Source organism: Python bivittatus, unplaced genomic scaffold (assembly GCF_059951505.1).
Source record: "Python bivittatus isolate LINGU-HERP-01145 unplaced genomic scaffold, Pbiv_v1 ctg000520_np1212, whole genome shotgun sequence".
NCBI classification, from domain to species: domain Eukaryota; kingdom Metazoa; phylum Chordata; class Lepidosauria; order Squamata; family Pythonidae; genus Python; species Python bivittatus.
The window spans coordinates 2,557,085-2,793,303 of record NW_028277080.1 but is presented as its reverse complement, the minus strand read 5'-3'; the positions used below and the strand labels follow the sequence as shown (position 1 = coordinate 2,793,303).

The following is a 236,219-nucleotide window of genomic DNA, read 5'->3' as shown; positions in this document are numbered from 1 at the left end:
TAATCTTCTTCCTGCCAGTAAAGAATAGAGTGCCAGGTACAATACTGGACAATAATTCAAATGTCCGCACTGAAAAGCAGTAATAACCTCTTTGGGACAAGAATGGCTACACTGGAACACGATGAAGTTAGCTTGTAACTTTTTTGCTTGTGTACAGAACTCTCACAATTCTCTTGCTTTAGGTTTACTTTTTAAGGTACTACAAGATGCTTTAATTATTATTTTTTTCTATTTCTTCAATCTTCTAAACCAAAACTGACAAGGGAGAACTTTTAGCCTGCCTTCATTTCCTGAACTATGGCCTTAGGATAAAAATTCTGTCCTTGGAGATTCTTAACTGAGCGTGAAGACTGTTCTCATGTAAGATATTGATGTTAAGACTTTAAGGCTACAATATCTGTTCATGATATGGTTTCTTTTCACTTTTCACTTACTGCTTATGGATTATCACCATGGTCAATTTCTGATGGCCTGCAGAAAAAGGTACAGGTGGAATTCTCACCACAAAAAGATTGGTTAAGTTCAAATTCCAATCTCCCATGTTTTGAAGGCATTCAAGGGAATCTGTCATTCTTAATATAAGAGTTTTATATGATTTTATATAACATGATAGGATTCCTTTGCTATTCACCATTCTTCAAATGTTAATATTCTTAATTGATGAAATCCAGACATTTTATAATGGAATTATAGAACCATTTGGAATCAAGCTACTGTAATACTAATGACCATTTGTTTTGCAAAATCTATTGAAGAAATAACAGGGTTTCCATCTATAACTGGAGCTCTAATTCAATGAAATCCTGTATTTTTCTATTCCTGATCTTAAACAAATGTATCTTTATGCTTAAAATCCTGGCCTGGGCTAGGATGCTGTAGAGGTCCTGACCCATTGTTTGGAGGCTGCAAGAGACTAAATAGATGAAAACAAAATCAGATTAAATCCCTGCAGATGGAGTTATTGTTTGCATGTGGTTCATCTGGTTCAGTCCCAATTCTATCTTGGCTGTAGACAAGGATGTCTGAAAAAGCAGGTTCCCAACTTGGGGATCCTCACAAAATTATGACTATTGCTTGAATAGCAGGTGGAGGCCATGATCAAGAAGTCCTTTGCCCAGCTTCAGTTGTTGCACCAGTTAGAGACATTTTGGGATTGGGAAGCCCTTACAATAAAGACATCATCTTCCAGCTAGAACTACTGCAACATGCTTGATGTCAGGCTCCCCTTGAGAGTAACTCAGAAGCTACAGCTAGTCCAAAATGCAGTTGTCCAACTGCTGATAGGAGATTGTATTGATTACCAATAGGCATCTGAGATGAATTGAAAGGGCTGGCTTTAACCTTTGAAGCCCTACGTGGCTTGATCCCTGTATACTAGCAGGATCATCTTTCCTGACCAGAGTGATCCAATCCTATGCATGCTTCCCAAGAGGGGCTGCTTTGAGTCCCTGCACCATGTGAAGTTAAGGGGTGGAGGCCTGGAACCACACCATTAAGATATCAGTCCTATGTTATGGAACACCTTGCCCCCTAAGGTGATGGGAGCTCCTACCTAGCTTGCATTTCACAAGGTTATCTTGGCATGTATTACCAAAACCTAACTGAACCAGGACATAGATTCCACCCTTTCAGAAATTTGCATGAGCCTCAATCCCAGGGCCGAGGATATGGGGTGGTGTTGATCCACTGTGATAGCTTATCTGAGAGCAGTTTTACATACCATTACTCTCACTGTTTTTGAAGTGCCCAGGTGTGACTATCTTTGTGTTAGGTTGTGCCATAGGGACAAGCTAAGGGTCTTCTTGGTGTACCAGCCACCGTGCTCCCCATCTGGATCTTTCCCTGGTTCCTGGACCTGGTTGCCTGCCAGTTGGTATTGGGGGATTTCAACCTCCGTATTGTGGGGGCTGGGGCTGGTATTGCCCAGGAGTTCATGGCTTCCATGGCAACCACGGGCTTGTCCTGGTAATCTTGGACCTGGCACATATAGGTGGCCATGTATTAGACCTCAGTTTTACTTCAGAGCAGTTGTCATGTGATTTGGAATGGAGCATATTGTTATCACTGCTTTATCTGACATACAAGAAGGAGAAGCAGGTGGCAGCCATTACTAGAGAGGCCTTTGCACAGGTTTGCCATGTGCACCAATTGTACCCTTTCCTGGACCAGAAGGTCTTGTTCACTGCCACTCACGCCTTAATCATCTCTCATTTAGATTACTGCAATGTGCTCTAGATGGGGCTGCTCTTGAGGACCATTATTTAGGAGCCCTAAATAACTCCTAAGTGCCTCTCTCAGTGTTGGATGATCCCAGATGGCCCCTTGATTTTCAAAGGTCTTTTGGGAGATGAAGCAGCAAAAGCCACACCTAGAGTATAGGTGGAGGACAAAGAGTGGAGCTGACTGAGCGTGGGTAAGTGCCAATAATTTGGGCCTACTTCATGGTGATAAGAAAGGTGAGGCGTTCTTACTTCTCTCTTACTGCACTGGTGGGCTGTCATCCAGTGGCTTTACTCAGGGTGGGACCCAGCTGCAAGAGCTTCTCCCTGGCCCCTCTGACTAGTTAGGACAACATTTTGCAAGTAAGGTGACTCAGATTTGCTTAAGTCTTGACTCCATATGGCAATTTCTTGCCAGGTTATCTGGGATTCTTTTTGACCTGTTGCCTTCAAGGAAGTGAGTAGGGTGCTCTCTAAGATGTCCTCTGCCACCTGCAGATTATATACTTGCCCTCATGGCTTCTTCATGTAGCTGAAGAGGAGGAGTATTTCCTGGATCTGGGAGATGGGGTATTGCTGGCAGCCTTGATATTTTCTTATTTGTAAACCATTGGGAGTTGTGATATATGAGGACAGTATACTGCAGTCACTAAATAAAAATGTGGACCCACAGAACATTATCTGACTTCTTAATTATATGCATTATCAATCCTAGCTGAAAGACTTCACAATTTTAAGGTGATAAACAGGGAGTGATGATAAATAGATTTGGAAAAAGGGTACCTTCAAAACTGCTAAGAAAATAAAGAAAAATAAATATGTTTACAACAGAATTCCATGTTTGAAAATACACTATCTGTCTTTAGTACAGATTTATTGAATAGCTGACACAAGTAGTCATGGCTGAGAAGAGAACAGAAATGCTGAAAAACAATGTTGTTGGTTATTTTATTACCATATTTGAATGGTTCATTTCCAAACCCCATGAATTGAGCAGCTAGTTCCCTGGTTAGAGAAGGGTGGAGAAATAATTCTCCTAGGAACTAAGACTATGATATCATCTTATTATAATGCAACTCACTCCCCTTTTTTGTAAATCTTTTTCACTAGGGGATGGGTAGTACTGTTAATTTCATATTCTGATTTGAGCCAATTATGTCATTAATTCTTGACCGCTCCTTCATGTCTCCTCCTAAGCTTGTCTTTTTAGCTCAGGTTAAAATGCCTAACTACTGTAATTAATATTCAGTTTGAGATAGAATGTACTCTGCTTATAATTTGCATTAGTGCTTTGAAAAGCAAGTAAATTGCAAAATGCATCTCATACTTTGCACCAAAGCTGTAAAAATCTTGTTCAATATTATGCTGGCTTTTCAAGTCAGGGTCTTGTTTGGACTTAGTCTTTCAGGTCAACAGTGGGTTTGGAAGGAATACATCTAGGTTAACATCAACAGGAGCAGCTTCTCCAAACACTTCAGAGATGCTCCTGGTGAAATTATGCAGATACATCTCTATATGTTATAGATCTTCTCCAAATACCATATATAATAATTATGCAGTTAGAAATCCAAGAATTTTGAGAAATAGTTTTTTTATTATTGAATAGTTTTTGTTACAAATTAAGCTGGAATCTTGGCAAATATTAATGAAAACAGTAAAAGCACAGAGCTGCAAAGAACCATTTAGAAACTGAGTTTTTCTCAGTGTATAAATTCAAATTAAAAAGTCTATTATCATGATCATTAGATAGAATATTAGCTATCACACCCCATTTTGTATCATCTGCAAATCTGATAGATTTCTTTCACTTTCCTTTCTTCAAGACATTAATAAAAAAGTTGATGAGTACCAGAACCTTTCTTGATATCTCACTTCAATTTGATGACAACTATGGATATGCATTCTCAGTTTTCAGTCTTGCTACCTGCCCACCTCATTATCATCCATCCAGAGTGAACTTAAGTAGCTTGCCAGTCAGAACATCATGTAGTGCTTTACCAAAAGATTTGCTGAAGTCAAGATATACTATATCTGCAGCACTCCCACAATCTAGGAAGGAAGGAAGGAAGGAAGGAAGGAAGGAAGGAAGGAAGGAAGGAAGGAAGGAAGGAAGGAAGGAAGGAAGGAAGGAAGGAAATTAGAGAAAACTTGATAAATTCATAGTGACTTCCACTAATTACTGCACTGTTTTCATGCTTCCAGACTAATTGCGTTATTGTTTTAGAACCTGGGTCCCCATCCTTGTACCAATGTTCATTAGTTCCTTTGCTGCCAGATTCTATGGCCCAATTGTTTTTATTTTATAAAATGGAAAACTAGAAAGCAGAAGTGGACAACCATTTGATGGTGAAGACTATACTTGATACTTTTAGGGAGGTTGAGGGCCTTAAAATTGGTAGAATAATACAAGCATACCTTGTATTATTACACTTCGCTTTATTGTATTTTGCAGTTATTGCATTTTTTACAAATTGAAGGTTTGTGGCAACCCAGCATTGAGCAAGCCTACTGACTCAATTTTTCCAACAGATTAGCATTTTTTAGCAATAAAGTATTTTTAATTGAAGTATGTATATTGTTTTTTTAAACATAATGCTATTGCACACTTAATAGACTACAGTATAGTGTAAACATAACTTTTATATGCACTGGGAAACCAAAAAAAATTGTGTTACTTTATTGCAGTGATCTGGAACTGAACCTGCATTATCTCCAAGATATGCCTGTATTATATATGTTGGCAGGGCTGGCCTGGGGGTGGTGGGAATTCCCTAAAAATAATTCCTCTCAAGAGATTCTCTCAAAACTCTATCCTTTCAAATGAGATTACTCTTTGCTGTTGGTGTCTACTATAATCAGTAACAAAGATAAATTAAAGCTGAGTAAGAACCACCCAAGAACCAATGGGTGGAAGTTTTACAGTGAGAGATCCCAACTTAAACCAAGGAGGAATTTCCTGACTGAGAGAGCTAGTAAGCAATGGAACAGCTGTGGGTGCTCCGTCACTGAAGGTTTTCAAGAAAACAGTAGACAACCATTTGTCCAGAATAGAGGATTGCTGCACTGGGCAGGGGGTTGAACTAGAAGACCTCATAGAACCCTTCCAGCCCTATTATTCTATGATCTAATGGTAGAAAGGAATTCACCTGCAAATAATTGAGTAATTATGAGTATAATATTGTCTGCAAATAATTTTGAGTTATGTTCTTGCCTTGTTAAGTTTAATTCCTAGGATTTTTTTTTCATGTATTTTGATTCCCAATTATTCTAATGCCACTAAAATGAAAAGGAGAAAGGAGATTACTTTGTCTTGTCCTCTTCAGTATAGTACACTGTTGTGATGCAGAACCATTTACTATTACTTTGGTTTATTTGTTCTTTGTATTTACTCTGTATCCATGTAAGCAAATTTAACTCAGAACCCATCTTTTTCAAAACTAAAAGCATGAAATACCATTCCAAATTGTCAAAGGCTTTTTCTGCATCAAGAAAAATCATAGCCACTATTTAATTTTTTTAATTTGTGAATAACATTCAAAATGTGTCTGATATATACTCCTTTGGGACAAATCTAGTCTGACTGGATGTCTCACTTCAGTCAGAAAACCATGTATTCTCTTAGCAAGAATTGCCTCTTTAGTTTTATCTTCTGTTATGGGTTAAGAACTTCTTTTTGTTGATCTGTATATTTTCTGAGTAATACTTCTTTCAGATATTCTTCAATCTTTTTTAGATCAGATTCCTGTTTACCATAAATTTGGAGTAATTGACAAATAGCTGCATCATCTCTAATTGTAGAAAATCTCTTTCATCCCAAATAGAAGTAAGTATACTTTTATCCAGCTCCTTATGAAATTGATAAGCCAGCAATTTGTCTGACTTGTGGCCTTTTTCAAAGTATTTTTGCTTGGTAAAATTCAACCTCCTGTAGGTTTCATTTACTTCCAGTAAATTTAGTTGATTCCATAAAAATAGTTTGCTTTTATCTTTTGTTCTAAATCTGAAACTGGATTGAGTTTATGCTCTATTTCAGATCATTCAGCATTGAGTCCTTCTGTTTCTTCATGGCTTGCTTTCCACTTGATGCCAGAGGGATAAACAAAGCTCTCATAAATGCTTCAGTAGCATCCCATACTATAGAAAAAGTCTTCCACATTGTGAAAAGCACACTAAGATATTCCTTTTCCAGATTTTTTAATTGGCCATAAATGCAGATACCTCTAAGAGGAGAGTTGTAGTAGCTGATTACTCCCTACCAGGATAGAAATGTGAGTTCTGATAGAGTTCTCATTTAATTTTCAGAACCATGGAAAAGAAAAAGAAGAGCATTACAGGCACATGATTAGCTATGGAAATGATGTTTTTAAGTGGGATTTAGTTTCTGGGACCATGATCAGTGTTGCCTAGCTAATGGATTGCTAACACAAGATGGAACTATGAAAAATGTGTCTAGCCAAAGTATATTGAACTTGATCAGGAAGGCTTTAAACTGAAATGTGGGTTTGGAGACAGAAACACAATGGTAAGAAGAAGATAAGGATGTGTACACTGCAGGAATACGCAAGGTGCACCTAAGCGTTTAGTGAAATATTAGGAAGAACTGTGGCTGTTCATGACTGCTCATGGTCTTCACTGTCTGTATTAGTGATGTACAAAATGTTCCATGCATAAACAATTTTATGCATAGAAGAGGTGGTTTCTGCTGGTCTGTGCCCAAATACTGTAAAATAGACATTTCAGATGTTTTGGTCTGTACCCAGAACAAAATGCAGCTGTTTGGTTCTGAGCATTGATTGTTGAAAAATTAGTATGAGCAATTTCCAATTTAGCTTGCATCCAGCACACTCCCAGTCAACCCCTATATTTAATTCAGAGCAAACACACACAACATCAGATTAACAAGCAAAAATATAGCTTGATGCTTACTTATTAAACATCAGCAAACATCAAAACAGTTAACTGATAAAATGAGATAAAAAGCAGACAAAACAGGGCAGGGGGAAGCGAGAGGGAGAGTGAACAACAGGCAAGAATTTATCTGTTATCTATGGCTATCCCTATTAAAAGGCACAGAGCTTTCAAGAGCCACTGAAAACAAAGCTGTGGGTAATAAGCATGGACAGTCCCAAAGGCTGAGTGTAAGAAATGATGTATTCAACATGGATCAATGCATGGCTGATCTAGGCATAAGTGGTTTGGAGGGATGGGTGACAAAAAGACCAAGGACATCAATGGGGACCGTAAATGAGTGGAGGCAAGGGAGGGGGAGGATGCTGGGAACATTGGGAGCAGGCGGACAGGAAGGTAGGAGATCACATACTGGGACACCAGCAGTGGCAGCAGCTGAGGACAGGAAGAGAAAAAAAAGACTGGGAAGATCAGGGCCAAGTAGAGTAGTGGAATATGCTATGCAGGGAGATAATGGCAGGGAAGTGAAGATACTAGGAAGATTGAAGGGCAGACAGGGAGCTGCTAAGCCAGGAATTGCCGAGGTGAGGAGGGGATGACCCCTCCTTGCCCTGTCTACATTTTGTTTTGTCTGAAATTCAGAACAGACGAAGCATTCTGAGTTTTGGTTCTCCTGAACCATAGCTGACCTGAACTAGTTATGCAGAACTAGTTTGTTTGCTCCAGGTTTGAAACCATTCTGTGTGCACTGTTAGTCTATATACTAATATTCAGAGTATGGGAAATAAGCATGATGAGTTGAACTGTTACTACCAGAAGTCAGATCTGATTTATTAGGTGAAATGGAAACCTGATGGGGTGACTGAAACCTAGGAACAGGAAACAACTTGTTCAAAAGGAACAGAAGCAACAGAAAGGGAGAAAAAATGCATTGTATGTTAAAAGATATCCCCCAAACCCACAAGAAAAGAACTGTGCAGGGATGTCAAGAGCATATGGGCTAAAATACGTGAAAAAAATCAAATAAAATACTTTTGTGCAAAGCTTATATTTGGGGGATAGTACATTCTCAGGAACACTGAACTTTTTGTCCACACTCATCTAGCCATACTAGGGGTGGCCCAGTAGTATTCCATAAATAAATGTTCCACAGCAGGATGAGTTTTGTGGCATTTGGGGGATGGTCCAGCCCCAATTTAGTTTTGGAAAATCAGATCAATCCAGAATGTTGAAATCAGTGTAATTGGTGTAATCTGGAAGAAAAACAACTTTCTTTTCCCAGAGCATTCTGCCCCAGAATTGTAAGATTTGTGCATCCCTAGAAAAAAGCAGCTCCACTCTGTTTTCTACTGACCACCCAAGTAAGAAGGTATCAAATTGCAGACTTTTCAAAGAGACATGAAGTACTAGTAATGGGAAACTTTAATTACCCCAACATTTGTTGGGAAATAAATTCTGCCATTAATTTCCTGACCTGTCTTTCTTCTTTAGAGAGTGTAGGAAGGCACAAGAGGATTTGTTATCATCAACATGATCCTAATCCGAGAGAAGTTCAATAAACAAAATGGAAGTGGTAGAATCCTTATGCAAAAAATGAGGAGAGCTATGTTAGTCTATGGGGGAAAACTCAGAAAGAGTCTGGAAGCACCTTTTTTGACTAACAAATTTTATTCAAAGGTGCAACCAGATGCCTTCTAATAATTTCTTAGACCTTAAGAAATCAGTTTAGAACAACGATAACTAGGATTCCATGGCAGGAGAAGTTAATGGGAAAAGGACCCTAAGGTGGTGGGGACTTCCTGGAACAGCTAATCCTGAAAACAAAGGATCACAAAAAATTCCAGTATGATATGTGGATATGTTTATGTGAATAAGCTGGCATGGGTAGCAGTTAGTCAAAACAATGGGTTATGGTAGTATTTCCCCCACCAGTTTCTCTAGTTCTGTTGCTCACAATAGTGGATTTCCCATTACCCTCTTTTTCTCCTGCTTAATGGAGAGTTTTGGTTTTGTTGGTCCTTGTGTGGTTGGGAGTTTTTTTCCATTGTTTTGGAGAATATGGGATAATAGAATTATCTTGATTGGCAATTGCTTTCCATGTCCAGAGCCTCAAATTGGTCAGTTCTGATACTATGAACTTTCTCCTAATTCATCCACTGTTTATTGCCACATGCTTCTCCAATTTGGATGCCTTTTCCTCCCTCCAGCCCTCCTGTCTCACCAGCTGTCTTGCAAAATTCTCCTATTAGTTTGCTCTGGTTCATTCACTCTCCTGTAGTTGTGAACTCAGCTGTCTTTTTTTCTAATGCCCATATCCTTTGCAGAATGACAATTCTTCTGCTGCATAAAAGAAGGTTTTTATTTTCTTTTATTCTTTTTTTCAAGCTTCCCATGTTAACAGATGATATATTTTACGCTTACAGGAAAAAATTGTTGGAGACATCTGCCATGATCTCCTTTGCTGAACTCCTGTTAGTTCACCCCTTCTCATTCTTCTTAGAAACTGGCTGCCTTGTGTCCAAAGTGGAGGAAGAGGTAATGGTCAAGAGGTCGGAAGCAGATGCCACAGAATACCCCAGAGACTTGATCCTGGTGTGGGGCTTGAATAAGCCCCATTTCTCTCATCACTATGAAATCTGAGAAAGTTCTGTTGGCCATGACCAGTAGAAGAGTAACACCACCATGTGATGGCACAGCAACAGAGAGCATTGGTGGAATGCGAGATTGCAAAGCCAGGTTCCTTGGAAATAACAAGCACTAGCATCATTATCTGCCAACCTGGTGTATAAGATTACAGTGACTTGCCTGTTGGGTGGTGGAAACAATGTTTGACACCCATCTTGTTGCCCCATCCAAGAATCCTAACATTGCTTCAAATACCCAGGCCTTTTGACTCTAGCCTGCCCCATCACTACTCCTTTTGGCTCCTCCCTTCTGACCTGCTACTGCAATTCCAAACTCAATGCCTGGATTACTTAAGCATCTATAACATCTATACATACGTACATACATACATACACACATACATACATACACATACACACACACACACACACAAATAGCATCTATGATATCTGTACAGCCTCGAACTATCTGCCTCCTCTTGCCCTGAATATTTAGAATGAATAACCACATGTAGTTCCCTGGAATTTGGAGCCCTTCTAGTCCTATATGACAAGAGACTTTGCAGCAACTGGCCAGGAAGACAGCACTCTTGATAGTGTGTCTTGTTCTTGCTTGGCTTTTTTACTGAAATGAAAAGTTATAGATCTGAAATAAGTCTCTAATGCAGTGCTTGGTCAACCTTGACAGTTTTAAGATGTGTGGACTTCAACTCTCAGAGTTCCCCAACCAGCATTCTTGGAGTTGAAGTCCACACATGCTAAAGTTGCCAGTTTGAGGAACACTCCTCTCTCGCGGTTATTACTGTAGGTATAGCGGGATTCGAGGTTTCATAGTCGTTTCTCTGAACAGGCACGTATCTCTCTATCCTTTCTTGCCTCTGTGGCGCAGGCGGACGCAAGGCGCCGTGGGTGCGCATGCGTGGATGAGCAGGCTGAGCCTGTGTTTTGCCCTCGGCCATGGTCGTGTCCTCTGTCTCCCGCTCCGCGTCCCAATACCGCCCGGCGCCTCTGGCGAGGTTGCCGCCCCAGCTGGACCCCAATGAATACCGCTGGAGCCTCGAGAAACGCCGCGCGGAAGCCGAGCGGCTCGCCCTCCGCGCCCGCCTCAAGCGCGAGTACATGCTGCGGCTTAATGACCCTCGACGGACGGAGCTCATCGTGAGTCGGGGCCGGGGCCGGGGCCGGGTGGGGGAGCGGGCCGCGGCTTTCTCCCAGAAGCGGGGGAGTTCATTCCGCTTGCCGGGCAGTCGGTCAGGCCAGGCGGAGGCTGACGGGGCCGAGTCTTCGCCCTCCGAAGAAGAGCCGCGTGAGGCCTGCTTTGAACCCCCGCTCCCCCCCCCATGAGGAGCTTGTTGCACTCTGCTGGGGGGAGCGCGGTGGCAGCCCTCAGCCTCGCAACCAGCTCCATCCGGAGGTCGAGGAGAGCCGAGTTTTGAGCCTTTTCATGTAGTACGTGGTGCAGAAAAAGCCACGAAATGAGCGAAAGCGTTGAGGTGAGTTCCGTTTGCTTGCTTGTTCCCATAGTTGCTTTCTTGCATTACCTAAGTGGCCGATTCTTCATTCTCTTTGATTTAGGAAGACCCCGCTGTAATTCGTTGGGATTATGCCAGGAGGCACAATGTCTATCCTAGTTTCCGCTTTACCCCTAAAAGTTCCCTACTGAGTCTCCTCTGGGGAGCAGGACCCTTTGTTTTCTGGTGGTATGTCTTGACGACCAGTAGGGTAAGTTTAAAACTTTATATCATTACTTTCTATGTATCTACTGTATCTACTGTAGTTGGTTTTGCAGGTAGAAGTGGCTTCCTGCCTGTACAGTAAATGCTTCAAGTGTCCCTAAAGCCTAGGGAATAACGTGAAGCATATGCAGTTTATCTGTTTTACTGTGACATTTGTTATTATCTTTCTTCCAAGAGACAGACAAATAGCTACCCTTCTATGAAATTCCTGTGCTTGGAAATATCTGTATGGGAGGATGCTTATCTCATTGGGCTGAACTGTGGAGGCACTTTGAAATCTAGGTGCCTCTGATAATTGGTACAGTTCATTTCTGAATTTAGAATTAAAGAAACTCTTCACTGACATTGGAACTTGCTGTGTTTGAGAAAAGTCCTGGGTCAGCACTACCACTGATTCATAAAATCCTAATTCACCTTACACTGAGCTAAACATGGAAAAGACCAATATTTTTCTATTGATTTGGACATAAATCTGACTAAATTTAAATGAAAAAGTCATTAGGCGTGTGTTGTGAAACCCAGAGACCTGAAAGCTTGTGTTTTCAGTTGTAGGCAACCAAGCAATGAAAGGTCCTTTGTTATTTCTCCTGTAAAAACCAAATGTCATAGAATATAGTGTAAATATTGCTGTTAACTATTTTTATGCCCGTTTGGAGTTTTAACAATTGGCAGCTATTTTTATTTCTTTAGTTCTTAAATTTACAATTTTCTAGATTTTTGATTCATTTTCTGGTGGAAGTTGTCAGTGTTACTATTAAATCAGGACTAATTAAATAACACAGAAGCAGCAGTACACTATATAGCATGTTGATTTAATTTGTTTAAGTAAAACCTTATTGATAAAATGAATTTCTGAGTGAGTTAAAATAGAGTTCAATTCTATTTCAATTCAGTTCTGAGAATCAAGTGTTCAGTACTCCTAGTCTTGACCAGTGACATGATATCCAATGTTTGCTAATTTTATTTACTCATATAAGATTTTTATCAAATCTTACATTTTATATCAAAAATTTTATATCAGATTTTTAAAGATATTATTTGTCATCATGCTTATTTATTCTGCAGGCAGTTGGACAATGTAAAAGTAAATATTAAAAACTAAGAAAAATGTCAAAAATCATCATAGCTTAAAGTATCTGCATTTAGTTTATTCCTGCACATGTTTAGCTGCCTTGTAACGTTAAACAGAATAGTGGTATAAAATGAATAAAATAAAACGCTTACTCAAAAATTAACCTTATTAGTTGGATTTTCTCCCAAGTACAGATTGCAGTCTTAGTTTGCTCAGTTTTTGGAAGAGTGTTTCTGTTTCAAAATTTCTTTAATCCTTGGGAGTTTTTTTTTTCCTGTTTCTATGCAGGGTTATAAAGAAAAGCTCAAAAATGAAGGCAGATATGAGGAAACATTCCGTACCGCCTATTAAGTCTTTGACAACTATGTGTGACAATCTTGCTGAAGAGACTTTATTACCTCTCTGTAAGTCTACTTTCAAAATAAACCTCATTAATTAAATTATGGTTTATTTTCATGTCAAGAGTATTACTTTATAATAAATCCTGTTTGGATTAATGGCTAACAATTTTTAATTTTTTAAAGAAAAGGCAAACTATCTCTATTTCCCCTCCCCAGTTCCAATAATGGCCTGTAATTATGCCATTTAAATTCAGCCATCATGTGATTGATCTTCCATATCCATATGAATAATTTGTAGAAAATTAATTTTAACTATTTAAACATTCTGAGCATAATGTCTTCTCATCTCTTATTTCAATAAGATGTGGGTATTTTCACCCTGAACTGTTCCCAGAATAATTTCTTGGTTTGTTTCAAGCATCTGATAAAGAAATTCCTTTCTCACAAAAGTTCCTACCTATATTACTCTTCATAGTAACAATGGAAAAAACATTATTTTTCCATTGTTACTGTAACTTTACATTTCTATCTGATAGAGCTGTTTCTTTTTTAACTTATTCTGAACTTTCTCTAACTTGGTTCAGATAATGTGAAGGAATTCTCACAAATAACTGCACTGCGCTGAATATTTTGAGTAAAAATAATGCAATTGTGCAGTGCTTCAGATTCAGAGGCATAAAGGTGCTTTTAAGTCCATGGAGACATGAATGTGGCATATACCTCCAACTCATTAATGCATTTGTTTTAAGGAACTCTGACAAGGGCTATATTCGCATTCCCATGTGCTATGAAGAGCGCATGTGTATGTTTTTTCTCTTTCAGTCCGAAGCAATGTACCGTCCTTATAAATACCACTTTAATATGTATGACAAGCATGCTACTAGTTAAGAGAGTTTGGTCTGTGTATATACAATCTTTTTTAAAAACATGAATTGACACAATTTCTTTTTTTGTTTGTTTGTTTGTTTGCATCTGCTTCCCTGTATTCTGGATTCATATACCCCCAAAAGGATAAGCCATCATGTGGAAATACTTCTGAGGGCTTAGCAGTGTGTGAACAAACATATCAACTTTCAACTGACTCCTGCTATTCACTAAACAACAAACTATTCTAGTTTACTTAGCTCTTCTCTATTGGCAATCAGAAAGGCAACCCCTCAACTCTACTTGAGTTGCACTTGCAATCCCTTATAGAAGTAGATCACTTCATTCTCGCATTCTGGGTAACACTTCATTAGTCTTGGAGCACATTCTAATGATCTCCAGTCCACCCATTTAGGTCTCCATCAGCTCAGATGATGTTCCTGCCCAACCTCAAAGTTGCTTCTCACACCATCAGTTCTAGTTAACTGTCCAGTGCTGGAATGCACTGTGAAAACATTTTTGGGAATGTTTTTCTCTGCAGTCCCTGTCTTGATCTAGCCCATTTTCAGACTTGATCTTTACCTACTTCTCCTCCCATCCCCCACCCTACACTTGACCCTATTCTGTTTTGGAGTTATCTTGTTGACAGGGAAAGTTGTAATCCCCTCTACCTAATATTTTTCCCAAATTTTAGTGGTCTGGAAAGAATAAAAAAGACATGTATAGGGGGTATAAAAAGGAGCAAGTAATTAAGAGTACATAAAGGTGGCCTAGATTTGTAGATGCTGTTGGGAAAGCTAACAGTCAGAACCAGTTGAAGATTAGCAAAGGATGCTAAGGACAACAAAAAAAGCTCCTTCAGATACGTTTAAAATAAAAATAAAATAGAAAAATGGCATTCCAGTAAACAAATTACAAAATAATTTTGGGTAATAAAGAAGAGCTATTCAGTGCCTATTTTGCCTTGGTCTTTCTAACAAGAGGTTATGTGTTCCACCAGATAATTGTGAAAAGCAGGATTCCAGCTCAAGCTTAATAGAAACCTAGGGAACATATCCTGACCTTGAATTAATATAGAATTCCAGGTTAGATTGGCTGCATCATATGTTACTCATGTCTCTCCAGCAACATTCCCCCACTGCATTTTTCTCTGCCATGTCTGCGTCTGCCTTTCAGACTCTGCCTTTCTCCCTTTTTCTTGCCTGATCCTTTCCAATCCATCTTTCCTGCAACTTTTTTTAGATATTTAATCGCGCCTTTATTATTTTTATAAAGAACTCAAGGTGGCGAACATACCTAATACTTCTTCCTCCTATTTTCCTGACAACAACAACCCTGTGAGGTGAGTTGGGCTGAGAGAGAGTGACTGGCCCAAAGTCACCAGCCAGCTTTCATGCCTAAGGTGGGACTAGAACTCATAGTCTCCTGGTTTCTAGTCTGATGCCTTAATCGCTAGACCAAACTTTGGGTCATGGCACCCTTTTCTCAAATTTCCATTGCTGCTGTTTGTGTTCCTAGAAGAACCAAAAAGATGCTGTTTCTCTTTTTTACTCCCCCTCTATCCTTCCTTCCTATACTGTTTGCTTCTTCCTACAAACAAAGTGAATTAGTAGCCCTGAGAATCAACCTTGAGCATTATGGCATTCTTTACTGAAGAAACGTAAATTATACCTATTTTCCTGATTTTTTTTTTTTTTGCAAAGGAGATAGGCAGAAGAAATGTCTGCTATATATTGTAGAAAATTAAACTGAAGATATATATAAATTTCCCTCAAACCCACAGAGATTATGCAACCCTGCCTAAATGGCAATTTCCCATTCTTGAGCTCAATGACATATTCTGTATTTGAGAAGTCACCTTATAAAAGAACTTCTTCAACTATGTGAATCTATATTGTTAAATCAAACTTAAGTTTTTTTGTGTTGGGTTTGGGAATTTTTTGTTCCTTTTTTTTTTTTTTTTGCATTGGGTACGACATGATGGGAGGCTTACAGATATTCCCAGTTTCATAACAGTTTTACATGAACAGTTCACATTAGCTTTAATTTTTTTCAGTTGCAAGACATTCATCTTTTCAGATGCTTGTATGAAGTGGACTAAGATATTGTTCCCATAATTTTCTTGAACTACTTGGGAAAGAAGAACCTGGGTGTGGATACTTCTGGCATCTTCATTTATGTTTGGCATTAAAATTAATCTTCAGGGCTTCCCAACACTTGTAGTAATTCTTATCTAAGCTGGTGTTCAGCCCCCATTTGGTCACAGCCAAGCTAAAGGAAGATTCAAACATGAAGGCCTATTGGAAAAACACATAAGACATATTGCAAGAGTGAATAGATCAGTATCCGGTTTGTATGAAATCAACAAAAATACTGCTTTGACTATTACTTGTACACTGTTTTAACTGATTTGAGCAATGTTATTGCTGTTTTGCTTTTGTCATATGTTGGTGTTCATTTTATCTTCTCATTTGGCTTGTTATATTTTATGTAATTTTGGAGAGAGCCTGGATCCTAATATGAAATAAAACATTAGAAAAACTAGGAATTATTGAACTGAATTGCCAAATATTTAGTATATGAACAAATCTAACCAAAACGAGTTTAGCAGGAAATGTTATTGCACAGTGAAACAGGCTATTCCATGAGTTTGGTGGACAATAAGCATTCATATGAGAATTACAAAGACTTGTAGTTTTGTAGCAAAGCTTGAAATTATATTGGAAAATATTTTCTTAAATAAAGTCAATTACTAGGGTATCTTAGTGTTTTACAGTAAAAGCAGTGGTTTACATAAAATCAGATTTAAAGCCAGAAATACTAAAATCAACAATTAAAACCCTATTTACAATTATGTATTTAGGGTCTTTTGAAAGACAGCAAACCTTTGGTCTCCTCAACTCAGCATGATTTAAAAAAAAATAAGGAAATTACAGGGGAGGATTACCCTCTACTCACCACAAAATGAGGAGTATAGGCAAATCTCCTTGTGCTTGAACTCAGTGAGTAGCAGTGGAGAGGCATTACTAGCTGTGTCTCCATTCACACTCACAGTTCTTCTCTTCAGGGTTATATATACACTGCCACTATCTATATTCCCACCCCCCCCACCCCCGTCTTACTATTCCAGTTAGTCACACGACTATAGCTCTTGTTTTAAAAACCCTTTTCTGAGAAAAGGAAAGGCTGTCACTTCCAGTGTGGCCAGCTTCCACATTAATGTGAAAATTCTTAGATTTCCAAACACTTACCATAGTTCCCTCTGCAATTCTCTCAGGCTGCTGCTTGCTTGTGCTGGCCTTCTCAAAACATTCAGCATCTGGTCCATGGGGTATCATCATGCTGTGCAGAGTGGCTCCTCCTGGTAGAAATCCTAGTTCCTTTGCCTCATAAGTCCCTTTGATCAAGCCCATAAATTCACTCATACAGTTCCCTGTGGAATTTTTTAAAAAAGTAATGATCAGCTTAATTTAAATTTATTGAGATTTGATCAGTTAAATTGCAGTATCCCAAGACTGGAATGAGTTTGAAACATCTAAACTACTGTACAAATTTGATATTTAGCATTTAGTGATACAGAATTAGAACTGTCCAAAGTCCCATTCAGTGTTGTTTTGCAGAATAAATAAACAGGCTATTCCTTCTCTCCATTCTCTTTAGTATAGATTTCCAAGAATTGCAGGAGATACTTCTCATCCACTTAATTTGCAGCCCTTTTCAAGGGGCTGTCAGACATTTGGCCTGGTGACAAAATTCTGTTAAATGTGTCTTCTGATTCTTGCAGATATGTGAAATCACAAAGCAAAAATGACACACGTACTGTGATAATAAGGTGGGCGGAAAGTGTTGGTGGCCACTGCCCAGCGCGGTGGAAATATAACAAAATCAGCAACTGCCACTCCAGGATGTGTTGATTTGGCAGTTAAGACAGTAAAGATGGAAGGATCCTAAAAAAAAAAAAAGGTGGGTGGGTGGGAGATTGACAATTATTAAAACAGAGCAGTGCTAATCTGAAAAATCAACTATTTTAAGGCAATTTCAGAGTTGTAACTGTAAATCTCTTTAATTTCAGTGTAAACTACAAAGCAGAAGCTTGTAATTTCTTTGAGGCTTCCCAAAGTCTAGAGTCTGTTTTATTTAATTCAGAAAAACTAACCAAGATACTCAGAGTTGAGACTTAACAAAAACTTACCGCATGATCAAAAGCCACAGAATTTATGACCATGAAATTGCTGAGATTGTACTTGTATGGTGTGTAATTCCCATGCCAAGCGACAACATTGAAGGGAGAGCAGTTCTGTAAGATTAAACAACACAGCTATCTTAAGATGTGGAAAGTATCTGATAACAAAAACCACCGTTTTAAAAAAATTCTACATTTCCTTAAGGGAGCCCAACAGCTAACAACATAGATAAAGCATAAATGAATAATGTAAATTACTATTACAATATAACGATAATGAAATATAGCAGCAACACCGTATTTTCCCCATGTCTCTTTTTCCAGGATAGCAGAGAAACTGTCACCTTGGGAGTGGAACATTTCTATTTTCCTTAAAAGCACTGTTTGCCAATTGTTCTCCTCATCCATTGGTAACTGACCAGCAGAAGCAAACTGGAAAACCAGGAACTTATTGCACTGACTCCCATGCTTCCACAACTTCTGCCTAAATAATCATAGATAGGATCTTAAGCAGTATGTGGAAAGCTCTTGCACGATAATCCTGCCTTGTTAGGAGATGCAGAATTACCATTTAGTTCCATTTGTATTTTCTGATCTTTAAAGACATTAATTTTAATAATTGTAATATAATTTATTAAATTGTATGCCACCCAACTATCAACTATCATGTTTGTCCTCTATTTCTTATATGATATATAGGTACATCAAGCACTTTCTATATTTCCATGCAGCATGCACACATCCTCGTTTTATAGTATTTTTGATACAAGAAAGTTGAATAGGAAACAGTGAAAAATAATTTGAATGTACATTCACTTGTTTTAAAAGAAGAAAAGCCTAGTTGTGGGCTAGGTTAATATCACAACCCTTCAAAGCTAATTTTTAATGCAATTCTTAATTTTCTAAATTTTAACTTCCAACCTGTTTTGCCTCAAAGAGCTTCCCTTGGTATTTGCTGATCACTGTGTAACCCTCAGCTATTTGGCCATCTTCATACCAGGCAACTGGCACAAGGAAGTCTCGTGGATTAGCTAAGCCATTGGCTCCTAAAAAAGACATAAAGGCTTTGTAACCAATTGTATATTTGAAATTTGAGATTAGTCTAATCATTGACAGCTTCACATTTCTATTTATTTAATTTTTCAAACTGCCCAGTAGCCAAAGCTCTCTGGGCAGTTTACCATAAAGCACACTAAAAAAATACAACTTGAATAAAAGCATAAACAATAAAATACAAAATTAAAAAATCATATACACTAATCAGCTGCAAGGTGGTCATTTAAAGTCTAAAACAATATGAATTAGAATACACTTAATGGCCAGTTAAAAAGCCTGGGAAAACAGATTTTCACCTGGTGCTGAAATGATTTTAGTGTGGGGACCAATTAAGCCTCCCAGGAGAGGGCATTCCATAAATAGGGTGCCCCTGCAGAAAAACCTCTCCCCTTGTTAGAGAGCTTCATTAGATTATCTTAAGGTCTAGGTAAGGGCTCACAGGAAAAGGCACTCCTTCAGGTACCCTGGTTCTAAGCCATGTAGGGCTTTAAAGGACAAAACCAGCATTTTGAATTGATCCAAAAATAGAACAGCAGCCAGCATAGATGGTGAAAAACTGGCATAGTACGTTCAAATTAGCCAATCCCAATGAACAGCCTAGCTGCTCTATTTTGAACTACAGTGGGGCAAAAAAGTATTTAGTCAGCCACCAATTGTGCAAGTTCTCCCACTTAAAAAGATGAGAGAGGCCTGTAATTTTCATCATAGGTATACCTCAACTATGAGAGACAAAATGGGGGAAAAAATCCAGAAAATCACATTGTCTGATTTTTAAAGAATTTATTTGCATATCATGGTGGAAAATAAGTATTTGGTCAATATCAAAAGTTCATCTCAGTACTTTGTTATATATCCTTTATTGGCAATGACAGAGGTCAAACGTTTTCTGTAAGTCTTCACAAGGTTTTCACACACTGTTGCTGGTATTTTGGCCCATTCCTCCATGCAGATCTCCTCTAGAGCAGTGATGTTTTGGGGCTGTCACTGGGCAACACGGACTTTCAACTCCCTCCAAAGGTTTTCCATGGGGTTGTGATCTGGAGACTGGCTAGGCCACTCCAGGACCTTGAAATGCTTCTTACGAAGCCACTCCTTCGTTGCCCGGGCGGTGTGTTTGGGATCATTGTCATGCTGAAAGACCCAGGCACATTTCATCTTCAATGCCCTTGCTGATGGAAGGAGGTGTTCACTCAAAATCTCACGATACATGGCCCCATTCATTCTTTCCTTTACACGGATCAGTCGTCCTGGTCCCTTTGCAGAAAAACAGCCCCAAAGCATGATGTTTCCACCCCCATGCTTCACAGTAGGTATGGTGTTCTTTGGATGCAACTCAGCATTCTCTCTCCTCCAAACACGAGTTGAGTTTAGACCAAAACGTTCTACTTTGGTTTCATCTGACCATATGACATTCTCCCAATCCTCTTCTGGATCATCCAAATCCTCTCTAGCAAACTTCAGACAGGCCCAGACATGTACTGGCTTAAGCAGGGGGACACGTCTGGCACTGCAGGATTTGAGTCCCTGGCAGCATAGTGTGTTACTGATGGTAGCCTTTGTTACTTTGGTCCCAGCTCTCTGCAGGTCATTCACTAGGTCCCCCCGTGTGGTTCTGGGATTTTTGCTCACCGTTCTTGTGATCATTTTGTCCCCACGGGGTGAGATCTTGCGTGGAGCCCCAGATCGAGGGAGATTATCAGTGGTCTTGTATGTCTTCCATTTTCTAATTATTGCTCCCACAGTTGATTTCTTCACACCAAGCTGCTTGCCTATTGCAGATTCAGTCTTCCCAGCCTGGTGCAGGTCTACAATTTTGTTTCTGGTGTCCTTCGACAGCTCTTTGGTCTTGGCCATAGTGGAGTTTGGAGTGTGACTGTTTGAGGTTGTGGACAGGTATCTTTTATACTGATAACAAGGTCAAACAGGTGCCATTACTACAGGTAACGAGTGGAGGACAGAGGAGCCTCTTAAAGAAGTAGTTACAGATCTGTGAGAGCCAGACATCTTGCTTGTTTGTAGGTGACCAAATACTTATTTTCCACCATGATTTGCAAATAAATTCTTTAAAAATCAGACAATGTGATTTTCTGGATTTTTTCCCCCATTTTGTCTCTCATAGTTGAGGTATACCTATGATGAAAATTACAGGCCTCTCTCATCTTTTTAAGTGGGAGAACTTGCACAATTGGTGGCTGACTAAATACTTTTTTGCCCCACTGTAACTGAAGTTTCCAGACCATTTTCAAAGATAAACCCACATACAGTGCACTGCAATAATCCAATGAAGATATTACCAGAGTATGAAAAAGAAGTGCTGTATACTTTTTAACCCAGAATCAGAATCTGACTTTATCTAAGTTAAATGCATTATTCCATGCCTTCCACTCTGGAACAAGAAAAAAGTCTTTTTCTTCTGCATAACGCCCTTCTATAAGACATGTTTTCACATATTTCAAAAGGACTATCATATCCACACTCGGTTATTTTTTTGAAGGCTGAACACACCCAGCTCCTTTCACAATCCCTGATCATCCCTTTTGCCCTTATCTGAATTGTCCTAATTTCTTGAATTCTTGTTAAAACATGCTAGAACTGGACAGAGTACTCAAAGTGGGGTCTGACCAGTACAGAATAAGCTGGAAGCATTATCTCCCATGAATTGGAAATTACACTTCTGTTGATACAGCCTAAAATTGCATTTATATTTTTTGCAGCTATATCACATTGACTCATATTCACTATGCAATCAACACATTTCATTCTGTTATTCTCACCCCAACCTTTATGAAGGTTGTTAGGAACTTTATTCCTGTTTTCAAAAATATTAGCTATAAATCCATTTTTGTCATTTTAAAATTTGATAGCATTCCCTTTACTACTTTAGTGAAGTAATGAATGAAAATACTAAAATAATGGACTCAGGATTCATCTTTGTGACACCCCATTCAATTTCTCCAATTTGATGAGGAACTGTTGAGAAGCCATCTTGAATATGGTGTCAAGCCAACTATTTATCCACTTAATTGTAATGACATCCAGCTCACACCTAAGTAACTTGCTAACCACCATGTGCTGGGTTTTTTTATCAGCTCTTTGCTAACGTAAAGATATACTATGTCTACAGTGTTCCCACAATCTACCAAGGATATTAACCAATCAGAAAATAATGAAAGATAAATCCAGCAAAATTTGTTCTTGACAGATCCATGCTGTATTGTTTTCAGTGTCCTTACAGATCTAAACTAATACCTAATCTTCCTAGGTATTGATGCCAGACTGAGTGGTCTGCTAGATCTTGCTTCTCTACTTTTGAAGATAGGGACATTTTCTCTCCTCTAGTCACTTGGCATTTCACTACTTCTCTAGGATTTGTCTAGGATAATATATTAAGGGTTCAGCCAGCCCATTAACTAGTTCATTAGTTCTCTAGAATGCAATTCATCTGGTCATAGAGGCTTTATTCAAAGTAAGCTGGTATTTCCTATCTTTCTCTCTCTCAGTGTGATGGAATGGAATTATGAAGGCCAGGCTCAGGGAGACAAGCATTTTCTTAGCTCGCCGATGGAGCGTGGGAACTACAAGAGGATGAGACTGGCACCTCCCTGAGGAATTCACTGTTGTAGCTGGCTGACTTGGGAGCTGGGGTTTCAGTCTGGGAAGATTCTTGCTAGAGGTTGTAGCTAATAAACATAGCTGAACTGATTTTGCATTGTCTCTTGGAGTTCCTTGGGCTAGGCCTGACATCAGTCTTCCCAGACTGAAACCCCAGCTCCCAAGTCAGCCAGCCACAACAGGTGAATTCCTCAGGGGGGTGCCAGTCTCATCCTCTTGTAGTTCCCACGCTCCATCGGCGAGCTAAGAAAATGCTTATCTCCCTGAGCCTGGCCTTCATAATTCCATTCCATCACACTCAAGCCTTTGATTTCATTCCCAAGGGAGAGGCTGTGGGGAAAACGAAGGGGATACTCGATAGACAAAATGTTGCCTTTTTGCTTTCAATGTTTCTACTCCGATACCTCTTTGAGAGTTACTATTCAGAGAGGGGTAAGGCAGGGATGCGTTTTAGCTTCCCAGTTTATAATTTGTATATTAATTCAGCAATCCAGGTTCTTCTGGTTTCCACTCATCACCCCCCGTATTGATCAAATGATTCCAGCAGTTGTATATGCAGACAATGATGTAATCATGTCTGTCTCTCAGGTGGGAATAAGAAGGGCCCTGAGAGCATTGGATTCTTTTTGCCCAGAAGAAAACCTACAACAAACCACTAGAAAACTCAAGTTTTAATATTTCCACGAAACTACCATAAACCCCATAATAGGGAAATTAATGGGATTTCTATCAAGCAGGTTCACACTTATAAATACCTTGGAGTGCTGTTCCACACCTCACTGTCCTGGGGAGAACACCTTTCTCGCTAGTGTGTTTAGTGTAGCTCTTCAGTTATCCTGAGGTTCTGTCACTTGAAGGGAGCACTCTTTATCCCCACAGTTTGCAAGGTCTTTGTAGTCAAGGTCATTTTTCAGCTTCTCTATGGTGCCCAAGACTAGTTTATAAAGCTTGACATCCTCAAAGTTGTTCAGTCCCAAGTTTTATTACTGTACAGTTATTGCAATTCCAAGATGTATTAAGAATGCTGCTTTATGTTTAGAGACAGGCTTGATCTCCATGCTAGAGCTCTCTTTAACCTCTGGCTAAAGTTAATTTTCTTCCTAGTGAGTTGGCCCTACTGGTTCTCAGAGACCACTTTAACTCAAGCTGGCAAAAAAAGAAAAAATGCTATTGGCAAGCTCCATTCCCTAAGATCTCTTTGGAGACCCTTTGCCCACTAAGCTCTGAAAATGTCATAAGCGTTCTTAAGCAGCATCTGGAATGCTGATCTTCAAATTAAGTCTAATTTCCAGTTTTACAACTCATGGGATTTTTCCAAAAGTGTATATGCCAGCTTCTCTTCATCACAGTTCTGAACGTTTGTTGGTGTTTATTTTGGCCAAATGGGAAGCTTTGCCTTCTGCCTTTTTTTTAAATCAAAAATACCCCCCCACACACACACACCAAGGATATGTCTCCTGTGGCAATAATTCAGCCATATGCTCCTTTTTTGCTCACTCTACATGGGATCCTGGATGACTTTTATCTATCATATCCTGAAGAAGTTCCCTGGTAGAGAACCCAACTTCTATTTCCTGTTTCTTTTATCTGACTGGGATCCAGATAGATCCTCTCCAGTTGGTCAGTTTTATGCTTCCATTATCCATCTTTCCTTCTGATTGAAGAATTGTATAAATTGAAAATATATTTATAATTTCACCTTTTTATACTTAAAGATATATATGTGTGTGTGTGTGTGTGTATGGAACAGAAGTACAGATAGTCATCAATTAACAAACATAATTGGGACTGGGAACTCCGTCACTAAGCAATGCAGTTGTAAAGCAAAAAATCTGTGACTGCTGATTTATGACAGCAGTTCCGGCAGTTCTAGTTGTGATTGTTAAGTGAATCACGTGTGGACATTAAGCATGATGTCACGTGACCTCAACTTGTGACTTCCTGCCAACTTCCCCATTGACTTTGCTTGTTGGAAGCCAGCAGTGAAGGTTGCAAATGGTGATCACGTGACCATGGGACACTGCGACAGCTGCAACTTTGAGGATCAACTGTAAGTCTCCTTGTTCAGCGCTGTTGTAACTTCAAACGGTCACTGAATGAGCGGTTGCTATGAGGACTACCTGTATCTCTTAACTGTACAGTAATTGACTTCTGGTCATATGATCATAATAAAGATTGATTGTTTCAATCTTTTATCTCCCTCTCTCTTCAGATATGTGGAAAAATAATATTGAGGGAGGGTTTGGTTGGTTGCAGTCAAGAGAACTCAACTGGAAAAAACTGGAAAATAAATTCTGAGAAACTGCAGCAATGTTGGCACACTCAGGAGAAGCTGAAAGAACTGCAAAAGTTCATGTTCTGATTCAGTGCATAATATGATCATTTATAGCTGTCTTCCCCAACTTCGAAGGCTATTTAAATGGCTACTCCCAGAATTCCCAGCAAACATTCAAAGTATTACAGCTATTGTCATGACTAGTGGATGATTTCTCACTGGCTTTATTAGCAATATAAAGGACAGAGAAGCTCATCCATTTGTTTGTATTAGGTTTAATACCCTCCATACCTTGGGATAGAACATTACACTTTTTTGTTGTTGCTGTCATGAATCATTTGTCACCCAGTTCCATGTATCTCATACATAAAAACATAAATGCATGCCAGGAGTGTTAAACAAATGTATATTATTAGACAGTCCTAATAAGAAAAGTTATATAATTATTTTTGGAAGCAGAAATAGTATTAAGTATATTTACCAATAGGTCCTAGGTCAGGCAATTCAAAATGTACACCATATATTTCCAGAATATAGCCTCGAGTTTCTCCAAATACTTCCACACTAAAACGCATCCCTTTCTAAGGAAGAGACAAAGTACAAATGTAAACATTAGTATGGATTATTATTGTACCAAACAAGAGTACACTGTCAGAGAATGTATCAAATTCCCACTTAAGGTCTTCCTGAAAATAATGCAGTTTGCCTAATCATGACTGAGTAGCTAAATCATGTTGAGCAATCATATTATGGTTTTCTTTCTTAAAGTAGCAGAAAAGTTTTATTAAAGGTAGCCTTGAGATAAAGCTATCTCTGTCTAAAGTTGAATTACTGTATCAAGTGATGGAGGTATCTTTATTAGTAAAGTAAAGTGATGGAGGTATCTTACAAATTAGCATCTGAATTTCTGTTGATATTACAAAAATGTAGCTATTTATTTATTTTGCTTCTATGCTATCCATTCCTGGAGGCTAACAATGTCAACATAAAATAATAACTCCCAAACCCCAAGAACATATAACAATGACAAAATAAAAAAAGAATAAAAACTACATGATACAAGCATCACTTATATTGTCCTCGAGGGCAAGTTGGAACAGGCAAATCTTCCCCATTTTCCTAAAACCCCAGAGGAATGAAGGCACCAGCTCTGCCAGGAGAGAGTTCCAAAATCTGATGGTAGCTACTGAAAATGCACTTTCCTTTTCAGAAGCCTTCCAATTTCATTATTCACATTTATTTTTCTCCTAATAAAATCCCTTTGAGATGTTAATTTCTGAAGATTTAGCTCAGTGCCCCCCTGAAAATGTTGTAGTTCTATTGTATATACCCAAATTATTCATCTTAATTTGAGAAATGTGCTAGTTTGTGAGCCAACTGCATATAGCTGGAAGCAGCCTGAAGTAGGAACAATGTGAAGGCTGCAGTAGAAAGAGGTTCTCCTAGAACCGGGCGGGCATATTGCCCAAACATAGACCTAGATTCAGCTGTATATAATGTATATAATGTATATAAGCATTAGGAGCAAGCAAGGAAGTATTTGAGTCTATGTTCTGCTTAGTTGGAGTGGCGATAAAAGAAACAGTCTTGACTGATACATGGAATATTTTTCTAAAATGATGCAGTATTAATCTCACACATAAACAATCTGAAGGAGATCTATTCACATTATTGAAAATGTTGAAAAGTTACCCATGGGTACACAATCACATCTTTTTAAAGAAAGCATGAAAAGTAGGCATTTTTTTAAAAAAGTAGCCATGGAATTAATTCAAGCATGTTCATCTGCCCATTTCACTCAGGAGTCAAATGCGGTAAAGAGTGGAAAACAGGAAAATATTGCTCCAGTGCCTACCTGAATGACACAGATCTCATTGGGCTCCACTAGCAGCTTGCCAAACTCTGTAGCGATGAGCAGTTTGCCTTGCTGTGGTGCTGGACAAAGAAAATGCAAGCGCAGATTTATATATGTTGTTTACCCCAGATAATGTTGTGATACTTTAAAAAAAAAAAAAAAAAGATATCTTGCTTTTTAAATTAATCTTGTCAAATTTAAAAAACAAATCTAGAAGATATTGAAATCTACAAGCTTCTATGTTTTAATATTGTCACTGATACTGTGTTTCGTCCCAAACTCCTTTAGCTATGCCTGAGTGTTGCGTCTGTTAAGCAACCAACAGGTTCAGATCATATGGAAGGCAAAGGCTGTGGCATTAAAGATGTGGAAGCAGAATGACCAGGAATTACGATTGTTTAGAAGCATGGGATAAACTTCCAGGACAATGGATATTATAAACAAATTCAAAATAAAATGTGGGCATTCACAACTAGGATGCAACCTGATTATGGATTTTGGATTTTGTTTAAAATGAACCAGTTGAAATATTTTGGATTAGCTCAGTGAATTAAAATCTTTTGTAAAAGTAAACATGCTGAGATGAAAAATGGATTAACATTTTCACAGGTTCAGATGAACCAAGATCTAATTTTAGTCAGAAATAATTTGGGAGGCATTAATTATTATGGTGAGAGCCAGTTTGGAGTAGCAATTAAGACCCCAGGCTAGAAACTGGGAGACCATGAGTTCCAGTCCCACCTCAGGCGCAAAGCCATCTAGGTGCCTTGGGCCAATCAGTCTCTTTCAGCCCTAGGAAGTAGGCAAGGGCAAACCACTTCTGAAATCTTGCGAAGAAAACTGCAGAGACTTCTCCAGGCAATTGCCGGGAATCAAGACTGACTTGGAGAGACAAAAAAGACACTATGGTAAGTGGCAATATGATGGGAGAGAAGCTGGACTTGGAGTATCAAGAAACTATTTTCTGATGCCTCATAAATTTTGTTTTTTTGTCCCATAACCCTACTATTTAAAATACTATTTGATATTTGGATTTTTTTTCTTCAAGTCAGACTGACTTTTCCCTTTTGTCATCTCTGGTTGCATAGCTGCTAATAAACTTTTTCAAACATTGCTGTGGAATAGGACAGTTTTCTAATTCCTCTTATTTTCTTGCCAATCTAGATGTCGTGGATTGTGCCCTCTCCTGAATTATAATAAGGCAAAAATATTGGAAGGATTAGTATGTAATCTGATTTTGTAATAAGCATTCTTCACATTCTTTCATTAGCCCAATTAACATTCCAGATCGTAAAAGAAATAACAGTTTACAAACTATCAGTATAATAGTTGGCAACTCACCAATCAGAAAGTCTCCATCTGAATTGCAAAAACATCTATTTTGAAAAAAGAACAAGTGATTGCTGAGCTCACACAATTTTGGGGAATATATCATGAACTTTGGGTTCTAAATTTGTAATTTGAAGGAAGTTCCAACTGATTTCAATGAAACTTAAATTTCAAGTAAATTTCTTACAGAAATTCCACAATATTAAAAGTGGAAGTCAATTTCTTGCACTTAGAATAAGAAGGGCAAACTATGCATACCTGCAAAAAAGCATGTGAAGTTCTAGTTCTGTATAGTCAGCATAATTAAGAGAGAAGGCTGCTTTAAATAAGTCATTTCCAAAGCACCTCTTTCAAATCATTCTCAAAGCATGCACAGTACTATTGCTATGCTATGCATTTTCCATGAATTATTTTATTTAAATTTACATTTCAACAGTTGCCAGGTTGTAGTGCTTCTGATAGCTGTATATCATGTCCTTCATCATTCTTGTACAATTTCACCAAGCAGTAATGATCCCCCAGGCAAAAAAGACTACATTTATAGAAAAGGAGCATATTATGGAGCTCAGGTTAATAATGGCCTTGCTAGTTTTATGTGTACAGAGATTATTTTTTGTGTGAGGAACATTCAAGCAACCCAATACAGCTTTATTTTCTTTTAGTTATGTTTATGATTTATATTCCACTCTTCTGCCCATAGGGCATTCAGGATGGTTAACAGTTATTTAAATTGTTTAGTATATCTAATGCTCAAGTGCTACTAGTACTGTAATGAAATCAGCAGGGGTTTGCTTTATGTTTGGATAGAAACATGAGAATCAAAAAGCTTGGCTGTGCCCTATTTTATTCTAAATACCTCCCAGTGACTGATTTTTTCACCTTTACCATGTCTTTTGCTATGGAAGTAGAGGTGCTTTTACTCCTTCCCCTGTTATGCTAGATCTGAAACTCTGCTGTGTAAATCAGGTAGGCAGTAAAAATATTGAATTCCCTTTCCCATTACCTATTCCTCTAACCACCTCATAAGAACTTTGTGGTGAACTGCTAGACATTACAATCATAGTATATTATGGTGCTAGAACTTAAATCTATTATTTTCAGAGGTTTCTATTATTAAGTCTTGTTCATCTACCATGGAACAAGTCAAGCTAAAATCTGAGCTTCCTTCTTGACTAGGAACTGCACTGGGTGAACCCACACCTGGGAGGGTGTGTATGTGTGCAGATTTCACCTGGAGGAGGAAATTGTCTCCCCCATCCCAGTCTTTCCTGCCACATGGTCTTGGGAAGAAAACCCCTGTGGGAGACTAGAATGTTTGGCTTAATTTAAATAAAGTGGAGAAATATGGTTACCTTTCTGAGTGAGTTCTGATGAGTCAAGCAAGCAAGAGTCAAGCAAGACCCTTGAGAGTCACCATTTTTTAAATTGTTAAACATATTTCAGCCTTTGACAAGACTTGTTTTCCTCCCAAGTCAGCTGGGTGTCATAAAAATCAATGGAAGAGTATTTTGCTACCACCTGGGGAGCTGTGTGCCAAATTACTTGTCCATTTATGGTTTTATTGAAAATAGCCTTTTGCTTTTCTGCTACATGTTGTTTGGGGGTTCACATATAACTGCCAACCCTGGATTTCTGAATTAGTTTTTACAGCATATCAATTACTTCCCACCAGAAAAGGTTAAAAGGAAGAACTGTATCCATCAATCAGTCAACAAGCAGGCCTTGTAAAGAGGTTTGGTAGATTGAGAATCCCCCATCCCAGGTAAAATATTGATCCTCAGTAGACCAGTCATCAATTTCCTGGTTCTTATTGCTAGAGAATATGCTTTATTGTTAAAAAGTGGAACTCCAATATCCAAGGTCAATTATCTGTTCTAGTGATGCATACATTTCTAAAAATTCTCTTGCCAAATGGGTTGCTATGTCTTGTGTCTGACCCACTGAGAGAATAATACTTCTGTACATTTTTCCTCTGCCCATTGGCACTATACTTTTCTAAGATAACTTACTATATTTATTTGAAAAGAAGAGTAGTTGATTTCCCCAAATAATTTAACCAGCTCAGAACTGAGATCTGCTAACCTTTTCTTTTGGGAGATGGGGTCAACTTAAATTCAGGGCCCTCTTCTAATCAGATAAGAAGGCCTGAATCAAGGTTCACCAAAGTTTTAATGAAATTTGCAACATTTGATAAAGAATTAAGCTAGGACTCACCTGCCCCATCTTGTGACATAAACCTTTTAATTATGTATAATATATAGATGAGGGGATGAAGAAGAAGGAAAGGAAGGAAAAGTTCCTTGATAGCAGTCAAAACTCAATGAATAGTCAAAGCATCTGTCCCATCTCCATATATCCACACTTCTGGAGTTAGAAGTTTAGGTAGAACCCATGAGATACCTTGACTGCATACACAAGTCACATACCTATTAATCATGGAGGTGTTACAGATGAAGATGTGGATTGCAAGCCCATTCCGTGACTTTGGCTCACCAGCACCACACAAAGTGTATAGTCCCTATGAATGAAATTAGTTATAAGAAAATGCAGGCATAATAATTAGAATCCCTCTGATTTCCTTTGGTTACCATCATAATACGTGGCACAAACAGAAATTCAGAACTTTGTATTAAGTTCTGTTTGTTTAATGAACTGTCTGCTAAGGAGAGGTTTAATTATGGGGCACTGGTACTGCCTTCCTAAAACTACAGGATATGGACACTTCTGGAATGTTGTTTCCCATGGATTTAAGGGCCAAGGTTTTAGCTTGCTGTTTCAGAGGATTGAGAAATTCTTTAACACAAAGTCCAACTGCCATCCTGAGTTCTAGTTTACATAGACATCTATTGGAAGACTGTGACCTGACCTTGGAAAAAACAGCAGAAGTGAGTCAGCAAAACAGTCATATTATTGAAAAGACAAAGGTTGAAATTGATGTGAGGGATATTAACAAAGTTAATGATCAAGGAGAGCTTTAAATATTAAAATAACAGTTTATTTATTACTTTCAATGGAGGTATATTCATAGGAATTACCTGCCATTATGGTAAGGGAAAACATTGGAAGTCTGTAAAAGTTGTCATTTTACAGTGGTACAAAATCATCTGTATCCCAGTTGAGGCAAAATGCTTGCTTTCAGAGATGCAACCACCCCATCCCACCTTGGGCCACCCAATCTGGGCTGCAGAAATCAAAATAGCAACAAAGAGGACCAGTTTTCTGTATTTTGAACAGCCCTATAGGGTAGACCAGACTAAGAAATGAATGCCATATAGGTCTAAAACTACTTTTATTAGAACAGCTATAGCAATAGAATCTTGCAAGTCTGAATGTACTTCCCTCCTCCCTCACTTTATCTTTGTGTGAATTAGGGAGGGGCCTGTCTGAGATGTGTTCTCAAATTAATTTCTTAGAATGGACTTGAACTGCACTTGTCTCACTGATCTCTTAGTAGTGACTCTTCTTCTTCTCCTTCAAGGCCATTCCCAATTCCCTCTAAAATCTCTTTTCTGCCTTTCGCCTCCATTATTGCAGCCCATATCTGGTAGTCCTAGCTGCCCAAGATGAGTTAAATCTTGGTTACTCAGCTAAGGAGAAATAGCAGAGTCACAGAGGAGTGCAATTTTAAAAATGCACTTTTTAAGCCACACATTTCCAAAAGCCCCCAGCTTATTTTGCACTTGTTAGTGTGCCTTTAACCAGTCACCACTGATTGATGGCTAGAAGATCTGCATCTGAAAGCAAGAGATCTGGCTCTGTGAAATTTCAAGCTCAGGTCCAACCCATTCTGCTCCATCTGTGTGGGGGGCTGCTGGGAATTACCAGTACTGTACAGTGACATCAGCTGCTCTATCCACCTCTTACCATCAAGTAGGGCTAAAAAAAACGCTCAGCAAATGAGAGTGCCCTGGACTTAAAAGGAGGGGGCATGCTTGTGCCAGTCTGACCAATAAGGGCCAGGTTGTTTCAAACCCCCACAGGTCATCTTACTGCACTGCCATCAAATAGTGAGCAAAGCACTTCATATTTTATACACTTTGAAACTGTCAAGAGTGCTACTGCCTTAAATGGAAGAATACAACTTTAAAACTGGAATAGCTAAGGACAACTAAAGTTTCTCACTGATGGGATAGAGATTAGATGATGGCAATGGTAGATGTGGGCATGGTAGAAAAAAGAGGCTACTAGGATGTTTGTCCCATGGTTATTGGGGTATGGCAAAAGTTTATTGGACTATAGCAAAAGGCCCAAAATGATTTCATATTATTGCAACTTTAAGAAATTTGGAGCCTAATTTTATTTAAGTCTATCAGTTGACAGGAATTTATGTTCCTCTACAAGATTTAGTCTGGATTTCTTTAACACATTATATTTGTTCATAAGTAATCATGGTGATTACTGATAAAAAATAACTGATTATGTTTGAACACAGAGGCAATGTCAACATGTAGAGTGAATCTAAAAGTCTACATAATTAAAAAATAAAACTACATGTTATCAGAAGTGGTGGAACACTAGGAAGGTAGAGTTTTTTTCCCTGAGAAACAAAAACACAAGTCTGTTGCAAAATTTCCAGAAGCAAAAAACAAGGGAAGCAGGGAGTGAAATAAAATAGGGGGAATGATAAATTAACATTTCTTCACAAAAACCTGGTGTTTCAAATAATAATTTTTCCAGTTGGTTATATGTGTGTGGACTTCCATTGTATAGAATTGATTCAGTACCTTTTCCTTAGAAAAAACTTGAATTATTGAATCTCTCCGTGCACCCCCACCATTTTATCACTGCTTCTCCAGTTCTTTCAAAGAGAATATTGATATATCAGATCTATACAGGTAGTCCTCGTTTAAGCAACCACAATTGGGACCCACAACTCAGTCATTAAGTGAAGCAGTCACTAAGTGAAACTGCAACTGTGCTTATGATCTTACTTTAGCTTTCCTTTGCTTTACAGACCTGCAAAGATCGTAAATGCAAGGATTGGTCATAAAGTTACTTTTTCATCACTGTCGTAACTGTGAATGGTCACTAAACAAAGCTGTTGCTAAATGAGGACTACCTGTAGGTTAATTTGTATGCATACAAGAATTAAGATTGGAGGTAAGTCCACCATGACCTTCCCTTCCAGTTGAAAACACAATTCTTTCTCATATCAGAAAGATTAAGTGAAAAATGCCTTTAATGCTTCTATGTGGTTACTTACAGTTACAAAGTCCAGCTTTCTTTGAGAGATTGTAGGGATCTCAAATGGCTTCCATCTCAACTAAAAGAAAGAGACAAATATCATTTCTAAAATAACTGATGCCATCTCAGGAATTTATACCTTAATTAATATACTTCTGTTGATGCAACCTAAATTGCATTTCCTTCCTCCCACCCTCCCTCCCTCCCACCCTCCCAATATCACACTGCTGGCTTTTACAGTCAACAAATTCCATTCTGTTATTTTTAGCCCATTTCTCTAACCTATCAAGATTGATTTGAAATTTGTCTTCTGGGGTATTAGCTATTTCACCCAATTTGGTATCATTTGCAAATCAGATTAGCATTCCCTCCACCTCTTTGTCCAAATCATTAGTAAGAATGTCGAAGAGTACAAGATCCAATATTCAACCTTCTAGAATGAATGCGATCTTGGGCTGCATCAACAGCCATATACGGTTGAGATCAAGGGAGGTGATTGATGCATACTATGCTGTACAGGTCAGACCATACCTGGATTACAATGTCCAAGTTTGGTCATCACAGTACAAAAAAGATGCTGAGAAATTGGAAAGAGTGCAAAGAAGAGCAACAAAGATGGTGAGGGGTTTGGAGGCTAAATCCTATAAAGAACATTGTGTTTAGCATAGAGAAGACTAAGGGGAGACATGATAGCAGTTTTCTGATAATTGCTATTACAGGGAAGAGGGTGTGGATTTATTCTCCATAGAGTCTGAGGGTAGGGCAAGAATCAACAGGTGGATGCTTTGTAGAGAGAGATCCAAACTCAAAATACAGGGATTTTCTGATTGTGAAAGTGATTAAGCAGTGGTACAGCTACCTCCTGGAGTTGTGGGTGCTCCATCACTGGAGGTTTTAAAAAAAAAGTTAGATGGTGACTTGTCTGGGATGGTCTAAACATTCCTGTCCTGGGCCCTTCCAACCCTGGGATGGTCTAAACATTCCTGTCCAGGTCCCTTCCAACCCTAACATTCTATATTGCTCCACTTAATACCCCAGTTCCAGTTTGAGGAACCACTAATGAGCACTCTTTGAGTATGAGTTTTGAAACACCTGTGTTAAGTATTTGAGCCAGCAGACTTAATTTTCATACCAATCAGCCACCACTTTAATTTTATGATGAAGAAGAAGAAGATGATGATAAGAAATACCAATAGTTATAGGCACCTCAGGTGCAATCTCAAAACATCTGGAGCACCACTTGAACACCATCGGCATTGACAAAATCACTATCAGTCAATTGCAAAAGGCAGCTTTACTTGGAACAGCTTATATCCTGCGACGATACCTTTAACACCATCAGACAACAACATCTGCCTATCCCAGGTTCTTGGGAAGGACTCGATAAGTGGATAAAAATCCCAATTCCAGTCTAAACATCTGGCTGTGTGATCAACCATCATCATCATCATAAAATAAATTTATTGGCCACCCACCTCCAATGGACTCTGGGTGACAAATGTAATGAGGGTATCTTAACAAACACTTTCTTGAAATCAAAATAAAATGCATCTGCTAAGAAAGCTATCAGATCAAACCATGAGATAAATTTAAACTCTCAGGACTTGCTCTAACCAATTCCATGCTGATTTATTTGCAAGATGTTTACTGATTGATTTCTGTTATCTTCTCAAGAACTTTCCCAGATATCTATGTCCAACAGTTTGGTAAGTAATTCCTCAGTCCATTTATTCTCCACCTTTTGAATATAGGGATAACTTTTGATGAGATCCATTCAAAGTAGGTCACAGAGGTGAAAGGGTTTGTTCTGGGAGATTTTAGCTTATGCAGCACCTAAACGAAGAGTTCTAAAAAAACTCCACACACCAGAGGGGATTCCAAACTGAACTAGATGAGGAAAATGGCACTCAAGTGGAAAAGCACCAAGAAGTATGAGAACAGCGGCCAAGCTGGCTCTGGCTAAGCCTGTTGGGAAGCTATAAAAGTAAATGGCAACAGTAGTACTCTAGAGCCATTCTACTGAAACAGGATATTTCTTTGCTATGAAAAGAGCCAAAGGTTTTTATTTCAACAGTAACATTCTTTGCTTGGGTCCCTGCATTAAACATGATTACCTGATTGGGTTCAGGTTCAGTTTCATTCCAGTTATGTGTCAGATGACCCTGATCAATAGGCTGAAAGGGCTTATGGCAAACAGAAGGCAGAATTCTATACAGCCAGCTAGGGAGAAAACAAATGCAGAGAAAAAAGGAAAATGTGACTATCCAAATACTGGTAACATTCAGTGCTTTGCTGATCTTTGAAATCAGCTACAACTTTCTCCATAAAATCTAGAAAATGCACTACACCTTCCAGGTAATTACTGGTCTCCCATTAGAGCAACAGTGGAAGGAAAACCCCCTTAAGCATATAAATCTACCTTCCACTGGAATCACCCTTAGTCCCCTTAGCTCCATATTGTCTCCTTGCTTTACAATGAACTCTGGGAACTCAGCAGCACTTGCATAGTACCCCCAAGGGTACCAATATCCAGAGGGCAGTGGGGGGGGGGAGCAGTTAATGTATAATGATGGCCATAATGAGCAGATCTTTATGGTCCTGACGTGAAGGGTAAATGGAAAGTCCTAGAAAATTGGACTTAAGGAAAGAGAGTTTCCCTTTTGTTCAGGAGCTCAAGGTCGCTTACATAGCACTTCCGTCTCCTATTTTTCCCCACCATCACATGCCTGCTTCTTGGTAGGAATTGTTCTGGATTGGTGCAAATACTCAGACTGTGAACAGTTGAGAGTTACAGACACTTCTGGTTTCTAAAAATTATGTAACTCTCTGGTTTAAGCTCTATGCCATCAATCCAAATCTTACTTGGAAATTTAACAGAAATGAAATCAAAAGAACTCTTTCCTGTCTCTTCAGGCTTATGCCTGAAGGATCTAATGCATGAATATAATCCATGTACATTTAATATTCATTCTGCTGTCTAGAGATAGCAACCACAGCACCTTGAATGACACTCAGAAATACACTGGTAACCAATGAAGCTCAGCAACAGTGCTGCAATATGGTAATATTGAGACTGACAATAAGCATGTGGACTGCTGCATTTTGGACCAGCTGAACTTTCTGGGTGGTTTTGAAAGGCTGCCTCACGTGATGCAAATTGGAGTAATCTAAACCAGATGTTCAAGTCTTTTATTATTTTCTCTGTAACACTCCTAAATCACAAATACTGTTAACATTGATGTAATCAGTTCTTTCACAGTTGTTCGGTCTCCCTCTCCAGTACTGGACTGCACGCATCTCCTGTTAGTTGAACATTTGTATGTAGGGAGGAAATTGATGTACTGGAGCACATTCATTCTTTCTACAGAAAAACAGCTTTGCAATTTTGCCAGAAAGTGATACTAAGACAGTTTTGAGCTTGCAATTTTTTAAGAAGCCTTTCCACTGCCCCTTGCTGATTAGAATCTATATTGAAGAGGGTGGCAACAATTCAGTGGCCAGAGTGGCTGATGGAGTGATATTACAAAGTAGGTGAAGCTACATAGTATATTTACCTTGGTCAAGACTTCATTTGTTTGTTTGGAAGACAGTTTTTTGAACGGTGTTAAGCCTATTTTAGATCAAGCTAGAGCTTTTCTAGTTTCCTTGTGTCAAAATAGTGAGAAAAAATTATTAGAATCATAAAAACATTGGAGGGTCCAAAAAGGGGGTTCTGGGCCATAAGCTGGCACCCATATGGTGCATATTACCATATACACACTTGATGCTACTCCCTACCAGAAGAAGGATATATTGCAATACTTAAGTGTTGTTCCAAAAGGCTTATTTACTAGGGATAGTCAAAAAACAATTTAAATTTGAAACGTTTTGAGAGTCAAGTGCTCCCTTTTGCCATTCTGGAAATCTTCTGAGCTTGAAACACCTCCACTGCCAGTTCAAAATAAAACATCCGTTACAGAAAAGTTGGAACAATTTATTTCAAACTTAAAATGGAGTGTTTTGAGCTCAAAATATTTCAAATTTGAAATGTTTGGGATCCTGTGATTTTGTTTTGAGTAATGCACCATAATTTATTAATTGTAATAAATAATCTGTCTCATGTCTACGTAGGTGATTAAAGAACACTATCAGACACCCATCTTGGAGAATCAGAATTTCCTGGGTGAATATAAAAGGACAAAATAGACTCTAAATCCAGCCATCTAAAGGTATTGTGACAAGGGTTTTTTTCATCCAGCTTGTTGCAGAGGCTGATGTTGATTTGGCACGAGAGGGAGTGACTGGCCCAAGGTCACCCCATTAGCTTCCATGCCTAACGTAAAACCAGAACCTGGGTCTCCCTGCTCCTAGTCCAGTACCTTAATGGTTCAACATTTTGTTCTGATGGCTAAGCTACCACTAATATAGCTATACAGAGGCCTTGCGCCTTTCTCTTTTAAAGAATATTGTAGTGGATTCCGAGGCCAATATAATGACACTATTTCTCCTAAATTCACACATACCTTCTCCTATTGGAAGATCGTGAACAGGTGAATGCTGACCCTGAGAGCTGTTCAGCATACAGACCATATGGGCAGACCTGAGGATTATTCTAAATGAATAGAAATAATGAATTACAATGGAGTTTTCTCTTTAATATGCAGATTACATAAAAGAATGATAATCCTCTTGGATTCAGCTGACCGTGATGACCTTATATTTTGACAGACTCCTTGAGAACACTTTGCATCTCCTTCTATAGGATACTCCGGAACATCCAGGTCCTGGGTACCTATTCAAGGACACAACTGGAAAAATACAGTTTCTGTCCCGAGCTTTACAAACAAGGACAATGAGCCAATCTGGCTCTAGTTGAGCATAACCCAATTTTGCTTTGCTTCTAAATAACATAAAGATTAGTTAAGATAGCTATTAGACAACCATGCTTTCAGAGAGTAATAAATATCTTTGTACTTAGAGATGAAAAATGACTTGCAGAAACTAACTATATGTTATGAAAAGGGTAGCCTCCTCAACAGTTTCTGTTTTACAGGAAGAAGGGAGAGATTCGAATCTGAACTAAGGACTGAGTTCAGTTCTCCCAAGGAGGAGGCAGATGACCTCAAGAGGTTATAGTTTGAGGGAGTTTCCCCTGGTGGGCAAAATCACAGTAACCTCTCCTATCTTCTTCAGGCAGAAAGAAGTGGACCAAAAGTCTCACCTTCTCAAACAAGAGAGGTAGCCTTGTTTGAAGCTGTCTAGGTTTGATGAGCTCCCTGGTAAAGCAGACATTTTCCATCCCTATGACAGGCAAGGAGAAATCTCTTTGCCATTCTCAGTTCCAGGTATCTCTTACAGAATTACTTTGCAGGAAACAAAGGCGGCAACCCCATTTTTTTATTGACTCAATGTGTTTCAGACAAAATCTATTGTCAAGGAGACAGATACATTCTTCCACTTATGTTGGCACTTGGGGGTCCCCCCCCCCTTTTGTTTGCTTATCCCACTATGTGTTTTTTTGTCATAGAGTGACATCTCTTAAACCTTGCCTTCTGACATCATGCAGCTTGCTAGGCTAGGCTGAACAACTCTCTGGTCTTTGGGTCAAATCCACTTCCCAGTGTCAGGTTCAGCCCAAGAAACTCAGCGGGACAATTCAGGAACAGTTCAGTTACTTTATTAGCTTACACCTACTAGACAGAATCTTGCCAGACTAACTCTAACCCCCAATGACAGCAACTAAACACTCTGAATTTTTTAGGGTGGTGCCAGTCCCATCCTCTTAGTTTTCACAAGCTCAGGCTGCGGGCTGAGGAGATGCTTGAGATTCCTCTCCAACTCCCTATGACCTTGGACCTCCTCACTCATGTCTTCCATCATACCCAGTATTTTAAATACCTGTCCTTCTGGTAAGGCTCCAGGGCAGCGTGGATCTTCAGAGCTGAATTCATTACCAAATCCTGACATGTACTGCAAAACAAAAGGATACTTCATACAAAGAAGTATTTCCTACCTTGTTGAAATTTTAATGTTTGCCCTTTCAGACTTATCATTAGGTGGTCATGTCAACTTTGGTTACAAATTGGAGTATAGCTGAATTTCTGAACTCAACTCCTCTTGCAGAGTCATTTCATCTGTGCTGGAGGACATGGAAAATAACTATTTCCCTTATCCTCTTACTGGGTGTGGGGTTTAATGGAGGAATCTCGTTCTCTTAAGCCCTACCCTGATGTCACATGGTTTGTAGGACAAGTGGACATCTGGAGTTGGTCTGGAATTTAATCACATACATTATATTCATGGTTTAGTAAATCTGACTCTGCTTTTCTATCACTGAACTACCTCTAGAGTTAAAAGAGGTACAGGTTGTTGCCTATATCTTAAGAAAGAATCCTATTTCTACAAAACTTTCAATGCCATATGAGAGAGAAGTGTAGCCATACTAGAAGCTAATAATGGAATAATTGTAGTCAAGAGGTATGCGTGTTTAGCTTCTTCATTCCTGTTGTCTTCTGCCTTATTTAATCTACAGAGTTGCATAGCCTCTTCATTAGAACTGATAGAGGGTTGGCTAACCTTCAGGTTAACTGGGAAATAACTTACAGGCCACCTAGATACTTTGAAGAGGAAAATTTAAAACTGAGAAGTAGCTTCCAACTTGTGGCACAGCAGTGTTGGCAGTGCCATCTACTCCTTCATCCACTGACCAAAAGCCTGAAAACATAATATCTTAAAGAAATGAATAAAAACATGACTGTGGATTTAGATGAATATTCTTTTGGCCTGTCTACCCCTTACTGATCCTCCCAGTCTTCCCTCCCTCTCCACCAACACTGCTGTTACTACTGCCAGAGTCCCAGCGCAGTATAACCCTGTCTATTTAATCTAAAGTCTGCTACACTGGAGTCTGTTAAATGAGGTTGTTTGCTGTATGTAAGATATCTAAGTTACAGATTCAAATTTAAACAAACTGCTCCTGGAAATTAGTAACAGATTTGGGTAGATAGACCTCACTTAAGCTGAGTACCATATTTAGAGCAAAATCAGTACTTTAAAAAATGAATGTTTTGCCATAATTTATACTTTGGTATAGTATAAATATAGTATAGCATCTATAGTCCTGAAATGTATTTTGGGAACTTAATGCACTATTTTGAAGTTTTCGGGGGGGAATTCTCCCCTTGTTTTTCAATCAGAATGTTTCAATTGTCTGTTGAGGTTTTAATTTTTAAGATTTAAGCTTTTATCATAAGACCTATCATTCCCACATTTTGGGATTGCATTTTTGAGCTTTAGTAAGTTGGAATATGATCAATTAATTTGTCTAGAATGGATTTTCCCCTCCTAATATTACCTACAAAAGAGGTGTAGCATGCAATAGCACATTAGCTAGCTCCACTTTGATCATTATGTTTATTGCAAATGAACATTATGGGAAATTGAACCTTGAAAACAGTAAGGCAACCCTTTCATTGGAGAACCTGGGTGGAAAGTGAAATGCATACCTTGGATCAATTAATAGCATTAGTTGATCATTTTCATAATATAGAAAGCTGCCAAAAATGTATCGACTGGCAATGCCCTCAATTAAAATACCATTTGATATCTAGATATGGCCAGCAGTGCTCAATAGTATTAAAGGATTTAATATGTTCTGTACCAATAACCCAATAATGATTAGTTATTAAAAAAAAGTTCTTCCAATACATAAATTAGATATCCAAGATTATAAGAAGGCATTGAGTAAAGAACTACAATGTCTTGATTCATGAACATCAATGGAAGACCACGGGCATGTTTAGTGCTTCTATAGCACTAAAATTATAATTAACTCCACAGAAATAGTGAAAAATGAAAGAAATAACATTTAATAGGTGTTCTGTGGTTCTTACCAATTAAAATGGTAGAAAGAAAAGGAGAGGCTTCAGAGAGGGGCTTCAAGTGAGGATTTTTCAAGTGAAGTGTCAAATGGGTTAAGCATGGTTAGGCTGATGGATCACCAGTTCTAGAACCCTCTTCCAGAAATAATGAAAAAGGCAGTGGCAGGAAAAGTATCAACTCCCCCAGCTGCACTGACAAAATATATTAATTATGTGCAATTAATACATTTGGTTTGCTTGACAGGCTGGTTGAGAAATAACATTTCTACAATTTTCTAAAACATGGATTTTGTCTGGAATGGTCAGAATATATTTTATGTCTTAGTGAACCAATTAATTCTAGTTTTTTGTAACTGATGAAAGTTAGCATTCCAAAGTTTTCTGATAGATAGCTGTAACAGATAATGGAATGAGGTTCTTATTCAAATTCTGTGTTTTATTGCATCAGATCCTCCTGATGAAATGGATTGGTTCAATTCATTTGGAAATTATTATTCTAAGCTGTTTTGGATTACTTCTAAATGTTAAGAAGCTCATAAAAGTATGACACTGAGTAATACTTCTTAAATATTTTTCTCATGTGTCTAACACATTCCATATTATTTTAAAATGGCCCCTTTAAAAATGGAAGGGTACTGTAATTCTTGTTTCCCCAAATTTACTAGTTTCAGATCTAGTTTAAACATGTTAAAAATCTAAGTTTACGCCAATTAGACCCACCACAATCTGAATTTGAAAAGGAATTACAAAGAATGACTGAAGTTTTAAATACATAGGGTTTTAAGTGAACAGCGCAAAATCTCCTCAGTCCAAGCTAATGACCTCGTGGGCATCAGGAATCAAAGCTCAAGCAAACACCTGGTGCTGATTTCTGCCTGCTCACAGAAAGCATTTGCATCTGCAGCAAGAGTTCCAGATAAAAATATGATTTCCCAGTTCATCCCAGAAAGAATGAAAGTATTCTAGAACTCTACTGTATTTAGAAGTATGTTACTGAATGGGGATTAGGAAATTCTGAAATCTTTTAGTCAAAGCAACAGGATGCAGATTTTCAGTGCGAAGGCTAACTTACCTTCAGCAGACTTATTTCTTCCATCTTTCTTGTTTTTCCTGAGGCCATTGCAAAAACTAAGTTTGTTTGGTCAAATAAATTGCCAAAATGGTTTCCAAAATGGTTTTCTTTTAGCAGCAACTGAAGAAAGTTAAGAAAGTTAGCAGCAACCAATCTATTCTGCAAGTGAGAAAGTCCAAGAGAGATTTCAAACTATTTACTCAGTTGAGCCTGGGTTTAATGAAAAACAGGTTTCTCTTCTGGAGCCAATGGAGGGATCTTTGCAAATCAACAACCAGGAAAAAAGGGGGAGGAAAAAGCTGGCTTGTTTTTGTCATCTTACTTCAGAGAATGTCAGCATGGAACACTGACATGAGAGAAAAACAGCATTTCTACTCCTAATCCTTCAAAACTACCACCAAGAATAAGGGGCAAAGAATGTCTGAGCACTGCAGATCCTTACTGCCACTCATTCCCACTCCACAGGAAAATGAAATAAACTTTCATAACTCCTTCCATGTTCTTCCTTCATGTTACGCGCATTTGTCTAGGCATTAAAATGCAGTTATGGGGGGAGAGGGGAACTGGAAAGACATTAAAATCTTTATTTGTAAAAGGCCTGCTAGAGAGGCTGAAATCAGGGAGGCAGAGTAAGGCAAGAGTTCCTGAAACGATTGTCCACAACTTCAGCAGAGGCAAAAAAAACTGACTGGCAGATCAGAACAAATGTTAAGGAACAATCATGGCTAATATTAGCCTCATTTAAAATATATATATACCGTATTTTTCCGACTATAAGACGATACTTTTTTCTAAAATCCTTACGCTAAAAATTGAAGGGTGTCTTATTCAAGGAAGTAAGCCGAGGAGAGAACCGCGCGGTTGCAAAACTGCCCATACTTTGTCTCTGCAAACAGGCTTCCTCCTATTTCTAGCCTCTAATCACGAGTGAAATAGCTTGACTCTGCAAACAGGCTTCCTCCAATCACGAGCCTCCAATCATGAGTGAAACTGCCCATACTGTCTTTGCAAACAGATTTCCTCTAATCATGAGCCTTATGTAACTGACGTCAGCTGATGCTGAACAAACCAATTAGAGGAAGTCTGTTTGCAGAGACAAGCTATCGGCAGTTTCACTCGTGATTGAATGTAATCAGTTATGCAAAAGAGCATGGAAATAGAGCTGCAGAGAGAGAGTTTGGACCTCCTTCCACCGAGTGTATCAGGTCAATGTTACCTAATTACTAAATTAAAATGTGTTCTGCACTATCTTTAAAATATTGATTTCTTAATTTTGGGTTGGAAAAGTGGGGGTCTTGTACATGGGGGTGTCTTATTGACGGAAAAATACGGTATATATTTTCTCTTTTTATTAATAACTCGATGCTCTAATTAGAAGTAATGGACAAGTTGGTTTCAGCTATTACCTTAATTTCCACAAAATGGGTATTTCACAAAGGGCTAGCATCCATCTTAAGAGACTTTCTGGAGAAATTAAGATGATGGTGACATCTGTCATTTAACCCAGCATCTGTTTCAGCTATCCACCCCAGCTGTAGTCTACCATGTTACTGCTGCCAATAACATGAAAGTTATCACTGCTACTCATCTTCAGACCTCCACATCAGTGGGAAAATTGGACAATCTTTTAAAAAAATCTTTATTCTGTGTCAGTATGCTTGCATATAATAGTCATTAGTGGCCACAAACATTTTGTGTTCCTATTTGGTAGTATCCTCTGCATTTTAGCACAATCAAATGTTGCCATCCAGATAGGAAGAATCTGGAAGTCTGTGTATATTTTAGGGGTGTGCAGCACTTCAGGTTCTATCAGAGCCTGCCCACAGGAGCTGGGTGCAATTGCGTCTATTCCTTAGCACCTGCCATGTGACCCAGGGAAAAGATACTGCTGCTGTAAAGAATGCAGACAGGTCCTGCACTCACCTATTCCAAAGCACAATTTGGGAATTGAATTTGAAGCATTATATAGCCATAATTGATGTTAGCACTTGTGATAATACCCTGAGCAGAAGCCCAAAGGAATAATCACATTATGAAGATGAGGATGACTGGGCTGTTTTGTTTTCCTTCTTCCCCAAATTCTCTTGGTACATTTTGACTACATAATTGATGGCACTTAGAAAATTGTATGAGAAACAGAATATGCTATTAAATAGGCATACATGGTTTTTTTTTAAAGTTCTGAACAGTACGATTTATTCACAAGCTTGTTTTGTCAATACTATTCCTTCATCTCTGAGCCATTCATTATTATTCATAGATATTTTTCAGTCAGAGGTCCCTTAGCACTGATTGCTATCACTGACACAGCATCTGCTGGAATAAACAGGAATGTTGAGAGTATAACTCCTGTAGAATCTCTTTCCTACCCTCCCACGCATCACTGTCATTTTGTTAAGAGCAAATAAATAATATTGAACAAAAATGTTTTATGAGATAGCATACTCTACAACGAAGCTTGATACTCAGTACTCAAGTATATTCCTGGCATCGTGAATTGCAGCTCCTTTCTAAAGACATCTGGGAAGACACCGTTCTGTCCATTTTCACAAGTATTTGTACTGTCCATGTACTTGGGAGAGGATCTGATTTTGCTTAGCCCCAGAATTCAAAGCAAGGCAATTCATTTCATTTTTCCACACTCTATAGATGGCACAGCAAAGGATTAGTCGTAGTGAAAACTCTTTACAAAGCCACTTCCCATTCTCTTTTTTTCTGAGAAGCTAGGAATCTGTTGATAGATAAAAATGTTTATATTAGAATTCACAATAATTGTTATCAAAATGTTGTGTAACTTACAAAAATTAGGCCTTTCCAAATTGAACAGAGCAATAATCTACTCTTTAAAGCTATAAAGTATCTGCTGCTTCAAGATCCTCCTGCAGTACTTCCGGACATATATTTGCATAGAACAATATTACAAAATGAAAGAAAACCAGTCAAAAAGCAGATATTAGGAGAGTTAGTTGTTGGGAAAAGAAGTATATAAAATATACTTACAACCTATGACTGCTGGAGCACATAGGAGCCAACATAGAGAAGGCCCTTCTCTATGTGGCCACCAAGTGGCAATCCATCAATTGCAGCATGGAGAATGTTACCTCCACCCAAGATCACAGATGCTTGAAATCTGAAGATTTTCTTTCAGGGTGATCTAGTCCTAGGTTTTTCAAGGCTGCCTCGGCAGCACCCTGGCAACCAGCCAGTGCAAATCTTTTAGCACAGGTCTGATCTGTGAGAACCTTCTAGATCACTACCAAATACACAGTTTGCATCAAAGTAATCTAACTTGAAGTTACCAAAGCAGCTTTTACTGAGATAAAACATTCCATGTTCAGAAATAGGCATATGCTACGGCTACCTTAGATAGAAATACCTTGTCCTAGTCAGAAGCTCAAAGCAACCACCATGAAACCTACTTTGAGGAACCCAAGAACAAGATTTGGTGTCTTCAAATATCTACAGCTGGATCATGACATTGTCTAAATTGCCTTGTCCCAAAAGATACTTGGGCAGGCACATATTTAGTCCTAGATTGCCAGCACTCAAGCCATTTTCCAATCTATTTACCTGCTTCTAGAAAACCATGATGCTTATGCCTCACTGCATTGCAGAGACCATTCAGAAGCAATCAGTGGTCCATTGTATCTCATCATTCTACAGTGAGACTATGTACTTGACAAGAACGCCAGCTCCAGCTACTGAAATATCAATCACCTTATTCAGAAAACTATTCAGTTGGTACTGGTAATCTGTTTCAAACATAACCTGTGTCTGCACAGCCAATCTGTCTGTCTCTCCCTTCCCTCTCCCACCTCACAGTAATTTAAATCCTCCATCACTCTAGCCACTCTATGCATCTGATGAAGTGAGCTGCAGCTCACTAAAATGTGAGCCTTTTAATAAAATGTTGGAAAAGGTGCCACCAGGCTCCTCCTGATTTTGGATTTTACCCAGAAATGGTCTGGCCGTGACAATGCAATTACTATAACATTACAAGTATCCAGACTAATCCCATCGCTTGGGGCAAAGACCCAATCTATGCTATGCCTTGTTCTACGGATGGGCATATGAGACAATCCCATGGCTGCTATGAAGACCTAAACTAATCCATTCATCTTGGTCTTGGTATGAATGATGAAGCAATCCACAACAACTACCCTGGGATTTTTCAGCATCTTTCTCTGCCTGTTGGATCAGGGATTCTGTTGTGTGAGCAACAGACCTGGAGTAGCCCTAATGTACCTGCTATGTTTGTTCTGTGTTGTGATTTTCTACTAGGTCCTTATATCCAGCCATTTATTGATCACCTTTCCTATTCTCAATTAATTGCAAGTAGCCTAGAATTTTGCACTAACTGCAGTTTCTTAATCATCTTTAACGGTAGAGCCACATACAGTGAATTGCAATAATTGAATTTTGAAGTTACAAATGCAAGGATTACCGTATTTTTCCGACTATAAGACAATACTTTTTTCTAAAATCCTTACGCTAAAAATTGAAGGGCGTCTTATTCAAGGAAGTAAGCCTAGGAGAGAACCATGCGGTTGCAAAACTGCCCATACTTTGTCTCTGCAAACAGGCTTCCTCCTATTTCTAGCCTCCAATCACGAATGAAATAGCTTGAGTCTGCAAACAGACTTCCTCCAATCACGAGCCTTATGTAACTGACGTCAGCTGATGCTGAACAAACCAATTAGAGGAAGTCTGTTTGCAGAGACAAGCTATCGGCAGTTTCACTCGTGATTGAATGTAATCAGTTATGCAAAAGAGCATGGAAATAGAGCTGCAGAGAGAGAGTTTGGACCTCCTCCCACCGAATGTATCAGGTCAATGTTACCTAATTACTAAATTAAAATGTGTTCTGCACTATCTTTAAAATATTGATTTCTTAATTTTGGGTTGGAAAAGTGGGGGTTGTCTTGTACATGGGGGTGTCTTATTGACGGAAAAATATGGTAAATACATCTGATGCCTGGCAAAACACACTCATTGCCACAGAGACCTCCACAGGGAAAGTACAGGCCCTCCTTCTTCTTAGCTAATCCAGTGAAATTATATTCTATTGCACTATACAAAGGAGCTTGTATTTAAAAGATTTTAAATATAAATTCAAGTCATGTGGTTTATAAAATAAAAAGGAAAAAGAACATATACCTGGTTACCATCTCTTATGTAGTATCTCTTCTCTATAACCTGAAACACAATAAAAAGGAAGAGTCTAGTAAATGTGATTGATACACAATACTGTGTCATGCAGGAGAGCTTCCTAAGAACTGGGTTTCTAAGCTATATGTGAATGTGTGAGCAAGGGAGCTTGCATTTGTGCACAGGCTGGAGAGAAGAACAATGCTCCCTTGGTGAATTTGTGGAAATGGCAGGCAACTGGGGGCACAGGGGAAGCAGTAGGTGATTCAGAAGGGCAAGCAGCTGGAAACAGAAGCAGAGTCCAGCAGCCTGCAGCCAGCGAGCACTGATACAGTACAAACTTTTATCTTTCCCGGCCAGGAATAGGGAGACACCGAGGTCCCAACAACACTCAGCCTGTGTTCCATCCAGCAATCAAAGCAGCCAAACCTTGGTGCTGAAGGGTTGCAGAACTAGGGCTGAGGAGAAAATGACCTCAGTTTCTCTGCACTCCACAATGGGGAGAGCAGCTAAGCCCTGATAATTAAGACAGACATGGATGATTCAAGCCTGCCAGAAAAGAAAAATGGGGAGAGGAGAAAGAGTTGTTTATAAAAACTCATGGAAACTACAATTACAGGCAAAGTAAGAAACCCATGGAATAAGAGACATAGTAAATAAGATTTAGAAACAAACTTGTATGGATAAATCCACAGGAAACCCATACAATAAATGCACAATAAATAACATTTAGAAATAGATCTAGAGAGAGATGTTTCCAGTTTTGTTTAAAAGAAATCATTATTTTTATATAATAAATCCACCCTACAACAAAGGGGGACCAAACTTCACTTCTTGTCTGCAATCTGTACTATTTCCCAAAAAAGACCCTATCATAGTTAAACAAGGGTCAGTTCTCATCTTAACTTGGTTCATAATTTTGGGAACATCTGTTTTCCAAGCCTTTTCTCAAGTCTTAGTGTTTTCTGTAAGCATGCCTCTATATCATGCCAATAACCAACATGGGTGATTCTGTACAATGAAATTCAAATTATACTGCACCTTGGATTGTAGCAATAGGCCAAAATGTAGCATTACAGCACTGTTACCTCCATGCCAAAATACAAGTATGACTAAGTATCTCAGTTCTAATACTGACACAGCATCTCATAATGAATAAACCAACCTTCATAGTGAGGACCACGAGGAAGTTTGGTCTAGTGGTGAAGGCTCCAGGCTAGAAACCAGGAGACCGTGTGCCTTAGGCACAAAAACCAGCTGGGTGACTTTGGGCCAGTCACTCTCTCTCAGCCCAACTCACCTCACAGGGTGGTTGTTGTGGGGAAAATAGGAGGAGGAAGGAGTACTAGGTATGTTCACCACCTTGAGTTATTTATAAAAAAATAAGAAAGGCAGGATAAAAAATCTAAAATAAAAAATATGGGTGAATGCTGAGAGTATCGGTCAAGGAACCACAATTACAATAAGAGACCACAGATGTGGTTTCTGTGCATCACATATATAGGTGAATAACAAGATTACCACATGTGGAAATGCCAAAAGATGCATCTACTCAGGCATTGTAAAGGGCAGAAGGAATAACCTTGAGGAAGAGGTGGAAGAGCTGCAACCAAGACAACGGTTAGGTAAAAGAAATCTGAGTCTGGGGTAGAAATGTAATTTGAGAAAGTGTCTCAGACATGACCTTCCCTAGTTCTCATGAAGAAAAAGGGAAGGCAGGGGGGAAGCACATTCAGGCTTGCAAGATTACTATAACCTTATTATAAAAATAGTATTAGCTTGCATGTCTTTGTTTTCCAAGTTTGGTCTACCTTGGAGGGTTGACAGGCATAGATATCCAAGCAATACTTCTGGATGAATGTAAACTGACAGGGCCACACAGCAACCTGACAGATATCTTGTAAGAGCACCCTTTGGCAAAAGCAGTAGATGCTGAAGCTGCCCTAGCAGAGTAACCTTTTAAGTGCAGGTGGATCAGCTGGTAGACCAAGGTATTGGTCACCTAGCGTGAAAGATGAGTGGAAACCCACAGGCCTTGGGGCCATTGCAAGAGCTAAAAAGGCTTTCTGAAATGGTGAAGTATATTCAGTGCAGAATGTGGGGATATATAGAAACCCATTGCATGTCAACTGATGACTTAGGAAAAAAAGGTTGGCAGAACCTGAGCCAGATGGAAAGCAGTTATTATCTTTGGCAGAAAAGAGACATCTGGTATCTCTCTGCCAGATGAGATAAGATGGATCAATAAGAAGGACACAAAGTTCACTAGTATGATGCATAGAAGTAACTGGCAAAAGAAAAATCCTTTCAAGGTAAGCAAACATTAAGAATAATAGGTTTAAGTACTTTAGAAGTCAACTAAGAAAGAACCACTGAAGTGCTCTAAGAAGAAGCCCATCTCAGAAATGGGGATACATGTTACTTAAATTTAACAAAAAATTTAAAACCAAAGGATGAGAAGAAACACTGACTAATACTGAATTATTAATATGAATAGTAAAAAAGGCCACAATAAACCCATCTGAATTGGATGGCCTTTCACAGAAAGCTGAAAGAAACATTTGAAAGGAAGCCCGCTTAGCATTAAAAGAATGGAGAACAGAAGGCTTCCCAGAGGCATCAAGAACTTATTGTACAACAAGTGGCATAAGGTAGGATTCCAGGCTGTCAGGCACATATCCATAGATCTGGATGGAAGATCTGGCTATGATCTTGTGACAAGAGATGGTTGCGAAGGGGGAGATGACCCAGATACTGTTGGCTCTCAGGAGCAGTTCAGGAGACCAGAACTCCATGCACCACCAAAGAATTATAAGCGTGCACTGGGTTTGATTGTAACAGATCTTGGCAACAGTCCTGGTGAAATGAAAAGAAACAAGACAACAAGATGTAGTAAAACACTTAAATGTTCAAGAGGGAGTGGATGCAGTGGAGGTGTTCAGAGCAAAGAGAGTACTGACAGAGCCCTCACTGAAATCAGACAGGAGGAGAGGAACAGGTGTGTGCGCGTGTGCGAGTGAGACAGTGTTATAGTTTGCTCTGACTCCTCTGAGTCAGGGGCTGAAGGGCCTGATCTGACAAACTGTCAGGCTCAGGGCATAGAGAAATTAAAGTATGATAGGATAGAGAAGAACCAACTCCTAGAATTATAAAGGGATAACGTTTAAAAGTGTAACAAATACAAATTACATTCTTGTTCATGTAAGCATCTAATTTCTTTTGTATCTATTTTGGTAATAAAGCACTCTTTATCCAGTAAGAGCCAAAAGGGTCTGTCTAGTTTGTTGCTATCCCTAAAGAGAACCTATGACAAGACTGTACAATTTTAATCTCCATCTTCAAGAAAAAATACTGAACAAAAGGGGATGAAGAAAACTCCTCTCCCTGTTAAATCTGAGGGTCTTTGGTGTGATCTGTATGCTGTGGAGGCACCGCTGTTCTGCTGATGCCTAAATGTGCACATACTTCCTTGGCATCTTAGAAAAACAATCAACGATACCAGAACTTTTGCATAGATTTAAGCAGTCAAAGTAAGATATTCTGCACTGAAAATGCCATCTGTGATAGTGAAACCATGGGAACTATCAGGTCAACTGACTGACAGAAGCATGAAAATATAGGCTACAGATAGCAGAAAACAACCCTGATAATAGCTGATTTTATTAATAGTAGGTTCATCTTTAAAAGCTTCCTAAATGGAGGCTAGTTTTGCTTTTACAAAATCTGAGTGACCTTGATGTTTCTTTTGGCACTAAAATAAACCTAACAACCCTAATCTGAGTTATGTTCTTGATATAATTCTAAGACCCTGATGTTGATAAAGTGTAAAAGAAGTTCACAGGAAGATATAACTTCTCTGAGTGCAGTTCAAACAATCTGGGTTGAGACAGTAAAGCAGAGGGCTCAATGCTACGGACAGGCAAATTCAGGTAGAGCACAAAATTGGGGGAATTGCGCCAGACCCCTACAATTTCTTGTATTTCCTCAAGAGGCTGCTCAAACCTAGCTTTGCACTCTGAGAAGTCTGTGTAGCCTAAGCTTATGCAATAAGAACTGTATAATTTAGATCAGGTTTCAGAAGTCTTTCATTCCATGTTCTGTCACTTGAAAAGAATAGGTTTACCTTATCAAAGAATCAAAAAAGGCTTACCTTATCAAAGAATCTGCTGAGCTTGACAGCATTGGAGGAACCTGCAGCCAAGTAACGAGGACTTGTACAATCCTGAAAGACCAAAAATTTAATTTTCTCCTGGGACTCATTGACAGACAGTCCCTAAAAAGCATAGAGGGGTTTTGAAGTGTGAAATACAAGCATGTGTTCAAACCAAGTTACTGTTGCAATGCCCGCATGTCAGGCATTTCTCACAAAATACTTTTTCCAATATGAGTAATCACTAGGAAAGGCAAGGATCGATCATTTTTCCTACAAGCCAGAAAGAACGCTATAAAACTTCTTTTGGGGCGGGGAACACATTCAGAATACCCCCCCTTTTTTAAACTACTCAAATAGAACATGATCTACCTATTGCTTTCAGATAATTAAAGAGAACATCAAACAACTGTCATTAGTTCCTGAATATCTGAATCTCTGGATATTTTTTAAGAAATGAAACTATGTTTGTCTAGCTGCTGTTTTAAATTAACTAGAGAATACTGACTTTCCTAAAACTTCAATTCTGTTTTCTCTTTCATTCTCAACTAGCAGCTCTTCATAACTTAAACATAATATTCCTTCTTTAATTCTTTTTTTACACTTAGCATCTTCATTTGCACATTCATTCCACCAAATACAAGGTGAAGCAAAATTTTACTTTCAAACCCAAGGGTAACAGTCTTTGTCTCAACAGAAATAATCAGTGTTCTTCCTTTCAGCAGCTTAATGCATCTACCAGATTGCAACCTTGCTCCCATTCCTGCTGTACTGATACCTGATTTTGTCAGTAGCAATCAATAAACTTGTTGCCCCAGAAGACAGAAAACCTGAACCCTCCACCCCAGAATTACTTATCAAAGACGGAGCAAGTGCATCTATATACCACCATGTATGTGACACACTTATTTGGGCACGTGCTATCAATGATCACTCTTCATCCAGACAGCCAGTGTGTTATAGTGGTGAAGGTGTTGGACTAGGAGTGGTAAAACCCAGGTTCTAATCCTCCCTCAGCCATGGAAGCTCACTGGGTGCCTTGGGCCAGCACCAGTTATTCTCTCTGAGACAACACAGAGTGTTGTCATTGTAGAGCAAACTAGGAGGAGGGAGAGCTATATATGGCACTCCTGAATGAAAGGAATAATATAAATCAAAAAGTTAACTTTTTGCACATATATCTATGGTTAATGTACAACTGTTAAATAGCTCTGTTACTGTACAAACATGGACATAAAACAGTTCATAAGGCCTTCATATGCAACTGTTAATTGAAATCTGTGGTATCCTTCTTGTTATCACTGATAACAAGTATCTTTCTGAGGGAGTGGGGAGAGGTTGGTTGCTAATAGGAATCCAGATAACTAAATGGTAAGTACCGGAATTCCTCTATGGCATTCTGTTAGCAATTTTTAAAAAGCCCATGAAATTGTTCCCATCTCCCTTATATATATAGTTCCCAACTTTGAGTACTCTGATGCTATTAGCTTGCTATTTCAAGAATGTATAATAACCAAGGTTGGGAATCCCTGAGCAAAACATACAAAATGTAAGAATAAATGTAAGCTTAGATTTCCATGGTAAAAATTAATATCTAGACCTATAAACACACCTGCAATGAGCGCATTAATATCAATTTTAGTTAATATTGATTTTATTTTTATGCCTTCCTTCTCCCAAAGAAGCTGAGAATGGTATACTAAACAAATAGCAACCTTCAATTAAAACAAAACCAACAATAATAAAACGACGTATCTTAAAGCATGGCAATAAAAAGGACAGGTACTGACAGTGAGACCTGAGATTTCAATGTGTTGAAGCACAGGTCCTGGTTGACAATTGCTTGGATAAAGGAATCTGAGTGACTGAGATTGTTATGCCTGGATCTTCTTTCTCCTGGATCTCCAGTGTGGTTAGAGCACACCAATCTCATACAGAATGACATTCTGTACAAAACTAAAGATGGCCTTGATGAAGGTCATTCAGTGGAAGCTGTAGCCTAGGGTTTACAAGGCTTGGATTTTTCAACCTCCTGGCATGCAGCTATAAACATCTTGGGAAAAACTGGGTTTCCTGACTAAAGGGAATCAGTCTGTAGGGCAGAGACCATGGTGATGTACTACTTCAGGATTATGAAGGACTTCTGGGCAGTTGTTAGCTACTTTCATCCTCTCCATGTTGTCTTGCATAGTATACACATTCAGAGAGGAAATGGTGGAAAGATGCAGAGGAGATCCTTGGGCCTGTTCAAGATATCTGAGGTTATGGCTCCCTCTGGAGGGAACTGGAAAACAAATTGGCTCAGTTTATGGTTAGCTGGAAATACAAGTAAGCCTACTAATGGGATCTCAAACCTTGTGGGGATCTTGTGAAAAACCTATGGATGAATTCATAGTGTAAGATTTAAAGCTCTGGATTTGTTCTGGAGAAAGATACAGGAGCTGACACTCTGGCCATTCCAGCATTCTTGAGGTCTTCCTCATGAAGGACTGGGGCTTAATTCTGCTTTGTTATGACAAATGTGCTTAAGATGTATTGTTCTCTGTTAAGGAGAAACATGGTAGTACATATTAGATGTCTGAATTCAGGAAGAGCTAGTCCAATCACTGTTAACCACCAGAACCATTTATACTGTGTTTGTAGTCCATTGTTGTCCAGGGACCCTGAAACATCTAGCCCAGGCAATCACACACCAAGAAAGCTTACATTGGTGGTGTTTAGGATGAGTGCTGACACCTCCCAGATGAATTCTTACTGTCTAGTGTCTGGGACATCTATTATCTGAAGGACTATTTCAGGTGCAAGCTTAATTTTATCATGATGCCCCACTTTCATATCTTTACGTAAGAGAAAGAGTGCTTACTGTGGCTAAATGGAACATCATTCCCCAAGATTAAATTAGGCCTGTCCCTGTTGGCCTTTCATAAGGCCTGGAAAACTTGGTTTTGTGCCTGAGCCTGGAGTCCTGGGCATGGGTTAGAGCCTGTCTCCTGGCTGTATGGATGATAGGTTACATTATGCCCGGCTGCTATGTGTTTCTATTTTTATTTGTTTTTATATTGTGTATTTTATGTTTTTTATTTGTTTTACTTGTTTTATTGTAAGCTGTCTAGAGTCATGCAAAAGGGAGATGGGTGGCTATATAAATTGAATAAATAAATAAATAATTTGAGGTGGATCATGAACTGAGTCCGTGCATAATGTCTTGGGACACTGGAGGGGTCAGGGTTGATTGTTTGGCATATGATACTAAAGTCAGGTCCTGCATTTAGGCAGGAAAAACCAGATGCACAGGTACAAGACAGGCAGTACCTGGCTCAACAGAAGTGCCTATGAGAAGGATCTAGGTGTCCTGGTGGACCACTGCTCAAGTATGAGTCAGCAGTGTGCTGCAGCTGCCAAAAAAGCCAGCGCAGTCCTGGCCTGCATCAACAATATCAAGATCAAGGGAAGTGATAGTACTGGTCTACACCGCACTGGTGAGGCCAAATTTGGAATAGTGCTTCCAGTTCTGGTCACCACAATACAAAAAAGATGCTGAGGCCCTAGAAAGAGTGCAGAGAACAGCAACAAAGATTATAAAGGTCTGGAGGCTAAATCCTATGAAGAATGGCTAAAGGAACTAGGTATGTTTCGCTTAACGAAGAGAAGACTGAGGGGAGACATGATAGCAGTCTTCCAATATTTGAAGGGAAGAGGGCATCAATTTATTCTCCATAGCCCCTGAGGGTAGAACAAGAAACAATGAGTGGAAGTTCATCAGAGGAGATCCAACCTGGAAATAAGGAGGAATTTCCAGGGAAGAACTATTAAGCAGTGGAACAGTTTGCCTCCTGGAGTTGTGGGCGCTCCATCACTGGAGGATTTCAAGAAAAGATTGGACAACCATTTGTCCGAGATGGTATCAGGACTCCTGCCTTGGGCAGCGGGTCAGACTAGAAGACCTCCAAGGTCCCTTCCAACCCTGTGATTCTATGATCTTATATCTTTTGAGCCAGACTGATCTTGTTTGAGAGTCAGAATGACTCTCAAATCCCCACTGCTTGTAGGCTTCACAAAGAAAATTGTTGCAGCACTCTGAGAACTATTCTGCTGGTGGAACTGGTTTTATGGCCTTGATTTTCAGCAGATGATTGATCTAAATCTGGAAATGCTTTTCTGTTGCAACTTGGGGGAAAATATAAATGTATATGTCTTGGAATTCTATGGCATAGCCACAGGCAACTGTGAAGCACCAAGCGTCTATGATGAGAGGGATTAGTACTGGATAAATAGATATAACTTGTCCCCTACTACTGCATCTCTTTATAAAATTGGGAAGGATCAAAGCACTGACTGGAAAGTTGCTCTGTGGTGTTAGGTGCTCCATAATTACACTCTTTGGTCCTGTCCGTTGGAGCAAAGGAAAAAAAACAACTTAAAGGTACTCTCCAGCCATAATAGAAAATGAGGAGGATTTATTTCAAGGAAATGACTATTCCCTGAAATAGGTTCATGGCCAACAATAACATTAATCCAAGCTGACAAAATAAAGGATAACACAAACCAGATTGATTTCTTCTGCACTGAAATCCTCAACCAGAAAAGCAGTTCTGCTCAAGACCTCATTGCGTTTTGTCTCTGGGATTTGGTCTAATTTTGTTCCTATGACAAGCAGTGGAATCTGGTTATCAGCAAACTGTTCCCGGTCATAGTCTCTGTGAAGGAAAGTGAAGATATGTAGGTCAATAAAGCAGCGCATGAAGGGTTGCAGGTGGCACACTAGCTGCAGTTGCCCAAATACACTCCTTGCCACAGCTGTCACCTGAAAATCCGCTCTTTCTCAGGGAATGCAACCCCATCTTTAAGATGCTTCACCCCAATTCCTGAGCCCAAGTCATGTCTGCATTTAATTTCAGGATGGTGATCAAGCATGAAAAGTAGAAAGTATCACTGAGGAAAGTGACAAAAATAGCAGCAGCAGCACCCTTCAAATTAGCACAGAAGATATTTTACAGAAAGAATAAGGGAACTTCATGCCTGGTAGGAATGTCAACCTATCATTTAATCATTTATTAAACTTATGCCTGCTTAAGAGCCCTTACATCACAATATAACAACAATAAAATCAAGGATGGATATTGCAAATGGAAAGTAGATACAATATAAATGTACAAGGTATGCTTAGGAAAATCCAGTGTCAGCCCTTCAAGGTAGGCTAGATTAAGAAACAGACATTGCAAGGATTCCAGAAATGATACTTTATTGGGGCAGTATATAGGAATTTTGAAAGCCTGTCCAGGTTTCTCTTAGTCCCATCTTACACTGAACAAAATCAAGATGTGGTTATTTTGAGTTTCTTTCTCCTGCCTCCTTCTATCTCTGGATTGTGTAATCTCTTGATCAGGTCTCTTTTTAATGGATTGCTCCTTCCTGCTGCTCTTACCACTCTCTCATATCTTCCCTAAGGCTAGTTCTGGGTTCCTTTACATCAAGATGAGTTCTAGAAAGCTATACATACAGTATATTAACTCTTCCATTGCAAAGGCATGGGTCTGATTATCTCTATGCTGTAAGTCTGAAATGTAACCTAGTAGAATTCAATTTAGTACAATTTCTGTAAACTACCCAAACACCCAGAAAAAAGCAATCATTTGCCCTAGCATTTCACTTCTGCTTAAAAGATTAAAATAGGTCAAGTTGATTTCATCTCTAGTCTTCAACATTCTACAATCTGACAGTGGGATAAATGGGCTACTTTTTTCTCATGCTGGTAAGTGCTCTAGAACTTTAGCATGCTCATATTCTCCTATCTCTGAATTTCCAAAAATCTGGGGAAAAGAGCCTGTTCCTGTTATTTTTTAATTATATACTTTTCACTGTTAAAATGTATTCAATGCAAAGCTATGAATCATTTTTTAATGAATTAGGTGTTGAGTTTGTTTAGGAGATAAATTCTGACTAGCCATGAACATTAGCCAAAATGTATGTATTTTTCTCCTTTTACTTTGTAAAGTTGAATATATTTAGATATAGTTTTGCTATTAAAATTGTGGATCACTCCCACTCTTCATGCATGAAACATATGCTATGACTTTCATATACTCTTTAAGGGCAGATTTCTAAACAAAATTTTGCTAATTGATTACTAATCTAGAGGAGGTGGAGCATTTTCTTTTTACTGGTACAGAGACAGAAAATAGCTTACTGTTCAGAAGTAATACACATTTTTCACATTTTTAAAATCTTACAACATGTCATCCCTCCATCTAATTAACATGATTATAGCAATGATAGTGGTGACTGTATATTCTGCCTACTTACCCATTTGTCACCAGGACGCTAGATGGAGTTACATCTCTGTTGAGAGCTTCCAAAGACCATCGATACAAGTTTTGGGAAGACTTTTTGTTGGTTAAATCATGCACTAAAATTATGCCTAGGTGAGAAAAAGGTCATACATAAAGAATGGTTTTTTTCCCTAAAATCATCAAAAGCAGAAGGAAAGACATAGCAATTATAAAAAAGAAGCCAGGTCCCAAAAGAGTACAAAAGTGAAAGTATTTATTCAGTCTCTCATTCAGGACAGAATCAGAGTGAAAGCAAACCAAGGTTGATTTTAGAAGTAAAGAAGAAGACAGTTAGAAAAACCAACTCTGCCTAACAAACAAGGTTATAAAATAAATTATGAGGCATTATGAAGCAATCAGGCATTATGAAGCAATCAGATAGGATAAGGGAAGATGATGGGATTAGCTGCATGACAAAAAAATCCATGCAAAGAAACAGCCAGGAACTATTAAGGCTTGAACTGGAAGGGTTTTGGTATGGATACGACAGCACTATGTAGTGAACCACAGAACTGAGTGCTCCAACGTTTGTGTAGGCAGTTAGATACTCTTCAGTTCCTTGACTGCTCTTCCCTTCTTGAACCAGAAGGACTATAAGAGTGTTTCCTGCCCCAAACAAGTTATTCTTGCACTGTATTGAGTTTTGATCCTGCTTCCTGGTTATTCTTTGGTTTTGGTTTATACTTTGGTCTTAAGTTCCCACACAAAAATAAATGTTCTTAGGTCTAACATCCTGGAACAATTCCACTTCTAATTCTTCAACTACTATAGTGATTGGCTATAGAATCACTAGCTGGTGTGTATGGATTCAGTCCTTTTTCAGATGAGGATACAACTATTTCAGCAATAAAAATTATGTTAAAGCTGATTTGTTCTGGAATACTAGAAAGTTAAAAAAAACAAAAAACTTTTAAAAACTGATCAAAGAAATAATAGCAACAATTACTTTTCCTTTCCCATCTCTTGTTTTGTTTTTTAGTTTAAGTGTGAGAAAAGGTCTTTTTTTATTCTACTTTTATAATTCCCAATAGCAGAAGTTCTCAAAATGATGCATTACAGTTAAAACATACAAAAATTAAGCTATATAAATCAATACAAGAACTTACACAGAAAACAGCACAATTTCCTCAGCATGTCACAATTAAAAATAAAGTAAAAATCTACAATAACATGGCTGGAACAGGGAATTCCACCACGGCTGGAATATTACTAACCATGGGATCTAACTTACAATAGATGTGAGCAACTTATTTTCAAAAGAATAAAAGGAAAAGAAATAAGAGGAACAAAGAAAGACAAAGAAGAGGAAAAACTTTAAGAGCAACTTAAATCTTTGCCAAATTTAATTTAAGGTGGCAGGAATACATCTAGCTGGAAATTCTAGTAAAATAGTTGGAAAGAGAAGACCATACTGCATCACTGAAGACAGGACCAGACAAATACATCTGGATGTACTTCTTCTGAAATGAAGAAATAAGAGAACCCAGAGGCAACGTCAACAAAGTAAACAAAAGTGTCCTTAAGACTGAAATCTAAGGGACACCCACAGATAATGGAAAAAGCTGAGAGCAAAGTTTCATAACCCCCCTCCCCCAACATGCAATAGGAAATACAGAACTGAATCCAACAAAAAACATATGTATCACTGACACCAAAGGAGCTTAAAGGAGATAGAATTTCTTGATTGAGGTGGTCAAATACCATGGACCAGTCTACCAGAACCAATACTGATTTGCCCTAGCCACTACCAAATTATCAAAGGCGCACCCAGTGCTGACTTGGTAGAATAGCCCATATGAAACCCAGACTGAAAGGGGCCAGTGAGGTTATTTAACTGACAAACAATGAAGAAGCTGAAAGAGAAAAACTAATTCAATAATCTTAGACAAAAAAGAATGGATGAAAACTAGAACAAACTGAACCATTCAACAAACCTTTAAAAAAAAAGAGAGAGTAATGATAGGTATATTTCTGGCAGTCTGGAAAAAATGCTGCCATAAGAAAACAGTTGATCTGTGTAGTTAAAAATGACAGAAAAGATGTGTGAAGAAAAGAAGGAAAAGGGCTTGTAATACAGGGAGCTTCTGAAACTATTTTAGCTACCATTGCTTCAGTAACTAGAGAAAATAAAAATCTAGAGGAAGAAGAATTTGGAGCACCAGACAGAGTGCATAAGCCCTGCATAGAGATGGGCAACTGGAGCATCTTGATTTTAGACAAAAAAGTTCTCAAATGTAAATAGCAATCCACTGGCAATGATGACAATAAAAGAGACCTGAGCATAGCAAAAAGGTGTCATGGGGACTGGACTTGAGCTGAAATTAGATTCTGGTAATTTTGCTTGGCTTGTTCCAGCAATACAAAGAATCAGTAAACGCTGATGAAAGGAGCCCCCAGCAGATGTCTCCTTTCTATATTTCTGTTTGAGTTTATGTATGTAAGTTTGAACTTTCTGCAAATCCAGAGGGAGCCATAGATAAAAGCTCCTTTTCAAGAAAAACTTTTCAAAGGCTGGCACTAAACAAATCAAATATGGCTCAGTGGAAAAATTAATGGCCATTGTCACTGCCTTAGGTGATTCAGTTTTAGATGAAATCAACTGAAAATAAAGAACCAATGCAAATGCAAAGACATAGAATGGATCAGTCTAACAATAAATCTGGAAGCATGCCTTGAAGAGAAATATTTACAATAAAGTGGTTAGATTAGGTTCCATTGAATAAATCACAAAATGCAGACTGCAAATCCTTAGCCCAAATTAAATCAAGGATGTTACCATGGGAATGAACAAGGGGAGTCTCTAACACCTTTAGGTCAAAAGAAGTTAATAGTAAATTAGCATCCTTACCAAGTTAGAGGAAATATCAGAAACAGTGAAATCCCCAAGTAATAATAAGGTACAGGTAGTCCTCACTTACTGACCACAATTGGGAATGGCAACTCTGTTGGTAAGTGACATGGCTGTAAAGTGAAACATCACATGACTGCACCCAACTTATGTCAGTTCCAGCTGCAGTCATTAAGTGAATCACTGTGGTTAAGCGCTATGTCACATGACTGTGACTTCTGACTTCCTGCCAGCATCCCCACTGACTTTGCTTGTCAGAAGCTGGCTGTGAAAGCTGCAAATGATCACATGATCATGGGATGCTGCAACTGTTGTAAATGTATGCCAGTTACCAAGCACCTGAATCATGAACATGGGGATGCTGCAACAGCCACAAGTTTGAGGACTAATTGTAAATCTCCTTTTTCAGCACTGTTGTAACTTTGAACGGTCACTGAATGAGCAATCGGTGAGGACTACCTCCGTTTTTTCTTATGTCAATATTATTTAAAGCTATTTTATATTTTTAACAGTATTTTACTAGATGATCTGGATACTGAAGCAGAAATGTACCATCTACAGTCCCTGAAAGCTTTGAAAGTAGCTTATGGAGCCCTTAAAACATTTTTACCAAATTATAATTTAATGTGATAAAAATGGGACATTACTAAATTCATGGGGAATAAACAAATCAACTACATACAACTGAAACTGAAATTAAATTAAACCTTATTTAATTTCTGACTTGTCCCAGCCCAGTTTCTGAACTATAGGCATTCAAATGTAAATGTAAATTGTGCATCAATTCAAGCAAAGTCCCAATGTAAGTTGCATGATGAGATACAAGAAGTAATTGTAGCTGTCCTATCGCACAATGTACTGTTCTGTAAGGCATGCTGGCCAATGTAGCTCAAAGTTCTGGCAGAAAGAAAGGAAGGACATTGAGGCAAAAATCAACCCACTATCAGTATACATTATACATCACTTGTAAAGAAAAGCAAACAAAAAAAAAATTATCATACTGATAACTGGATTGCGAATATTGTCAGATCTATACATGGAATTGCACAAAACCCCTGGATGATCACCAATGTTTGGTAACAATTCACATGCTAGTCCTAATACAAATTTAGAACGGAATGCCATTAGCTCCAGTTATATGTAGCCAAAGATTAAACAGACATCTGATAGGAACAGCTGGTGTTCTTCTTTGATACTGGGTATTTAGTTCTTTAATAATCTCATGAATATAAATAAAGAATGGCCCAGAAACCTTTACGGGATTTATGCTATGGAGAACTTTTCAGACTCTTGCATCCTTATATATGTGGCATCCATACAGATACAGAATAGAAATAAATCCATTAATTTAATCCATTGCAAACTAGAATTTAATGGATTTCAAATAAATATTATGAATAATAAATATACCCAGAAAATAGTTCAGGAAAAAAGTTAAACAAATTTGTCAGCACTTGCAGATATCTAGGAAAGTGTTTGAATATCTAAATTCAGCCAATAACTGTTCTTTAATGTCAAATTCTTGTTTGCAATATTTAGGGAACACAGTCTGCATAAATCAAACCATGTTCTGTAGAATGTAACAGATCTTAAAAGTACATCCATTACCATTAACTGAATTGTAGAACATAAGACGTGTGCTTTTCACACTACTAGCACTGCCTACGGAGCCACCAATATCCCATAATTCAATGAAATAAATCTTCTCCTCTGGAGTTCCTTCTTTGTAGTCATGAATCTGGCAATGAGAAACCAAATAGCATAAATAAAATTAAAATAACAATAAATTAAAACCTGCATTCCAGGTACATAACATTCCCTGCATAGTGCAGTACCTCTGTAGAACATAATAAAAGTGGGCTACAGAGAGAGCTAGTTGGATTCAGCAATGAGTTTCTAAGAATGCAGCTTCCCTGGCACATGCATGCTATAGTTACCTTCAATATTTTTTTTTCAAATGGTAATGAAGGTAACAAGGTGAAATATTCCTTGTTAGGAAAATTAGGAAATAAGTACTTTCCTGAAGATACTTGCTGTTTTATATTTACTTGTTCTGGTGAAAAAATCCAAACATGATTTTTAAGGAAAATCAATATCTGCATTTAGCTTTTATGGGGAGAGAGAACGTATACAAAATATCTGGCATATCTATCAATGTATGAGTGTGAGATATATGCACACACAAAACATACACATACACATATAGGCTGCGCAAATCATTTGGAGGAGTCATTCAACTGTGGTAGCCCCTTTGCTACCAGTTTTGGTGAAAATATTTAATTGCATGAATATACATGTGCAGATGATCTGGGAGAGCCTTCAAAGCAGCTGCACTAAAACTTCAGGAGAATGCAACTACTATATGTGTATGTGTATGTTTTGTGTGTGCATATATCTCACACTCATACATTGATAGATATGCCAGATATTTTGCATACGTTCTCTCTCCCCATAAAAGCTAAATGTAGATATTGATTTTCCATAAAAATCATGTTTGGATTTTTTCACCAGAACAAGTAAATATAAAACAGCAAGTATCTTCAGGAAAGTACTTATTTCCTAATTTTCCTAACAAGGAATATTTCACCTTGTTACCTTCATTACCATTTGAAAAAAAAATATTGAAAGTAACTATAGCATGCATGTGCCAGGGAAGCTGCATTCTTAGAAACTTAGAAACGCGAGAGCCACAGTTTGCTCACTGGATTGCTTTGGTCAAACACTATCCAAATATATAATTTGTCAAAATATAATAAGCAGACAAAGAATACACTACAACAAAACTTGCGCCACGGGGACAATTCCCTGTTCATTCTTTCCCACTCCTTCTGCCCCCAGAATTCTACTCAACAATTCAGCTTACAATTTTGTCTTCTGGTAAGGGAATGTTTCACAATGAAGTCTGGATAGTAGCTACTTATTATTTTCCCCATAAGAATGATTCTGGGGTTCAGAAACATTCTTTGAAATAAAGATGGTTATATATGTCTTGATTGGAAGTTAACAGCCAATCAGTATTCTATATAAAACTTCACCTTTCAAAAAATCACCTGAACACAGTATTCTCCATAACTATATCAAGGATCACAGAATCAGAATATATTTGTTAAATTCTGGAATTATCCTTACCCTTTGGCCTATATTTTTTCTACTTTCATTTAAATCCTATCCTACTCACTTTATATACATATACACCTTTTTTACTAATTTTTATTGCATATTTTTGCAAAGAAGCAGAAGAAAACCAGAATATTAGTTATAAAAAACACTTAAGTCTATGAATATTTAAATACCTCCCCTAGCTCACAACACAGCTTTCTTTCCCCCACCTCTGGCTAATGTTAGAGTTATCAATAATGGGTAGTGCTCGTTGACTAAGAGACACCCTTACATTCCAATTATGCTTTATCTCTGCAGCTTAATTTCATATTTTTCTATACCTAAAATATCATAATATTTCAAACACAATATCAACAAAGCATCAGGTGTTTTTACTTCCACATACACGGACATCAACAGAGCAGCCCACAGTCCAAGATGGATTTCCCAGCATCTGATTGTGACATAATAGGTGAACAAGTGATGATTTCCCCACACCTGTAACAAAATCATAAAATAAACCTTCAAAGGTAAACAGAGATTTCTTCTATCATTTTAGTTTTATTATATAACTGAAATTAAATAGGAATAAAGACAGCTCTTAAGAACAACTGTGAATGATAGAAACAAATGTAAAAATTAGATCCACCATGTACAAGTTAGATTTTCCAGAAAATTATAGGCTAGATTGTTTTTCTTATATCCTCAAATGATTGGAATCCAATCTTCCATGTTTGACATATTTATTAATAGCATTAGAGGAGTATGACACAACTGATGGCAGCCCCTAGCTGACTTGGCTTATCCTGAATAAAGCTAAGTAAAGTTGGATGTCATTAATCCTTGGAGAGTCCAAGGATTACAAAAATCCAAGATCCATGAATTAGACTGGTAAGAAAGAAGGAAAGGAAAGGAAAGGAAAGGAAAGGAAAGGAAAGGAAAGGAAAGGAAAGGAAAGGAAAGGAAAGGAAAGGAAAGGAAAGGAAAGGAAAGGAAAGGAAAGGAAAGGAAAGGAAAGGAAAGGAAAGGAAAGGAAAGGAAAGGAAAGGAAAGGAAAGGAAAGGAAAGGAAAGGAAAGGAAAGGAAAGGAAAGGAAAGGAAAGGAAAGGAAAGGAAAGGAAAGGAAAGGAAGCAAGCAAGCAAGCAAGCAAGCAAGCAAGCAAGCAGTGATTGTACCCTATCCCCATATGTTGTTCTATGACTATAAGAAAGATTGATTTGACTTGATATCCAAAACCGTTGAGAGCTGCTGGGAGGAGGATGGCATATAAATTTAATATATTACTTATTATCATCATCATCGTGCTTTAGCGGTTCCTGCAATGAGTAAGGGGTTGGATTGATGACTTTTGAAATCCCTTCCAATTCTGGGATTCTATGTTCTTGATAGCTTTAACCGGGATGAAAAAGACTAAATGAAATTTAGTAGAGACAGATGCAAAGTTCTTTACTGCACCTAAGTATCAAATCCACAGGTGTAAAATGACTTAGTATACGTCTAAGTGAGAAATGGGTTTTGGAATTGCAACTGATGTCAGACTGAGTATGAGACAGCAGTACTAATATGCCTGCTAAAAGCAATTGTAGTCTACATCAATAGACACAGAATAACAGTCTTAAATTACAGGAAGATTAATTCTGAGTGAATGTTAGGAAAACTTCCTAACAGATGGAACTAATTACAATAGGAGATCATAAATTTCAGTTTGCTGAATGAGTTCAAGTGAAGGCTAAATAGCCATTCGTTGAGAATGGTCTAATCTGGATTTTTGTACTGAGCAGAAGGTTGGACCCAGTGGTCTTAATGGCTCCTTCCAGTTCCGGGGTTCTATCTGACCCAGTAGTTATAGATACATTTTGACATAGCTTAATAATAGCCCCCTCCCCAAAAATGTGGTGGCAGGCACATATGGTAGCAAGAGTACCATTAGTTATTATAAACACACGGCACACAAGTATATGTTTGTATGAAGGGCTAATGTTTCTACAACTGCACCTTTGTAGCATGTTAATTCCAGAAAAAAACGAGTTAAGTGCATTCATAAAAAGATTTTTGAAACGCTTATACCATCGAGCGCTATGGCCTCATTTACATGCATAGCAGAAGACAGATCTAAACTCCTCATTGGACTAAACCGGCTGAGACTGGAAGTAAAATAGCGATGCGTTAAATACCCACAAACACGTTTTAAAAATCAGAAAAATCCTAGCTGTATTCTCTATTACACTGCTTGTTTTTGTTTTGTATTCTGGAAGCCACGTTTTTAAGCAGGAAAGGAATTCCCAAATAACAGCCAGTTTGGAGTCCCACTACATTATTTCTGCCCCTTTCCACCAGAGAGGCAGACCTCGGTTCTGCTTCGTGGAAGACGGCTGCAGTCGTTCCTCGTGGCCTCACCCACTCACCTGAATCACCCAACACAAGCACCTTCACCCTTTCTAAGGTAGCCATTTTTTTCTTCAGGGGCAACTACCCAAAGCAGCTGTCGACGTGAGCTACTCCACTACTTTCATACTTCCTAAAATAGGCCAATCACAGATCGATTCGTATAAGCCTACCTTCTATTGGCTGATCATACACTCATTTCTTTCCTATTGGTCTCTAGAGCTGCGGGGGCGAGGCCAACCTTAATGAGGTAGGAAGTAGAACGTAGTGTGTCGCACAGCAGTGACGTTTCGCGATGGTCAGACTTTCCTTCGCAGCCACCGTGACGCCAACTTGTGGGCTTAGTAGCAGCGGAGAAATTTGTCTGGAGGCTTCGCAGATCAGTCAGACTCGTTGGGTGAGGCAGTCTTGACTTTCTTGTTCCTGGTCTCGAAGGCGATTGTGAGTAAAAGGGAGCCGTCGTCCCTCCTGGTTGGTTTCCACTGAGGTGGTCGGCTTCGGACTGAATCCTCCTCCGTGTAACGTAGTGGTAACAGCCCGTTTCCTGCAGACTGAAATGTAGTATGTCAGGGAGAAGGTTTCCAAGTTGCAGGTCTTTTCTGTTGGCAGCATTTTTAAGGACTCAGGAGTCACGCGAGTCTGCCATAGCTAGAGGTATAGCACAAACACGGGGATATTTCATTTTACTGGTCATTGACTGAATAAACTTACTGGTTGGTCATTCATCCACACAAAGGAAAAGGTCTGACCTTTCCTTCGGAAAGAGGTATCTGAGTGGGTGAAGCAAAATTCTCCCACACCTTTCATTCTTGCAATCTTTCAACATCTTTTTTTTTTCTCCCAGTCTGGGCCCAAAAGCAACAGTGAATTTGGTCTGAAGAAAGACACTTAGTACAGTGGCTCAGGCTACCGGATGTGGGCTGCAAAAAGCAGTCTAATGGCCATCTGGAATTTTGCAGCCCACTTCAGGTAAACAGAGCAATAGTCCACATGTAAAGTCATGAATTTCACTTGCTGGCCCTCTTAAATTAAGTGCATTAGATACTATATTAATTGATACAGCCTTGACTGACTAGAAGATAGGGGTACAATAATAGATTTTTCTTTGTTTCTGCATGTGTAAGAACAACAATGAAAGCTTGAAGACTAGAAGTAGTGTTATATATGCAGTTTTCTAATTTTCTTTTATTTATTATGGTGATAGTTAATCATAGTGGACGCTATTTGACACTAAGTGGAATAAAACAAGAATTTGAATATAATGTTTGTTTTGCAGGATAACTGCTATGACGGATCCAGACATTCTCACTGAGGTCCCAGCTTCTCTGAAACGCCTTGCTAAGTATGTAGTACGTGGCTTTTATGGTACTGAACATGCTTTGGCCTTGGACATTCTAATTCGGAACCCATGTGTAAAGGAGGAAGACATGTTGGAGCTTCTGAAGTTTGATCGGAAGCAGCTGCGAGCAATTCTCAACACTCTTAAAGGTGACAAATTTATCAAATGCAGAATGAGAGTGGAGACAGCTCCAGATGGGAAGACCACCAGGCACAATTTCTACTTTATTAATTACCGCCTACTGGTCAATGTGGTGAAGTATAAGTTGGATCACATGAGAAGGAGAATTGAGACAGATGAAAGAGACTCCACCAACCGAGCCTCCTTCAGGTGTCCTATTTGTTCCAGTACCTTCACAGATTTAGAGGCAAATCAGCTGTTTGAACCTAATACAGGTAAGATACAAGAATCCCCCAAAGTGCTGAAATAATTATTTGCCATCTTATCTGAGAGGGTTGATTGGGAGTTTGGGGGTAGAAAAAAGCTAATATAACTTGGTTGTTCCATTAGATTTCTTTAAACAGGTTGCGGATGTCAACACTTTTATGGCAATCTAGTTATGTATAGGCTAGACATTAAGACTTTCTAGGAATGAAAATGAAGAGAAGTGTATTTCTAATTTAAATAATGGGAAAAATATTAAAAGAGAAATATTACAGAAGGATTTGTAACCAAGACATGGTCACACATGCTTCTGTAATATTTCTCTTTTAATATTTTTCCCATTATTTCATCATAGGCATAGTAAACTTTGAGAGCTGCACCAAAGAAAATGGATCTGGGAGACTGCTTCATTAGGATAGTCTAGTTGCAATCCTCCCCGAACATGTAGTATTGTGAATGTATCATAGAAGACAGGAATAATTTATTTATCAGACTTATTTAGCTGCAAGATTGGAAAGACTCAAGTCAGCTTATATTAAAAACTCATGAAAACAAACAATCAGAAGGCAAAAGGTATAGAAACTAAATGATCCAATGAGGAATTACAGAAAAAATAATTTCAGTTCTCCCTCATGAGATTGCTTGGCAAGATCACAAAAGACCTTAGCCCGGGCCTGTTTGTAAAGCCAGTTTTCACTACCTTTTTAAAGCAGAGTAGAGATGAGGCCAAATGGACCTCTGTAAGGAATGGTATACAGAGGGCAGAAATAGCAAGTCTCTGGGATCCTGCAAAATTGCATTGTTTAATTGTGAAAAGTTACCTTTATTGCCACTAAGGCCATATGTCACAACGTGCTGAGAACTGCCTGACAGTGGATGAGAACTGGACTAACACCATAACCAGAGCTGGTATCCTCTCCTTCACCATAGCCTTCTGGCCTCCATTCTCTCTCATGTTCACATCACACTTTTATACATTTTTTGCTCTCGTGTGTATGTACATATTCATGCATGTGGAGGCTTGATATAGGGAAGAAAACAAGAGCCCTGCTGAATCAGATTAACAACCTGTTTAGTCCAGCATTTTGTGACACGTACTGGCCAACAAACTACTGACTAGGAAACTCACAAGTCTAGCTAGAAGAGCAGTGGCAGCTGCTAATAAAGGAAGGTTGCTTGTGATACAGGAGATAGATCAGCTTTCAAGACTTAGCCACTGACCGCCTGATCCTCCTTGCATTTGTCCAGTCCTCTTAAAACCTTAAACTGGTGGAGCCATCAGTTAGGTAAATTAACTACTATTTAAGTTAGGTAAATGCTGTTGATAAATACTTTGGTCTTCTCCATGTTTTGCCTTCTCCCTGAATAAAATGCATCCTTCCCATGAAAATCTTGCTCTGAACAACCCATCAAATAATTTAATACTTAATTAGCATTTTATATTTCCTAATTTTTAGTGGTTTATTTTCTGTATAGGAATTTTTCGCTGCACATTTTGTGAGACTGAAGTGGAAGAAGATGAATCTGCAATGCCTAAAAAGGATGCAAGGACTCTTGTGGCCCGATTTAATGAACAGATAGAACCTATTTATGCATTGCTTCGTGAGACTGAGGATGTTAATTTAGCTTATGAACTACTTGAGCCTGAGCCTATGGAGATTCTTGCACTGAAGCAGAGGTGGGCCAGAGTATTAATTTGTCTGAACTTGGTAATCAGCTGTTGACAGTTTTCTCAAATTTGGTTTCTAAAAAGATATGGCATTGGATATGTTAAAGGTAGACTTTTATGATTTATCCAGGTTACAGATGATGGCTGTACAATCTCACTATAATACTAAACGCATTTATTAGCATAACTCTCTGATAAATTTTGATAAATCAGGCTGTAATCTTATGCACTCACATAGAAAAAAGCCAGATTTAACTGAGCTGGACTTACTTCTAACTGATGCATGGAATCATACCTTTAGACTTTATATAAATTTATATAAAAATGTTTCATATGGTTTTTTACTCTGTGACTTAAGCCTTCACACTTTTTTTTCCTTTTTAGAATTGAAGGACTATTCTTTTGTTCCCCAAAATATGTTTTTATATAAGTTAACACAGTATTAAAATACACTGAGATTGTTCTCTAATACAAATCTTAACATATAGAAAAAAAGTTAATAAGATCCTGAGTGATCGGGTTTGGTTTTGTTTTTTGGTTTTTTTTTAGAGTTCTGTAGTATCTTAAAGACCAAAACATTTTTATTGCATATCTGAAATCCTATGCACATTTACCTGGGAGTAAGTTCCACTAATTACAGCAGTGCTTGCTTCTGAATACATAGGTTTAGTTAATAAGCAATATTAAGTATTAACACAGCAGCCCTTCCCTTTGATTTAGAAGTGCGTGTGCCTGTGTATTTATGTATACAATCAATGTTACATATTAATGTTAATATATAATTGTAAGAGCAGTTTGACAGTGGAGCGAATTACCAAGAGGTGGTAGGCTCTTCTTCACTGAACTGTCAGACTTGCTTTAATTAGTTTTCTGCAGTGAGCAGGGGTTGGATTCAGTAACCTAAAGGGCCCCTTTGAACTCTAAGATTCTACTGTACTGATTCAGTTTTATTTGGCACTGGCTATTCATTCTTAGCATCTACAGATTTGATAAGCAGATCATCTACAGGAATAGGCAGCTTGTTGCCTATAGTACCGCTCATGATGCCTACCACATTCTGTACCCTGCTTGACTAATATTTTTTAGATTATGTTAAGTAAAAATAAATCAGTGGGAAGCTGCCATGCTATAGAGCATCAGCGTTACAGGTGGTCCTTGCTTAACAACCACTCGTTCAGCAACCATTTGAATTTAACGATGGCACTGAACAAGTGGTACTTACAACCAGTCCTCATACTTAAAACAGTCGCAGTGTCTCTGCAGTCATGTAATCACCATTTGTGAACTTCAGTGCCGGCTTCCGACAAGCAAAGTCTGTGGGGAAGCCTGCAGGAGTTGCAAATGGTGACCACATGACATCGTGCTTAACAACGGTGTGGAATTTGCTTAACAACGGCAACTGGAAGTGCCGGAACTGCCATTGCTAAGCAGCACAGTCATGTGACATTGTGCTGTATGACTGTGTCGTTTAGCGATGGAAATTCCGGTCCCAATTACTGTCATTAAGTGAGGACTACCTGTATTTTTATTTCCAAGAGTGCATAGGTGGCTCCCAGAGGCATTCTTAGAAAAGAAACATTAGAGGTAGCTACAGTCTGGTAGTTTGTCTGGAGCTGTATCTAGGAAAAAGTAAAAGGTGAGCTTACAGACAAAAATGGTAAGGGCTGTAATACCTCTGAACTCTGTCTTGCTATTGCTTCTAAATTCCTCTAGAGCTAATGATGTTTTTGTAATCCAGTTGTAATAAGCATATAGTGCCTTTAAAGATGAGTATCATTGGTAGAGATTCTCTGTGTGAGAAGTCTTAATGACCCTATACAATATTGGGTAAGGTGTATTAGTCTTTAAATTGTACTGTTGTAAGAATTTTATTTAAGTAATATATAATATTTCTCTTAACCGAATGTGTGTTTTATGATTGTCTGCAGCAAAGAACGAGCTGTTGCTGCATTAGGAAATAGTAGTTTACCAAGTGGGCAGCACAGAGAAGCCTGGACAACAAAGGGTCCTTCTTATGGGGATATGTATACTCAGAATGTAATTATTAACATGGAGGATCAAGAAGATACACATCAGCCAGCAAATGAAGGGAAGCCACCCAGAGAGAGGCCAGTCTGGCTGCGGGAAAGCACAGTGCAAGGCGCTTATGATCCTAATGAGGTCACAGAAGGTAAGAAAGGTGTAACGGGAAAAATGTGTTATATAATCCAAAAGCTTGTAAATAGGGAAGCATGTACATTATAGCTAGTCCTTGACTTACAATGGCAATTGGGACCAGAATTTCCATCACTAAGTAATGCAGTTGTAAAGTGTGACCACATCGCTTAGCAACAGCAATCCCTGCAGTCCCAGTTGCCATCATTAACTGAATCCCATGGTCGTTAGGCAAGGTAATTTCCTGCCAGTTTCCCACAACCAAAGTCAATGAGGAAGCTGGCAGGAAGTTGCAAGTCCTAGGCCCATAGGCAGGTAAGTGGATGCTACTGGGTGGGGGAGGATCAGAGAAGGGGTCTGAGGGTGTGTAAGAGGTGCCATGTGGGTCAGGGAGGGTGCAAGGGTGTGTGTAAGAAGTGCCATGTGGGTCAGGGAGGGTGTGTAGGGGTGCTGCATGGGTTAGGGAAGGTGTGCAAGGGGGTGAGAGGCACTGTGTGGGTCAGGGAGGATGTGAGGGGGTGCATGAGAGGTGTTGTGTGGGTTGGGGAGAGTACGAGGGGATGTGCTAGAAGTGCTGGTCGGGGAGGGTGTGCAGGAGTGCAGTGTGGATTGGGGAGAGTGTGCAGTGGGGTGGGGCAGGTGCAAGGGGCTGTGTGGGTGGCCAGTGTGGTGTGAGCACAAAGAGGCTGGGGGAGGGTGCAAGTGTGGGGGAGACTTACCCCAGCGACTTGTGACCCTCCCTGCTGACTTCCCCATTGACATTCTGTGGAAGCCAGCAGGGAAGATTACGAATTGCAATCATGTGATCGTGGGGCACTTGGCAACCGATTGTAAAAGTGAATGGGTTGCCAAGCACCCAGATCGCGATCTGGCAGGGGTGCTGGGACACCCAGAACTCTGAGGACCAGTCGTAACCACCATTTGTTGAGTGCTGTCGAAACTTCAAATGGTTGCTGAAGAAATTGCTGTAGGTCGAGGACTACCTGTATATCCCTTCATATGTATGAATGCAGCCACATTCCTACACATCCTAGTATAACAGTTTCCCTTTTCACGTTTCAGAATATTTTAATACTTCAATACTGAGTATCCTAAGTATATAATATTTTAATACTTCAGAGTATTAAGTTTCCTCTAAAGCCAGGGGCCAAGACCTGAACTCACTATTTTTAATTTGGTGCAGTGTAAACTCTTGTAAGTGATGTGGTGTATGCACCTATTATTATGATTTCCAGCTTCTGTTTTCCCTCTTATAATGCCAGCTTTTTAACCTTTGTAGTGTTTTTTTGCTGTTTGTGTAGCTGAAACTCTTTTGCTTGAATTTTTACAACTGATTACAAGTTGATTTTTAGGATTTAGTGTTTTTACCTTTTTAAAGCAACTTTGGAATAATGATTCCAGAAAAAAAGTTGCAACAAAAGCATTAATTTTCTGATTCCTATTGCATTCTGTTTGTTGCTAACCAATATATGATTTTGCTTAAATACATTTGCAAATATACATTTATATTTACACAAACTCATGTTTCCATACATTCATTCAATGGCTCAATATTTAATAGGTAGAACTTAAATTTAAAGTTTTGTATAATTAATCATTTTTTCTATTACTCTACTTCTGCTTTTATTATCTTGTTATCTGTACTCAGTGCATTGTAGTAAATTGTTATACACTCTTATTGATGTTTTAGATGTTAGGCTTTTTTCAAATCCAGTCGAATTCAATCTTTATTAAGGTCATAGTCCAGCATAAGAGGGTGGGATACTATCACTAAAAAACAGCATAAGGGATCTAAAAAGTGAAAATCTAAAAAAAATTATAAAAAGGTAGAAGATATAAAAGATAAATTAAAACCTAAACGTATATATAGAAAGTAAGAATCTAAATGATAGGTGGTGTAGGGGAGCATGAAAAGTTAGTTTGTGGACTTTGTTAAGTTATAAAGCACCTTAATATGACTAATTAGGTGCACACTAAATCTACTTTATAATGCTGAGCCCCAGGCACAAGCCATACGTCATCATCCAACTAACTGGGCTGCCCAGTACCTGGCAACGTTGTCTGTTGCAGCGGGGTAAGTATCTGAATACTTTCACGTCCAAAACGAATATAATTTTTAAATACTTTCTTGCAGGTGGCCAAGACATAAACATGTTACAGGAAGATGAAGAGGGACAGGCAGCACTAGATAATAATGAAGAGGTAATGCGTGCTCTGCTCATCCATGAGAAGAAAACCTCATCTGTCTCTACGGCTGCTATGGGAGGGATCGCTCCTTTGTCTGGCACAAATGCCAGTGATTCTGAGAGTGAGACCAGTGAATCAGATGAGGACTCCCTTCCCTGTGCGGCCACTGCTGCAACAACACTCTATGGGCTGGCAGACGACAACGATGAGGATGAGTTTGAGGTAGTGACTGAAGATCCCATTGTTATGGTGGCGGGACATCCATTTTCTTATAGTCAAGTAAATCAGCGGCCAGAGCTCGTGACACAGATGACTCTGGAGGAGAAAGAGCAATATATAGCTATGGGCCAGCGCATGTTTGAGGATATGTTTGATTAACTTCTTCCTGCCTGAATAGCAGTGATAGATAATCTTCAACTGGAAATTCTGAAACAGCAAAAGATTGAATTAGAACCAAACAGAAGGACCAAAGATCAGAAGGAGCAGCCACAAATGCAGGAAGATGTGAGAAACCTATAGGCAATCCAGATGTGCTCTCCCTCATATTTGCACATGTGCACATGCCCCTGTGTTTAGTCTACAAGTTTTCCATTGCATTATACTTAATTTTTTGTTTTTTGCCTGGAAAATCTGAATGCTCTTTTGATGGCTTGTTTTTCTTTCTTCAAAAAAGGATTGTAGAAGGCATTACTTTCAGTTTACTGGATTCTGAAAATAACTGCTTGCACCACATACTTACTTACTGCCTTGCAAGCATGGTGAATATACCAGGTCCTTATTTCCAGCAGGCTGACAAGCTGACAAGATAAATGTTTGTCTGCCATATATCTTTGGGGAGGGCGGGGAAACAGAGAACCTGTGACCACAGAGAGCATAAACACAATCATGTTAATCAGTGAGTATTTGGTGACTACAGTGTACATTTTTTCTGGAGAGGAAGACATTCTGAGGATAGGGAGCCATTTGAGTTATTGTTAAAGAAGGAGAAGAAAAACCCAGAATTCAGATAACACAATCTTACCAAATGTGTCTGCCTTTAAAAAAAATGCATATCAGTGAGTGACTCTTCTCTGCTAATTTAGCAGATTTTTAAATTTTTCATTTAATAATTTCATCTGCCATGCTATAATTTCCAATGAGGTAACTTTTCATTAAAATATAACTTGGATCATTTTCCCACCTTTTCCAAAAGTGGTCTTATACATCCCATTGGTGGATGGTTAGCCTATTTGAATAAAGCCTCACTTGGTTTACAGAAAGACTAGAGCAAAAACATGTTTCTTTACATGTTATGTAATCCATGAGGAAAAGGCAAAAATAAAAAAGTTGCCTCATAACAGACAATAAAGAGGAAAGCAGGATGTTGCCTTTCTTGAAATCTGTACTCTGTCCAGTAAAATATATTTGTCATGACTAGGAACTACCATCCAAGTAAATTGTGGGGACAGCAATATGTTATTTTAATAGAAATCTAAACAGTTTTAGTATTTTTAAAAAATTATGCAGACTTTTGTTAGAAGTCACTGTAGAGCATGACATAGTTTATTTTAATATTTCAATGGTACCTATATGCACAAATTCAATTTTGTAATATTTTACCTTTCTAAAACACCTACAACTTTTAAAAAAATCATTGTGCATTTATTTGGAACAGCAGTGGGCTATTGGTAAAAGAATTGTGTATTTCAAAGCTCTAGCATTTATTGCATATTCCATTTTAGTATACCAGAATGGTACAAGTTAACAGGCTTGTAAATTGAAAAGCTACTATATAGTGACCATGTGTGTTGCCTATGAGGTTTCTTTTATGACTTTCAGAGAGTTTGATAGAGTCAAATTTTGTTTCTTCTACTTTAAAATAAATTTTAAAAAAAGAATAATTTGATGCCTTCATTAAGGACCATTGTTTTTTAACTTACAAATAAGCATTCTAAACAGCTGGTTTTATTTTATTTTATTTTATTTTATTTTATTTTATTTTATTTTAGCAATGGATAATATCAGTTGAAGAATTACTGAAATATATACAGCTGTTCCCACAAAAATGCTTGCCTGTGTCCAGCACAATGTCCTTGTCCTACTGTGTATTTGTATGACATAGCAAGGCCATGTGAATGAATGGACCAAAAATATTTCTCCTTCCATTCAAGTGCCATTGTGGATGCAGATGTTCTGGAGAACTTGACCAAGATAGTAGTATGTATTGGCAGTTAAAAGCAGCCCTCCAACTTGTATGGTCCCTCTTCTTTCAAATGGTAGGAAGAAACATAGACGCTCAAGGGGAAAATTTCTCATCGCCAAACAGCAGTGCATCAGAATTAAATCACTGCAATACAGATAGGGACAACCTGAAGTGTAATTCTTTTAATGGTAAAGTAGTTTTAACAGTGAGTATGTTGTAGATGAGAACTATCCATAGACATAAATGTTAGGGCTGTGCAGTATTTCAGATTCAGTTGCAGAAAGGCACATTGGAGCATACAGGGATGCTCACGTAGCGCCTGTCTGCCTTAGTGTCTTTTTCCAGGATTGTGTGCCTTCCTATCACCCCTATCACAGATGATCTCAGGAGAAGATGCATTTTGTTTTAGGACACTTCATGTGCATCCCACATGGCCTGAACTACCTTTTGGCCTTTGAATTTGAAGAACAGCGTGGGCCTAATATCTTTTTGGAATATTAGAAAATCCTTATATTACAGAAAAATGGAATATTGCAACAACTGCTAACTATCGTGAGAGCATGAATATAGTATATGCTGAGGGCTGAAACTTTTCTCACGTTCCTTTGTATCTTTTCTCTGCCATGTCTTGGGCCCTATTTAATAACATTACATTTATTTCATATAAGACTCTGTTTCTAGTTTTCAAAGGTGCTACTGCCTGGCTTTTAGAAAACAAAAACTCTATCCATTTAATAGTAAAAAGTTGAATATTATTAATGGACTCATAGAAGGGGCCACTGAGTCTTGCCCAAGCCCAAGATGATGCCCCAGTGGTTGCTTGTTAGTATGTGTTGCCATCTTTTTTTCTTCCTCTTCCCCAACCATAGGAACAAGACTAAAAAAGGGAAAGTGTCTTCCCCTTTCTTCTAACAAAAGGGGGGAAAAACAATCACAAAGGCTACAAGTCTAGCAACATTCAATCAGTTTGCAGAAGCTGATGCCATCTGAGGCATGTTACCTAACAGTGCGGCATCAAAATTGTTTAAAATAATAATTACTTTATTAGAAAATATTTAACAGTAAAGAAAAACATGGATGAGTGTTGGGCTTAGAGAAGGATTAGATTCAAAGAGTAAGTGTAAATAAAGGTACGCTACTGAAAATGAAAATTCAGCTTCAGAGAAAAATAGTAGTAAAAAGAATCAGACTCTTGAGTTCATCCAACCCCCTTCCCCAATACATTCTAGAAGACAAGATGCATTGGATTTCCTTTAAAATCCTGGAGGATTCCCATCCCCCAACCTGGAGGCGATGCTAACCTTCCTTTTCCTCTGAGTTACATCATTCTTCTTAAGGATTTAATTCCTGTAATTCCTGGCCATGCTGGATAAACAGTCGCTGTTTACAGAGATGTTTGTACTGAGCTGATGCCAGGAAAATAATTTTAAGGGACAGTTGAGATGTTTTCCATATTTTTCCCCTTTGGATCCAGACATCAAACTGGCTAAATCTGCTCATCCTCTCCTCTTTCTTTCCTTATATCCAGATGTGTATTTAGTGCTGTTCACCAAGTTCCCTTATATCATTCTAGGGTGGGTTCCATGTTGGGAAAGGCTGCCTTAAACAAAGACCAAAGCATAGGAACTTTCTCTCCACACCTCCAGAATACATGGATGAATTTCTCTGATGCTTGAGGACTCAGCTTCTAAAAGAATTCTTCTCTGGGGAAGATTCAAAGAATAAACATCAGCAAATTCCTCCCTAGCCTCCTCCCTCAAAGGTGGTGTGTGTGAAGGGTAAAAGTGTGTTTGCTCAGGAATTTAGCCAAATGTCCCTCCTGGGTGTCCATGGTAGAGGGGGGGGGGAAGAGATTAAGTTACAGTCCCTTGTATGTGCATCCAACAGAGCTTGCCTGGCTAGAGAATAGAGTCCTGATTTGTTCTGCTGTACACAGTGTAAGTTGGTGATAGGTGGCACCATGCTAAATTTTTTAACAAAAACAGTATATGAATACATTCAGAAATGCAACCTCAGTTATTAACATCATCCCTTATTAACACAACTCCTAAGTTAACTATCCTTTCTGTCGTTCTTTAATTTATCACTCTAGTAGAGACTTCTTACCTAATGCTAAGTTTACTTTGGAGAGGTACTTTCCTCTGTATGTGTTTGATTATTACTTATTGATTATTACTATATATATTAATAGCACTCAATGCTACACAGAACATTATTAGTTTATTATGCCATGACTGATTAGGTTTACATATTAGTGGCTAAACCACAAATACGTAGTACAATCAAGGTGTAAACTCAGCCTTTTTGCAGCTGAAATGGTATTATAAACATAAAAAGAGGTTATATTGGGAGTCATGGCAAAGCATCAGAGTTTGCATAAGTAAAAAAAAAAAAAAAAGGAAAAAAAAGACATCCAGAAGGGCCCAGAAGTCAACTAGTCCAATGAAGATTACTGTTGTTCAGTGGCCATGGAATATTAGAGAGGGAAAGAACCCAGAGAATTCTGTAAAAGGATGAAATACAGAAATGGACAAAGAGGGAGAGCCATACTGGGCAGATTCAGACATAATGTTAAGCCACAAAACATAATTTATAAATTCTTAAGAGCGAAGTTTATACATTCTGCTAAGCCAAAACCAAAGAAGTGACATGAATTTGTACAAGTGAACTCAGCCATTACCTTTGAATGTAATTTACTCTAACATCTATTGTATGTTTGAAGCCTGCAAGGAAAAAAAATGAAAGTTTACAGTAGCTTGCAATGTTGGCTGTTAGTCTTGTAAGTCATAGATAAGTTTGAGGCTAGCTAAGATTCCCAGTAAAAATCCTCCTATCTATGAACATTTTGTTCCAGAACCCCTGCTTGTATATACTACAGTACTAAGTTATCCCATAGGTGGTTAGAACAGCACAAATTTACACCCCTATTGATTTTGGGGGTGGAGGAGGAGGACTTGAGAGCCCAGGCCAAAAATTGGTTGTAGTACTACGTTAAGATTTTCTTTTTTAACATATTTATACTCAAGCTCTATTATGTCTCTCAGAAACAATCTTTATCACTTCCTGCTAAATACATCCTCACACAAAAACATGTCATTGAGAGAAATATGGTAGCGATGAAGAAAAAAGAGCAAACATTTGTGATAACAAATATATAGCCAAATTGCTATTATGACTGTTTTCAGTGTGACATTTTTCACTATCTTAATTATTTGTAACTAAATACAGTGGTACCTCTAGTTACGAACTTAATCCGTTCCGTGACTCTGGTTGCAACTCGAATTGATCGCAACTCAAGGTAAATTTTCCCATAAGGTTCAATGTAAATACGGTTGTCAGAAAACGACAGACACGGGTTCGGTTATCCAGTAGACAGAAGTTTTTATTGGGCACGTTTGCAAAGGTGGGTCCCTCCCGCAGCAATGGAGGAACCCCGAAGCAAGGTCTGACAGGTTTTTATACCCCCTATCTGTCCTCCCCCTCCTGCGAGGGCTTGGCTCACAATCTCACCTTTTTTACTGCCCCGGAGCGCCGCTAATTAACCGCAAAACCGCAGACATTCCACTTTCCGAATCCAATCAGCGCAATACATTCCAATCCCCACTTGACCCGACAGCCGCCCCCTGCCGTTTCTCTTCACTCTGGTGCGAACGTGCCTCTTGCCTGCAGTCTTTCCTCCCTCCTGCCGTCCCTCTCCACTCTGGTGCGAGTGTGCCTTCTGCCCATCCTCCCTCCTGCCGTCCCCCCAAGGCTGCCCCATGGTGCACAGCGCTCTCCCCTAGCAAACATGGTTCGTTTGAGGCCCTCACTTCTCCCTGCCTTCTCACACGGTGAATCCATTCCGCCCTCTGAATTTGGTCGCACGACGAGGCAAATTTCCTCATAAGGTTCAATGTAAATACAGCTAATCCGCCCTCCGAATTTGGTCGCACCATGAGGCAAATTTCCCCCATAAGGTTCAATGTAAATACATACGGTTAAACAGTTCTGAAACATATGCATTTTATTTTTAAACCACAAAAACATGAAAATAGTTGAGATGGTCGACTTTGCCATCTTGTACTCCAAGGCCAGATCAGTCACACGAATACCACGATCGTGCTTTTCTATAATGTCCTTCTTAAGTTCGATCGTCACTTTTTTCTTCAAAGCCTTATTCTTCCCAAGCCTGCTCTGCATTTTCTTTGGAGCCATGCTGACAAGCACACCAAACACCTTCCAAACGCCACAAAACACACCACAAGCCTCACCGAACGTCTCCTTGCTACCGCGATCTCGCCCACAGGAAGCCGCGACCGTGTGGCAGCAGGGAAAATGGCCGCGGATCCGGTTTGTAACTCGAGCCGGAGTTCGCAAGTCGAGGTAAATTTTTGGGGCCAGAGCTGGTCGTATCTCGCAAAATTCGTAAGGAGGGGCGTTCGTAACTCGAGGTACCACTGTACTTACGCCTGATTTTTTAAAATTATACTCATTCTCAAGATAACTGACAGTGAAAATGCAAAAACAGCATGGAAAAATGCTAATACTATATTAACATTTTCAAAGTTAGTGTATGCAGAATGCTTCTATCTCAATAGTATAATCATCTTTCCTCATAAGTTTCCTGGGTGACAATGTTTTTACATATTAAAAAAGAAATAGGACAATATCAAAGTACAGTAACTTAAGTTCTGATCTTTCAACCCAGGACAAGCTCTCTTTATAGTCTGACTTATTCATAGAAGGGGATTGTTTTTTCAGCTACCCAATACCAATACCAATACCAATACTTTAACGGCCAAGTATAAAACATACACAAGGAATTTATCTTCGGTGATAACAGCAAAATCCAAAGGGTCCTAAAGGAAAGTCTGGGGATTTCTTTTCCAGGTATTAAGGAACATGCTTTCTTCAAGGAGCCACATTCATTTGCAATATATACGTAGCCTCATTTGGCTAAGCTTAAAGAGCATCTTTCTGACTGTCTGCAGTGAATCAAGTAAAGTGAAGGTTAAGTGATGTGCTCTCCCCAGTTATGAATCTATGGAGCATTTCTTACCTGAAGCTACTGATCCCATAATTTTTGTTTTCCTCCATGATTTGTCATTTTTTTTCCATTCAGGTTGGATAACATTGGACTTTGTACCTGAATTTACATCTCATGTACAGGTAGTCCCTGGGTTGAGAACGCCCAGGTTACAGATGACCCATAGTTAAGAATGGAGCCTACTGTAGCAAAATTCGAGTTAAATACAAAATTGTTCAAGTTAATTACACAATGTATAACCAAAGCCCAAGCCAAAGACACTACATATTGGCAATGCAGTGTGTGAGCCTAATTATTATGGCTTGTAAATCATGGTGTATCATGTAATGCAATATGTGTTCCCAGCCTGTGGGTATTATGCAAGCCTTCGCTTGCTAGGGTGATGCCTGATGAGGCCAATGGAATCAGCCATAGTTTTCCTCTCAACTCATTTATTTCTATCTATTGCTTTCGCCACCCTCTGCAGCTCTCTTCCTCATCTTTTCAGTGGCTTCCTTGCAGCCTTAGCACTGGCTTCTATTCTCCAAATGTCTGCCCCATTTCCCCTTTTTTTCTTCCTGGTTTTCTGTCCCTAATCTCTGTAAAAGACTTCTTATTTGAGTATACTGCACACCAACCTATTTGCTGACCTATAGCTTTTCTTGATTAGCCGGACTGGCAGACGTGCAGCATCAGGGACTTCTAGCTTTCAAGGACATGAGCGGGGGTATTGGATGGAGGGGGGGTGCGGGATGACTGACAAATTCTAGTGCAGTGTTGTCCAAACTTGGCCACTTTAAGATGAGTGGACTTCAACTCCCAGAATTCCCCAGCCAGCCATGTTTGGACAACACTGCTCTAGTGGCTCCGCACAATAATAATGATCAAGAATAATAATATTTCAGGAAAAGTATTTGTGGTTCTTAACCACAGAAGAAGTAAACTAAGTCTTCAATACATTTAACAAGTTCTCATAGTCTGTAACAAAGTTGAATGCATGTTTCTTCTTACCATAAGAAATATTTTACATATAGAAAATGACCCCAAATAATGGAGAGTATAGACTAAATTATGATTATAAATAAAAACAAAGTGCAGCTCTTCCATTTATTTCCCATCTCCTCGGATATGTCTTCCTTTAGATAATTAGAAATAATCAATATTTTTTCTATTTCTAGAGATGTTTATAATTTTAGCATTATTATATTAATAAGAAATATTAAACATATCAAAAATACAGAAGAACAGGCACTGTTGTAGAATAATAACCATATCATGTCTTGCCCCAGTCTGCCTTAAAAAATTCAGTAAGTATGCATATAGGCTTTATCCAACAGATGTTTAGGTACATGGAATTCAAAATTTATTTCAGCAGGAACCAAGTTAATTTCTTTACAGAGAACTACTTCAAATGTACATTATTTAAGTGTAGATAAAGAAACAAACACCAAAAATGAAAACTACCTGTGAATACAAAAAAAATTTGCAGATACTGTGTCAGCTCACTTGAAATTTTACCCAAACCACATTTCTCTCAGGTTAAGTTTCCATCCTGTATTTGAGATTATGGTGATTTTATAGCTGTAAGGTTTACTGAGAAAAATTAATTCAATATACCTATTTAATAAATACAGTACCTTTGCAAAGTAACGGGGGAGGGGAGACAAAATAGAATAAAAACAATTATACAACCATTGCCAAAATAACTGAAACATAATGCAGGATCTTTCGTGAACTGGGGATAACATTTTTAAGCCTTGCTATCATGAGTATTTGTGGAAGGGAGGCAACATGTTATGTCATGCAAATACCATGACTTACTTGCTTCAGACAGAAGGTAAGCATTTAAGAATGGGTCTTGCATAATGTCACTGTGTGTTGTTAGTTCGCTGTGGACGCTGCTACTTGCTATGTCTTTAGTTGCTAGAGATAATTACTATTAATGTTACAGACTAAATTTTAGTTCTGCTATAATCTCTTGATGGTGCTACGTTTAACAATATATATAAATAAGTGCTATTTTAAAAGACAAAGTGTCCCCGCGGCTGGGCTGTTCCTGCTGGCTTTTTTCCCGCACTCCCGGGGTTTCAGAAGCAAACTTCACCGGGGTCCCGTTCTGGTCCCAATCCCCAGGGAACTTACCAACTGATGCTCAGGATAAATTTCAGAGTTCGATTAACATTACTGTCTCCGAAGTATGTTTGCGACTCCGAACTGCAGTCTGAGTGTTAGGGCGTCGGATCTTGTCCAATGTTTTTCTCTCAGCGCTGCCTTTAATGTGGAAGCAGTGAAGCCAGCCGGGTGGAAGACAGCAGCGCCCCCTCCAGCTCCCCTCGGGTCAATCAGGGAGGACGATGACACGGCAGCAGGTACCACCCGACGAGGCTATACGGTTGCGCGCGCAAGCGCTCTGCCTGCTCCCATTCACTCCCCTCTCCCCGATAATCGCCGGCGTTTCCTCTTTCAGCCATTTTTTCCAGCGCTGTGAAGGAGGAAGCGGCAAGAAGGTTCCGGACCCGCGCTGCAGCATTTTGGTCCCTTTGCCGTTCCCTATTGGCCGAGCGGAGACTTCTGTTTAAGCGGAGTCAAGTCCGGATGCTCTGAGTTATGTTTTAGCATTCCTCTAATCTGACCTCCTTCGGTCTATCGCAGTATCTTCCTAGTTGGGACGTTCTTCCTTTCCTCTAATCTTTTGCTTCGTCCTGGTTTCTTCCAACTCCGCTCCTTCTTAAGACTGCATGCTGATTACCCGTTAGTGAGCTTTTCGTCGTCCACCATCCCTTTCCTCAGCAAAACCATTCTCTCTAGTTTTGGCGCGCGAGACGGGTGAGCCTGGAGGAGGAGCCGCTGTTGCTGCCGCCGTCGCTTGTGGTTTCAGGACCTTGGAGAGCTGCTGGACGAATCGGTCGGGGAACTGCGGCACCGCTAACGGCTACGCGACCGGAGGATTGCGCAATCCTCCCTCAGTTTGCGGGAGATCTAGACGCTTGCCCGCAATTCGTGAAGCTGTGATCGGACACCCTCTTTCGTGTCTGCCAGTTGGGACCAGCTTGTTGGGACGCAATTTATTTCCAGGCGCAATTCGTGTTCCTGCACTTTTCATTGGTTTGGATGTTGTGGGTCAGCCCCATAGCTGATTTCATCAAGGTCTAGTAGGGAACCCTACTTTTTTCGTGCCCCTTTGCAGTGAAGGCAATCAGCCTTGTATCCACAAATTACTTGGTAACAAAAGGATCCTTTAGTCTCTTGCTCAGAGACCTACAGAGATCTTTCCAAAAGACACTGATTTGATATTTATTTAATTAGAATATGAGTGGATACATCACAATTAATAAACTGTGGTTTTCTTCTGGAGCTGGATAATATAGCGACATTGCAATCAGAGTGGGAGGCTAGCACTGGGAGGGAACAGTGTAGTTGTGAAGCAGAGGAAAATACTTCAGATTGCAAAATAATGTCATTTATTCACAAAGGTGGAGGTTAGTTGGATACTGAAGAATTGATTACTCACTCTAAAGACTAAATATAAAAGTTGTCAAGAAAGATCAAAGGGAATCTACAAATGTTGCAAAACATGGACAATCTAGTGTAGAAGTGGAGATTTTGAAAAGCAAGCAGACAGTAGGAAACAATTCTTCCTCAAAAGAATCATATCTAAGATTGTAATAAAATTATTATAGAAGGTGGCTTGCAGGACTACAATTTCAATTACTTAAATATAAAAATATTTTTCCAACAGGAAGGCATGATCTGGCTTAAATTTGGATTACTAATTTTATAAATATTAATTCTTTAAGAAGGAGCCATAATTATCACTTTTGAATTCCTAGCCTTCAGATTGTTCTTCCCTAATGTCATTTTACAGTATCCCTTGCCCTCTTTTTTTAAAAAAAAATTAAAATGGAGTCTTTATATATTTCATTCATGTTAATAGAAAATACCATACTGCTGTATTGCTGGAAAAATTGAGAGATTCTTTGTGGGAGGTAGCGTTCTTTGCTAAATGTGAAACTATCAAACCCAAGGAGTTCTCCTAAGTGAAATTAATCTTGAGACTTTTTCTTCAAAATGAAGAAATTTAGTTTTCACAAAGTTTTGGATGGTTTAACTTCATCCCCTAGTGGAAACTGCAGTAGTAGTAGCGGTGGCAGTGGGCCTGGAAAGAACTCTGGGAACTCCGGAGAGGCTGCAGGGACACCCAGGGATGAAATTCAGGAGACGCTGACTGCAGACCACTTTCAGATATGCAAGGTAAGAGCTGAATGCTTTCTGTAAACATCAACCCTCAAAAAGCTAGCGGTCAGTTTTAACAGGCCAATTTTAATTCTCTTAAATATTGGCTGCATTTTATTTTTCCCACTCCCCCCCCCCCAATAACTGCTTTATATTTTGTACAATGAAATCAGAACAAAAACTCAGCACCTGCAATAAGCATCAGTAATGATTAAAAAAAAATATTTGGGACCCATGTCTGAGTTGATCACATGCAACCTAAATTTTGTGGGGATTTTACTTGAAAATGAAAAGCAAACCTACTTTTTCTTATGTTAAACATCCAGAAATTTTAAGTATGGGAAAAGACAACATTCTGTCTCTTTTTTGGTTTTGCTTATCAAGGTTTCACTACTTTTTGTTTCATAGCTACCTTTGAATATATTATAATAAAATTATAACCTAGATTATAAAAAGATCATACTTAATATCCAGAACTCACGTCATCATGGAAAGAAAAAAGTATTATTATTATTATTATTATTATTATTATTTTGCTTCATTCATTTTGGAAACCTTTGCATTAAGCCTTATTTAAATGATGATTAATAAAAGTTTGATCCTTTTGGATAAATCAGTATTCTTCTCTTATGTGTTGCAAATTTCATCGGTTTATTTTTAATTGTACTATGATAAAAGTTAGCCCCTTTGGCTAAGGAGTAGGCAATCTTGATAGACCAGGGAGTTGCGTTCATCTGCCTTAAATGCTTCAGTGGGGCCAAAAGGCTGGTGGGCAGGCTAGAATACATACACCCACACAAACACTTGTCATTTATATTCACAGATTCTTTCTCTCTGTGTCTTTCTCCTGTACAGTATACATTCAGTTCAGTTGGGTCAGCCATACGGAGGTGTCTTCTGCCAGAACCCCCCTTTTTAGCACCAAGCAAAGGCACTCCTTTTAATATAAACTCTTTTATGCTGCAGTAATGAACAGCATAATGAACAGCTTCATTAGGTTTATTTCAGTTTTTTAAAATTTCCATTAATTGCTGGTTTAATTATAATTCAGTCTATTTTGAAGGCATTGATTTTAAGCTTCTGATTTTAGATGGAATTTTAGATACTTAATTTTAAAATGTTTTATAATCGAATCTGGAAAAACATCTGTTTTGATAGAACACAATTATTTCCTTTACCCATATTTTTGTGAGAGACTGGGTGTGTGGTATCTTAGTCTCGGGAGCTGGAATAGATTGAGGATTCTCTTAGGGTAACACCTATACCACTGCCTAGCAGAATCTCTAGGCAGAGCTGGTGTTGGAATCCCCCAGGCTCCCAGTCCTGGATTATTTCCTGCTTCAGCTTGAAACTTGTGTGTCTGGAATGGCTGAGGAGTTTAACTAAGTAGTCAGGAGCAATTATGAGTTTATTCTAGTTGGTAGCAGGCCTGATACATGATACATGAAATATGCTCAATTTGATATTTGATGAGGGAGGTGTTCCACAGGTGGGGATGCCGCCAATCCCTCAGTTGTCCTGGATGAGCCTTCACGTGGTTAGCTGGATTTCTGGCTATATTCCATATCTAGGGAAATGGATCCTTTAGGATGGACCCCAAAAGGATATTGGATCCAATTGGATTTCAGGAGGCATTGGAAGGGTTTTTGTTTTCTAAGTGGGATCCACAAACTCATGGCCTGTTGCATTGTTTTGGGCTGTGAGAAAGCTGACTCATACAGAACCCTCACAGGCCATGAGTTTGTGAACGCTGCTTCCCATTGTTGAGAAACTGCCACGCCCTCGGTCCCTTTAACTATGGAAGGTTAGAGACGAGTCTATCATTGCAGGTCTCTGAGGGATCCAATGTAGGGTTCTTTAGAACTGGTCTTGGAAGGAAAGAATACCTGTCAATTCTGTACAGCTGTAATTGCGGGAGCAGATAAGAGTCTAGAGCAGCTAGAGAGTTGTATGAGAACCAGAAGGGAAAAGGCATTCTCACCTTGGGATGAGCAAGTGGAGGCCATACAATTTAACATCCACAGGATCATGAATTATGTGGGAGTGTCCACATATACAATCCTCTGCAAAGCCTTCCTCCCTTCAGAGCTTCATTCTGAATGCAGAAACTCCTTGATAGGAAGCACGGTCTTATGCAAGATGTTGGAAGCAGAATTAGCAGCTTCCAATGTCCAGTTTAGCAACACTGAATAGAGCTTGTGAGAATCTATAAATACACAGTTGTAACTGAGAACAGAAGATAAATTAAATATTTTATACATTAGTTGAAAACAATAGTCCAAAACAAAAAATGGAAGAGGTACTATTGTGTTCATGCCACATTATAACAACTATCTTGACACAAAGAGAAGCATGAAGTTTGGGGTGGGAGATGGTTCCTGTAGGTTTTATCTCCCACTGAGATGCTTAAAGGAAAAATTTCCCATTTTCCATTGCTCAGAATGTGCTCCCTCTCCTTCCCATCATACACAAACAGAAGAAACCAACCTTCTTCACCCTGAAAACTGCACTTCCTCTTTTTGCTACAGTAGATTGGCTACTTTTTCCCCTTTTGGAGCATTAAAGGGCAAGCTTACAGCTGCCATTTTGCTCCTTTAAAATCTCCTTCAAGAATGGTGTGTGTGTGTGTGTGTGTGTGTGAAATCACTGTAATTCTTTATGGAGAGTTGAGGTTTTTAATGGACATGCTTTGGGTAAAAGGCTAAAAATCCCCCAAATTCCATAACCTTAAAAAAAAATGAAATCCAGTTTGATTTGAGGGATCTCCAAGGACACTGCACACAGCCTGTCATCAATCAATTAAAATATCAAATGCCCTTGTCTGGTGACTGTCAGCCCTTGAGTTCTAGATAGAGGATGGAAGAAAAAAGGCAAGATATTTCCTTTATTCACTGTCCTGAGGATCTTAGGGGGAAAAAACCACAAGGAATCTTTTCCAGAAAGCACTCCATCCTTTCCCTCTAACATCTGAGCTGAAGATAGAATTTATATCTGGTTATAAAGCATGAGGAAGATGACCTCGACAGAGATATGTAGGAACCATTACCTAGGCAAAAGGGGCTAAAACATTATTTAAGTCCACAATGAGATAACATTTGGAAGTGGCTCAGACAAATGCCTCCCTAATTCACTAAATTGTAAGAAGGAGGAGGAGGTATAGCATGATCGGACTTGTAAGATTCTGATATTATAGCCAATCTCAATAAAAGTAGTTTTAGTCTACCTGTAGAATTGATTTCCTGACACTGGTGCTTTAAAATATCTTATTCCATTTCTATTGTCTCTTATATCAGAAATGGTTGTTTTTCCTTGTGCCTATTAATAATGTGTTTTTTTAAAAAAAACAAAATATATTGAGGTGCCCTTTACTTATTGCAAACTAATTTTACATTTTCTGATACAGGAAGATGCTATGGAAAACTTCATATTGTAATGTCATGCTTTACTATGAAGTGTCTACAGGAAAAGCAAATGTTTATACATAAAAATTATTTTGAAAATCTAAAAAATGTGAGCTTACAGAATATGGCAATTGAGTCAAGAGGAGGGAAAGAAAGAGTTTTAAAGAAAACAGTTTCAAGAAGGATTGATTTGTTAGCCTTTTGCAGCAAATACCACAAAGAATCTTATTGTTTCATGATAAATTTGTTTCTCATCAGAGGCCATAAGTCTGTTCTGTCGATAGAATCCAGAAGTCTGGGTGGCTGCAGGGGCTCAGGTTTGCACATGCAAGGTTTAAAAATATGTTGGAGGAAAGGCTGTGCGCCCCAGCCATGATCCCTGTTGACTCACAATCCACATCTCCGTAACTGGGAGATGGCTCTTTGCCATGTACATGCTCTCAGAGTAAAATTACCCCTCTGGTAGTTTCTTTGTTACAAAAGAAAGACAGGGACAGGGACAGAGACAGAAGTATGTGGAGAATGGCTGGGGAAGGAAGGGTGTGTCTATCATCCACATCCACAGTGGATGTGATTAATGTTGAGAATCTCTAAAACAGTATTTCTCAACCTTGTGAACTTTCAGATGTGTGGGCTTCAACTCCCAGAATTCCCCAGCCAGCATGGAAGAGTTGAAGTCCACACATCTTAAAGTTCCCAAGATTGAGAAACGCTGCTCTAAGAAGTTAGAGAAGCCCAAGAAATTACATTTGCATCAGGAAGACTTTTCTTTCTGTAGAAATAGTAAACTCATGTAGCCAGGAATTTGCACTAGGATTCTGATTCTGTATGTGCTATATCTGATTTTCTTTATATCTCTGTTCAAGTTACGGCACTGAGTATTTAATTTCAGCCTCCATTCACGTATCTGTCTCTATTCCTAAGTAATAATTTTGTTAGAATCTCCTGGGTACCTGTAATATTTTGAACTCTCTCCAATCTCTGCAGAGATATTTGGACATTTGAAGCAGATCTTGTACTCTGTCTGGAATATTGGATTCATTTATTTATTTCTCTATCACAATTATATAGCTGCCCATATCACAGTAAAGTGACTCTAGGTGGCTTATAATAAAAATAATTATAAAATCAAAATGTTAAAAAAACTATAATTAAAAGACATCAACAACACTATTAATAACAAGACAGTGGAGAAAATTGGTGTTAAAAACAATGCAGCCATCTCATCAAATCACCATTTCTTTGAGATCCCCAGGCCTGCTGACACAGTCATCTTTTAAGGGACTTCCGAAAGGATGTCAAGGATGGGGCCATTCTCACCTGGGGGTGGGGGAGATGTTCCACAGGGTGGGTACCACGGCAGAAAAGGCCCATTTCCTGTGTCCCACCAGGTGAAAATACAGATGGGACCTGCAGCATGCCTCTCCTGTCGGACCTGATAGGATGGGTAGATGTAATCGGGTGGATGCGGTCCCTCAGATAACTCGGCCCCATTCCACGAAGGGCTTTAAAGGTCAAAACTAGCACCTTGAATTGGACCTGGAAGCAAACCGGCAACCAATGCCGCTCGTGGAGCAGAAGTGTAACATGTGCCATCCTAGGAGCAGACATAACTGCCTGTGCCACTGCATTTTGCACCAGCTGAAGCTTCCGGATACTCTTCAAGGGCAGCCCCATGTAGAATGCATTATAGTAGTCCACTCGGGAGGTGACCAGGGCATGAGTGACTGAGCAGAGCCTTTTCTTTTGCTTTTCTTTTGGATTTTTTTCTTAGCTAATTTGTAAGCAAGTGTAATACAGTGAACCTCAGAAGCTCTGTAATTATCTCCTTCCACAATGAATGTCTGCTCAAAGCTGGAAGTTAAAAAAAAAAATTCTTATAATGTATATTTTACCCCCTTCCCCCACTGATTTGAGCTGGATTTCTGCAGTCAATAGGCTATGTTAGACTGCCTGCTGCTACCCAATATTTTGCGTGAAAATTTTCCATACTTCAGGATAATCTGTAAGTTTAAAATGCATATAATTTAACTGGTCAATGCAATAGAAGTTAGACTTATAATGAGTTAATTTATTTTTTATCACCGAGCAGCCACTTAATTATTTTGATTATCCAGTTTTTTATTTGCTTTAGAAAATAAAAATTAAGGAACCATAGAAAACATATCTGTCAATTACAACTACATGTTCTTCCTCACTAAAATTTATATTTTCTATTTCAGACAGTTCGTCATGGATTTCCATATCTGCCCACTGTCTTAGCTTTTGACCCAGTTCAAAAGATTCTGGCTATTGGAACAAGAACGGGTGCAATACGCATGTATCCTTTGCTATTGTACATTATGATAGCTTCAACTACATTTTACAGTTTTATCAGTTTGTTTTGTTTCATCTTCATCCAGATAAAATACAGATTAATTTCTCAACTATACTTTGCTATTTTTCTTTGTGGCAGCATAATCCAAAATTTTGTTCTAGTTCTAGTCGTGTGAAAAAGAAAATACACCCTCTTTGAGTTCTATGGTTTTACGTATCAGGACATAATAAAAATCAACTGAAATTGGACCTCACTCTGGGTTCCAGTCCTTTGGACTAACTACTGAATTAGTTATCAACATCTGAGATGTACAAAACACTTAAAAATACCAACACAATGTATCCCACAAAAGTCACCCCAACCAGAACCAAGGTTGCTCAATGGCTCCAAGAACTATAGGATATTGCTTGACCATTGGAATACTGTTACTCATATTGGGGTAGGATGAATAAATTGCCGTGCTTGAATCCCTTATGACTTGTGATCTGGGATGAAGATAGATTTGTGAAGTCTCTAACCCTTTACACAGGCTGCTTTTAATTATCTTCCCTGATTAGTAAAAACAAAGGTTAATTCTGCTTTGATTTTGTATTGCTCTTATTTCAGCAATCAACCTAAGCAAACTGATCCTTGACTGTGATGCTTAACAGATTGGGCAGGCCAGGTGTTGATTGTTATTGTCAGCATGAAAGTGGTGCTGCTGTTCTGCAGCTTCAATTTTTAATTAATGAGGTAAGGCTTCATTAATAAGAATTATGCTATAGCCACACTGGACTGTTTTGGTCACTGTCTCAGAAAATAAGTTTTAGAAGAGAAATATTAACAAACATGAAATCTTGGTCTAGATTGTCACTCATACACTTCTGTTACTTTAGATTTTTACTGTTTTGTAAGTAATTAGTGAAGCCATCAAAATTCAGAATATAACTTTGAATAGTTCATAATGGTCAAGTATACTATAAATCTTTTATTTCCATTTAAATTCTACAATTCTGTAGCTTAATTATAAATATGATAAATACTTAAATTCAAAATAAATGCACAATAAGTATCTCTTAAATGTGTGTCAGTACACCACATATGCCTTCTAGTTGGTGGGATACAGCTAATAGTATGTTGGCTTGCAATGTAGTGTCTAGATTAGAAATGGTAGCTTCCATAGAATAGTGGGAGTATGCTTGGAGTAATACTGGGCTTTGGATGAGCTCATGGCATCCTGCTTAAAATGTACTAAAACTGACCAGTATTATTCTTGATTTTTAGCAGAGAATGTTGCATGTACATGAGTATGATGAGGGCTGGTATAGTAGTCTATTCCCTCTCTGTCTTACTAAAATCACTATGTAAAGCCTTGATTGACCAAAGCTGTGGTGGGCAGCAGAGATCAGTATATATGAGCCCATCTGTGACCATCATGGCTTACAGAAGATGCAACTTAGAATGTAAGAGGAGAAAATTATAAAGAGCATGAATCAATTAAAAGAAAATAGGGGAAATAAATATATTGTCTGCCTGTGAAAGAGGAAGGGTTTATTGAAGGTGGTCTGATGTTGAGGAGTAGAGTTAAGTAGAACTGAATATCTAAGAAGTGGAGGATAGATATAATGATGAATTAAGGAGCTGAAATCTAGAAAGTATGAATCAGTATCCTCTAGATTATTCTGGTTGTGTATGAAAGAAGGAATTAATAGGCTGTTGATAGTTAACATGCTATACTCCAGGGAATTATGATAATTAAAATGGAAATACAAAGAATGTTATTGTTCCATGATAAATTTGTTTGTCATCAGAGGCCACAAGGCTGTTCTGTCGATAGACTCCAGAGAAATAGTCTTGTTAGGTGAATGGATGGTGAAAACTAAATAAGATACAGATAAAGTGGGCCATTTGGAGACCCCAAAATGAATGAATATAGTGATTCTTTGATAAGCATTTGCTTTAAAAAAAAGGTTGGTCTCTTGGTTTCAAATCAGCTGTTTAAGCATAAGTCTGTTCAAGCATACAAACGTAAAAAGGAATGAATGTTCTGCTCTACAAAGAGAAAAGCCAATATTCAGGCAAGGGTTTCAGAAGATCAAGGTGGCTTTCCATCAATGCAATCCTCACCTAGAGCAGATGGAAAAGACTCTCAGCTGTGTAGAGAGCACCAAGCACAAAGCAATGTACCAGTAATTTGTAAGGAAACTCTGCAGTTATACAGGTGCAATAATGTAATACCAGAATGGAAGGCACTGAGCACAGTTTCTAGGCCAGGGGGAGTAGGTTTCAAAGATTAACAGCCTCCACAAGGTCAAACTGTTAATGAGATTTTTTTAATCAGTTACTCAGGGTTCTGCATGAGCAACCATTTTGAGAAAACCATGAGTCCTGAGGACTAGTACAGCAAAAGGATGTGTTACTTTCCTTGTGTTCCAAATATAATTTTCTTGATTTTGCCCTTGCAAATTGAATAACAGCAACATTATGTAAATTGGGAGGCAAATTAAGACATTGATTAATGGCTTGACTGGCATGAGAATATGTAATCATGAATAGCTTTGTAACTATGTATATGCTGAGTAAATATTCCTTCTGCGCAGTCTACAATACATGTACATTTTTCAAAATTTACAGGTTCACAATATTACAGCCAGTACCTACCTTGCTTATTTTGCTTCCCATTTCTATCTCAGAGCAACAGCCACCAGGAACAGGCTGAATAGCTGTGGTCCTGCCCCGTCTGGGGGGCTTGCTCAGTTAAGATTTGGAAGCCAGGCCCCGAAGCAGCTGCCTTTCATCAGATCAGCTCTGCAAGCAGGATCAGAGGGAGGAAGAGTACACAGAACTGAATGATGGAATAGCCAAAGAGCATTCCTTTGTTCTTTCTTTTAAGAAGTTGGGCAGTTTTATTTTATTCTCTGTTGGCCTACCAGTAGCCCTGAGAATAAGGGTAATGAGGAGAATGAAAGGAATGCTGCTGCAGGGGTAGGTGAAAAGAACTAGGAATCACATTCTCCTGAATCAGGTCAGCTTGCTCAGCAAGAAGCAGATGTGGAATAGCAATGTATGGTCCAAACTATCTTTCTAAAATGGCCACTTTCCCAGGAAAGTCTATATGATTGTAATAAGACATAGTATACTCCTTTCTTGTTAGGGTGCTTTGGTTAGCGCAAGTTCAGACGACATGCTCCATTTGTGGAATCTAAGACAGAAACGACCAGCAATTCTTCATTCTCTGAAATTTAACCGAGAACGGTAAGACTTCAGAAGTTTTCATATCTTACTTATCTGATTTGACTCTTGTGTTTTTGATGGGATACTGAAACCTTATTCATGATATTTATGCAAGCCAGCTTAAGCAGCTCCTGGAGCAGTTCCAGATTAACCAGGGGATGAAGGGGGTACCCCTGGCCCATGTGTCCAGGGACCCCTCACCTCTGCCCTGATTCACAACTTTTTATTTAACGAGTCTTTCAACCGTGTAGCCATTACTCTGCCCAAGCATTTTGTGTGGAATGAGTTCGTTTCCACTTTTCAGACTCTGGAATCTGTCCTTGAGAGTTTTTAAACAGGATTAATAGCATTATAGAAAAAACATAGGGAAGTGTAGTCTGCAGAAGAAAATCTTGATTCATTCTGAATGCAATTTTTGCTCTATACTGCTGAATTAGTAATTTTAATGTAGCTGAAAGGTTAGTACAGCTTTGAATGTTAGTGTAATTGTGATTTGGCAATACAAGATACATCCCACGAGAGTAACAGTTTTCATCCCAGCTCAAGGGCAGTGTCATATAAAGCAACATTTGTTAAACTTGGTTCATAAACATTAATCTAATTATTTTTTTTATTTATTTAATAATTTAATTTCTGTGATGCAAACCTGCCTACAGTCATGTGAAAAAGAAAGTACACCCTCTTTGAGTTCTATGGTGTTACGTATTAGGACGTAATAAAAATCATCTGGTCCTTAGCAGTTTTCAAAAGTAGGTAAATACAACCTCAGATGAACAACAACACATGATATATTACACCATGTCATCATTTATTTTACAACAAGAAAGCCAAAATGGAGAAGCCATGTGTGAAAAACTAAGTACACCCTTACTGCTTCCATAGGTATGAAGAGGCTAAGTAGCAGCTAGGTGCTGCTAATCAAATGCCCTTGATCAACTGATCATCAGCAAGTGTGACTACCTCTATAAAAGCTGAAGTTTTAGGAGTTTGCTGGTCTCGAGCATTGAGGTGTGTGTTAACACAATGCCAAAGAGTAAAGACATCAGCAATGATCTTAGAGAAGCAATTGTTGCTGCCCATCAGTCTGGGAAGGGTTATAAGGCCATTTCCAAACAACTGAAAGTCCATCATTCTACAGTGAGGAAGATTATTCACAAGTGGAAAGCATTCAAGACAGTTGCCAATCTTCCCAGGAGTGGACGTCCCAGTAAATTCACCCCAAGGTCAGACCGTGCAATGCTCAGAGAAATTGCAAAAAATCCAAGAGTTACATCTCAGATTCTGCAGGCCTCAGCATGTTAAATGTTAAAGTTCATGACAGTACAATTAGAAAAAGACTGAACAAGTATGATCTGTTTGGAAGGGTTGCCAGGAGAAACCCTCTTCTCTCTAAAAAGAACATGGCAACACAGCTTAGGTTTGCAAAGTTGCATCTGAACAAATCACAAGACTTCTGGAACACTGTCCTTTGGACAGACGAGACCAAAGTGGAGATGTTTGGCCATAATGCACAGCGCCACGTTTGGCAAAAACCAAACACAGCATATCAGCACAAACATCTCATGCCAACCGTCAAGCACAGTGGTGGAGAGGTGATGATTTGGGCTTGTTTTGCAGCCACAGGACCTGGGCACCTTGCAGTCATGGAGTCGACCATGAACTCCTCTGTATACCAAAGTATTCTAGAGTCAAATGTGAGGCCATCTATCCGACAGCTAAAGCTTGGCCGACATTGGGTCATGCAACAGGACAATGATCCCAAGCACACCAGCAAATCTACAACAGAATGGCTGAAAAAGAAAAAAATCAAGGTTTTGCAGTGGTCCAGTCAAAGTCCAGACCTCAACCCCATTGAAATGCTGTGGTGGGACCTCAAGAGAGCTGTGCATAAACAAATGCCCGCAACCCTCAATAAACTGAAGCAATGTTGTAAAGAAGAGTGGGCCAAAATTGCTCCACAACGATGTGAGAGGCTGATAAAGTCATACAGAAAATGATTACTTCAAGTTATTGCTGCTAAAGGTGGTTCTACAAGCTATTGAATCATAAGGTGTACTTAGTTTTTCACACATGGCTTCTCCATTTTGGCTTTCTTTTTGTAAAATAAATGATGACATGGCATAATATGTCATGTGTTGTTGTTCATCTGAGGTTGTATTTACCTACTTTTGAGAACTGCTAAGGACCAGATGATTCTTATTATGTCCTGATATGTAAAACCATAGAACTCAAAGAGGGTGTATTTTCTTTTTCATACAATTGTATACTGATTGTATGATAAGGCAGTTGGGTAATGTCTGCAGGAGTGGAGACTGTAACTCTGCCTTCAGACTTTTTACATGAACTCAGGAGAATATCTCGTGACTGTGTTTTTGTGTTTTAATATGGTTTTTAGTAATGGCTTTAGTATGGTTTTATATGTTTGCTGTCTTTAGTTGCATTTGTTTATCATTCTTGATGTTGTTTTTAATTGTTGTGAGGTACCCAGAATCACATATGTGAGATGGGCAGCTATATAAATTGAACAAAACACAAAATAACTAAATAGCATACACATACACACACACACGCACACACCAGAAGAGGTGAAGCCACATTTTTTCACCCCCCCTTTTTTTAACAGGGTGGGAATGGGAGCACAAGATCTCTGGCAGACAACTGCTCCTATTCCATCCTTAATCCCCTCTCAAAATGTCCTCAGATAGCCATTTTTCAGGCCAGATTGGGGGTGTTTTTCACAGATAGAGCTTTAAGGATTGGTATGGCAATGGTTTGAATCCCAGTCGTTTCCTGCTTCCATTCCTATCCCTAAAAAAATCAGGCCCAAATCAATCTTCTAACCTTTATTACATATTGGAATTAAGAGTAGAAATGGAAGCGGAAGGCTACCCAAGGTATTCTTCTTCCATTCTGATTTGAATGAAAAAGGACAAGATTTCAATTTTTTTACTTCCAAATTTTAAAAGTGCAATCTTGGGGTGCTGGAGGCCAAAGGTAGTCAGTGGGTCACCTACCCTATGTTAAGGGATGAAGAGATCTGGCACTGTGGGCACAAAGGGTTATGGCAAAGTACCCACTGGTGTTGGGCCCCTACTGTAGTGTTTGCAGTGTATTATCTCGCCTTGTTATCAATCTGCTGATGGATTGGGTATGTTTTGTTTTGCTTTGCTTTTTTAGAAGACTTTAGGGATTTACTTGGCAGTGAAGTAGGGGTATGCATGAAATGGCAAAAAAATTCATTGTGAGCTGAGAACAAAACAGCCCATCTTAGAACATTTTGAGTGTCCCATGTTCTGATGAGCAAAATTAGAAATGGCTCAAATAATCCATGTTTTGACAGAACAAAAACTTGAAATATTTCAGGTGTTAAGGTATGGCCATAGGGACAAAACTACTTTGTCTTTATTTTTCATCTAAAGTTGGCAAAAGTAGGTTAAGTCATAATCTATGTTGTTGTTCAGTCATTAAGTCGTGTCTGACTCTTCGTGACGCCATGGACCATATTGCACCAGGCCTTCCTGTCCTTCACTGCCTCCCTGAGTTTGCTCAGTTTCATGCTCATTGCTTCAGTGATGCTATCTAATCCTCTGCCATCCTCTTCTCCTTTTGCCTTCAATCTTTCCCAGCATCAGGGTCTTTTCCAAAGACTCCTCTCTTCGCATTAGGTGACCAAAGTATCTGAGCTTGAGCTTCATTATCAGTCCTTCCAATGAACAATCAGGGTTGATTTCCTTTAAGATTGACTGGTTTGACCTCCTAGCAGTCCAGGGGACTCTTAAGAGTCTTCTGTGGCACCACAGTTCAAAGGCATCAATTCTTCGGTGCTCAGCCTTCTTTATGGTCCATATGCTAAGTATTACTGGGCAGAAATTGGATAAGGAGATTGTTTTTATTTAATTATTTTAGAAAAAGCATTTTTAAAGTTAGCCTAGCAAAAAATGGGAGCAACAGTTAAGCACGTAATTTGCACCCTCACCAACCTGCACAAACTGCTACAGAATCTGAAAGCTCCACAGCATAGTGGGATATGGGATTTGCACATACTGTGTTAGATGCGCTTTTCCATCTTGCAATTCACCCACAAAACTGAACAAAGCATGTAGTGCACAACACGCCCTTTTTTCATTTAACAACCTGCCTGGAAAAAAAATGACACAAAATACATAAAACAATATTACATTACAACCCAGGAACTCTATTCTTCCCTTAGCAAACATTTATCTACTGTCATGCAATAGCATTTTTCTTATGCTGAGGATGATTCTAAATCTCTGAAAACATGCCTGTCTGGCTCTTCTTCAACCTACTCCTTTCCCCTCCTCAAATAGCTCCAGCTGAAGGGGGCAGAGCTGGAATCTGTGCTCGCTGGCTCTTGGCACTGGGCTGAGTTTCCATGTCTTCCTGGCTTGAAGGAATTTAAAAGAAAATAAGCTGCTGATTACGGGACATCAGAATCATTTGAACCAGTGTTTCTCAACCTCGGCAACTTCAAGATATGTGGAGTTCAACTCCCAGAATTCCCCAGCATGCTTAAAATTGCTGAGGTTGATAAACACTGATTTAAACAATATGGAATAAATGCTCCTTTTATTACAAACCTGAAACCAAGCTTTGGAATGTGGGGTATTCTCTTCTGAGCCAAGAACACTCAAACTGGCCATGTTGAGCTCAGAATCTTTCAAGCTCCAAACTTCTTGAATGCTGTTAGTGTGAAATAAAGAGTACGGAGGAAGAATTGGTGGGAGAAAGGAGCCTTCACAATAGTATTCACATTGACTTGAAACAGTTTTAGGGAGCATACTGGACTTTTTAAAAAATATAGATTTCTATGATGTGGCTTTAAGGTTGTAATCTCAAGCATCCTTACTTGAGAGGAAGCCCACTAGTAAACTCAGTGGTATTTGCTTCTGAATAGACACATTTAATATTGCTATATATTTTCTTTAATGATCACACAGAACTGTAAACCATCATGTGGATTTTAATTTAATTTTAATGTTAGTGATAAAAAGCAATACATGGGAGGTTGGCACCAGTCAGTCTTATATTTCATTCTGGAAATAACAGAGAGCCTCACATGGGCCCCGTAAAATTCTTACAAAATTAAAATAATGGCTTATGTTAGGAAATGTATCTGTTTTCCCAGAAAAAAAATAATTTGGTGACAGAGAATAACCTGAAGGCTTAGAAGATACAGCAAGCAGCCCCTGTAGAATCTGAAACCTAGGACAAAATGTGCAGCCATTTTTCTGCCCACTCATTTTGTGGAGAAATTAGATTGCTCCTGCTTCATAGTATCTTTTGTCAGTTAATGACCAGAGAGTAAGCTTTCTGAGTGAACAAATAGGGTAAACTAGCAGATGTTTTGCAGTGATGTTTTATAAAATCCCCTTCGAAAGGGACACTGCATCCTTAATTATTCTATGAATGTGAAAAGAGTGCAAACAGAAATAAAAGTCTTTCTTCTACTGGTAATTATTTAAGAACTAGAAGAAGAAATCAGTAGATGTGACTTTGCAGCTGTGACCTGCAATAATTGTGGAATATTTGTTATCCTCCCTGAAAACTTTATGGAGTACACACAAAGCAAATGCAAAGTTGTAGCTGTGCCAGAAAACTGGAATAGCAAGCAGATCTGCTTGAATTGCCCCTGAGCTTGCCAAAGAACTGTAGGTGTCTCTGACCAAACAGAATATGGAGAAGATAGATGGCACAGTCACTTTGTTAACATTCAGAGAAAGAAATGAATTAGTTTTTATTAAATATCTCAAAATGGGTCATAAACAGCTTCACTTAATATTGCAATGTATCCATAATCTGTCGATACCTGCTTGCCCTGGCAGTAATTCATAACATTGTCCGACAGATGGAGGTCTAGGCTAGGACCCTAAATGTCCCTCAAACCTCTCCTTCCACCCATACCACCCAAATCCCTCTCTCCCAGAATTCCACTGTGTGCATGGTCATTGATGAGAATTCTGGGATCCAAGGTCTCCACACCTAGAAATTGCCAAGTTTGGGAAATACAGATCTATGTAGATCAAAACTAGGTGGGAGTGGTGATGTGGGTAAGCACAACTGACGGATTAGGGAAACTGGGGCCCAGAGTGACCGGGTGGTGGAAATGCCAATCAAAGCATAGAAATATAGGGCATGTCTTCCTAGTTTATATTCTGGAGGGTGGCCAGGATCAAGGAGAGAGGGATTTGGGTGGTATGGGTGGAAGGAGAAGTTTGAGGGACATTGGGAGTTGAAGACCACATACTTGGAAGTTTCCAAGGTTGACAAACACTGATCTATATGGTCTCTACTGTAGATGGCAGATTCCATCTAGAGCAAATCATCCCAAAGCTAACAAGATCCCAAGCCATATACAATTTTATAGGTAACCATCAGCACCTTGAATTGGACCCAGAAACATACCAGCTCCCCCCAAACAGGGGTTATATTCCTAAACTGGTGAACATCTGTCTTCAGGCAGGCATCTGCATTCCAGGATAACTGCAGTTTCTAGGTGTTTTCAAGGTTAGACTCATGTAGAGTGATTTGCAGAATCTAAGCTGGATGAGTCCACAAAATGTTCTTGATGAAGTTTAGCCAAGCATCTATTTTTTGAACTCTTTTCTGGATCTGGGAAGTTATAATCTCTTTCTTATGAGAGTGAGTAGTCCCAGCCTTGATACCATCTACCATGGAAAGATTGTCTCTGGGCAGAAGAGCTTTGCTGTGATTTGGATCATTCTTGAATGACCATCTACAAGAGGTAGTGCTGGGAATTTCTATTCAGTCTCATGGTCTTATAGAATACTATCTTATCCCTTCCTTCTCCCATGTATATCATAATATTTATAAGAAGTTGTCAAGTGAGGTCAGTTGGGGATATAGATTGCAATGTCATTAATTCGCAAAAGATTCTGCCTCTCTTTTTCATCTAATTTAGATGAAACCACTGAAAGTGCTTACTCACAGTTCCTGGCTACAGTGATGGAGTGGATGAGAGGCAATAAACTGAAGTTCAGTCTAGATGAAACAAAGATTCTATTAGTCAATGGCCTATTTATCTAGATGAGTGATGTTCAGCCTCTTCTGGATTAAGAGTCAGATTCATATAATGCTTTTAGATTAATCCTTTTCATTAAAATGACAAGCATCCTCTATAGGATAAAGCACCCTTTATTGACTAAGCTGTGCATCACCAACTACGCTGCCTGGAAAAGGAGCATCCTTTCAGTCACCCATGTCCTGGTAACATTTTATTTTGATTACTGCAAGGTATTTTACCTGAGGTGGGTGTGACCACTTGACATATTAGGTCATCCTCTGGTTCCCAGTTAATGTTTGGGCCCAATGCAAAGTGCTGAATTAACCTGTAAAGTTCTTCTACGTTTGGGATCATGTGTCAGAAAAAACAGCTCTTGTGTATGTTCTTATTAAGATATTGAGATCATCCCTGTGAGCCTGCTCCAGATGCCCTTCCATGCTGAGGTGTGGAGAGTGGCTGATCAGGCCTCACTGGATGTTTCATTTATTGTCCTTCAGTGCCAGCCAAAGACTTTAATATTCTCTCAGGCTTCTCCAGTTTAACGTTCATTTCCTATTATGGCCACTTTAAAAATAATTCTAAAAACCAATTTTTTTGGTTTAACTTATCTATAACTGGGCAATAATATTTTAAACTCAGCACCCAAAAATTAATGCCATCATCATTCTAGGTCTTTAAAACAATCTGAGTTTGGGGGAAAAATCCCTGCCAATTATATCCATATTCTAGAATGTTAAGGTTAGAATTAAGATGGGCATTCTACTTTAAATGACTGGGGAAATGATTAAATAGTGCATCAGTGGACATATAAAAAAGAAAGAAATGTCCTGCAAAAGATAGGTAACTCAAGGGAAGAAAGAAAAATAGCAGTTAAAAAGACATTTTTTTCTGGATTTCAAGCTAGAGGCATGCTGCATGTCAAGCAAGCATTATAACCACTATGCCACTACAAAAGATTTTGACAGAAGCTGCAGCAGACATTCTTGAGAAAAAGAAATGAAATTTCATCTTAAAGTTGGTTATTGTGCATTTTGACACTTCTACTTTGCATATATAAATTTAATCTAACTTTGTACACATTTACATCCAGAAAAGAAAGCCATTGGCAATGGCTTTCTTGGAACAGAAAGTTGGGAGGGCACAGGGGGATTGTCTAATGAAGAACTGGCGTAGCCTGTAGTTTGGGCTAAATCCCTTGCCAGCTTTGTGTTGGGCTGGACAAGTTTTTCTTGCATCGCGTTAGAGTGAAGCTGGCATCAGCACAGGAGTGGATATGCCCTTCAAGAATCCAAACCTGGATTGTGCCAACCCTACAAAGAGCCAGTGCTGATGGCTAATGGGATGAGGGAATTAAATTAATGCATGACAACCCCTCAGCAGGATCAAATGGTACCTTCCAGTTTTCTGAAATGTTCCATCTTCTCTTGGAAATCCAGGAGAGCAGCTGTAGATTGTAGGAAGGGTTTGTGAAGAGCAATTGATTACAATGATTGATCAGGAGCCATATGCACATCTGCATATGATGTTAAGAGAGCCAGCAAGTTTATTTTTTCCCCTGGACACTGGGTGAGGCTCCCTCCTTCTTTGGGAATGTGTCTTGGCAGAGAAGCAAGGTGCTATGAACTCCCTCAAATCAATGTTCTCTCTTGTATTGTGGTAAGAGGATCCCTGCTGTACCAGAAATTGGATTGCTGCCATTGAACAATGGATATTGTATTTCATTAAAAGGCAACAGGTGAACTGAGAGGAAGAGACACTATGACATTTTCTGCCAGGTGCAAATCTATCTAGACTGGGCACTCTCATCAGGTAACTAACTGGACTAATCTTAGTGCAGCTCTGGTCTTTCATGTCTTGCGAAGTCTAGGAAAGGACTGGTCAAGTATTCTCACCTCCTCCATATTAATCACACCCATGGGCCAAAACATTGCAAGAGGAAGGGAACTAAAGAAAAAATGTAGCTGTGGGTGAAAAGTCACTGTCAGAATGCCAAATTTTCTCAGAAAGGGAAAAAAATAAAAACAAAGAAGGCCTGGGTGCCTGTTGATGTTCTAGAGAAGCATAATCCTGAGAATCTTAGCTTTCATTTATTACACACACACAAACATACTTTTCTAGATGTGAGGTAAAATGTGTTGTCACTGTTGCACATATTTATTCTGCAAGAGAGGCTTTCCCACCTTTTTGTTCAATTTTATCAATGAACAAATAGCCACAACTGATATATGTGCTGTTCAGAGGAGGCTATTTTGAGCTCTTGCCAATATGTGTGGATTATGTATGCAGATGTGGCACAAATCAGACCAGTGACTGAGCAATTAAATTAGCTCAGCTACAAGTCAGCCCAGTTGTTATGCCCATTTTGTGGCTGGGGATGATAGTGGAGTTACATCGGTGTACAACAACCTGAAGAGTAGTGATATCTTTTTTAAATAATAGTATTCTGTATTGGGATCTTTTAGGGAAAAAAGCAGTGATGGAGAGAAAGTTGATGCATGAATGATCATGGAGTGTTTGCTGACAAATCAAGATGCAGAATCTTCACTAATAATTTAGGGTGATATTTGTTCACTTCTTAGGGGCAGACTTTAATTCAAAATTATGATCTGTTTTTCCCATACTAACTAGTAGTTTAACAACTACTATTTCATATGATCTGTGCATGAGAAATGTGATATGTTATTTTTACTACATTTACGTAATGTGATTGTCTTTTTCCCTGATACAGGATTACCTTCTGTCATTTACCATTCCAAAGCAAATGGCTCTATGTTGGAACAGAGAGGGGAAATACATACATTGTAAATATTGAATCCTTCATACTTTCCGGATATGTTATCATGTGGAACAAGGCAATAGAACTGTGAGTTTTGAATTGTTCACCACTTTTTTTACATTGTTACTATTCTTTAAAATGAAAACCAGATGCTCTAGTCAACACCATAAGCTGCTTTGGGTTATTTTCAATAATTCTCATCCTGATCCATCTCTAGTTGCATTATGAAAAGTATTTTTTTTACAGTATTTGACTTTTTGCATTGTGACAATGTATTCCACTGAAAGCCAAGTACTCCAATGCAATCCTAATCTGCAGAGCTGCTGCTGTAAAATGAGGAGACAGCAGTTGTCTACCAAATGGTTTTAGTCCCACTTTGCAAGTTACCCCCGTGGTTCCTGGTATCACAAAAGACTACTTATGCATGTGGACCCCTCGAGCTGCATAAGGATGCCCATCTTAGTTTGCAGAACACATTTAGGAAACAGATTTTAGGAGATCTTAAAAATGTCTAGAAATTTGATATGTGAGAGATGGGCCCATATCATTCACTGCTGCTTCAGAGAGTGAGATTAAATACCAGATGTGATGAGCCAGTAGTGAGATAATTTTCTGTGATGAATCACAAGATCACTGACAGTGCCAAGCATGGAACTCTGCTATCTCCAGTCCATTAAGCTGTGGAGAAGGTGCTGGGAATGGCAGCTGTCTGGCACAAGAACTGGCTTTCAGGTTGAAAATACTGTTTACCTGCGATATAAAAAGGTTGGTTTCCAACTTGAATATGACCCAGTAGATGGTCAGGTGCAGCCCACAGTGCTCCCTTGTCCTCCCCACCCCTGAGGATTCCTTAGTGGCCAGTCCACCACTGCATCTCCTGCCTGCTCTACACTACATTTCTTTCTGTTGCTTCTCTTGCTCTCTCTCTTTGCTTTTCCGCTGCTATGCCCCCAAATGTTAGCTTTTTCTCCCTGTCTGGCTCTGTTTCTTTACCTACTATCCAGTTTCTCCATTTGTGTCCCCAGCTGCTCCACCTCCTCTGCATCCCTACATCTCTCTCCCTCTCTCTATTTTTCTTGATTTTTCTGAATTTTGCATCCTAATCCCTGATCTCTAACCAGTCCTTCCTATAAAACAGTTCTCCATCTTCTTTGCAGTACAGTAGCCCTTCAGGTATTGAAAGAGTGTTTTCATATTGTCTTCTTAAGAACAGTTCTCAAGGCTACTACATAAATCCAGTTCTCTCAATTTATAGGACTTAATTTACAATCCCTTGACCACCCTTGTTGCTTTTTTCCCATTTAGTCCATCTGAATCTTTCTTAAAATGTGGTGCCCAGAACTAGACCCAATACGTGAGGTGGAATCTGATCAATGCAGAATATAATGGAATTATTACTTCCTGTGATTTAGAAAGTTTACTTCTATTGAATTAGCCTAAAACTGTATTTGCCTATTTAGTAAACACATTACGCTGCTGACTCATATTCATCTTGTGGTTTATTACAAGGCCAGAAAAATTTCCTCTTGTTTTATTGATTTCTTTTTCTTACATGAAGAGCTTTACATTTGTCTCTGTTAAATTTCATTTTACTATTTTCAGTCTACTTCTCTAGCCTATCAACATTATTCTGAATGGCATTCCAGTCTCCTAGAACAGGGGCGCAAAAGTGCCACTTGGGGGCTGCATGTGATCTGCCACTTTCCCTTTTGTTGTTCCCAAATCCCCCAGAGTCTGTTGGGCCAAAAGCCCTTTGTTGCACTTGGGGAGGGGTTTTTTAAGAAGCCCAAAGAGGTCCTTAAATCCTTCAGATGCTTAAGACTCCAGTTTCATCCCGTAATGTTCCTGAAAATGCTTTGGCTCCTGGCTCTGCCCACTTTGAGAGTGCAGCTCCTGGCACACAACGCAAGGCCTAGTGTGACTTTTAAGCTGATGGATATTGGGAGGGATATTTTACACTATTAGCTCCCCTATCCAGTTTCCTATCTCCTCCAGATTTGATGAGAATTCTCTTCACCTCTCCAGCTCATTAAGAAACGTTGGAAGGGTGCTGTACGCAAAAGAAGACCACTGTTTGTATTACACCTGAGCTCTTGTCATGACTTCCAAGAGCACAAACAGCATTATTTCTCTTATCAGGATCAGTACCTTTAATGAGACAACCAAGTGGAAAATTATTTTATGCTTTTCAACTTCATCCTTCTATTAGGCACACAATATAATTATAGGATCTTCCTGCACATGAGTATGGGATCAGATGTGTGGGTTTTCTAAAAGTAGTTAGTGTTAATTATTCAATTATTTCAGGGCCAGATTATCTGAAGGCGACTGCTGGAGAGAACTCAGGCAATTACCCCACACAGTTCTTTCTACAGTAGCATCTGTGTGCAGGCTTGCATGTATTTGCCTCAGAGAAAAAACAGCGTGACATAAAGCAGCCCACACATATCCTTCAAAGGTTCAGCCCACTCCCCAATTGTCATTCATTTCCCGCTCTTAAATTTAAATTTAATATATAAGGGATATAGCTCAACAAGTGCACTTATATACGCGAGCTTCAAATTTATTTCCTAGAGGCTTACATTTAGTTCTCCTAGCCCTAATGCAATTTTGCAGGACCTGGCCTGCAAAGCAAATCTCTCTATCTTAAAATGGAGCTGTTAGTGGGGATAGTCCAAGGAAATTACTTTTTGGTCTGGGTCCAAAATGAGCACTATGAATTACATAACCCTCTCTTGGGGACTTTTAAACCAGCTGATAAATTTTACAGTTGCTTGTTGTTGAGATTGTGATCAGCTTCCAGTAAAACCTGAACCTTTACTCAGTAGGCAGGGATATTCACAGATGTAGAAACCAGGCCATCTTGTATAAGACGGTCAACAAATCTGAGCAACATCCTGGGCTGAGCTGTTGAATTCTATCCATTTGCTACAAGCTGCCCAAAGTCGTCTGGAATTGGGCAGCCTCTAAATTGTACAAATAAATAAAGCCTGCCCCTGAATAATCACAAACCACCCATGGCAAGAAAAAAAGGCAATATGAGAGCCAGATTCAGCTCAACCAGGAGATGGCAACTTTTTTTTTTTTTTGCATTAAGCAGCAACATGATAACCAGCATAGTTTAAAGCATTAGTCTGAACTTGTATGCAGGAAAAAAAGAAAAAAAAAGCACAGTGTCATTTATAGGGCCCACTGGAAGGATTCCTTGAACCCCCTTATTTAAAGGTAATCGTCCAGAGGAGGCATTATTGTCCTTACAAGCCGTCAAAGAAAGGGATGGCGCACACGCTGCTTGGAAATGCTTAATTGTAACAGCAAGAGCAAAAGAGCCAGCCATGTTGTTGGAGATTTGCAGCATCTTCCTGTAGGCTGCTGTAGCCTGACCAGTATCTGGGAGGACCATTTCTCAGAGCTGTCTGTGGAAAAACTTTGCATTACCCCAGATATCTCATTAGCCACCAGTCACAGTTTCAGAAAAATACAAAACTAATTAGGCAACTGAAACTTCAAAAGTCCCCAGGAGAGATTTAATCCCTCCTGAATTGATTCTGAGCAACATTCTTGGATTCACTCTTTACTTATATTGATAGATTAGCTTGTATGCCTAAAGAGAGGCGCCTGGCCCTAATTATCCTGTTTTCAAGAGAAGCCAGTTAGTTGCTGCCCTGTCAGCCTATTATTAATACGCTCCACACCAGAGATCTGTAGTGGAAGTTGCTGGCCAAGCTGGAAGGAGAGAATATCTTGGCAGCTGAGCAGGCAGGCTTTAGGACAGACAGATCTGCTCTGGATTGGGCCTTAATGCTTCACCATTAGATTAAAAAATAGACACTGTCCTCTAAAGCAGATTTATGTGTTGCCTTTTGTATACTTTGAGCAGGCTTTCAGCTCAATATCTAGGGGAATTCTTTGGGCCAAGCTTAAGGTCTGTGCAGTGGATTGTTGCCCCCTTACCCTCATACAGAGGGGTTATCTAGCTGGTTCAGTCTGGTTTGTGATAGCTGGTTAAAATTTAGCATACATTCATGTTAAGCCAAAGTGCACATGTGAAGAGGAAGAACGTGTGAAGACTTCTCGAGCTTTGTGTGTGAAATTGTTGGGGCCCATGCTAGTGTGCTTGGTGCACAGTAGACTTCTCAGTGTGTTGCATGATCCAGTTCCCATGTCGATGTCTTACAGTTAGCTATCTCCACGAATAACTTTGTGTATTTGTAACTGAGGCATTTTATTTTATTATTTTGATATTGGTTAGTGAGAGCAATAAATTTGGTTTGTTTTGGTTTGAAAAGCAAGTTTGGTTTGAGAGCCAGTTCAGTGTAGAGGTTAAGGTGCTGGTCTAGAAACCAGGAGACTCTGAGTTCAAGGCCTCCAGTAGGCATGAAAGCTGCTGGGTGACTTTGGGCCAATCATTCTCTCTCAGCCCAACCCACCTTACAGGGTGGTTGTTGTGAGGAAAATAGACGGGCAGGAGTATTAGCTACGTTTGTTGCCTTGAATTATATATTAAAAAGGTGGGATAAAAAAGAACAGTATTCCAATGTTAAATGAAGTACACATTATAATTCTGTATAATTTAGATTGCAGTTCACATATATTATATATGACTTAATGTAATACAACACATTATGTTATATATGGGTACGATACAACCCATTTTCTAAAGGTCACAGAAAAAGACCTGAAGTCACACATGCTTTCGGCACTGGGTTGCCCACCCTTGTGGTAATGATGCTTAGAGCACAACCCTTTTGGGCTCCATGCAAGTGCCATGAGGTGGTTCTGATGGAAAAGGCATAATTTGAAATAGGAAGAAAAGTGATGAAGTTAAACAGAAAAAAATAGCAGAGAGAACTGCAGCCCGCTGCCCTTGCACCAAATTCGTCAAGCAGAAGCTGTCCAGCTAGCCAGGAGCTGTGGCAGATACTTAGAGCGTATGTCAGTTTAGGAGCGTGAGCAGCAGTCAGGCTTGAAAGATTTTGGTTGCTCACTACTGGATAACCGCTTTATTGGACTCCCTCTCTTTCTAGGTTTATTTTTGCTTAGAGCAGCCTTCTGCAATTTGGCATCCTTCAGCTGTTTTGGACTCTAACTCACTTAATCCACAGCCACAATCACCTTTGGCCTAACTGGTTAAGAATAATGGGTTGCTTAGGAATATATTGTGCATTCATCTCAATCAGCCCTATTCCTACCTTGTTAAAGAAATCTTTTCTCCTAACTTAAAAAAAAAACAACTTTCATTAATTTTATAAACCTTTATTGTAGTCACAGTACTCTTTTGAGTGCCAGATAATTTTTTTAAAAAGCATTTGTGCAATTGAAATACTCATAAGTATAACTGCATGGCTGTTTCAACAGCACAATCCTATGCAAACCCCAATGTACACATGAGAAATTAGTTCCATTTAATTCCTATTTTGGTTCAGTCTTCTCCATCAGGCAGTTGGGAAGAACAGAATTAAGGAACAAGACTGAAGCTTAAGATTGATAGAAATGTAATTGGATAATATTTATATTTTTTTGGATAAATTTAATCTGGGCCAGATTAATTGCATTCTAAAGTACTGCAGGATGCAAAGCTGATAGTCTGACTGACATTCCAAGAAATCCTGGATAGATGACTGGAAGATAGCAAATGTGGTACTTATCTTCAAAAAGGGGGAAAGGAAGATTCAGCAAACTAAAGATCACTTTCTTTAATATCAGTACCTAGGACAATTCCAGAGGAGATCATGAAAATACGGATCTGTGAGCAAAAATATGGTAACTCTCCATTTTTTGTTGGATAGCTTCCTTAGTAGATTATGGAATTCTGTAGATCTTGTCTTTAGGAAAGGATTTAACAAAGTACTACACATTATTCTATTTAGCATAATTAAATATGAAAATTAAATGGGTACAGAACTCACGAAAAGTAATGTTAGAGGAGTGTTCTTCAGTAGTTCCTCATCAACCAGACTGAAATAAGTACTCCAGGATGACTAGTCTCCTCCTGGATCCCATTTTTATAGCTGTGTTACCTTGACTCTCTTCCTACTATCTAATAATTTTAATGAGCCTATTTCCTACCTTCTCACTGAAAGAAGGATCATATTCAGTTTCATTATGTAATAGTCACCATGGCTTCTTAGTTGACTTCCTCTAAAATTATCTACTTGGCTTCCAAAATAGAAATAAATTGTATTTGGTTTTTATAGTTTCAATTTTGATTTGCAGGTCAACAAAGACTCACCCTGGGCCCGTTGTGCATCTAAGCGATAGCCCAAGAGATGAAGGGAAAGTGAGTAAGAGGAACTCAAGTATTTCTCAGTTCTTTTCTTTTCTTTTCTTTTTTCTTTTCTTTTCTTTTAATTTGCCCTTTTGCTACAACTAATTGGGCAATTTAAACATGCACAAAAACATATAGAAATTATGATGTGCCATGGGCAGTAGAATATTTTGCAAAAAAAGTATGTATAATCCTCTTGGGTAAGGTTAAGCAAGATTTTAGTAAACAGAAGTTTTTACTGAACTGAAACATACAAACACCATAAATACTTCTGAACTGTACAATGTATATATTAATGCTTTTTAAGTAGGCCATTGATTCAGTAAACATTGAAAAATATGTATTTTCAATCAGTTTATTTTCTTTTGCTTAATGCAATGCTGTTTAATTTATCAATAAAAATATTATAACATGTTGCAATATAGATATTGATTTAAATTCTTTATTCACCCTCCCCTTAAGAGCACAATGCCAGTCAGATCAGAGGTGCCAACCTTCCAAGGGCAGAAAGACAGTCTCCAATGGTCTTCCAGAGGAGGAAGCGCAAGTAAACTGGCCTCTAGGCTGCCCTGGAGATAGAAAGTCCAAGAATGCCAGTCCTATTAAAGAAGAAAAAGCAGGACTCTGCATCTCTGTCTTCCTTGGTACATAAATCTTCAGCTCCATAACTACTAAAAATAACTTCTTTCAGCTCCATAACTAGTGAAAAACAAAGGCAAATCTGGCAGGAAACTCCTTTTTTAAATAGATGGATGTTTGGTGAATCCCTGAATGAATTCTGTGCCAGTAGAAGCTGAGGAGAAGAATATCATGAAAAAAATAAACTAAGTGATCTTTCAAACAAAACAGGCTTCTTTTTTGCCTGTCTTCCACCAACTGGATGCCCAAACTCAACAAGCCAGAATGGCACCAGGAGTCCAAGGCCACACCAGAGGCCACTCCATTACCACCTACCAAAAAAAGATGCCATCAATTCATCTAAGTCATGCTTAGAAATTCCATTGAATCATGAAAGATACTTTGAGTTCCCCATGCAAAGCATCCATAAAAACACTTTAAAACTTTGGCAGTCATTAAGCATCTCTTCATATTTGGATCACTATTCCAGTTCCTACTCTTGAGAAAAAATTGGTATCTCCTGGATTTCCAGATGGAAATTTTGACTAATCAAAATCCTGTATTCACAATCCTTTCTAAAGCATTTGCTGAAGTGGTGGAGCAGAATACTCTCTGTTGAAGGCTTGCTAAACCAAGAACCAGAGTATGTCATCTTCATGATGGACGCCAGTCTGAAGGAATGGGAAGCTCTGCAAGTTCTGAAGCATCCTTGCCCACTTTAGATCTGAATACTGCATACCCCTAAAAAGTGATGTGCTATTATGGGATTTACATGCCATCCCAATCACAGATTATGGGAAGCTTTGCCATTGCCTTCTAAGATTAATTTTGAAATTCCTTCTCCTAGATAGGATGACTTTTACACTCCTCATGCAGGTGACTAGTTAGATTGATTCCTGAGAGAAATAGTTCCTAAATAAACATTAGTTAGGCCTTTTTTATGGTATTCTTCAAACACAGGTCAGTGGACAAAGACTGCTGCATAGATAATTCCTAGAGATCTTCAGTCATCAAATTGTATTTACCAGATGACCAGCTTGATTGAAAATATAATATGTTATGAGAAAGGTTCCTTTAATTGTGGACCCATGTCTGATTTTGGTGGACTTTTTAAAAGATAAGACTTCAAAGAAGGAGAAGAGGCCTAGCAAACTTTGTTTCAGACAGACTGAAAGCTATAATGTTTATGAATATGGAGTGTCATATCTTATATGACTGAAATATTGTTTGTAAAAATAAATCTGTGGATCTCATGATTTTTCTTTCTATAGTTTTTTATCTTTCAAATTATTAACTTTAAAATTACATCATATAAGAGATTATTTGCAGGTAGATTATAAAGTTGGGCTTTGATAACAAGACAAAGTAACATTTGGAGATCAGCCTTGAGGACTAAGAGGTGTTTCTTGATGGTTTCCATTAATATCCCCAATACTGAATTTTTTAAGTATGAACATTTGCTGACACCAAATACATATTCCTCATCCCATACTCCAATACTCCATTACCAGCTATCATGCATCAGTTTGAAGAATCCTTTTCAGAGAAAAGCTGCAATTTCATGAATTAGAAGCAAGTTGTTCCTGGCTACTCTGAGTTTCATCTCAGGAGACATTCTTGAATTGGCTCCGTTGACAGACAAGAAATTCATCCAGATCACTTCCTTATCCATTTAAGATTGATCACCACCCAAGACTGTGGAATCTATTATGATGATCTGCTTCAGATGTCTGATGATTCCCGAGATGTTTCGGAGGGTACATGGGGAGTTTCCTAAAGATCTGGCCAGCAGTTCTCATAGTTGCATCTTCAGTCTCTGGCATCAGAAGGCATCCTGGGCTCTTGACACAATTTCTCCCAAGATGCCTCTAGCTATTCATCCATCTGAGGACATGGAAAGCAGGAAATGATGCCTGGAACACCGGTAGAGAAAGACCAGAAATGAACCTGACTGAATATGGGTATCAACTCATGTTAAAACCTATACTGTGCTAATAAGGGAGACAAATTGCTTGCACTTATAGAGAATTCTCTAAGAAATCCAGAGCTGAACATCTTGTAATTAAGAGGCCGCTTTGAACGTTTCACTGTTCAGTGACTCCTTCAGCTGGACTAAGAAAACTTGGCATAGAACTCTGTGCCTTGCAAAGCTAGTTAGGGGAGGAAAGACTGTTCACTGGCTTCTTTTTAAATTTGGCTTTATACTTAGAATAATCTTAAGAGTAATCTGACAGTGTTGTGTTATGTTTAGGAATGCTGTGCTGAAAGCTGTAGGAACATATCTAGTCCCATCTCACAGCTGCTGCCGCCCTTGTTTCTCTGGCAGGGGTAGGAGTTGGTCCACAGGCAATGCTTCAGCCACTGGAGCCCCTGCAGTTGCTTGCTACAGGAATCCTGTTTTTGCCATGGGGTCTGGGTGGGCGCCCAACTTCTGCTGCTTCCAAGGCTGCTCTAGGCTTGCTGGGGCATGGGAAGAGCCACAGTCCAAAAGGGTGGGACCACTTTTATCCTGTTAATTACTTTAATGTGTGTGTTTTTTACTCATTTTTAATATGTTTTTGTTATATTATTTTTAGGAGTTATAATACTATTGTAAAAAGCATTGTTTTTTTTGCTCATTAGCACACCACTGAGACTGTTTCATAGTCTTCTCTACCAATAAGAAATGTTGCTTTTTCCATCTGTTCCAGAAGTGGGGGAAATGCAGAGTTTGTTTTAATTAACAGAGGAGGCTAATTCTTTTTCTTTTTTTTTCTCCTTCTCCTTCTCCCCCGCCCCCTCCCCCTCCTCGCTGGAGAAGTTGCAGCATTTCAGCAGAAGAGGGAGAGGGAATTCAGCACAGGGAAGCTGGAGAATAGTGGGTGAGCAGTCTGGGAAAGCTTGGGTGGGAGTTGCAAGAGACTGGAAAGACAGAATGTGCTGGGAAGAATCACGTGGAGGAGGGGGAAACACAGAACATACTGGGGTGATGCAAAAACAGAACGGCCAAGCAGAAATACAGAGATGCATAGTGAAGGAGAGGTGGTGGAGCATTTGGGAACACAGAAAGAGGAAATGGAAAGCAGAAGTGAAAGAAGAACTAGACAGGGAGAGAAAGGCAGCATTTGGGGTGGCAAGTGGAAGAGGAGAAATAGATTGAGGAAGAATGGAAAGAAATGTGGAGAACAGGCAGGAAATAAAGCTGGTGGGAAATGGAGTGGTAGGTAGGTACAGGGTAGGGAAAAGGTTAAGAATGTGAGGGACAATCTGGGGTATGTAACTGAGACCTGGTTGGGTATGGAGGGAGAGACCCTTTCAGAAATGTCCCCACCTGGGTTCCGAGTATGACACCAGCCACAACCCCACCCCAGGGCAGGGCTGGTGGATGGCTATAGTTACCTGAATGACTCTGATGGCTGTCAGGGGCAAAAGATATACATTCAGGTGGACTACCAATTTTTCCCATAGATAACTACATTCAGATTTTCAAGGTCACTCCTTTCATTTTCATCATCCTTTCATTTTCCTTGTCCTATGAAAGACAGGAGCCATCAGAGAAGCTTATAAAGCCTACATAAAATGTTCAGTGTAGCTGGTACATTCTGCGACTTATGATCATTATGCCTTAAAACCAGCTAAATCATATGTTTTTCAGCATATGGAACACTAGGGATTGTCAACAGTGACAACAGCCAACTCTCCCACTCCCCACAAAGAGATACAAGTATGTATCTCTCTCTCTCTCTCTCTCTCTCTCTCTCTGTGTATTGCTAATAGTGTTACTCTTATCAATGTATTGGTAATCTCTTAGCAGACCCTTGTACAGTATACCTCTGTACTACAGCATTGCTCTTCAGTGCCACTGTTGTTCTGAGGGCAAAACCTGTCCTAAAGCTAAAGAAGTAACCCAGACATTTCTGCCAGCGATATCTTGGGGAGGGTAACGTGGCTCTTCCAGCAGTAGCATGGGAAGCAGCTGTCATTCAGTGCAGGAAGGAGGTGTTATAAGTAACGGTTAATTTTGTATGCTTGGCTTTGTATTAGACGAGAGCAGATATATATGTATGTGTATGTATGTACGGAGGGATGGATGGATGGATGCTGTGCAGTGCTTCAGATTTGACGAAAGTAGGTGTTTTGGAGTGTAAGGTGTCATGAATGTAGTTTCTGTCTGCAATTCCTTAAATCTGTCATTTTACCCAGGATCATACAGCAGCTGTGCACAACCCTGGGAAAAAACATGGCTGCAGGGGCCACATTTGAGTCCCATGTACTTCAAACATCCTGTTCTCTTTGAATTCAAAATGTTGCACGGTCCTAATATTTATAGGAACTTTGGGAAGTTGAAGCATTGTTTTCCAACTACGTATATCAGAGTGGGGAATCTGGCCATCCAGATGTTGATTGAACACTACAGTATTTCCCATTTTCTCCAGACAATGTAGCCAATGGTTGAACTTTGGAACTTGAAATTGATCTCCCCAACACATGATTAGCTGAATACAGTTTTGCAACCAGTGCACTGCTATGGGTGCATCAGGACCATGGGTATTTGATACAATGCCTTGCAAAGTGTTTGTCCATTAATTCAAATCCTGTCTTCAATTTGCCTTATCTTGATTGAAGACTTTCAACTGCACTGAACTTTCCATCCATGGGGTGGTGGTCTCTAGAGTAGCTTGTTTGGGTAATGAACTGAATCCCTTTTGCATATATGTCCAAACCATTTCAGCTGCTGTTTTTGGATTTCATTGGCTATTATTGTCTGGTTGCAGCACTGCTGATGAATGGCTTCATTTCTTATGTGATTCATCAGTGTGATGCTCAGAATCCAATGGAGACCCCCATTTGGAATATTTCCAGTTTCCTAATCTCTGGTTATAGAAGTGTCCATGGTTCAGCCTCACGCAGAGGCACAGGTACTTTCAGTGAGTGAAACATTTGCAGTTTGGTGGTTCTGCTAATGTTAGCCGTCCTCCGTAAACACCAGTTGAATGAACCAAAAGCTGTGGTAGCAGCCCCAATTTGGTTTTCGCTTCAGCTGTTGAGGCAACCTTCTTTTCCTGTACTACAGAGCCAAGGTATTTGAATTCTTGTTCTAATTGAACTCCGTTTAACTGTATGACTACTGGTAAGCCATCAGTGGTCAGTGCTTTCCACACTGATGGGTACTCCAAATGGCTGCACTGCATCCCCAATATTACAGAGATACTGATGGCTTCCATTTCATAATCAGCAAAAATTGCAATGTTATCCTCATACATGAGATTGGTGATGAACTGATCCTGGCCAAATTCAATTCCCTACCTATTTGTGAAAACTTTTCTAATGGTGGCATCTATTGCAGTATTGAATAGCAATGGAGGATGCATTCTTGTCAGACCTTGATGGCTGGGAAGCGAACCCTGATAATTGAGCTATCATAAGTCTGCTGTAGAATCTGTATTAACTTATTTGGCATTCCCTCAGTGGTAAGTGCTTTCCAAAGAGTAGGTCAATGCACACTGTCAAAGGTGATTGCAAAGTCAATGAATACTATGATGAGTGGTTTGCTGCACTGAATGCATTCTTCCATGACTTGTTGTAGTGTAATATCTGATCATAGCACCCCTGTTTGGATAGAAACCAGTCTCTTCTTGGCTATTTGTTCCCTTTGTTTTTTTATTCTGAGTTTGATTATCTGCAGGAATATTTTACTGACCATGGAAAGCAGATTGATCCCAGTAAGTTTTTGCACTTGTGGTTCTCTTCTTTTTAAAATATGGGGACTATGATGGCTTGTTTCCATGTGTTTGGCACTTGCTCTGATGTCCCAATCAATCTGATGTCCTGATCAACTGAATTAGCGAGTTAGCTGTTATTGCAAAGAATCAATCCCCTGACTTCAGGGCTTCTGCACTGACCTTGTTGCATCCTGTTGCTTTGCATTGCTTTAGTTGTTTTGTGGCCCCTTTGATCTCTCCAGTGCTTGGGACTTTCTCTGGTACTGATTCATCAGGAGGACCTTGGTTATGAGGTTATCCTGCAGGTGATATATCAGGTTCTTGTTGGTTATCTAGTTGGTGGTACTATTATTTCCATTGGTTCAAATTTCAGTACTGGAATTACAAAGGTATAACTATATAACAGAACAAATAATGGCATCTACTTTTGGAGGGGGCACTTCCCAACCCTTGGTGAATGTAGTAATTTCTTGTGTCATTTTGTCAATGTAGTTTTACAAGTCTCTGAAATTCTAGAAAAAAGTATGAAAATAGAGCATGTTTTCCTACATTTTACACACATTTTTTTAAAAAGTACAAATAACAGCAGTTGGGTGGGGATGATAATTATTGGTTCCCAGTAGATGTCAAGGGACAACATTCTTCTCCTGCTTTGATCCTAAGGAAAACCCTCTGAAGTTTGTATTGTTAGGAAATCCCCATTACTGTCAATGGAGGATTTCATCTCAACACACATTGTAATGTACTCAAGAATATTTGTACGCTAAATAAGAGAAGATGACATAGGTTTGTCCTTTCTTTAAAAATGTGGATTGTGTTTGTATTCCATGTTTGTTATATCATTATACATATGTTACATTTGGCAGCTTTAAAATAAATATTCTTAACAAATGTTAGTTTGTGACTTTGATTATGTTTTCTTCCCATTCCCTCTTCCCCAGCTATTGATAGGTTATGAAAATGGGACCATAGTATTCTGGGATTTGAGATCAAAACGAGCAGATTTAAGGGCGTATTATGGTGAGGTAAGCTATTTCTGCTTTTTTTTAAAAGCACAAAGTATATACAGTTTTCTGGTTCCTAAAATGTATACAATGATTAATTAATTTCTTCCATTTGCCTCAGGCATGACGCATACTGAGTGGATGGCAGCAAAAAGGAATAAAAGTGCAAAGCTGAAATGTATATGAGATAATCAAGATCAGCCATAACTGTGTTATGCTTGCTTATATTCATCTAATCAATTTATTAAAGCCACATTGCCATGCTCCTAGTTCCTACAGATCCAGTTCCTACAGCCTTGATTAAATCATGCTGGTATCTGTAAACAAGACATTGTCTTCCAACCTAGTCATAGCTACTTTCTCAAGAATAAAATTGGATACAGTAATCACATGTGCTAAGCTCTGTGCTCTTTGGAGGAAGAATGAGATACTGAATAAATATTTATTCAATATTATCTCATGTTTTAAATAGGCAGAAGGCACACTCCAGAGCTAATGTCATTAATGTGACAAACCTGAGCCTCTTGTTACATACAGCAACATGAGGATAAGAAAGAAATTAACATTCCTTTTTAAGGCAAAGCATCCTAATTCTTATTTCCTGGAATAATGTACTAACTGAACTATTACTATTATTATTCAATTTTTCTACTCCAGATTTTGTGACTCATTTATACAGATAATTGCATAGAAAGTTATGAGCATTAGAGAAGGTAGCGTAAAAACCCCATACATTAAGTAAAATTGTTTGACAAATATATATGTGTTAAGAATATGAATTTAATAAATTATTGTTATTATTATTATTCTGCTGGGAAAGTTGGTGTGTTCCCAATTTCATTCCTGCACATTGCTTGTCTCTGAGCTTGCAATATGGAACTGGCTTGTAGACAGATGATAATCAAAGAAAGCAAGATTTGGACCTGGAGCCTCCAGTTACAGATTTCTAAAACAAAATTGTATGAAATCATTACAGAAAGAAAAAATAGTCATATGGTTACCAAGCCAAGGGTTACACTGGCCACATTTGATAATAAACTGGGAATTTTCACTGTGAGTTTTGTTTTATAATGAATAAACTAAAATAATTGTATCAAGCCTCTTAAGGCTTTTAATATGCTTTTTCGCATCAAACCAAACCAGAACAAAACACCCATCACCCCTTTAAAAAAAAAAAAAAGATTTGTTTGGCTCTAGCCACTTCATCAACATCACTTCTGTTTTCCCCGTGACCATAAGTATAGAACCGACTGCAAAGTGTAACTCCAGTTCCCTGCCTCTAATGAACGATGGCTCAAGATAATAGATATGCTGTACAATTTTTAAAAGTATGACACTGATTAGAAGTGATAGGGATAAATAATGCATCTTCTGCTCAGAGGTTATATCACTTTGAGAACAGATGAGATGCAACCCAAGTAGGGAAGGGCTGCTACTGCCTTTGCCCATTTATAAGTCTTTTAGGAGAGAAGGTTGAGAGGGGCCATGATAGCTGTCTTCAAATAGCTGAAGGGCCATCACACTGCAGAGGATTCAGACTTATTCTCACTTGCTCCAGAGGGTAAGCCCAGAACGAATGGGATGAAACTTCAAGGATGTCAATACAGATTAGATATTAGGGAGAACTTCTTGACAGTAAGAGCTGTCCATCAGTGGAACAGATCACCGTATGGAGCAGTTTCTTCACTGGAGGTTTTCAAACAGAGACCAGATAGTCATCCAGCAGGGATGATGTAGTGAATTCTGCAGTATGCAGGGGGTTGGACTTGATGACCTCTTAGGTCCCTTCCAACTCTCTGATTCTGTGATTTGGCTGTGGTGTGGCCATTTACCAAAGCATTTAAAGATTTTTAAGCTTCAACCTTAATCACAGTTAAACACCAAATCTGCTACCCTGCACTCAGCACTTGGTAGAGTAGAACTAAATCTTTATTGAACAGTTATGCAAAGAACTGTACTCTAAAAAGGTTTCTCTTTATATATTTAAACAAGTGTAGTTGAGCTCAGTAGGATCTAGTTATAAGAGAAAGGTTAGAATTCAGTTGTTAATTTGAATAATAGAAATGGAAGGGGCCTGTAGATCTTCTGCTGAGTGCAAGAATCTAATTTAAGGCATCACTGATAACTATCTAGTCTTTGCTTGAACACATGCAGTGAAGGGGAAATTGGTTCCCCTATCAAATTGGCTTTACTGTTAGAATTTTTTTTCCTGACATTTAGTGACTTCCTGTTACTTAAAGCCATTGTTCCCTGGTTTTCTCACTTGGAAGCAGGGTGGGTATCACATTAGCCAAAGGAAAACGAGGAGGAGAAGGATGGTAAAGTGTTCACATTTATTTAGAAATCCAAAAGAATTAAGAAAGTCTCTAAGAGGCCTCTCTTGTTTTTTCCTCCCCATCTCACCATATGTTCTTGCTCTTCAAGACAGCTCTGCTTCATAAGTTAACTGGACATTGCTCAGACCCTGAGCATTTATGGTTTTTCATGTTCCTGGTCTTAAACTTTGGTGAATGGTGTTAAACATTTGGTGAATGCATGGCCATTATATGTATCCCCAACAATAAGAAAAAATAGGCTATCATTATTTATTTGCTAGAGCCCAAGGTTCTCTTTGTGGTTACTGTTCTGTTTAGGCTATTCACTCTATTGGATGGCATCATGAAGGGAAGCAATTTATGTGCAGTCATTCTGATGGCAGTTTAACTCTATGGAATCTAAAAAGTCCCAGCCGGCCTTTCCAGATAATAATTCCGCACGGTAAGATATATCCATTATTGCTGGTATGCATAAGAAACAAATAAAGCATATAAAGTTCTGACTTCAAGCAATGCACTTGTTCATCTGTGTTGCAGCTCACACCTTCACCTTGTCTAGAATAGGCCCTGAGCATTGGACCTTGCAAATGAGTAGTTTCAAGATAGCATTGTAGCATTTGAATTGGGGCTCTTGTTACCACAGTTTTCATGATTTTTAATTGGAGCTGCTTCCCATAATCTAGACTGCTCTTGTGAATAATGTAGCAGGGGGCCTTATTTCTCTCTCTTTCTCTCCAGAAGTGAACATTTAATAGAGGACAAGCTATACCATCTACACTAGGGACAAGTCCCAGCTAAGGGCAATGCATCTTAGTATTAGTTTAAAACTTTGGAATATATGGATCATGTTCTTCCTGCAGAGAGGAGATTTCTTGGCCCATGTCTCTTACTCAGAGAGGGGGAGAGTTTGTGCTTTCTACTTCCATCTCTCTCGCTTCACTCCAGGATCAAACTCTGGAGGAGCCACCTGGCTTGCCTACCTCGCTGCCTCCCAACCATTGCTCACTGTCTGCTTCCGTCTGTTGCCATTATTGCCCTCCCACCCACAAAAGCTTCAGTAACTGCATTCTGCCATTCCCTGATGTTTTGAGAGAGAACCCATGTAGAGACTGGTTATCCCTAGGAAATAGCTGTGACAAAATCCATTCTCTGCATGCAGGGCTGCAGCTGGCCCACCAGTCCAAGCAAGCAAACAGCATTCTTGGCATTCATAGCCACATGAGCTTCCCCACTCACTTGTACCTCACTTTCCCCCCAAAAAATATAGGGCAGGCCTGGCATACAAATTTATCAAGATAAGGTGTATCTATTTTGGTAGACCTGGTACGTGATCAGCTCAGTCATTCACTTTACCCTAAATCCTTCATTTTACAAATCTCAATTCAGCAAACTTTTGATCTAATGAAAAAAAATCAGAACTGAATTTTGCTGTTGTTTGGCAAACCAATCTGAACAATGTCCATACAAGTTATCTATGTTATATACATTTTAAATACATTATGTACAATGCATGCATGTGTAAAATTTCACTTGTACAATCCCAACAACACTGAATATAAGTGAATCCTGAACTAACAAAAATTCCTTCAACCCATCTCCCCAAACCAAAAAGAAAATATAACGGTTTTATAACGGTTTCCTCTCCCTTCTGCAACTGTATGTTGTCTACTATGAATAAAACCCTTCTGGAAGGTCTCTATCTAGATTAGCCAAAGACCAGCTTTGTAGTTGGCTGGGCAAACTTTGTAGTTGGCTGGGCAAACCAGGAAAGGGTAATTTTTTAATGCAAGGATTGTCTTACCTGTTGTCTAGTCTGGCCAGTTGAGAAAAATGCCTCCATATTTCCTTTACCTTGTCAGAAGGATTAAAACACCTTCTCTTGGTTCATTCCAAGCTGGAAATGAAGCACACCAGACGATCAGTGGAGAGTCAAAAATATGTTTATTCACCCAAAGTTATCAAGTTGCTTTGGGTGGGCAGCACTTCTCTTTGTTTCCCTTTTTATAGGGTTCTGAAGTTTTGAAATTTAGCCAATTATTATCAATAGAATGGAATGTGTTAGCTCATTACAAAGGTTTCCTTATCTTAGAGAGAGAGCAGATGCTTCCTTATTTATAGTTAAACAAATGTCTCTTTATCTAGAGCTAAAACTGATACGTTTTTCTATGCATAAGATATGTCTTCCTTTACATGGGGATGCTACGTGATGTCTCTATTGTTGCTAATGGAGAAGCCAGCTTTTATACAATAGTGTTACTACTGCCGATTTACTACTGGCTACACAATCTTTAAACATATAAGAAAAGTATTCCAGCACTCCCACCTAAAGGCAAGCAGAAGCTTTAGAAAGCAAGCTGGTTGGGGAATAAAATTCTGTCTGGGCATCTGACCTGCTTGCCTACTGGAAATGATGGGGCAAAAGCTCGCAGAGAAAACCAAATGGTGAGAAAATGCTTCCCTAGAAAAATGACCCAGAAAGAAAAGAGAAGTGTTATGAAATATTCTGATTCTGGAATGGGACAACTTACTGAGGAGAAATAACAGAAGGAAAAATAGCCTTGGGGCACAAACATGAAATCAGGGTCAGCTCTAGGCTAAGGCTCAGTAGATACCAGCCCAGGGGCACCAAAATTGAAAAGACTTCCCAAAAACATAATAAAAAAGTGAAAAGCAGTAACGGCTCACTCCATGAGCCAGCACACCTGCTTGAAGGTTAAATATAATTTCACTGAATTTTGCCATATGACAACAATGGGTGGTGATGTAATTAAAATTACTTACTGTGTCAATAGGGTGAAAATGTCCAAGAAAAGGAAAAAAAATTGTCTGGGGCTGAAAATCCTAAAGGTAAAGCTCAAAAACTCGAAGAAGAAAAACCAAAACAAGAGGCTGCCTTTTTAAAATTCCTCACCAAATCAGAAATTGAGCCAAACAATAGGGGGCAGCAGAAGATGCCTTGCCGAAAAGCCTAGAGCAGCGTTTCTCAACCTTGACTACTTTAAGATGGGTGGACTTCAACTCCCAGAATTCTCCAGCTCTAGATCCAGCCCTGCTTGAAATACCGTGAATATTATGAGGCTAAAGAGAAGGAAGTCTCTAGGAAGGAGAGGTTGTCTAGAAAAATGAATTTTTACTACTGCCTGAGATGTGCTTTTAGGGAACTTGAAAGTGTTCACCTTGTTCTTGCTCTCTCTGCCAGCTGCCCAAGGCCAGCTTATTCAGCAGGGATTTGGCATTTCAGGGGGTTTGAATGTGAGATGAGTCCTAAGTAACAACAACACTTTATTGATTAGCCATTAGGCCACATCAGAATCACCTCAGTGTTTCATCTCTTTTTTTCTCCATAGCCCCAGGTGAGATCATGCAGTGCACTGGGATGTTGCTCTTCATTGTATTCCCTGAGGTCATTTCCAACCCCAGACGCATAGCTTTTCTCCCATAACTGTTTGTTACTGCTCAGAACAGCCATGGCAACTCTGTCTATTGGCATTATGGGAAAATAAATGGGTCTTTTCTAAACTATTCATTTACAGGTAAGATTCAGCGAGATGGGAAAAAAGTTGAATCTTGTAAGCCCATTCTGAAAGCAGAATACAAGACCTGTAAAAACAGGTAGGTCCTCTTGATAATATAGGGAGGCAGCTACAGTCTTGAGACAGGGCCTTGTTCCTGCTGAAGTGAGGACAGGAAAAGCTTTTGGTTCCTTTTAAGTGTTTCAGAGAAGCATATAGAGATTTGACTTCACACATTGCAGTCAGCTATAATTTATTTAACCTTTGTTTATTGAATAAACCATAACTTATTGATGTCAGTATATGTGTATATATTTGTGTGTGTATACATACAGTACTGTGCAAAAGTTTTAGGCAGGTGTGAAAAAATGCTGTAAAGTAAGAATCCTTTCAAAAATATATATTGTAATTGTTTATGTTTATCAATTTACAAAATGCAAAGTGAATAAACAGAAGAGAAACCCAAATCAAATCAATATTTGGTGTGACCACCCTTTGCCTTCAAAACAGCATCAAATCTTCTTGGTACACTTGCACACAGTTTTTGAAGGAACTCGGCAGGTAGGTTGTTACAGACATCTTGGAAAACTAACCACAGATCTCCTGTGGATATAGGCTGCCTCAAATCCTTCTGTCTCTTCATGTAATCCCAGACAGACTCGATGATGTTGAGATCAGGGCTCTGTGGGGGCCAAACCATCACTTCCAGGACTCCTTGTTCTTCTTTACACTGAAGATAGTTCTTAATGACATGGGCTGTATGTTTGGAGTCGTTGTCCTGCTGCAGAATAAATTTGGGGCCAATCACACGCCTCCCTGATGGTATGGCATGATGGATAAGTATCTGCCTGTATTTCTCAGCATTGAGGACACCATTGATCCTGACCAAATCTCCAACTCCATTTGCAGAAATACAGCCCCAAACCTGCAAGGAACCCCCAACATGCTTCACTGTTGCCTGCAGGCACTCATTCTTGTACCGCTCTTCAGCGAACAAACTGCTGCTTGCTATAGCCAAGTATTTCAAATTTGGACTCATCAGTCCAGAGCACCTGCTGCCATTTTTTTGCACCCCAGTTTCTATGTTTTCATGCACAGTTGAGTTGCTTAGCCTTGTTTCCACGTCGGAGGTATGGCTTTTTGGCTACAATTCTTCCATGAAGACCACTTCTGGCCAGACTTCTCCGGACAGGAGATGGGTGTACCTGGGTCCCACTGGCTTCCACCAGTTCTGTGCTGATGGCACTGCTGGACATCTTCCAATGTTGAAGGGAAGTAAGCATGATGTGTCTTCCATCTGCTGCATTAAGTTTCCTTGGCCAACCATTGTGTCTACAGTCCTCAACATTGCCCATTTCTTTGTGCTTCTTCAAAAGAGCTTGAACAGCAGATCTTGAAACCAGAGTCTGCTTTGAAATTTTTGCCTGGGAGAGGCCTTGCTGATGCAGTATAACTGCCTTGTGTCTTGTTGCTGTGCTTGGTCTTGCCATGGTGTATGACCTATGACATGAAACTGTCTTCCACAACCTCACCTTAGTAGCAGAGTTTGGCTGTTCCTCACCCAGTTTTAAGCCTCCTACACAGCTGTTTCTGTTTCAGTTAATGACTGTGTTTCAACCTACATATGAAATTGATGATCATTAGAACCTGCTTGGTATAACTGGTTAATCATACACCTGACTCTAATCCTACAAGATCCCTGACTTTGTGCGAGTGTACAAAGTGTGCAAGTGTAAGAACTGATGCTGGTTTGAAGGCAAAGGGTGATCACACCAAATATTGATTTGATTTGGATTTCTCTTCTGTTTGCTCACTTTGCATTTTGTAAATTGATAAACACAAACAATTACCATATATATTTTTGAAAGCATTCTTTCTTTACAGCATTTTTTCACACCTGCCTAAAACTTTTGCACAGTACTGTATATATACACATACACATACAGAGAGAGAGATGTACTATCTAAAGGAACCTTCTTGCCTCCAGCAAGCGAGCGATGCCTTTGTGATGCAGAGACTCCCTGTAGGAGTTCATTGACTGATCATCTGTGTAATCCCAGAACCCACCTCCTTCAGCATTCACCATCCCTCCTGGATTGGACAAGCAACTGAGTTACAGTGTTGGTTGGCAGAAGCTAAGGAAATAGTGAAAGGCACATGCTGGCCAGACCTATTAGGTCATAAACAATATGGCTTCTTGCCCAAAATCTTAGCTATATAATGGTTAGTCTTTTACATAAGCACAAAGCCTATATGTGTAGCTGCACAAATGACTACTTTAAACATCACAGTTATAAGAAAAATTTTTTTCATGAACCTTAGAAAGACCACTGTGGTTATTATTTTTTAATTACAATTTGGATAGTTTTTTCATCTCAGCTTGCAAAAATTGAAAAAAACAATTTCAAAGTCAATGAAAAAATGTGAACTATAATTATTATTATTTTTTTATACAGTGACCCTTTTATCATTTTTTCTGGTGGACTTTCTTATGATAAACCTTGGCGAAGGCCAAGTCTGACAATCATGCATGGAAAAGCAATTACAGTGCTTGAAATGGATCACCCCGTGGTCGACTTTTTAACTCTTTGTGAAACTCCATATCCAAATGGTAAGTGTGTGTAACAAGTTTAAACAATAAAGTAATAAAGAATAATAATTGCATTGCATGACATTGTCCATGGAAAAAATCCATAATCCATCTTTTATTAGGCCAACTGAAAGTTTGTAACAGTTTCAAGCTTCCAGTTTTTTAAAAGACTTCATGAGGTGGGATGTTTAAAAGTGAGGAAAGAAAACAATGGAGCAGGGAGGGCTGATTAAGGGTTCTAAAAAGTGGAAAAGCTGGCAATAGTTGTACAAATTCAGTTGAGCTAATGAAGGAATTGCCTCTGTGGATTTTGGATTTACTACAATTTTAAGAACTACTCTGACAGCAGCGTATGCAGTTATGGTCACAGTAGAACAGAGTAACCTAAGTAGTATGATAAATCTATCATTTAACTTTTTGCAGTCTTTTTAGCATTTTGCAGACTCTATTCTGTGTAAGGGGATTATCATGACTATTCCATAAGAATATGCAGACATCTAAATATATTGAAAAATTAAGCATTACTCAATATACTTGTGTATATTGGGACTGATATACAGGTGTATACACATGCACACACTCGGCAGCATACTTGTCATAAAAATGTATCAGCTGGACTCATTGTGACTAAAGGGAATATTGTAATAGTCTTTCCATAAGGTTTTGCTAGGTTACATGGGAAATATTTATGTAGAAGCATTATCCCATTTAATGTCACATAGATACTGCATGTTTATTGGAACAATATTTATGCTTAATCTAACATAAGGAGACCTTAAACTTACTATCAAAATAGCATGAATATCTCTGTCAGTGTTCCAGGTAAATATAACAATCATTATCAGAACTGAAGCTTCTGGATTTGGAAAATTCTTAATCAGGATTATCTTTGAATAATTGTATTGTTCAGAACAATAGTTGTATGGTTCTTATTTAATAATCTAATTTGCTAATATTTGTGTTTATTTGGATGTAGAAATTCAAGAGCCCTATGCTGTTGTTGTACTACTGGAAAAAGATCTAATTGTTGTTGATCTGACTCAAAGCCAGTAAGTATAATTCCATATGATGCTAACACTAATTCCTGGGAGATAAGGGTAGATTTGTTTGTTGAGTTTGGAAATATAAAATAATATGACCAAACCAAAGCCAAAATGTCTTCAAAACAAACAACTTCACTATTCACTGCTACTATTTAAAATATCTTTAGCTGTCTGTTTTTGTTTGACATATTCTTCCAAAATTATGGAATCTAGTAAAGATGATCTAATAAAGATTATAGCTTTAAAAAATTAATATGGTGATTCATCTGTTAATGCTTGCAGCTTGTGTGTGGCTCTCCTTTCCCCCATTTTTCTGTGTTCACTGATTTTAATCACCATGCCTTATTTTTAAGAAAGCTATTTCAGAATCATTTGCTTCATAGATTCACTAACAGAATCAGTGATCAATTTGCCTAAAGCAGGTGGTTTGCAAAGCAAAACAATCAACAATGCCCTCCTTCATATTTTGTGTATGCCCTTAGTGGCTGTAGACTAACACAAGATCAGAGAGGCAAGAAAAGAAAATTACCTACATTGTGCTGTATCCAAATTCAATCAAAGACAAATTACTTTTTTCCTTTTCTTCTATGATGACTTTGTGACAAGGTTAAGAGTTTCATAATTTTTTTAGGGGAGATAGTTAAGTGCACCAAGCAAGCATAAATATTCTAGAGAAAGCCTTTATAGCAACGCCTTGTTCATAAATGTGATGGGAGGGAGGGTTATTGGTAGCCCTCCCACATCTTCCTATTGCTGCTTATACAGGTTTCTTAGTACAAAGGAACGAAAATGGAATCAATGCACAATGCCATTTGATTAGTCCATCTAATCAAAGAGCTAATCAAACATGGAAAGAAATGGTTAATCAGCTGGGGTGCCTTCTTGCTCTCTTTGCTTCACTGATTATTTATCTTTTATTGTTCCTTTGCAATACATGAAGTAGCTCATAGTTGTGTTTTTATTAGACTCCATTATGGCTGAGGATATTTAGAAATGCTATCCATTAAAAGCAACCCATCTTTTTCCAGACTTCCATGTGAGCCTGTAAAAAAAAAAATTATGTCTGTTTTAAGCAGCAACTCCTAAAGCAGCTGCACCTGAATGCCTGAAACAAGTCAGGCTGCTTGACTTAATAGCAGAAGGAGGTGCCCTCATGCAAGGTTCAAAGCACACCTTCCAGATCACTTTTTGAAGCGTACACAGCCCTACACTTTAGGGCAATGTTGTCCAAACTTGGCCACTTTAAGATGAGTGGACTTCAACTCCCAGAATTCCCCAGCCAGCCATGCTGGCTGGGGAATTCTGGGAGTTGAAGTCCACTCATCTTAAAGTGGCCAAGTTTGGACAACACTGCTTTAGGGCAAGGCATGTCTGCACTATTTGCCACTTGTAAGTTAGTTTAACTTTCACCCCCCCCCAAAAAAATGAAGATTAGGATTACAATTATACAGTAGTGTTTATTTATTTTATACTTTTTTTACCCTGCCCATTTGATCTGAAGTAAATCCTTCCAGTGATTGACAAGATTAAGTACAATGTCCTGTTGCTAGAATCCCCTTGAAACTAATAAAACAGCGTAGCCAAGTGCCTAATTCTTACCAAAGCGGTAAAGGTGTGTCTGGGTTATAGTCCTTAAACTCTGTGTGGAATCTTGCTTGCTAATAAAATATCTTATTGGAAAAGCAAGTAGAGCCCTTCTTCCTGACATTTGCATCTTCCAGGTACCTGAAATCCTTGAATCAATTCACATTCCATCTCCAGCAACATTTAAGCAGGCTGGTTATCTTTCATTGAGTGATGCTGTAGTAAGAGATGAACTGTCTTATTTCTAATCTTACAACTCCATGAGTCTATAGAAGCCCACACCTGCAATCTAAAATGCCATATTTACTTCCTTTTATTTATTTATTTATTTACTCTTTTGTTAAATTGTGTTACTGTTTTAATCTTCTTAGTATTAGAAGGGAATGTAAACTGCTCAGAATCTCTCTGGATTGGAATGGTATATAAGCCTCAATAAAGAAAATTTAAATTATTAGTATGTATTCATCCTTAATCTAGCTGGCATATAAATAGACTTAATTTTTATCTCACTACCTACATAGTGTGTGTATATATTTTTATAATTATTTACTTGGTAATATGCTCCTTTTCAAATAATTAATGTATTAATTATAATAATTTTCTCCTTAAAGGGTAAGCTAATGTATGTTTTTCTCACTTAGTTTCCCCATTTTTGAAAATCCTTATCCCATGGATATTCATGATTCACCTGTTACCTGCACAGAATACTTTGCTGACTGTCCTCCAGATTTGATTCCTGTGCTATATTCTGTAGGTGCAAAACGTAAGAAACAAGGATATAGCAATAAGGTAAAGAATAAAAGGGGGAAAGTATTATCAAAGCAGGTTACTCTTTGTTCTAGTGTTCATGGTAATGTTTCGTTTTTCTTTGTTCTGGTACTTATGATGTTTTGGTAGGAGTACTGTTTCTCAACCGACTTGGAGATTTGCTGAGGGCATTTTCTGGGGGGTGCTTTCCCTGAAGCACTCGAACTCTCAATTGCTTTTCGGAAGGAAGAGTCACTAGCTCTTCTGTAAGAGTGCTGGGTCAAACTTTGAGCAGCTGGTCCTAAGAGAACAGCTCAGAGTCGCTGGGCTTAAAGAATCTTCTATCCTCTTGTTGTGGCATCTATTCCCTCTTCCCTCACCTTATTGCACTGTGAAATTTTCATTCTGTGGATGAACAGAAAGAAAAGATTTTCAGCAGCAATATGATCCACCTTCTTTGGTTATTTCCTGTAAGTGCTTAACATTCTTTCTAAGCAACTTCAGAGGGAGAGATCTCCCCAGGAGAAAAAGGAACAAAGGAAACCACAAGCAAAGGCACTAGAGTTGTAAAAATAAATATAAATTATCCATCTTGTAGCTCCCAAACCTCAGAGAATTCTTCTACTTTCCAACCCTTGCAGAGTTGGATTCTAGCTTCAGTGGGCAAAGCCAAGAATAAATAAAAGAAGTGGGGCCTCAGCACTTGGCATTTAGAAAGATTACACAGTTGTAAATCCTCCCCAAAAAGACAAAGGGAAATTCTTTCCCTGAGGATTTCCTAAGGAGAAAAAGAAGAAGGGAAGCTCTCAGAGGGAGAGACTGAAAATCCTACCAATCAGTGAAGACACTTTCCCCTGAGTTCTTTCAAGTTCTTCTTGCCAAGTTAGCCATGCTCTGCAGTTGTCAGGAGAGGTGGCTCAGTCTCAGTTTCTACAGGGCAACCTAAGCCTGTAAGGATGTTCCTCCGTTTCCTTTCCTAAGGTATGGACATTAGATTGAACTAATTTTTAAAAGGAAGCTAATCTCCAAGCTAGGTGTGTAGCTTGGCTCCCAGTTGAATCCAAAATGAATATAAGAAATTCAGTCAGTACTGGAATTTTTTTGCCAAATATGGACTCAGATCTATGGGTTCTAGAAATAGTTTCATGCAGGTATGTCCTCAATTTTTCTTATTACTTCGCCATGCTTGTGAATAACCTAAAAGAGCTATCATGTCTCCTGTAGTCTTCTCTTCTCCAAGATAAAAATACCCAACACCTCCAACCATTCTTTGTAAGTTTTTCCTTTCATGAGCAAAAGGCAATGTATATAATATAGGTAGTCCTCAGTTAGTGACCACTTGTTCAGTGACCATTCAAAGTTACGATGCACTGAACAAGCGGTGCTAATGACTACCCCTCAAAGTTCCGGCCATCCCGGCATCCCCACGGTCATTTGATTGCAATCCAGGCACTTGGCAACTGGCTCACACTTATGATGGTTCCACTGCCCTGCATCACATGATCGCCATTTGTGACCTTCCCTGCAAAGTCAATGGGGAAGCCTGCAGGGAAGGTCACAAATCACTTGCACTCCCACAGTGTTTTCCCCTGAGGATCCTGGCTGTACAGTATGATCCCAAGGATCTCTACTCCTTAGCGTGCATGCTGGCGGCATCTCTCCCACCCACAGCAGCCTCCTTGTGCACCTGGCAATAGCCACCTTGGCCCAGCCAAGCTCGCGCCACTCCATGACAGCCACCTGCACACCTTTGTGCACCTTCTCCCACCTGGCAACAACCACCCCCAGCCCTGCTGTGCTTGCACCATGCCTTGATGGCCACTCGCACACGCTCCCCCAACTGGCAGCAGCTATCCCCCAGCCCCACCACGCCAGCCACCTGTACATCCTTGTGCACCCTTCCGCACATGGCAGCATCCACCCCCGGCCCCACCGCACTTGTGCTGCACCAGTGATCTGCACACCCTCACGCTCCCTTGTGCACACGGCAGCAGCTACCTCTGGCCCTGCTGTGCCTGCACCTCGAAGGCCACCTGTGCACCCAGCAGCAGCCACCCCTGACCCTGCCACACTTGCACCACACCAGCCACCCATGCACCCTTGGACACCTGGCAGCAGCCACTTGCCTGCCTGCCAGCCTGCTTGCAAGTCACCTGGGACCTGCGACTTCCTGCCGGCTTCCCCGTTGACTTTGCTTGCTGGAAGCTGGCAGGAAGTTGCAAGAAGGTTCTTGCTTAACAACCTGCAGTCCTTGCTTAACAACGGAATGGGTAGTGCCGGGATTGCCTTCGCTAAGCAATGCAGTCATGTGACATCACTTTTATGACTGCATTGCCTAGCGACAAAAATTCTGGTCCCAATTACCATCATAACCTGAAGACTACCTGTACTCCTTTCTCCATTTTTTTTCCACAACAAAAAACTTGTGAGATAGGCTGGATTGAGAGAAAGTGACTAGCCAAAGTCAACCTGTGAGCATCTCAAGCTTGTGCTTGGACTCCATGGTTCTGCTGCAGCATGACACCCCACTGTTAGATTCAAGGGAGGGACCATCAGCCTGATCTGACAAGGTGCTTCCAAAGTTCTTCTAGACTTTCATTAGGATACAAGGTTTGTCCTGCCAAAAAGTCCCTGAGAGATGGAACCCCACCGCACCTCTCCCCAAGGACCCTTGGCAGGAATGTATTTCAATACAAGGGTCCTTGGCAGGAATGGCTTTTACGCTCTTGTTAGCTGATTCTTGGTAGAAAAAGGCTCTCCCATGCTCCCATTCAAATGAATGGAGCAATTTCCACCAATCACTTGACTAAGAAGGGTGAAAAACTCTATATTATCTCCCCTTCCCACCCCTTTATCTGTCTCTTCTTTTGTATGTGTGGGTCTGCCTGTTTCTCTCTTGTTCCCCTCTGTGTGCCTGTTCCTCTGGCTGTCTGCTCCCTCCATCTGTCTCTGCTCCTTTCTCCAGTCCTCTGTTACCTCTCCCATGTTGGGCCCGTCCTGTCCTCATGTGCAGGTTCCTGCCTGCCTCTCTTCCTCTCGCTTTGTCCCCGTCCCTTGTCTCTGAGAAGCCTTGCTCTTTCTCTAGGAGACAAGAACAGAAATAGAGATGGGAGTAGAGATGCCACTTCTAACTTCTTGTTACAAGAGAACCAGGTTGTAATTAGTCAAATTAATTTTTGTATCCACAGCACTTAAAAAAAAAAAGTGCCAAATGTACCCAAGACCCCCAAATTTGCCTACCTTTGTCATATTTTATATAGGATCAAATTATAGCTGATTGTTGATATTCAGCTACCATGAACAGGACCAAAGATTTCTAATTCAAGGTTTGAATTTAAATCAAATGGAGAGACAAGCAGCTGGGAATCATACAAAAATGAATCAGGCTATTTTCTAAATCACCGATTCAGAGCCCAAACTGAATCTCTTGGTTGGAATATGTCTCTGCATTTAAGGTAGATAAGGGTCCCTGAGTTCTGAATTCTACCTGAAAAATGTATACAATCACAGAAGATGGAATTCCAGGATTCTTAATATTGGATCAGATTGTGTGAGCTTGCAGAGTCTATAATAGTGAGGGCTACACATTTATTTTTGTTTTAAATACAGTTGATTTTCTTAGGCAAATTTTGTTTTATTTTGCTCATAGACCAAAAGGGGGAAAAACCCACCATGGTAAAACATAACATAACAATGAGCTATTAAGTTGTTTTTCTTAAGCTTCTGTGTCAGCATAGAAATAGAAAAGGCAATAGTTTTGTGTATGCAATATTGTCATTGAATCTGTAATGAAGTGAGTGGGAAAAACATGTTAATGCAATATTTTTAAAATAAAATATTATAAAAATAAAGTTTTGGTTTGTTTTTAGGAGTGGCCTATCAGTGGTGGAGTATGGAACCTAGGATCACAAACATATCCTGAAATTATTATTACAGGGTAAGGAAAGCATTATTACAAGATACTGGCTGTTGCAATAGGTGTGGGCTTTTTATTTATTGCTTAAAATTTTACTCCACCTTTCTTCACTAAGGGCCCTTAAAGTGTATAACAACCAAATATAAAATATAAAGTTAAAAAAGTAAAAAATAACTCATAACGTTTTTATTCCAAATCAAAAAGCATGGCTGAAAAGTCTAGTCCTGGAAGTTAATAAAACAGGGCTAGACAGCTCTGCGAATTCATAAGCAGATTGTTCCAATTTCCCTTTGAAACATAAGTGATATTCCAAGGGAATTGGGTGACTTAGCTATTAATAGGACTGTTGTTCCACTTAGTCTGCTGTAATGAAAAGCTGAAGGTGAAACTAGAAGTAGATCCAAGAAAACATGAGATCCAAGAAAACAACTGAGATAAGTTCAGAACTATTCAAACACCTAGGGCTGTGATAGCGCTGGGAAAAAATTCTCTCCTAGTATACATTTATATTATATTTCTCCTTAGGATCAAATTAATTTTACAACAGAAAGCCTCCCATGGAAAGTTTAGAACCATGGATAGCTTTTTGTGATGATTTTGCAGAATTTTCACCCAGTAAATTGTTCACATCTGCTCCGATGTTGTCTCCCTCATTGTACAAGAGTTTCAAAGGTATCAATATCCTCATCTGAGAAAAAAGTTATTGAATGAATTGTAGTTTCTGATATCCAAGAATACCGTCAGGACCCATGGCTCTTTCTCACACATCCTATCATCGCTAGTATCAGAGAGCTAAGAGAAATGTTTGGCCTATTTATTCTAAAGGAGGGCATTGTTTAGGTTTGTTTAAAAGAAATTATACTGAATCCATTTTTAAAGAAGCTTTCTGTTATTTTTGATGCTGTGTCATGTTTTAGCATCAAACAGGCTGTACATGAATATCTTCACTATTTTTTTGTGATATAAATTATCTAGACTCTTCAATTTAGCTTCTAGCTAGACGTAATGGGATGTGAGAATAACCTTGGGAGACAGGAGGAAGAGCCTCAACCCAGACAATGTTCTGATAAGAGAAATCTGAGTTCAAAGGAGGGATGGGAGTGGAGGAAGCATCTCAGAAGGGACCCTCCCTAGTTCTCTGGAAAGTAAAGGCAAGGGAGGGGAGAAGTGCTTTCAGACTTACAAGATTCTGTTACTGTAACATTACAATAAAGACAGTATTAGTACTCATGGTTTTGGCTTCCTGTCTGGGGTTGTTATATTTCACCAATAAAGTTTTTTGTTTTTAATCTCATCTGTTTGCCCCCTGCTAAACACAAACCCACACTCCACTTCCCACATTTTGCTCAGTGTCACCTCTTGTAACTTTTCAACTAGAATTCTGCTATTTTCCTAAGCACGCTTAACAAACTAATCCCACTGAAATTTTTGTATTAATTCTCATTTTGCATAGAGAAATATATCAGCACCTTCCAATTAAGAAGCATACAGTAGATGCAATTTTCGCTCACACATTAAACAGATCACATAGGAGCTCCATAAGCAAACCATATCCATGTTTTAACATGTTTCCAGTTACACCATTTATACTTACCATTTTTCAATATTCTCACAGCATTTGTGACTTCCTTTTCATCATTTTTGGATGCTAACATTTACAGTGCTTGTTTTAATTCCACTCTTCAACCTATCACTTTCATTCCCATTCAGATCTCTAAAATACTCTTTCCAGCATTCCCTCTCTAATCCAAAATTATTTCATCACTTTTATTTTTAATTCCATTCACTCTGCTGTAAGGTTCTTGTTTACTTTATCATCCAGTTTTCTAAAACAACTTTTTTATTTCCATCAAAATATTCTGTATTTTCTCTTCCTCTTTTAGTCTTACCATTCCTTATTTTAACTACATTCTTTGCAATATCTTTTTCTCTCCTTACATGGTATACCATATTGTTCTGTCATCCTGATTTTTTGCAGCAATCTCTTATATGTATTTTTCTTTAATTCATCACTTCTTTTACGTCGTCCCATCAAATATCTTTTCTCATACTTGTCATTACCATATAACATTTTTACACTTCTGTGGCACTTTGTAATAAAATTCTTACCTTTGTTTCAAGCAGCTTCCACGTCCTCTTTCCTTTTCTAAGCAGATACTCACTAAACAAGCACAGTTCTAATTAATTCTTAGGTCTCCAGATGACTCAGATACTGTACTATTGTCTCATTCCCACCCATGGATTCATTGTGGCTAACAGAATAATTATTCCCCCTGTGTTGTATTCATTCACAATCTTGTACAGTTTTACCCTATTATCGCTATTCACTGGAGCTCTAACATGGAACTAACACTAATCTATGGATTTCTACATCCATACACACCTACAACCCCAGTTTTATTCCAAGTATTCTCATTCTATGCAAGCTAGGATCTCTAATCTGGAGACTGCTTTACAAACCAACATACTGTTGCCCAGATCCCATCAATTTGGAGGTACGTGCACACAGAGTATATTAAAGATATTTAGCTCCAGTTCTTTTTCTCTGAACCAGGTTTAGTGATGCTATTTGAATCATAGGCTGACAGTGTGCTAAATGAATGGGAAATTAATCCAGAGAATGTAAGGTTGCTTGTAGTGGACTATTCAACAACAGAAGACTTACCTATTTTAAATTAAGTCTTAGGTCTGAAGAAGAGGGAGGCAACTTGGGAATACTCCTTGATGTAGTCTTTCTGCAGTGGTTAAGAGTGCTTTGGTTAATAGAGAGGAAAAATCCGCTCATGGATACAGTCATCTCTACTGGCTAGCAGTAGGTTACTGTCAGCCTTATCAGGTAGACCAGACAGGAAACACAACCAGATCAGCTAATTCTACTTTATTGTAAAGCTACATTAACAGAATATTGCAAGTCTAAAAGTGCAATTATCCTGCCTTCACCTTTACAGCCCAAGTACTTAGGGAAGGTCCCTTCTGAGCCTCTTGCTCCACCCACTATGTAGCTGCGGGCTATGCTGTCTCTTATTTGACCATTCCCTAGGCAGCATCTCTTCGCCCCATCTCCCAAGGTCTTTCCCACATATCTTTACAATTACAATAAAAATCAATGGGCAAAGAAATGCAACCAATGTTTGAAAAAGTCACTTGAGGACAGAATCCATTAAACTAGCTGGAGCTTTCTTCATCCACCCACCACTTCGCTGCTCTTTATCATTCTTCTCTTTAATTTCAGTTAGTGTAAGAAATCTCTCTTCTACAGTACACTGCAGATGAATTATGCAGCCACTTCTAGTGTCTATCATCCACCATATGAGAAAATACAGAGAAGAGAGGTAAACAGCACCCACATCAATAAAGTCCTAGTATCTTTCATTCTATAACAAAACTAGGGCTTCCTTCATGGTTCTGACAGGCATGGGAAGAAGAAAACCACTGCTTAGAACAGTGATGACGAATCTATGACATGTGTGTCAAAGGTGACATGCCAGCATTCACCAACACCCAACAACAACTATTCTCCCTGTCTGAGTTACCAAAGAAACTCAGTTTGTTTTACTCATATTTCATTTTTGTAATTATTTAACATTTCTTTATATAATACTGTTATATAAGTCTGTATTTTAAAAAAAATGAATTAATAAGTAAAGAATTGTTTCTCTTTTGTTTGGGCGGGGGTGACACACCAGCAGAATCGAACTAGGCATTTTCTGGATTTTTGACATGCCAAGCCTGAAAGGTTCATCGTCACTGGCTTAGAAGATCAAGTGTTCCCAGTTACTATAGATGGCTATTGAGGTTTGCCACCTGTGTTCTTACATCACAGGGACTGAGACCAAGTTCAGTCTTGGTAGAAATATATGATGATGATAATAATAATAATGTTGTTATATCGTGTTTTTAATTGACCTTTACTATATTCTTTTAAGTCATGCAGATGGATCAGTGAAATTTTGGGATGCTTCCGCCAGTAAGTTTTAAATTTATTCTGCATAATAAATGCATGTTACAGATTTGAAGAGGAGTGAATTAATTGCAGTTATTGAATCTCTTACTCAAACTACATGAAACTGGCACAGTATAATGAATTCCTGACAAGCTGTAGAATATTATTTAAAAGGGAAAAGTCATAGCAGAGTGTGAATAAGTAGAAATGAATAAGAGTTAAAGATGTATGCCTGCAAAGACACTAGAAATCTAACACTAGTTATTATGGCTTTGCCTTCATATGATCTTTTTTCCGATCCTGAAATTGATCATTAAGAGGCTTCCACTTCTGTTTAATTGCATATTCAAATGATTAATGAGCAATAGAAATGATTGAAAGAAGACTGGAGTACAGTACCTAGAAAATAGGCTGTTTTTCTCATTTAAAGGCGGGGTGGGGGGAGGGTTGCTGCACAAAGTGAAGCCCTTTGGGTCATAAGGAATCTCTTTCCCTTTTCCTGCTACCCAATTCGTCTGCTGCCCATCAGAAACAGAGTGCTGATTTTATGCTACCACTTAATGACTGAGTAGTGCAAGGGTAGATTCAGTATTATTTTGACTGTACAGGATGCCTAGTGCTGGAAGTTTGTTCTTTTTTACCTTTTTCTTTTTAGTAAGCACTAAATACCAGAGCTTTAGACTTTTTACACTGTGCCTATGTGTTCGATCAGTGGTCCCAAAATAAAGAAGGTAATAGAAAATACCAGATTGTAACAGTACAATTTCTTTCCACTTTCCATTTTAATACCAAAGAAATTTACTGGATGATTTCAATCTTTTCTAGTCACACTGCAAATGCTATACAAGTTAAAAACCTCAAAGATATTTGAAAAACGGAAGTTGGAAGGCAAGCCAACAGCAGATATGATAGAAGAGGATCCTTGTGCTATCCAGCTAATGTATTGGTGTCCTGAAAGTAGAATATTTTGCATAGCAGGTGTCTCTGCATATGTTATTGTTTATAGATTCAGCAAACATGAAGTTAATACTGAAATATCGGTAAGTTTGTATGAACGTTGCTTATATACTGATTTGCTTACATTAATATATTAAAAGTTTCTTTTAATCAAATATAGTTACCAATAAACATGGCTATGTTTACCATGCAGTGGTTACAGCTGAGAGTAGCAAAGTTGGATATGCAGCTGACTATTATGATTTTCCTATATATTTTAGACATCCAAAGGAAGGAAGCTATAATAAGCATATTTTAAAAGTGACTTGCATATGCTCTTGCATGGGAAGAATGTCAAAACAGACTCTTGAGCCAGCAGGTTATTTTGATGCTCCAAAATAATACTCACTTTCAAACCTACAAACTTTTAATCTGTTAAAACATTTTACTGAATGCTCCCATTTCTGTCAGCCAACTTTTGTTCTTCTGGATCTTTTGCTCAGAAGAACTTCTAACCTCCTTCCTCCTCATAAGCTTTTAAATCAAGAGAATTTGCAGTCTGGTGAGACTGGTGTTTATGAATTTGCTTTCTTTCAAGTACTTCTCAGCAATTCCTCACAAACAGCTCTAGAAAAAGTTGAAGGTTTGACAGCCCATAGGGAGACACAGCAGTTCTTTAAATCAGCCCATTTCTAGCCCTCCTCCTTGATCCCAACAAGTCTAAAGGAACCAAATAATTTTAAAGTCCAGGGCCCTTGCCAGCGGAAAGTGATGCCTTGGCTATCATAGCCCACCCTGAGACCCACTTCTGTTTGGGGAAATTTGCAAGTCTACCTTCCAGGCCTTCAATCCTCATCTTTTCTGGGTATCATAAGATAGGTTGGGAAACAAATTTTGGAAAAGGTATTTGCTCTTCCTTAATGTTTAGGTTCCTATTACTTATACAAATCTCTAAGGAACTGGAATCACTTCCATGTTCAGATGAGAACAGAACCATATATTCTCCATCTCTATTTCAAGGAATCTAGATCACAAGTCTCATATGGTACAGTAGGAGGGCACATCTAGGATATCTTCTTCCTCTGATCAGTGTTTCAATTCTGCCTTACAGTTGCCAGCCATTATAATTTTGATGGACTCCTCCAAATGTATAGCCTGGTTTGGGAGGTTTGCAGTTTCCCTGGCATGAGCTGACGTTCTGGAATACTGTGAAAGCAGATTGGCTTCACAATACTGAATCTATTAACTGTATTTCTGAATCTACAATAAGGACTCTGTGAAATGTATTTCTTTTATTCAGAATAAACACTGATGTTATAAACTAATCCGAGTTTTAATTTTTTAAAGTCTTTAGAGGTGCAACTTCAGAGTGAGATAGAAGATGCCATTAGTCCTGAAGCAGAAATTATGACTCCATTTGCCAGTGCCTCTTCCCGTTTTTCATCTTTAAAAGACCTCTCAGGCAATAGCAATACTTCATCTGAGCGAACAATGGACTGTAGTCCATTTCTCAGGTAAAGAATGTAGACTGATTTAAATGTTTTTTGTTCTCCCCTCTTTTTCAATATTTATAACAAAATTTCTTCAACATTTCTATCTTTTCTTTTCTGCTAAGATTGTGAAGCATTATGCATATTGATAGCTCTGTATAAATAGTATCTCATGAATTATTTTCTGTATTTGTGCTAAGAAATTGTTACATATTGTTGAAATAAGTCTAGTTGCTCACCATTGCTGTTATTAAACAGAAATTAATTTTAAACATCTATTAGGAGCCCCATGTAAGAGTAGGATACCAATATAATAATATTAAAAATAGATACATAGGATTCACTGAGATTTGATGCAACACAATGGCTAAGAATTTGCTACTCATTTAAGAATTGCATCTTTAGAATTGCACCTCAGAAAGGCTTTTAGAAGAAAGAGTATTAAGAAATGCTTTGATATCCAAAGCAGCAAAAAAAAAAGCCAAAGATAAATTTGTGTATATAAATGCACAGAAAATAGTATTAGTCAGGCTAAGGACATCTGTAGGGGTCAGTGTGTCAAAATCTGCAAAATAGTGCACATGTACAAAAGAGGGGGGCTTCAATCAAGATGCTGTGGCCATCCTCTTTCATACTTTAGCCACCCCTCCCCCACCTATCACAGACACCCTGAATCAGCTGCAGCCTCTTTGGTGAGCCAAAGAGATGGGCTGTAGTGCAAGATGCTGATTTAAGTGTACAGGTCTAGTTCACCAATATCCATGTTTGTAGAAATTTTAGGGGGAAGGTGCTCTTTCCCCATCTCTTATCCCTCTTTCCATGAAAAACCCACTATCCACCCTGTTTTATTTAGTGTGCATGAGTTCATTCCTGTTATCTGATTGCACCAATGTGGTGGTTTCCAGAGTCTTGTGCTGGCTCTCCAGATAGTCTTGATTTAGCCAGCTTGTCCTCCTTTTGTTCCACTTGTTCTCCACAACCTTCTGTTGTTGACAGACAACCCTTTGATCTCCCTGGGAAGAGTAACTTTTCCCCTTCTTACAGTATATTCAGTGCTGCTATATACAGTATACTGTACAGATTAGACAAAAAAACAAAGCAAAGACATGTTGTTTTCCAAAGCACCAAACTGATTATAAAGCTTTGGTAAAATCCCATTTCAGTTCAGAAAAACACCATGGAAAAAACACCATGGAGGCGCCCTGCAGTGAGATGGGCAGGGACAAATTTGAGATATAAGTACATACATACATACATACATACATACATACATACATACATAAATAGGAGTCTGGATTTGCTAATGTTTTGGTTGTGAGTGGCATGCCTTGAAAAGTGGAACGTACTGTTCCCATTATCTTCTGCTGTCTTTTGACTACCATAATCAGAGACTGGGGGGAATTTCATAGTTCTTCTGAGTTGCTAGGCCACTGTTTTCTTTTCTTAGCTCCATTCCTTGAGTATGTTAGCTGTTCAGATGTGCTAGCATGAGCACTCCCTCTGTTTGATTTATCTAGGAGATGGGAATATGGTAAAGATTGCCCTCAATATCAGGTCTTTATTAAGAAAGACTGTAGAAACCGTTCCTCTCATCTGAGGCTGTTTTTATGGGAAGAAGTGCTCATGTAGTAGCTACCAATGACCTGATATTGCAGTAAGTTCCTATCATATCTAGCCTAGCACACCACTCCACATCTGTTTGGGCTAAATCCCTAGGCCCATTGTTGGCAGCTGCTGCCACATCAGGATCAAATGTTCCTCTGAGCCCTGATTTATCTTCACACTCAATAGCCGAGTACAAGATGTCTGCCCAAATGTAAGAGAATGGTTGAGTGTGGGGAGGGAAGAGGAAGGGCAAGCTATGTTCTCCCAAGCAGTCTCATTGCTTTACTCTACCAGCCCTTCTTTTTCCTCCTAAGGAGACTTTGATGGCTTCTCAGCTATGCTAGATTCTCATGCTACTGATAAAGCCCAGCTTCTGAACTAAGGTTCGGAAAGAGGAATATATAACAGGTCACTCTGGACTGGAGCCCATATTATATTTCATCACTGATGTTTTCTGGAATCATAGGACCCATGACATTCTGATTAGCAAATTAGTTAGATATGGGCTAGAAGATTATGAAATTAATTTGTAGTTGGCATATAAGCTATGTAGTTTTCAGTAGCTCTGTTGGATACCATGGAGTTGATTGTTGGCCAAATATCCTGTGATGTCCGCATAAATAACATGAACTAGGTAGCAAAGGGAATGCTTCAGATTATATAAAATGGGGGGAATAGCTAATCTTCAGAAAACAGAAACAAAATTCAAAAGAATTTTGATAGTTTAGAAAAAGTGGAATGAGGTTAACAAAATGAAATTTGACAGACGTGAAGTTTTTTGCTTAAGAAAAAGAAAGCAAATAAATGTACAGATATAAGATATATAACTGAATTTCTTACCTCTGTTTAGTGCCACACAATTAAGCAACCATGAACAGCATTAAATGATTATTCTAGGTCTGCAAAATGAAGGAAGTCCTTAGTGCTCTTCAATTCAAGACTATGAAGTATGTCAGGTGATGATAAAAAATAGGGAGGTTGAAGAACTTTAATTTTGCTCTATTCCACGATGGGATGGTGAGTTAGGTTTATGTAGGTTAACAGGGAGTTATCATAGATGGAATTCTTGTTTTGGGTGAAAAAACACCATCTATTTTTAGTTATCCTTGCTTCAAGTACAGTATCAAATGAGACATAGTATCAAGATATAACACTGATTTGTTTTACACAGAAGATACTGTTGGAGACAATTGGGATCAGGCATGCAGTTGGGATGAGGAAATCTTTAATTAATCCCATTTACACACACTTATACACACTCACTGTTTCTTGCCAGCTCTTCTCCTTAGAAATTATACAAGAATACTTTATATTTCCCCCCAGCTAGTTTTCTTATCAGTGCAAATCATTTCTGATTGGGTAATCAGATCATTTTGATAATTGTTTCTTCTCTTCTTAGTGTGAAGACTCATGCTGTAAGAATGCCCCCTGGTTATCAAGCAGATCTTGTTATTCAATTGATGTGGGTAGATGGTGAGCCTCCTCAACAAATAACCAGCCTAGCAGTGAATTCAGCCTATGGATTGTAAGTTATCCCAGCATATTTTCACTTGGGTTTGATCAGTTTGGCTGGCTGGGAAGTGGGAAATCCAAGCCATCTTTAGAATGGAGATCTGCCTGGAACAAATAATAGAGCCTGTTCCAGGGAGAGAAGCGCATACTCCAAAGAGTTTGTCGTTTTGGGTGGTCTGGGCACAAAAATGGCAGAAAAGATGGGGCCAAGATACAGATCCCTATTGCTCCTCACAGTTTTATGTGAGATCCAAATGAAAGTGCTATCAAAAGAGCCATTTGCAAAGAATGAACCATAACAATCAAAGATCTGGTGATTTTTGGTACTATCAAAAAGCACAAACTTTGGATCCACATGGATGTTCTTGAGTTTTCTATCTGAAACTGTCAAACCATGGAGGAAGAAACATCACAGTTCTGAAAAACATTAAAGCCTGTGCAGTGTAAAATCAAAGGCATGGATTTCACTTTTTTCCCATGGGGGTCAGCCTTTAGGCTATCATATCATAGATTACTTTTACCATCATGGATTCATACAAAATTGTCATACATCTGGGAAATTTTGGCATACCACTGAACAAAAAACAAGTATCTGAAGCATCGATCTTCAATGACCTTCATGATTCACACATACATTTGTATGGTGGTACTATCACATCAGCTAAATCATGGATCTAAGAGGTATGAACCCTTGTGGATACTGTATATGGATTTTGACAGGACTTTCCCTCAAAATGAGCTTCAAAAGACAGATTGTATTCAAACCCCTAGAATGACTTGAAAGACCACCATTTCAGTGATTTATTGTGCCACTGGCACAATGTAGGGCACAGATTCTCATGGAACCTCCAATTTTTACACAGAATCTACTTGAATATGAACATCCATTGTCATGATGAGAACAGAAAAAATAATGAAAATATAGATACTTTGTATGAATCATCCATATATCTTGCCTTCCTAGTTCTTATGTCCCATTAAAAATTGCCTTTAAAATTATCAAAATGATGGACTCTATGCTTCATGGCACCACCATGAGAAAATGGAGTCAGAACCCAGACTGACTTGGATTCTCTGGATTTGCCGAGGTGATTATCTGAAAATGTCAATCAAATAACATTGTGCATCCAGGCAAATACCCCATGCTGTCTCAATGTTCCAGGTTCACCCAGAATCTTTGACATGGGTATGCCACTCACTGCATTTCCAGACTCCAGAATTTTAAGCAATATAGTTTAGAATGTCTGTAAATGCAGATGAGCAAAGAGAAGAGAATCTCAGGTCCATACACCTGAGGAAAAAAAAGAACTGCATTTTTATTTGCAGATCTCCCAAACCTCATAATAATGTACATTCACAATGACTGAAAAACAACAAAGCAACAACATATCTATTTCACACTGCGATCTATGAGACTTATTTCCAAATTTGTTTTTTTTTCTCTGTATTTACGTCCCTTTCCACAGGAAGTTCTAGGTGACATACATAGATAAGTCTGAGAGAGAGACCTTGGTCTTGATTGTTCATAGGATTGCAATGTATATGATAAAAGTATGTATTTACTGCATTGTTATACTGTGATGCAATGCAAAACAAAGAAGGAAAACTAGATGCATTAGATCATCTTATGTCTTCTCCTTTTTGAATTGTAATTTTGAAATCCATTTTTTAGTGACAGTTAACTTTTTTGACTAAACAGAAGAAATCCATATTCATGCTGATTATTACATTGTGAATTTCTCATCCAATGTATTGATTACTGCATTGATTATCAGAGGACAGTACATCATTAAGGAAACAAACCTAAATATCCTGCTGAGTTCATTAGTTTTCCATTCTGATTCTAGAGTATTTACTTATTTAAAAATGCCTTGCCACCTTTTTACATACATTCAAGTATCTCCTAAATACATGTGACCATGGTGATATTGTAATTATCAAAATGCTACTAAATGTCCTAATGACACCTAAAACAAAACTCAGGTATAATAATTCTGAATAATTTGTTTATTTTGCAAGGAAAATTACACTTTGTGTTTATGCAACAATATGTGTATATATTAGTTCCTTAATTAATTAACTTTCTAGTTGTAATTATTGTAATAGTTGTAATTCAACTATTTATATATATGCCTTCAGTGTGGTTATCCATAAGAATCTGATACCTTGCATTAAGCAAGATTATTGTGGCCCTTTAAAGATTATATTATGACATTGACTTTTATGGACTAGAATTCAATTCATCAGAAACATGAAGCATATGATGAGTTACAACTCTCTTTTGCTTTCTGTCTCACACTCTGTCTCAGTGTATATACAAACAAGCACACAATTTAGGCTCAAGCTATCTATAGGCTATGTACTCCAGTAGAGGTGATATATGCTGTTAGATCATTTGTGGGGCACCTTTTACAGGTCTTGCCATGAAGATACATGACATAAATGACAAATTCTGCTTTCTCCACGGCAGTGCCCTTTTATGGAATGAATTGTCTCTGGAGTTAAAGCAAGCCCGCTCCCAATTACATTTTGGAGAGAAGTCAACACATTTTAGTATCCCAGGCCTTTTAAAGCCACTCCTTTGGCTTTTGTATTTTGTATCTATAAGGGTGTTTATTGTAATTAATAAGCACCCAGAGCCATAAAGGAAATTGGTGAAATACAATAAGTATCTAATAGAAAAATAGGATATTGCACACAACATGAAGATGGTAACATTTAATCCTTGACATTCACAGATATATTGCCTCTCAACATGATATCAGTTTGGTGTCATTGGAAAAAGCTGCTGGTTGTTATGATTATCCTTCAACAGGTCAAATTCTTTTAATAAACCTCCTTTGCTTGAGACCACAACTGTATTGTTGCAATACATAGTTCGTGTGAGCAAGAATTCTTCTTGCTTGCTTGCTTGCTTTTCTGCTTGCCTGCCTTGAGTCTGCTGCCCATTAGTGTAATTGGATGCCTTCAAATTAGAATGCTGTGGGTGAGGAAGAAAAATAATACTGCAGATTTAAACTCCAGAAAGGCAATTTCTGAATGAATATTGGGAAATGTACTAATTATGTGCTAATTATAATATACTCAAGTATGGGAATGTAGTAATCACATCTAAATTATAATGTACTAATTATAAGAAGACCTAGAAAGATGTCTTCAAGTATCAAGTTCAAGTATCTGTCATGGATGCTTACATTTGGATTTAATGCCCCTGCTGTGTGGAGGATGGACTGGGGAACTGGGATGCTCACATAAGAGCATAACATTGAGGTAGGTGGTGCTATGGAGCTCATACACTGCTGGGTTTTCCTCTCCCAAACTCCCTCTGGATTGCCACTATCAGACATCATTGTTGCATTTCTGTATTGGGCCCAGTTGATTTCCATCTTCTGTTAGCTACAGTTGCACTTAGAGTAGAGGATAAACTGGCTCTCCTACAAGTGGTAGGGAAGTCAGGAAGATCTGTTGTTTTGTTAAGGCTTCTCCCTGAAAAACAGAAATCCTCCCTTTTTGCTGGAGCATCCAATTTTTTATCCTTTTCCAAATCATCTTGTTTTCATCATCTGGTTACAACAAAATAGCTTATCTTTTCTGTGGCATTTTGATTGCTCTTCATGTATTCTTAAGGTGGACAATGTTTTTTTTCCTTCATGAACTAGCAACTGTCATTTTCTTCCCGGGTTCTACAGACAGCAGTCCTGAGGGGAAGCCCCTAAAACACTGAGTATGCGTACCTCCTGTCAAGAGGAGGTTAGTAATTGCTTCACTAGCCTAACCTGGACAAATATGCTTATATTATTTAAGCTGAGAAAGACAATGTTTAAAGGATCAGGTGCTGCAATTTAGCCTCCCAACTTCTGAAGAGCTGCAGGAGGTCCTCCAGTGATGATACAATATAACCTGAAGAAACATGGTCTTCTTCTTTGGCTTACTTTGGGAGTTTTAGGACTGGAGATGGGAAACGGAAGCCTCTCGGAGCCTAATTGCTCTCGTTCCCATCCTCACAAACATACTAAAAAAAAAAAAGTTACCATATGTGGTAATGCCAAAATTTGGCCATTTTGCTGCAGAATGTCAGTGGCCTGATCTCAGGGTACTACAAATGGGGTTCTGGGAACTATATGTGGCTTGTAGGCTATGAGTTGTCCACCCACCCATGGCTTAAACCAGCTCTTCTTGAGAAGCAGACTCCAGAGAAGCCTCTTCAAATGCTGCTAACATTGGAGCCTCCCTTTTCAGTCTCTGCCAGGAAACCCAAAGCTGAATGACCCACCATGTGATCTAGTTCTTAGAATGAGCTAAATTCAATTAATCTGATTTAGATGCTGCCTGACTCCAGATGATTCCAGGGGCTCACAGTATAAAAACAATGAAATACAACATGGATAATAAAAAAAATAAAAAAACCCAGGAAAAATAAAAACCAAGAACAAGAGTGAGATGCTGTTCCAGCCAACTACAAGCAAAAAACATCCCACAAGGGGCTCCATATACCATAGCCCAAGGCCTGGCAGAACAGCCAGGTCTCTAAGGCCTTCAGAATGCCATCAGGGTGGGAGCCACATTGATTTCAGGGGAAACCTCATTCCAGAGGGCAGGCACTATAACAGGAGGTATGCTTCCTGGATGCTGAAAGATGACACTGTCTAATTGAAGGGCCCCAGGACACGCTGACCCTGTCAGCTCATACTGGCCAGACAGACACCATGGGAGATAGGCAGTCTCTCAAAAACTGGATCCTAAGTTGACTTCCAGTGTTGTCTTCCACAGTCCCATTGAGTTCTTGAGGAAGGTCCTCGGTGTCCTGTTGACTTTGTATAGTGCCAGGCATTCACAGATTCATGTGTGTGGCACTGAGTTGTAGGCTTTCCTGTAGTCAATCGTGCTTAGATTGGTCTGTCTTGACCTTGAGTCTCAGGCGACTGCTCTATCTATGAGCAACTGGTGTTTTGAGCCTCTGGTGATGTTCCCAATGCCCTTCTGAACTGTGCTCATGTACTGGCTCATATGGTCCCATAGCTTGACAGCTATGATGCCTGTTAGGACTTTTCATGTTGTGGGGGGGCAGGTTATTGGCCAGTAGTTGGACAGTGCTGTTCCCTTGTGAGGGTCTTTCATGATCAGCACTGTCCTTCCTTGTGTTAGCTAGTCTGGGTGGGAGCCTGCTGCTAGCAGCTGGTTCATCTGTGCTGCTAGGTGTTCATGCACTGCTGTTAGTTTCTTTAGTTGGTAGGTGCAGATCATGTCTGGGCCAGGTGCTGTCCAGCTCTTCATATTCTTGACCTGCTGTTGGATGGCTGCTACTATGATGGTGACTGGGGTTCCTGTTCTGGGAGTTTGCTGTGATCTGCTCTCAGGTCCTACAGCCACTTTGCACTGGTGTTATGTGTCTTCCCTTTCTTCCATATGTTCTTCCAGTTCTGTTCAGCTTCTGCTATTGGTGGTTCTGCTGTTACTGTGTTGTTGCACTGAAGTTGGGAATATACTTTGGAGAACAGGACATTTAACTTCTTGGCCTCTGCTTCTCTAGTGTATCTCCTTAGCCTGATAGTCAGTGCTGTGAGCCTTTGTTTAGCAATCTCTAGGGCTTCAGATGGAGTCAGGCCCTTGTATTTTTTCAGTAGCCGAGTCTTATCTTTAATCTTCACAACCGTCTGTAGTTCCACTAGCTGACTAATTTCTCTCCAAGTTGCCTTGATCTTAGCCTCCAACCTCATTTTCCGGGATGGGGGGTATTGCTGTTCTTCTTGATTGTGTAGCTAAGCATCCCTATCTAAATATAAGTCCATTTTCTACTTTTAATTTAGTGCTAAAACAAAAAATATATATCTTGTATATTCAAGGATATTGTATAATTCAATTTTTTGGAAAGAAAAACTATGGAAAAGAAACTGGATGATTACTAATGGAGGATTTTATTGCCTGGATTGGTTGTTGTATTTCATGGACAAAGCAGAACAATTTTGCATTAAACGCTTTATTCAGGACCAAAGAATGATTCCTCTGTCCCAGCACACTTCCTCCATACTTAGGCTCTCCTATCACGAATGCCATACCTACAAAGGTTTGGTTGATTGATTGACTGATTATGTGCCCAAATTAAATGGGACCTATGAAACATAAAAGAAAGTGCTTGACTTTGATATTGTGTTTTGATAGGCATGGCTATATATAATGGCAAGGAAAGATTTGCTGGCATATGTCCAGATATAATGAGAGATGATTCAGTTTGATTTCCTGTCTGTGTCAGTCCTTCTGGGTAGACCAGATCAGGAAACAGACTCATTAAAAGACTAGAACTACACTTTATTGAGTGGCTGTAATAATGAAATCTTGCAAGCCTGATTGTGCCTTACCTCTCCTCCCTCTTATATCCTAGTGAATCAGGGAGGAGCCTGCCTGCATCTCTTCTGAATACTATCTTGTTTCCCAGGACTTAAAACACGTTTCAGCCCTCTTTGCTTACATAATGGTTCTTGTCCATTTCCCTCAAGGTTATGTCCCTGGGTTTCTACAGTCTGTGTGAATGTTCATATCAGTTTACAAGTGCAGTTCAATTAACAGTTGTATTGCAGTGTGATTCCATATGATTATTTCCCTTTGTTCAGGCATGTGGCTGGGAATTAGCAAAAACAAGAGGAATAAGCATGTGAAGAGAAAGTAGGACATACAGATAGTCCTCATTTATCAACCACAATTGGGACTGGCAACTCAGTCATTAAGTGAAGTAATTGCCAAGTAAAACCACAACTGTGCTTATCATCTTACTTCAGCTTTCCTTTGCTTTACAGACCTGCAAATGTCATAAATGCGAGGATTGGTCTCAATGTTACTTTTTCATCACTGTGGTAACTGCAAATGGTCGCTAAATGAAGCAGTCACTAAACAAGGACTATCTGTATATGAATGCCTCTTTGTTTGAAATATGTTCCAGTTTTATTACTTGAAAGAGATAACTCCAAAATACTTAAACAATATTTCTTTTCACAGAGTTGCATTTGGAAACTGCAATGGTTTGGCTGTTGTAGATTTTATGCAGAAGACTAAACTGCTGAGCATGGGAAGTTTTGACCTCTATGGATCAAGTGATCCCTATCAACGCCAACCTCGTTCTCCTCGCAGAAGCAAGCAGTTTAGTGGAGGTAGCAGACAAATGCAGTAAAAATTAATTTGAATAACATTTAATTTTATGGCCTGCAATTATGTTAATTAGGAAAATATACGTTGGCTAGTTAGGAAAATATAGAGAGCAGATAGCTGTATGAAAGACTCTAGCAGACAATTAGCTAAATACTAATGAGAGTAAGAGTGCAAGATTATGACAATTTGGTTTGGCTTGACTTAAAACCTTGCTTCTTATGCTTCTAATGCTTCTAATAAGAATAAAAATGGCTCTTGCTAGATTAGAATGAAGGCTTATTTTATATTCTGATTCCACAATAGCACATTAAATGTATAGTTTTTCCAACCTGAGCCCTCCAGTCATAATTCAGCAACATGGTATATTACCATTTTGAAGTGGAATCACATAAAACACATAAATCCCAAGATAAGCCTAATATTGTTTTATAAACACACATTCCCCACAAAACTTCTCAAAATTTAGGGAAAGAATTAAAACTTTGATCTCACCCATTTTGCATCACCACTATTTGCCTCTCCAAAACATGCTAAGTGTGGCTGCTAAGCACTGAACGGTTGTCCAGCCTTGTCCTAAATGAGAACAGTTTGTAATGCCACAGGTTAAAGGAAGCCGTTCTTACCCAGCAGCTGATAATAATAAGCAGCCACTTTGGTTGTGCCTTCTAATTTTTCCTTCAACTTGGCAACAAAAAGAAATAAGATTTTTGCTATATAGTTGCATGGCATTTGTTATATGTTCTAAGATAAGACTGCAACATAGGAAAAGGAGGGAAGCAGAGGCTCCATTAGTTTGGTGAAGAAGGCCACTCCATCAGTATTTTCCTAATCGTTACCTGTCATCCAGCTACAGCTAAATTGGTTCTTTTTCTCCTTGTCAGCCCTTTGAGGTAGGCAAGGTCAGGAAACAGCAGTCACTAAAAGTTTTGAAATGTGGTTTAATGCAGTTAGGGTATTGTAACAGAATCTTGGAAGCCTGTCAAAGCCCCGCTCTACTTTGGCTTGTACCTAATACAATCAAGGTGCAGCTGTTTTGAGTTTCTTTCTCACACTTTGTACTTTCCCAGGACTTAGATATATTTTCTGTAATGTCTTGACATTGCCCCCCCTCCATTTCTCTGAGTCAAATTCACATTCCATCGCATTCCGTAAGCTTTTTGTACCCAAGAACTGAGTTTATTTTTTCACTTCTAACTGACTAACAAACTGGGCAAACTTCATGCTGGGCGTGAACTATGAATGGCTGTTATATGTTATATTAATCTGGAATATATTTGAACACCATCAACTGCTTCCCATTACAGAGGATTTATTTTTATTTTGGATTTATGGTGGATTTATTCTGGAAAACCATTAGAACATCTCTGAAATGGAAGAAGAGCAGAATGTTCCAGACATCCCTGAAACATTCCGTCTTTGTAAATAAATATGTCAAACACATCTGTGGCAAAAGCTGCTCTAATGATACCCTTACAGTGCAGGGAGGATTGTACAAGAGTAGATGTACAATCTGTGTCAGACTTTAACACCATTATGAGCACCTTGAACTGGACTGAGAAAACATCCAGCAACCAGTGATGGTGTTTCAGCCTGAGAATAATGTGGGACCTTAGAGAGGCATCCTTCGGCACCATGCTGCCACATTCTGGTCTAGCTGTAATTTCTGGACTGTCTGCAAGAGACATCCCATGAAAAGTGCATTGCAATAATTTATCCTTTATGTTACTGGTGCATGAGTCACTGAAACAGGTCTCTCTCCTCCAGATAGGGATGCATATGATGAACCTGAAGCTGATAAAAGGCCCTTCTTCCTACCAATGTTATGTGATTGTCCTGAGAAACTTCACCAGAACAGGCATGTCTCCTTGTTCAACCCCTGGAATTAGTAATAGCTACATCCTGTCTGAGTTGAGATTCAGCTTATTCTCCCATATCCAGTTCTTTATGGTTTGGAGAGATACATAGATTGTGGACACAGCAAATCCTGAGTTTGCAGAAAAAGAGAACTCTAGCTGAGTGGTGTCAGCATATTGGTAATATCTTCTTCCAAAGCTATGCATTTTTCTTCTCAGTGGTAAAGATTCTATACTATATGGGAGACAAGAGCTTGGGGGACTCCCTAGCTTTGTTCTTAAGTAATCAAACAGAAGTTTATCATTACCAATAGCACCCAGAGAGGTAGCAACACAGCACCACAAAGAAGCATCTCCAGGCTGAATAATTTGGTGGGCAGTGTATACCAACAAAATCCCTCTTCTCTTTCTGTGGCTTAACTGCAGGTAACAATGCTTACAACCAGTACCCAAGCTCATTGATTTCCTAATGATAGATCTGTAAAATTCTACAAATGGGCATAATCTTTTCTCTCCAGTAAAGAAGAGCTCCCTCCACCACCCCTTTGTTCTTTATTCAGCCAAGACTCAATGGTGCACAGGAAGTCAGTTCCTGAATCCAAAATTGTGTTCTAGTTCCTTGTTTCTTGAAATGTTCAGGTATCTCTTAAATTTGGTGGCCAGGCTGCTAAATATTATTAGTATTGTTTCCACTTTTTCTATAGAAGAACAAATCCTTGCAATTTTTTTTTTCCATTTAAAAAGTTCCTTACTGCATATGTTTGTGGGCAAAAACCTATTACCACAGATGTCCAGTCACTACTGTCTCAGGGACAAGAAGCCCTTATGAGTTCTTCAGGCTGGTTTCTATTATTTATTTTAAAAATTAACATTTCACCCTATAGTCCAAGTCCATCGAATTATATCCAGTGATTGAATTCCAGTAGCAAAATGACATTAATTGCCAGAATAGATTTGTACAGTGTTCCAGGCAAATACTTAAATCTGTTCTTGTGGGTTGGGTACACCCTAGAGTAGATGTGTGTATGTGCACATTCAGACTTGCAAGATCCTGTTACTATTGATGTTCTAATAAAAGTAGCTTTAGGTCTGCACAGTGTCTGTTTCTTCATTTGGTCTGACATCAGTCTTGAAAGTCCAAATGTGCTTCCTTTCCTTCCTCTTTTATCTTCATGTGAATTGGGTGGTGGAGAGCTTCTGAGAAGTTTTTGCAAATTACTTTCTTGGCCTGGACTCAAATTTTGTTTATCTGATCATTGCCTTGGTAGTGGATCTTCTCTCTGTCCCTTAAGGCCAACTTCTTTATTCACTACAGAATGGAAAGGGAAAGAGAACAAAAGGAAGCTCTGTTGAGTGACAGTCTGTTTGTGTAATGTTTATATTTCACATTTGTCACTACCTATCTCACTGGAAGCGACTCTGTTGTTGGTTGCAACTCATTATTAATATGTTCTAATTTAATATTTTAATAGGTATCACTGAGTTATCAGATGGTCCATTTCCAATGGAGCTGGAGCGGTGCAGGTCCCCCACAGCTTCAGGTAATTGTTATTTGGGGGCTAGTTGCCTTTAGATCTAATGCCTCAGAATTTAAATTTGAATTTAATCTTGCTACCTTAGAATCTTGAAATCAAGTCAAAACATGGCTGAGTTGTACTTCCTTACAAATAGTTTTCATTCTGGACTCATGTAGAAAATTCACAGATATATTTACCATCATGTCTCTCAAAATGTTTTAGAACCACCCCCTTCTCCTCTGCCAACAGAACTAAACCCAGACCACTAGTTCATGACTAACCTAGTGGGAATTTGAGTATGTTGGTTCCTGAGACAGATGGTGGTGTGTAAGAGCCCTCATAAAGACTGGTGGAATAAGGCAAATCTTTCCTAAGGGAAAAACTTGTGAAGCCAGTCCCCCACATACCCTCAGATGTAGAGGGCAGGGTGTAGATGTGTAGAGGATCAGCTTCTGACCTTTGTTTTCTGAAGGTCTTCTTAGGCACTCAAGATGTCTAAGCAGGGAAGCCTATTCTTTGTGCACAGGCATCTGTATTAGCTTCGTATTAAAATCAATCTTACCTTTATCTTTCTGAAGCTAAGGAGCCTAGCTTACCATTTATAAAGAAAGATAGAAAGGTATGGTTACTGGGGATGGCCAAGAATAGGCAAAATTAAGATTTTCTTTGCCTGAATGTTATGCCCTACAGCATGTCAGCAGCCTAGTTCAGCTTCACATGAGTAATTTCTCTTTTTTTTAAACAAACAGTTGATGTGAGGGGTCAAGCTGGACCAGGAACCATGACACGCAGAAGGGAGTTTAATTCTTTCTGCCCTCCACAGGGATGACTGCAACCAGGCCATATTATGCCTGTGTTTGCAATAAGAGGAAATTTCCGGTGACATGTTGTACTGTGAGACTGGCTTCAAATGCCTGCCTGCCCAGTATAAAATGAGGAGTGTACCCAGTTGACTTAATCTACAAAGGGGGGATTATTAAAATAACTAGCTAAAACAAATGCTATTTGATATTTTGATTCAGAATTAGTTAATGGAAATTAGAAATGAAGGCATTGTGCCTTTAAATTGGAAATGAAGTCATTATTAAAGCATTGTGCCTTTAAAAATTTGGATACATTTTGTGGTTTCATTGGATGAATGTAAACAGATGTCTGTTTGCAGAATTAAACTTTCTTCTTGCTCCCCATTGCAGCCCTGTGGCTTTCTAGTCTGGATCTTAGATTTTGAGGCCATGTTGGGGGAAACAGAAAATTGTTCCCTTCTAGTTCTGTTGACTGTTAATAGAAGCAGCTCCAGCAGCAAAACATTGCACTGGGGTTTAAACATTGTATGTTTGTTTAATGTTTGCTTTCTTTATATTAATTAATTTTGTTAGTTTGTCTGGACTTTGTATCTGAACTGCTAAGAAGCAGTAGATAATTGTGAACCCCACTCAGGTGCCTATTAGGGGTGTTGGGCTGGCTCAACTTTAGAACCAAAATAATGGTGATAGAATGCTCAAACAAAGGTTATGAAGTTTTTATTTCTTTTTCTGAGTGCCTCAGAAGTAACGTTTGTTACAATCACTCTGATGGACATGTAATTCAGGAGTTGGAACATCAGTTAAATGCTTTGGCCTTGTCCTGTTGTTGTGTTTGGGCTGCCATCAACCGGACTGTTAATATGACTCTGGAGCAATCTCTGAATGTTCTGGAAATGCGCAGCTATTCAGATCTGAAGCTGAAAAGGTGCTTCAGAGGATGCAAGGGCACACCAGAGAGAGGCACGATGGTCTCCAGAAAACATACATTTAAATTAAGAAGGTGCTACTTTAACTATGTCTTGAATGAATTTACATCTGTTGGCTCCAAAGAATAAATATGGTGATATAATCTATATAAATTTCCTTCAAGTCATGCTTGATTCCTATTATTTTATGGATATATCCATTTTTTCAACCTTAGCAAAACAGAATGATTTAAAAAAGAAAGATGTAGTGGTTGACTCTAATCCTGATTCCAAAAGATTGATTTGTATATACATTCAACATATAAAAACATAAAACAATAATGGGCTGTAGCACCTAAAATGTAGACCACTTAAATTGTAAATTTCACCCATGCACACACACACGCACATACACACAGAAAAATTTCTCTAATATTAATAACATATAATTAAAATATTCATATAAAAACCAATTAAGCTGTATTTTATACAACTATATAATTTGCAACATGTTTTATACCATGAAATTGCAAAAAGTTTTGCATCAGACCTTCTATAATTTTTGAACAATAGTTTGGTATGCATTCAAGGTACAGATTATTACAATATTTCCCATGTAATAAGAAAGAGAAATATTAATGTAAATTTTGTTAATGGCAACAGATTCAAATAAAGTTATTCTTTTTCTGTAATTGAAAATTTATGTAATATAATATGTTTTGTAAAATTCTATAATGCCTAACTTTTCTAGTCTTGGTAGAACATAGTAAATAAATCACAGTAAATAGACAAATATTCTCAAATGGCAGTACAATATTTTAAAAAATATCTGTGAAGCTTAGGCAGTTCTCAAATAATTGCAGACTTTGTAGCAACCTCTTTTTGATCTTAATGAAAATTCTAATGTAATCTCATGACAGATTCTGCAAATGGACACTGTACAAATCCAACTTCCCTAACTTGCAGTTCTGGAAAACGGCTGTCCAGTGCCGATGTTTCCAAAATCAACCGTCGAGTTCCTGGAAAGCCTCCATTTAGGAAAGCACAGTCTGCTGCTTGCATGGAAATCTCTTTGCCAGTCACAGTGGAAGGCAAGTATCAAAGGACATCTCCATTTAGACATTTCTGTTTTCACTTTTCAAAAAGATTTAATTACAGTCTATGTATGAATTAACCATGACCTTGTAGTAGGGTTCTAAACTGTTGTTCTAAAGCAGTAATCATGTAAGGAATTAAAAATTAATTAAGTCTGAGAAGTTCTGCCTTAATGAGAGAGATACAGCTACTCTAACAAACAGAATCCACAGACTGACTTGTCTGTAGCTGCTGAATCTTCTTTTCCCCCTTTCTGAAGATAGGGGCAACTTTTGCTCTCCTCCAGTCATCTGGCCCTTCACCAATTCTCCAGGATTTCGTCAACGTAATAAATAAGGGTTGGAGTTTCTATCATCTTGAGCTTCAGTCATGCCCCTTCATTTTGCTCTTCACAGATGCCTTTTGTTGGAGAAGACTGAGCCAAAATAGGAGCTGAATGGCTCTCTCTTTTCTAGCAATTTGCAGCCTTCATTAAGTACAGTGGTACCTCGAGTTACGAACTTAATTCGTTCCGTGACTCTGGTCACAGCCTGAATTGGTTGCAACCCGAAGCAAATTTCCCCATAAGGTTCAATCTAATTACTGTTAATCCGTTCTGGCGTGGAGGACAGGGAGGCGGCTATTGCTTGGAGGGAGAGTCCCCCTCCCTATGACCACATGTCAGGGGCGGAAAATGGTCGCGGACCACGTGTCAGGGGCGGAAAATGGCTGCAGACCACGTGTCAGGGGAGGAAAAATGGCCGTGGACCACGTGTCAGGGGCAGAAAAATGGCCGCGGACCATGTCACAGGAGGGAAAATGGCCGCGTATCCTGTTCGTACCCCAAGGCAGAGTTCGCAAACCGAGGCAAAATTTTGCGGCCAGAGCTGGTCGTAAGCCGAAAAGTTCGTTAACAGAAGCGTTTGTAACCCAAGGTTCCATTGTATCTGCTACACTATTTTTCTTTTTATTTAAAAGCCTTTTTGTTATTCTTATCTTTTACTAACCTCAGCTCATTCTGAGCATTAGCTTTAATTGTACTATCTTTCTAGTTCCAGGCCTCCTTGGTGACTTCTATGTTCCTTGGTGACGTCTATGTGTTCTCTTGTTCTTTTTGATTTCTTGATTTGATTTCTTTGCTCTTGCTTTTATAAAATTTAATTATTTAACAGTATCATTTTATACTTACTCCTCTAAACTGTCAAGCCCCAAGCTTTGGACAAGATGGATGATCTGGAAATTATGCAACAAGTTCTTAAGATACATCTTCGTTTGCTGCACTTTTCTGCAGTGAACACAGTGGGCCTGCTGTGACCTTGGAGAAGGAAGACAGTACTAGCAAAATGGAAGGAAAGGAAGGAACATTAGAAAGAAACTTGAACTGACCCTGCCTTAACTCTCTTTGGTACAGGAGGGAGGAAGAGAGGGAGGGAAAACACTGTCAGGCTTTCAAGATTCTGTTACTACAGCCTATATCAATAAAATAGAATTCCAGTACTGTTTGTGGATCCTGTTTCCAGACCTGGCTTACCTTGAAGGGCTGACACCTACAGAGGGCCTAGAGTTGACTCTAAGTTCTTGCCAATTAAAAGTCAATTTTTTGACTGAAAAACTTCAAGAATGGATATTTTGGCAGGATGCCAGCTATGACATGGACTATTCAGTAGCTTCATTTCAATAAATGGCATAGCCTTTTAAAATAAAAAACCTAATTAATTCCAAGCTGTCACAGAGCTGAAGTCCCAAACCATAGCTACTGTATTCCTAGATTTGATGAATGAAGAATACAGCTGGCAGAGGATACTCATTATTTCAGTCTTAAAATTCTGTTCTACTGGATTAAGAACTTGGGGCATTTATGGATTTATCAAAACATTTATCTACAACGTTTTCAGTATAGATGATTTGAAGGTATATTCTCTATAGCTGATAACTTATTAATATAGTTCCTATTTAGTTCCTACTTTTTCCCCCCCAATAATCTGTGAGAGTTTGAACATTTATAACCATATTGGAGAAGAGAGAGGAAGAGATGTTCACAGAAAATACACCTCCAGTTAAAATATTCTTTCAGCTGGACAACAGCAAGACCTTAGCTTGTCTTGGTAAATGGCAAATTCATATGTTAATCTGTTTTATTTTCCTTCAACAGAAAACAGGGAGAACTCATTCAGCCATTCTCGAAGTTCTAGTGTTTGTAGTATTGACAAAGAGTCTAAGGAAGCAATTACAGCTTTATATTTCATGGAGTCATTTTCACGGAAAAATGACACAGCGTTGTCTCCTTGCCTCTGGGTTGGAACAGGCCTGGGTATAGTCTTGACTCTTTCCCTTCACCTTCCCACTGTTGATGAATTAAGGCAGACAGAACCAGTAACAATTTCTCTAAGTGGTAAGAATTTCAGATGTCTGTAGTTGCTGAAATATGCCAATTAATATGAAGACTAGTTAGAATATGTCTTTCCATGTTCTTGCTCTGGGCCTGTTAATTAAAACAGAAAAGAAGAAAGGAGAGGCATTAGGATATCTGTACTGGCCTCTGGGATTGTCCCTGTCTATACTACAGAGGGGTGTGTATGTGTCTATATGTGTTTGCATGTGTATGTGTAGTGAGGGAGTAGGATCATCTGAATACCTGCAAAAGTTTGTATCCACACTGAAAATAATGCAGTCTGTTTCTGCAGAGGTCTAATGAAATTGAGATTTGCTCTGGAAAGGGTAGTAGAAATGGGAGCAGATTGAGTGGGAGATACACCAGTGGTCCAGCCTTGGAAGCATATGTCACACTTGCCTGGGATGGGATCCAGGCCCCCTTTGCATCCCACCTAGAAGCTCTCCTGCCCCCAGACATACTGGTCATTTATTTTGTATTCAGTACATATTGATTCATCACCCATTAATTCTTGACCCTACCTCCTTTTGTTACCCCATGCTTCTTAAATCACCCTTTCTCCCTGCATTCCATCCACTCTTCTATTTCTCCTGACATACCGAACTCCCACATGCAGTGCCATAGCAGCATGATGCAATTCCTTATGACAGTTATTTTTTATTTCCTTGCATTAATAAATCACGTATCTATGCCAATAATCACCCTGCCCAATTGCCTCTATTCAGAATGATCAACACAGCAAGGGTTACCCCAACAGTGGGTGTAAAAAGACAGGGCAGCCAGCCAGCTCCCTCACTTGACAACAAGAGAATTGATAAGATGTTGGACAGTATGATGGTGTGTTATTGGAGAAGGATGAAGTCTGGAAAGCAAAACACATCTCAAGATTCTTCTGTTTCTCCTGCTGGCAGCTTTTTTTCCAGGCTGCTTTCAAAAGGTTGCCCCAAAGGTTGTCTGGTTTCTCTGCTCTTTCAAAAGTAGAGTTCCCAAAGAGCCCTCAGAGTAGCCAAGAACCTCCCTTGCTATCTGTGATGCTTTGCCAGAACAGGAACAACCCTGCTATAATTTGTTTATGTTCACCACATGCCTAGAATTGTCTCTTCCTTTCCTCTCTGGCATAGGCAGTAAAAGTTCAGAGAAAAAGAATGAACTGTAGCTCTGATGTTCCCAGCAAATGTAATGTAAGTTTTTGCCAAAGCCTGAGTGTACTGCACATTATCAGGAGGGGAAGAAGATTCAGACTTTAGATCTGTGACATGGTTACTATTGCTAAAAATTAACATACCTTAAAATTGTTTGAACTAGAAATCCATTCTAATTCTTACTCATATGTAACTGAAACCTAATCCTGTTCCTGCTTAAACAGGAATACCTCTAGTTTGGTTAGAACTTCATTTGCTCTAACTCAAGCATCTTCCTAATGGTGTCTATAATGTTAGCCATTTCATTCATAATTAAACCCAATTCATCAGTGCTATTCCACAAGATCAGACCTCTTTCAGTCTGATGTATTATATTCTTCCCCCAGTTTTTTTGTTTGTTTGTTTAGTTTCACAGATGCACAACCTCCACTACTTTCGTCAATCAAGGCATTTTAATAGCACAATGAAGTTGCTAGCCTTAGTCATGCTCATGCCACATGCAGCATTCCCTGCTAATGGTAAGGACAGCATGCCAAAAGCTCAACCAAAGCCCAGCATTCATGCTATTTTATGCAATCTAGAGGCAAGACAAACCAGGATAATATTGCCTGCATCTCACCAACGTGAAGGTACATGCAGTGTCCTGACATACTCTCAGGATACCTCTGAGTTTCAAAGTAAAAAATACATAAATCTCAGAGACTTATTTTCCTGAGCCCATGTGGAAAAAGGCACAACCTCTTACAGGAACTGATGAGAGTACAACATATGTTCCCACACCAGATCCAAAGAAACTTTCCCATTTCAAATGCTCCCCTGTGTGAAACAAACATGGTATCAGTATGTTAGTTATAATACAAATCTTCCATATAAACCCCCTTTCTGCAAGGTGGCATCCTTTCTCATATACTGGTTGCAGCAGAAAATCCACAATAACTTAAGTCTGAACAAATACTCTTTTTCCCAGGAAGAAGCAAAAAGGGCCAAGAATTCCAATACTTTAGCTGGCAGACTTTTATATGAGCCTAGTCATTCATCGTTCTCTATAAGATTAGATATTGGATATTAAAAAAAAAAATCCATGGCATACCATAACAAAAAGAAAAATGCCTCACTGTCATTACAAATTCATTATTTTAAACTTGAGTTTTAATTAAAGTTAGCTGCTTTTTTAATTAAAAAGAATTTTGCACAACTCTGAAATGAGCTTCTTGAATGAAGTTCATTGATATGTCAAAGATGAAAGTGACTTCTTTCACAACATAACATTCTATTTAATGTTGAAATCAGCAGAACTCTGGCTTGAAATGTCAGGAAGCCACTAGAAATGAATTTGTACTTAATTCATTCCAGAAAACATAACATTAATTCAAGATTATTTTTCCATCTATAAGAAATATGAGGGGGATATACTGAGAAGTTGGGGATGGGGAGGGAATTCCTTGACCTGGTTGAGTAGAGAATCTCTTGATTTAGAGGTCTGACCCTGTCTTACAAACATTATGTCAATTATATAAGCTGGAAAAAGGTCTGTATGTGTGGGTGTATGTGTATGATTGTAAAACACAGCTGATACATACTGGCACCAGTACAAGTGGTTCAGAGATTAATAAATCATATGAATTATGTTTTATAGGTACAGTTCTATCACTAAAGGGAGCAGTACTAACCTTTGCTTGTATGGACTGCATGGGAACATTAATGCATCCTCCCTATGAAGCATGGAGAGATCCAAACGCCACTGAGGACAGTGAAAGAAGAAAAAAAAGGAAACTTGTCCTTCATTCTGCATGCTCCCAGAGCACAGGAGATCACCAGTTTGCCATTATCTGCTCAGAGAAACAAGCCAAAGTATTTTCATTGCCTTCCCAGATATGCCTCTATGTTCACAACATCACAGACACATCATTATTTTTGCGAGCAGATGCGGTGACCCTCTGTAACAGTGTTTGCTTGGCATGCTTTTGTGCCAATGGGCATATCATGATACTGAGGTACTTGATACCATTTCATGAATGTAAGCCATGACCCTTTCTTGCCACACACAAGCCTTGAAGTGAAGAGGAAAGTGGCACTCTTGGCTAACTGCTGAACAGTGAAGTCTATGAGGTGGTGGTAAAGATCGATACCTCCAAAGGAGGATTCAGAGGAGATTCCGGTCAAGATAATGCTTTAAGAAAATACATATACACACACATGTATCAAGAACCCCAAATACCATGCAATTTATTTTCTCAAATTTCACCTGTCACCTTATAATATAGCTAGAACCATCAAAGTGATTTCTAGACCTCTTTGGGGAAATTTCCTGTATATTGATCCTGCCAATTTCAACTTCTGATTGCTTACTTGTTAACCTTGGAAATTATCTTCACAACTCAGATTATTGCATCTAGAGGTCTTCTCCCAAAGAATAGAACATATAACTAAGCAAAGCTTAAATCATCCATCCAATTTCTTAACCTCCCTCCCATACCCAGGCAAATACACAGCCAAAGATTTCAGCCCCAGCTACCTATCCTAAACAGTGCATAAACAGCACGTGCATCTCTCAGGCTGAAGAAGATGGCCCATCTATGTCCTTATGGCGACAAAAGTACTCTTTACATTATTCAGTTCTTTCTCTACAGTTAGCAGGGCCTGGTTGAGTCTGAATGCAATTTCCTTGCTCTCCTTGGTGGCTCACAGAAACAACTCTATATGCAAGTTTAATTCACAAGTGTCAGAGAATTCAGCTTTGCTTTGTACAACATTTGGGTAATATAATCCAGGAATTCGAACAGAAGATGACCCCTTACCTGCAATTGCTTTTCTAATCTAATATTGAGGTTTATAACTTAATGGTGATAATCCTATCGCATTTAATAAGACATATTCCCAAATAATTATTCATAGATCTGCAGCCTTAGTCATTTTGATTATATTTAAATGCCATGGTTTTATGTTTGTTTGCTTGGATCATAGCTGTGAAAATATGGCAGACATTATGCACTGCATACAATATTGTGTTTAAAAGCTCTATCTATAGAATCTACCTATTTATTTTCAGTTTACCCAGCCTCCGCTCTCTGCTAGATGTGAATTACCTGCCTGAAACAGATACGAGGATTGCCCGGACCTTTTGTTTTACCAATGAAGGACAAGCTTTGTATCTTGGTTCTCCAACAGAAGTCCAACGACTGAACTGTAGCCAGGAAATGTTTGACAATCTGCAGGTGGGTCTTGAAATATGACAAATACAGCTTCTGTGCTGTAAAAGCTCAACACCAAAAAGCAAGTCTGATCCCTTGAATCCAAAGTGGCTGAGCTGAAGATGATTTGAGAGTGTGAGAAGACACAATATTTTCTGTGACATGATAGTTTCATCTCTCTCCCAAGATGACAGCCCATTTGCTGCCAGGAAGAATGAGAGTCTTAGGGAAATTTGAGAATATTTGAGAGTAAGGGAGAATAGGCAGGATATAATCCTTGGATGATGAACTCAAATCCTCTTGTACTAAGGATTCTTCAGGGGTTAGAGAGCTTTTGGTTGTGAATGAATTGATTATTAGGAACAGTGAGATGGGTTTGTGACAGGCATGGAGATTGCATGATGACCTGCCTGGCTGGAGCAAAGGCTGTGGATATCACACAGAATCATTAAAAAGCGATGGGTGGTGCCTGGGATGAGGCAACAGTTGTAGTCCATGTTGGTACCAATGGCACTGTAAAATGTAGTCAGCTAGACCTGGAAGCCAAACAGCCTGCTAATTAGCAGATTGAAATCCAGGATTGACGAAATCATATTCCCCCAAATGCTACCTGTTTTGCCAGCTTGACAGGTGGAGCTCCGGAGCCCCAGTTCATAAATGGAATGGTGATGCCAGGAGGAAGGATTTAGATGTGTTAGGCACTGAATCTTTTGGGACAAGCCAAACCTGTACAGGCCACCATGAAATGAACCAAAATGGAGGAACACTTCTGTCATATAACATCACAAAGAGCAAAAGCTTGATATGCTTTTGTGCCAGTGGACATATCATGATACTGAGGAACTTGATACCATTTTATAAATGTAAGCCATGACCCTTTCTTGCCACAGACAAGTTTCAAAGTGAATAGAAAAGTGGGAAGGGGTAGCCATTTCAGAAAATACTATATAAAGTATATAGTCAGTGTGGAAATTGAGTTGTTAGTAGACATGACAGGAGATGAAGGCAAAAAGCCTGGGGAAAAACACCATCTTTTGAAAAAGACACTGTGTATTGATGTTCCTAGAAGGGTGCATGGGGTGAGGAGAAGAGTCACTATGGTTGGCAATATCCAGTGGTGTGCCAGAGCTGGCTCGTGCCAACTCACAAGAGCCAGTTGTTAAATTATCTGGAATTTTGCAAGCCAGAGCAAAAGCTTGATATACTTTAGCAACTGGATGGCAGAGGTGAGCTTTGACACCTAGCATTCCAGGCAGCTGTTCTGCGGCTAATGGCTGCAATGGAGCTGGCAGGGCCATTTTTTAAACATCTTAGCAGCACACCGCTGGCAATATTTGACTATAAAGATATAGGGACTCAAAAAAATGAGGCTGTGAAAAAGACTGGAAAGAAAAGTTGGGGAGGGGAGAATCTCCTTATATTGCCTGAAAGTTCAACTAGATTGTAACCCGCAGCATAAGAAAACATCTACCAACTCTAGGAAGACTTTCTGACTAAGATAGGATTTTGTGTGATCCACCAGCATTCTTTTTATGGCTGGGGGTAGAGGGGGAATCATTAAGAAGTGAAATTGTCATCTGGCTTCTGGCAAATACTGCCAAACATTTAAAAGTGACCTGTTGGTATACCCTAAGTACAATCAAAGTAAACATTCAGTGCTCACAGGGGCTTCTCTTGTGATGTTTGGCTGAAAAGACTTGTAATGGAGTTTTTTTGTTTTTGTTTTTGCATTGTTGTTTGAACAGGACATGCTTGGTGATTTGTTCATTCCCATGGACACCCCAGAGGCTCAGTATAGAGGTTTTCTGAAGGGGCTGTTTGGTGGAACTGGTGGAACACTCGACCGAGAAGAACTGTGTAAGTGTTTTTCACATACGATGTGTCACAAAAAAACCCCCAAAACCCAAGAAGGAAAGTAAAATATAGAAAAGGGAAATAAATAGAATAAAATTGTGATAGCATGACACTGGCATTTCTGAAATGGTAGTTCAAAACAATTATTTGAACAATGTTGGAAACGTTCAAATGGATAATTTAAATTATACCATTTAACATCAAGATTTAAAATAAACTTTCTAAAAGTTGCTATGTATCTATGTGCTAAAGGCTATGATGGAGGTACTGAATAATGCCTATTACGTATCCAGAGATAAAAAATGCATTGTATGAATATCTCACCCCAGTGATTCCTACAAAAAAGAAAAAAAAAAAAAGACTGACCCAGATATATGCAACTAGTATCTTATTGTGCTAATGTAAGGTTAATCTGAGGAGTCAAAAGCCATCAGTTACTTGCATGAACTTATTAAAGTTTCATTGTCTGACATCAATAATGCCTACAACTTTCTATTGCATTCAGTATATTCCATTCATCTTAAGACTGACTTCAGACCTCATGGCTGAAACATCTGGCCTAATTTTTGGACTTTCTTGCTTCTCCATTCCCTGCTTTTTGTTACATGTTGCCTGATGAAGAGTTCTTGAGAACTTGAAAGTTTGCACACTCTTCTGTGCCATTTTGGGACAAAATAAAGGTATTACTAGACTCTGGGATTTATTTCATGGACAATATGGGTATGTTTGCTTTTTATTCTACTGAAGTTGTGGGGGGATTGTTGTATGTTGTAACCTTAACTTACTGCAATATAGTATTAATTGCATATACTTGGGTTTCTTGTGTGGACTTTCAGATCATTGGTTACAAAATGATCTGATAGGTGCACACACACACACACACACACACACACACACGTGTGTGCTTTTCTCCATATATTATCCCTCTTTTCACCATGAATTATTTCCCCTAAAACTGAAATTGGGGAGCAGAAAGATGACTGTGTGATGGTGGTCTTCCACCATCTGGGAATATCCAGTGATTCAAGGTTTATACCTGTAAAATTCTCAGATAATCTAGAGGACTCTGTACTGGGGAAGATTGTTCTGTGGGCATAAAACTCTGCTTAAGAGAGTTGTCCCATTCAGAATATTATCTTTTCTGAGGATGGAACTGTTTCTCCATGGTAGGCCAGTATTTTAGAGCTGACATGAAGCAGTCCTTTTGCAAATATTCCCAAAGTATTTCAATAGGAATACTTATTTTGTACAGTTTGTTTTTTATATTGGAGCCCAAAATTGGTGGGGGTTCTTAAAAAAAGAAGTTATTGAAAACACAGTTGCAAACAATTCCAATGAGGAAATATAAATGGAAGCATCAGAAGCCAATGTGGTTATACATAAAATCATTTCTTGACAATAGATTTAATACATTTAATAATACACATATTATATATCTTGATTGCAGCAGTGGATTTGACAAAGTACCCTATGACAGGCTGATTAGCAAATTATTAAATGTAGGCTGGATGGCATGACAAGGGATATATGCTAGATCAAAAATCATACTCATCACTGTTTTCTCATCAAATGGGAATGGGATAAAGAGTGGATACCGTAGGATTCAGTCCTGGCATTTTCCCCTTCAAAATATTATGAATGACTTAGATAAAAAGTGGAGGGACTGCTTATTAAATGTGCAGTTAATAGAGAATTTGGTGGGATACCTTAGAAGATAAAATTAAAAATGAAGATGATAAATTAGAGAAATGGGCTGAAAATAACAGAATTACATTTAACAGTGACAAATGCAAAATTCCTCATGCAGGAAACAGAAATCAAACACACAGATACTGAATTGGGAAAATGTGTGGCTTAGTTCTAGGATCTGGGAAAGAGATCTTGGAAGAGTAGATGATTACAAACTGAATATGACTCAGCAGGGTGGGACATAGCTACCAAAAGACAAATGCAGTTTTAATCTGCATCAAGAGAAGTATAGTTTCCAGGTCATGGGGAGCCATGGTATCAGGTTGTTCTGTTTGGTCACACCTCACCTCAAGTACAGTGGTCACTTATGGACATCATGCTTTAAGTATTCATATAAATGGAACAAGTTCAAATATGAACAACAGAAATGAACAGGGGACCAAACACGCCCCCTCTCCCTAGGGATTGAAGGAATTGAGAATATTTAGTTTTCAGAACAGAGGTGGGAGATATACAACTTTCAGTTATCTGAAGAGATGCCACATAGAAGAAAGTAGAGACCAGTTGTCTATGTCCTGGGAAGCCAGGTTCTAAATTCATGTTAGGGAAAAAACATCTAATCTCGAGTGGAATTAATTATCAAAGGAAGTGATGAACTTCTATTTGATGGGATACATTCAAATGGAATTTAGACATCTGTTGGGGATGGTTTATTTTGGATTCATGCATGGAATAAGGGGTTGGACTTGATGGCCTAAAGTACCTCTCCCAAGTCTATGATTTTATAATTCTTTGATTCTGTGATCTGAATGAGAATTCTTTCTAGAACCTTCATCTCTGTTGGCATAGACATAGGCATGAAGTTTCAGGAAACATAAGAAAATACTTTTAATTCTGTTCCATTTCCAGTTGGTGAAGCAACAGCAGGAAAAGCATCTCGTACTCTTGCTCAGCATATTCCTGGATCCATTGAAAGTATTAAGGGAGCTGCAGGAGGTGCTATTGGAGATCTGGCTCGCGCACGCCTTGCTCTTGATGAAAGGGGACAAAAACTTGGAGAACTAGATGAAAAGACAGCAAGAATGATGGCAAATGCAGAGGCATTTTCCAAACATGCACATGAGGTGGGTGTTGATCCTGGAGAAGTATTTCTTGCCTTTACTGTGTTTCAGATGACAAATATCCTTGAACTGATTGTTTTTTCTACTCACTCCATTAGGCAGATGCCACTTAAATCAGAATTGTTTGAGAGAGCTTCTTACCTATTTTGGGCCATATTTAGTGCATTTATTCTTTTCTTTATTATTCTCAGCAGCACTAATTGGGGTGAAGAAAGATAGTTAAGAAAGATAAACTGTAATAAAATGCATGACTGACAAGCCAGGAAAGAAATGGTTTCAACTTCACTGGTTATACTTTTCAAAATACTTTTTGTACGGATTGAGCACAGATCTTTCAGCCTTTCTGCTGGAGTAACTTCCAAGGGTGCCACTGTTTTTAATCATACATGTTTAAACCTCTGACTGGGATTTGGTTGCCCATAAACTAAGCTTGACCCTCTTGTGGGGAATCATCATTCCTCTTCTACATGTCTGTACATGCCCAAACATACAGATTCACTCTGGAAGATGGTCATACTGAATCTTCTGGAGAATTGATTTCACTCCTTTAATACCTCCTGAAACAGAAAAGGTGGCTAAATTTTTGGGGACTTTCAATGAAGAATGTAGTGGTGCCTTAAGCCTCAATAGGTAGTAAACATTTGTCTTGTCAAATATTAGCAGCCCCCTCCCCCCTCAAAAAACCCCAAATCCTTTACGGTTCTAATAGCAGAATTCCTGGTCCAGGGAAATATGGGGCATAGATGTTACATCTGTGCCCCATATTTGCAAATATCGGCTCCAGCATTTAATCTATAAACACCCAGACAGATTGGAAGTTGGGATTTAGGGCTCATACTGCAGAATGTTAGGATGCAAGAAAAACATTTACATGTTATTTTATAATCTCTGTGTCACTTGAATAATGTTACCTCTACCCTTTCAGGTAATGCTCAAATACAAGGACAAAAAATGGTATCAATTCTGATTTTTAACTGGGTAGCTGCCCCTCAGTGTACTGTGACAAGAAGTCAAGGGGACAAGCCTCAAAAGATCAGCCTCTCAGCAGAAGCAGCTCTTCTTCCATTCGGTTTCCTCTTTCCCTTTTCCTGTTCCCCAGAGAGTCAAAGAAGAAGGTAGTTTTCTAAGGCCACTGCACAGTGGATCTTTGCATCTACCCCGAGTCTTTTCCAAATGATCAATATCTAACAGGTAACATTTAACTGGCTTGAGTATGAGCTGTGGAGAGGATAATTCCTGGTTTAAAGCAGCATGTATATATTAGATTGTTAATGCAGTTACACTGAACAAAACCTTGCATGATTAAGTGGCTTCTTATACAAAGATTAAAAAAAAAAAGCAAAGCATGCTGTGACTGAGGAAAGTGGATTTATTGTTATGTTCCACAAATAGACATATAGACATTTTAAAACATTTCTAGCATGTTGCTTTCAACTGAAAATAAACTGCATTTCTCTGATCTGACATTCCTTTTCTGTAGGCAGGTTTAGTTTGAAAACAGTCATGCATTTCATTAGTTAACAAATAAAGTCACATTAAAGTTCAGTGGCCAAACTTTTGTGCTTTCTTTATGGGATGTCTAGATATTTTTAGACAGATGTTACTACTTTCTATCAGTATTACATATATTCCTTAAATTTATTCCATCAAAGTTCCAGATAATTTTGCAACTTTTCCAAAATTCATGATCATTTTTAATATGCTACTTTATTATCCAAAGTCATACATTTTTGTCTTAAACTTTCCTTAAATTTGCACATTTTGTAAAGTTTTTGAGCTGAGAAATATCTTGATGCAGATTGTGGTGGATTCGTTGAATTATGTTTGTTTTTGATAGACTTGAAAGAAATCTAATGGATTTCTCCAACACTGAAAGTCTTTGCTTATACTTTGGGAATTGCAGCAAAAATTTATAAATAAACTATACAGATTACAACTAATGTTGCTTTATTTTTCAGTAATTGTAGTAGAAACCATATCTAGTAAGCAGGATATATTAAGGCATAAAATATCATGTTCAAAAGGGATTGCAAGGACCTCTTTGGGGAGATCCCCATATTAGGTCACTGGGCACTAGCATGGCTAAGGATGAGGTGTGGGTGAATAGCTTAGTAAAAAGTATTTATTTTGTTTTTAAGGACCAAGGGATGGGTAACATTTTGACAACAGTTTGTCCCCTTCCACAAAAAGCTTTGTCCGACTGAGAGCTTCTTGGAGCATCTACCAAGAATCGCCCGGTCTCTCCAGAGAGTTAGGAAGTGCAGAGACAAATATGTTTACCTCTGATTAGCTGCTGGTCAAAGATGCTGAAGTTACTGAAAGCATAATCCCAGATAATTCCAGTTAGGAAAAAATAGAAGAGAAAGGTAGAAACCATGCTGTCTTCCCAAAAACTTAGTGACCATCTGCAATTCACAAAGCTCATAAGTGATGAAAAGAGGTCCCCAAGGAAGCTATGGAAAAATAACTTAGAATATTAAGAAGTCTAAAGTTCAGAATGAGTTGAGGCTGATGAACGTTCAGAAACTTTCAGAATAGGAAAGGCAACACTGTACCAACTACTCAATGAACTTAGCAAAAGGATCACAAAATGACAAGATGTTAGGTGGATTGCTCTACTGTATAAAGAAAAAAGTATGGGGGTGTAAAATAGTTTTATAAAATTGTGCATAATATGGAGAAACTTGTCAAACTTGTCCAGGTCTATTACAGAACCAGGGAACAATCTGTTATTATACATTAAATACACAGTTAACCATTGTATGGGTATCTAAGCCAACAAATGTTGATGTAAATTCCTTAGCAAGAGTTTTATGCTCATATATGAAAAGCAATATAAAAATAATTTTTTATTATAGTTATCAATTATTTAGCAAATGAAAATTATTTAAATAATTGAGAGCTTGGTTATGGTTACTTTATTTTGGGGTGTGCTGGACAATTAGGGAGCTGGACTGGAGGCAAGGCTAAACAGATTCACTGAATGAGAAATCAAAAGTACTACTTTGTACAGGGTCTAGTTTAACCGTGGATTATACTATCACAAGTTTTGATGGTAATCATAAAATTTCCTTTAACAAAAACACTTTTAATAAACAGTAAAAACAAAAGTAAATTGTTAATATTTCAGTGTTCACAGGTTTTCCATTCAGTAAAATAGATACTGAAACATGCTTCAATCAACATTTCCTAATTCAGTTCATGAATGTACTTTTTTAGGGAAGTCATATGTATAGTGCTGTTTTGACTGGTCCTAATAAAGGTGTTACTCCAGCTGTGCTTTGGGGATATTTTTGTCATGGACCAACATGGCTATTTGTATGCCTTGGAAATTACTGAACTGAGTTGCCCTGAGCAGATTCCACCACAACTGGCCAATTATTTTGTTATCTGAAGAGGGACTTTACATTTTTAAGATTCTATCTTCTTTGTCCAATAAGTTACCCTACACTTTTCTGGTGTAATTGACTTTTTCCTTAGTGGATCTCCAGTATTATTCTGTGGCTCAGTTCACTTATTTCTGCTCTGTGAGCCCTACTCCAGAAAGCAGCAGATTTCATGGTTTCAGAGTTGATGCCAGCAGCCATTGCTCACACATTTGCTAAGCCATGGCTCATTTCACTATGGTTAATAACAATACATTACCGTAAACTTAAGTAGTTATTATAACTTCTAATGGCTGCTCCAAGGGACCTCTTTCAGCCATTTCTTTTTTTTTCTTTCTATTTAGAGAAGTAAAATGTATAGCTGGATATAATTAAAACAATTATAATTATTATTTATATAATATTATATAATATATAATATATAATAAATAATTATAATTAAAAATAATTAAAACGAATGAAAGTAAACTGCAGTTCACATCCTCTAGTGTCTTTCAAGCTGGAATTGCAGGCACACGTGTTCGCTTCAAAGGGATCACACAGGAATCAAGTTACAGTCTAGTTCTGTTTTGAAAGCCCCACCAATCAGCAGACAGAATTGAACAAAACAAGAAACTTTCCCATAGAAAAGACAAACCTCATTGCTGCAGATGGAGTTTTGTAAAAACAAACTTTTAACAAATCTTTCTTTTTAACTGTAAGTAAATTTTAGGTCTCTTTTAACTTCCACCTTTCCTCCAGCTTTTTGTGAATTAATCAGATTAATTTAAAGCTCTATTTCTTCATTTAAAAATATAGACCCAAAAATAAGGATAACCCCCAAGAGATTTATCACTGAAAAATAGTTATAAACCAAGGTGTTTAAGAAATGACAATCGGTTAGTTCTAATGTCCATTAAAGGCCGCACCATAGTAGCGAACGGAGAGAGTTCCCCTGCCTCCCAACCCCTCAACTTCACAGCCGTTCGCAGAGACTTCGGTCTGCGTGATTAGCTTTCAAGGAACGGCTGTCTGGAGACTGTATGGGTTGATTCCCTTGCTTCCTCCTTAATCCGGAGCACGTTGGGTGGCCGGCGCTTGCTGCCAGCCACCAATCCAGCTGCAATGTCGTCTCTTCCTATCACGGAGAGATGTTTAAGCCACCATCTTCCCACTGGAAGTTGGTGGGTGGCCTTTTTGAAAGCATTTTTTCCCCCAGACTATATTATTCCTTTGATTCCAGGCCCCATGAGGTATTTTAGTCGTCCTTTTGGAATTCACCCCCGTGCTGTGCTGCACACACAAAGAGGTTATTTCCTTTTCCTTTCTTTCCCCCCTTTTCTTCTGTGTGTCAGCTCTCTCCTGTCTACTGACAGGAGTTTCAAGTAATCCTGTCTGCTGACAGCAGTTTCTTCTACTCCTGGCTCTCCCTCCAAATTCGCCCAACCCTCTGCCCCACCAGTTAGTTCTTTACTTGTCATAGTAGAATACAAGTTAGGTACCATCTCATCACAGATTGGCTCTTTGATTATCAAAGTGAAATATCCAAATGCACAGCTAATTTTCAAGTGCAGCTCAGGAGAAGGAAAACACTTCTGTTTATTTTGCACAAAATGATGAAGTAAATTCATTCAACAAAGTGAGCAAATTCATTGACTGATTTAAAATCACACAGAAAAGACATAACAAAGCAGAACAGTAAGCTACACTATACAGGATTTGTCAGATGAAAACTAAAACAGGAAAGGAATGGGTTGCAAATTTTTAAATACAAGATTGTGTTCTCTTATACTAAAGAGACATCCCAGTCATCTACCATGCCCTGCAATAGACACATACTTCATGCATGTACTACTTGGAAGTAATGTACTCTGAGCAGGGTATGCATATTTTGCACTTTCCTTTACACACATGAAGTAAACTCATAAGGATCTATGATATATGGTATAGATGGTCAGTAGCTAGCATATAAAAAATCATGGAATTATTACAGAAACCTGAGTTACAGATACTCCATATGTTCAAGTTATATATATAGTGAAACAGATTAATTCAAGTTTATTTTTCATATATTGCACTATGTAAGGTACTGGAATATATGGAGTACCTATTTTTCATACAGAAAACTTCTGCACTGGTAAAACGTAGCAACTCATTCTTCCAGCTGTTCCTAGCTACATTGCATTTGAAAAAATAATCCTATATTCATCTTTCTCTAATGCTTCAACATTTTAACGGTTAAAAATAGGCTTTGGAATCACTAAGGTATCATCAAGAAATAATATTATTTAGTGAAATAATTTCATAGTAATTTCTAGTTATACCATGACCTCTGAATTATTTTCTTAATTGATTTAGGGGTTTAGATTTTTTTCTGAAATATCAATGGATGTACCAATGCTAAAAACAGAAATATGCCTAATTGTCCAGCCTATAAATTTCCTCATAGAACTGTGCATTACAAACTTCTGTTCCAAATTCAGAATTCCAGGTCTTGGAGATCTCCCCAGCTAGGCCCAATTTTGATCCTTACTGAAAGCTTTACTGAGAGTTTTACAGCATTTTCCATTTCATGCTTAACAATCTGTGCCACCTGAAAAAAAAACAAAAACAAAAAAGCAGACTTAGAAATATAATGGGGTGCATGGTTCCCATGAGATAGTCAAATATGTAACTTTTTTTTTACTAGTTGGGTATTTGAATAAACCTGTAATACTACAGCAGGAACAATTCAGAGAATCTGAAGAAGTAACTACACAACCAAGACTCTCAAAGAATCATAATCCATTTTATGTCATTTTTTTTTCAAAAATGCAGAATCATATACTCATAAAACCCAGCCCAAGCATAGATGAATGGCATTTTGCACATGAAAACAAGCCAATTCGCACTTCATTCCCCACTGCTCTGAATGCAATTTCTGTCCAAACTGACTTTATAAGATGTAGACCTAAGTATAAGGACAGAAGTGGAATTTGTCCAGTAACAAGTGTGAACAATAGGCAACTTCCCTTTGCATTTTTACTGTATTCTTTGCAGTCAATTTGGTGAATACACAGACACCAACCAATTTGTAAGAATTTTAGAACTAACTCATCATACCTGTATTATGTTGTCTTCTGCAACTTCATAAAGAAGTTCATCATGCAACTGGAGTATGAAGAATCCTCCATGTTTGGGATGCATAATCTCCCTCTTTTCCACCCTCTTTGATTTTCCTAGCCGAATAAAACATTAAACATTAAAAGAACAGTTTCAAAGGATGTTAAAGTTATAAAATTGTCTAAAGACAAATCATCATTGCTGCATGAATAGAAATATCCTGCCCTCCAAAGGAAAGAAGAGGTAGTGTTTAGCGAAGAAAACCCTGAAATAATTGGGAATTAGGAGTCACCTGGAGAGATATACTGTTAAGCCAATAGATTCAACAAACCTACATTCAGCTGTTATATGCTAAAATGAATATAGAAGCCTTTCTGTACAGAAATAACTGTTTTGTTTTAACCTGCATTAGTCAAGACATGTTTAGAGTAACATTTATGGTTCTGGGCATCACATTTTAGCAAAATATTGATAGGTTAGACTGCCAGAATTAAAAGCCAAACCAGGATGATGAGGGAGCTAAACACCAGGTCCAATGAAAAATGCAAAAAGATGAGGCAAAATTGTTATCTGTTATTCTGAGGGGCAAGATTATGGATAAAAATTACAGGAAAGCAGGTTTTGGCTACACATTAGAAAAGCCTTCCAAATGGGCAGGTTGTTTGACAGAGGTATACTTTCCTGCCACTGAAGTATTTAGGCAAATGCTACACAGCTTCTTGTGAAGAAGAACTAAAGAGCCTCTTGATGAGGGTGAAAGAGGAGACTGCAAAAGCTGGCTTGAAACTCAACATTAAAAAAAACAAAAATCATGACATCTGGACGCATCAATTCCTGGCAAATAGAAGGGGTAGAAATGGAAGCAGTGACAGACTTTATTTATTTGGGCTCCAAGATCACCGCAGATGAAGACTGCAGCCATGAAATTAAAAGATGCTTGCTCCTTGGGAGGAAAGCTATGGCAAACCTGTACAGCATATTAACAAGCAGAGACATCACCTTGCCGACAAAGATCCGCATAATCAAAGCTATTTTCCAGTAGTAATGTATGGCTGTAAGAGCTGGACCATAAGGAAGGCTGAGTGCCGAAGAATTGATGCCTTTGAACTGTGGTGCTAGAGAAGATTCTTAGAAGTCCCTTGGACTGCTAGGAGGCCAAACCAGTCAATCCTAAAGGAAATCAACCCTGGCTCCTCATTGGAAGGATTGATACTGAAGCTCAAGCTCAGATACTTTGGCCACCTAACGTGAAGAGAGGACTCTTTGGAAAAGGCCTTGATGCTGGGAAAGATTGAAGGCAAAAGGAGAAGGGGACGGCAGAAGATGAGATGGCTAGATAGCATCACTGAAGCAATGAACATGAAATTGAGCAAACTCTGGGAGGCAGTGAAGGACAGGAAGGCATGGCACAACATGGTTCATGGGGTCACGAAGAGTTGGACACGACTTAACAACAACACACAGCTATAGTGGTATTTTGCAGTGTTTTACTGGACTTAGCAGGGAAAAGTCTGGTTCAAGAAGCTGCCCACCATATATATAGCATTGCCCCGTCTCCTACTGTCACTCTTTCCTGGTTCCCTTTCTGACTTGTACATTTGATCCTGATGCACACTTTGGAAAACTAGGCTAGTTTCATTCCTGCAAACAAGCTGTGTCTAACTACAATCCCCTTCCTGAAATAGCCATCTCATTTTGCCTAAAGGTGTCACTGCCAAATGCTTCCAACTTTCTCATTTCGGATTATTTTTTTTCCCCTACAATTTTGAGCCCATTTCTGATTGAACTTGAAAGCTCAGGAAGTAGAACAGTCAAGGGTCTGATTTTTCTGCTCTTTCTGGAAAATTAATAAAAGGGGAGAATTCTTATAACTATAACTTAGGAATCATTATGAAACTAAAACAATGTAGCATTTTACATTAATAAAGAATGGGTTTCTTTTCATTATTTGAATTCATTCCTTATTGTACTATTATTTTATACCAGAGTCAGTATTATAGATTAATTTTGTTATTACCCCAGTGTTTTTAGATTACCTTTCACTCCTTTTTGGTCCTGTCTGCTGGATTTGTAAAGAATTTATACAGAACTTAGAAAGGAATTAATTCTTATTTTCCCTGGTTTTTATTTCTCTACTAACCCAGTATTGAGTGCTGTGTTTTAATAAACTGTTTAGGTCAGAAGGAAAAGGCAATTTAATTCCTTTCAAAGTAATGGATGCAGGAAATCACTTTCTGTATAGTCAGGAATATCACTGTTAAGGATAACATGCAGATGTGGGATACAGGGAGTCCTGGAGCATTCCTCTTGTTTCCCTTGCAGTTTTCTTATGAACACTGCAGTTTATAGTGATTCTTCTTCTTGACATTAAAAATGAGAGAATATTTGGAAAGATGAGTACCTTCCTCTCTGCATAAACAGGAAAAATAATATTCTCCTTTTCTTAACTAACACTCACATTTCATTTAGTTAGATTTCCCTAGATTTCACAAACATCTAACTGTGAAGCAGGGCAGGGGTAGTTGTTAGAATTGCATCTTTCCCCAGCCATTCTCCCATAAGTCAGATGGCAAGGAAGAGGGCCTACTGGCACAGACCCCATCCCTGTGCTCCCTCTGAATTATGAGCGAGCATTGGGGAAGCATCATTTGAGGTCCTGTGTCAGCTTGGTGGGCCAGTGTTTCCCCAAAATCTTACCTGTGAAAGTTCTGATATCGTAATGCAGTAGTCTAAAAAGTAATATAAGTGTTGGCTATTTTGTTTTCTTGAAACAGCTTTAGAATGTTATCCTTTCTTGAGTACATCTTTCATTTACACTGTAAATGAAAATGTAACTGAGTACTGATCTTAACTGATACAGAACCCAAGACAGCCTACCCACCATATGGAAATATCTGCTTGGAATATTGGATGTTCTGAGGCAAGCTAAAAGCAAAACCTGGTTATGTGAATATATGGCAGAAGCTCTGAAAAAAGAACAAACGTTTTATATTCTTCTTTTACTTGCAAATAGGTGTTTCCCATAATCTTAACATTTAAAACATATGATACCAAATATAAAATATAAAGACAGGAAAAAGAGACTGACCTGCTAATATTTTGCTCTCCAAATGTCCAAAAGATTTTACTGCTGAAGGTAAAGCTTCCAGCTGTGTCTGAATATTCACTGTGGCTGCCTTGACAATATCCGCAGCAGAGCCCTGGACAACAGTGTTTACAGCTTGCCTCTCTGCCTAAAATTCATGAAAATCACAGTGAAGCAGTGTAAACTAATTAACTGCTATAAGGAGGCAACAGAATCTATATTTAATTGAGAATGTTAATTTTATTCCAGGAACTCTGTGTGTGTGTGTGTGTGTGTGTGTGTGTGTGTGTCCTTTCTAGAAACAGGCTGAAATAATAATAGAGCTCCTAAAAGTACTGCGGTATTTCTGTGTTCTGTATTATAAATGAAAGCAGGCAAATACAAAGAACTATAGCTATTAGGTGAGTTACAAGTATAATAATCAAGCAACAACCAAATAAATAAATACTTAAAAGATGGAATGTTAAACTAAAAAAGAGAGGAGGAACAATGAAAAAATGGTTGTGATTTGGCAGATAAAAGAAAGGAATGGTTCTGTAGTAAAGCAACATAACCGAACTCCTCTATGCAGTTCTTTTAGTAGGGAGGCCTGTGGCATTGCACATGAGTGTACCAACAATTGAATACATTTTAGCATGAGTTTTTAAAAATCCTCTGAATGAGCTCATATTAAAGCAAATTCAAATCATAGAAACCAATACATGTAGTTGGCATTGAAATCCATACACGTTAAGTCCCTCCCCACCCCCCAGCCTCCACAGTCTGAAATCTTAAAAGATATTACCCTAGGAGTTCTTGGCTATTTAAAATTGGTATATGTTACACAAATTTGTCATACAGGCTGACAGGGCTCAATATTATTGTCAGGGCCCAATATTATTGTACCATGTATGACAAATGGTACAATTAATAACCATTTTAATCATTTTAAAACACAAAGTTGGGGAGTTTTTTTTTTTTAATGTGTGATTTTAAACCAATGAACGCAGATAATTTGTTTGTAAAACTGAACAAGAAGTAATGACAGTGAAATATAGTGAAATCCTTCTGAATAACCAAAAATCGCAAGCCTGCACTGAATTCGAATAAAAAAGAGATGGCTCACAATTAATTGGAAGACCCTCCTGCAGCATATTGGCAACTGATGTGTTTAGGATTGCTGTTCTCTCCAAGAGAACTCAGAGCAACTAGATTTTTCATTCTGATGTGAGGGGGAATGCATCCTCCTGGTATTTATGGGCTTTGTTTTGGAGGGGATGTACTGAAATACATAGCAAGGCTGAGGACTGGAAACAATGGACAAAGTACTGGAGCTAGATGTACATCCATACAGAAGAATGAGAGCTGAGTATTCCTACTGATATGCCTGGACTTCACTGAAATCAACGTGAGCGGCAGAGAAGCTACAAAAAGCTCAAGATGTGGATCCTGAGTGGGCAGAAATGGTTCATATTGCCACAGTTTGGTAGCAGAAATGACAGGCCAACTGGGAGAAGAAATGGGAAACACAGCAAACAATATTGGAAAACTAAAGGTAAGATCACACATAAGTATTCAAATAACAAGAGCAGTACCACTAAGAGGGCGGAATTCAGCAAGGCTATATGCGTTTTATTTCCTTAAAGAGATTTAGTGGTTTGAACTAAATATTTCTCACTATACCTGAGCTTTCTTGTAAGGATTTGTTTCCTTAATTGCTGGAAGGTATCTACGCCTTCCCATGATTGTCTGCACAAACCCATCTTGGCTGCACTTCTTTGCTGTCTCTTTCAGGAATTTCTGAATACCTACAAAAACATGAAATAATGTTACACCATTTCTGGCGTCAGCTCTCAGTTCATCATTTTCAAGTATAAATCTGTAATTATGAGTCCATACATATACTGCTATTTTGTACTGACAATATCAGCTTCCTTATCTCAGCAACTGTTGTTTAACTTAGTAGATATAAGGCATGTCTTACATTATGTTGCTTCATGCTTAAGTTTTACATTTCCTTATTATTATTAGGCAAAGGGCACAACCACCCTCCTACTGTTTCTATGTGCTGGTCTTTCACAAGCACTGCATTGTTTTCATGGCCACTGACTCTAAAACATAGGAAACAACGCTATGGCAAGAGGAAGGAGGCAAGAGTTGCTGCCAGTGGGGAAATGGCCGGGCCAGAAGCTTTCCAGAGCTGCTGCATTTCAACAGAAAAGACTAGATGTGGTGCAGTTTCATATATACTGTAGCATTGCTATTAATAAATAGACTCATCTCTCAGACCCTGTAAACATAATGAGAGCAAATAGGCCCAGAACTGATTCCAAACAACCTTGAAGATCTCAACTTGCTGGTATATCTCAAATTTCTAATCATTATTTACTGAATAGCAGCAGCAGTAACTTGATTTCCCCTGAAATGAAGAAAGCTTGGGTTAACCAAAATAGACCACCTTCAGAATTCTTCCATACAAAGTGTCCTGTTGTTGCATGTCCTTAGTTCACCCACACATCTAGAAATGAATATCAGGCTGAGGAAATGTGCCAAGCCCTTATGGTTGAACTAGAATGGGGACTGCCTATTTCTAAATAGGAAATCAGTGAACCAAACAGAAGTTCCCAAGCGCAGAGTTTTATTTATAACACTTTCTCTCTCTCTCTCTCTCTCTCTCTCTCTCTCTCTCTCATTCACTCACTCACTCACTCACTCACTCACTCACTCTCAACATGCATGTACACAAACAGATATCTAGGAAAGAGAAAACAGCTTGATTAGTATACAGGCGACCTCATATTTGGACCAAAGTGACAATGAAAGATGGAGGACATTTAGGAGAGTTAACATTTAATTAATAAGGACTGGAAGTGCAGTTGAAAAAATACAGTTTGCTGTGCATCTAGGAAAAATGGTGAAAAGGATAGTCCAGGGGAGATAGGTTTGAAGAGAAAAATAAGAAATAATAACTTAGTGTTATCACTTATTCCAAAGTAAAAGAAGCAAAAAGTTCAGTTTGGCTCATTATCATGGTCATTGACTAATACAACAAAGACAACATATTCAGCAGTAAATAAAATATATATTGGCATAGTTAAAATAGAGAAAGAAAAGAAATACCAAACCAGACCAGCTTCAGGAGTTCTTTCCACCCCCTTAAGAGCAGCTCTGTCCTGGGTCATGTGACCAGGAGGGGGGCTTCAGAATGGAGCAGGTAGTGGCATTTTGAGCTGCTGCCCAACAGCTTCTCCCACAGGGTATGTTGGGAGAATTTTTTTGTAGCATCTTTTTCTCTGCAGCTCATTTTTGAACTTGTCCTTTGGCCAGTTTCCCCTACCACATCAAATTCCTCCCCATTCTGTTCTGTTTTTGGAGAGCTATCCTGCTGATGGGCAAAACAGACATGGGCAGAGCACCAGGTTTCTTTCCAATATTCCACTGGGCTGAAAGAGTAATGGTGGACGTAACTCATAGTGTCCTGTGTTAGTGAAATAGTAAGAATGCCAGCTAGAATAATCAAGGAGAAATTAGTTAGTTGTTAACTGCAGACAAATTTGTTACAAAATGTTTGGCTATGTTAATGTTGCTTCTGAGTCCTGGTTAGATAAAAGAAAATGGACAGAATTAATCTGTTTATCCAGGAACAGGTTTAATAAGTGGTTGCTATTCCATAATAACAATTTATTATGGAACTTATGTAAAGTTGGTTGGGAATGAGCCAGTGATTCAACAGTTCCAGCTCTACAAGCAGGTTCTATTATCATACAGAGTCTTCCTCAATGTGCTATCTAGGGCATCTGAGGCTAAGATCTTAAAGTCCAGTAGCATGAAGGCGCTGTAGTATTTAGTTACAGTAAAACTGATCAAATTTCAAGTGGGAAAAGAAAGTAGAAAGGGGGGGGGAAAGGGGTTAAAAGGAAGGGTTTTGCTTAGAAATGCTTAGACTCAACAATCTATAATTGCTATACATTTCTCTCAATAAAGAAATCTTTAATGGAACTAATTAGAGTCCAGAGGATTTACTGAACTTGGGAAATGAGTGTGCAGACTTTGACACCCACCCTTCTTCTGCTGCAAACTTTACTGCACTGAATACTGGCGCTGGATGCAAAGTATGGGTACCTCAATATTGAAAAATTGGGTTCACAGCCAAATGATGCAATTTTCACTCATGGAATGATGCTTTCGTACAACTAAAATAATGGACCAGTATGCTGTTGTCCTCACCTATATGAATAATTGTGAGATAAATAGCATAGGGAATGTACTAGTTCTATTACTGCAGAGTGAGTTGATTTCATATTTCCTTGCTTGTTTATGAACTCAATAACTGTAATGTTGACTGATTCAACATGTGTGGTAGTGTGGAGGGCTTTTGGAAGCTCAGAGGGCTTTAAATGCTGTGGAAATTTCAGCAAGTGTATGCATGAACAAGCTGTCAATGCTGTCCAAATATCTCAGATTCAAAAAGATCCCCCATTTTGACATGAAGGTGTTGATAGTGAGTTGGCACTGGGAAGCAACAGCATCCAGAAAGCTGCTGAAGTCCAGCCATCATGACAAAGAATCTTTTAACTTTCTGTATAACCACCAATCTAAATTTCCAAATGTCTGCATCCATTGGAACCGAATGCAACACTCAGATCTGCAATGGACACATTCAAGTTGGGGGAATGGGTTTCCAGAAGCAGCTGCACTATATGTCCCAGCAGTTAAGAAATTGACAGGGTAATACATGGGATACATATATAATACCAATAGAAGAGAATAAATGTAGCTCAGGGTTGAACTGTGGAGTCCTTGGAGTTCTCTGAGCTTGGTTGTTTTCTTGGAGACATTTTGTTACCCAACTAGGTAACATCTTCAGTGCCAGAAGAGAGTGGGGTTTGCTCTCTGTTTATATACAGCAGCTTGCCATGTCAATGTTAGTGGGGGAGTTGTTTTTTTCTTGGTAGTTTTTAGATTGTTGTTTACTGTTTGTTTGAGTTGGTAGTTCCTTGATTAGGGTATTGTTTACCGCTTGATTGTTTGACTGGTATTAATCCTGGTGTTGATCCCTGTTTATCTGGGTGTTGATTGTTGGGGAGGAGATGTTCTGATCTTTTTGTTTCCTTTTTATTGTCTCTTTTGAATAGTGTGTAAATGTTGTTTATCTCTATGTGCCCATTGATGGCTGACTCGTCTAAATACCAAGCTTCCAAGAATTCCTTCACATTTTTGGATTTAGCTTGGTCTAAGACGCTGACAGTTTGGAAGTGCTGGAATTTCCATCACTAAGTGGTGCAGTCACATGACATCATGCTTTATCACTGCATCACTTAGCAACGGAAATTCCAGTCCCAATTAAGTGAGGACTACCTGTCCAGGAATATAACTGAACCGGCATTTAATTTAATAAACCACTGAGCAAAGATGCCAAGAACAATAGGTACTGGTAATCATTACCTGGATATCTGGATTTGAAGGACTCAATGAAGCACAAAGCATCAGTTTCTTGAACACCCATCTGCTCCCCTAAGGATTTAGCTCCAATTCCATAGATTATTCCATAGCAAATCTAGAAAAATGATGGACATTCTAATTTACTAGTGAATAACAAACAAGATTCAAGAATAAGATATTTTGCTGGCGCAAAACTGTTTTGTCAACTGAATATTAGATTTTACTTGTGGATCATATACATAGGATAGTTAATTGAACAATAATAGCTTTGTAATTTTGAGGGCATTAGACTGTGAATTGCTATTTAACTCTGCTTTCCTTAAAACTAAAACTCTTTGAAAAGGCAAGATAAATACCTTCCAACTTAGTTTCTTCATAATGTTCACTTCTAACTACATAAAAAGATTGAAGGGCACAGGGAAGAGAAGGAGAATGGGTTATGGAGAATAATTTTTCCTGCCACAAACTGAGGATCCAGGTTATGGTCTAATGCAATTTGCTGGCTCACTAAACTGTGAAATCACAATTAAAAAGTGATCACACAGAAACCAAATGACAGAAAAAAAATGAATACTGAATGATTCAGAAAAGTGGAAGAATTATGTTTATGCTGACATTTTAAGATAATAGAAGCAGAAACCTAATTGCAAAACTCAGAAGAGAGGAAAAAACTTTTAGTGCAGAAGGCTACAATGCTCCCTACAAAACTTCCCAGTATAATTAGAAGAAAAGCAGAAAGGTGCCTACTCTGTCTCTTTTGGGACTTACACATACAGAAGCTCCCCTTTTAGTATGGCAAAGTGTGCCAAAGCTAGTTTTATGCAGGGCTGATTTATTAAATTCATATCCTACTCTTCTGCCTGAAAGATATGAGATAGAATTGTAACAACTTGTCAAACATTCTTGGCATTTGCAATCTCAGTTCACACATCCCATTTTGGAATCTAATTAATTGTATGACTTAAATATCATTTACATTTTTCCCTCTTCATTTTTTCTGCCTTGTGTCATGTCTTCCCTAATCCAAAGATTTTGAAATCTCTAAACTTTACATATTTGCTATATATGATAAATACCTAATAAACCTAACAATGTTGAGCATGGTAAAAACCTAGATATTTTTATAATATACTTTATACTCCACATATGGCATTTACATCAGCATGAATCAATGACTTGTCCTTGATAATGGTAATAATGGGAAATTACAATAATATCCCCTATCAATACTTCCTTTGCATTTGTCCGCACAGTGAAGTTGAACCTGTGATTTGTGCTATTAACTTGCCGTTATCTTACAGCTGACATCTTAAGCTCATTGTGCCACTTGTCCACAAATTTTCAGACCAATCTCAACTGGCAATTATAGGACTATTTTAGGATTAACTTAACTGAGATATCTAGGAAGCTTGTAAAATTTCTAGTTATTATTATTAGAAGCAGCTGAGAATGTCCTATAGCTAATTATGTCTAGATTCCATTCTGCACTTATCTTTATGAAGCTTGTTTGTTTTATCTTACTTTTATTATCCAACCTGATATATGCTATTTTATAATAGCAATCTTCACTAGAAGATTCAAGTCTCATCTATTTATTGTTACGATTGTTTCCTTGTTATATATGTTGAAATTAATCTATTTTTTTAAAGAAGTAAATCTATTTCTAGATATCTATATACAGGTAGTCCTCATTTAGCAACTACAATCGGGACTGGCAATTCAGTCGTTAAACTGCAATTGTGCTTTATGATCTTATTTCACCTTTCCTTTGCTTTACAGACCTGCAAAGGTCATAAATGTGAGGACTGGTTGTAAAGTTACTTTTCCATCACTGTCATAACTGGGAATGGTTGCTAAACGAGGCAGTCACTAAACAAGGACTACCTGTATCAGAGGATTCAAATTGGTGAGCCTTTCTTCTACAGTCCACTGTAGGCACTGAGGATGATGCCAAGTCAGCACAGGGCACTAAATACCACACAGACACATAGTGTGGAAGAGGAGCAGCAGGCTAGTGGTGGACTGGTGCCCCCCCACCTTGGCCTGACTCAGCAGGTCTCCCAGCAACAGTGAGGCTTTGTTGCCCAGACCATGCAGCGTCAAACTCCAGTATCCTGACCTGCTCTGGTAGGTTCTGCAATGCCAGGCTTTCCAGGCAGGGGCATATGGTGAAGGAAGGCAAGCTGGGAAGCTGGAGCTGTCCAAGGGAAAGAGGAGGGTTGGACCTGGCCACCCTGCCATGAAGGTCTCTCTGCTCTCAGGGACTGGGAAAGAGTGAGCCAGCAAGCAAGATCTCCCTACTAGGCAAAGGAAGGAAGGACTCTGCCAGCTGAGGAGACAGACAAGATAAGGAAGCAACAAGAAAAAGCCAAAAGGAAAGAAAGATCTCTCTGCTGGAGCAGGAGACAGAAGAGAAAGTTATTTGGATTTGGGCAGCTCTTAATGGGATGGGTTTCCTAGATATCCTAAGAATGATCTTGAAAAATATTACAAATATTTTACAGTAATAAAATCCAACAGTAGTGTTCTGGTTAATGGAATATGCTCCCACCCTACTGGCCAAAGTATAATGTCTGTTTTGCAGCTCTATTTTTCAGTAAAGCTTTTTTTTATTACATTAAAGGAGATATTTAATGGAATGTCATGATATTTTTAATTTTCAACTTACTAGAGACTTCCATATACACCAAACATGATACAAAATGTACATTATATGCATGATATTAAAATATGTAATCATGAGTATAGAGAAAGGCTTGTTCAACTAAATTGATATCTCAGGAAAGAAGTACATTTCCAAAACTACCTGCTTAGCTTGTTGCCTTAAATCATTCCCAACCTCTTCAGGGTCAACCTTCTTCCACTCAGCTGCAATGCTTCTAAAGACATCAGTGTCGTTACGGAAGGCCCGGAGCAGCCGATCATCAGAACAAAAATGTGCAAGGATTCTTAACTCCAGCTGAGAGTAATCAGCAGCCAAGATCAAGCCACCTATAGTCAATCATGCAAAACCATTTCTAAATCACTGATTTCCTTTAAACCACAAACAAGGGCTTCTTTCTCTTAATTACTGAACTTTCAAGTGAAAGATATATGGATATGGGAAAACTTCCTGCTTCAATTTCAACAGGTTTATCCCATGATATAGTTGATATTTGATATTTTATAATCCAGTAAAATACAATCCAGAAAAAGCTAAGTATCATATGTTTACATTTTTCTCTCAAAATGAAGTCTCTGTGCACCAAAAAAAAAAAAAAAAGCTAAACTACAACTCTTCCTCAACAGTTTTCTATGTGGAGGGAGGTAAAAGAGAAGGATTCCAAGTCTGGCTTTCTTCCAAGAGTATGATAGTTGTTTATGTGTAGGGAAGGAAAGTACCAGGTACATAAAACTCTTAAAGGCCTCTATATGTGCTATTTTGTTTTTAATCCACAATTTTATAATGTGAAACATCAACACGTGGCAGAGGCACTAATATGTTGAATATAATTAATAAAATTTATTAATAATATAACTTTCATTGTACTATTGATAGTTTTCATACTGTAATAGTATTATTAATGGTACAAAGAAATTTTTTGAGTGAATTGATCATTAAAAAGTGAATGAGCAACACTAGCACCATTTGCATGTAAGAGATAATGAATGGGGAAATTCCTGAAAAACTTACCACTGTGTTTCTGAAAAATTTGGCTCTCCACATGGTTACAAAGAGTTAAAATATGATCTTAGTGACTGTTGTGTGCAGCCCATTTTCTGATTATATTATGATTATTATTAGATTTTTATCCTGCCTTTTTTATATACAGTATATATAACCCAAGGCGGTGAACATACCTAATTCTCCTGCCTTCTATTTTCCCCAACACCTTCCCTGTGAGGTGGGTTGGGCTGAGTGAGAATGACTGGCCCAAACTCACCCAGTTGGTTTTCATGCCTAAGGCAGGCCTAGAAGATTCCTGATAAAAGGAATGGGCACCTATTTTATAGAAAAATAATTTGTAATGCAATGACTAAGACAGATTGAAATTTTATACATGCTTGCTTGTTGGTATAATGGACTGCTTCAAATTGTCCATTCTGTGCTACTCTGCCCTTTAGTATCTTCTGGAATACATAAAGTACTGTAGTTCCCACATTGCCAAAAGTTCCAGGTAATATATATATATCCAAGTTTTCTTGAGGAGTCTAACTGGAATGGGAGATTGCTATAGGAGGAGATAATCCTTTAGGAATTGGTGACCTTTAGCCCTTTAGAGTTTTAATGGACATTCTCACTGTTTTGAATGGTGCCAGTTTGTACCCAGTGCAGCTCTTGTAGGATAGGTGTAGCATGATCCTGTACGTGGGTTTTTCAGGGCTGCATTTTGAACCTGTTAACATTTTTAAAGATTATCTAGTTTAGATGGAACTAAGGCAAGTGTCACCATAGCTGTGTGTGACCTCATCAGGAAAGGATACAGCTGGTCCAACCAACTTTCTAGCGTTTCTAGCTATAGATATCACCTGAACAAAGCTAAGTCTGGAAACTACAAACCTGATTCTTCATGTAAAGTACGATTTCACCTGAAATAGGTTACATTCTTATTCCAATATCTGTCTCCAAACAAATCAAATCTCAGTTGATTAGCCCCTCATCCAAAGAGTGATTGCACAATGTCATTGCTGGAATAATATTCTTTCATTACTCTATATGTCCTCTGCTTTTTAGTAACAGTCCCTAGACAATTAAAGTTTGATTTTCCCAACATTATGGCCAGAGTGATGCAAGCTATAATCTCCCACTGTATTACCTCCAGTCATATTTCTTTCTTTATCAAATGATGGGGTCAAAAAAACAATTTTAAGGCATTACCTGGAAATGGTACAAAGGCATGTCTCATGCTGACAGAAAATAGTATTTTCTTCCTGTTTGATATTTCTTCAGTTAGAATCTTAGGTCCACATGGCAACACAGAATGTTTTCCACATCTGTAAAATATTTTTTTAATCAAAACTTGGCATATTATTTATTCCTATATGATTCACCAATTAAACAAATTAAATAGAACTAAATCCAATATGTGTAGAGAACAAATGCAAAATGTATTTGCTGCTTAATACCATTAATATTAAAATCAGCAGTAGCAAATCTTTTCAGCTTGGGGCAATATTTTTTGCCTTCCCTGGGAACCATAGCCCTATGGAGCATATCATATCATTTCTTTGGAGTGGATGAAGCAGAAATTTTCACCCCAGCTTTTTTTGGCTTTGGGAGATTTAAGGGATCAAATGAATGTCTCCCCAAATGTATAAGGATTTTTAAGGGATTTCAAATGGGTGTATTAGCCAGGGCTCCCTGTCTTTCAAGGCGGGGGGGGGGGGCATCCAAAAATAGAGGTAAGAGCCTCCTTTCCTGGTTCATGGTGTCACAATCTCAACTGGGGGGTTGGTGCCATCAGAGGTCTATCCATGAAGCTTCCTTTCCCAGAGCCCCTCACATACTGGGCTTCTGTGATGCACTTTTGGTGGGACTCCTTAACTGACTTCCAACCCATCCAGATCCAATTGATCTTCAACCAACAATTGATTGTTCCCTCTTCTGTGTCCCTAGTGACTGACCCTGGTGAAAAGGCAGTCAAAGAGCCTCTACTCTAAGCCTCCTCACATTCTTGTCAGCATGTTTGGATCTCCAGCTCTCATTACCACTGCTGCTCCAGATGTTCTTTTCTGAACTACAGAAACCATCTTACATAGGCTAATCAATCAAACCAATTCAACTATTAGTCTGTTCTTGAAAGTTGAAATATCTCCATTTTTTTTATCTTCCACTGTGCATGAATACATCTGCCCAGTGCTGATTCTAGCTCCTTTCAGCTCCTTTAGATCAGTCACTATCTCTCAGCTGAATTTACCATATGTGCTGGTAAAGTTATGAAAGGATGAAATAGATGAAATAGATATAAGTGTAACAAGTCCAATCAATAAATAAAAGAATATGTTTCAAAGTCATAGTAAGTCTGATAACCCCATGTCTTTTCAGAAATGTGACCCAAAAAATCTAAGAAATGAACTAAAATTTTAAAAAGTAGAAATAATGTACTATATTTTCATACCTGCTTCGTAGAATATTCTGCTGTTTTTGGAAAGGTGGGCTCTCTTCAACCATTGTTGGCATTTCAATCTCAAAGTCTTTAGGTACATTCTGTATATTGGGTTCTCTGAAGCTTATGCGACCTACAAACAAACATGGAGCACAGTTAATGTAGGCAGATGTATGGAAGATGAAGAAGTTGTGGTTGAGTCAGACATTTGAAACGCAAAAAGGTGGGTTTGTGTTGGGCATGTGGATTGCATGCTTGTGTGGTGCAAAGACTGTAGACATGTATCATGCTGCTACATATTGCTGAGAAAGAGGCAGCAGTTGGAAAATGTAGTCAGCCAGTTCTGAAATGCAAATTTAGGCTGTTAGATGGCAATCTGAAGTCTGAGGTTGTCAAGATGATGTTTTCAGAAATGCTACCTGTTTCACATGCAGGCAGAGTTCAGAAATCTCATGTATGGATGGGATGGGGGTGTTTGGTACAGGACTTTAGTTTTGTCAGGCGTTGAAGAACTTTTGGAGTACAAGCAAGAGGGGCTCCTCTTGAACCAAAATGGTCCAAAGGGCTTCACTTGAACTGGGTTGGGGGTTGGAGAGATTCCCTTAACACTTTCAGGGCAAGAGGTGGTGGTTTTATTTTTAAACTTTTATATGCTTATTTTAGAGACCATCCTAAGAAGTGTATTTTCATATAGTATAAGAAGATATAATTACCTCAAATGGCAGAAAACCATGCTATCAGTCTTCAGCACACAAAATGGGGGTAAGACAACCTACGCAGTCAACTAATAATTGTTAAATTTGCTGGGAATATAACTTGCTACCTGTAGCACTTTGAGACTGAGAAACAGGATAGATCCTTTCCATTCTTAGGACAGGGTTGAAAAGTTTCTCCCTCTGTAGTGGAAATATCACTTTGGTTATTGCATTAGTGATCTTTCTCCATTCTAAAATCAGGCCAGGTAAAGGGTGCAGTTTCTTCAATTTTTCTAAAACATCCTATAGAAATAAAGAATAAGACAAGCCAGTTAACTGTTTTTGTATTTACAAGAATGTTATGTGAAGATTTCACTACCATTCACTCGGAACAATCATTGGAATACTCTCTAATCGCCTTCCTATTTCCAGATAAGGGTGAGCTAACGCACATTCTTTATTTGTACTTTTTTTTATGAAGTTCCTTTACCAAGGGCTCCTGAGCAAATCTAGCAGTCAGGATTAAAATGTTGTCTTTTTATTTATTGCTAAGTGATAAAAATGCCTTTTCTTGATTAGTAAGCGGTAAGAGTGAATTATACTCTTCTCTCATGGAGAGCCATTATTCCCTACTCCCCTCCGCAGAATGCTTTGTGGCTCAGTCAATCTGTCTGTTCATGGAGGGAACTTTCAACATACTCTGGAAATATGACAAATCTTTTTCACATTAAATATGTCTGACATGATGCCCTTCTTGGCAAATAGATTCTAGAGGAAGATACTGAAGGAGTCACTTCTGAAATCTGCATCATCATCATCATGTCCTCCCTTTTGCAAGCCAAGTGTAGGAAAGATTAAAGGAACTGGCAAAACTCTTAATAGTTGTGTGGGATGCTTATTGAAAGGAAGAAAGCATTTCATGTAACAGGATCAGTCTACTGATTAATTAAATTTGGGGAAAATTATGATAGGCAAGTGTGAAAACCATTGGGAAACCCATGATCTATGAATTAAGCCTCAGTGGAAATTAGTCTTACATAATTTCAGCACTGTAGTCAAACTGGCTAAAATGATATGAAAGCAGTCTTTTTAAAAGAATCTACAGTGGTGCTTAAAAGTTTGTAAGCCCTTTTGAATTTTCAATATTTCTTCAGTTAATAAGACCTAAAATGTGATCTATTCTCCACACAGTCCTAAAACTAGATAAAGAGAACCTAATTAAGCAAATGAGTCAAAAACATTATACTTGTTCATTTATTTATTGAGGAAAATTATCCAAAGCTACTTATATGTGTGTGGTGAACAGATCATGTTTTAAGTCATATTTATGCAGAAATACTGAACATTCAAAAGGGTTCACAAACTTTTAAGCACCACTGTATGTCAGGAAGGGAATACTGCTCACTCAGAACATTTCCTCATATTGAATGCAAGTCATCTATATGTGCATATATCATGTCAAACTGATCATTCCCTCTCTTCTCACAGGTGAGGGACACCAAATAGAGGGAAACTACATGCAGAAGAATTGAAAGAGATAATTTTCCAGAAGTAGCCAATGTTGGGAAATGCAAAAGCTGCATGAGCTCCCAATGCTGTGTGCTTGTGTCTGTTTGTGTAAGAGAGAGTGAGCATCAAATTTTGGTCATGCTGCCAAAATTCCACCATAAACCTCCGTATCACAGAATTATTTCAGTTTTTCAACAAAACCAAAACCATTTTAATTTGATTTTACGTACCTCAAAAAAATAAATAAATCTAACTTTCCTAAAAAGTTCCTACCCTGAAAACTCCATCCATTTATATGTTGTTATGCTATCCCCTGTACCTTTCAGCTGCAGAAAATTAAATAACAAGATGTTTGAAGTGTGAACCCTGTCTGTCGCATTTCCTGCCTTTTGAATAGTGATTCTGTTTGCAACCAACTGCCAGTATAAAGCACATTGCTGAAGGACAACTGGCAGAGAATAAAAGGCAAATCAAAGCATTGTTTGGAATGCTTCCTTAATTGATGAAGAGGAAAATGATGAAGAGGGTATCAATCACATTTTCTGTGTGCAGTGGCCAAGGTGCTGGAGACCCAGGTTCAAGTCCATCCTCAGCCTATCTTACCTTACAGATTTACTTCTGTGAGGAAAAAATGAAGGAAGACCCCCGAGTAAGCTGCCTTGAGCTCTTGGAAAAGCTTAGGGTTGAATCTCAAATAATCACTCACATTTTCATTATCAATGGGATTCAACAGAACAACTCAGGATGAATCTTACCCTTACAAAGATTAGAAGGCTGACATAGACTCCAGTGATGATTGAGAATATTTACGTACAAGACTCCTGAGCTTTTAAAGTAAAGGATGAAATTAATAATGAATCAAGCACCATATAACTGTAATGCATTAGAATTTAAATAGGCAACTGGATTGCTTATGGAAGTTACATCATATAAAAACGATACCTTTGTTGTACTGAACTGTTTGCTCAGCCTGGCCCGATTCCTATTTGCTGTTGCTTTTCTAGTACAACCCAACATTTTCTTGCCTCTTTGCATTTTTAGTTCTCCATCTGATGGCAACTTTTGCTCCAAAAACAATACCTGAAACAGAATACAACATCATGCAATTGCATTCCTATTCTAATCCTCGACACAACTTTTTGAAAAAGATTTATGTCTTACTTTCCCTCCACGAGCAGAAAACAGAGTGCCTAATACCCTATCTTCCAGTTTTAATCTCCTCATCAACAACTTCTGAGTAGACTGGATGGTTTTCAGAAAGCAGAAAACCTTCCAGGGAATTTCCATGGCTAAGTGTGCTCTTGAACTTGGGTCTTCTTAGTCCTGGTCCAGCACTCTAACCACTTCACTAGCTGTGAAGGCCTCTGGGTCTCTCCCTCCTGTCCCGTCCCCCCCTGCTCTGAAGTGAAACCATGGTTATACATTAAGTCAAATTACACTGGGATGCAGGTTCCTCTTGCTGGTAATTACAGAGGAAACTATGCCACAAATCCTATTACTGACAAAAGATCATTTTAAAAATTTTGGATCAAATAATGAAAACATGAAATCACAAAAAGAATATGAAACTAGAATATGACCCTTAAATTTTAATTATTAATTAATTAACATGATGCAAACATTCTGCTTACAACATTTTAGAGTTGCACCATAACAGTCCGTATTTCTTGTCTAAAACTGAATGCCACTTTCAGGTTAGGGTTAGTTTGCATCACTGAGATGCAAAGAGATATAATACAGAAAATAATAAGTTGCTTTCTTCGTTTTTACTAAAAGTTCTAGTTATGTGTTACTGTAAATCTGTTTTAATTCTACAATATTTAGTGCTTAATACAACTTAAGATCAATCTCTTCACCTTTGGTTAACTTTGGGAGCGGGTCCATGGCTAGTTCCCCCACATAGTAAGATCGTGCCATTGAAAATGGCTGAATTTTAGCAGTAAGATTTTAGGCTATATTGGAAAAACAATAAGTACTTTTATAAAAGACTGGAAACCTTTTATGGACTTTTTGCTGAAAATGGATAAAAATGAACTGGTGATTTCTGGGTTCAGTTAATTAAAATTAATTGAATTTTATTAAAAGAGGTTCAATATGGGAAGAAGGGAACTATATAATGTAGTTCTAAAGTGGGAGAAATGATAAAATTTGTAACTGGTTTAAAGAACATCGGAAGCGGCTTCTTTTTTCTCTTTCTCTGTTTCTAGCACTTTTTCTACTTTTCTTTTATACATTTGTTCTTGTTTATCTTTTAATTATGAAAAATTATCAATAAAACTTATATATATAAAAAATTTAGGCTATTTTTGGAAGTTTTAAAGAGTAGAAATTGAGTGATTTGCCTCCGAGGCCTCCCACTATCATTCTTCAAATATCTCCAAAACCAGGCTCAAAAACTCAAACCACACACTCTTCCTGGAGATATCAGAATGTCATTTGGTGTCCTTCCATGACCCTTCAAAAAATCAAGAGATGGAGTTGCACTCTGTTCTGAACTGATATTGAGGTCCTGTGTCAAGAATTTTAAGGAATCAATAGTTTTAAACATATTTTAGAGGAATTTTAATTTTAATTATTAAGTTTTTAAAATATTTTAAAATATTGTTTAAATGAACTGCATCTCTGATTTTGTACTGTTCTTAAAATGCAGAATATGAAGTTAACAAGAATAAGAACAATAATGGGGGCGAGCTCAGATAGCAAAAACCATTTTAGAAACACTATGGGCACCAAACCAAAATCATGGCTGTGTTAAGTCATAAAATAATAAGGCATTGGTTCTCTGAACATGCCTGAATATGAAAGAGAAACAGAGCAATGAAATAAATCAGGAAAAGACAAATGTGCTCTGTAGTGGCAGAAGTAGTGACTAATTATTTTGAGACAACATGAACTGGGTACCCACATCAAGGTGAATCCAAGATGCTTCTGATCCATGGCTCCCCAAGAATGTAGAGATGAATCTGTTTTTTTAAAAAATTACTGAATAATGTTTGCTAGTTTCACTATTTAAATATTTATCTATGATTGCAGTACTGTAAATGAATGACCTCTCCAATAGAAGAGAGTATATATAGCTCAGGGTTGAACTGTGGAGTCCTTGGGGCTCTCTGAACTTGGTTGTTTACTTGCAGACGTTTCATTACTCAACTATGTAACATCAGTGCAAGTGAGTGTGGGATTTGAATGAACTCTTCTACTTGGAATGCTTATATTTTTAATGATATAGTCTATGGAATCAATGAATTAAGAGGCACAAAGGGGATGGGTACATGCCAACAACTGGTAATAAATTTGGTGTCAAGAAATTAAGCTTATAATCATAATAAATTATAAGCTACAGAAGCATTTCATGAAGTATTTCATTAAAAAGTTGCAACAGATTGTGATTTTCCTCCCCATTTTTCAGAGGCATTATTTACAGGCACAAGTTACACATGTGAGGTTAGTGCAAATTATGTAAGACTATTGGCATTTGCTATTTCACTCTATCATCAAATTTTTACAGTGACCTGCTAGAGTGGCTTGATCACCTCTTCTTTACTCCATCCAACTCTATAATTCTCTGGATAGGAAACTTGCATTTGATATGTTACATATACTTCTATTATCATTTCAGGCAAGTAATATTTGTTCTAAATTTGACAGTGCTAAATTGATAGAAAAATTTGAGCAAACATTTTAAAAATAATTTAAAAACTAACATTGAGAAAACATTTTCTTCAGAAGCAGTTTACTAGTTGAACAGAGGCAACAAACTTCTTCCAATCAAAATTTCACTGATGATTTCTGGGTCAAAGCATAAGTTGTTGACACAAGTTCATCACAATACCTCAGCAACATCATCAGGGCAGGTCAAGGAGAAACTGTGACCCGCCAGCTGGTATATCCGGTTCTCAATCTCATTCAATTTTGCTTCCATAATGTGTTTCTGGGCCTCACACTCTGCTGTGCTAAAACCTATACCATTGAGCTCCAACAAGGCCAAGCAATACTGATTTGGCATCTCCACTTTATGAAAACTATCTATAATAATGACAAATGAAGCAAAACACAATTTTAGTTTCATCTCGCAAAATATGACTGACATTTCAGGACATTTGAATGAAAGCTGCCACTTGCTCCTATTTTCCTCCTGCCCCCCCCAACCCATTAACTTACCCTCAATTGTATGTTCTGCAAAGTAGGTATACAGTGCAGAATGATGAGCTTATGTTCCAAAGAATGGAAATTATTACAATCCCCAAAAAATAAACAAGTAGTTAGGAAACAAATCAGAAAGTTAAAAGCTAATTAATAAATAAGCCTAGATCTACATTGACCCTAGTGAACATTTGGCATTAAGTGCTGTGTCACCCAATTCATTTTTTTTATTTTCTGTTGATGCTTATGGCACTCTGATGCAAAAAAGTGAATGTCTGAAACCTTTACATCCCTGTGGAAACTTGTTTGCCAATCAGTGCAGCTTCTAATCATAGCAAAATATAATATTTTCACACAACAGTCTACAACATTTACACATATCATTTTAAAGCTGAGGTTGGATTTTAACAATTTAAAATTTTACATGTCCTATGTTAAATGGTACTGTCAATCCTGTAGCCCTTTTACCTTGCAAGTTATCCTTATGCAATAAAACACGGAGTTCTTCCATGATATGGAAGACAAGAACAGACTCTATTGATGCCCTGTAACGTCCAGAATGATTTGCACTGGCACTGAGACCCAGGCTCTGATTTCCCTGGCTCGCTCCAGTTTTGTCTAGCAAGAATAAATCCTGAGGAAGGAAATTGGCAACCATATTCTGAAGGGAATCTTCTTTAGATTCAGGGTCCAGCAACCAGCAGGCCACCTAGAATTAAGAAAAATGTACAGTATTCACAAGTTAAAATGGAAAAAGCACATTTTTCACAAAAATGTAACATAGTCAAGAACAAGAGTATTTGCAAAAATGGCAAATACGTTGTTGACATGCGTGTGTCCTACTTCAGGAGGCAGATTTATAGGATTCACTGATTTCCAGAATTCACTGGTGGAAGCATGGATTTCAGTGGTCACTGTTTCATTGGTCTTTGAACTCAGCAGCTGTTCTATGCTAATAACACAGCAGTCCACAGCAGTCATCTTTTAAATAAGGGTGGAACCTAAAAAACCATGAAAATGATGTTGCTCTCTCCTCCCTGCAACATCTTCCTTCCCAGGTTATCCTCTTCCCTCCCCCATCTTTAGATTATCAGGTTGAATCCCATTATAGAAATAGAAGGAATTATAAAAAATGAAGTTAGTAAACCTTTGGGTCCTCAAAAAATCCTGCCAAAGAGATGCCACAGGCCTTCAGGAGAGTCTTGTAGTGCTGGATGAAGTCATACACAGCAAGTGAAAACACCCTCTTGGACTCCTGCAGACATAGCTTAAGATGCTGCAATCTTTCTGCTGCAGACAGGTCTTGATCCAATGGAGGCTGTGCCAGACTGGAACTTACTTCTAAATGGACAGGAAATACATATGTCAGAAGTCCCAAGAAAAGAAAGAATATACACGTGTTTGTATATAAATGTGCTTTGTTATATAGAAGCAGAAATCATCCTTGCCTCTAAAACAAACTGTATTGAAAATATTTCTCTGCTATTTCTACATATACCTATGTATACCCTATGGTTCCTTATTATTTCTACCTCCTTTTCAGTTTTCTAATGTCCCCACCCCATGCCCCTTTTGAACTCTCCTCCTATTTCCTATAGTTTTGAAACTCTAACTCTCAGATTTCCTTTTGTCACCTGACTCAAAACAGCCTCTCAAAGATATTTCTCTCTCTTTGTTTTTGTGTCTATGCTGGGCTTTTTGGCCCAGGCAAACCACCTTCTAATTTCTCTTTAAAAACCTGTATTAGTGTTGTGAAAAGTCTTGGTCCGCATAAATTAAAAAAAAAAGATTTTCAATTCAGTACACTCTGACAATAAATACATTCTTACCAATTTGGCTTTGAAGGTTCTGCTGCAATGAGATGTAATAAGCATCTTTTCTACCCCAGCACACAGCTAATCCAACTACCAGCAGGTCTTCGCAGGCATGAACGGGAAATCCATCGTTCTCACAGAGAATTTTCTGAGATGTACTTCCTACACAGCAACCACAGACACACAGAAACAGGCTAAAAATAATGTTAACCCTTTGCAGTTCCAATCATGCAAACAGTTTATATAGAAAGCAGCCTTTCCATTTTGGTATTGTTTAATCTTTTAAATGTACAGATAAACCATCACTTAAGTTCTAAGCATTCTAACGTACAAAGATGAATTTCAGCAACACTGACAGCATCAAGGAACAGCTTTTTTACTATGCTAAATGTGCTGAAGTGTAAGAGCCTCTTATCCTCCTCATCTCCATCCTTCTTGATTAACTTCAGTAAATTCTAGCAGTACCATATAGCAGCATATGAGGATGTTTGGAATATTTTAACTCAACAGCATAATAATAAATAATAACAACCAAGACAAAACAAAACAAAAATAGCTGCAGGCCATAAATTCAGTAAAGCAACAACCTTGCCATATGAATCTTCTCCCTCAGTTAATTTCTTTATAATTGTGTTGCTGAGTGTCTGGATTTGGTTTTGTTCTTGCTCCTCTCCATTTCGGCTGTATTTATTATATTGGGCTTAAATCTACTGTAATTAATAAATCCAGGTCAATTAAAGTATATATAAAGTATGCACAGATATACACATTCATTTGTATAAATGAATACAAAAGGAAGTAAAATCAACAAGATGGAAGGGAAAATGTGCCTGCAATTATTTGCAATTTCAGGTCTTTCCATCCATCTCTACTCTGGGTTACACTTCTGAGAATGAGGAGAAAATGGGCTTAAAATGGAGGAGTCAGCAACATTCTGAGCAGTTGCCTAATCACATCTCTCTTTGAAAAGCATTGGGGATTTGTTGGAAAAAAATTTATTTTTTCTCTTTAGCCTCTGGCCTGATCAAGCCAATTTTGAATTTAATCTTTTTTTTGCCACTTTCATACCAAATTTGGTCTATTCTGTTTTGCTTTCAGAGAATGATTATGATGATGGACAGAATCCTGACCACATTTACATAATTTCTTTTGAACATTCTAATTGGTTGGAAATTATAATAAACCCAATATAGTCTCTTCCTGGCTTAGCTAAGTGTAACACTTTTGTCCTTTTTTTGGTTTAACTTACGTTAACACTGAAAAGTCTCCCTCTCTGAACAGTCTTCCTTAAATAAAATAATTGTGATGGAGCATAGTACCAAACTCTATAAATTCAATAGGTTGCTACCAGCAGATATATTTATGGTATATACTGTAAGTATTTATAAATTTTACTTCCACACAGTACTTTCACACTTCCATTAAAACAAATATTTTATATGTATGTACATAATATTAAAAGGGACACATGCGTTTTAGAAGCATTGCAACAGCAAACATTCTTTTAACTGGTCTCACATATGTATGAGGGGTATGAATCTAGTTTGACTCTAATAGAATAAAATATAGTATAATATGGTAGAAATGTAGCATGTAACTGACATTTGGTTAACAAGTGACATTAGTGTATATGAAAATGGAAGCAATGTATCTTTTTCTAATTTGGGAATAACACTATTTTTAGCTTTTTCCATGTCTGTGGAATTTCTCTTTCCAGTATGTGGTTAGACAATCTTAAAGGAAGTGAGATTAATGCAGCTTAAAAGGGTTTACAACTTATCCTCACTAGGTGCCATGCCATTCTTCAATTGCCCAAAAGCTTATTTCTCAACTTGGATTCGTTTGTTAAGAGCTTTGCTGTTTTACATCTATGAATGTACAGATTCAGACAGTGCTTTCTCTAACTATGATCTTTAGGGAGGCATTCTTTAGCAAGATAAGCAAGATACTTTAATTTCTTTTCCTTTGCTCAGCTTAGTTGCTCAGTGCCGCAGTTGAGCAATTTGCACAGAAGTGTCTATTGTACAATTTTTTAATCTATCAGCTAAAGTGATGTGGTTAAAATTATTTTCATTTTCTAGGACTTTTCAAACATTCTGGCACTTTAGGGCTGTCCTTATGTTATTTAGGTGTTATTTAAAATTTATTCCATTTTAAGTCCCTCTTGTACCATTTTGTCTTTATTGACTTTAGAGGATCTTAGCTGACCCTATGTTAATTCCACACCATTTTAATTTTCTTTACTTAGTATTTCTTGACACTCTTCTGAGCCAAAATCTTGTTTGCATATTTAATCATGCACCCATATTGTAAACTGAAGAACAGGAATTGTTTTATCTTAAGCTCTATATTATTATTAGTAGTAGTAGTAATAGTAGCAGAAGAGTACTAGTATGTTTATTTCATACTATGCCAATGTCATTATTTTCATACAGCCACTAACTACTTAGCCTGTAGCTTCTTAACACACTACCTCCCAGTAGTAATTTGGAGGCTAGCTTTAGTAAAAATATTGAATCCCAACAGAATCCTCAACAAAAATATTGAATCCCAACAGAAGAACAAACTAGAAAGCTTTAACACAACGAACTCAGCTAGATCACCAAGGGCCAAAAAAGTAGCAGGGCATCTCTTCAGCATTAGATGTGTACTGTATGTGTGTGCTCATGCATGCATGTGCAAGTGCACTGTGTATAAATAAAACACACTGTGTTAAATTTAATGTATATATGGAAATTACTGCTTTACAGCCTGCAGGGCTATGAATCTTTGGTTGACGTTTTATATGAAGTACATCTCAACTATCAGTTATCCATAATTAAAGCAGCACTAAGCCAGCACTTCCCCACCTTACACATCTGCACACTCTTCCATAGCAATAAAAGTTCTGAATTTGTTTCCTTCCAAAATTATAATTAAATTGTCTAATTAGTCTGTAAATTGTTGCTTCTTTAAAAATTGACTAGTTACCACATTAATACAAATTTGGAAGTATTCACCTCCAAGCTACCTAAAACACAGCAGAAAAACTCACCTTGCTTGAATTTTGCACCAATAGTCGATCTGTGGGACAGAGGGGTTTTTGTCTTTTCACAAGCCACAGAGATAGAAAATTTATTTTTTGTTTTCCATTCTTTAATGAAAGTTTGGAAAAGAGTCTTATCATTTGCCACATCAATTATTGAGAAATTATCAGCACTGCAAGATGGTAGAGGACCTTTATCTTGAGATAAATGGAGTGAAAAATCTTCACTTATCACTGAGTTATCCTCAAGAGAAAGCACAATATGTTCTGAATTTTCTGGTTTATGTTGTAGCACTTGTCCCTGTATGTGTAAATCAGATTTATCCTTCTGTAACAACTGAAGACATGGAACTTTATCTGTAGAGTTTGCTTGTTTTGTTTTTGTCACAATGGGTGACATTTCTATGCATTGTGAAGTAGACTCCATGGCATTCAGGGGTGAAAGAGGCATTTTGTTCCCATCTGTCCAAAAAACACAACTTCCATTTTTGCTCTTTTGAACATCCTTCCTTCTGGTTACACAATTTCTTCCAAAATCTTTGCACAACAATAATTCACATTGACCGGGATAAAGGGCAGGAGTGCTTGAGTCTTTAGTATTCTTAGAGAACACTAAATTCAGTTTGTTTTTTGGTTCCATTTCAGATTTTTCATTAGAGGGGCTTAACTGTCTGTCTAAAACTTCTTGCATTCCTGGACTCAAATCAAATGACGTATCAAATTTGTTCATTTGATTATTTTTTTCTACACAATCTTTCTGTAGAATTTCACTTACATTCTTTTCATTACTTTTTAGTCTAACACTTGTTGTTTTATTCAGATTTTTAATCTTGCTAAGAATGTTTCTATGAAAAGGAGGTAAAATCACACCATTTAATTTTTCTGCTTCATGTAAAGACCTAGTATCTGACATTATAGAATTACACCCTGTTGACAATTTTTGGTTTATAATGTCATTTGATACAACCTTATTCAGTCTTGTTTTCAATTCACCTGAGATGTCGTATTCTAAACTACCATTCAACAAAGGAGGGATAGCCAGCTGCTGTGGAATTGTCTCCATGATCATTTCACCATTATCACCATCCTGGGAGTCATCTATGTGGCTAACGTCTCCATCAAACAATAAACTATCACTGCCATTCAGATCTGTTTCATTTATATCCACGGTGGATGGGTACTGGCTGAGAGAAAAGGAAATACTGTTTGGAAGAACAGTGAGCTGCTGTTCTGTTAAGTTTGGAGTTTGATAGTGCTGTAAGAAGCTGTCCAACTGGGAATCTGGGACAGAAAAACAGCTTGTTTCCAAGCAAACTGAGGTTCCTGGGTATTTCTCAACAGACTTAATTTGAGACTGTCCCAAACCTGACACTTTACTAAGCAATAATGCTGAATGTGCTTTTCTGCACTCTAGTTTATCCTTAATACATGCAGAATTTGTTTCTGAAGTACTAGTACCATTTATACCAATGCAGGTTTTCTGTGCTAGACTGGCTACCAGTTTTCTGTCTTTGATTTGTTGTTTGTTAGCAATTTCATCTGCCATCTGCTGTTGTAGTAATCTATCTGTTTGGGTATCCAACTGGAAGCTTTCTTCAAATTCTTTGAAGACAAGATCCAAATCAGGAGAATAACCATTTTTAATACATTCAACATTGCTTGAAAAACTGCCAGTATGAGTGTTCACTTCATCTGCATTTGGACCTTGTAACATCCCACTGGGTTTTATAATTGTTTTTTTATCCAAACGTTGCTTGAAATGAATTCCAACCTTTGACTTAAATCTAGTTGCCACATCATTTTTTGTACCTTCTTTCAAGCATGTCTTCATAATCTCTTCAGCACTTTCCATTGCTTCCCTGTCATCCAACATTTGTTTCACACATGAATTTGTCATATCTCTGTTTAAATTCATTCGTTTCTTGGCATTTCTTGCCTCTGCCTGCATCTCCTCTATTGGAGCTTTATTATCAACCCCTTCTGCTGAATTAGCATCATGCTGCCTCTTATTTTTTTGTTTAACACATGATATACTTTTAATTTGCAAACTGACACTTGTGTCTGATAAGGTCACATTGTGGCTATTTTTGAGTTTCGGATGGCTTTCTCTAACACTTTCTGTTGTGGAAAATGTATAAGATGTATCCAGTAAGATTGAGGTACTGGGGTTCCACTGCACTCCCCAAACAGCTAAGTCTTGCTTTAAAAGTCTTTTAGCCTCCTCTACAATCAGTCGGGCTGCTTCACCTTCAGTTAAACCCTTCATTCCGGACATCCAGATAAAATGGGTATTAAGGCGTTCCTCGGCAGCGTGCTCATCTTCATCTACTGCTTTGCGAGTGCTAAAGCAAAGGACACAAGCCGATTTTTTAAAAAAATTAACTTTCATTTATAAACATCTCTAAGGAATTCACACAGTACCTTCTTAGCTTTGGCTAATACAGGAGACCTTTTTAGGCAATGGGAACACTTGTCAGAAACATGCAGATACCTCCTTTCAGTCCACCTTCTCAACTATTTTTTAAGAATGTAAAAAATAATGAGGAAGATAGTCTCGTAGGCAACAAGGGAGGCATCTGCCGGCCTTGTGAACTTGTACCGAGGAACGCATAACAGGAACTTTTGACAAGAAGTCAATTTTATATCAGCATGCGTGTCAGTGTAGAGGGAAAGAAGTACTAGAATAAAGCAAAAATGACAGTTTAAAGTATTTACAGACTGAATGAATTCAGCAATCAGACATGATCAGGCACATGCTTTTGACAAAGCTGGTTAATAAGTGGGGCAACAACAAAATGAGAGAAAAGAAGTTGGGGGGAGTACAATGGACACAAACACATTGCAGGTAGTCCTCCCTTAATGATAATTTATTCAGTGACTGAAGTTATGACAGTGCTGAACGAATGGTACTTACGCCTGGTCCTTGAAGTTACAGCCGTTGCGGCACCCCCAAAGTCACATAATCAACATTTGGGTGCTTGGCAGCCAGCCTGCATTTACAACTGCAGGGTGTACTTCAACTTCCCCCCACCTACCTATCTCTCCCCTGTCTCTGCCCTTTTGGCCACCCTGCACTTGGCCACCCCTGCTGCCCCCAGCTGACCTTCTCTGCCTTCTTCCGCCCGCTGCTACTGAGGTTCGCCTGGCCTGGCCCTTCACAAGACAGTTGCTGACCGGGTGAGGCCTTCTTCCCGAGGCCTTGTGAGGTCTTCCAAAACCTTGCAGGAAGGCTGTGCACAGCCAGCAGCTGCCTTATGAAGGGCCAGGCTGGGCGCGCAGGGCAGACAAAAGGGCAGAGACGGGGGAGATAGGAGGGTGAGGGAGCTGAAATGGAGGTGAGAATGGCAGGACAGGAAAAGTGCGAGGTCCTGGCCTAATGACCACAACTGGGACTACTGAAACTGCCGTCACTAAGTGGTGCAGTCATGTGATGTTTTGCCTAACAACCGCATTGCTTAACAATGGAAATTCCGGTCCCAATTAGAGTCGTTAAGCGAGGACCACCTGTAAAGTTTTCAAGCTACCACTCCTCCTACAAGACTCAGGAAGTATAGGAACATGGAGTTCAAATAGCTTGTATCACTGATAATTCATGAACTAAAAGGGTACATGCTGTTTTATTTTATATCTACCAGGAATCTAAATTATATACATGACTATCACTTTGTAATACATAAAGAAAAAAAAGTGGGAAAGCATGAGCTAAATATAGTAAATTTTGACCTACTATAAAGTCAGCAAGGAACAGAATAGGCAAGAAAGAATGAACTCCAACGTTTTATAAAGTTTTTATAATTTTATGTTCTTCCAAAATAGAAGAAAAACCTCCTCGGAATGACTTAACCTATGAACATTTTAAACAGAAAATGGTAACATATGTGTGATGGACTAAGGTTTTTTTGGTTTTTTTTGGTGCCTTCGAGGCAGTATTGACTCCTGGTGACTGACTGGATATGTCCCTGCAGTTTTCTTGGCAGGATTTCAGAACTGATTTGCCCTTGCCTGCTTCCTAGGATTGAGGAGAGTGACTGGCCCAAGGTCACCCAGCTAGCTTTCTACCTAAGGTGGGACTAGCACTCACGGTGTCCCAGTTTCTAGCCTGATGCCTTAGCCACAGCACCAAACTGGCTCTCTGATGGACTAAGTTAATACCAAGAAGAAAAAAAAAAAGATAAGAATCAGTAACCAAGGGACCGTGGAAATAATAATAAAGTCTCTATTTAAAGCGACTCATGTATGGAATTGCTTTCCATATGTATCTTATACACACCTAAGAGTGATGATACCTTCTCCACTCCTCACTAAAAAAGAACTGCTTACTTCACAGAAAACTGATTTTTCATTTTGTCAATAACCAAATGGAGCAAGTAAGAAGCGACTGTGGACAGCAATATCCTTGTGTAGGTGGGATGACAAGGATTATCTAATTATCTGACTGAAACACTGAAAATCAATATATCAATAATCGCCAAGACATCTAGCATAGGTAAATGGTTCCAGAGTTCAAAGAATAAAATGAAGAAAAATATGTTGCAAAAGCAAGCCTGTTGAGTTCTCTCTTCCCTCCTTGAAGGAAGAACCATAACCATAATTATGGTTAGCTTGGCAGGAAGAGGGACTTTAGCATTTTTTGCACTTTTCCTGCCTGTTCCACTCTCTCACTGACCGAGAATCCAAGAGTTTTTGAGCTGTATCCAACCAAACTAATACCCAATAACTTAAGCTTCCTCAAGTTACACTAAACCAAAAGGATAACTTTCAGCAATACTGAAATGTTTTCCAACCTTCTGAATGGTGCTGCATTTCTGAAAACACTTTCCACCTCCTCAAGAGTCCCTTTAGCTACATCAGCTACTGTGATGAAACCAGCATTATAAAGAGCTCTAGCGCACTGTGCGTTTAGCAGAGATATCCGGACAAGATCACAAAGTTCTCTCTGGATTCCAAAGGTAAGGCGACTCTGAAACTGGGACAGCAATTGCTCCATGTTGTGCCATCCCAGCCGGTTGCAGAAAATGGTAATCATCCCTGGAATATAAAAATATATATTTAAAAACATTAATAGAAGAGGAAAAAGGTTGAATCTGCCATTCTGTATTAATGAGTAATCTGCCTGAAAACTCTCAGGTTCCCTTGGTGTATGTTCTCTCACATGAACTAATCTACTGTGTTTAAATCATCCAGCAAATCATTCACAAACAGAGCTCTGAGAAAGAGCACTACTCAGTCAAGTAGAAATCTGATTTCATGCATTAAGTCACAAGAATGGATACTTCTTGAACAATTCACACAATCTTTGGCTGTCCTATTGTCTGGCTGGGCTAAGAACACCTTTCTCTGAATCAAATGCTCTAAAGATAATTTCTAAGCATACTGCTTTTAGGTTCAGTCATTACTAGTGTGACCCTTTACCTCCACCGAGCACCTTTGTCTTACAGTGTGCTAAATTTCATTAGTTTGTACCTGTTAATGAATTCAGCACTACTTTCCCTCTCCTAGGTGCTGCATCTTTTAAGATGAACATTCACAGAAACTCATTCAGAAAACCTTGTACTAGCCGAGAATGCATTTTGTCTAAACTGCTGATGTGAAGAAATCTGAATAAGGAAATCAATTAAGTATTGGTAAATGTAAGTCCTCTGTTGCCTGAGGAGGGGAAAATCAATGGCACTACAGTTCTGGTGAAAAACCCCAAAGGAAAAGCAGTATTTTCCAGATATGCAAAGCAAAGTGAATCACTTTGTGGAAATACGCCTCCTTAAGTCTGAGAAAGCCAAGGAAATCTCTGTAGATTGTTTAGAACAGTATAGTATGTTTCCATATTTACTTTTCTTGTCCTTTTTTTTCATTAGAGGACTGGAAGATTAAGGTTTGAAAATGTGCATCAATGTCAAAATAACTTTCTATCTAAAAATATCTGATATTAACATTTATTTAATTTGGGGACCATTCATGAACTATAAATTCACACAAAGACGTCTGCCACATTTGAATTTTGGCTTCTTGTAACATAAGATTTTAAAACATTAGATTCTGTCTGATTGGCCACAAAATTACAGTTTCAAATAAGTTAGAATTTCTTGTTAATTCTTATTATATTTTTAATAATTTGACTGATAATTCTTATCATCTTGGCTGTTTTTGTTGATTTCTGATTTGAATTTAATATTAATTCTTAAAGGGCTAAATTGATATTTTTGAATATCTGTTCCTATCTGTTTTGTGACCTGCAAAAATGATAGTATTTTTCCTTTTTCTTTTATAATCTTGTAAATTCTGATGAAATTTTTCTATTTTGTAAATCCTCAATGTATTCATTCTATTTTTTTCCCTACAAGTAGTCCTCGAGTTACAACAGCAATTGGTACAGGAATTTCCATTGCTAAGCAATGCAGTCGTAAAGCTTGATGTCATGTGACTGCATTGTTTAGTGATGCAATCCGGCAGTCCCAGTTGCTGTGCTGTGCTGGTCGTTAAGTGGGAAGAAGTGGGAGTCTCAGGCAAACAGGATGATGGGAGAGTGCGCAGGTGCCACAGTGGGGAGGGGTGCCGTAGGCAGGCACTAAGGAGCACAGGTGAGTGCTATGAGGGGTGCCACCGGCAGGTGAAAAAACAGTGAGAGCAGGAGCAACTTCCAACTTCCTGCTGGCTTCCCCATTGACTTTGCTTGTGGGAAGCTGGCAGGGAATGTCAGAAATCACGATCACGTGACCACAGCTCACTGTGATGTCATAATTGCAAGCCAGGTGCCTGGATCAAAATCAAGGCAACACAGGGATGCTGCAATGGGTGGAATTCTGAGGACCAGCTGTAAGTCCCCCTCATTCAGCATTGTTGTAACTTTGAATGGTTGCTGAACAAGTGGTTGTAACTCAAGGACTACCTGTATTTAAGCACAGTGCCACTAACATTTCAAGGGGCATTTTCCAACAGAAAAATGAAAAAAGAAAAGCACCGCTTTCTGAAGTAAAAAATAAAAAACTGTAAAAAGGGGGCCAGTTTCCTATAGCAGAGCAAGTCAGGAACAATCGTGAAAAGTTTGCTCCCCACGTGTTGATGATCGTTATATGCCATCAAGTCATTGTCACCTCTTAGTGAACACCCAGATAGATTTTCTCCATGATTTCCCCACATCTGGAGGCTATTTCTAGCTTCACGTGGATGCTCCAGGCTATTTTAGCAAGTGAGAAAAGCAACCATTACAGATAATCCCCATCAATCAAGAAAATGTTGTCATGGTTTGTTGAAAGGTTGTCTATGGGTTTTTTTTCTAGTACTTTCCAAGCTGTAGTCATGATACTGGGTTTGCAGAACACAGTTCCTTCAAACCTCTGCCACACAGCTTAAACAAAGGAGTTGAAAAAAAGGATTTACTGGGTATGTTTACCACTAGATCTTGCTCAGCCACAGCTACTGTTTGTTGTGAACATTCCCTCTATCTTGGCTTACTTCTACAAATGGTCCTTGCATCTATTTTAATCTTTACCAGTGCTCTATAATGGAAGAATGATAATGAATATAATGATGACGATGTAAGTATGGAAATTTTTCATCTTTTCAGTTTTGCTTGCTGAGAAAGTACATGCATAAAATATCTACTTAATACCAGTAGATTAAATTGACTGAAAAATGGTGATTGATTTATTAAACCAGGCTGTCATTTAAATTGCTGTTCATTACTTATTTAGAGCATTCTCTATTAGTAATTTCTTACCTGCATACGTAGCAGCAGACTGCTGTAAAGACTGAAGCTGTCCACGACTACAGCCATATTTCTTAGCAACATCTTTTAAAGGAACTTCATTTATTAAGTCCAGGAGAGCCAAGCTTGTAAAAAATCTGTATTAATAAAATTAATTAAGATACAATGATGTCATGTTCTATCTGCTAGAAAAGAAACAAAAGTGAGCAAACAGGTGTTTGATAAAGAAGAGAAAAATATGAAGAAAAAAGTAAGACAGTTGTATCCTGGGTGACTTTTCTCTGTGGGGTGAAACAGCTGGAGATTATAAAGGAGCCATGAAAATAACTTATGGGTAATAATCATTTATTCATTAATTGTTTCCTACCTAGCAAGCAGAAGTTGCTGCAGATGACAGATAAACCTTGGGGCACTGTCATACAGCATGGCATTTAAAAAAAAAAAATCCAATTGTGCCAATTTTCAGAGACTGCCTGGACAAGCCCCTGCGGTCTTCTTGGCAAGGTTTTTCAGAAGTGGTTTACCCCTGCTGCCTTCCGAGGGCTGAAAGAGGGGGACCGGCCCAAGGTCACCTGGCTGGCTTTGTGCCTAAGGCAGGACTAGAACTTTCCAGCCTGGGGCCTTCAGCACTACACCAAACTATATACATTAGTAAATGTTTAATTCCTGAGTCATTACCTTTTGTGGATAGCCATTTGCCTATATTGCTTCTCTGTTTTAGCGATGATGTTGCCTTTCACAGAACACGCCAAAAAGCTTTCTTCAATCCCCACAAGTTGTGCTACTCTTCTCAGTGAGGCAGGCAACTTCTCCCACAAGCAAAAGAATTGATACCAATCTATTTTGGCCCAGTCTTCATAAACAGGAGTGACCTAAAAAAAAACCCAAATTGATTGAGTTTTCAGATTACAAGGTTTTATTTTCTGTGGAGAAATGCTGAACATTTTTTCAGAATAAAAAGAATTGGGTCTTATGTTGACTGAAATTGTTTTTTACTAATATGAGCCCTAATTTAGCTCTAGAAGGGTAATGCATAATATTCACATGAGATTGTCCTTTGCTTTTTAATTTGTCCCTCTGCTAGCTTATTGGGGGTGGGCTGAGGGGGAGGAAGGATTGTTCTATTCCAGTTAGAGTGTGTGAGTGTGCTGGAGCACTGTGTGTTCCCTGGGCAGTGTGCCTGCAGCCGTGTACTTGAAGAAGGCTCTGACCAACAGATAATCTAAATAGGAATAGAAATTAATCAAATTTGCCCACTAGGACAAATAATCTTGCAGAACACCCATGCAGCTGATGCAAGGCCAAACAGGAGTCCTCTAATCTGGAACTGTAGGTGAACCTGAGGAATCTCCAGTGTGCAAGTACATATATTCTTCCAATAGATCCATTAACACCAATATGTTGTCTGATACGATGGCTTCTGCAACTGATTTCAGTGTCTCCATTCTGAACCTCCAGTTCAGTGCTTTAAGGTTCAGGATTGCCCTACACTCCCTGTTCTTCTTTAGAATGGTGAATAAAATGGAGAATTCTCTTTAGAAGTGTACTTTTGATGCTACTGCTGTATGGTGCATCTTGACTTTCAGACAAGAGTTAAATATATTTGACAGACATATTAAAACTAATCCAGTACTGTCATAAACATGTTAAAACACACACACACACACACCCCCCTACCAAATAAAGACTGTGCAGATCATTCTCTAGAACAAAACTCTTCATTGCTCTCTGGAGATCAGCAAAAATTTCTAGTGCTGCTGTTGGGGAAAAGGAGGAAAACAGCGTAGCAGAGCCAAGATGCGTGGGACGATATATTTCTGTCAAGAGAAAAATGAGGTATTTATTATCATATGTAAATGCAACTACAGCATAGTTTTAGAGCCATTCAAGATTTTGCTGCAACAGATTAATATTGCTCCTTTAAAAGTTGTATTTAATTGGAAATTAATTGGAAAAATATATATATTTCATATTTAGAGACCATTAATCTAAGATAATAGGGTCTATGATTAACTACTTTCTGACCTAATAGCAACAAAGTTAAATCATTTGCTATGATTTAACAAGAGTAGATCTAGCTACCTTATATAGAATCATAGGCATTTAGGCAAATCAGGTTCAAACACCTGCTCAGTGCCAAGTCAGACAATTGGTTTATCTAGCAATATGCTAGCAAGGACATTCTGCCAATATCTCCAGTTAGAAGAAGCAGATGTGAGAATTCTGCATGCAAACCATTATATGTATGCCAAATGATTTTGCCCAATTTTTACCACTCACTGATTATTTATATCATCAAATTTACTTAAAAAGGATTTAAATGTTGTTTGAAAATATATGATTTCTCTTCTCATTTTATAAATGATATCCAGTAAGCTAAGCCAGAGCTAAGCAGTTTTTTTCAGCACTGACTGGAGACTCAAGAAAGTCACATTTGGATAATAGTAATGCTGAAAAAGTTTGCTTTAAAAATAGAATTTTTCTAAGGACAACTGGTAAGAACCAACTATGCCACCTACATTTAGCAATATAGACAAGGCAGGTCTCTACTCCTGCTTCGACTCAATTATCCCTGAGAAGACAGTGTGTTCTACTAGGCAATTATGAAACAGCAAGAAAAGCAGAAATGATGATGGACAGGATTTCAGTTTGAGCATGACAGACACAGAGTCAGGAAATACTGTATATGCATAACTTGACATCTTCAGGGCCAGATGGATTGCTTTCTAAGATACTGAAAGAACTTGCTTACAAATTCTGTAGTTCTTCAAAGTGGCTATCTGTGCAATTACTCATATAGGATCTATATCTCATCTCTTTTGCTCCTTAGTGGGAAAACCCTGTGACCCAGAATGGCGCAGAGCCATAACAAACGCTCTTTCCTTTGTTGCTTTTAGAAGATAGCAATTTGGTTCACAGTAGATAACAAACTGCATGATTATTAAAAGGGTAACATTACAGATAGTCCTTGCTTATCGACCACTTGTTCAGACACCATTCAAATTTTTGATGGCACTGAGTGGTACTTATGACCAGTCCTCGAAGTTCCAGCTGTCACAACATCCCGCGGTCGCATGATCACAATTCGGGTGCTTGGCATCCAGCTTGCACTTATGACAGTTGCAGCATTTTGCAGTCATGGATCTGCGCCCTCCTTCCCTTGGCCTTCCTGCACTCGCAGCAACCCGTGCCCTCCTTTCCTTGGCCATAGATACAGGTAGTCCTTGCTTAACAACTGCTGTGTTTAGTGACCATTCAAAGTTACAACAGTGCTGAAAAAGTAACTTTATGGCTGGTCCTCACACTTAACCACCGTTGCAACATCCCTGCGGTCATGTGATCGAGATTCAGGTGCTTTGCTACCAGTGGATGTTTATGGTCATCACAGTGTCCCACAGTCACATGATCGCGATTTGCCCACTTCACAGCCAGCTTCCAAGCAGTCAATGGAGAAACCAGCAGTAAAATCGCAAGTCATGGTCATGTGATGTCTCACTTAACGACCATGGGTGATTCACTTAATGACCACAGTGGAAGTGATGTTATAAGCCCATAGTGGTCACATGATGTCTCACTTAACAATTGCATCACTTAGTGACAGAGTTGCCAGTCCCAATTGTGGTCATTAAGCGAGGACTACTTGTTGATAGCTATGTATTGGGAATACTTTCATTTGGATTCTTACACTAAGCAGAGGGTTGGACTCAACAGCCTAAATAATGCCTTCCAACTCTATGTTTCTATCACATCGCAGCAAAAGCCATGAAATAAAACAGTGGAGATAACTGAAAACACGCCTTTATGTCCATCTATGTCCATGCTTTAAAGAATTTTGTCATAGTTTGCAGCCTACCAGCCAAATATGGAGAAACTACTTGCCTTGGGGCAGTAGTGTTCACCAGTATTGAGAGGGAGAATAACTACTATGCTACACCTTCTTAGCCTAAAGTAAATTAACTATATGTAATTCATTGTAGGAGGAGATCCATGTTAGTCTATGGTAGCAAAAGTTCAGAAGTCTGGTAGCACCTTTTCCAAATAATCAATTTTATTCAAAGGCATAAGCATGAACACTAATGCTATTTAATAAAATGTGTTAGTTGGAAAAGATGCTACCAGACTCCTTCTGATTGGATATAAGTCACTCAGTGAGATTTATTTCTGATTTGACATTTATTAGATTGTAGATATTTATGTAGCCACTAGACAACCCTGTGACCCATTGGGTCATCCTTTGAGAGAAAGGTAGTGCAGTTGATGTGACCAGAAAGAATATAAAATTTTAGGCTGACCATATTTTTTTTTATCCCAATGCTGGATGGTTCCATGATCATTTAAGAAGAGTATATATCATAAATAGAAAAATAATTGTAGTGGCAGATGAACTTCAATAATAAGTCAATATTTACTTACCTAAACAGATAAACAGAATGACCACAGGCAGGCAAAAAAGCAGTGGGAACGGGAGCAACTTCCAACTTCCTGCCAGCTTCCCCATTGACTTTGCTTATGAGAAGCTGGCAGGGAACATCAGAAATAATGATCATGTGACCATGGGAATGCTGCAACGGCCAAAACGTTGTGAATAAAACTGGTCTGAGCATCATGGAAATTTCAGTTCCACAGGAGTAATGGGTCCTGGACTTTTTATGCATTCTTTAAGTTAGTGAATTTTAGGTACCTTGATTCAAAAATTGTTGCAGTATAATAAACTGTTTGGGCTAACTTGAAGGTACAAACAGACAAACAGATAAACATAATGAGAGTTTTAGTAGTATATAGATGCATATATGTTATTATAGACATGTATTAGATAGTAAATTGGATTACCATTTTATTGAAATCTGGAAATACAAACACCATAAAGTACCACAAATGTTTCCTGATCTACATTTCCTTAATTATAGTTAAAAAATACGTAATTCATATACAAATTAGCATTTTTACCTTTGCCCACATCTGATACTGAAATCATGATGAATTCCTTCTCAAGCAACCACTTCACACAAGTCTCAATAGATCCATCACAAATTTTGTCCTGCTCTCTCCTATTGTCCTGGAAGTCTCTCAAACTAGCTGCAAGGAGTGTACACGATGCGTAACTCTCGATGTCTTCTGAAGAACTAGCTACTCCACTTGCTATGATCTATCAGAATAAAATGATAGTAAACGTACTTGAAAAAAATATGTTACTTTTGAAAGGTACCTTCTTAGGTTGGTGGACATATCAGGAATAGTTGTGAATAGTGCAAACAATTCAAACATAGACATCTCTTCAAACCTGTGTAAATCTCGAAATCAATATTCCCTTCAGGATGAACAATCATACGGATATTTATTTTCTTATATGATTTTCTTTTTACTCTGTAATCTAGAGACTATTGGTGGGTTACATCTTAACCATGAAATGTCCGAGGTATAAATATTTTTATAAGTAATAACTGAAGCATGGATAAAATCATAAAAAAAACCAATCAAAAAGTGATAAAATTAGAAGATGACATCCAGGCCCCTCTTAAACAGATCTGTTTTTAACAATTTCCTGAATCCTAACAAGGTAGGATCTGATTAGATTTCAGGGGGCACTCAGTTCTATAGCACTAACACAGAAAAATGTTTGCAGGCCTCTATCAGATCTTCCTAGGAGCTCCACACTGAAAATTGTCTTAAATTCTAACTGAATTTGCTGCCACAGGACACAATAATGGGTGGATAGTCAGATGGCCCGAGAAAAGGACTATAAATTTATCCGTAACTATAGCTCATTTCACTGCTAAGAAAACTCTCTGACAACTTTGAAATCTACCTTTGAGAGATACTTTAACTTAACTATAAATGCAGTTGATGACATCAATGCAATATACAAAGGGAGATGAAAAAGCACCTTCTATAACTTTCATTTCTGCCTGCATGGAGCAAACATGATTGAGGATTTTACTCACTATTTGCTTCGCAGTTTTATTTCTGTAATACCCTGGAAAAAGTTTCTATTACCTTTCTTGTTCAACAAAACTCACAGGGCTGATCATTACAAAACCACCCCCTGTTTTATTCCATTAAAAGAACAATAGTAAAGGCTACAGTTAGTCATGCCTGTTCTCCTGCCAAATGTTAAGATGTCAAATGTCCACGCTGCTACCTGTAGCTAAGGCCATACAGTACTATTTTATTTATTGTTTTAATCTTACTACAAAAATTATCTGTATAAATGCTATACAGATAAAAATAATAGGTTCATACTGATACAAAGAATGACAGTATCAGAGAATGTAAGAGTTGGAAGGGACCTTAAAGATTATTTAGTCCAACCTCTGTCCCTGGCAGGAATCCACAGTTAATAATATAATTTCCAAATTTGTTTGAAAACAAACAGACATCTAAATATGGACCATAAATGGAATGGTTTCAACATCCTTTTCTTTACATGAGCAGCTCCTTTGTCACAGAGATTATACCGTCAGATGAGTGAGATTGAATTTATGTTTAAGATGATTTGAAGAGGAGGAAGAATTTCTACAGAGACATTCAGCAGCCTCATGGAAACAGTGCAAAACCTTGTAACAAATAATAATACTTACATTATGAGCAATGTTTCACTCATCCCATGCATTACATACCTCAAGAATTGCCCGTAACATACTGGAAGTGATCCCTTCTCCCTTGAGGCTGAGCAAACAGCTACACACTGGCTTCATACCACCATGGAGAAGAGCAACTCCTTTTGATTTTTCAGAGGGCTTACACACCAAAATACTTTCACCTATTAACACACAATGTCTTAAATTAGTAAAAAATTACATTGGTTTAACAGTGTTTCCATGCATAAATAATTTTAATTTGACTAACTAGGTCAAATGGCTGCAAGCATATTTACCCAGGACTTGGCCACCATTATTAAGAAGCAGACATGTATTTGCTAATTTACATTCTTTGTTCCCTGACCATAGCATATTTATTTACATTTACAAAAAAAAAAAAAAAAAGTACTCCTGCTGAGCATGCTGTTCAGTATTTCAATAAACATATATGGGAATAACAGCAAATTTACTTGGATTTTGGATTGATCTTAGTATGCATACAATTATGGCTTAAAATTAGGGTTGAAACCTAATATTATTATTTTTCAAAATAACATGTATTAGACAAGAACAAATCACATTGACCTTGTTTTGTTTTCAAGACAGTGATAAGCAGACACTAAACTGCAACTCCCATTTATTTATTCTACCATCATGGCCAGTGGTGAGAAATAATGGAAATTGCAGTTCAGCAACATCCAGAAGACCATATGATGCTCATACTGATTTATTATTATTCTACTTTGCCTAGCAAGCACTCTGCCTAATACAGTGGTACCTCTACTTACGAATGCCCCTACTTACGAAATTTTCAAGATACGGTCAGCTCCGGACCCAAAAATTTACCTCTACTTACAAACTCGCCTCGACTTACGAGCCATTTTCCGCCCGCGCCACGTGGTCCACGGCCATTTTTCCGCCCGTGCCACGTGGTCTGCGGCCATTTCCCCACCCGTTCCACGTGGTCCACGGCCATTTTCCGCCCATTCCACGTGGTCCGCGGCCATTTTCCCACCCGTTCCACATGGTCCACGGCCATTTACCGCCCGTTCCACGTGGTCCACAGCCATTTCCCACCCGTTCCACATGGTCCACGGCCATTTTTCCGCCCGTTCCACGTTTTCCACGGCCGTTTTTCCGCCCGACACGTGGTCCGCGGCCATTTTTTCCGCCCTGCCGCGTGATCAGCAGCCGTTTTTCCGCCCCTGACGCGTGGTCCGCGGACGCTGGAACGGATTAACGGTAATTACATTGAACCTTATGGGAAAATTTACTTCGACTTGCGACCAACTCGACTTGCGATCAGAGTCACGGAACGGATTAAGTTCGTAAGCAGAGGTACCACTGTATTTACTTATTTTTAAAATTATATCACCCCTTTCTTCAGGGATTGCAAAATGGGGTACCTGGGGTAGTCACCTTTCATATAACCTCTGAGATAGGTTAGGCTGAGGGAAAGTGACCCAATCAGCTCTACTAGTGAGTGGGACTTGAACTTGGGTCTTTTAGATCCTTGTCCAATAACTTCCACCACACTAGAAATCAGTGGATCAGTTTTGTATTTCTGCATACAATGTTATCTGGTATATCTTAATACTTGTTTATTCTTCATCTTCATTGTTTTAACTAAAAGTGTAGTCCTTAAGCCATATGATTTTAAGCTACTTTTTCCAGCGTTGATTTAATAAGAACCTATTTTTTACTGTAAAGAAATCATGATACATTTGTTATTTTAATCATTTTCTTTGCCCCTGGACCATTATAGAATTGTAGAAAAATACCCTTTCTATAATTTTCTAGGCCATTTGATGCATCTTATATATTGCATCCTAGGAAGGTTTATCCTACAAGAAATGTTTGGACTTTAAAGTATCATAAGACTCACTGTTGTTCTATTTGTAAATATAAACAGATAAAGGGCTCTAAATGCTCTAAATGCATTTACCTATAGTATCTACTCCTTTCCTTCCAGCTCTTCCGGCCATTTGTTTGTATGTCAAGATATCCAACGATCTGCTACCAAATACAGGAGTTCGGATAATTACCCGACGTGCAGGCAGATTTACCCCTGAAGAAAGTGTAGAAGTTGCTATTAAAACTCGTAGGACACCTTGACGAAAAGCTACTTCAATGATGTCTCGTTCATCAAATGTCAGACCTGAAAAGTAGTTTAAGATAAAAACGCTTTATCAACAAAAAGTTAAAAGAATTAAGTACCAAAACAGACCCTGGGGTAGCTTGCAATTCTGGTGAAGAAAACAAAGAAAGATGTCCTCACTTTGACTGGGAGCCCACCGGCTCTCGATCCTGAGATCATTCCAAAACAAAGAGCAGCCTTCTTGGTACAGCTGCTCCCTGAGCAGTGGCATCCTCAACAGAACAGTTTTGTTCACTGTTACAATCAAAAGCCCACAATATGTAACATTTAAAAGCATAAAAACACAGACAAAAACTGCTTATAACCACTAAGGTAAAAATTAAAAGATACAAACCTTTACTGAAATTAGGCACCTTAGATTTTCCTAATCAGGAAATATTTGAGGCAAACATTAGTGCAAAACTTTGCTACACTGTTGGAGATGCTCAACGTTTGGTCTTAAAAGAAATATAAGAAACAGAATTTGAATTCCCTGTCTGGAAAAAAACTCCTTTCCTTTAATTTCAAACATACCTGAAAAATCCCTTTTTGTTGTTCTTAACATCCCTCACTAACCTTAACTCATCCCTCATCTATACTTTCAGAACTACTTCTATGTACTATGTAGTGACATATCCCTTTCCATTTTCTATGTGCGTCCTTTTTAATCTGTAGATTCTCAGTAAGGATTTTTGTAACCACATTGGCTTTTCCTATCCTCCATCTTTCCCTTTTTAGGATTTCCTTTTCTGCCTTTATTATCTCTCTTCTTTGTGTTAACAGCCATCTAGTTTTTGTTCCTTTCACAAACAGCTTTTCCTGTATGGAATCCTACTTAATAGTGCTTCATTAAAATTTATAGTCTTGAAGTACATACAGTATATACACAATTTTTCTTAATATCAACAATTCCAACATTATATGGTCCTTTCTGCTTAAAATTCCTACACTTTTCTAGCGCTTAGCATCAAGAAGACAGTTGATCCTTCTCTGCTTCCTGCCTATTCCAGCTTAAAGCTGAACTGATGTGAGATGGTAAATTCCACTGGTTTCCAGCCTCTCATCCAGCAATCTCAAACCTGATTTTAAAAGAAGAAAATTATTTTCTAATTAGCAGAAATGGAGGGATTTGGGGAAACTGTTTGTTGCGTTCATGCCAAAACCCATATGATTCTGCTGAGATGTTGATTCTGTGCCTGGGAAGTGGTTGTCAATCTTGTGAAGTCCAGGTGGCATTTTAAAAAAAAAGTCACCTATGGTGATATTTTTATTAGTTCTTCTGGTTAGTTTAACCCAGATGCTCTTAACAGTGCTACCAAGTTCATTTCTTTGGATTTCTCTTCAAATGTGAATATTTTTTAACATACAAGATAACTTTTCTTCAATTTCTGTTACTTCTGGGCTATTTGAACAAGTTAATTCCTTCAATTGCTCTATTCTAATCATGAGAGTCCTCTGACCATGTTTCAATTAATCTTCTCTTCTTTATTTTATGTTCATACTTTGAGTCTTATTATACTGTATAGGCAACAATGGCCACAAGTTTATGTTAACATTTTTCTTACATTCATTTAATGGCTTCATAGTCTCAGCATAATTACTCCCTCATTTCCTTCTACCTGGACAGGAGTGTATCTGAAATTTTTACTTCTAGTTTTGTTTCCAATCACCACAGCATACAGTTTAACGCCTACAGATCAAGTTCAATGTGTTTTAGACACACATTCTTCTCCATCTTTATGTGGTACAACCATGCTAGAAATCTCACTCCAGGTATGCACATGTTGATAAGTATGATAACAAAAAAGCATACCTGCATGATGAAAAGCAACTCCCCATTTGACAGTCCGGTGAAGCACACTGTCCAAGCCAGAAGGAGACCGCTTTAATTGAATCAACAACTTTTCTATCCCTTCCATGCACAGAATAACTGGTGAAAGTGTTGACATCTTTTGAAGACCTTCAGACAGGAAAACAGTCTTAAAATCTTGTGTTTTGTCTCCAAGTCCCTTCTCTTCTTCAATCCCTTATTCTTGACTTACTCTTCTGTTGAATACTGCAGAACTCCCTGGCAATGATGTCTGCTAATTTCTCACACCAGTTCTTTGTTGGGCAGAATATAAGAACTGAATGGCCATCCTGAACTGTCTCATAACACAGAGTCACCACATGGTCCTCATCTCCCTAAACAATTGTAGAACGTGACAATTACATATTAGGTTTATGGAAATAATGTGGAAGGATTTTCCATTGTGGTAACACTTCAAATAAAGTACTGTTCCCTGAGGCATTCTCTGCCATTAACATTATTTTAGCAAGAACGGCAACAAATCTAATGGTACATTAAGAAGGAAAATGTGTATGCATAAGCAATACATTATAAATAACCACAATATGTAACATTTTGCAATGAAATGTAATTATGATTGTCATTATTTTTTCAAGGTGACTTGGAAGAATTTTAAATATATTGGGGAGTGAGTGATCATAGGTTGCAATTGCTAAGCAATTAGACTTAGATGGTGATTTTCTGGATTTTTTAAAAAATTATCATTAATATGTTGACTAATTCACCTACTGCTTAATATATTTGGATCTACTTTCTTATAAGTCAGCCTATATTGCAAATTGGAAAACTAATGAAAATGATTGCATTTCAAAATGTATATTTTTGGGAGTAGGGGACTGCACACCTCAATGATGTCCATTATACTAAAAAATTCTGCTCCTCAGCTGCCACTCCCCATATCTCAGCATAAAAATGTATCCAGAACGGAGCCTCTAATGATGATCTAAGTTTTTGGTAGGAACATATGGAAAAATAAGAAGTGCTGATATCAATCTGTAAAGCCTTCAGAGCTTAGGATCTGGGGTCATTAGATAACATGCTTAGATATTTCCACAAGTGCTAATGTGGGATGATGGCGGTCATCATCATCATCATCATCATCATCATCATCATCTATTAAATTTATATGCTGTCTGACTCCCAGCGGTTTGGACAGTTTACAATTGTTAAAAACATTTAAGAGCAAAAAAAAACAAAAACACAAAACACAAAAACAGCACAAGACAAAAGAACAACAATGACAAAGAAAAGAAGGAACGAGAAGGAAGAAAAGGGGAACAAGAAGGAATAAAAGGGCACCAGTCATCCTTGCCAAAGGCCTTGTAGCTGAGAGAGGCTGGATGTGGGATCAGGCAAACTAGGAGAAGAATAAGGTAGAGTTGATTCCATTAATTGGCAAGGAGCTGTAGGAACTCTCACTGACAATGTGAGGTTATATGCACAATTTGTACAGGCACAAGTGCTGGTGCTGACAGGGTTTATACTAAGCATAGCACTAGCAATGTGCAGTTTTAATAGATCTTGTTTTGGATCCTCTAATCTATGAAGGATAATTGCTTGTTCTTAGCTGTGTAAAGGAGTTATTTACCAAAGTTTCTTCAAGGAGGACACCTGGAGTTAAGAGAATTAAATGGTCCTTGGGCAAGTCTTTGTTATCTGTGCTCAAGACTAGCTTATCTTATGAGTGGATGTTGTCTGGAGGTAGTTTTGTTGGCAGAGGGCCTATATTTTATATTAGGGAGCAAGGTTTGATATTTAGGTCACAAAAACATGCTTTGGATAAATTTGAAGGGCCTTTTTTTTTTTAATGATGGTGTCGGGACACTTTTAGCTCTGTCTTCTTCTCTATTTTTAATGTATTTTTTACAGTATACTTATTCTACTCCGCAGTGCCTTCCCCGTATGTGGCCAGGAGCCCAGCAGAGAAAAGGCAGATGATGAAGGACAGCTGGGGGGGGAGTAGCAGGGGGGCGGTGGTAAATGTGAGCAGGCCCAAACTTTCATCACGTTATCACGGGGAAGCTGAGAGGACTGGTTGTAAGTCCATTTTTTCAGTGCCGTCATAACTTTGAACAGTTGCTGAATGAATGGACCTTAAGTGAGGACTAGCTGTACTTCTAATCAGTGCTGGAAATGTGGAAAACATGAAAGGTCATTTTACCATGCATGGTGGACTTGCGAAAAAGCAAAAAAATATTGGATATAAATACATATAATGAAACAAAGAATTTTAAATACTAATATTCAGATGAAGCCAGAACCTTTTTTACTGGGACTTATGGATAGCCAATTAGAAAAGACCTATGGAAGATTGGTTTTGTACATGGTAACTAAGCAAGACTATTATATGCAGAAAGATGAAAAATACTGAAATACCCACAATGGAGGAATGGATTGTGAAGATAGCAGAAATCAGGGAAATGGCAAAATTGATCCGTTTGATCAGGGACAAGACAACAAGCACTTTTATTAAAGACTCTAAACCTCTTATGGAATTTTTGCTGGAAATGGACAAAAATGAACTGGTGATTTATAGATTTTCTGATTAAATAGGGTTGAATATGGGAATATGGGAAGAACGGAATGATGTAACTTTATGGAATATGGGAAGAATGGAAAAATGTAACTTTAAAGAGGGAGGAGAGAGAATACGTTTGTAATTGCTGTAAAGAAGATCGGAAGTCGCTTCTTCATACTGTATATCTTTTCTATTTGTACTACTTTTCACACTTTTTCTTATCTTTTCTTTTTTTCTTAATCTTACTTTATATCATTTCATATTTATCTTTTACTTCTGTGAAAATTTTTAATAAAAATTAGAAAAAAAGAGATCCTGTATTTTCAGATTTTTATATTCTTTTGAAGTTTATCTTTATCAACATTACTGTTCAGCATTGGAAAGACAAACATATGGTTCTAACTATTCAGTGGTCTGCAGAATTGATTAATACAGATTAGCTATAAATGACTGTAACAAATCATGGCTTCCATTTATTGATGTCTATTTGTTAATATATGCCCTGTATGTTTTTGTTTCTTGTTTTAGATTAAATAATAATAATTTAATCTAGTCTTTAAAATAATGTTCTTTGTTTTTTGTATTAGTTACTAAAAAGTAAAAATAAAAGACTCTAGTCTCCATCCTTCCGTAAGAGGAGGAGCAGCAGCAGCAGCAGCAGCAGCAGCAGCAGCAGCAGCAGCAGCAGCAGCTTCCATATAGGCTTCATTCACAAGAGCTAATATGGTCCATAGTTTAATCCGATTACTATGAATCATTCAAAGTCTTGAAGATAAAATTATTTAAACCCTTAATATGTCCAATCTTCCTGCTCTATTCCCACTTTTACCTACTTACATAGATCAGCATAAATTTTGAGCAGATGTTATATATAATATAGAATGCCAGAGAAAATTGTGCTACAGCACTGCTACTATCAACACTTCTGCAGCAGCATCTGTAATTTAAATTATGTATTCTGGCAGACTTACCATATCTGACAGTGCAAGTATCAGAAAGGCAATCCGATGTGCAGTGATTTGTTCCCATAGTTGATATCCATGCAGAAACTTAAGACTATATATCATGAGATTTTGATGAGTTGTCAAGGACCCAACCAAGCAAAATAAATCTAAAACAATGGTCCCAAATCTTTTGTGACCAGTAAGCTTGTTGGCACAGAATCCTCGGAGCTACTGTAGATGTATAAATATAAATTCATATATGTATATAAATAAACAAATAAGACCTAAGAATAGGTCTTAGAATTGCTTTTATGTGCTACAATTTGCTTAAAACAGGACAGCCATACTCACATCCATGTAATGTTGGCATAATTTTATGTAGAAAAATAGCACTGCATCAAACTAACTGATTTTTAGTATGGGCAATTACCTTAAAATGCAGTACAGGTTGAATTTCTCTCACAACTGCATTTGAAGAGTCATAAATCTTGCTGCCAATTTTCACTTGTTCCACAAGGGGTACTGGACGAAAGTCTGTGTGGTACAATTCTGCATTTAGCCAGGAAGCCAGAAGATCCAAGTTAGGAAGGGTGGCACTCATGCCTATAATTTGTATTTTGTTACAAAGAGACTCTTCCATGATTTGTCTGCAGGAATAAACAAAACTATTTTGAATTCTGAAAACTGATCCCACTGTATAATTAATTTATAGAATTTATAACCTACGATATGATGGTCAATTGTTTTAAAAAATGAACTCATGGAAGGTGTCTATCAACAATTATTACTTACTACTGATAGGGGACCATGGATAGTGGAAATGGATTTATTTATTTATTATGTCAATCTATGTAGCTACCCATCTTGCAATTACAACTCTGGTTGGCAAACACTGGGTTAAAAACAACAACAACAATCACTAATAAAATAATATTGCCCAGGAACAAACCCAATTCATCCATAAAAAAATAAAGAATCACACTGACAGACTCACCCAACCTCTAGACCTCATGCCCAAGGGAATATCCAGTCTTCAAGGACTTAGGAAATGCTGGCAGGGTCAGGGCCACACAGATCTCAAGAGGTATGGTGTTCCAGAGGGCATGCACTACAACAGAGAAGGAATGCTTCCTGGGTCCCTCCAGTGGCAGTGTTTAATAGAGAGAGCCTAGAGTATGCCCAGTCTATCGGATGTAGCGGGCAGAAACTATTAGAGGAAGGTGGTCCTGAAAATAACTTAGTTCCATATCATGAGGGGCTTTATAGGTTGTACTCAGAAGCCCAATAAAAGCCAATGTAACTTGTGGAGTAGCAGTGTAACATGGTAGTACCAAGCTGCATGAGTAACTTGCCTGCACTGCTGCATTCTGGATAGACCGCAGCTTTTGAGTGATCTTCAAAGGTGGCCTTATGTAGAGTGACTGTAGGGTGGAAAACTGGAGGTCTCAAACTTCCTCTCAAAAGCTTTCTGACCCAGCCTACTTAGTGGTTTGGTAGTTCTCCCTACCATTACACAACTTCAACAGAGCAACTCATTTGGCATCATCTTCCTAACCTTGATGTAAGAGAGAATGAAACAGATTCTTTAACAAGGCTGGGTTAGATGGATAGACTCCCCCACCACAAGTCCTCATCGTGGTGGAGAGGTGTCCTGGGAGGGATTTGTAAAGAACACTAGGATTGTATACTAAGATTATATAATCCCAGCAGGGTCACCCAAGGCATGAAGATAATTCCAGCTGCCCAGCTAAAGCAAGCAGCCATCTATATTGGCAACAGTGATACAGAAAGATGCTGAAAGCGGAAAATCACTTTCGTGACAATGACAAAACATCATTTCATATGGCCTGGGAGAAGGGAATGGTATACCACTCTTAAATTTTACCAAGAAAACAACATGAATAGATAAAATAAAGCAATTAACAATATAGTGCCGGATGAGCCCCTTGGGTCAGATAGCACTCAACATGCTACTAAGGAAGAGCTAGTGGTATTTATGACATGGCTAGATTAAAGCTCTTCAGACATCTAGTTGCTGATATTGCCATGCAAGAAAAGAAAATCTGAAGCTGCAAAGACAGAACTACAGTGGGAACATGGAACATATTGTAAGAAGCATAAACATGGGAAAGCTCAACATGCTGAAAATTGACTAAATATTGACATTTTAGGTATCAACAAACTGAAAAGATTGGAACTGGACACTTTCAGTCATACTATTTATTACTCAAGACACAAAAAACAAAGAAGGAATTATGTTGCTTTCATACTGAGGAAGGATATAGCAAGAGCAATACTTGGTTATAATGCAATCAATGAACAAATAACATCAATTAAATGTCACAGACAACCCGCTAATATGACAATTACCCAGGTTTGCATTCCAACCACTGATGGAAAAGAAGAGAAAGTTGATGAGTTTTATAATCAATTTGAAACTGACAAACATGCAAGCAAGATGTGCTGCTTGTGGTTGGAGACTAGAACCCCAAAGACAGAAACAGTAAGGAGGAAAATGTAGTTGGACTGTATGGCCTAGGAAACTGAAATGAAGCAGGAGAATGACTTATCAGTTTCTGCCAATCTCTTTATTCCTAACACAGTCTTCAAACAACCAAAGCTACACCTATATACATGGACATCACCAGACAGAGTACACAAAAAACCAAACTGACTGTATTATTGGTACATGGAGGTAGAACAGCTCAGTTAAAATAGCAAAGCAGTTTGTGATTGTGCAATTGATCACAAACTGCTCATGTGCAAGTTCCAGGTTAAGCTAAAGTGGAAGAAAAAAATCATCCAGCTTCCATGATATGATCATGACTATGTACTCAACATGTTCAGTGAGAAAAAAGAGTCACATTAAAGTCCTAAACTTTATTGATAAGGAACCAGAAGAACCATGAAATAAAATCAATGGAGATGTTAAGGAGGAATGTGAAACAAGACAGCCAAAGACCATGAATCAGAAGAAAGCAAACTGGATATCAGAACAAATGGAAATTGCTTAAGAAGTCAAAGACAAGAAACACAAAGATCACAGAAAAGATGAATTTCACAAAAGTGCTGGAAGAGTCAAGAAACAATATTACAATGATATCTGTAAAGTCACTGAAGATGGAAACAGATATGGAAAAATAAGGAAATTCTTCAAAAAGATCTATGAACTCAGGAGGCTCCAACCTTGAACTGGTAAGCTAAAGGACACCCAATAGACAGATAGTAACTGATTCAAAGAAGATCAAACAAAGATGGAAGAAGTATATAGAAATTCTGTACAGTAGAGATGTTAACATCAAAGATACCTTAAAAGATATCCCCTCTAATATTTGAAGAAGCTAGATCAGTACTCTGATCATTACCAAGTGGAAGGCTACAAGATCTGAAGGTACAGTATATCTGCAGAAATACGACAAATATCCTTACTTTCACACACTAGCAAAATAATGCTTAGGATCATCCAACATAGATTAGATCATCTAATCAACACAATCATCTAACACAGATTAGACACCCACGTGGAAAGGGAGTTGCCAGATGTTCAAAAAGGCTGAGAAACATGAAACTTTATTGCTGACACATGCTAGATAATTGAGAAAGCCAAAGAATGCCCCCCATCAATATATGCTTCATTAATTATAGAAAGGCCTTTGATTGTGGCAATGATGTCAGATTGTGGAATGTGCTTTAAAAAAATGGGAGTCCCAGAACAATTCATTATCCTCATATCAAACCTATATGCAAGTCAGGAAGCCAGTCTGGATAACATGGCAAACAGATTGATTCCAGATTGGCAAAGGAATGAGATAAGGCTGAATACTCTCCCCTTATTTATTCAGCCTATATTCTGAATATATATATATAGAGAGAGGGAAACTGGATTGGAAGAAGGTGAGGGTAGTTTTAAATGTAGACAAAGACATATTAATAACCTGTGTTATGCTGATGTCACTTCCAGATAGCTGAAGATGCAAATCATCTGCAAGCTCTAGTAATGAAAGTCAAGGAGCACAGTGAAAAAACAAGACTAAGATTAAATAAAAAGAATTTCAAACCAATGACAACAGGAACCAGCTTTAGAATTGACAGTGAAAACACTGAAGTGGTGGATAGCTTTTGCTTTTTAGGATCAACTACAAACAGTAAAGGAACCAACAGTCACGAAACCTGCTGCAGGCTAGCACTTGGTAGAGTAGCAAAGAAGACCTTGGAAAAGATATTCAGATGCCAGGATGTGTCTGTACCAGTCCCTTTCTCCTAGAAGCCATTGTACATTCAAAATCAACTTGAGAGATTTGGTAGTATGGCAGTTAGTCTAGGGTATATATTATAGCTCATCTTGAAATCCATCTATCTTTATTTGTGCTGTTGCTTTTAACATATAGCAGTATTTGCATTAGTAGCAAGACATAGCATTCATCATTTCAGTTACACTGTAATTTTTCCAAGGCTATTCAAAGCATTTGAAAGAGGTGTTTGCAAAGAGTACCACAAACATCTTGAGTAGCTGCATGGGTTAACACACTGTACTAAGCATGGCTAATAAACCATAGTTTATGACTTGAAGTATCATGTGTACCAAGTCAGTTGTAGAATGTAGAAACCATGGTTAAATACAATGCATAAACCAGGCCTAAAGATGCAGTGATTTACCCCACTATTTCCAAAATCCTATGAAGGATCCTTATAATCTCTACCAAAGTTAAGATGGAAAACATATTATGGGATACTTCCACCCTATCTGTCTTGCAATAAGGACTACAGGTAGTCCTCATTTAGCTACTGCCTTGTTTAGCGATCATTCAATCACAGTGAGATGAAAAAGTAACTTTACAACCAATCCTCGCATTACAACCTTTACAGGTCTATAAAGCAAAGAAAAGTTGAAGTAAGGTCAAAAGCACAGTCATGGTTTCACTTAGCAACCATTTTGCTTAACAACAGAATTGCTGGTTCCAATTATGGTTGCTAAACGAGGACTACCTGTATACAGTATTTTTTCATTGGCCTCAGCAGGTGGTAGTACCTGGCTAATCTCAGAAGCTAAGCAGGATTGCCTGGTTAAGACTGAGTGGAAGACCATCAGATGATATCAGAGCCGTAGATATAACTAAAAAGGAAAGTGAATTGTAGTTTATTGAATGCTTATTTCCATAAAATGAAGAAGCATTCTAAGTGAAGTTCAAACAATCCTTCAAATAATAAACAGTTAAATGTATTAGGGACAATTCCTCTTAAACAGATGCCTGTACTTAACAGCTTTCCCAGAACCCAAGTTAAACACATTAAGGGTGTATCTGAGCAATGATCAATCCATGATTTCGACAGCCATCCCAAAATAAGTCTAATTAGAACTGATCATTAAAAAAAATGTTTGTGGTTGCCAAAGCAAATTAACATTTTAACAAAAAACTTAAGTCCCACATCTGTTTTTTTTTTAAAGTTCAAATATTAAAGAAATCATGATTTTTCATTCTACTTACATGTTCTTTATTCTTTTAGTCAAAAAACAAATTTTTGCCAGCAGAAGTTCTAGTAAATATCCTCTTTGAGAATCTCCTAACATGTGCAATTCATCCACAACAATTATTCCTATAAAAAGGGATGGGGGGGATGGAATATGCAGGCATTTTTAAATTAATTAGTTTCTATACAATCCCTCCTCAAAGCAAATTCTAAAACAGCATCTATTAAAAAAGAAAAAATAGAGTAAACTAACAATATCCTTAGACAGAACAAACTGTATGTACTACTGTATTCACCACAAAATCAAGTTTTCCCCCCAAATAACAACTTAGGAAGAATAGTTATTTTGTGTTCATTCAATATTATTATAAACAATAATGTAAACATTACATTATTGTAAACAAGGGTGGCAAGTAGGACGCAAATAGTGCAAGCAAGTGGCTGGAGCAGAGACAGGAGGGAAATAGAAGCATCTTCAATTCTTTCCATCCTACTGAAAATGAAGACCCACATTTTTCTAGATTCTCCCTTTATGTATGCTAGAAACTATGGTAGAAGCTTCATTCTACCTCCATTCACTTTGCCTAATATACGTGGAAAACAAAAGGATGGGATGGAGCTAGCACACTACAATCTATTTCCTCCTTCAATGGACTATTCTATGGTCTATGGGAGAATTTCATAATAAATAGGCTAGAAATCACAAACAGTCTTGAGAATAAGTAAGAAAAAGTAAGTACTCCCTATTGAAATTTTTGACTTTTTCAACACACTTCAACATAGAGATCTTTGATCTTCATTTCAACAATACTGATAAAGATATCACGCACCATTTACATTTTGTAGTCCAATGTGTAATTTAAATAAACAAATGCAAATTTTGCATGTGGAAAAAGTAAGTACACCCCTACATACAAGTACACTACCTCAGATACCTAAAATTAGAATCAGGTGTATCAGATCAGGTGCAAATGATTAGAACATCATTAGAGAGGATCTGGGAGGAACCTGTCTTATTGAAACCTCAGACATTTAGTTTAATTTGCTCTGTGTCGTTGAAGGGTGTGGATTCACCATGCCTAGATTGAAGAGATCTTCAGAAAGCAGCTTATAAGATGGGAAGGGATGTAAAAAGATCACTAAACAATTGGACATCAATCATTCCACTGTTCAGAAGATCATCTACAAGTAGAGATTTCAAACAACTGCCAACTTGCCCAGGCCAGGCCATCCCAGCAAACTCAGCCTGAAAGCAGAATGCAAGATGCTGAAAAAAGTCTCTAGGAATCCCAGAATTTCATCATGTGACCTACAGGTAGTCCTCACTGCTATTGATGTCAAAGTGCATGAGGATACTATTAGAAAGAAGTTGCACAAGTTAGATCTTCATGTGTCAGGTTCAGCCCAAGAATCACCACGAGACAGTCCAGAATTCAGCTCAGCTTCTTTATTAGCTTGCACCTAATAGACAGAATCTTGCCAGACTAACTCTAATCCCCGAACGACAGCAACTATAACCATCATGCCCTTATGGGAGGGGCCAGTCTCCTCCTTTTGACTTTCACACAGTCCATCTGGGGGCTGAGGAGATGCTTTCCTTGGAATATCTCTCCCCCCTCCCTACAACCTTGAAACTCCATTCCAGAATCCTCCCTGCTCATGCCTCCCATCACATCATGGGGAGTATGCCAGGAGGAAACATTTGATGTCCAGAAAGAACATCAAGGCAAGACTAAACTTTACTCATGATCACCTAGGCAAAGACCAGGACTTCTGGAACAATGTGCTCTGGACAGACAAGGCAAATACAGTTATTTGGCCATAGTACTAGAAGACATGTTTGGCAAAAACCGAAGACAGCATTTCACCAGAAAAATCTGACACCAAAGGTAAAGCATGGGGGTGGGAATATTACGGTTTGGGCAGTTTTGCTGTATGAGGGCCTGGGCAGCTCACCATCATAGAATCCATTATGAACTCTTCATTGTACCAGAGGGTGCTTGAGGATAATGTGAGACCAATCGAGATGCTGCAGAGTAATTTGAAACGGGCTGTGCATGCAAGAAACCCTTCAAACACTGCACAGCTGAAAAAATTCTGCATGGGGAGTGGGAAAAAAACTCTACCCAGTTGATGTCAGAGACTGGTAGACAATTATAAGAAATGCCTACTTGAAGTTGTTTCTGCCAAAAGGAGCAATGTTAGGTATTAAAGCTAAGGGTGTACTTACTTTTTCCACAGAAGGAAATGTTATATCTGTTAATTTTTTGTTGAAAAGATGATTGGAAAGTCAATTTTTCATAGTTTTTTTTTGTTCAGTTATATCACCTTTATCTTTATACACTGTTTGAATGAAGATAAAAATTGATATGTCCACATATGTTAAAAAAAACACGTTACATGGAGTGTACTTACTTTTTCACACGACTGTACATTTAATGGGATTTACTAGAGAATAAGCATACACAGGTTTATCCTTGCTGAGCCCAGCCCAAACCATTTTTCAACCATTCAGCAAATAGTTTTAATTTTCTCTCCTTCCCAATCTAGCTGCCCCTTCTTCACACCTCTTCTACATTGTTTTTCTTTATATTTTCTGTATTTGCTGGGAGGTAGGAGATGTGTGTGAATGTGTGTGTTCTGTCTTTATGTTAGAGAGAAAATGGTTTGTGTGTGTATATTGCATTTCTACATAAATTGCAAAAATGACATGCTCCATTGTACAGGCGATTAATTTTAAGTCACTAGTTATTAATTCAGTGTTTTAACTGAATTTTTATACTTGTCCCATGTTCAATTCTAACTGAATTTCCCATTTTTCGTTGGAGTGTGGTTAAGGTATCCAGACACACACATACAATGGGTGTCAAAAGCACATAGTTATTGAGGGAAAAAATGTCCAGGGTTGGCTTCAGATACTGACAACTCTGGGTTGACAAAATAGGGAAGCTGGATATCACATTGGATTTTATGTGTGTTTGTAATGCTTTTTTCTTTTTTACTCTAAACTTCCTTTTCTGTAAATATAGTCATTTACAACCAAAAAATGCCTCCAGCCCAGAAAATATATATGAATACATTTTATAAACAATTCAAAGTAGTTAGTTCCCAAATAATTCTCTTGTTGTTAAAACAAGGACTGTTATGCACTGAAGCATACATTAGAATAAAATTGATAGTAGTTGCTTTGTCATCTAATCACATTATTCAATGAAACATATAGGTTAAGCTTCAAATATTAAATTTAACAGTTATTACATAAAAGAAAATTTTCTTAATTTTTAAATTTTAAAAAAAATATATTTTCTAATTAAAAAATGCTATGAACATTATAAACATGATCAACAACCATTAGGAGTTAGTAACTTAGAGGTGGTAAACAATTATGCTAAAGTCAGCAGATGAAACGTTATGTGGAAAAAGTAGACAAGGCCGAAGATATACATCCAAGATCATAGCATGTATATTTGGTGTGTAATTTTTAAAAATTCATATCTTTGGATTGCAAACAAAATGTGTTACAGAAATGGCTATCATGCAGAAAAAAGGTGTACCCAAGTAAACAATTTTCATTTCACTATTTCTCTTTATATTAATATTTGTCAAAGTAACTTACCCAGAGAGTCAAGAGTTTTCTCTTCTATGAGTCTATTGACCAGACCATTGGCTCTCTCAATAGTACAGACTGCAACATCAAGTGCAGAAAAAGGGACAGAAGGAGAAATACTGCCTATATAAGCTTCCACTTGCACACCTTCTTCTTGGAACATAGCCTATTTTTTCAGAAAGAAGTACATGTAGGTAGAGTGCTCAAAATCAGCCTTACATTTCATTCTAAAATTATTTACAACCTATTAACAGAATACTAATGATAGGTTTGTTTCAATTTTGATACTTATAAACTACCCATTTTTTGGCAAGTAAGTAGAAAATAAGCCTAGTTAAATAATTAAATAAATTAAATAATACTTTCTTTAACTCTCAAATGACCAAGTGCCAAGCCCTAGAATATATGTAATCTATGCTATTTCAAGATCACTGATGTTATAGTGCACAGCAAGATCATTGCTCCATTCCAGTTTTTTTCTAAGAAAATGTGCAGTCCATAGCCACTAAAAGAATACCCACTCCAATTTTAGATCACACCTGTAAGTAATATTTCTTCTCTTTTGCCACAGAGATGAAAGGTAGAATGAACAATGCTTTCTTCCGTGTTTCTATAACTCTCTTCAATATGAGTAATTCAGCCACAAGTGTTTTCCCCGCACTGGTGGGAGCTGAAAGCCATTAATAAATAGGCATCAATTTACAAGAAAATGACTTACAGCTATAGACTTTATTTCAAACAAGAACTTTTGAAATTATAGGTTGTTCACAAAATACACTAAATCATGATTTATATAAATGTGGTTTCATCAACAGACCATAACAGATTAGCTTCTATGGAAGAGTGATACATGAGATCTGGAACAGAGTATACTTAGATATACTTTTTCTCTTTAAACAAAGAAGCTTTCAACAGAAGATTCTGTTATTATAGCTGCCCAGAGTCATTGGGAGTTGAGCAACATACAAATTTGATAAATAAATACTGTATAACAAAAAATAAGGGTTCCAATAGTTCCTGTGGTGTCTGTTTCCTGACCTGCCTACCCTGAAGGGCTGACATTCCTAAGAATGTCTCTGTCCACATTTATCAGATAAATATGTCTATAATTGGAACATATCATTAAATCCATACCTTTCTTCCAGAGGACTGTATTTGCCTCTTTCAAACTAAAGAGTAGTAGTATAAAAAAACCCTTCAGATTATACCATTAATAAAACAAAAATAAGAACCCAAAATACTTTTGCACCAATTAAGTGGAAAAGTATCTAGACCAGAAGCCTACCCCACCTTCATAAATTTAATTTTAATTTACCCCACTGATCTTCTAACAATTAGAATTTTAAAAGCATCTTTCTTTATCTGATACAGTATTTCTTCTACAGCCACTAGCTTGGAAAATATACTTATCAAATAACAATACTTCTTATAAGTTTAGAATAACTACTTACATATAACCTGCCCTCAAACTTTCTGTAAGAGATGTTCAAAAATTGGAAGAATATGAGTATCATTTAAGAAATCAATTTAGTTCACATTTTTCCAACTTGCCTATGCTTAAAAAGTAACCCAAATCCTTGATATCCGATGTTACCAAAGAAACTGCCATTAAAATTAATTTATATTTGAAGCAGAGAATAAGAAAAAAAAAGGAATCACATTATCCAATTCAACATCTAAATACTTCAATATATTCCAAACAGTTCTCCCCAAAAGCCCTTAAAATAAAAAAAGAAACAAATACTGCAGAATGAAAAAGAAAACAGTAAATGTTTTTGTCAGTAGCTCCTTTACCTGAGTAGATTAAGTTCCTTCCCTCCAATACTTGTCCAGCCATCAAGCACTCTGCTTGCCACTGGAACATACGAACTACTCCCAAGCCATGATATTTCTCCAGGACTGTTTTGGGAAGCCCCCAGTTTGCTAACAATAGTTTGTCACTGTTGTCATCAGGTACATCCACATGTTGACATGGTCCTAAGTGGAAATCCAGCATTACATTAGCAACTTTTCTACCACAGAGGTAGTTGGTGGGACATATATGGGATTCACAACTATGAAAAAGTTATAGTGATTTAAAGAGAATCAATTATAGTTTATAGTTGAGAGGTCAACAGAAATTGGCTTTTGCTCCCTGGATAGGTAGTCATGAATATCCATAGAAAATAATGGGAGCTGAGAATTATTACTTAGATAACAAGGCTTCCTTGGAATCAGTATGAATTAGTGATATGATAGCACAGTTATGGTGATATTCACATTTAATTAATCACACTGTTTATCACAGAAATATATGTTTTTAAATTATTTAATATGAATTAATCTCAGAAGTTTAAGAGGAACATTATTATTATTTTTCTGGATTATTGAAATTGTTAAAATGGAGACATTGTTATCTTACTTTATGAAAAACATCTTACAAAATTACAAGTGAAAAACAACAGAAAATTGTTAATACAGAAACAAACATAAGTAACAATAACCAGTACATTATTGGAAAACAGCAAAGTCACAAGGAGGTTCACAATAATTTCTGAACAATTCATTTTAAATTTAAATGAACTAAAATGATTGTGCTGGCATGGCTTGGAATCCTTCTGAAGTTCATGTGAGAAAGTATGAATTCACCCATTAGAGTCCTTGGGGAATCTCTTCCCTCCACCAAACTGAAAACCCGATAAGTTTGCGGTAGAGAATCAACTGCTGATTCTCACTGCTGAAACAAGAGAGAAACAGTAATATGACTTGGAGTGGGAATATTGAGACAGACATCATAATTAATGCCTCAAAATTTAATTAACACCCCCCCTTCTTGATCCTGCTTAATGCTGTTGTGAAAAAATTCCTTCCCCAACGATTTCATTGCAGCTGAACTAGCTGGCATCTGTATCTTTACTTCTGAACAACTGCAGCTGCATCAAGGAGATGGGAGAGTTTTGTGTGAGCTTGTACTACTTATATGTATGCACACATACACATGCAATCTCCAACTCACAAGGCACTCTATATATCCTTTACTGTTGACAAAAGTGCCAATCTTGGATCTCATAATGATAACAGGTTGTCTGAGGGATGCAAAGTTGTAAAATAATACATCTGACATATTGAGAAACAAAAGCATTACAACAAAATATTTTTCAGAGTATGAACCAATTAGTTTGACAAAGCAAAGTTTAGAAATTGTTATAGAGGTTTAAGTAATACATTTTGTATTGAGGTGTCTTCTCAGAGATGTGACTATATAAATATGTTTCCTGAAATATTGCATAATTGATTTGATGTAGTTCTAAAACTCAATTTCCAGTCATACAAAGGACAAAAACATGCACATACTATATAGCTAGAGCAGAAATCTTATTTAATGGTTAGAAATTTGCCCATAAACATTAGTTTCAAAGATTAATTTTGTCTACAGATATGCTGCTTTATATTATGTCTGTTATTCAGTAAAAGTGTGACATGGCAGGAAAAATAAAAGTAAAAAAACTTATTGGACTGATTTAAGAATTCACATATGTAGACAACAGTAACAGTTTTGAGAAGCTTTCATTTGTGCAGCTACTGCTCCCAGGGGATGTTCTTGCAGTCCCATGCCAGCTCTTCTGTCACAACGATCAGATTTAAATTTAAAATTTGACATTTTAAATAAGTTAGAAAAAGATGTAGCAAAAAACCCATCTTTGGCCACCGCGTGCTTCATTAGCAGCTCATTGTCTGCAGTGGAGCCCGCCGTCTTACCAATAAGCCATTCTCTGTTAGTAGCCATTATTTTTCCCGGCCAGCTCCCGTCATTTCTTACGCTTCTCATCCTTCTGAGACTGAACGGAACCCTCCTCTCCGGAGAGCGACTAGGGGCGCCTCCAGCGACCGCCCGGCTGCGGGCCAGGCAGCTCAGAGCCCGCTTACCTGGCAAGCTGCGACTCCGGCCTCCGGAGCTCTCTAGGCCGGCAGGCGGGGTGAGCACTGGACCCTTCGTGGCCTCTTCACAGGGAGAAAAGGGGGCCAAGGCCGCCTCTGAGAGCCACGGCCTCGGCTTTCCCGGCCAGCCGCCCTCCGCCGCCATCTTCCCGCCAAACCGTTCAAAGCGGCCGGAAGTGTCGTCCTTTACCGGCGATTTTCCATAAATGCTTCAGGATCTGTGAATAGGCTCGTTCGCACAAGGGGGTTTCCCCTTTCTTCGCGCCTCACAGTCCGCAGTATGCACATCCGCATAGAAATAACCGAGGGGATCCACCATTTGTTCAGACCCGCGAGTCTGTCCGTCCTCCTTAAACTTCGGTGCATACATAAATTCGGATTCAAAAACAGCAAGAATGAATGCTTCCCCTTTATACCAATTTTTTTTAATAACAACCCTCTCAACTTTAACACGTGTGGACTTCAACTCCCAGAATTCCTCAAGCGGCATAACAGCATGCGGGCTGGGAAATTCTGGGAGTTGAAGTCCACGCGTCTTAAAATTGCTGAGATTGGGAGCAGTGTTTTTCAGGCGTACGTATGTACTCCCGAAACCGAAGCAGTCGCTCTGAGCGGTTTTAGCTGGCGCGTAGTGGTCGATTCCTTTCTTCCCGACGGACGGACATTAAAACTTCGTCTTCATTGCATGACGTAGAAATGAGCTACTTTAAAAGACTGGTGTTTCGTGTAAACATCTCCGATTAAAGAGCAAAATTAATTAAAGCAGGGGATATGTGCTATGTTAAGTATATTCATCTACTTACATATGAAGGGCAGCTCTACAAATCCTATACATAAATGTTTGTTAATTATATGTTATCACTGATTGTATCTAACCCTGTGGTCTCTTTTTCTATTACCTGTTGTTTTTCCAAGCAACGTGTTTTCTCCACATAATTGCTTCCACATTATGTGTCCAAAGTAATTAAGCTTTAGTCGCTCCTCCGGTGAGCTGTCCGGTTTTACTTCATCTAGTATTGTTTGATTTCTTCTTCCTGCTGTTGAAGATACTTTAATAAATATTGTGACAGTAAAACTAGGGCTGCCCAATCTGCTCTATTCCAATCTGTAGGGCCATGGTAGCAAAGATGGTAGCAAAGAGATACAGTACTGTACTGAAAATTCAGAGGGTGCTCCCATTTAATAGCTGTCCAGATTTCTACATCCCAGGCATGGTAGCCCTAGGAAAATAAAATCTAGATAGACTTTGCATCCATTTCTGAACAAAGTCATTGCATTCAAGTTAGTGATGTAACGTACTATGATACATTAGCAAAGTTGTATGCACACACACCTAATGCAAATTCATTAAAACTTAATCTTACAGTGTTGATTAGAATGTAGCAATGGCTGTTATAAACATTCTTTGTGACTGAAGAAAGATCAAATAAGTTATATACCTTATTTCCATTGTAATATGAATGCACATATTAGTCATATCAAATCTGGGTTACAAAATAAATACTATTTCAAACAAAGTTCTCTTAATTTTTTGTTATTTTTTGCTTAGCAGGGCCCATGCATCCTTGCTAGCTACCTACTAAATATGGGGAATGTTGTTGCTTCATCAAATTGCTGGAGAGATGGAGAATATTGACTGCTAAATTTTTCCTCTGTAGATACTATCAGCATAAACTTGCCATAAAAAGATTGACAAACCTAAATTAGATTTAGGGAATACATTTTGGAACTTTGA

At 38.4% G+C, this 236,219-nt stretch overlaps 6 protein-coding genes across 11 annotated transcripts; 3 read left to right on the top strand and 3 right to left on the bottom strand.

The window, feature by feature from the left end:
• The first annotated feature begins 10,659 nt into the window (after positions 1-10,659).
• Positions 10,660-18,599, top strand: NDUFB4 (NADH:ubiquinone oxidoreductase subunit B4). Of its 3 annotated transcripts, none has more exons than XR_455950.4 (4): positions 10,660-10,909; positions 11,327-11,473; positions 12,848-12,963; positions 18,272-18,599. XR_455950.4 is itself a non-coding variant. In XM_007424168.4 (3 exons), exons 1-3 carry the CDS (start codon positions 10,709-10,711, stop codon positions 12,908-12,910), a joined length of 411 nt encoding a protein of 136 aa, XP_007424230.1. In that variant the 5' UTR covers positions 10,661-10,708; the 3' UTR covers positions 12,911-13,066. The 3 variants fall into 3 exon arrangements, 1 of the variants encoding a protein (XP_007424230.1); XR_015797362.1 differs by lacking the exon at positions 18,272-18,599 and adding an exon at positions 13,911-16,308; XM_007424168.4 differs by lacking the exon at positions 18,272-18,599 and having other exon boundaries at positions 10,661-10,909; positions 12,848-13,066.
• On the bottom strand, positions 15,781-42,943 carry HGD (homogentisate 1,2-dioxygenase). The gene is made up of 14 exons (XM_007424167.3): positions 42,190-42,943; positions 39,136-39,207; positions 37,761-37,849; positions 35,373-35,478; positions 33,278-33,337; positions 30,501-30,592; positions 28,087-28,121; positions 26,746-26,825; positions 25,372-25,471; positions 18,869-18,993; positions 17,957-18,061; positions 17,585-17,711; positions 17,016-17,197; positions 15,781-16,061 (listed from the first exon to the last, which is right to left on the bottom strand). The coding sequence occupies exons 1-14, from the start codon at positions 42,235-42,237 to the stop codon at positions 15,936-15,938; spliced, it is 1,347 nt and encodes a 448-aa protein (XP_007424229.1). The 5' UTR covers positions 42,238-42,943; the 3' UTR covers positions 15,781-15,935.
• Positions 37,049-76,668, top strand: GTF2E1 (general transcription factor IIE subunit 1). Of its 4 annotated transcripts, none has more exons than XM_088147513.1 (5): positions 37,049-37,466; positions 67,426-67,883; positions 69,349-69,550; positions 71,470-71,711; positions 73,830-76,668. In XM_088147513.1, exons 2-5 carry the CDS (start codon positions 67,436-67,438, stop codon positions 74,258-74,260), a joined length of 1,323 nt encoding a protein of 440 aa, XP_088003639.1. In that variant the 5' UTR covers positions 37,049-37,466; positions 67,426-67,435; the 3' UTR covers positions 74,261-76,668. The 4 variants fall into 4 exon arrangements, with proteins under 4 accessions (XP_088003639.1, XP_007424232.1, XP_007424233.1 ...); XM_007424170.3 differs by lacking the exon at positions 37,049-37,466 and adding an exon at positions 66,411-66,546 and having other exon boundaries at positions 73,830-76,665; XM_007424171.3 differs by lacking the exon at positions 37,049-37,466 and adding an exon at positions 66,449-66,590 and having other exon boundaries at positions 73,830-76,667.
• On the bottom strand, positions 44,783-66,320 carry RABL3 (RAB, member of RAS oncogene family like 3). Its single transcript, XM_007424169.4, has 8 exons — positions 66,170-66,320; positions 64,170-64,261; positions 62,273-62,402; positions 57,791-57,905; positions 56,034-56,184; positions 51,488-51,559; positions 47,347-47,385; positions 44,783-44,920 (listed from the first exon to the last, which is right to left on the bottom strand). Exons 1-8 carry the CDS (start codon positions 66,213-66,215, stop codon positions 44,855-44,857), a joined length of 711 nt encoding a protein of 236 aa, XP_007424231.1. The 5' UTR covers positions 66,216-66,320; the 3' UTR covers positions 44,783-44,854.
• Positions 76,669-85,115: 8,447 nt separating the features above from the next.
• Positions 85,116-168,894, top strand: STXBP5L (syntaxin binding protein 5L). Its single transcript, XM_007424172.3, has 26 exons — positions 85,116-85,320; positions 90,926-91,023; positions 91,671-91,752; positions 94,154-94,254; positions 104,004-104,138; positions 110,268-110,331; positions 117,581-117,664; positions 120,277-120,400; positions 123,492-123,570; positions 125,927-126,081; positions 127,037-127,109; positions 129,329-129,476; positions 133,304-133,371; positions 137,277-137,317; positions 138,119-138,333; positions 139,577-139,743; positions 142,724-142,849; positions 149,827-149,978; positions 153,302-153,370; positions 155,975-156,145; positions 158,281-158,520; positions 161,299-161,656; positions 162,712-162,877; positions 164,599-164,710; positions 167,306-167,520; positions 168,443-168,894. Exons 1-26 carry the CDS (start codon positions 85,138-85,140, stop codon positions 168,482-168,484), a joined length of 3,468 nt encoding a protein of 1,155 aa, XP_007424234.2. The 5' UTR covers positions 85,116-85,137; the 3' UTR covers positions 168,485-168,894.
• A 2,386-nt stretch (positions 168,895-171,280) lies between these two features.
• Positions 171,281-235,934, bottom strand: POLQ (DNA polymerase theta). The gene is made up of 31 exons (XM_088147445.1): positions 235,924-235,934; positions 234,473-234,693; positions 232,361-232,543; positions 231,106-231,236; positions 230,576-230,732; positions 226,977-227,085; positions 221,921-222,137; positions 218,222-218,363; positions 217,993-218,139; positions 215,988-216,200; positions 214,082-214,224; positions 212,412-212,610; positions 209,142-209,281; positions 208,143-208,336; positions 207,477-207,601; positions 204,547-204,790; positions 199,772-202,104; positions 196,753-196,899; positions 196,071-196,264; positions 195,392-195,632; positions 194,613-194,806; positions 191,723-191,860; positions 189,400-189,574; positions 188,589-188,709; positions 187,349-187,464; positions 185,297-185,481; positions 182,494-182,605; positions 178,732-178,856; positions 177,073-177,217; positions 173,985-174,100; positions 171,281-173,475 (listed from the first exon to the last, which is right to left on the bottom strand). The coding sequence occupies exons 1-31, from the start codon at positions 235,932-235,934 to the stop codon at positions 173,362-173,364; spliced, it is 7,032 nt and encodes a 2,343-aa protein (XP_088003571.1). The 3' UTR covers positions 171,281-173,361.
• Between the last annotated feature and the right edge of the window lie 285 nt (positions 235,935-236,219).

What these genes read in the sequence shown, in the direction of transcription:
- GTF2E1 (XM_088147513.1), top strand. Translation starts at nt 67,436, where the DNA reads ATGACGGATCCAGACATTCTCACTGAGGTCCCAGCTTCTCTGAAACGC. An exon ending in GCTGTTTGAACCTAATACAG is followed by an intron (nt 67,884 to 69,348) that starts GTAAGATACAAG and finishes TTTTCTGTATAG; the next exon opens with GAATTTTTCGCTGCACATTT. An exon ending in ATTCTTGCACTGAAGCAGAG is followed by an intron (nt 69,551 to 71,469) that starts GTGGGCCAGAGT and finishes GATTGTCTGCAG; the next exon opens with CAAAGAACGAGCTGTTGCTG.
- POLQ (XM_088147445.1), bottom strand. An exon ending in AACCTGTACTGCATTTTAAG is followed by an intron (nt 218,364 to 221,920) that starts GTAATTGCCCAT and finishes ACAATTGTTTAG; the next exon opens with GGAGATGAGGACCATGTGGT. An exon ending in AGTATCAGATGTGGGCAAAG is followed by an intron (nt 209,282 to 212,411) that starts GTAAAAATGCTA and finishes TTCTCTTGACAG; the next exon opens with AAATATATCGTCCCACGCAT.
- RABL3 (XM_007424169.4), bottom strand. Translation starts at nt 66,215, where the DNA reads ATGGCTACCTTAGAAAGGGTGAAGGTGCTTGTGTTGGGTGATTCAG. An exon ending in GCTTGTGTTGGGTGATTCAG is followed by an intron (nt 64,262 to 66,169) that starts GTGAGTGGGTGA and finishes ATTTTGTTACAG; the next exon opens with GTGTGGGGAAATCATCACTT. An exon ending in GTTCTACAATTCAGTTAATG is followed by an intron (nt 57,906 to 62,272) that starts GTAATGGATGTA and finishes TTTCTCACCTAG; the next exon opens with GCATAATTTTAGTGCATGAT.
- HGD (XM_007424167.3), bottom strand. Translation starts at nt 42,237, where the DNA reads ATGGCCTCAGGAAAAACAAGAAAGATGGAAGAAATAAGTCTGCTGAAG. An exon ending in CTGAACCTGAACCCAATCAG is followed by an intron (nt 33,338 to 35,372) that starts GTAATCATGTTT and finishes TCTTTCTTTTAG; the next exon opens with TTGAGATGGAAGCCATTTGA. An exon ending in CCGCCCACCTTATTATCACA is followed by an intron (nt 17,198 to 17,584) that starts GTACGTGTGTCA and finishes AAAATTCCACAG; the next exon opens with GGAACTGTATGAGTGAATTT.
- STXBP5L (XM_007424172.3), top strand. Translation starts at nt 85,138, where the DNA reads ATGAAGAAATTTAGTTTTCACAAAGTTTTGGATGGTTTAACTTCATCC. An exon ending in TAAGGGCGTATTATGGTGAG is followed by an intron (nt 117,665 to 120,276) that starts GTAAGCTATTTC and finishes TGTTCTGTTTAG; the next exon opens with GCTATTCACTCTATTGGATG. An exon ending in CCAGATAATAATTCCGCACG is followed by an intron (nt 120,401 to 123,491) that starts GTAAGATATATC and finishes ATTCATTTACAG; the next exon opens with GTAAGATTCAGCGAGATGGG.
- NDUFB4 (XM_007424168.4), top strand. Translation starts at nt 10,709, where the DNA reads ATGGTCGTGTCCTCTGTCTCCCGCTCCGCGTCCCAATACCGCCCGGCG. An exon ending in CTCGACGGACGGAGCTCATC is followed by an intron (nt 10,910 to 11,326) that starts GTGAGTCGGGGC and finishes TCTTTGATTTAG; the next exon opens with GAAGACCCCGCTGTAATTCG. An exon ending in ATGTCTTGACGACCAGTAGG is followed by an intron (nt 11,474 to 12,847) that starts GTAAGTTTAAAA and finishes GTTTCTATGCAG; the next exon opens with GGTTATAAAGAAAAGCTCAA.